The 288,358-nt window shown below is 38.2% G+C and overlaps 14 protein-coding genes across 38 annotated transcripts; 8 read left to right on the top strand and 6 right to left on the bottom strand.

Annotated features, from left to right (window-relative positions):
* The first annotated feature begins 7,315 nt into the window (after positions 1 to 7,315).
* Positions 7,316 to 9,218, top strand: LOC101465939 (adenosine receptor A1-like). The gene is made up of 2 exons (XM_004547567.4): positions 7,316 to 7,680; positions 7,811 to 9,218. The coding sequence occupies exons 1-2, from the start codon at positions 7,352 to 7,354 to the stop codon at positions 8,439 to 8,441; spliced, it is 960 nt and encodes a 319-aa protein (XP_004547624.1). The 5' UTR covers positions 7,316 to 7,351; the 3' UTR covers positions 8,442 to 9,218.
* A 13,574-nt stretch (positions 9,219 to 22,792) lies between these two features.
* Positions 22,793 to 34,024, top strand: LOC101465248 (TUB like protein 1). The gene is made up of 13 exons (XM_004547566.4): positions 22,793 to 22,937; positions 25,470 to 25,602; positions 25,706 to 25,810; positions 25,944 to 26,066; positions 28,513 to 28,632; positions 28,774 to 28,908; positions 28,982 to 29,064; positions 29,184 to 29,348; positions 29,521 to 29,633; positions 29,737 to 29,845; positions 29,939 to 30,037; positions 31,692 to 31,863; positions 32,974 to 34,024. The coding sequence occupies exons 1-13, from the start codon at positions 22,923 to 22,925 to the stop codon at positions 33,105 to 33,107; spliced, it is 1,506 nt and encodes a 501-aa protein (XP_004547623.2). The 5' UTR covers positions 22,793 to 22,922; the 3' UTR covers positions 33,108 to 34,024.
* Positions 34,025 to 36,558: 2,534 nt separating this feature from the next.
* On the top strand, positions 36,559 to 67,985 carry tead3b (TEA domain family member 3 b). Of its 8 annotated transcripts, XM_004547559.4 has the most exons (16): positions 36,559 to 36,737; positions 37,086 to 37,231; positions 49,044 to 49,298; positions 59,585 to 59,649; positions 60,188 to 60,250; positions 60,385 to 60,447; positions 62,464 to 62,475; positions 63,352 to 63,477; positions 63,580 to 63,623; positions 63,809 to 63,865; positions 64,280 to 64,344; positions 64,441 to 64,577; positions 64,819 to 64,992; positions 65,299 to 65,442; positions 65,540 to 65,692; positions 65,860 to 67,985. In XM_004547559.4, exons 3-16 carry the CDS (start codon positions 49,175 to 49,177, stop codon positions 65,971 to 65,973), a joined length of 1,341 nt encoding a protein of 446 aa, XP_004547616.1. In that variant the 5' UTR covers positions 36,559 to 36,737; positions 37,086 to 37,231; positions 49,044 to 49,174; the 3' UTR covers positions 65,974 to 67,985. The 8 variants fall into 8 exon arrangements, with proteins under 8 accessions (XP_004547616.1, XP_004547617.1, XP_012773643.1 ...); XM_004547560.4 differs by lacking the exon at positions 62,464 to 62,475; XM_012918189.4 differs by lacking the exon at positions 63,809 to 63,865.
* A 5,930-nt stretch (positions 67,986 to 73,915) lies between these two features.
* Positions 73,916 to 82,398, top strand: smpd2b (sphingomyelin phosphodiesterase 2b). Its single transcript, XM_004547558.5, has 11 exons — positions 73,916 to 74,162; positions 76,436 to 76,549; positions 76,642 to 76,738; positions 77,846 to 77,922; positions 78,353 to 78,446; positions 79,050 to 79,139; positions 79,231 to 79,313; positions 79,482 to 79,614; positions 80,054 to 80,158; positions 80,242 to 80,419; positions 80,894 to 82,398. The coding sequence occupies exons 2-11, from the start codon at positions 76,500 to 76,502 to the stop codon at positions 81,316 to 81,318; spliced, it is 1,332 nt and encodes a 443-aa protein (XP_004547615.1). The 5' UTR covers positions 73,916 to 74,162; positions 76,436 to 76,499; the 3' UTR covers positions 81,319 to 82,398.
* A 1,482-nt stretch (positions 82,399 to 83,880) lies between these two features.
* On the top strand, positions 83,881 to 96,402 carry pkp1b (plakophilin 1b). The gene is made up of 13 exons (XM_004547557.6): positions 83,881 to 84,169; positions 86,041 to 86,132; positions 86,802 to 87,217; positions 87,329 to 87,476; positions 88,331 to 88,538; positions 89,990 to 90,158; positions 91,818 to 91,935; positions 92,342 to 92,518; positions 94,213 to 94,383; positions 94,523 to 94,676; positions 94,893 to 95,079; positions 95,253 to 95,337; positions 95,689 to 96,402. Exons 1-13 carry the CDS (start codon positions 83,977 to 83,979, stop codon positions 95,761 to 95,763), a joined length of 2,193 nt encoding a protein of 730 aa, XP_004547614.2. The 5' UTR covers positions 83,881 to 83,976; the 3' UTR covers positions 95,764 to 96,402.
* A 655-nt stretch (positions 96,403 to 97,057) lies between these two features.
* tnnt2b (troponin T type 2b (cardiac)) lies at positions 97,058 to 106,279 on the bottom strand. The gene is made up of 13 exons (XM_076884277.1): positions 106,194 to 106,279; positions 106,003 to 106,047; positions 104,432 to 104,630; positions 103,830 to 103,856; positions 103,684 to 103,705; positions 103,524 to 103,587; positions 103,306 to 103,422; positions 103,141 to 103,218; positions 102,861 to 102,962; positions 102,667 to 102,776; positions 102,444 to 102,534; positions 99,805 to 99,845; positions 97,058 to 97,456 (listed from the first exon to the last, which is right to left on the bottom strand). Exons 3-13 carry the CDS (start codon positions 104,460 to 104,462, stop codon positions 97,417 to 97,419), a joined length of 723 nt encoding a protein of 240 aa, XP_076740392.1. The 5' UTR covers positions 104,463 to 104,630; positions 106,003 to 106,047; positions 106,194 to 106,279; the 3' UTR covers positions 97,058 to 97,416.
* A 6,226-nt stretch (positions 106,280 to 112,505) lies between these two features.
* On the bottom strand, positions 112,506 to 113,909 carry tnni1b (troponin I type 1b (skeletal, slow)). Its single transcript, XM_004547555.4, has 5 exons — positions 113,804 to 113,909; positions 113,582 to 113,713; positions 113,361 to 113,450; positions 113,014 to 113,190; positions 112,506 to 112,804 (listed from the first exon to the last, which is right to left on the bottom strand). The coding sequence occupies exons 1-5, from the start codon at positions 113,810 to 113,812 to the stop codon at positions 112,700 to 112,702; spliced, it is 513 nt and encodes a 170-aa protein (XP_004547612.2). The 5' UTR covers positions 113,813 to 113,909; the 3' UTR covers positions 112,506 to 112,699.
* Positions 113,910 to 118,297: 4,388 nt separating this feature from the next.
* Positions 118,298 to 122,872, bottom strand: csrp1b (cysteine and glycine-rich protein 1b). The gene is made up of 6 exons (XM_004547554.6): positions 122,749 to 122,872; positions 121,782 to 121,891; positions 121,163 to 121,331; positions 120,769 to 120,898; positions 120,582 to 120,675; positions 118,298 to 119,764 (listed from the first exon to the last, which is right to left on the bottom strand). The coding sequence occupies exons 2-6, from the start codon at positions 121,888 to 121,890 to the stop codon at positions 119,688 to 119,690; spliced, it is 579 nt and encodes a 192-aa protein (XP_004547611.1). The 5' UTR covers position 121,891; positions 122,749 to 122,872; the 3' UTR covers positions 118,298 to 119,687.
* A 2,354-nt stretch (positions 122,873 to 125,226) lies between these two features.
* nav1b (neuron navigator 1b) lies at positions 125,227 to 196,285 on the top strand. 9 transcript variants are annotated; one of them, XM_076884269.1, is made up of 31 exons: positions 125,227 to 125,324; positions 142,004 to 142,812; positions 143,112 to 143,200; positions 157,658 to 157,760; positions 159,874 to 160,233; positions 173,658 to 173,808; positions 175,186 to 175,486; positions 176,762 to 177,521; positions 179,144 to 179,554; positions 180,236 to 180,277; positions 180,363 to 180,523; positions 181,015 to 181,188; positions 181,765 to 181,817; positions 182,191 to 182,214; positions 182,746 to 182,823; positions 184,554 to 184,637; positions 185,072 to 185,183; positions 185,278 to 185,399; positions 186,434 to 186,612; positions 186,817 to 186,973; positions 187,186 to 187,384; positions 187,895 to 187,995; positions 188,095 to 188,190; positions 189,552 to 189,720; positions 190,988 to 191,223; positions 191,353 to 191,504; positions 191,590 to 191,661; positions 192,019 to 192,215; positions 192,317 to 192,435; positions 192,651 to 192,848; positions 192,949 to 196,285. In XM_076884269.1, the coding sequence occupies exons 2-31, from the start codon at positions 142,031 to 142,033 to the stop codon at positions 193,030 to 193,032; spliced, it is 5,766 nt and encodes a 1,921-aa protein (XP_076740384.1). In that variant the 5' UTR covers positions 125,227 to 125,324; positions 142,004 to 142,030; the 3' UTR covers positions 193,033 to 196,285. The 9 variants fall into 9 exon arrangements, with proteins under 9 accessions (XP_076740384.1, XP_076740385.1, XP_076740388.1 ...); XM_076884270.1 differs by having other exon boundaries at positions 125,252 to 125,338; XM_004547548.3 differs by lacking the exon at positions 125,227 to 125,324 and adding an exon at positions 127,452 to 127,847.
* Positions 196,286 to 196,567: 282 nt separating this feature from the next.
* mybphb (myosin binding protein Hb) lies at positions 196,568 to 208,759 on the top strand. Its single transcript, XM_004547542.6, has 12 exons — positions 196,568 to 196,829; positions 197,835 to 197,897; positions 198,069 to 198,203; positions 198,829 to 198,996; positions 202,338 to 202,426; positions 202,511 to 202,706; positions 202,787 to 202,926; positions 203,092 to 203,251; positions 205,805 to 205,941; positions 207,167 to 207,353; positions 207,483 to 207,536; positions 208,228 to 208,759. Exons 1-11 carry the CDS (start codon positions 196,637 to 196,639, stop codon positions 207,512 to 207,514), a joined length of 1,500 nt encoding a protein of 499 aa, XP_004547599.1. The 5' UTR covers positions 196,568 to 196,636; the 3' UTR covers positions 207,515 to 207,536; positions 208,228 to 208,759.
* Positions 208,760 to 212,249: 3,490 nt separating this feature from the next.
* syt2b (synaptotagmin IIb) lies at positions 212,250 to 239,793 on the top strand. Of its 6 annotated transcripts, XM_012918091.5 has the most exons (10): positions 212,250 to 212,402; positions 212,509 to 212,563; positions 229,983 to 230,211; positions 230,329 to 230,489; positions 232,474 to 232,605; positions 234,206 to 234,373; positions 235,267 to 235,434; positions 236,467 to 236,584; positions 236,769 to 236,902; positions 237,043 to 239,793. In XM_012918091.5, the coding sequence occupies exons 3-10, from the start codon at positions 230,007 to 230,009 to the stop codon at positions 237,256 to 237,258; spliced, it is 1,302 nt and encodes a 433-aa protein (XP_012773545.1). In that variant the 5' UTR covers positions 212,250 to 212,402; positions 212,509 to 212,563; positions 229,983 to 230,006; the 3' UTR covers positions 237,259 to 239,793. The 6 variants fall into 6 exon arrangements, with proteins under 6 accessions (XP_012773545.1, XP_004547597.1, XP_076740382.1 ...); XM_004547540.5 differs by having other exon boundaries at positions 212,250 to 212,563; positions 232,483 to 232,605; XM_076884267.1 differs by having other exon boundaries at positions 212,250 to 212,563.
* Positions 239,794 to 242,121: 2,328 nt separating this feature from the next.
* Positions 242,122 to 252,274, bottom strand: LOC101483167 (protein phosphatase 1 regulatory subunit 12B). 5 transcript variants are annotated; one of them, XM_076884264.1, is made up of 8 exons: positions 252,216 to 252,274; positions 249,521 to 249,696; positions 245,561 to 245,577; positions 245,249 to 245,387; positions 244,446 to 244,547; positions 244,210 to 244,260; positions 244,080 to 244,130; positions 242,122 to 242,538 (listed from the first exon to the last, which is right to left on the bottom strand). In XM_076884264.1, the coding sequence occupies exons 2-8, from the start codon at positions 249,620 to 249,622 to the stop codon at positions 242,452 to 242,454; spliced, it is 549 nt and encodes a 182-aa protein (XP_076740379.1). In that variant the 5' UTR covers positions 249,623 to 249,696; positions 252,216 to 252,274; the 3' UTR covers positions 242,122 to 242,451. The 5 variants fall into 5 exon arrangements, with proteins under 5 accessions (XP_076740379.1, XP_024658331.1, XP_076740380.1 ...); XM_024802563.2 differs by having other exon boundaries at positions 249,521 to 249,699; positions 252,216 to 252,267; XM_076884265.1 differs by lacking the exon at positions 252,216 to 252,274 and having other exon boundaries at positions 244,210 to 244,257; positions 249,521 to 249,865.
* A 1,661-nt stretch (positions 252,275 to 253,935) lies between these two features.
* On the bottom strand, positions 253,936 to 272,023 carry LOC101482885 (immunoglobulin-like and fibronectin type III domain-containing protein 1). Its single transcript, XM_012918173.2, has 24 exons — positions 271,937 to 272,023; positions 267,308 to 267,394; positions 264,605 to 264,727; positions 264,374 to 264,513; positions 263,234 to 263,333; positions 263,099 to 263,125; positions 262,765 to 262,810; positions 262,495 to 262,690; positions 262,107 to 262,220; positions 261,820 to 261,982; positions 261,443 to 261,715; positions 260,870 to 261,247; positions 260,272 to 260,396; positions 259,977 to 260,118; positions 259,380 to 259,673; positions 258,272 to 258,571; positions 257,710 to 257,886; positions 257,457 to 257,585; positions 257,012 to 257,320; positions 256,290 to 256,375; positions 255,992 to 256,184; positions 255,062 to 255,358; positions 254,139 to 254,465; positions 253,936 to 254,022 (listed from the first exon to the last, which is right to left on the bottom strand). The coding sequence occupies exons 2-24, from the start codon at positions 267,342 to 267,344 to the stop codon at positions 254,018 to 254,020; spliced, it is 3,981 nt and encodes a 1,326-aa protein (XP_012773627.2). The 5' UTR covers positions 267,345 to 267,394; positions 271,937 to 272,023; the 3' UTR covers positions 253,936 to 254,017.
* Positions 272,024 to 273,354: 1,331 nt separating this feature from the next.
* igfn1.4 (immunoglobulin like and fibronectin type III domain containing 1, tandem duplicate 4) lies at positions 273,355 to 287,497 on the bottom strand. Its single transcript, XM_012918172.4, has 23 exons — positions 287,442 to 287,497; positions 283,899 to 283,961; positions 282,757 to 282,879; positions 282,242 to 282,381; positions 281,464 to 281,563; positions 281,187 to 281,268; positions 280,919 to 281,111; positions 280,632 to 280,745; positions 280,050 to 280,218; positions 279,678 to 279,950; positions 279,305 to 279,526; positions 279,043 to 279,105; positions 278,323 to 278,393; positions 277,984 to 278,125; positions 277,599 to 277,892; positions 277,180 to 277,482; positions 276,748 to 276,927; positions 276,519 to 276,647; positions 276,330 to 276,409; positions 275,949 to 276,141; positions 275,479 to 275,775; positions 273,714 to 274,040; positions 273,355 to 273,624 (listed from the first exon to the last, which is right to left on the bottom strand). Exons 2-23 carry the CDS (start codon positions 283,942 to 283,944, stop codon positions 273,620 to 273,622), a joined length of 3,546 nt encoding a protein of 1,181 aa, XP_012773626.2. The 5' UTR covers positions 283,945 to 283,961; positions 287,442 to 287,497; the 3' UTR covers positions 273,355 to 273,619.
* Positions 287,498 to 288,358: the final 861 nt, after the last annotated feature.

Raw genomic sequence — 288,358 nt, 5'->3', positions numbered from 1 at the left:
AAAAAAAAAAGAACTCCTGGGTCACCTGTATGGAGAAAAAAAAAACAAAAAAACAAAAAAAACAAACAGAGGAGACAGCAAACAACAAAGAGCAACATAATAATAGAGAAAACAAAGCACCATCACAATAAACTAGCTAGTCATAGATATCAATATTTACTAAATAATAAACGATATTGTGCAGCACGCAAGATAGACAGCGCACAGTGTGCTTTGAGCGCATGCATGTCTTAAAGCCTTACTGTAACTATTGTTACTAATTTGATACAGTTTGCTGCATAATTTGATACAGTTTGCTGCATCTGTTTTGTTTGTTTTTTTGTTGTTGTTTTTAGTTTTTTTAGCTTTTTAGCGCCACTTTTTAAAAATTTTGTTTGCCCATCTTTCCCAACCACTTGTTCCACACTAAACTCTGTTCTACAGGGTGCGTGAATGCACAGGCAAGGTACGTCAACGGTCGGTTGGCTTAAAAGATTTGATTGTGCAATTCAGTGTCAGTAATGAAAATAGACAACATATGCCAGATTACCAGTCCAGCCTTTTTTGTGCTGAGTAGTGATTGGAATTCTGGCTCTTTTTAGAGAACCAGCTCTTCTGGCTTGACTCACTAAAAAGAGCCGGCTCTTTCAACTCCCAACCGGCTCTTCGGGTTGTTTTGTTGCTTTAATTAATTTATTATCAACAATAATATAAAATTATGCACAAAATAAATTACTAATGTAAAACGATATGTTTTTTATTTACATACATTTATTATATAAATAAATTTATTTATTCACTCCACATAAAATGTAAAAAAAATAATTATAAAATACAAAAACCAACTATTTACAATTCAACTTTTAACTATTTAAATTTTCATCTTTTTCCTTTTAAACAAATTTAAAGTGAAACCACACAAAACACTGCAAACCACAACACAATGAATTTCAAATATGCAAAACAAAAAGAAGATGCCCGTTCTCTCTCATATAGGCCTGGGATGGGATGGGATTTTTTTGGGAGAGTGTTTTCCTGCTTGGAATTACATACATAGGATTCAGTGCATGAATAAACTTTCCAAATCCTTTATCATTCACAACTGAAAATAGTTGGAAATCAAGTGCGATCACTTTTGGCTGGTCCTTATCAATTGAGTTCTGTCTTGCTGGGGTCACAGACTTCTGCAAAAACTGTGTAATAGAGCTCTGGGTTGATTTAAGTGGTTGTGGTGGAATACGCTGTAGATGCAGCAGCAGCAGCATCAACAGTTGCAGTAGATACACTGGCACCTTCATTAATATCACACTCAACAGACTCTGTTTCATCTTCTAATTGCACTGATGGGTGGACAGTTTTCAGGTGCCAGTGCAGGTTATTTGTGGAGCCGGCTCTATCTGATATCCTTTTCTTGCAGACTCTACACTCTGCCTTTGTATTGTCAATAAAATTTAAATGGTTCCAGATTTTGCTTCTTTTCTTAGTGTCACCCATTTTCTTTACTATACCTTTCTAATGTGACAATGTTATCTCTTGTTGTTGCGCCTGGCTCTCTTTCTCTTAACTCCCGCTCTGTTCCTGTGCTACCCTGAGTGTAACTACCACCCCACCCCCCCTCTGCTCAGCAAACACAAGGTTCGTGTAGCAAAAAAAAAGTGAGAGGGTGAGAGAAAGAAAGAAAAACACTCCCCTCCTTCCCTCAAAGAGCCGGCCTCTAAGAGCCGTTTCGTTCGCGACCATCACAACACTAGTACAGAGATTATGCGTTTGCAACCAGTGTTGGGAAGGTTACTTTTCAAATAAAACAGGTCCGCAGCTCCGAAACATATAAAGGGACCTCTGGCTAATATGTCGGGTTCTGTGTTGGGCTTGCAGCCGAAAACTAGACAGAGAGAGGCGTTGAAAGGCTGCTCCAACGGAACTTATTGTTTCAGAGAAAAACACAAACACAATATACAGTCGAGTCTGAATAGCTTACTTACAACTGGACTACACTGCCCATGAGGCTACATTCTTTGGGGATATGCCTGTAACACTCTGCCTATTGTCTTCATATTAAATAATTTTTTGAACAATAACAATTAAAAAAAATATTCCTCACGTCATTATGCGGGCCGCAAGTAGAGGTGACATGGGCTGCGAGATTAAGACCCAGGCATTAGAGCCTCTTAATGCGTGTTTTGTTTGGGTTTCCACCAGCGTGGAATTACCAGAAATAGAGAGGGCATAGCCTAACATATGAAACAGGAAAAGACTGCTGTGTAATCCTTTTATTTCAGCAAAGTAACTGTATTCTGAATACCACCTTTTTAAACGGTAACTGTAACGGAATAGAGTTACTCATATTTTGTATTTTAAATACGTAGCTCCAGTACGTGTCTTCTGTTACTCCCTAACACTGTTTGCAACTCATAGTCTGTGTTCCCATTTAGCCCTTTGACAGACTGGTGACCTGCCCAGGATGTACCCTGCCTTATAGCTGGGGTAGACTTCAATCCCCCATGACCCTGAACTAGAAAAATGGCCACAAAAATGAACAGATGTTCCAAATAATTGGTCAGAGGTTAAAAGTCCTGTAGTTACCACTTATGTTACCAGTTATCACTGTGGCCACTGTTGTTTCAAAGGGAGGAACAATAATTTATTCACCTCTTAGTTTGATTGTACACCTTAGGCTCTATGTAAAGGCTGCCAAAAAAAAAACATAAGTCCCCATAGGTCGCTTCTGTTTCTCACTCTTCAGAGCACTGTTCATCCTCTTTGTGCTCACGCAAAGATACACATCTGCACCTGAGTGAAACCTGTAAAGGGTAAATACACTGCAGAACCTGCTTATACACTCACTATTTTTTCTTTGTGGGGGGGGGGGGGGGGGGGGGGGTTGATTGGGAGACTTGAAGGAATGGTACAGACCAATGACAATAGTATTAATGGAGGATTAATCTGGTTACTGATTTCAAGAAAATTTCATTTTGCTTTCTGGATTGTTGTTCCACGCTAACACAAACTGGTAAGTTAGTTTTTATTTATGAAAGACTCCTAAATCTTTCATGCAACTATTAGCAATATCGTTTGTTTAATCCGTCTCCTAGGGTTGCCAACCGTCCCTTAAAATACGGAATCGTCCCGTATTTCGAAACAAAAGTACACGTCCCGTATTGAGCTAATAAGGGACGCACTTTGTCCCGTAATACAGTGAGAATCAAAAGTAGTCTATAACTTTTAATGGAATTAACGCTTTGTTTGAAAACATAATTCCCAGCCCCTCTCCTGCTTTGTGACCAATGAGCTGACAGCACACTTATGACAATTCGAGTATGACAATTCAGATTACCGCTCATCTCATTGGTCGAGGAAAGGTCGCTTACGGAGAAAATACCGGAAGACAACAGATGACCACAACAAGAAGCATGGCCAACAGGGAAACAAACGCCGACACGGCGGTGCAAGTCTCGGACGACAGTACACCTAAAGCTGGGCAAACACTGTGCGATTTTTTCAGTCACGTTATTCAGCTCCTGCTCAAACTGCACGATTGACTCGCAGGGGTTAGAAGTTGGTAGGTCACGATGCAGGTCTCACACTATACCGCCCGATGCTCTGATGCGACCTGAGTGCTCACACTGTGCCTCCATAACACGAAGGTTATAACAGAAAATCTGTCGCGCTCTCTCTCTCCGTCTTACACTCACACAGACACACACACCACCACCATCAACTTTGCTAAATTGCTAATGAAAAACATGATCAGGCAGCTGTGATTGAGCAGCAGTGTAAATCCAACTGTTTTCACGGTTGTTGTGGTCGTGATAATTTTGTGATGCCACATCGAAAAGGCTCGGATGAGCTTTCCAAAGTTCTACAAGTTGTGCCTCCATCGCTTGTGTCCAGATCACACGCTGCACAGCCGTGCTGCTCCGTCTTTTTCACGGCGTTTACGTGTTTGCGCGCGAGCAGTGTGAGCGGCTCACGAGCGATTGATGATCGGGAGCTGGTCGTGAGGTGTTAATCACTTCTCGTTACCCCACGTATACTACACGATGCACGATGAAGGCCAAAATCGGTCCGATCACTCAAAAATCGGCTCAAAATGGGCCTAAAACCGCACAGTGTGAGCCCAGCATTAGAGCAGCAATGTTTGTTCCCCTCAGAGAAAGGGAAGAATGGGAAAAGGAAAACACCTGGCTGGAAAAAGTTAATATGGGCATGTGCAATGAATATCAGCGCTATGTGGCCAGAAGTGTGATAATATAATTTATTTTGTGTAATAAACAACTGCAAGGATAGATGATTACAACAAATAGATGACTAATACATAAAAGTAATACATAGATGAATAATGATGATGAGTTAAGATGCGTAATCATGGGAACAAGCGGGTTTACAAACAGGAGCAGCTGATTAGCATTAGAAAAGCTGAAATAATATTTCAACTGAAGCCGATTGTACTAAATGCACTAAATGTGCACTGTTACAAGAATGTTTTTCTTTCTATTGTTTTCTATTATTTTAAGTTAAGCAGGACAGAGTTCTTTTAAAGAAAGATTTACTTATATTCTCAAAAGTTAAGCATGACAGGCTTCTGTTTAAGAAGGAGACCTGTTTTATTGTGTTAATGTTGTCATTTTGAGCTAAAAATAAATGGCTAAATGATCATTTGTTTCACATGTGTTCATATCACAAAGAATACACATCTACTTAAATCAAATTCAAGTCAAAGGGTTAAAAAAAATAATTTCACACACAAAAAAAGAGCTAGAAAATTCACCACACTGGGAAGGGTGAAGACAACTGGGTCGCCCGGCCCTGGCCACGAGGTGTCCCTTATTTATTTTTCAGGGAGTTGGCAACCCTACCGTCTCCTGAGTTTCGATGTGACACTACTTAACTGTTCGCAAATATTGTCGCATTTTATGTATTTATATGTAGACCAGAATGCCAATTTAAATTTTATGTATTTTGGATATTTGGAAAAAGTCTGATTTTGAAAATAAGATAGCTAATGTTATGCTAATAGCATTAGCAAGATGCTAGTTGTACTTATTTCCTACTCTGAAAAATACTAATTAATGCAGAACACAAGAGACAGCCTATGGGTCTAGAATCTGCTTTATACCCTACCTTGAATGTACAATATTGTTTTCTTGGAGCGGGCTTTGTTTTTATATTTTTAAAGTTGAGGTATAGTTTAACCCAGATCAACTGATCACTCAGGGTTGATATGCTGGTTCTTCATTGCATTACAAACAATGTTATTGACAGTCAAGCAGTATTTTAGCTTCTAAGAAAAGGCAAACTGTAATATTAAATATTAAACTTGGATCTAAATATTTTAATAAATTAAGAAGAGTAGTATTTTGAAGTGTCTGCGTGTGTTCCTATTCATTGTTGCATTGATTTTTCACACCCTCAGTCTGGCTTGTGTGCTCTGTTTCTAACTCAATTTCTAGCTGCCCCAGTTCAGGTTTTGTTTTGACCTATGCCAAAAATAAAGCTGTGGGTTTTTAGCTTAATTTTCACTTTCACGAGTCTGCATTTGGGGCCTACTTTCCTGCTTGCTGCACACAGATCCTGACAGTTTTGTGCTCAGCCATTAAATACTTGCATTATTATTTATGTTAAATGAACAATAATGGAAATGTGTTCAGAACTGTTTCAGAGCACATGCATTGATTTCTCCAGAATCCTTTTTGTTGCTAATGCAGTGCTTCACAAGTCGATGATTGCCATTCAATATGATTTTAAGGTTTTTCGAGTTCTCTGGATTCATTAAATCTTTAAGCTCCTGAAAATCTTTGCTTTAAAAAAAAATTAAACGTTTATTATTAAACTGTGGAACTATTTAGTCTTTCCAATGTGAAATCATGATCATTTTTATTTAGTCTAAGCCTCTCTGGCATGCTCATGTTAAACTAAACAATGTTTTATCAGTGTTCGCAGCTTGTAGACAAGTAAATGAAATATGTTTTCCATCCTTATTTCTTAATTAGCTACTGTAGTGTTTATTGAAACAATGTGCAAGCAGCAGCATTATAGTGCAACAGTAGAGACACACGGTATGAGTCAAAGGTAGCCTAGGTCTAGTGCTTTCCCTGGACATTTTAAATAGAAGTATAACATAATGCTTAATGCTTTAGTTTTGCAAATAGATTCAACTGGTCACTTGTCAGGAGGTGCATGATAACGTCACATAATAAAACTGAGGGTTGTTGAAGTAGCTCACTTTTTATCATTATTGGAGACTCCCTTGTGGCTGTTACTTTCAGACAAGCCCTGACGACTAGGCTTGTCTCGTCGTGCACACTTACTAGGGAGCACAAAGGCATGGTGTTGTTATAGCAACATGGCACTTGCATGTTACATAACATTTATATTGGTATTTTCATGGACAGTATGATATTGCATGACCCTAATAACTGGTGCAATGAACATGGTACATTTAGATGACTGGTACACTGGTTATGGCGGTTTAGGGTAAATTAAAGAACCCCTCCTGCACTTTACAGTGCTCTGGCTTTATGTGTTATATTATAACCACATACTTGCAGCAGAGAGAGAATCACTCACTTCCCAAAACATGTTTTTTTTGTTTTTTTTTAACTGTCACCATGCATGCTCACAGTATACATAGTTTCTTATACTGCATTTTTGTAATTTAAATAAATTGTTTTTAGTACAGATCTGTTTCACTGTTAAAAATTTGTACTGATACTTCACATTATGACATTTTTAAGCATATTGGCCAATACCAGTCAGCAACTCTCCTGTCAGCTTAGGGGAGAGTTGTTGTAAAATCACATATTTGTCTAACCTTATTTATGGTCTGTTTAAGGGTTGGTCACCTTACCCATTCAGGCTCTAGAATGATATTTTCAAAACAAGGACTCCCTAACACAGTGACAAAATATTTATGTTGCTATATTTTGCTAAACCTGTAATATATCTAATATAACATAAAGCTGCTTCTGTAAACTTATAATAATTATTAGCAGATGTTTTTAGTATAATCTGGCCAAGTTGTTATCAGCATATATCTCATTTCCTCTCAGCAGAAAGACTATGAGGGTTCTTTTTTTAAACTGTTTTTCTAAACCACATAATGCAACATGCCTACAGTTTGGTTTCTTTTTCTTTTTTGTTAGGCCAGAAAAATATTAAAGTGCAACCAGACATTCGTTAAAACATGCATATTGAAAACCATGCAAAACCTTAGTGTGTGGTCAAACATCAAGAAAAAAACAAGCCTCATTGAAAGTTAAGAAAAAAAACTTCCTCAAATGTTTCACCGGAAGGAGATGTGGTGATAATAGTCTTTTTGCACATAATGTAGCTGCACCATTAACCTGCACACACCAACCAGACTGGACGCACAATGAAGGAGGAAGACACTATTTATACCGTGGTGGAAGTGCTCATTGCCGTTATTTGCTGTCTGGGTAACATGCTGGTAATTTTGGCCCTTTGGATCAGTAGAAACATTCAGCAGACAACCTTCTGCCTTATTGTCTCGCTGGCTGTGGCTGATTTTCTAGTAGGTTGCGTGGCAATACCATTGGCTGTAGTGGTGGATGAACGAGTGAAGACTTCATTCAAGACCTGTCTCTTCATCAGCTGTGTGGTCATCCTGCTGACTTTTGTTTCAGTTCTGTGCCTTGCAGCTATTGCTGTAGACCGTTTCCTTCGGGTGTGTATCCCTATCAGGTAGGATGGCCTGCATAACCAGATCTTTAATTTATAAGCATTCACCATACTAATAACTTTATGAAAACGTTATGTAATTAAAAATAATTACAATTAGTTTGAAACTAATAGGAATTTTTTTTACTTATAGGTACAAAAGGACTGTAACACACAGACTCTCTTGTTGTGTGGTAGCAGCATGTTGGCTTGCTGCAATTCCTCTCAGCTTTACTCCTATGTTTGGATGGCACGAGAATGAAACTTTAAATTATACAACTTGCAAGTTTACAGATGTCATCCCAATGTCATACCTGGTTTATTTCAACTTTTTTCTCTGCACATTGACGCCTCTGTTGGTAATGACTGCTTTATACATCTATGTGTTTTGCACAATCAGAAGAAGCCTTCGAGACAAACCAGGGAGCCATGCCCGAAATTCTTACAATTACTTAAGGAAAGAGAAACAGCTGGCGGGATCTCTGTTTCTGGTACTGGCCTTGTTTGCCCTGTGCTGGCTCCCTCTCCACATAATGAACTGTATTCAGCACTTTGGAAATAGTGAGGTACCAAAACAAGCTTTTAATGTTGGGATTGTGCTCTCTCATGCTAACTCAGCTGTCAACCCAGTTGTCTATGCATTCAAAATACAAAAAATCAAAAGAGCATATCTAAAGATCTGGAAAGAGTGCATTTCATGTGGAACAGAAAAGCAGGAATCACAGATAAGCCAGACAACAGACAAGTCCAGCAGTAACAATGATAGTCTGGCCCAAAATGAATGAAGGCTGACGTCCTTGTTTGATTCTATTTTATTAGGGATCAAATTTGATTGGCTTTTGAAATGTATGTATTAAAACCAGTGAGTTGATGATTACCTTGGTGTGTGTCAGGCCTAGAACCAAATATTATATTATTTAGATACTCATATGTTTGCTAGGTATTCAGTTTTAAATTTTCATCCATCCATCTATTCTCTTATCCAATTCAGGGTCACAAGATCCCAGCTGTTATAGGGAAAGGGGTGGCAGTACCCCCTGGACAGGTTGCCAGTCTGTCACTGGGCACACTAAATATTAGTTTCTTTTAAATGTGGAAATTTAATCCATCTCAGCTTACATCCTTGGAGTCCATGTCATTTAAACTAGTAATGATGCCGCTTTAGTTCACTTCATTAAGGCCAACTAGGGGACTAAACATTTTTTTTTAATATAGCAGTTTCACTATCTAGCCAAAGCTTTAAATATTTGCTGTAGCTTACTGCTGAGTTGTTTTAGAGATAGCCCTAGTGTGTACAGATGTAAAGCACATGTTTCTGTCTATATTGTGTAAACTGGTGCAGAAAAAAAGACCAACTTCCTCTTGTTTTTAAAGTTAAGTTTTTAGATAAAGTTTCATATCACTCTTTCTCTGTTTCTGTTCAAGTTCTAGTTCGTCATATGTTGATATGAAGACTCTCCATTAATATCAACAGACAGTGTATTCTGTTCGAAAATTATATTCACTGTTCTTTGAAGTGGTAGTTAAAGTAAAATAAAATGGAATTGTGTAGGGGTAACTGATGCCTGAGTTCTGACTTTTATTAAACTAAAAAATCATTGACTTCAGAATTGAAGAATGACATTTCTTTGCCTTCAGAAACTCCTGGGTTGCGTTTGCAGTATGCAGCAGCGCTGTCCAATCAGTTTTGCAGCAATTTGCTGTGCAGAGTATAGCTTTTTTAGAGTGTGCAATTCATCATGTTATGTCTGTCAGCACTCACATCTTCAGTACCTTCAGTACCCACATCTCCAGACCTTGATAATGACACTGCTTGGCAGTAAAATATTCAATTCATTAAAATGAAATGAAAATGGAGGAACATTTATAAAATTCTTAAGCCACTGATGCGTCATTTTATATATATATATATATATATATATATATATATATATATATATATATATATATATATATATATATATATATATATATATATATATATATATATATATATATAGTTCAACCATCAGGACTTAATAAAGAAATGATTATGCTAGGTTTAAGGAAAAAATTCAATGTACAACCTTTTAATTTTATTATAAATTTTATTATAGTAACTGATTTTGGATAATGTTTTCAGATATGTTTATTTAGAAATGTTTCCTTTAGGCGGGCATTTACATTGACGTCTACATGTTTCTATAAAAAATGCAAGCCAGTAAAGACAGGGATTAAAAAAAAGAGGGGTATATACATACATAACTCAGACTACCTTCCCCTTAGCCCTCAGATGCAGACCCCGGATACTGATTTTGGATAATAAATGTAATGAAAACAACTTCAGACAATCAGTACGATTATTTTATATGTATCACTGTGTAAATTACTGTACATTAAAACTCATCAGACTCAACTGGCAGTATCAATATTCTTGGCAGTATTCTTCTCTTTGAGTCTATAGTACAGATCTATTCTATACAAACTTTCCTTATATCTTTGCAAACATATTTTAAAGAACCTGAAAAAAATTATAGCTTAGAAGGCAAACATGGGAAACAGAGCTTCGAGTTCTTCTTTTTTATGTATAGGTCTTGTATCTTTTGTTACTTTGTGGTTAGTTGCGATATTATCAAGAATTCCTTTTTCAGTTTACCCGTCTGCTAACCTAATGTTGCATAGTTCTTCCACTAAGTTGCAAAATGCAAAATTTTGTTCATGTAAAACTTTTACTGTGATCTTTCTGACAGTATTAATATCAACGTAATACAAATTCCCTAATGTGACACTGGATATTAAATACTTGTGGATTTACATATTCTGTCAAAGAAATTGTTTTACAAATCTGAAGTCATACTGGAAATTAGATGGCTAACATTTGCTCATTGAAATGCGTTCTTTAAGCTATACATTTTGTCATTGAATTATATTGCAGCTCATTTAAAATCAACTTGTCAAGTGAAAATATGCCTGTTTTTTATTCTGTAAATCTGTTATTACTATATCAGATATATACAATGCAGGTTAAAATACAATACAGGTCCCAAAGTTAAGATCATTTGTGGAGCTATAATAGTCTTTTTGCCACAAGATGGCATCAGAGTGGCTCCTTCAAGCACTTATTGTACCTCTCAAGGAAGGTAATAGGCTGTATAGTTATCACCTGAATAGGATTGAGTCCATCCCACAAACTATACAACCTACTACCTCACCTTGCTAGGCTCAACTTCAAACCCAAATGAAAAGCCTTAATAACAAGGCTTTGGTCAGTATACACCAATTAGAAAGGGTAGACAGGTTCTACTGTTCGATTACATAATTAAATGACAGTCTTTCTTTGGACTGCAGTTGTCTTTAAACAGGTGTGGGTAGATTATTTGTATTTTCATAAGTGATGCGTTCCTTTATCCAGGGATCTTCTCGTGCACATAGGATTTGGCATCTCCGCAGATTAACCTGTTTCCTTAGGAAAGACAGTAGATTGTATAGTTATCTCAAAAGGAGGATGTAAACCCCACAACTATTCAATCTACTACCTCAACCTTAAGGACAGATAGTTTTTCACGTAGCAGTAGAAAATGTGTCAGTCAAACTGTGAGACAAAGAGAAAAAACACACGTTTTTAGATGTCAGTATTCACCTCGGAAAAACAGTTGCTGAAATATTTTAGTGTCGTTTCTTCATTTTTCGACTGACTACACACTATAGACCACATCGATTAAATACACTGATACCACAGAATGATGTAGTATGGTAGCAGATTTACCAAGAATTACTTTCTAGCTTCATTTCCACATTCCACTGTAACCTAAGCTCTAAAATCAAGGCCTAGTTCATTATAGAGCTGCTGTGTTTGCGTAACTGATATCCTGTATCTGACTACTGGCTCTTGACATATGAAATATATTTGACAAGTGTTAAAGACTGAAATGTGACAGACATGTTACCCTGTGTAATTAAAGTTAATAAAAAAAAAATAGCACATAAAGTAAGACAAAAGTTTATAATAATTTGTCCATAATTCAAGACAACTAGAAAAACCAAGTTCTTTATAATCATGTCTTTTTTTTATAGTTTGCTTCCCTCCATCTCTACAACCAGAAAGTAATGCATAACGAAGGAAGAAAAATGGCTGTACCTCAGCCATTTTAGGGAGCTGTTTGGCACCCATCCTCAACATCTGTGGAGCGACTGTCTCCTCCTTGCAATTCTTGAAAATATAGACCTCTCCAAACAATGTTGGGGAATGTACAAAGAGCAATGTAAATTGGTTGTTCTTGGGTGTTTTTGGTGGTGGTTGTTGTGTGTGTGTGTGTGTGGGGGGGGGGGGGGGGGGGGGGGGGGGGGGGGGGGGTCTTTAGTAGAGAAACGGAAGGTTTGACTTCTCAAAATTGCCCTTTTTGCTCAGTCAGCCAATTTAAAGCCACTGAGAAAGAAGTTTCTTTACTGTGCCAGCTGGAGTCTGGGACACAAGCTGGGTGGAGCTGTCCAAGTCCAGACAGAACCATGCTTTGGTCGAAACAGCTCAGCCCAGGCAGTGTTGTGGTAGATGACCAGACCGTGCAAAGGCTGGAACATTTTGCATAAATTTGCATGTGAACGGTGGTCACTGAAAAGCTGCTTGGCTGCTCATTAACATTCTGAATTCCTCTTTGGCCCAATTAATGTCAACAGTGATTGAAATGTTTTGGCAGTCTGTGTGGCTGTGGTGACAGGGCATGCTCACTGGGGCTTGAGGGAGTGAGTGGCATTAACTGAGATGATGAATTAATCAGATGCTTAATGGTACCAGATTCTTCTAACTGGCTGGCCAATGCAGAGGGGATGGAGAGAAAGCAAGAACAAATTTGTCAAATTTGTGTTGTGACCAACTATCACTATACGATTCACTAATAATTTATAGCTAGGTTTAACATCTGTTTACAGTAATAATATAACTTGCACCATTTCTTCCATTCAGTCAGCATGATAAACTAGCACCCCACCTGCATAATGTAACATGATATGTGACTGTTTAGACTCATATGTTTCTTAGAAGAATTTCGCTTTTTACAACCGGAAGTGACACTTTAAAATAGTCTTATTCACAAGCTGCAGATCAAAGGGAAATGGCTGCTCTGTTGTTCATCCATAACTTTTATCTGATACTCAGAACAATTAGCATTCCAATCAGTATATCACTGACACAGTTATTCTCTTTTGCCTCGGGTATGTATATATGCCCAGAGAAGCTCATTTCACAGCAGCAAACTTACGACTTCTTAACGAAATCTGTGTTGTCAAATGCTCAGATAGCAAACAACTGAGTATTTAGGCAATAATAATGCATAAAAAATACCCATTTCAAACTGGCGCTGGTCCGTGATGATTTGCGGAATACAGGGCATGAGTGTCGGGGACTGATCTGGGTTCTCCTATGCTGCTCCTTCCAATGTTTTGTGCCAAGAAATGGGCATTGTCTGCCCTCCAAGCTGAATCTCAGTGAGACAAAAGTGGGTGATGTCGTGGATGCAGCATGGCAGAGCCCATAACTGAGGGGGGAGGAGAGTGTTGGCAGCCAAGCAATCAGAGAATGCCATGTCAGACAAGGGTTGTGATGCCACACAGTAAGGTATGGTGGTGTAGCCTGCTGCCAGATGCTCAGTGCATTGCCGGCTATGTGAGCTAGGTGTATACTACTAAAGAAAGGTCCATTGTTCCATAAGCATGCTTCGTCCATATGTTGAACAGGTATTTATTTTTTGTGTGAGTCCATCCTGATCCTGTTTAAACTAAAGTAAAAAGAGTGAATATACATCTTGTGGGCAGTATGTCTTTATATTAAAACATATTTCATGTCAACTGAAAATCAAATAGCTGACTTTTTTCAATTTCTTACAAGAAGTACTTGCTAAAAGGATTGAGCAATTCTTTTAGAAAGAGGATTCAGTGTTATTTACTCGCATTCTGTTAATTTTTAGTAATAGCATTTCATGGCACAGCCAAGAGGTGGAGGGTGTTAGGTTTGGTGGGGTCAGGATCCCATCTCTACATTTTGCAGATCATGTGGGTTTTTTAGGCTTCTGCTTACACTGCCTTGGGATGAGAAATTAGCATGTCCAAGTTTGAAACCATGGTTCTCAGCCAGAAAAGGGCACTATGCATGAGTGGGAATGAGTTTCTTCTCCAGGTGGAGATGTTCAAGTGTCTCTGGGTCTAATCCCACACGCTGGTGTTCATTCTTGTGGCGACAAGGTAGACCCACTGGACCACCATTAAATATCTGCTTCTGATTCGAACAGGGCTAACTCCCAACAGCATGCTAGAATACCCTTAGACTGGTTTTAGTTTTTGAATCTCTGACCCTATAACAAATTAAATGTGCCCAGATCTGAAGGACATTTGGTGTGGACTTCAGTTGGTCTATAGTTCAGAGTTGCTGTGCTGATTTGCAGTTAATGCAGTAAATTCTGTGTTTAAAATTATTTAACATATGAGCTGTTGCTGTTTGTTATCAGTGGTTACATATCGGCTTCCTCTTTAATACATTCAGCTCAATGGTATCTGAATTGCTGCAGTTTTTTCTTTTTTTTTGTTTTCCAATGAAAGTGCAGTGTAAAGATATTTTAAGATACTACTGAAAACTTACTATAATTTTATTTTTGTAATTCTAAACACTTCCACTGAGGAAAATTGTGCATTAACCATGGACTAAACTAAAATAACATTTTACATCACTGCTAAAAGGCTAATGCTGACAACTTGCACTTTTAAAATATTTTCATCTAATGTGAAGTAAAGTGCAAGAGTGGGTTTGTTTATTTTGTGGTATTTTACTACTGCGATGAGGCTCGAAGGCTTCTGTCTGTGGTTCATATTTTGTTACAGGCTGGGAAGTTTTCCTCGGTCTATAACTGCAGGCCATGTTCCTGTCATGCTATACGTACTTCTGAGTTAAGAACAGCTTCACATATGAATCTTTATATACACATACAGTGACATTCTCATGAGACCTGGGTTAAAAAGAAATCTTAGCAAATACTCTTTAATGTCATATTTTTGTCAACATTGGCTCCTTAGTATCAGTACAGTGAGTGTTTGCAAGTGTAAATGATCACATGGCTGTGTTTTTAAAGTAGAGTTTTTACTAGCAATAGTAGGAAACTACTGTTATATGATCTGTCCTCTTTCTGACTTAATATTCAACAGATATTAACAAAATTGCTAATATAGTGGTGAACCATCTCTCATGGCTTTTGCTCGTAACTTTGTTGATTTCAAGACTGTGTAAAACGGCTGATGTCTAAAGAGTGAGACGTGGTGTTTATAGCCCAAAATTATTTTTTTCTTTAACAGGAAGAGCTGAAGTGTGTATGTGGCACGACTTGATAAAAAAGCAACACCAAAAGAGAGACTTTGATCCTGGTAACTACAAAGTAACTCCAATTACGGGGAGGAGAGAAGCACAAATAGCAGAGGATATGGCTTTCCAAACAACATGTCATCAAGCAGCAAAGCAAGTTCATTTGAGGAGAACTTGGGGGGAGGAGGGAATAAGTTCATTTTCTTTCTCGTTCTCTCTCTCTCCCTTTCTGCCCATCCTCCCTGCGTTCCTCCCACTCCTTTTTTCTTCATTCAGCCTTTCTGTACAGTATGCAATAATAGTGTTGCACACACTCAACACAAACTTAAGAGCTGACTCGACTGTATGCAAACAAAGCAGCACATGCCAAAATGTTTACAAAGTCAGTTCGCATAAGTCTAATTCATGCAAGAGTGTAATTTGTCTAAAAAATGAATTTTCCTGTAGATTTACTAACTTAAACTATTAACGCTGCTTTCAATAGCTTTTAAGATTGAAAACAAACACTAATAAACCAGAGAGGCTTGATGTGAAACATAGTGCTGTAATCCTTAATACAAGCCCCTTCATGTATTGTACAGTGCTTGCAACAGATGGATCTGGTTCATACTGGTTTTCAAACAGGCCTGTCAAACAGCAGTATTCAAGAAAACTACATTAATAATCTAGTTTCACTGTATGATTGAAACCACAGGATGCTTTTTCATTTTCGCAGTAATAGATGTTTAACAGCAGATACAGTGCAGCGGGGGGATTTTTTGATGTTGCAGAATTCGTGCATCTATGCAGCAGTCCTGCAACACAAACACCAAAGTTCTTAGAAAAAAGCACCAACTGCCTTTTTATTACAGAGAATTTCCTGTTTGAAACGTGGGGCTAATAATCACTTTTTTTTTTCCAAGGGCAAAGTTTGTTCAAACTACTGCAGTTACAATGTCTTTAGGCTACGACTTGCTGTAAAATATGCCAGAATTTTTATTTCTGCTGCAGGTTTGTGCTTTAAGAGGCAGTAATGTCAGTATTAAAATTTCTTTTTACTTGGTGGCATGTGTTTTTATCAAATAGTGCTACGTAAACAGACTTCTCACATCAGTAAGTTTATACAAAAGCTTTGCTTGCAATGCATTTAGCAGAACAAATAGTATGTGGAACAAAATCCCTTCTCAGTAGCGGTTAAGATTTAGGCTTTGTGTTCGGTGCAAGCGAATTAGACACGTGTACAGTGTGGAAGGTGACAGTAAAGGGAGTGTAAAAGTGCAGACATGAATAAAGGGAGGCTTGAATACAAAGAGGAACATCAAGGCCTAAACAGAAAGATAATCAAAAATGAGAAATACCTGAGGGTTTGTTTTTGTTTTTTTGTCAAGATCAGGATAGCGTTCACCAACAAACAATAAGGCGGTGGTGCAGACGAAAAATAAAGGCGGCTTAGAAAAGAGTCAAGAATACATTTCCACATCCCTCTCTTTTGCTTGCAAGACTAGGGAAAGGCTGAGTAGTGTACCAGCAAGCAACCCCACTCGAACAGGGGCTGGGGCTTGAGAGCAGTTTTTGGGCCATGCCCTCCTCTCTCCCTGCCCACTTTTGCCTTACTGCCAAGAGAGAGAGACAGTAGGAGAAAGGGAGCTCGGCAAACAAATCACATAGTCACTAAATTTTACTTACATGGTTCCACAATATATACAAACTTCATGTGGCTTAGAATTGAAGTTCCCCACACTAAATGGGAAAAGCCATATGAAGCAAAGATTATGTGTCATCAAATAGACATCTCACTTTACTGTAGGATTTGCAGCTGGGAGGGGATAAGAAATGCAGAGAAAAAGACAGAGATGTAAGCTTGGGCAAAGAAATCAGAAGTGAGTACTTACATGCTGTGTTGTAACAAAGCCAAAAGGTTTGACAGATTTATCTACAGTTGGGAAAGACTTCAGTATTCCTGTAGCATTTCAGAGCAAATGAGTTAAAGGCTTCTCTTGGAGCTGAGCATTAAAGGCTTTTGTCAGCAGTTGGCATCATTCCCAGGTAGTACATGCCTCCCATTTTCATCGTCGCTCAGGACGTCTTTAGTTGTTCTGCACCTGCCTGTGTCTTTAGTCAGATTTTGAGCAAAGCAGCAAAGGCAGAGTTCGCCTTTCAGACTTTGGTGTAGTTTTGTTGTAGCTGAGAGTGGAAGGCCCTGTTTACTGTCAACATAGCGAAATAAATGAGTGGCCTCGGGTGTTTACCACAATACAACCTGAAGTAACAAACTGTGTCATCGAGCTATGAAGCAAAAACAAAGGCAACAGTGCAGCCAATCTGTGAAAATAAACAGATTCAAAATAATGTTGCACACGGAGCTTCACCGAGAAATGAAAATCACTTTGATAATCCCATATTCCAGTCTTGAATAGAGCGTACAGGTTTAATGTTCGAGGGTGTCCCTGCCAAGAATGCCACAGACAATGCATCTTTCCTCAGGCAACATCCAAGACAGCTTCCTGAGTGACGTCACTGAGTCTTCATTTTTCTTTTATTCATTTCTTACACATACTTTGAAGCCTTTCTCTTCCAATGCAGTCTTCGATCCAGAACATTTCTGTTGATAATCTTGAAGACTATATACATTGTCAAAGAAAGAAAGCGTGGCTCTTTGCTTTTTTTATATCTCGACAGGCTGAGGAAGACGTAGGAGCTGCAAACTCCTTGCACAGATCTTACTCTGTGTCTTTCCCGTTCTGCTCACGAGCTTGTAAAAGTTTCAGCTGCAAAGATTTGGGCCAGCCTCCGCTGGCACCATTTCAAAAGAGCACTGCCTGTTTCAGAAGAACAGCGAGGACAAATCTGTGAGGAGAGCGCTGTCTTTTTGCACCCTCTCCCACCACCCACACTCTCTTGGGGGCTCAGGGCAGTGACCGCTCTCAGGACTTTTACTCTGCTCTCAGGGTAATGTCAGCTCATGCCAGCTCAATCCTTAAGGCAGCAGTACATCTGTTAGAGATCCACGGTGGTTTGAATCGCTCAAGCAAGCCTGGTCTCTATCACAGACACCCAGAGAATAGGAAATGCAAGCTACAGCACTCTTTCCTGGATACTTTGTCCTACTTTTCAGATGTGTGTCAAGCTCTCACGAGGCTCAGCACTCCTTGTGTTACAGTTCGCACAAGATCCTGGCTGCTCTGCCTTTTTCTTTTTTTCTTTTCTGCTCCAAGTGGCCCCGGGATTCTCGTCTGACCCTCCACGTTGCTGCCTTCTTAAGAATTTATAGCACTCCAACTGTGCTTTTTATGCAACTTTTACACAGATTGGCATTAAAGAATAATGAACTCAGTGACAGGAAGTGCAAAAAAAATTAGGTTTATGTTTTTACTGATGCAGTAATTTAGCCTGAGTAGTGATTTTCTTATAGTCTAAGAGTAAGCTCTGGGTCTCAAGGGGTTTTAGTTGTTATTCTAATACTTTTTTGAGTAGTGGGCAGTACTGTGCTATAAAATCTAAATAAAGAATAAACTGTTTTTTTGCTTTTTGACCACACCTCGAGTTTGTGTCAAATTTCTAGATTCTGAATTCTTCCCTGCTATATTGCAACATTGTATTACTTTTGCTATCTATACTCAAGAAACACTATGACCCTTCACGCAGCTATTTACAAGTATCACATATGAGAAGCACACTCACCTATGCATATATGTGTATCTTTGTGTTTATTGTATATTTTTACAGGTTTAGTTGGTGCCAATGTGTAAGGACTCTCTTCACTGGGACTCTACCCTTGTTTACATTTGTCATCACCTAGTCACCTACAATCTAAGTCAACCTTTAACCTTTTTCAAGAGTGTTATGGCTAGGTAGTTTCAGTTAATACACTCAATGCTATACAGCCTTTAGTTGACCTGCTATTATCCAGCTTGGAGGATTTTATAAACAAGAATGAGCTACTAGCGAGGCTTCTGAGAGAGCCAGTGTTTCTAATTTGTTCCTTCATTGATTTGGCAATTTTTTATGTTTGTGCCTTAGCAAACTTTGGTTTTCAGCATGTTTTTTAATCTTCTCATCAATTTAATCCTTGGAAAAGCTCAATTATGAAAATAGAAAGATATTTTATTGTTTCACCCTTTACTAAAATCAATATATCAGTGGCATAAATGAAGAGGTTTGTTCATTTAGGTGTGTCTGTTTGTCCATGTTGGACTCAAGTGGCCTGTATTATAGCTGAACACAGTATGGTATCCATGGATTTGTACCCAGCCATCTCTACACTCACTACAAATCCTAAAAGAGGTTTGGGATTGTTTAGCTTTTTCTCTTGCATTAGCAATATGTCAAGATTTCCACTAACAACTCTGTTTACAGGGTTTTTTCCTGGCATCAAATGGGCCTTCAGTGGGGTGATCATGGTGTACAGCTAAAACAATGAGTCTGTCTCATTATTTGTCCGGAATCCATGCATTTTAAAAAATTATTTCTGAACATTATAAATAAAAATCTAAACAGAAAAGCAACATTTTAAAATGATTTAACTTTTCAGCCTCAGTTCTTAAAATTAGTGCTTAGATGGGGTACTATTGTAACAGTCAATGTCAGCAAGTATACATTCACTGAAGCAGTTTAAATGTTTCGTTGAGATTTTCCTTGACTTTTAGGTGACGAAATGATGAGGACTTTCCCACACGCGAGGAGTAGAAGAAGAACTAAGCAAGAAGAGCTCGGTAAATCAGAATATAAATATGATACCATAAAGACCTTAAAATGAATGCAGTTATTGTGTTATGTCTGTACGTGAATTGTGCTTGTATGCTTGAGAGGTTTGATCTTTGTACAATCCAAGCTGCTATTTTTGTTCCTGAATAACATATTTCCATTTATAATGAATGGAAAAGACCTCCTGCCATTGTCTTCTTTGCTATCCTTCCACCTTCCTCAGACAGTCTTCCCTTTGAGGATATACTCATGTAAACCAGATTTCCCTGTTTCGTCTTCATTGTTTGTGCTTCCTGCAATATGGGCCTTCTCTGAGTTGATTCACTCGGTTTTAGTTCACGTCCTTACCAGCATGCTGTTTCAGCACTAAACCCATGGGTGAACTAAAATACCACGATCATGCCCCCTCCTCAGGTCCAAGGTCAAGCTATATGTATTTCAACATATATCTTCTTTGCTTAGTGTTTGCACAACTGCTTTGAATGGCCTCCATTTCACCATAACAAAGATTAATGTGTTTTCATTTCATTCAGGCTTGTTGTTACAGTTGTTGGCATAGTAAGAGCTGCTTTTACAGCCGCTCTGGTGTAGTCTGTGACACTGCTTCTCATTGCTTTGACGATGTTTACTATCTTCCTCGTGGTGATAAAAATAAAAATAAAATGGGCTGGAGACACACTGTATGGTGAGAGACACACTGTATGGTGAGAAACACGCCGTGGTTTCTGTCTCTTTAAGATCGTGATGGCTTCTCTGCTGCTCCCTTAAGGTCACTCGCCCTCCTTAGGCCGCCTGCCAGCTGCCATGTTACTGTCAAGCATTTGCAGAAATGCCAGCAAGGCCATTAGTCCAGAGCGTTTTCAGCAGTCAGCAGTCTGGACAGTGTGAGCTGCACAGTGATGCAGAAAAACAAAGAGTCTGGCCCATATAAAACTACAAAACACAGTGCTTTCCCGTCTTTGTTTCCTATTACTTGTTATTGTTCACTTCTGCTTTGATTTATTTCCTCCCATTCCCTCTGTGAGCACTCAGGCTACAGCCGCATGGGACACGATGATGAAGAAAACCTCCTTTTTAACTGTGAATGTGACAGCTTGTGATTCAAGCCGTCATTTTTAAAATATGTCGAGATGAATCAAATTACAGTTTCTCCATGTTCCCTCTGGTGTCTCCCAGCTGCTTCATGCATTGTTTTCTGTCTCTTGGGGTACAGCAGCATCTGGTGGTCAGCTGAGGAAATGACACTTTGTTTTTGATAGTGACACTAATTTTTAATCTCTATTTTTAAATGAAAGCAGGAAGGAAATCGCAGGGCTTGTGGTTATAACCAGATCTCTAGATTCAGTAGTCTTTTTGTAATGCAGTGTGACTGTGCGGCTACACCTACCTGAATTAAGACTGCACATTTTTGTTTGTTCTGAATCTCTTTAAATTTCCATCTTCCATGTTTCTCCACAGAGTTGATGCTAAAAATCAAAACAAAATGTGCACAGATGGTGAATAGCTGATTATAGTAATCCCAGTTGAACAGTCATGGCATCATGTTTGTCTGCAAGTTCATGGGGGGACCTGTTGCTTGATGAAAATCCTCTTACAACTTGTATCACATGACTACTTTGTGGGCTTCACTGTTTATATGGAGGCTTGTGAGTAGATGAGACACCCTTGCCTAAGAACCACACACCTACTAAAGAATTGTATGTCTATAAATGAGTACATTTTGGTTGTAATACATATAAATATGTACAAGTAGGTTTAAAATCACACGATTTTTGCTGGATGTCTTACAATTCATGCCACAAACACATCATGAAAGAGGCCTGGACGAATGGCAAGTACAGTATGTAAACATTCCATGCAGCACTTTAGAGCTTTTGATAGTCCTTACCATGCAAGCATTTTTCATCTTTTTTTTCCTTTTCTCCTCATGCCATCAGGTTTATGGATGAAGAATGGTTATTACTGCGCTACCACACTCAGTTTCCAATGATACAGGCCAAGTAGCGCTAAACCAATAAGAAGGGAAAGCTTTATGTGCTGCTATCGGGTGGACCTACTTAGGCCCAGTGACCTGTTAATCTAATATATCCACCATTGCATTTGCAGGCTATAGCAAGAGTAAGAGTTTGACTGCTTTATAAATTGTTTCTTTACTACTTTATTAATTGTTTTTGTAAAACTGTCATGGACTGAATGATTCTTCTTAATGCTTCTCAAGCTTCTTCCTTGAAATGAAACAAAATATCTTTGGGTCTTGGACTTTTGGATTTTTATTGGGATTAACAATTAACTCATCAAAAAAATAAATAAATAAAAACATCACTAATTGTCAGCTTTGTTGACATTTCACATATTTAGAAGTAATTGGTTCCGAAATCCAAATCAGAGAAACTTTATTAATCCCAGAGGGTAATTGAGTTGTCATAGCAGCAAATATACAACAAACAGTAGAAACCGAGTTATGACAGATAAATATTAAGATAGATAGATAAATATAGAGATATAGGCATAAATATGAATATACATATAAATATAAAATGGCAAGTATGTGTGCAAATATGTAGTGGTGTACAAAAGTGACAGAGTGCATTGATGTGTGATTAATTGTGTTCCACATGTGTGGATCTGACCCAAGTGGATGAATTAAAGAGTCTGATAGCAACGGGAAGGAACGACCTACTGTAATGTTCCCTCAGATAGCGAGATTGAAGAAGCCTGTTGCTGAAACTGCTCTTCAGATTGTCCAGTGTGTTATGGAGGGGGTGGGATTCATTGTCCGTGATTGCCAACAGTCTTGCCAGCATACTGTCACTAATCATCTCCTCCAGGGTGACGAGCTTTATGCCAACAACAGACTCGGCCTTCCTGATGCGTTTGTTTAGTCTGTTTGCTTTGATGCCTGCACCCCAGCACGCCACAGCAAAGAAGGTGGTGCTCGCAACAACAGACTGATAAAACATATAGAGCAGCCACTGGCATGAAAACCTTGAAAAGAAAATTTTCATGTAGTTTTCTGAATGGTTGAAACGCGTGACAAACAACTCTTCTCCCTCCTCCCGAGCCTTTCTTGGTTTCTCCCGTTGACGTGTTCCTGCAGAGCAGATGGCTTTACACATAAATCCTATTAACAACTTTCTGCTGATGGAGATGCAGTGAGCACAGGGTTTTCTCTCTCTGTCATCATCTCCCCTGAGAGGTCTGCTTTTTTATTTTCTAAGCCATAAAAAGAAGCGGTGGGAGAGCTGAATTTGGAGGCCACGTCATGTCTGCAGAGAAGGTAAAAGGTTGAACTTAGGTTTTTGTAGATTTTCTTTAAAAAAATATTTTAAATAAGATTACTTTTCTCTGGACTTTAAGCTTCTCAGGGATGAAATGTGCCAATATTTGGGAAGTGGACCACACAAGTTACTTTTATAAGAGTAACTTAACACTTCACATGACGTTATTTATCGATATACTGCAAAGTTTAAAGTTGTACAGGTGAATTTCTCATATTTCTGTTTGTTGTGGAGAGGACACATATTCGGAAGCATGCTTCAGGGATTGAAATCAGTCAGTAATCCAGACGTTCAAGCAAACTGGAATGCTGCTATGGTGGATGTCTGAACCAAATGCAACTGCAAAAGCATTGTCTTAATTCTTACTTTACTTTTATTTCTATATTCATTTATTTATGTATTGTCCTGGATTTTTTGGCAAATCTTGCACCATCAGTAAAATTTGTTAATTTGACTCAGTAACATTATATTTGAGAACAATACAGTTGCATATTGTGTAGTTGTACAACTGACCAAAATTAACTACACTTGTGACTGTTGTTGGTGAAGTCTAAACTTACAAAATGAGCATCAATAATCATAAGTGCTATACCAATAGACATATATAATAAACAAATGTGGTAATGTGGCTAAAGTGTCCAGTGACATTTGATAACTTTAATGCAACAATTCATCACAATACAGCAAATGTCAAATCTGCTGCCATAACGCTGAGATGCGGATTTCCTGTGGACGCAAATAGGCCTGCATTTAATAGGATTACTTTTCCCGTCTCCGGTAGTAGCGATCACACTGACCTCGTTGTCTGTGACTTTAGATGGTGACATATTGTTCCTGTCACTTAGCACAAAAGTTTAGTCCTGAGACTCAAAACATGTATGAGATGTTTGGTAAAATAAAACACTTTTAATTTAATATCACTGATGTAGGCTGTGTGTATTTTACTGAAAAAATATCAAAGCTAATCTCATTGCTTAGATGATTTTTTTTTTTTTTTTTTTTTAATAAATAGATATTTCAGAAATGACTATTTATGGCATTGGACATATCTTCAGTTGAATGGGATTCATGTTTTCAAAATGTTAATACTATGTATAAAGAAACAGGCAGTAGATTTATTCAACTTAAGATAATCCATAGGTGGTATCGAACACCGCAACAATTGTATAAATGGAACCTGGCCTCTACGGACGAATGTTGGAGATGTGATGGTCAAAATGCTTCGATTTTACATATCTTATGGAGCTGTTCGGCACTTCGGGATTGGTGGGGAAATATAATGGAGGTCATTTTCAGTGTTTTAAAAAGGAGATTTGGTATCTCACCAAAACTGTCCATACTTGGTATAACCACAGATTTTTCTGATGGAGATTTTTCCAGTTATACAAAAAGATGGATTATTTTGGCTCTTACTACGGCCAAACAGGTCCTGCTAAGACATTGGCGGAAAAAGAACCCCCCTCCATATGAAGAGTGGCTAAAGACAATGGCTAAGTTGGCGTCTTACGAAAAAGTGACTTATGGTTTATTAGACAAATTGCATCAATATGATTGTATTTGGTCCCCCTTTACAAGCTGGCTTTCTGTAACTTGAAGAACAGAGGAGTAATGACAGAGTGGTGGTGTGGGGATTGGTGTGCGAAGAAAGAATAGGATAACTTCCCTTTGTTTTGTTTTTTGTTTTGTTTTGTTTTTTGTTGTTTTGTTTTGTTTGTTTGCTTTTTAAACTATTTATTTATGTAGTTTATGTAGAGCCCCCTTGGCTTAAACTTGTATACACTTTAGGAAGAGGTTTGTGTTATAGATGATAAAGAAGGAAAAGCCAAAGAAGAAGAGTTATAAATAACTGCATTTAAGATGCACAAAACAAATGTACTTTATATTTCAGAATCAGAATTGAGTATAAAATACTTTCTCGTAATTTACGATCCCATTTTAGCTCTCACGTTTTCATCAGGGAATCGCAGCAGGCATGACTTCATCACAAAGCAGTGCAGTGGGTGTTTTCTCCAGGGCTTGAAGGCCTTGGCAGGTTTCATAAAACTGTTGCAAAACCTGTTTCTCCTTTTCTTGTGTTTCTTATGAAACGGTCTCATCAAGAATAGAAACAGATTGTTCAGTTCTAGACGAGACAGCCTTACATGCATCACATCATTATTACCTCATGCCCTGTTTCTCCATTAACTTCCTTTAAACAGTCTTTATGCTGATTTACAAATCAAAAGCTAAACTTATCAGGCAGATTTGACAGGAGCTACCAGTGCAAAATAAACAACTTTCATTTCATTTGAATCATTTAGAATAGAAAAAATAATGATACCACTTCTGTTCATCTTTTTATTGTCTTTCTTCCCACTGCTTTCCTCACATCTGAATTTGTGATGGTGAGTTGGTACTTATAACAGTCTTGCTAGTTTGACTAAATCTTTCACTGCATTTTATGTCTTACCATTTTAATTTAGCTCAGTTGTAGTAAGGGCTCTATGAGTATTACCAATAATCTTTTTTGTGTGCTTAAAGAAAATCTATAGAAACCAAAAAAGAAGAAAGAAGAGGCCAATGGTACAACAGAAGCCAAGCTGAATGGAATTGAGACCAAGCCCAAAAAAGCTAAGACAAAGAAGAATGAAGATGTAGCCAAAGAGGACAGTTCTGCCATTCAGAGTGAGGAGATAAAAACAACTTTTACTCTCTCATTTTTCTCTTTACATCTCCATTGTAGTCTAACGAAAGCAGTTACATATCTTTTTCCTTATCAACATTATAGATGGGAAGAAAGTGAAGAAAAAGAAGCTAGAAAAAGACAAAGAGGAACCAGAAAAGGAAAGACAGACTAAAAAGAAAGCAAAAAGTGCTCCAAAAAAGAAAAAAGGTAAGTCAGCAATGACTGTAATATTGAGTTTTCACTGGGATGTGTTAAAGCTGGGGTGTGTTTCCTATACAATGACACTTTAAGTAACTCCCACAAAAATACGCCATGAGTGCACTGATTTCCATTACTATAGATTCAGACTCAGATGATGACGATGAAGAGGACGGTGAAGATACTAAGAAAACTAAGAAAAAAACAACCAAGGATAGTTCTCCACCTGCAAGTTCCACCCGAGAGAAGAAAACTAAAACTAAAGGTATGACAATGAGGAGAAGAAAGCTGTTGTCTAAAGGGCGTTAATGGTGTGCTCTAAACAGAAGTTATATGACCAGATTGTAATTAAGAGGATTAGATGATGTTATTGTGTAATGGCGTGTGAGCCATTTAGTGGAAACACTTCCTTACTTGGCTGTGTTGTCACATAATAATGAAGTAAGTGGTTTTCCTCTAAGTAATTAACTGTGGAAAATGTAATTAATTATTGCAGCATGATGTTACACACCAGCATGTTTTTGAAGTAAGTGAATAAAACATTCTGAATAAATAAACAGAATAATTAATCGGAAAACTGAATCAGTGAAATAATCCAAACAGAACTGAATTTTTGATGTGAAGCCATGTTTTCTAAGAGATATTTTCTTTATTCCATCCCATCATCACTTTCAGGTGTTGCTAGAATGTGGATATTTTTAGTCCTGCTAACAGCATGGCTTTAGCAGTGTGAGTCATTCAGTAGGTCTGTCCACAACTTTTATCCAGATTGAACAAACTACTTAATCTACTGTGGATTCCCAGATAATGTGTCCAAGTGAACCTTAAGTTTGACATTCTTGTGGTTTTATGTTGTGGCATCACCATATAAAATTGCACTTGTTGCAATAGTATTGAGTGCTTGAACAGAAGGCAGCTTGACATCTTTTCAGTTCATTGCGATGTTTTAGCTCTTCAAGACGCTTCAGTTCTCAAAAAACTCCCAGGTATTTAACCCCCAGTGATGGCCTCTTGGAGGTGATCCTAATGGTGACTGACCCACTGTTAATCATGTGAGTCATCATGATGTGAGCCAAGATGTGAAAAAAGGCGTGGGTCATTGCCATCATCGGGGTCAAGGTGTGAAACCTTGCACCACATTGTCTCACCCCATCATCATGAGAGCTTTTGTGGTTTCTTGAGGCAAGGTGTAAGTGGGGCTTGAAACATCTGGGAAGGGATCACAAGATTACGTTGGAGCTGATAGTTGGTGTTGTATGGTAGAATGTGAGGTTTTTGTTCTTGTAGGCTTCCTCAGTTATTTTAGAACTGACACTGCAGGCTGACACTGTGAACATGTTAAGGTGTAAACATGAATACTTTACTCAGGGCGCTTATAACCTTCTCCCACCAGTCTTTGCTTCTGTTCCCTTCATTTATTTGCTCAGTGAATCTGAGCATAAGATATTTGGAAATGATGTTGCTATAATTATTCCCAAAGCGCTCTAACTCACCTGTTTGTCAAGAATTTTGCAGTGAGCTGGTTTTAGCAGGACTCATTCTTTGATTGCAGAAATGAACTATTGGCTCAAATCTCTGCATGAGATACAGTATTTATAATAGAAGATTGGCCACACAATTACTTATGTGATCAATCTCAAAATGCTCTCCAAAGCATTTTGTCACCTTTCACCTACCTCATTTTGTTTTTTCTGCTTGCAGCTTTAATAGTTTTGTTCTGGTTGTCCTGTTGTCAGCTTTCCTTGACAGCTCTAAAACTCACTGTGCACTCTTGCTCAGTCACAAACAACAGGAACAGTGAAAATAGTGGAGATTTAAAAAGAAAAAAAAAACAGCCAGATATTATCCTCAAGATACAGTAGACCGTTAAAAGAGAGTAAATATTAGGTAACTGTAAACTTAACTCTTAAGTGAATGCTAATGTTACTCTGTAATTTACTTGGCAGGGAGTTAAAAAGGTTTTTACCAGTGTAGCAGTGCATACCACGGATGTTTAACTATGTTTTTTTAATCCCCAAAGTTCAACACTGCCAAAAACATTCAGGGAGGACTAACAACTTTTAGCAGTCTAAACGGGAGTAAGTCTAAACGGGAGGGCATGTTGGGACAAATTCGTCATTGTGGAAAACGTTTTAAGAGGAAGCACTGAGAGTGTTACAAGTGTAATCGAGGTTCTGAGAATTTGCTCCACAGATTTGAGCAAGGAATTTGTTCAGATCCTTCACTTCACTTTGATGTCCTCCCAGTTATACACTCCTTGTTTTAGCAGCTTGAATCCTAAAAAGGTAAACAAACTGAGGGCTAAAATATGTCGTCTGCGTCCCAGTTTGCTTCATCAGCTTTTCCTTAACTCTGAAAATTAATAAAAGGTACTACTATAATGGAAACTTAACATCTAAATTCGGGTGGATCCAAGCTGAGCCCTAGTCACTCTCACATTCGCATGCTGTCCGAATCTGGGTCAAGATGGCATGCTCCAAGTTAGTTCTGTTGCTACACATCTGTTTCACACATAAATCTTTGTTGACTTAACTGATAACAGTTTGCATTTTTTGGAACTCACACCATAGTGTTCACTAAGATTACTCTCTATACTCTACAAGTGAATTTACATTTTGTTACATTTCTCAGTGTGTGCTTCCAATTCTTCAGGCTATCACATTTAAGAATAGACAACATTTCTATTAAACTATATACTTTTTTTTCCTTAGATGACAAAGATTCTGATGGAAAAGAAAAAAAATCCAAGTCAAAGGAAAAAGACAAGAAGAAGGAACCAGCTTCAATGTTCCAGATAAATGAAGACAAAAACTCAAAAAGCAAAAAGAAAGGTGATTGCATTTTTTAAACTGACGAACTGTAAAATTCTGTCTTTGTTTACTTTACCAAATGCTTTGCCGCATAGCATCCATCTTGATGCTTGATGTTAAAATGACAAAAATTGAGACACTTTACACTTGTTTACTGAACAGCGGCCAAATCGGAAAGTGATGACAGTGAAGAAGAAACAAAGTCAACCAGATCAAAGAAAAAATCCAACTCCGGCTCTGCATCGATGTTTCAAACATCAGCAGATAAGGACAAAGACAAGAAGACAAAGAAAAAAGGCAAGTTTATTACTAAAGCTTTCCTCTGTTGTATTCACAGACAAGCGTATAACATCTCTGTTGTTTTTTTCAGCAAAGGCAGACGAAAGCAATGATTCTGAATCAGAAAAAGAAGAAAAAACAAAGAAGAAGAAGGGCAAAGGGAAGAAGAAAAAAGTATCTGACTTCAAACAAATCAACCACAACATTTTAGTCACTTAATGTCATATTACACTTTAACTTTCACTCAGAGTGGACCATGTTTTAAAATGTTCTTATCTATTCTTCTTTATCAGGAGCGCTCTCCCTCACCTGAAATTGAATTTGACAACTTGGAGAAGTTTGTAATGGAGCCAGCTCCGCAGGGTGTGACTGTGAAATGCAGAGTGACTCGGGATCAGAGAGGGATGGATAAGAGCCTCTACCCTTTGTATTACCTTCATCTAGACAATGAAAAAAAGGTCAGTATCATGTTTTAAAAAGTTGCAAAATGCAGACCAAAATTGTAAACACAGTACAACAGCACGTTCAGTAGTTCTCCTTTCATTTATTAATTTTAATTACTGTTATCATGGACAGTTGTCATTTGTCGGTGTCTTGTCCCCCCCCCTTTTTTTCTTTCTTTCTTTGTAGACGTTTCTACTGGCTGGACGGAAGAGAAAGAAAAGTACAACTTCAAATTACCTCATCTCCATCGATGCCACAGATTTATCAAGAGGAGGCGAGAATTTTGTGGGAAAGCTGAGGTAAAAGGATTTTTGTTTAAATTGCAAAGCAGGTAAACAAACTGTCACGTATAAAGTATTAATTAGGTGCATTTTAACTGAATGTGTTTTATACATTGCCCAGGTCAAATTTAATGGGGACTAAGTTCACTGTGTTTGACAACGCTGTGAATCCTGAAAAAGCTCTTCCAGACATGTCTAATGCTCGGCAAGAGTTAGCAGGCATCATCTATGTAAGTCATTTTACTGCAGAACGTTTAACTACAGTACATTGTATGAATAATAAGAACTGTATTTGATTTTGTTTTGGTTATTTCTGACAACAGGAAACCAATGTCTTGGGAATAAAAGGACCCAGAAGGATGACTGTCATCATTCCAGGAATGAGCAAAGACAACGAGCGAGTACCCCTCCGACCAAGAAATGTAAATTCATTGTAAATGCAATCATATAAAACACCAGTTCAATGAGGGCAAAAGATAAAGGCCTATATGAAAAATTCAATATGAATTGACTAGTCATAGTTTTTGTTTTGTTTTTGAAATGAAAAGTAAATTCACTCCTTGCTTAAATCTGATATTATAGTCACACAATCTTAAGTCACACAATCCTGGAGAGTAAGTGGAGGCCTGAGGAATGGAAAAGTGTACTGGTACTGATTTTTAAGAGTTATGGTGATGTGCAAAGCTGCAGTATGTACAGAAGGAATAAAGCTGATTAACCATACCATGAGGATATGGGAAAGAGTTGTTCAAGCTAGATTAAGTAGGGAGTTGATAATAACTGAGCAGCAAATATGGTTTTATATTATGAAAGAGCACAACAGATGCAATATTTGCTTTGAGAGTGTTGATCGTGAAGTGAAGTCCAGGAGTTTTACTGTGTTTTTGTTGATCTAGATATGATAAGTTGCCAAGAGAATAGTGGTGCAACGGATCACGGTTGATCCGTAATCCGAACCGATCGCACTCCACGGTTCGGGACGCACGTGATCCGAAGATTCAAAAAAGAAGGAAAAAAGTATGTGTATGGTGCGCGTAGTCAGTCTGTCAAGTGATAGTTATGGCCAGCGCTGGTGGTCCAAGTGGAGGAGTAGAGGAGTTTGCTGCATTTAAGCAGCCATTTGCTCCCCAATCCGACCGGGCTAAAGCTATTACAAAAGCTACTGGGGTGTTTAGCTGCAGACGGGAGGTCGTATTCCCTTGTGCAAAACAAGGGGTTTAAACTATGATGAACGTGCTTGAGCCACGCTATGATATCTCGTTGCGTGTCCACTTCAGTGACAAGATTGTACCAAGGCATGTATGAGCAGGAAAAGTTTAAAGTTATGGCTGAACTGTCCCAGGCATCTTCTGTTGCCCAACTACAAATGGGTGGACCTCCAGGTCAACGGAAAGCCCTGTACTGCCCTATACTGCACCTTAATTTGTTTTTATATAATTTCGTGGAATGAGTCTTGAGCTGAATGTTTTTAATAGGCAAACAATTTTGTCTTTTTTTCTTTTTTTGCTGATCCAAAAATTGATCCGATCTGTGACTTAAAACCGTGATCCGAGCCGAACCGTGAGATTTTGGATCCATTGCACCACTACAAGAGAAGAACTGTGACATTGCATGAGGAAGGCAGAAGTGGTAGAGAATTATGTGAGGGTAGTGCAGATGGATTCAAGGTGTCTGTGGACTATGATATTTACAGAGGCCATTGTGATTTGTAGTGAGGGAGCAGATAGAAGAGAGTTTGGAGAGGTGGAGGTGTGCTGCGGAGAGAAGAGGAATGAGACAGAGAGAGCTTACTACGTGTTCTAACTCTGCACTCTTGTGCAGTCAAGCGTAACACCCAACAACTAAGATTAGTTTTGTTTCTAAAGAATGCAGATAAATAACTGTAATTTGTCATCTTAATCATTAGAATAATAATGTGCTTTACTATTTTTCTGCTTTCAAGCAAAAACAATAAATTTGAATATTCACAAATGACTTGTTAAGCCTTGTCTATAGCATTAAGAGCAACACAAGGCCAGTGGGAATGAACTATTTGATGTTGACGTTTACCACTTATGTTTTGTTAATTCTTTGCAGGAATGCGATGGCTTGCTGATAAGATTCCAAAACAGAAGGATGGAAAATCTGATCGAGCTTCACAACAAGACGCCTGTGTGGAACGAAGAGACGGCATCTCATGTGCTAAACTTCAATGGCAGGGTCACCCAAGCCTCCATCAAGAACTTCCAGATCGTCCACAACAAAGATCGTGAGTGGCTTTTGCTTGTCCACAACTACTATATGTTAAATAGTTGGGCAAAGAAATGAAAAGCAGTTTACTGGCAATGCATAAAACAACAGAAAGATCTACACAACCTAAATGAGTATCTAGGTATTACTGCTGACAATGTCCATCTCCCAATAACCACAGTATATCCTGCAACCAGCAGAATAATGTGCCATGCCACAAAATTCAAATCATCTGAGAAATTATCCCCTGAAGAATACAGTGAGTTCAGTGTACTGAAATTGCCTGCACAGTCCCCAGATCTCAATCCACCAGAGCACCTTCGGGATGTGGTGGAACATGAGATTTGCATCATGGATGTGCAGCCGGCTGCATTATGTTATGTCAATATGAAATAAAATCTCTCAAATAAAATCGTAGTTAACCTAACCCCATGCATGTGTTTGGACTGTGGGAAGGTGCTGGAGGAACTGGATTGAACCCATGCACGCACGGCGAGAACATGTTAAGGTGTGCACTGGGGGCAATATTGTTAACCACTGCATTGCTGTGCTGCCCCACAAGGAATTAGGCAGTTTTTAAGCCAACAGCAGGCCTAACCTGGTACTAGCAAACTGTACCTAATAAAGTGGCCAGTTAAATTATGTCTCATAAGACAGACATTGGTCAGTGATTATTTTATTTCTGCCTGTACAACCCTTAGATACAATTTTAAAAAATGATTTCTTCTGAAATTTAGAACTGCAGTTTTTCATATTTGAAATTTCTTATTTATGCCAAATGTTTTGTTTGTTTGTTTGTTTGTTTGTTTGTTTGTTTGTTTGTTTGTTTGTTTGTTTGTTTGTTTGTTTGTTTGTTTGTTTGTTTGTTTGTTTGTTTTAAAATCCCAAGTCAATTATGAAGTTTATATGCTGAACTTGCTTCACAGTCTTTAGACTGACCAAGCAGTTTATGCAGAATAAACGAATATGGGGATTCAGCTTGAATATTTTATTACTTCTAAGTATGTACATTGCCATGATCCATCTTATTAACTCCCTGCCTGCCTACTTACGTACCTACCTACCGAAACACTACCTATTTATTTATTAAAATAATTGCTCCATTAATGAATTCTTTTTCTTTTTCCAGTGGACTACATTGTGATGCAATTTGGACGAATAGCTGATGACATTTTCACACTGGATTACAACTACCCGCTGTGCGCTGTGCAGGCCTTTGCCATCGCACTTTCCAGCTTTGATGGCAAAATCGCTTGTGAATAACACACAAGTCTTCAGTTGTGGACTCACACTTAAACCAGCATGCAACAAACCCACATTCACATCAGATCAACCCAGCGTCTTTGGACTCGCCTACACTTCCTGTGATAGGTGTCGATAACAGCAATGGTTCCTCAAATGTGACAATACCTGCTGTTGTGCTGCTGTTATCCGTGTGAGTGCCCCCAGGTGTAAGACACAAAATTGTTGTCATGTTATCGTCTGATCTTGCATGACATGGTGCAGAAGAATCCTCTGTTTTTGATTCTCAGTATTTCACTGCAATCATCTGAACTTCTGGGAACTACAGAAAGACACACCATTGGGAGTCCAGTGACTGGAGAGCTATGTTTCAGGGAGATAATTGTACACCTCATTTATGAAGGTGTTTGAAGACTACTAACATCATTAAAGGATGTTAAACCGTGAATTACGGTAATTTTTTTTGCTTTGTTGTGCTTTGAGGTATTGTGTTGCTGTATAGCGCCAATTTTTTGTGTCAAATGTGACCGCAGAAACACCAAATTACAATAAAAATGTTTCTCTTTAGGGCAAAATGAAAATTATACTTTGTGACAGTAATCATCTGCACAAAAGACACACTTTTATTTTAAGTTTATTCAATTTTATTTAGTGACTGTGAAACCGTTTTGTGTATCTGTATACATTAATATACACATAGGTGTGAAAATCTTTTTTCTAGGCATGTACGTTACGTTTCTCCAAATATATATGTTTCTAGATAACTGGCTCTAATGTGAACTCCTGTAGGTTTTTGTATGTTGTCTTTTTTAATTTCTTTATATTCATAAACATTGCCTTCGCTGCAGGCTTATGGGAATAATTCAAATGAATTAAATTTCCTTGTTAACTAAATCGCTTTGAAGTCAGCTTGTATAAATGTATGTTTTTGTCATGTTTTTGTTGTTGTCATTTTTTATCTTTTCTTGTCGCCCTGATTCACAGTAATATAGTAAATTTAGAGTGCTACTGACTGTTTGCAGATGGTCAGTACCACTCAGTACCACCACAGAATTACAAGACTTGCAGGTTACCCCAATCCTTCTTCCAACCCTACAAATGGTGTTTTAATGGGTGTTTTTAACATAAAAAAAATCTGTTAGAACAGATATTTATAAAATATGTTTTATAGTTCTATCTTCTCATGCGAGAGAGCGCTTGGCAGATATTTAGTCACATTCCAGTTTCCAGTTTTACAAACACCCACGATTTTCTTCAGTTGCCTGTATGTTGAGAGGAGCTTCACTCAGCATGGAAAAACCTCTTTGAACCGAGGGCCTCCAGAGTAAGTGAGAGGTGTGTATTCTGCCTGAACCTGCTCAGGCAGTTGTCCAGACTCGCAAATTAAATGAAGCCTAAAACTGGCAGCTCCTCTGGAGAGATGCTGTAAGGTGAGTTCTTCCTACCCCATTGTTTTTTTCTGTAATGTGAGCAATAGTTAAACAACTGCCAACATTATTGTAGTCATGCTGATACATTTGTACTCTTAGACACAATGTGTGAAAATGACTGTACACTACTGTCTTATATGTGTGTGGTGTATAAACGTTCATAATCTAAAAATGTTGCAACCATGTTATTGACCAACAGAAGGAGCTGTTGCTGGATGGAAAGGTGTGAGTGTAAGCTTATAAGATTTACAGTGATACACACATGGTTACTAGTTAAATCCTCTTTCCAGTAAATAAGCGATAATACGAGGGAGAGCAATATTCATAGTTTCTATGGGAATTTAGTGTAATATGAGCATTTACAGCGTATATTTGTATAATTGCATGACAAATTATTATTTGTATAGATAGACTAAAATGTGAAAGTAAAACTACAACAAAGACTGTTACAGATTACACTCACTAATTGGCTATATACTTGAGGTAATTATACAATAAATGCCAAGAAAATACTATATAATATAATATTAATATAATATAAAATATTCCATTACTAGTAAAGGTCCAGCTTTCATTTTTGTGTCTCTCTGTCAATAACATTTAAGCAGTAGTAATGCTCCTTCTGATTCTCATTCTCATTTATGGGAGCTTTAAATTACTCTCTGTGAGTTATGCAGGTTTGGCTGCATTAATGTCAACATCTGTTAGGGGAAATTAAAGTAACAAAATTCTAGGGGGGAAAAGAAAACTGTTTTCCTCACATGAAAGTTTTCTAAGAGAAGGATTTGCATTTAAACTGTTGAGAATAATCAAAACCTTAGACTGGATGACATATTCTAAATAATATTAGACAATATTTTAGTACTTTTTTTAATATAGTAGGTTTTTTTTTTGCATATACTAAAATCTAAGAAAATTATAAGAAGAAAGAGGAAGATGTCAAATGGTTGAATGACAATAAAGCTGAGTCTGTTATCTATTTCTAACTAAAGCTTTTCATAATACATCATTTGTATATTTGTAGTATTTCTCCATTATTAAGTACCAAACATCAAGCTGAGGTTTCTGTTCTTTAGATTTGAAGAAAATTAAATATCAACATAACCAGACGCACAGAGTAAACCATTGAATGTGTGCTGTTTGTTCTGTGTGACATTGAGATGGCATCATTTTTCTATTGAGTGTGTAGGGGACCATAACATTTTCTTTTTCTCTGTCTTACTGTAAAATTAAGACTAAAATTAAGTTCCGAGGCAACATGAAGGTGACTCCATCATTTAGTAGTGAACATATTCGCCTTACATGCAAAAGATTCCTGCTTTTAGAATGAGAGAAGACATAAACCCAGCCTTAGGGGGTCACGAGCCCAGGTAATCATTTATGTGCCAGAAGGGGCATCCAATGTGAAATCTGTGCCAAATCAGATATGCATATCCATCGCTTGTGGTCGCCTCTTGGGGATGAGCCAGCAGGTGAAAATACCTCCAACATATAAATCCAATTTATTCAGTAGTGATTAGTAGTGATGTAATTTGTTGTGATCTTCTCTGTTCTGTTTATATTTATATACTATACCATATTATCTCATCTTTTTATCACTAATATTTTGGATAGGATAATATTGCCACATGTAACTAACTGCACAATTTTCCATTTTAAACCCTATATATTATTATTTAGAAAATTTTAAAAATTGCATTAAGGTTTTGAAACATTAAATATTCCATGTTTCTTTAAAGTTATCTACAGTAATAAAACATAATAATAATAATGTTTTAGAAAGATTCATTTAAAGACTGTTCCAGTGTTTTTATATAAAGCCACGGAGTCTTTTATGTAAATCCCCTTTATATATTTCCTACCTTTGACATATTTCTGCGAGTGTATGTACTGCCAGACTGGTTTTTCGGACAAGAGTTTCCAATCAGCGTTCAGGGATTTTGTGGGCGGGGCCTGCGGTGAAGTCACTACCCCCCCCCTCCAAAACCTTGTTGATTGACGCGCACCAATGGCTCCTCCTTGAAAGTCTTTTTTTCCCTCCCCCTTCGTTTTCCAGTGTAGTGCGTTGATTTCATACCAAAGTCATACTTAACATTCCACTTATACTGTCAAACCTCTGAGAAATATTAAGGAAAACAACAGCGCGCCAAAATATAACAAAGTTACTGAATTGATCAGTTTCCCCCACTGAGGAGAATAAGCTGACTGCAAGAATAAAAAGGTAAGTCTTCCACAAATGTTCCCTCTTTCTGTCCACAGCCTTTTTTCTGGGGAGTTTTTTCATGCCGCTTGTCTCGGTGAAGTTTTCAGATCATTGTCATTTTTTACATTTTTCCGCGGAGCTCCCTGCGTTGGGAGGGAAGAAAACATTTGCAGTTTGATACTCTATTGTGTTTGACTTTCCCAGTGTGCATGGATATCTTTGACAGCCTATGTGCAATCATATTTCCACCGGTAGCCCGCTCATTGGCACATACTTTTACCTAAAAGAAAAAAAAAGAAAAGAAAAAGGGTTTCTCGTTTGACAGAAGGAAATGGGAAAAACATGTTTGTTTTCTGTCCCGGACAGTTCATACCTGGATCCAACTCTTCCAGCCTTGCTCCTCAAGAAGAATCCAACAGTTTTACAGACAAGCACGGAGAGAGACGATTTGGACGAAAACGTTTTAGAGGAATACACAACATCAGCGTGATTTGGACCTCTGCATCACTAAGGTAAGACAGCTTCTTGATTAGGAAGCGAGGTTAAATAAATTCTGGAGGTCTTGTTGATGCTTCCTACATGGAATTACAAATACAGAGTAGTTTTCTTGATAACGCCTAAACAAACCAAGATTATCTCATATAAAAGTGTGTGTGTGTCAGCTCAGCTACGTCTGCTTTCGCTTTAGCTCTTGCCGGGCAGACTGTGAACAACATTGCAGTATGTTAATACATTTTTAAGACTAAATTTAAATCAAGCATTTTTTTCATCAAAACACTCACAAATTAATATGAATGATTTTTAAATGGTTTGCAATGAATCAAAGTTTTAGATTAGAAAACCAAAGCTTTTTTTTTCACTCACATCTGGAATTACACCTTAAATCTAAATTTATTTATGTACATGCATATTGAGGTGTACAAGACTATGCAGTGTAAACCACAGAATAAAAGTTGTTATAGAAAGTAACTATCTGTCTAATTATGTAGTTCTTTGTTCTTGACTTTTTCAAACGTGGCATGTGATGATACACTGCAAAGTCCTTCTAAGTACATAATTCATAGGTGAAGATTTGAGATGCATGGATACGTAGCGAGCTAATTGTATAATTATATGAGTGCCACCTCAGGCTACACCTGCTATACAACTGTGTGTGGTTAGTAGAGACCTAGGCGAAAATAATATGTGTCCGTTTTGACAGAGCCAAACGTTGGCACCTCCTTTATCCTAAGTTTGCGCGGTCATATGAACTGCACAGTTAAATCACTGACAGTCAACACGTTTGACTCAACGGCAGAATGCGGTCTGTCAGGTTGGTCGCTGTTAGCAGAATAACCTGTTAACGTCTGTTACTGTTTCCTCTCCAACATTTCCTAAAATTCAAGGCAGAAGGAAAGCCTTTCTCTTTTTTTTTTCTTTCACATCATTGTCTTTCATAAACACAGTTGTAAATTAAAGTATGACATTGATTTGGTGTAGCCCTTTAAGCCCGCTCTAAAGCCTTTTAAAGCAGAAGGATAATCGGCTATCAAATAGGGTGTCTCTTTTCTTGCTGTCACGTTAGGTCATGGTTGAGAAGCCAGATCTCCAGTTTGGGGCCTGCTTAAGACCTACATGTGGAAATGTTCTGAAATGAAACACCAACATGAACAACCAAACAATGTGCCCTTGGTAAATGAGACACGCCAAGATGCCTAATAATAGATTTTGATGCTGATGGGTAAATCTGGAGAGGATTAAGCATTCTGCTGTTCCGTCAGATTCTCTTTCATTGTTTTCATGCAGCCTGAATACATCAGGCCTCCCACTGTACAATGTGGTCTTTTTTTTTCCTTGAACATACTTTATATTTCTTAGCAATTGCGGATTCAGCATTTACACTTTGTACTTGTGTAGGAGTTAAATTAAGGGAAAGTTTTATAGCTTTACCATGTCACGGAGGTCAATTAGATTACTTGTGGTAGTATCCCCTAAAAGTGGCTGTTTTCTCTCCTTTTTTCATCCCCAGCTGTGTTCCTTCGGGCTGTTTATTAGAGGGAAGAGTTAATGAGCATGTGTTCTCTTCATTAGGGTAACAAATCAATCCCCTTATGTTTTTGATTTTTCTTTTTAAATATGCTTAATCAGAAACTGTAGCTACTATAGGTATTTCAAATTATTTGTGGTGTAGGGCTAATTCCAGTGGTGAAGTGCATCCTGTGTTTGCGCTGCAGAGAGTTTACTTTGGATGCAGGTCTGTTGACCGTTTGTCAGTAGCAGCTTCACCCGTTTGTGTCAAACCCACAGAAGACCAGCTAATGAGCTTTTGCCCATTTGTGCAGACATTGGTCGCTTTTTAGCACCAGTTTCAGAAGTTCTCGTCCAAATGGTGGACACTTTTGCCTCTGTCAACCCAGACCTGAACAAATACCACTTATGTCTGTGCGGTGAGGACGCAAAGAGAAAAGCCTGCAGCTCTCAGCAGAAAGGCATTAATGATGATCTGGATTACAATATGCAGTTTGACACTGTCAGCTAGTAACGGCTGGACTGAGCTACTTGTTGGAGTCATAGAGCCAAAAAAGAAAGTGTCAAAATAGAATTCACTTTGAAAGTCCTCAGTAATGCAATTTATCAACATTTTATTCACATTAATTCACTGCACATGTTTACATATCCTCCAAACCATGAGGTTTGAACAGATAAGCTTTCTGGCCTCCTCTTCAGACCACTGAGGGGAGGAGCTGGGGAGTGGCTGAGAACAGAATACTCTTTGTGTCAGATGTCCCCAAGTTGCTAAAGGTTTTAGTTGTTCTTCCTCTGGCAACCAAGAGTTAGCAATGTTCCACATTTCTTTACTCGAAAGAAGAAGTACTCAGAAAGAAATGTTATTTGTGACAATGTCTGTCTCCTCTCCAGCCTCCATTATAAATAACAGGAGGCTTACTCCTGCACTGCTTCATAAAGTGTGTGTGTGTGTGTGTGTGTGTGTGTGTGTGTGTGTGTGTGTGTGTGTGGCCTGTGTCGCACTGGAGCTCCAGTGACCCAAGGGCACTCATGTGAAACTCCTTTAATCCCTCTGCTCAGTGTTTTGGGTTGGGGGATGATCTCCCTCTGCAGCACAGTTCATTTTAGTTGCTCCTAATATAAAACATCACAGGTGTAGTCGTTTTTAGGCTGATTAAACTTTTGTCTTCAACAGAAGAACAAGTTTAACCTTTGGGTGTGCTTTTTATGTAAGATTGGAGTTTTTTTTTTCCCTTGTGATACAGCTCGTATACAGCTCTGATCACAGCCGTGGCTGCTTTTAAATGCCTTGTGCCACGATTTATACGGTTGCATGAATTATTGGCTGGTGCATTCTGCTGCAAAGTTATGCATGTCTTAAAGGTTTCACAGATTATGGCTTTAAACCGCTCCTCTCACCACAAAATGACCAATTCAGGCTAGAATGGCTTCTCTGCTACGTTCCCCAGAAAATTTCCGATTAAAATGCTGATTCAGGCTGTAAAGAAGAAAAAAAAAAAGCTCTCTGGCTTTCTTGCCCCTGCTTTGTGTCAGTCTTTCCCTTTTCAGCTGGATTAGGCTTAAATCTCTGAACGTGTCACAGTTCAAGGTAGACCAAATAGCCAGCAGCATCCAGTGTTAAAATAGAACAACAAATGAATGAATCGGGCCTTATGTTCATGCTGTGCCTTGACGTGTGATACTCATTTATCCGCCTTAGACTCTGTGACTCATAGGAAACCAGCCACCTCTTTTTGCCTCCATGCAGCATGTTAGTCGGTTTCCATGCTATGTGAAATGATTAAAAGAAAGCAATAAATAATAGTCATTTCTCTTCATTTTCATGGTGTAAATAATCGAGGAATGTGTGCCAGACACTTCCAGCTCAGATCGCTTTCTTTTCTGCGTGCAAGACGTTATTCTGAGCCTTATTTTTTTCCTCGGGCAGGCAGCTGGTATCAAACTGCAAATGTCTGACTTGACAGAGTGTGCATGTGGTACGTGTGTGTTCATGTGTTTGTCTTAGCTTTTCCCTCTGCCTTTCTTTCTGTCTCTTGCCGTGTGAGCTGTTGGCCGTCCAGCCCTCCTCTCACTCTCAGCTCTGATTGTTTCCTGAGTGCCTTGCCAGATAGGAAGTAGGAGGAAGTTATTGGAGGAGCTGGAGAGAATTTATTAGGGCCAAACACAGACACAGAAGGGAGAGGGGAAGGTGGTGACTGATTTTTTTTTTTTCTTTTTTTTTTGGAAGATGGGCTCGTGCTTTCATGAGTCTTAAAAAGGCAGTGGTGCCTTCAGCAAACGCAGAGAGCACACAGCTTGACACTTGTGCCAGCTCATCACCTTAGATTTATCTCCTAAATGAAGGCGCTGCAGTTAAACATGTGCATATGTGTGTTCTGTGTAAGGAGGAATAAGGCCATGTTTCTAGCTCTTGTCAGAGAGCAGCTTTCCTGGCCCGGAACCTAAAATGTTTTCTTTATCTGTAATCTGACCTTAGAGAGCAGCTGCTCCTTCTGCCGCCAAGACCTGTTGTTTCCCCTGTTAAATGTGTGTGTGTGTTTGTCAGACTGTTGGTGTGTGTGGTGGGGGTCTCACTTTGAACGAGAGCACTGACCCTACAGCTGTGAGCACCCTTCAACCTTAACAAGATGTGTGCTTCTCTAATGTGGAGGAGTTTGGGTCTGTGATTTGTAACTGTGTATACACGAGACTTTAAGTTCAGTGGAGGTGTGTTTTACTCCCAGCTAAGCGGGGGGGCTTATGTCTGCCAGTAGGGGCCTGTTCTTTGCCAACAAGTGTCCCAACTCTTACAGCAACTAAACAAAGACTTCATTTATAACGACAGGAACAAATCTTGTAGTGTACAGATGGAAGAATATACAATCCGACTGTGAGCAATGACAGAGAGACATGCAAACACAACAGGCTTGATGGATCAACAGTGGAAGAGACAGATTTGAAGGAAATCTGTTAACAATCTGCTTTGGGACATGAGTCAGTAGAACTGAGTCATGGGGTGTACAGAGATGTGAACAGATGAAGGAAGCTGATCCTTTCATGGTGCTTTGTTTGGGCTTTATCCGAAAAAATAAATAAATAATACAAACGATATGCACTACCCCAAGTGGCCAAATGAATCAGATGTACTGACATTACAGCCAAAATAGCGTTTTGCATCCTGGTATTCAGCTAGTGAGGTTTATAAATAACTTCATTCTATAAAAAATTATGGCTGACACACTGAAACAAAATCCTAAAGCAAATGCGCGTGTTGCATTACATACACCTTCATTTTGATAGGGCATGTAGAATTTTTTGTTTAAAAAATAAAAGGAAAACATCTGTAAAGATATATTGCAAATATATCTAATGGCTGTGTCAGATATCTTGTTTATAACCTTGGCTCCAATGTGTCTTCTACTGTTTCAGTCCTGTGGACCAGGTTCAACTTTTTAATAGTTGCTGTTAAAGGCTTAAATATCACAATGGCAAAAAAAAAAAGGATGATTTCTGTACCAACGTATTAGAGATCACAGAATTCATGTTATATTTACTTCAGGTGTTTTTAAAATTTTAAATGAGTTACATTTACAAGATTGTGTTTTCTACCTTAAATTCAGAGTAGGAGTAACCAGAGTAGTTGATGGTTTTATTATTAAAGCTTCTAGTGTATTACTATGATCCATCCTGTCTGGTCTTTACTGCTTAAAAAAAAAGCAGTAAAGAAATTAAGAATTTATTTTTATAACATTTTTTTTTTTCAATTTTCAACAGAAAATGTACTTGCTGCATTGACTTCATTCTCCATCTAAGCCTTGTTACTGGCGTTTTACACAGCCAGAAACTGCAAGAAAAATAAATGTATTAATTAAAAGTGATGAATTTGTCAACAGTTCTCATGACAATTTTTTTTTTCACGGAGTGTGCAAATAACTCATAAACAGAGAAGTTCAGTGGAACCAAAACGGATTCAAATGGAGTCAAACATTATGCTCGTCACATCGACAGCAGAAAGTTGAGGGAAAATTTCTTCCTGCTCTGCTAAACCATGACATGCTCCCTCGGATTTAACAAGTACTGTCATTGTGAAATGGGCACTTGTAATTGGTCGGGAGGGCATTTAGTTTCATTTTTATTGAAATAATTATTTTGAAAATAGAAAATAAAACCTAGTAAAATACTTATCATGGGCTGTCAGGATGGGTCCATTGTTGAAGTCGGTGGGCCCAGGACTCTTAGGCTGACCCACAATGCTGTAGACTGTTTAGAAAAGATGCATATAGCCCTCTGTCACATCCCTAACTTTAGCAGAAAACAAAGAAGAAGAAAAAAGATTTGGCTCCTGTACTGCTGTGAAGAAGGGTTGGCTAGTCAGACCAAAATATTTTTTTGTATATGGCTATAAACAAGTAATTTCCATGACTGAATGTTAGCATAGGGGTCTATGGAGTCTGATGATCTTTAGGAGCCAGCCTCAAGTGGCCGTTAGAAGAACTGAAGCTGTTGGCTTCATTTTTTTTAAGTTGTGGTTTTGTTTTTTGGGAGGCCTTTCTGTGACACGTGTAACCTGGGCGTTGAAATAATAGTTTCCCTTATTGCTATACAGCAGAAGCTTAAAGCTTAACTTTGCACTTGTAAGCTATTGGACACATACTGTGCCCTTCTGGTACTTACACTGCTGTCCTAGCTCAGTGGGCTCACATGGCTCTCACGGTGGGATGTTTAGTCTCTGCTAAAATGTATTACTATGATCCATCCTGTCTGGTCTTAAACGTCTTCGAGGTTCGACAGATGTTCTTTTCCCACCGCTGGACTCGAGAGGAGATGTTGCCGTCAGGCCATAAAAATCAGACATGACAGAGAAAGTTTGACTCAAGGTCTTGCCTCACTGTAGTCTTGGAATTCCGCTGCGTAAGTAGAAACCCATCTGGTTGGTCCATTTGAGAGACCCAAGATGATATCATGTTCAGTGGAAGATAAATTTGAGGAATAACAGACAACAAATAAAAATGTGTCAGCTCTGCCTTTTCTGTTTGACTAAATGTTATCCTACCAACTGCTGAATGCCAAGACACCTATTTCGTTTTTACTGAAAGAAACAGAATCTGTTTTCCGGCCTGTAGGTGTTTGTAAGTGATTTCCTCCATTCTGTGTGACTTATGGATTCCCTTTCCTGATTAAGGCTATGTTGACAACTTTCCTCAAGCAAGCCAGCTGAGAGTGACTCAGTAGAATTTCTGGAATTCATTGGTACATTTTACCACACATAGCCCTCTCTCAGAAGAAGCAGTGCCAACAAACTCCGGTCAGTTCGTAGATGGAGCCGGAGCAGAGATAAGCCGATTGCTGAAAACAGAATGTAATGTGATCGCTGGGTACAGGACTGGGAAAATGGGTAGAGGGATTCTGGTGCATGAATGGTGCTGTTTCAGTGACTGTGCGAGCCACATAGCTTTGCAGTGTTATTTACATTCCTGCTGCACATTGGAATTCTGTAGCATGTTGGTCTCAGAGTCCCATGGCCTGACTCCCAGACAGAGGGAGGGGAGGTGTGTCCCTGATTTTTATGTAAAATGTGAGAGCAGTGTGTCATCCAACCAGGGCACATTTAAAAAAAAAGTGTTTCCATCTGGCAAAAGATCTAAAAGTCTTACACACAGTTTTGTACATGGGAGCTGCTGGTTATTATCAGTATCAGTTCCATAACAGTTTCTCAATTGTGCTATAAAATGTCAGCAAATTAAAATGAGCCAAAGTGTGTCACAATTGTCTAAGCTGAATGGAAAAGAAACAAAAATCACCCTTATAAGATTTATATTTCATACTATGGTTTACTCATGAAAGTGACCACTGTCTCATTTTTGTCTCACACAATACAATTGATTCATTCTTAAGTAAAATGTTAATTAGGCCATGATATTAAAATGGCAAGCTTGCCACCCAAATAGCTCTGACCTATTATCGATGTAGGACCTTTTGATGATAGTCCTGCAGTTACTGGTACTAGGACAGAAGTAGGTGATCCTTTAGGACATGTGGGGTGCAAGTGGTACCTCCATGGATCGGGCTTGTGTAACATGCAGATGCTTACTGGATTGGGATCTGGGAATTTAGAGGCCTGGTAAAAGGCATGAGCACTTTATTGCTTTCCTTGAGCTGCTCCTGCCACACTGCAAGGTGCGTTCTCCTGCTAGAGGAGGCTGCTGTTGTTGGGAGTGCCATTTCAGTTAAGGCTGTGTTTGGTGTGCAAAACCAGAATGATGTCATTCACTTTAATTTGTATTTAATTTCAAGCCCAAAACATTAAGGATATTCCTTTTTAAATCTCATGTAACAGGAAAAAGAACTGTAAATTATTCGAGTAGAGAATGAGGAACTGAGGATTTTCTATCACCTTTGCTTCACAAGTACTTATTGCTCATCGAACATGCTCATTCAGTTAATGCCACTCAACATCAGTCAACTGATTTATTTTTTCTATCAACACTGAGGACTGTTTGTATTTTAATCATTGCAAGTTGTTACTATGCTGTGGAGTTTCTCACCCAAACTGGCTCGAAGGGACATTACAGTGCATTGGTGAGAGATCTTCTAATTGAATCAGTATGTTAATTACAACTGCTTTACTGGTATTTTGGGAGTAAATCATGTTGGACAACTAAATCCCAAACCTCCACATGCTGACTCATTTAATTGGAGCTCTCTACAAGTATGAAACTAGCTGTTGCGTTTGAGTCCATAAGACTGTCCGTCCAACATTTATCATGATGTCGGGGCCATTGTCCTGACTTAAATCCCGTGACTCCACTCGGAGATGTATTGAAAAATTGCTCCACTGACAATGCCCTCCCTCTAGTCTGAGCTCTGAGCGTCACAAAGTGGGAGCGTGTTCACTGCTGATGTTGCATTCCAGCTGGAACAATCCCACTGTTTTCCAGACTCCAAAGTGGACGCCTAAATTGGACCCCCCTTCCCCCCTCCAAAGTCCCCCCCTAGTCCCCCCCCACCCCCCATACACACCCCTTTTCCCCCTCTGCTCTAAACCTACCATCCAAACCACCCACCCACCACCCACTCCTCCTCCCATACATGCATCCCCTGGTCTCCTGTCCTTATTTGGGTAAAGACGTTCTGAGTGCTCGTTGGAGGGGAGGGAGGGGAGGGTGCTGGGTTGACACAAGGGAGGCAGGAGGAGAAACAGTGAGCACTCGCAGCCCTTTCTTAATAAGGACATGTCTGGAATTCAGGCCCCTCTCTTAGTGAAGAGCCTCTCTTTTGCAGCACCTCACTTGAACACGCTCTTGTGAGCACTTGGAGCTCCATTGAGGTCGTCGGATCTGATGTTACATTGAGCGCTGTTTGCGGCTCTTCACTGCTCACAGTGCAGAGGAGGTTCGCAGTGTTTTCTCTGCTATAATTGGAGATAAACAACAGCAGCCACCTCTCCCTCCACGCCTCCCTAACTGTGCCATCAGCCTATGATTACGGTCTCGGCTTTACTGAGCCCGTTACCCCGCAGCACCTGCGCACACATTAATGACATACTTTGAAAGACATCTTCACACCAAGCTATATGACCACCATATGCTATACTTGAGATTGAGATAGACGTGTATTGAAGATTGCATTATTGTTTGTAGAAGTGTACCTTTTGTGCTGGTTTAGTTTTTAATTTGTTCCAATGCGGACAGCGTGACAACAAAGTAAAAATCGCACTGGCGAAACTCTTGTGGTTGTTTCAGTCTGCTTACACATTTTATGGTTTTAGCTTCTAAAATGTAAAGATGTGATGCTAGAATATGCCATGTATTATAGTAGATTGATTATTTTAGGGTTTTGAAATGTTGGTGAAATAAAACATTGCACTTGAAATCATCATATTTTGCTGTTGGAAACCATAACGAGCATTTCCCTATGTCTTAATTTATCTACCCACATGACATTGTAGGCCCAAACTTTTTTTATTGTTGGTTTGTTTTCCACTTCTTGTTTTGTTTCTTTAGCAGTGCAAAATGTAAGAAATCATCACTTTTTAGAAGTTAAAACCAGATTTTTTTCTTTTCTACATAAGTAATTAAATGGCAATTCATAGTTTATGAAATGGTTTTACACAAGTCAGTGCAGGGCTTTCTAATTGTTTACTTGCACACATTTTTGATTCCTATTTATCAGTAAAGTATCACAATTCCCCCCCCCCCCCCCCCCCCACAAATTGGCTGGATAGATTATAATTAAACTAACCCCAACTCTAGCAGTCACTGGGAGCAGTCCAGCCCAGTGATTCGTGAGGACTGAGATCATTTGAGCTGTTGATGAGTGCTCAGTTTCAGTGTTGAGTTTTAACACCGTGACCCTGTCTCAAAGGGTCCACCGTAACCAGGACCCTCTCAGCTAAAATTAGCAGCTTGACTTGTGGATATTTCTCAAACTCTCGCTTTGGTTCAGTGTCAAAATTAATGTTGCATGTTGCTTGTGGTAGAATTTCACTGCAGGAACAGTATTGCCATACTCTATTCACCTTTGATCTTTTGTAATTCCTTTTAAATGATGATGGGAAGGGAATGAAAGCATCACTAATCCTTCGCCTCTGCTTTTCACCATCAGGCATTTTGTTATAGCTACAGTAATTGTAAAGTGTGTGTGTGTTGTTCTACGTACTGATGAAAAGCATGGAAAAAGAAAGCCTAGGAGAGATTCCTGTGCTCATGAATGATGAATTTCATACATTATAGTGTATGTATAGTATTTTTTTTTTTTACATTTATATTTAAGTTTCTTCTTGTTAAAAGGGAGTTTATTCTCTCTTGTCTCATCAAGTTCCTCGTAGTGTGTTGTACCGTTGTTTCCATTTGTGAAGTTGTAGTTTCTTTACCTTGCAATATAGAGAGGATGTTATAAATGTCTTGGCTGTAAAACTGCCATTACAAACAGGGGTTTTATTCACTATTGTTACTCTTTTATATTTTCACCTGAGAATAGAAATGTTATGGGTTGATTTTTATGCTATTATGATATCCTGCATTTCTAAACCTCGTAAAATAATGGTCAGTAATGAAAAAAAGAATTGGCTGGGGTCTGTATTTATCCATTATACTTTATTTTTGTCAGTATCTGCAGAAATGCTGAAGCAGAAACATAAGCATCCTGGGAGGATAATGGTTACCTCATAGACTTCCATTTTAGAAACAATACAATGCTGAAAAGGCAGCTTGAAAAATACTTAAGAGCCATGCCTGCAGTCAGCCATAAGCCAACCACACTGGAACACAGTTCCCAGACCACAAGAATTCTTTGAGGCCAGCGCTGATTAGTGAGGTCTTTAAACTTCGTTTTATGGAATATCTTGAATTCATTTGACCATTTCAGAGACATAAAATCAAGGAAATTATCATAATGATTACGGGTTGCATTGTTTATTCTTGCAAATTTAATGACTGCAATAAAAAAAAAACGTCAAAGAAGGTAGTGGCTGTATAGATGAACAACATTCCTTTTTCAAGGAGATCTTCTTTGCTCAAGTCAAATGTTTCCAGTTGTGAGGATTTCAAAGAAAAAAGACAAATTTGAGATTTGAGTCAAATTTGAGTTGTCTTAGATTTAACTGAATTGATTGAGTTTTACTAGATATCTCCTCAAGGTTATCTGGTGTCTGTTCATAGAAGGCATCAAGTCAAAATTTATTTTTTTTGAAGCTCAGCAGTGTTGCTTCATAAACTCTAAGAACAATGTAAGACAGTTGTTCACTCCTGACTCATTTGCCTGCTGCTTAGCACATATCACAGCGAGTCCATCAAATTCATGACCTCCGCACAAAAATAAGACAATTTTATGTTGGACATTTTATGTGTGTTGCCAGATAATGCCACATGTCCTGTACCTTTGCTTAATTTGGACATTTAAGTGTAAAGCTGGGACCAGCATGGATGCCATTGTGTAAACAATGGCTTTGATCTAGTAGAAGATCAAACTTCTACTATGGCAACATCTGTAAATTCTACTAGGTGAGGTTTTACTGGAGAAAAAATATATAATAGTAATAATAATTATAATAGTAATAGGAACTGAAGTGAAACATTGTGCTTCACTGATTTGTTTTATATTCTTTTTTGGCAACAAATAAGGGTTAAATTATGGATTTGGCAAAACAGACAATACTTTTTCAATGAGCGTTTCCAAATAACGCTGGACTAACGATAAACTGTTTCTACATTTCCTCAGACCCTTTAACTTGCTGTTTGGGTGAAAAACACTGTTTGTTGGGTTGTGCTCTGGTGATGATCATAAAAATTGCGATCAGTATGGGACTTTTAAAAATGTTTATGCAACTGTATTCAACAGATCACCTACAGATCCTTTGATACCGGGGCTCGGGGTTGGGCCCAGGTGGAGCCGCCACAATTGCGTCCAACGAGTGGAGTGCCAACGGTAGCCCAGAAGATGGGCTGGACGGGGACAATGAAGACAAGACCATGGACGGGGATGCCGAGGGTGTGTGGTCCCCAGACATTGAGCAGAGCTTCCAGGAGGCCCTCGCCATCTACCCTCCCTGTGGAAGGAGGAAAATCATCTTGTCAGATGAGGGAAAGATGTATGGTGAGTTCACTGGATAACTGCCAGAGTAACAAAAGAACAACAATTACATGGAAATCCACTCCATAATGAATGCACGAAAATGAGAAAAACATTCATTCCACAGAGACTTGTGGCTAAAAGAAAACAAACACTGGTAATACTTTCCTGAAAAGAAATGAGAAAAATACTTTTCTTCTTTTTGCGCTCAAAACTTTGCTACAGAATGTTTTCTTTCCACTCAGAGCTCTCTTTAACAAGTCTGTACCTGTTGTGCTGTGACCCAGGGGCAGGTTCTTCCAGTCGTACCAGCACTCTCAGAGCTGGTTATTGCTGTCCTGAGAGCAAATCGGCTGCTCTCCCATTGATTTACACCTGTCTTTTTCTTCAGAGTGTTTTTATTGCTTTGGGGTTTTTTTTTCCCCTCCTACTATTTCACAACCTGTCCTTCTCGACATTATGTTGTTAGACACACAACCTCTTTGTCTTCTTTTTATCTCTGAACAACATCTTATATACTTTTTTTTTTTCTTAAACACACTGGTATCACTGGGAGAATTTTGCCTTTAGGTAACCGGTTAAAGCTGGTTTTCAGGAGAACTGTTGCGTTTGATGCAGGATGGCTCAGTTAAATTAGCAATAATTAGCCCAGCATGAATCGAGACTCAGAACAAAAACATCACATTGGCCTGCTGTTCTGCCGAAGAGTTTAAACATCCATATGGTTTCGGAATAGTTGCGCTGTTTCCTGCAGCGTGTCCATTAAATTGCAGGTGTTGAGCCCCTAATGTCCTGAAACGCTCCAGATGGATATGTTGGCAAGGCCTTCCGTAGACTCACTCGCATGCAGGTGTGGGAAATTTAACACACTTGTCTTTGATTATTTTGATCGTACTCTCCCATTCCTAATGTCGAGACTGTTTTCTTAATGAGATTTTATTATTTTATCTTGGAAATGTAGCTGAAGAGCCATAAATGTTGAATGCGAGAAATCAAGCTGGTTTTTTTACGTTTGTACTTGCTGTGCCCTCTTTTTGATTTTGCTAAGTTGCAGTGATATTTTTTTCAGCATTGTAACTCAGCCCCCTTGTGCTTAGTAAGAATTTCCTGCCCTTTAATTAATGTCCATCAAGGCTCTAAAAGCTTAAACTTATTGTAGCTTCAGTGCAACCATAAAAACCATCAATCATGGCCATCAAAATGTCAGAGGGACTGTGTATCTTAGAAGCATCGGTGTTTGTTTCTTGTGTGGCTTTTATTTGCTTGACGTCAGATGGGATTCTTTTGGCATGATTCAACCAAGATGGAATCTTATCCTCATTTGTTCAGCAGATTCGGATATTCAAGGACAGGCACATACCTGAGATTACTCAGCCACTGCTGCAGCTTCTGTTGTTACTCTCAACCTGCCTTAAGGAACAAAGTAGTCATGAAACACGTGGTGGATTAAACGATTACTCAAAACTTATTAAAATTTTTGTTTGCGTAGATGAATTTCTAATAATTAGTTTATCAAATATTTCTGACATACTGCTTTTCTTTTGGATAATTTTAAATTGAATATTTTATGGTTTTGCTGATACGCTAAATACGGTTACAGATTAATCCGCCCGAAAAAAGGAACATTTTAGCATGGATTTAACAAATAAATGACATATACATATAGTGTAAATAATGTAGTTCAGTTTGCTCTCACTATGTGATGGCACAAATTATCCCAAAGATCTAAATTTTTATGTAGGTGTCTAGCGCACAGGATACACCTATGCTGATACACTTATGACAGGTTAGTACTGGTTGACAACAAGATTGGTTGGGTTTTATCCAATGCGATTTAATTTTATATGCGATTTATATTTTTAATTTTTATATGAAATCAAATAACATCTATCAACTTTTTATTCTGGCAGATTTGAATATCATGCATAAACATATACATATGATATAATGGGAAAAATATTGTGACATATTTCTACTAGGTGCCAGAGCTAGTTTAGAACATGCTTTGACTTTTGCACACACATAAACTTTTGAAGCATTTTCAAATTTACCCAAGTAAATTTTTATTCCACTTTAGCTGTGCAGTGCTGTGTCTTCCCTTCCATACATTTGTCATGAGAACACCAACAAAGAAGCAGGCTTTGCACAAACCTGCCCCTTCAGCAACAAACTGTCAAGACCCCTTTTAGAAGCCCTTTTTTTTTCTAGAGCATTAAACACCCTCTCCTTTTACAATAAGTCATCTGAGGCTCTGCTGGGAGAGCCAAGGAATGCCCCCAGAAGAAGCCTTCTCACAAGGTGATTACCTCAGACATCTAAAAGCTGCCCTGACGTGAGGTTAGGGGAATGTTAACGATTGCACTGTATGTAAGACTGTCTACCTAGCAGTCTCAGACTCCAATGGCCTCCAAAAGCAGGCAAGTCATCCCTCCCATTGGGAATTCCATTTTTTCTTCCAGGATTTTTATTTGCTGGGAAACCTTTGCAACTTTCCATTCGCAAGAAAAGACTACTTTATACTCATGTGTTCACTGCTCCACAAGCCTGTCTAGACTTCCCAGTGCCATTTCCAGTCACTTACATAGCTCAGGGGTGACAGAAAGTTCAAATAAGCCCAACAATAAGTTTTATTAAATCATGTGCTAACAATCAGATTCATAATGTTAAAAAGTAAATCTCTCTCTCTCTCTCTCTCTCTCTCTATATATATATATATATATATATATATATATATATATATATATTAGGGGTGCAACGATACTCATATCGATATTGAACCGTTTGATACAGTGCTTTCAGTTCGGTAGGCATATATATCGAACAATACAAAATTTTAAATTTATTTTATCAACTTTTCTTCTGACAACGCTGTCTGTGTTGAGAGCTCAGTGGATCTGCGTTCGACTACTCCGCCTAGGCTGCACTGTCGAGTGCAGATCCACTGAGCGCAGCTCAAGCTAGCAAGACAGAAACTAAGCTAGTTGCAACTTGGCAAATTGAACCTCCCCCACCCTCATTCAGATCTGGCCTTTGGAACTATTTTGGTCTTCATGTGAAGTATGACCCTGAAGGTAAGCGAGTCATGGACAAAAGTAAAACAGTATGTCGGATGTGTCACGCAATGCTCAATTACATGGGTGTAGGGTTGCCAACCGTCCCTTAAAATACGGAATCGTCCCGTATTTCGAAACAAAAGTACACGTCCCGTATTGAGCTAATAAGGGACGCACTTTGTCCCGTAATACAGTGAGAATCAAAAGTAGTCTATAAATGTTTATGGAATTAACACTTTGTTTGAAAACATAATTCCCAGCCCCTCTCCTGCTTTGTGACCAATGAGCTGACAGCACACTTATGACAATTCGAGTATGACAATTCAGATTACCGCTCATCTCATTGGTCGAGGAAAGGTCGCTTGCGGAGAAAATACCGGAAGACAACAGATGACCACAACAAGAAGCATGGCCAACAGGGGAACAAACGCCGACTCTGCGGTGCAAGTCTCGGATGACAGTACACCTAAAGCTGGGCAAACACTGTGCGATTTTTTTCAGTCACGTTATTCAGCTCCTGCTCAAACTGCACGATTGACTCGCAGGGGTTAGAAGTTCGTATGTCACGATGTACTCTCACACTATACCGCCCGATGCTCTGATGCGACCTGAGTGCTCACACTGTGCCTCCATAACATGAAGGTTATAACAGAAAATCTGTCGCTCGCTCTCTCTGTCTTTCACTCATACAGACACACCACCACCATCAACTTTGCTAAATTGCTAATGAAAAACATTGATCAGGCAGCTGTGATTGAGCAGCAGTGTAAATCCAACTATTTTCACGGTTGTTGTGGTTGTGATAATTTTGTGATGCCACATCGAAAAGGCTCGGATGAGCTTTCCAAAGTTCTACAAGTTGTGCCTCCATCGCTTGTGTCCAGATCACACGCTGCACAGCCGTGCTGCAACGTCTTTTTCACCAACGTTTACGTTTGCGCGTGAGCAGTGTGAGCGCCTGTGGTGACACCCTCACGAGCGATTGATGATCGGGAGCTGGTCGTGAGGTGTTAATCACTTCTCGTTACCCCACGTATACTACACGACGCACGATGAAGGCCAAAATCGGTCAAAAATCGGCTCAAAATGGGCCAAAAACCGCACAGTGTGAGCCCAGCACTAGAGCAGCAATGTTTGTTCCCCTCAGAGAAAGGGAAGAATGGGAAAAGGAAAACACCTGGCTGGAAAAAGTTAATATGGGCATGTGCAATGAATATCAGCGCTATGTGGCCAGAAGTGTGATAATATAATTTATTTTGTGTAATAAACAACTGCAAGGATAGATGATTACAACAAATTGATGACTAATACATAAAAGTAATACATAGATGAATAATGATGATGAGTTATGATGCGTAATCATGGGAACAAGCGGGTTTACAAACAGGAGCAGCTGATTAGCATTAGAAAAGCTGAAATAATACCTCAACTGAAGCCAATTGTACTAAATGCACTAAATGTGCACTGTTACAAGAATATTTTTCTTTCTATTGTTTTCTATTATTTTAAGTTAAGCAGGACAGAGTGCTTTTAAAGAAAGATTTACTTATATTCTCAAAAGTTAAGCATGACAGGCTTCTGTTTAAGAAAGAGACCTGTTTTACTGTGTTAATGTTGTCATTTTGAGCTAAAAATAAATGGCTAAATGATCATTTGTTTCACATGTGTTCATATCACAAAGAATAGAATATGCATCTACTTAAATCAACTTCAAGTCAAATGGTTAAAAAAATAATTTCACACACAAAAAAAGAGCTAGAAAATTCACCACACTGGGAAGGGTGAAGACAACTGGGTCGCCCGGCCCTGGCCACGAGGTGTCCCTTATTTATTTTTCAGGGAGTTGGCAACCCTACATGGGTGGGAACTACTGCGTTAGCCCAGTTTGCTGCACAGGGCGATCCGCGGTAACTCGTTAACGGAGATTTTCCGTGTTGTTGCGTTAACGTCATTTCAGATTAACGCTGACAGCACTAGTGGGAACACAATGAATATGACTGCACATTTACGCCGACATCATCCTAGTGCAAAGACAAGTAGAAGCCGACAAAAACAACAAGCACCCATGCTACAAACTTTACCTGAGCCATTTAGACAGCCGTTAGCACAGGATTCTCCTTATGGGGACCTGATATTTTAATATGCTGCTGAGAATATAGCCCAGAAGAAGCGCATAGTATAGCTTTTATTTTGGAAAGAGCCATTTCTCTGTAATAAACTCTCTTTTCCAAAGATGAGTGATTCCTCGATCAGATAGATTTTTTTATTTTTATTTTGTTGTTTCAGCAACATTAAATTTAAAAACTACTTTTGAGTTAAAATATATATTTATAATTTTAATAAATGACAAATTAAAAAAGCATGAACATTCTTTTGTATCGAAAAAATATCGAACCTTGACATCAAAGTATCTAACCGAACCGTGAATTTTGTGTATTGTTGCACCCTTAATATATTCATTCTGTCACAGCTCCGGAATTGTCAACCGACATGAGTCCAGTTCAAAATAGCCTCTTCTTACTATATTGTATTGTATTGTTGTTAAGTTGGTTTTGATCTTACGTAGTGCAACAGAAGTGATTGTAGCAGTTTTGTAAGAGGTAAAAAGAAATTAATTAATGCTAATAACAGAATGTATAGGGGCATTTTTAGAAGAAGGTGTGGCACACACAATTTGCCCCTTGCACAACCATGAAATTAAAAGCTTTAAATTAAAAGAGTAAATGGTAAATGGTTCTGATTAAAATTTAAGGTTTTCTGTGTAAACTGGTGTTTTAGCAGCTGTAGGGCGCCGTAAAAAAGGGCAGGGATAGCTCAGTAGGTAAAGTGGTCGCCCCATGATCGGAAGGTCGGCGGTTCGAATCCACTTAACGGCTACCCTGAGGTACCCCTGAGCAAGGTACCGTCCCTACACACTGCTCCCCGGGCGCCTGCTTAGTGGGCTGCCCACTGCTTCACTGAGTGAATGGGTCAAATGCAGAGAAAAACAAGTAATTTCCCCATGGGGATCAATAAAGTATCCATTATTATTATTATTATTAAAAGTCATTCTCCAAGTACAGTGTCCAAGAGAGAAAAAAATATTGCTCAAAGACGACACATTGCCACTAAAGTTTTATTACCCTAAGTTGCTATTATTTAATTAATTGGCTTGATTCTGCTTGCATTCAATGCAGGAAGTAAAATGCAATACACTACAATTGAAAAATTGAACACCAATGAGGTTGGTTATGTTTTAGACTCAGAGGTCACTGTCTCAAAGTCAAGTAGCTAATTCATGCCCCTATAAAAGCAAACTTTAATGGTTTTATGACCCCCATACTTGACTTTTATTTTTTATGCTCCAACTTTTTAAATATACTTAATGTCTTTAACAAGTTTTAGAGCTGCTTGTTTGTGGATTTTTTTTAAAAACTTGGGGATAGGACCAAGCAACCTGCTTACAAAATTCAATGCAAGCTATAATGCATATAATGCTACAATGCAAGCTTATAAGGTTATATTAATAACCTTATAACAGACAGGTGAGGGGAGTCAGTCATCTCATCTTATTCGTAAGTAAATATTTACCAAAATGTCAAACCTTTTGGTTGCTTTTTCAGATCATTTGTTCAGATTAAAGGAACTCATTTGTTACAGGTAAAGATTATCGTATGCATCTTTTCAGATTAATGAAAAATAAAACATTTAAACAAGAGTCAGGCACTTTATTCTTGGTAAAATGAAATGGTTGGCTCATGGCACACAGTAAATTTAGAGGAAGTGTCGTTAGAAGATGGAAAAAATGTTGCCCGTCTTGTTTGGCCTTGGGGCTGTGCTGACATGTTGTTCACCTACGTTTTCTGGCCTCAACAGGTGTGTCAAACCCAAAGCACACACCTTTTTCTCTTTTAGACCTGCAGCTGTCACTACTAAAGAGCACTCTGGGTAATAAAAGTAGAGAAAGATTTGAGTGCTAAACAAGGGTTTATGTCTGTTCCTACCTTCGTGGACTGATGTTGAATTGCCAGCAGGTTCGGTGCATGTGCACAACTTTGACAAAACACAGCATGTATGTGGACATATTTAAGAAAAAGAAAAGGGGGTGGGCAGCTTTGGTTTGTAATGATGACTGAGCAGCCATGTAGCTTCTCTGTCAGTTACTCACTGAGATGTAAGGAATGTTTTCAGTCATGGCTGAGCAGTATGTTAGCAATTTTGGATTACCTCAGTGTTATGGCAAGGGAGGAGAGAAGATAATAAGGGCGTATAAAAGGTTCTGGGTGGTGGGGGTTATGGTGAGTGAAGAGAGAGTACCTTTTTGCTCACTATCTTGGTGTGTAAGTGGAAAATTCCAGCAGTAATGTAGTATAAGAAAAAGATAGGCGTGTCTTGTCAATGAAGAGGTTAAGAATGGCAGCCTGCAGCGATCTGAGGGGGTGTTGAGCAATCAACAAAAAAGTCATAAGCAGTTCAAAAGGCGGAAAGAGAGATGGAAAGACCAAATGTAGAGAAAATAGAGGACAATGAGACTTTGCATACCACTGTACAAGTGTGTCTGTGTTTTTGTAAGCACCTGTCATGATCCCCTGCAGTCCGTGCTACTCCCGCTCTGATCCCCCTGACCGTGTCAAATCTGAGCAGATGTTGCTACTGCGGGTGCGGATTGAAGACGCAGTGATTCTCTGTTGCTTTTTTTTTTTTTTTTTTTTAATGTCTTACAGTTTTAAGGAAGTAGTATCCTTAAAAAGTATCAACTAATCTAACCGGTCTTTCTGGGTATTCTTTCTAAAGAAGAACTTGCTGAAGTATTAATTAGCACAAAACAGCTACTGGCATACACTGTTGCTACTGCTTTGATGTTTTTAAGAAATTAATGAATGAATTATTTTGTTAATTTATTTTCGGAGTATATTACACCTACTGCCTCCATATATTTTTATAGTCAGGAACCTTTTTATTCCTGCTTAAAATAAGGGTGCAGGATCACCTTTGCTTAAAATCACTATCCACAATTTGAATTCCAATTTTTCTTACCTGTGTCTAGATGTAATCTAGTTACAACTGGGCTATAATGTTGGCTTGTGCAGTTCGTACCCATTTAAGGAGATTGGCAATATACAATTAAAATAAAAAAACTAACAAACAAAAAAGAAAAAAAAACCAAGTCACTTCCTTATGAGCTGTAGGTAACATCTTTAAAGGATGTCATGCTTTTCATTTCAGATGGTTGACATAATTCCTGGTACTACATTTAGTTGTTCAGGCCTTCCCCTGCAAGCTTTACCAGTATGATTCAGCTGCTGTGCATCTGAAAAAAAGAAAAGGAAAAACTCTTTACAAAATAAGTTACACCTCCAAGGTCCACAAAATGAAGACTTGGTTCTCAGCACCTCAACTAAAGAACTTCACTGTCCAACAGGTGAAAGGTTATCATTTACCACACAATTCAGAGCCTTTACTTTGCTCATCACTGTGGGAAGTTTCAAAAATCTTAACATCTTGACATCACCATAACAGAAAGTTGAGTTTTATTCAACCTCTTTGTAGTCCGGAAAGTGTGCGAGTTACACCTCATCCACATCTTTCAAGTTCTTCTCTTTCTTGGTCAAGCCTGTAGCACCAAGTTAATTTCAGTACACAGTAATGTACAGTGAGATATCGGTTATATTCATATCAGAACTGTGGGGTTGTTGTTGCTGCATTGCTTTTTCGCCAGCTGAAGCGATTGAGAGTGACAGTTGGGTGGGGGTTGATGTCATTGTTCTTTCTTTGCCACACTCTGTTGGGATGGTCGGCAGCAGGTGCGGCTGTCTGCTGACTGCGGGGTCACAGGGTGCTGTTGTTTTGGGAAATGGGCTACTTTACTGCCAGGTGGCAGTTGCTGGCAGAGACAGTTATGGCTTTGTGTTTCCTGCAAGAGTTACTGCCCTTCTCAGCTGCCCTTTTGCCCCTTACCCCATCCTGATGGCCTTCACTCCAGCTCTAACCCCTGCTTCTCCCAGGGCTGGGAGTGCATATGAACATATGTGTGTTCACCCGAGTTCTGGCTGTGTTCACGGGCCCAGGCCAATCAGACTGGCTAGCACAGATGTGACAGGCTTAGAGGAATGCTAGGAATGCGGAGGCGCTGAAGCGGGTGTGTCCATCCTTGGCCCGGGGCAGAAGGGGAGGGACTACCTCAGTATCGGCAGACAGTTCAGCTCTGCTCTGCTGGCCGACTGCCGGACTGAGTGGTTGGCTTGTACGGTGAGTACTGCAAGCCTACTGGAGATGGCCTGCAGTACTTTTATGGTAATTGCACTAACCATGGCCTTCCGGAGGCCAAGTGCTAAAGTGAAAAAAACAGGACTTGTTTCTGCTGCCATTATGTGTCTGGAAAGCTGTTGAACATCTAGACACATAGTCTTTTGTGTGTTCATGAAGGCGCATCTTGACCACTTTTGTTGGTGTAAATTTATGTCAGCAAGTTTAGCAGAGTTAAGGCCATTATTCATAATAATACGGCAGTTCAGCCTCTCCCTCTGGCCCGATTTTCAGCCACAGAAACCTAATAAGCGTGACTTGGCAGAGAAGATAACTGAAAGCACTGATGGACTGATTTTCCACTGAGACAACATAATAACACTTTTTGCACTTCTCATACTCCAGAGATGATTTTTGCATGACCACAGCTGCAGTTTGTTGAAAAGGTATGGCTTGATGAATCACATGCGCTGCACTGTAGATATAGAGGACAGTGAAAGCCCGAAATAGAATCCTGTTCTCTGCACAACCTGTTTGTGCAGAATGTCGAGTGTAGATGTTATGGCATGGGGAAAAAAAAAACGCGGTTCTGTTTTTAAGTACTCTTTGTAATTAGGCTTCAGGGCCATGTGAGCTGAATTTAAGGAGGTGTGAAACAATCTAGTGAAAACCCAGGGATAAAACAAATAAATGTACTCTTTGCTAATTTGCTTAAAAAAAATCTCCCTATAGGAAACAGAGGTGTTTCTGTGGCTCCTGACAAGTGTTCTGAGCTTTGAGAAATGCCACACTACTTTTCTTTTGACATGAGATCAAGACTTGAGAAGAGTGCCACCTTCTGTCCAGTTTGTGATATTGCAAGTAATCTCCAAATGTTGAATGATATTTTTTTTTTCAATCTGTCTGCCAGTTTGTGTGTCATTGTATTAAAAGTGACTCTGGAGACACCTGCTGTTTGTCTGTCTGTGCTTAGTGTAATCCAATTACCATCCTGTAAGATAAGCCCCCACTTTTTTTGTCTCTCTTTTACAGGTCGCAATGAATTAATAGCGAGGTACATCAAGCTGAGAACAGGCAAAACCCGGACAAGAAAACAGGTAATCAAGTTTTTTACGACTTTAATGTTTGGGTCCAGCTGCTGACTGGGTGACGTAGAAAAAAATCCATCATCAAAACAGCTTTGTCTGGTGGCTTCCTTAAAAAAAGTGGATTATGAGTACTTCAGAGGACAAGTCTGGTTTTAAAATTTACTGTATTATTATTAACAATTGATTTGATTTTGGACAAAAATAGTATAGACCACAAATTATCAAACTGAAACATTAAACAAATACATTTTGTCTTTATAAATAAACCTTTAACTTATCATTTTTTATTAATTAGTTCATTCAATTAACTGTCTAGACTTTAATATGAAAAAATAACGGCTTTGTCCTTTAAATCCACTTTCTTATTTTATGTGTAGATTTCTTAGTGTGTGTCATGATCCTGTAAAAGGTGTGTGTGTGTGTGTAGGTGTGTGTGTAGGTGTGTGTGTGTGTGTGTGGATCAGCACTTGTATAGATGTGTGGCCTGTGTGCATGGATCTGCATGCATGTTATTTTTATGCTCAAATGATGTTTCACACCCCTTTAGGTGTCTAGTCACATACAGGTGTTAGCACGGAAGAAAGTTCGTGAATACCAGGCGGGTATAAAGGTAGGTGCTGCCAGCCTGCCTCCCGGCAACACTGACTGGGCGTCTCTTTCCTCTTTGGTTACGGCTTCTCTCTTTCTTCTCTTCTCTCTCTGTCTCCTTTCTTCTTTCCTCCTCTTGGCTATTTTTCTGTGCAGGTTTCTAGCCACTTGCAGGTTCTCGCCCGGAGAAAATCTCGCGAGATCCAGTCAAAGCTAAAGGTATGCGCTTCACTGCGGCCTGTGGGGCTGGTAAATGCTTGGCTTGGCACTAACCTGCTAATTTGTGAATATATTTATCAGTCCTTGCTTTAAGATGAGGTTTATTCTGGCTGCATAAGTAGATGCAAGCTTGCCATGCGCATTATTGTTTAACAGTTAAGCTTTAGAAATCATCATAATATTGCATCTGTGCCATGCATACAATGCACCGACAGAGAGAGTTTTTACTACGATTTTGAGCTGTAGGAATGCATTCAATCTCATCCTCTGAATTATTCTATCTCATCCTCTAGCCTCTACTTGAAATGAATGCTGCACAAGCTGATGAAATTTGAATGAAAGATCATTTAGCTGCATGTTGCTCCCGCTATGTATCTTTCCTTTGTGCCAGTCATGCTGCTGCATCACACTGTACTCTTCTGAGACCTTTTCTTTCCCTAAAACTGTCTCTGAGATCCTGAGCTCCTAGAGTGTGCTTCTTTGTAATGCCTTTTGTAAAAGTCAACATAGAAAAATAATCCTCCATTGTAATCTTGTGCCTCCTTTTGACTTTTCTCAAACTTCGTAAATCCTCTTTCAACTCTTTATGCTTTTTGTTGTTTTTTGCATTTTCACATATGAGTAAAAAACTATATCCAGACACTACTTAATACTAAAGATACTGTGATCTTTTGAATCCTAACCTAAGCCAAAACTTGAATTAACACAGACTAATCTGGGGGGAAATGGCATTCATAGCAGGGATTTTTTTTTTGTTTAAAAAACATAATAAAAAACTGTGTAGTCTCATTTTGTCAGTGGTGACATCCTATATTCAGTGCAGTGCACCCAACGGTGGCTAGTATTCTAAATTAAAAAGAAGTAGATGCATCAAGCATCACCTTTCATAAGTTTTGACTTTATTTCTGAGCTGTCTACAAACTCCTAGGTCATGTTGAATACAAAGACCCCATTTAAAATGAGATGTGTTTTTCTGATTACATAGACTTTTCATGGTGAAATCTTCACCCTGTTCCTCCCTTGTTTGTCTACAAATTCTCCACTAACTGTACAGGTATCACAGAGGTCACTTTATTAGTCCTTCTAATTATCTCACATGAATATTTTAATGAAAAAATAATACACTTTTAAAGTTACTGTCTTGTTTGGACAAGACATAAAGGATCAAGGAGCCCACTTTCTGTTTGAAAACGTTAACATGGAATAATTTATTAGAATTTATAAGAATAAAGATTATTTTCTTCTGTTTTGACACGAAAGCATTAGATACCCTCTTTCCTTCTGTGTCCATGTAAGAAAGAAAATCATAATCGATTTAATACACTTTACACCAAGCCCATTAAACATTTACTTATCTTGTAAATCAACTACTGATTATATATTTAGTTCAGTTGTTTAGATTTATAATGCATCATGAGTGCATTTTTGATCGGTGCAAGGATTGATGAGGTCATTTTTACTTTTTGCCTTGGTTTTGAAACGTTAACACCCAGAGGTCGAGGGCAGCCATGGCGGACTCTGAGTTTATCCAACTCAAAGTTCTAGAAACAAAAAAAGAAAAAAAAGGTTTTCCGAGCCACTCTTTAAGTGAAGTGTACATCTGAAGTGTAACAGTTGCAAATGTCTACCCACTGTACATCTCATATATTGCACAGCGATAAGTATTAAGTAACAAGCTATAAGGATTTAACTTCCTTGAGATTTTATATCTGCTGAGTTATCGAAATAAAACAAATAATCCTATGTTTTGAATTGCACTCAGATTTTATATCCTCTTTAAAAAATCAAATTCATTCTTTCCTCAATGAAATAATGAATTGGCTTTGTGTTTCCTCACATATTTACAACAACTTGAAATTGTTAGTTATTCATTATTTTCACAATACAAACAAAATCAAATATGGGCCTGGATTTGAACGCTCAGATTTATACGTATGCCCACCAAAAAAAAAGATTAACCTCAATATAGCTTTGAGAATTGAACAGTACTAATGGTTTCTCTCTTTTTTGATTCAGGCGATGAATTTGGTAAGTGAATTTGACTTGTGCAATATGCTTCCCTCCTCCCCTTTGTTTGGCAGCAACACTGCACTGTCCCTTTGCTATGGCCCTCTGCTGGCATGGCGCCCCAACCCATTGCAATCCCGCAATGAAGCAATGCTTCGAAAACAGCCATGCTTTGAGCACAGTATTGCTCCACATCCTGCTACAATAGTTTAATATCCTCCAACCTCCGCCAAAAGTCAGAGTTCTGCTTGCTTGGCATAAGGTGTCGTTCTTTGATTCGGGTTCTCGCTTCTGAGGCGTATTTCTTTAACTTGCAAAGTCACATTTTGGTGGCTAAATTGCTTTTTGCCATTAGAAAACGAGGAAAATAGTACATTTCAAAAATCTGAATTGACATGTTTGTAATTGAGAAACAATGTGTACTTTCAAAATAATGATAATTTACAAAAAAAATACTCCAGGTAATTTAGACACCAATTGACTGCATTTGGATCATTTTTATGCTACGTTTCAAGTTTCTCATAGTAAATTTTAATCTAAATTGTCCATGTGTACTCTTGCAACTTGAATCTCTTCATTCTGTTTTCCTGTGGTGAGCCTTATAACACACTGACCTTGATTTTTTTTTCTGTACTTCTCTTTGCTTCCTTCTGACAGCTGCTCTTTCAAACAAACATCTTCAAAACAATGTTGTATTGATACTTTACAATAGATTGAATGTTGAGCTAAGCTAATGTTAACTTTATTTAGAATAGACTAATTAATCATTTATGAAACATACACAAACAGTGTCATTGTTTTGTATTATCATTAGGATAGCATACTGCATTGGATTATGCCGAGGTTAGGCTGCCACCTTGTGGCTGACTCCTCTTGTTTCTCTCTGTCAACCTGCAGGATCAAGCATCTAAGGACAAAGCCCTGCAGAACATGGCAGCGCTGTCATCTGCACAGATCGTCTCTCCGAGTATAATAAATAAACATCTTCCACCACTGCCTCCGGCCCCGTATCCACCAGCCAGAGTGAGACTCAATTTTTGGCAATTAAAAGGCATTAATGTTTTTCATTGCAGTTTGAAGTGATTCAAATGGGCACTGACTTTTATTTTCTTCTTTACTCTGTAGTTCTGGCCTGCTCAAATCCCAGGACAGCCTGGACCTTCTCAGGAGTAAGTAAACCCCTGCACTGAACGCACAGGAACTTTGTGGTATCATGGTATTCTTTCTGAAGTAAGACATTGGTGATAGAGATAAGTAAAAGCATGAATAAGTAAATGAATCACTGATGAGGTTAGGTTTAATATCAGGTGGGTATTGCAGGGAATGTTTAATGAATAACGTTTTTGTACACCAGGCTGCTTCTAGATTTCAACCCGGGAAGGACTCCTGGGCTTGGCCGCACCAGCCATGCGTAAGTTCCCCCTAGCCAAGGTTCAACATTGAGCACAAAGCAGTACTAACTCTTCTACACTGCATTGTATGTTTTCTGCACTGATGTAAACCACCATCACCACCACCAGGCAATAGACTGCTTCAGATTTTATTAAGAAAAGAGGAATGTGGTAGATGAATCCTTGTAGTGTTTGATGATTTGTGTTCACACAAAAAAATTGTATGCATTTTTATGAATTTGTCAGCAAAAGCACAATTAAATGATGCTGTTTTGCATCACTATTAAGCAATGAAGCAGGTGGACTTACGCCTAGCTGGTGCAGCAACACATGCTTACACTGATACACTAACAATTCTGCATAACTGAGGTACCCATGTGTCACAAAAATCTGGTATTGGAGTCTTTTTCTCACTTTCATTCATTACTTTTCAGTATCAAACCATTTGCACAGCCCCCATACTCGAGCCTACCAGGTTCTGTAAACCAACCCATACCAAGTAAGTTTGAACAAAATAAATCAATAAATGGAAACCAGAAAAGGAAAATGGGTGTGATATATTAATGCTTATGCATATGTGTTTGCATACATGAAGATTATGAGCCCTTGGCGCCACCTCCTGCACCAGCCGCTACTGCAGTGCCAGTCTGGCAGGATCGGACCATTGCCTCCTCTAAGCTGAGGCTGCTGGAGTACTCAGCCTTCATGGAGGTCCAGAGGGACCCAGACAATGTGAGTTAAATATGGTCTGCACCATATCCCAACCAAACAGCTTGTGAGTAATAAGAACTTGTTTAAAAGTGTAGTGGCATTAATACATTTAAGCCCATCTACATTGTCCTGATAGTTCACTCTCTCTCTAATGCTGATGTTTGAGGGCTGTGTTTTAGTTGTTTTTTTTGTTCGTGCTCCCTGTACTAAATCAAGTCCTATAGCCAACGTTTATCATCTGCTCTGTCTCTGTCCAATATAGTACAGCAAACACTTGTTTGTCCACATCGGACAAACCAATCCCTCCTACAGCGATCCGCTCCTTGAGGCTGTGGACATTCGGCAGATCTACGACAAGTTCCCTGAGAAGAAGGGTGGGCTCAAAGAGCTTTATGAGAAAGGGCCCCAAAATGCTTTCTTCCTTGTAAAGTTCTGGGTATGTTGTTATTATAATCTGACACTTAATATTATCATGCCTCTGTTTTCTACAATTGGAAATTATGCAAACTGCTTTTTTTTCTTACAATACCATGCTACATGTGGTGATAAATTACATGATTTCAAGATAAGAAGCAATGCATTTCATAGAATGTTGCTTCATTTATACTACATTTGTCTTTGGTTAATAAATGTTCTTTTGAATAACTTACATCCACATCTTTATTTATTTATTTATTTATGCAATTTAAAGTTGATGTCATGTGAGGGCCTTTTGTCATGATGACATGTGTGCACTCTGCAGGCTGATCTGAACAGCAGCGGTATGCCAGACGGTCCAGGTTCATTCTATGGTGTCAGCAGTCAATACAGTAGCATTGAGAACATGACGATCACCGTTTCAACCAAAGTCTGCTCATTTGGCAAGCAAGTTGTCGAAAAAGTAGAGGTACGCCGGTGCTTTAACTGAGTCTTTTCTGAGAAGTATGTTTAATATTATATGCACATTGTTGTCTGTTCTTGACTCGCCTGTGTGTGTGTTGCAGACAGAGTATGCCCGCCTAGAGGGAGGAAAGTGTGTTTACAGGATCCACCGCTCTCCTATGTGCGAGTACATGATCAACTTTATCCACAAACTGAAACACTTACCTGAAAAATACATGATGAACAGTGTTCTTGAAAACTTCACTATCCTACAGGTAAAATACAGTGAATTATGGCTGCTTAGTTCAACATTTAACCTTACATTTACACATAATGTCCCCATTAAGACCAGTTTATCAGTTGATATTTGCTATTTTCTAATTATTCACAAATCAGCTGATCATTATGGGCTTATTTCTAAATGGACTGTTCTTCTCCTCAGGTGGTGACGAATCGCGACACACAGGAAACCTTGCTCTGTATAGCATTTGTTTTTGAGGTTTCCACGAGTGAACACGGGGCTCAGTATCACGTCTACAGACTTGTTAAAGACTAACAGCTCTTCAGGGAGGTTTTGGAAAAGCCACACAATAAAGTGTGGCACAGTCTCTCTTTAACCAGCTCAACGATCCAGGAGAAATTATGAAAACATTCAAAGCAATGCTAGACCGAACTAACATGGACACATTACATGCTTTAAAAAAGTATCCAAGGAAAAAAAAAAAAGAGAGAGCGAATCTCAACATGCCAGCACGCAAAGAAATTTTGAAGAATTGCAGACAAGTTATTTTCCATGTGTTTAAACATGATTTAGATGAAGTGGGTCACTTTTGCAAAAATCGACGGAGCCTGAAATGTTTTATCGAGGGGATGAGAACGTGTTTAGGGTTGAAAAGACTCTTAAAGTATCCAAGGGAACACACTCTGAGCAACAAGAGAAGTGTAAATAGCATTGAAAAACTAGAGAGAAAATTACCATGGAAGTGGGGTCAAGTTGTGTTTAGGTGTTTAGGAAACAAAGTGCCTTTTTCTCCAAAGATTATGATTGCCTGCCACTTCGGATTGCCTTATTTTTACTACCTCTTGTTTTTAAATGAAAAGAAAATATTCATACAGGTATTTTGAAAAAAAATGTGGAAAGAAACCTCAGATCAACATCTTTTGGGGCAGTTCTTGTATTCAGGCACGCAGAGGAGTGGGATAACTAATTCTGATGAGGTCTATTTTACAAAAAAACAAAAACAACATCCCAGGTTTTACAGTCCAAGTGTACAGGGAGAAGGTTAATTGTGTCGCCATGTTATTAAGGTTCTTTTTTTTTTATACATATATTATTACACAATTTTTAAAAAAAAAATCAGGTCTTACAAGCATCTATCTATAACTGATTTTGACACTAGGGATGTCTTGAACCTTTGCTTTCCTGACATAAACCCAGGGCTTTGCCTTACTTATGAGATGCCCTGTTATTTCTCTCTGTTTGAAGACGTGTGCTCAGTTGCAGCAACACAGTGCTTATTTTCTGCCTTGAGGTATGTAGCGTTACTGAATAAAATGAATTGTTTCTGTACTGTGAGTAAGTGGATACTAAAGGAATATGTGTTACATAGGAGTATTTGGGGGTGGGGGGGTCTTCATATTTGTGATCAGCTAAACTCAGCACAGAGACCATGGTTAAAGCAGAGAGAAGTTAACCACTGTTTCTTTTGTTTAAAAAAGAGACTGTATGCTGTGAAGTTGGCACATTGGCTTCACTCCTCTCTGTAATGTGTGGAGAAGCTGCATTCATTAATTAAAATACTTTTTGATATTTAAGACATTTTTTACTGACATTACATATGAAATAATTGTTACATCAATCTGAATAACTGTCTTGAAAGAGAGCTATTGTCTCTGTGCTGTGGAGTATGACCATTGATTGTTATTTATAGGGCTGAACAAGAAATAGCAGGAGGGAAGGGTGGGGTATTGGTGATGATTTTCCACCATGATGGAGATGTTAAAAGTATTGTAGGACTTATATTAGAGATAGAATTTACTGCCAACTCATGGGTCCTGCTAGATGAGTGTCTACTCTGTGAGGTTCACTGGACAAGTTCAAATTTAAAATATTGTATGGTGGCATACTTGCACCTGGCTTTGAATGTCATATTTCACAAGCTAGATACAATAACACTCCTCCTCTAGTAGGTATCTCAGTCTATCTTTTATACAGACATTTTTGCCATTATAAAGATTAATATTTTGTTTTGATTCAGTTGTCTTGACTTTCAGTGTTTGCCATATGCTTCACTGAAAAAAAAAATGTGTGATTGTGCTGATATTGATAATTAATAATGAGATATCTAATGTATCATATTCTGAATGGTGTGGGCAGTTTTCTTCTTTGTTTTTTGGTTTAAGATGGTTTACTATTGTCTTTGTTACCAATGTGCATTGCAATTTTATACTTTGAGTAGAAGTTGGACTATGTAATCAACAAATGTATCTAACAATACATGACGCATGGTGCCTTTGGGGCCATCCCCCTCCCCCCCAGAAAAGTCATTAAACCTGTTTGTAAATTTGTTTTGTCTATAGTGATTCATTTTACAGTGGGTGCAGTGGTTAGCACTGTCGCCTTCCAATAAGGTTATGTGTGTTATAATTTGTTGCTTTTTGCAGTCTTTTAACCTTCCATAGACTATTCAATGTTTCACTTATTCCACATTTTATCATGTTAGATTTTTATTACAAAATTGATTATATTCATTATTTACTTTTACACACAATACCCTTAACAAAAGTTAGCTTGAAATTCTTGCAAATGTATTAAAAATAAAATACAAAAATGTAACATCTACATAGGTATTCACAACCTTTGCTCAAAACTTTGTTGAAGTAACAATTGCAGCCTTCAGTCTTTTTGAGTTACACCTATTTTGGGGCAGTTTCTCCCTTTTAATTTTCAGAACTTCTCAAGCTCCATCAGGTTGTATGGGGACGTACAGCTACTAACAGATCTTTCCAGAGATGCTCAATCGAGTTCAAGTCTGGGCTCTGGCCAGGCCACTTAAGGACATTCACAGAATAGTACTGAAGCCACTCCTTTGTTATCTTGGCTGTGTGCTTGGGGTCATTGTCCTGTTGGAAGATGAACCTTCACCCCAGTCCAAGGTCCAGAGCACTCTGGAGTAGGTTATCATTAAAGATGTTTCTGAACATTGCTGCATTAGTCTTTTCCTCAAGCCTGACAAAACTCCCAGTTCTTCCCACCCAAAACATCACCACAGCATGATACTGCTACCACCATGCTTCACTGTAGTGGTTAGTGATGGGTAGATGATACCTCATGGGGTGTGTTGCATATTGCCCTTATTGTGTCTACACGTGTGACACTGTTGGTGTCTCGCTCAATAGCAACATCTGCAGGATTTAAATAGTCATTGCAGACCACCTGGACAAAGAAAGACTGAACTACGTTAATTGATTCTGACATCTAGACATCACATGAATGATGAAGGGTCCTGTTTAACCAGTTCATGATAAAATGCTGTGCAAAAAGTGTGATAAAAGTATTTATATTTCAATTATTATTGATTGATTTATTATAGCAAACAAATGATTGATTGACTAATACACTATATCAAATGCTGTTGTTGGGGGTTTTTTGCAAGGAATTATAAGTGAGAAAGAGAAGTTTAGAAAATCTAAGTGCTTGTGATAGTGGGAGTGCTTGTATACTTGTATACTTGTATGTGAAGGCAGGGTTTACATATGTCTATTAAGCATGAGAAAGTTAAATTGGTCAAAATAATTAATAACAAATTTAAATGAGTCCTTCGGGGAAAAAAAACTGGAACACAAATAACTGATGACAATTGAGCAAAAGTAGAAAAAGGAAAGGGAAAAACATTTACCTTATTTGGTGCTAGGAGATCAAAAATCTCAGTCTGGAGAAAATGTTCCTTTTCTCACTGGATAATAAATGTGGCAAAAAGAAACACACAAACTGCACTAAAGACAATCTTCTCTCTTCTCAATGTGAATGCAGATGAGTCATAATTTTCACTTTCCAATAAACATAATTTGGTGCCTCATCGCTGTACGACACAGCAGCTGTTTTGGTGATTTTTCGTGATACGTGATACACGCACCGATACCAATACAGGGCTTCAGGTCTTTGTTCTGGATACACAAAACAGCGCTTCGGTATTGTTTGATCCATAACTAGTAGGGATGATATTGGCTAGGTGACGAGTAGTGTCTGGTTTCCTCCAGGCATGACGCTTGTTATTCAGAGTTCAATTTTTGTCTCATTTGTTTTCCATGGTCTGAGAGTCCTTCGGGTAGGTACCTTTTGGCAAAGACTAGCTGTTATGTGCCTTTTATTGAGGTTTGGCTTTTGTCTGGCCACTCTACCATGCAGGTCTGATTGGCAGAGTGCTGTAGAAATGGTTGTCTATCTGGAAGGTTCTCCTCTCTCCATATAGTCAGACATGAAGACAGTAGGAGTACTGAAGGCTAGCTGGAGAACAAAAGAAAAGGCTTACAGTGTGTTGTATGTGAGACTGGATACTAAGGAAGGAGAAAGGGACTAATGACAGGTTAAACAGAGAGATCTAGCTGAAAATGATGTGCAGCAGGTCAAGGTGATTGAAGATAGACATGGAAATGTGCTAATGAGTGAAAAGGGTTTGCTGCAAAGATGGAAGGAGTACTTTAAGGAACTGATAAATGAAGAAAATGAGAGATGATGGTAGATGGTGGACAGTTACGAAATCAGGGATTGCTAAGGGTAAGTAAGGAGGAAGTGAAGGCTGCTATGAAGAGAATTGAAGCCAAAGAGATGGTTAGTCCAGATGACCTATGTGGGGGAGGAGATGTCTACGAGAGAGAGCAGTGGACTTATTAACCAGATTGTTTAACACACGCACTGGAACGGTTCGCAGCCAAGTGTGAAGTAGCGGGACTGAGGATCAGCACCTCGAAATCTGAGGCCATGGTTCTCAGCCGGAAAAGGGTGGAGTGCCCACTCCAGGTCGGGGAAGAGTTCCTGCCCCAAGTGGAAGAGTTTAAGTATCTCGGGGTCCTGTTCGCGAGTGATGGGAGAAGGGAGCCGGAGATCAACAGATGGATTGGTGCTGCGGCTGCAGTGATGCGGACGCTGCACCGGTCCGTCGTGGTGAAGAGGGAGCTGAGTGTAAAAACGAAGCTCTCAATTTACCGGTCGATCTACGTCCCTACCCTCACCTATGGCCACGAGCTGTGTGACCGAAAGAACGAGATCGCAGATACAAGCGGCGGAAATGAGCTTCCTCCGAAGGGTGGCTGGCCTCTCCCTTAGAGATAGGGTGAGAAGTCCAGCCATCTGGGAGGGGCTCAGAGTAGAGCCGCTGCTCCTCCACATCGAAAGGAGCCAGCTGAAGTGGTTCGGGCATCTGACAAGGATGCCTCCTGGGTGAGGTGTTCCGGGCATGTCCCACCAAGAGGAGGCCCCGGGGAAGACCCAGGACACGTTGGAGAGATTATATCTCTCGGCTGGCCTGGGAACGCCTTGGTGTTCCCCCGGATAAGCTGGAGGAGGTGGCTGGGGAAAAAGAGGTCTGGGCTTCTCTGCTTCGGCTGCTGCCCCCGCGACCTGGCCCCGGATAAAGCGGATGAAGATGGATGGATGGATCTTTCTTCATACTGAGAAAGTATGAAGCCATTGTATGGCACTGCGATCTTTAGTGCGAGTGGGAGCAGGTGGAATAGAGCCTGAAGAAATGCAGGCATGCTTTGGAGAGAAGAGGAATGAAAGGTAGCTCATATTTCCATTGGAAGTGACCACAATGGACAGGATTAAAAATTACATCAGAGGGACAGTTCAGGTTAAACAATTTGGAGAGGAAGTTAAAGAAGAAGGGCTGAGATGGACTGGACATGTACAGAGTAGCGATAGTGAATATAATAGACAAAGAATATTGAATATAGAATAGAATAGAATTCAACTTTATTTTCATTGCACATGCACAGGTACAGGGCAACGAAATGCAGTATGGAATATGGAGCTGCCTATGACAGTTAACAGATTTAACTACAATGGTCAGCTTTTAACCATGTGTTTTGCCCTATAATATAAATTTGTCTTTTGCCTACAGATGGATGATAATGCAGAAAAAAAAAGAACGTGTATCTACAACATAGAAAAAAAATAATACACAGCTCCAATAAAAGATTTGCAAATTTTATCATTCTCTCGGCTCTTGAAGGAGGCGGTCGCACTTTCCCCCTCTCCCTTATCTTTCCTGCTTCTCATGTCTTGTATAGTCTCGCTTATTCTCTAATCCTAAGAGAGTCTCCCAGACTTGTTCTCTAAAAACCTAAAGAAGAATTATGGATTTGATCAACTGGTCCCTTAACGGAATTGACATCCTCCTGGGCTTGGGAGAGCCCAATTGTCCTGCGGAGACGTTTGCTGCCAGATACTCGATGGTCGGTTGCGTCGTGTGTCTGGCAACACTCTCGATGGAGGACATTGAACGACATCTACCAGTTCGGAACTATGATAACAGAGTTCTGGCTGAATGGAGCTGGCTCGGACCTGGCTTATTGAAGAACAAGGAGCAGCTACAGCTGTTCAAAATCCCACAAAGCTGGCTGACATGATAGACGATGGGCAGTGCTGTGAGCACTCACACTGTGTTTTTTATTACGCAATATGGATGCGATCTTGAAGAAGCTCATGGCTCTGTTATATGGATAAGATCTTGAAGAAGAACAACGGGAATTGAGAGACCTGGTGACCAGTGACGGACATTAGACCTACTGTAAAACTGGAAGCAGTTTGTTCGGACTAACCAAAACAACTACCATCTTCATCTCATGCGGCCCCCCTGGCACCAGCTGGATGCTCAAGGCAAAAGCTGACGGGAATCACAAATTCTCCTTAGATAATAAGACTGTTTGTTGTGACTCTCTCCCCCCTCATTCATGGCCACCCGCGTCGACCGAAGATTGTTTACTTTTGTCTAACTGGGTGAAGGGACACCTTCTCTCGGCTGAACACGGAACACACACACATACGCATGTCCCCCCATGGGGATAGACAAAGTCTTTTTGACTTGACTTGATATCTAATATTAATCAGGCAATTAAGCATTTCACATGAACTGTTCACATTGTTGTGAGTAACAATTTTGCTGCACCTATCAGCTGCCAGTCAGGCTGCAGAGTGCTGCCTGCTGTGGCTTTCACATTTTGTGTTACCATGCAGTTTTTATTTATTTAAATTTTTGTCATTTTAACCTTTATTTCTGTGATATTCGGATATGTGTATTTCCCTTACTTTCTCCATATTTTGTCCTTATTGCCCGAGTATTTATAGAGCATTAGCGCACCCATTTTTCCAGATTCTGTTTCACTTGACTTATTTACCACCTGACTTATTGCTGTGCCTAGGGCTGTTCAATATAACGATATATATCGGATGACAATATAAAAACATCTATCGTTTCATTTTACGCTATCGTTTGTTTCGTGGTGTCGCAAAATAAACTCTTTACGGCAATATTTTTTCATCGTTTTGATGGTCACTCTAGTGGCTATATTAATTTCTTAAAGTTCTCTTATTCTTTTATATTTTATATAACCACACTATGGACGGACAAGCGCGTTTTTTATGCGTTGTGGTTAGCAACAACGACGGTAACAGCATCGCGTGTCCACTTGTTTATGTTCCACATAAACCTTTCACAATAAAGCTCAAGATCCTGTTGAGACTTTTCAAAAATAAACTGAATCACGTGAAAGAGCAGATTATTTACGGATGAGAAGTAAAAAAGAGCCGCCGGGTGCTAAAAAATAAACCTTAGACTCAAACGTCAGAACAGGCTTTTCCCCGCGGCAGCCGTTACAACTTATGTCTAAAAATGTATAGTTTCATGCATCGGTTAAAACACTCGACTCCAGGTACACGACGCCCAGCTGGAAACACTTCACGCAAGTCAAGCTGCCCGAGATTCACAGAATTTAGAGAAAATGCTACATTTTTGTGATATATATCGTTATCGGGACGATAGAATTCTTATATCGGGATATGAGATTTTGGTCATATTGCACAAGCACACCCCTAGCTGTGCCATTGCATTTACTCCTTAGATTTTTTGTTTGTGTCATAATACTTACACATTTTTGCTGTAGCAGTTTTTAAATGGTTGAAATATATTCATTTTACTGGTTTAATTTAGTCTGAGCGCCTTTTCAACTGATTCCATGGTTTTTGTCTTAAAGAACTTCACGTCCCACAATTGAGCGCGGCCAAGGAAGCCTAAGTCCGGAAACAAGGTTTTCAAAATAAAGGTACTTTTACAAAATGTAATTTTTGGGATATTTAAAATGAAATCCGTGTAACAAAGCATTTATACCAGCAATTATTTTATTTTAAATACACATGAGATATTTCCTCTCGCTAAAAATAGTAATACTGATGTTCTGGTTTTATTTTGTGGTAAAAAATAAAACCGGAGGTCATAACCATTATTTATTTCCTTCTGACTTTACATAGACAGGAAACCCACGCAGCAATGTAAAACGTTGAATGCCATTAAAGTCTGTTCACTTCGTGAGATGCCGACCGACAGACAATGTGCTGTCTTCATTATTATTACTTAGGGTAACAGTGATAGTGAGCTAGTACGGCAGCAGGAAGTGTTTTGTATAAATTTACGACGCATCTCTGCATGAACGGCCCAGTTAACTTCAGCTAACGTCAACAGACTCGAGGTGAGTTAAACCAATTAATAAATCATAATATAAAAACCGGCAACAGGCTAACGGAAACTAGACCCAGCTTCACTTCTACAGACTAGCTAAACGGATATCTGGAACTTACTAGCAGTTATTTACACTCACTAGTTAACTACGCTTACCTACCAGCGATTAACACTTTGACTTTTATACTACATAGTATCAAATTTCCACTAATGAAGCATTCCTAGTGTAGCAGTGGAAGTACCGAGGTATCTAAAATGTTATCTTCTTGAGTGTTCCGGGAATATTATCTGCTTTTCCTGCCATAACACTGAGAACAACCTGCATTTCTTCACTGATTCTGCATTAAACAGACTTTGAATGATTTGGGCACATTTGAGTTTTAATAGAAACACTTAAGCTGTTGTGGTTGGTGTAGAACCCCCTGCCCTCTTCCTTGTTCAACCTTTTTTCTAATGCTAGTCTTTAAATATCAAGGACATTGTATATTTTATTTATGCTACACTGCTTGGCCACCAAAAAAAAGGTCACAGTCTAATATTTCGTTGGACCGCCTTTAGCTTTGATTAGGCACCCTGTGGCATTGTTTTGATAAGCTTCTGCAATGTCAAAATATTTATTTCCATCCAGTGTTGCATTTTTTTTTTTCATTAATTCTCAGTGGGGTTAAGGTCAGGATTCTGTGGTGGCGAATCCTTTTGTCAAAATGATGTCTCATGCTCCCAGAACCATTTTTTCACAATTTGAGCCTGATGAATCCTGGAATATGCCCGCTTCATCAGGGAAGAAAAAAACCCATTGATGGAATAACCTGGTTATTCAGTATAGCAAGGTACTCAGCTGGCCTCATTCGTGGAGCATATACTTTCGCTGAACCTAGACCTGACCAACTGTAGCAACCCCAGATCATAGCACTGCCCCCATACGCTTGTACAGTAGGCACTAGGCATGATAAGTGCATCACTTCATCTACCTCTCTTCTTACCCTGATACGCCCCTCGCTCCGGAACAGGGTAAATCTGGACTCATCAGACCACATGACCTTCTTCCATTGCTCCAGAGTCAGAATCTTTATGTTTCCTAGAAAATTGAAGTGCGTGTGAAAATGATCTTGCTTTCACTATTAAACCTAGCCCTGAGTTCTACTATAGTTTTTCTTCCATTTGAATTCACCAGATATTTAAGTGATCACCAATTACGATCATTCAGGATTTTTTTCCGACCACATTTCTTCCTCGAAGATGATAGGTTCCCACTATCCTTCCACTTTTTAATAATGCATTGGACAGTTCTTAACCCAATTTTAGTAGTTTCTGCGATCTTCTTAGACGTTTACTCTGCTTGATGCATGCAAATGATTTGACCCTTCTCAAACACACTAACGTCTTTTCCACGACCACGAGATGTCTTTCGACATGGTTGTTTATGAAATAAGAAGCAACTCCTTGCACCAGTTGGGGTTAAATAACTTGTTGCCAGCTGAAAGTTAATCGCCCATGCTGTAATTGTCCAATTGGAGGCTCTTACCTATTTGCTTAGTTAAATCCAGGTGGCGACTTTTTTTTGGCCAGGCAGTTTATAAGCTTCTACTATCATGTTTTGTGTGGGCTAAAGCAATGATGCTTCTGACCCTTTGATTCTTTCACTGCGTTGCTGCTTTCCCCTTTACTCTCTAGCTATGTCAGCAATCGGCAGGCAAGTTGTACTCCAACTTTGTCTCCTTTAAAAAGAAAAAGGAAAATAAACTGCAAAATTTGCCTAACATGTGACATAGTAAGTTCTGCCTAGGTCAGCTTTTAATCATGTGTTTTGCCCTATATTATAAATTTGTCTTTAGCCTACAGATGGATGATAGTGCAGGAAGAAAGAATATGTATCTACAATATAAAAAAATAAATAATACACAGCTGCAAAAACACATCTGCACATTTTATCAATATGTAATATTACACAGCCAGTTGAGCATTTCACATGAACTGTTCAAACTGTTTACACTGTTGTCAGTAACAATTTTGCTGAACGTGTCAGCTGCCAGTCAGGCTGCAGTGTGCTGCGTTTTCACATTTTGTGCTTACCAAGCAGTTTTTTTTATTAATTTTAATTTTTGTCACTTCAACCTTTATTTCTGTGTTATTTGGATATGTGCATATCCCCTTCTTATCCAGATTTTTTTCCTTATTGCCTGTGTATTTATAGGGTGTATTAGCACACCCAGATGTTCAGCTAACTACATTGGCAGTGAAGCTCAGGCAGTATCTAACAACTGTTCTTATGTGACACTTTAGGATCCATCCTAGTCACCTCACGTGAGCCGACATTCCTGATTTGAAGCTTCACTGATACGCCAACATGTCTAACATGGACTCTGTCAGAGTGCGGGTCTTCTCTCTGAACTGCTGGTCAGTGGCTGTGGTTTGTGGAGATTCTTAATGCATTGCTGTGATACACCCATTAAAAAATAAGTCATGCTCCATGCGCTTTATTTTTGCAGGGGGATCCGATATCTAAGCAAATACTGTCCACAGCGCTATGCCATGATTGGTGAAATGTTGTATAAGGAACAGCATGATATTGTGTTACTGCAAGAGGTAGGTGGAAGCCAGCTTACAAAACGGTTGATTGCAGACTCACTGTTCTGATAAAAACAGAGACTCTGCAGGCCATACATGTGTTGGGAAACTACATGTTTTTTTTTTTTTAAATTTCTCATCTGTACACCGCCACAGTGGATTTTAAATAAAATATTCAATATGTGATTGATGTACAGGAATTACACCTATTTTTATACATAGTCTCCCATTTTCAGAGGCACCGCCTCGGACTGACTGGGCTGTTGAAGAATATCTCATTTCTTTGCCTCAGAAACTCTTGTTTGCTTTTGCAGCATCATTTGTGATCAGTTTAACAGCTTTTGTCTGAATCTGAGCAGAATACAACCCTATAAACCTTAGAATTCAGAGTGCTAATTCTTTTAGCAGTCACGTTATCAAACACTGGCAGCCATAAATGCCACAGCATTGCCTCCACCTTGTTTGACAGAAGATATTCTATGTTTTGGATCATGAGCTGTTCCTTTCCTTCTCCATACTTTTGACTTCCAGTCATCATGGCACAAGTTACTCTTGGGTTCATCTGTCCAAAGAATCTTTTCCAGAATTATGCCGGCTCCTGTAGACATTTTCTGACAAAGTCTAATCTGGTCTTTCTCTAATCTTGTGTAATCAACAATAGCTCGTTGTACAGCTAGTTTCTATTCATGACCTTGATAATGATACCTCTGCCTCCTCAAGACTTGTTTTGGTACTGCTGAGCTGGCCAGTGTATTCTTTCTTTTTAAAATGATATCATATTGTTGATTTTGCTACACCTGTATGTTTTGCTGTCCCACCCATTGGTTTGTTTTGGTTTCACCCTCCTTCACTTGCATTAACAACATACAAGAGGCCAATGAAAACATACAAGATTTAAATTTCAATGCTTGGACTCAATTCCTGCCTCAACTTGCCATGGTTAAAGTCTACACTTCAGTCTCATCTGGACTGATTTAAAATTACAAACAGTCCCTAACAAATTGTAGGCTGCAGTGCAATGAAAGTAATTTGACCATAAGTTATAAATTAAAATTAGACATGGGTAAATACTCGTAATAATGTGTGGTATTCAACTTTCTGAGTGACATGCAAATGTTTTTACAGGTGTGGAGTGAGAAAGACTATCTCTTCTTGAAAAAGAAACTTGCTTCTTGTCACCCTCACTCTCATTACTTCAGAAGGTAATGTTTCTGCCGTCTCACACAAAAGCTCACTGTGAAATAGTTTCCCTAATTTTTAACCTTGAACATCTCAGTCTGAGACTAAAGGTCGTGATTGGTCATATCTTCAAAAGGCCATAATGTCTTTATCTCTGTAAAGTGTGTGTGTGTGGGTGGGTGGGTGTGTGGTTCACTGAAACTATCGAGGGTTAACTTTTTCTCCTTAATTCTTCCTTGACCTCCATACCAAAGAACAAGACCGTGATTAAGCTAAGGTTCTACCTTTCTAATCCCCTCTGTAGCTCACAAAAATGTCAACTCTAATAGATAAGTTCTCACATCTGTTGCAGATACTACCGATTTGTACTTAGACTAAGCTACTGTCGAACTACATGGAAACCAAGTATATGAGTCATTATTTATAACTTTTTGTCACATGTTTCTTTTGCAGTGGCGTCATAGGCAGTGGACTGGCCATTTTCTCCAAACACAGAATCCGCGACACATTTCTTTATCGCTACTCACTGAATGGTTATCCTTACATGGTAAGTCTGGAGAGCTGGAGATGGAGAAAACAGTATCTTGTACTCGTGTTTATCAACAAATAAAAAATCTTCTGTAAGAGTTGCACCTTTAAAATTCACCAAAGTAAAACACTGCGTCAACAATAGTAAAATTACTTGTTTATGCTAAAAGGCTTTAACTGTATTAAATATATTGTGAAATTGTCATTGATGTATAAATTTGTGAACAGACTTTTTGAGTAGACATTAGGGGAGTAGCTCATTTTAATTACTGTATTCACATACTTCGAAAATAGTTTTTTTTAGCAGTAATTTTAGTTGTTTTTCTTTTGCTATTACTCTATGTGAGAATGCACAACTTTAAGAAATAAATAAAACATGCGGCAGAACCAGGAGCAACAAATTTTAGGTAAATACCAAACTAAAAATAGCTGGGTTTTTTTAGGATTGTAGTTAAGTATATGTAACAAAGAATTCAATTTTTTGGCAAAACCCTAATAGCACGACAGTATTAGTGTCAACTTTTTTTCCCCTGCATTGGCTTCATGCAAAATTATCTGTACTCCTCATATCACCCTTCGTTTTCACTGTTTATTCGCAGTTGTAATTTTCCTTGTTAATTAGGCTCACCATGGAGACTGGTTTGGTGGTAAAGCTGTTGGCATGGCTATCCTAAACCTCGGCAGCCTGACTGCAAATGTCTATGTCACTCATGTAAGGTTTCATAACAGCAGTTTTCAGCCCTAACTGTACATGATTTTCTATTATTGATCAATGTGCTGTTGTCCTTGTGTACTGATTTTAGCTGCATGCAGAGTACTCCCGAGAGAAGGACTCTTATCTACCTCACAGAGTGGTTCAGGCCTGGGAGCTGCAGCAGTTCATTCGGTAGTGTGCCTTTGCTTGTTTCTTTATATTTGTTTACATATTTACTAAAATGTTTGAAGTAATATTACAAGTAACATTTATCTAGTTTGTAGAATACAATGACTAACATGTTTGTTTGTTTGTTTGTTTGTTTGTTTGTTTGTTTGTTTTTTTTCCTGTGCTTCTTAGCCACACCTCTGCTGGTGCAGATGTGGTCATTGTTGGTGGTGACCTCAACATGCACCCTCAGGACCTTGGGAACAGACTACTGAGGGCTTACACTGGACTGCAAGACTCTTATTTAGAAACAGCTAAATTTGATGTATGTAGAAGTATTAATCTGTATTCAAACAGTGAGTGCAGTAATGAAATCAAGTACCTGTTTTTATTTATGTAGATCCTTGCAGATTTTAGTGCATTTAAATTTACATCACTTCAAGTTGAAATACGAGGCACAGTGGCAGTCATAGAGTTGCCATGCATGCAGTTATGCAGGCTCTAACACATTTATTTTGATGCAATAGGAAGTTGGACCATAAAGTCTTGGCTATTCATTGTGGTTCTTAGAGCTGCACACAACAGATTGGCTCAAAAGTAGCTTTGCTACTGTGTCATTGTGGTCTCATATCTTAAGGTCTGAGCTGCAAAGTAAAATGGTATTATTCAAGAAATGCCAGGGTTGTAAAAGTAGAAGCAGCTTTCTGTTACACTTTGGTTTTATGTAAATTGAATTTAAGCAAGTTTTTTTTTTTTTCTTGCAGGGATGTGAGAATGGTATGACTCTTATAGCAGACAACCCTTTTATTAGTAAAAAGGAGCTTGTACCTTTTGAGAAGGGGATTCGAATCGACTACATACTATTTAAGGTGAGTGAAAGCAGCATGTCATCGGATGATTTTTATAAAGCCATGTAACTGCTAAAGCATGATTGCCCTCTTGTTATTCCCAGGGTTCTTCAAAAGCCGACGTCCATTGTGATTCCATGTCCACTACCAAAGGCTCCGTTCCCAACCATCCTTTCCCATACTCCGACCATGAAGCTCTCACTGCTGAACTGAGGCTGGAGCCGCACACTCCGGCTGAAACAGGAAGTGACAGAAAATTGAAGAATAAGGACTCTACTACAGGTATCTGCACACTCCATGCCAGCAGGTTGTTTTGTGTAAAGGTGATTGATTGTCCAATTACTTTGGTATAAATTATTCAATGGAAAATCCATTTTGATTCCTCCACTTTTACCTATCAGAGCAATTTTAATCTGTCAGACAAGAAAGAAAAAGAAATAACAGCCCTAGTGAAGCTCTGTAGCCAGGCTGTATTGCCAGCTTTAAGTATATGCTGGTGTTTTGTTTTGTTTTCTGGCTGCTCTTCCAAAAGGACTATTCCAGGCCACATGTTGTAATTTCATCCCTGGTTAAATTGTGCCAGGAACAGTGGGTTAAATAACATGGAGCACAGTGAATATTTAATGTTCTGTTGTAACAATAATCCTGTCCAGTATAGAGCTTGACTCTTCAACACTTTCTGCAGTGCTTTGCTCTCCAGCTTTGTACTGGTATAAAGGCTCCACTCTTTCTCTTGTCTCTCTTTCATGGACTTAGGGAAACTGGCTGAACTGGTTGACATTGTGACTGAGGCCCGCACTGAAGTCAAAGTGGGCTTGCACTGTGCTGAGAGGATGCGCTACACAGCAGCACGCACTGGAGTGATGGGGCTGGCTCTGCTGTTCCTGGAGCTGGTCATCGCCGCGGTGCCCTACTTAGCTCTGGGAGCAGAACAGCCTTTCCCTCGTACCTCCTTCTACCTGCTGGCTGTGCTGTGCTTTGCCATTCTGCTGACCACCTCCATGTTGTACATCTTTTACACAATGGAGCTGAAATCACTTCAGGGGGCTGAAGACCAGATGAGGCTGGGTATAGGTAGTCTGCAAGAGAAGCTTAAGGGCTTTTGTCTAGCTCAACTTCATAATCCCTCAGGAAGGCCCCCAGAGGTTCAGGAGCCCGGTGCCTTTGAGCCAGAGGAGTAATGCAGAGGCCAAGAATGTCAAAGTGGTAAAGGCGACTTTGAAGTCACTTTTATAGTGAACATGTGAGGAGCTTTGCTCCCCTGAATATTTTAGTTTTGGAGATTTATATTCATATTGCAGAATCAATCATAATTGAAATGCTTCTCTGAAAGTAGTGCAGGGCACATGCATTGACATTATATACTTTTATATAGAGATCTGTAGGCTTTTATTACACCTAGATTTCACTTGATGTACCTAGAATATACAAATGTACTGTAATGCTTCTGTGCTGTTATGCTGAAGGTCATTAAGTCTGACCATTTGTGTTTTTTAGCCTCAGGTCCGATTTGCATTCCACCCACCAGTAGATTCACCGGGACCATTTTTTTCTGTTTTTAATTTAATGCTTCCCTTTTTTGAGTTTAATAATCAACTGCACAGAGATTATGGTTCCAGGTTGAGTTTGACCGGGTCTTTAATGTGTTAAATACATGAAGAAAGTAGCTCTGTGGTTTCCATTGCAATAGAAGACACAGACACTCCACATGTAGGAGGTTTACGTTTCAGTCAGTAATATTTTTCCTCTACAACAGCACTCGTCAGGATCCTTTGTACTGTAGATAAAGGAACCAAGTCTGTATGCATGTATCATTTGTCATGCTCTCTGTTTATAGTGTCTTAATCTTAAAGACAATCTACACTCCTCTCATATGTTCAAGTATAGATTGAAAATACTGAAAATGTTCTGCTCTTGACCTTGACCTCTTTTGGTCACATTTTTACAAAGCACAATATACCGTAGAAAATAAAAACAGAATACATCAGTTAGTGTGCAGTGCACTTTGTTGATTAACCTGGTGAACCACTTCCCTATAGTTTTGCTAGGAGATTGCTTAATATGTTACATTGCTAAAATACCATGTTGTAACTCAAGAGTTTGAACGTTTACTTTCACCTCAGTGAAGAAGAAGCACTTCGCAGTTCTTAAGTTCATTATGATTTATAGAATTTCAGATACTTGATGTTCATTCCAACTGGAAACTGTGATGGGCATGATCATGAAAGCAATAATAAAGACTTTATGCACATGCTTATGAACTGCTGTGGCTCTATGTAGACCTGTCAAGTCGTCAGGAGATGGCGTCTGACATTTCAAACTGTAGTTTGTATTCCCTGAGATTCACATATTCACCACTAGAGAGCAGTCAAAGTACAGTACAGTATCAGAACAGGTCTTTCTCTAAGTATGTCATTGATTTAAAAAAATAAACAGCCTTCACAATAATAAATATATCAGACAACGGCTGTGAAAACAACAAAGCCAGTGAGAACATAAGAAGCCGACAACCTAACATGATAGATTAGATGCCAGCTCACACCTTTAGCATGCACAGAAGACAAGCTCAGACATGGGTGTGGTGCATTCAAATGCTCTCTCCCCCCCCCCCCTGCAAATATGAATAATACATTAACTGCACACAAGGTAGAAGTTTCAAACTCGAAACACAAATATGGCAAATGTTTAAGACGCGCTGACATGTAAGGTGTTGTACACCTGTGCAACTTTGATTAAAACTGTATGTTTGGAAGTTATTCTGTTGCACTTTCCAAAATCTAATTAATAACCTTCCATAAATGATATAGGTATACAACTCATCAGAACTGGTTTGAAATTTTCGCTCCAACAAAGTGATAGCCTGGCGTTTGTAAAATGGAAAAAGGATACTGGTAATGTAAATGATAGTCTCAAAAGGCTATTTACAGACTTTTGTTGTGCAAAAGGAACTTGTATTGTAAATTTTAGCAAACAAGTAAGTAGCACCTTACCAGTTGTGCTTTCTCTTGTGAGTTATTATTAGTCAAGTTATATTATCCTGTTATGGGACATATTGCACACAATATAAGTCAACAAAGTCAACTGTTTTGTTTAATACTTTTATTTCTTTTGCAGCATGCTGTAGAAATTGCAGCCTTTTCTGGCTTTCTCTGTGCTCAAGGAGGAGGAAAAAGAGCGTGTGAACAGGTCTAAACATGGGTTAACCTCACTCAACACTTTCTTTTTCCTTCTCCTTATTTGCTTGACTTTAGTTGGCAACAAAAGTCTTGTTTCCATGACACAAACAACACAACATTTAATCACTCAGTTATTCAGTTTTTACTCCTGTGATTGTTTTTAAGCAGATATCTTTTGAGTGAGTGTCTATTGACCTTTTCAGTTCAAACAGTGTGTGTGTGTGTGTGTATACAAGTTCACTTTGCTGAAATGTGTGCTTTAAATCTAGTATTTTCTCTCGTTGTCATAGGCTTTGGTTAAACAAAAACTAAACCTGGCATTCATTTCTAGGTGAATAATTACTTGCAGCATAACTGCAACTACAACGAAGTTACATAAAGTAGAAATATTCGATGACAAATAGACTGCTTCACTGTTATTATTTTCCAGTACTTTAAACGCGCCTATGTTATGTTCTTTGCCAGACTGTTTCTTATACGTATATGTTAAAACAACAGAAAAAAGTAAAAGTGTCACGCTACGGCGGTCCTGTTGTCCTATTGTGTCCGTATGGGCGCGGTTTATTGCGCAGGGCAGGGCAAGGTGCGCTTTCTTCAGACTGCACGTTCGGCGGCTGTCGAATTTCACTTATCTCCCGCGGAGCCGTCGGGACATTTAGAAAAATGTCGAAAGGAAACCCGTTTAAATCTGTCATTTCCATCGGGAATGTGGACGACACGTCACTTGCGATGCCGTCGGTTAACCAGAACCGAAGCGCACAGCAACGTGTCCTGGAGCAAGTTCAAAGTATGAAGCGGACAAAGTCGAAGTCCAGCACCAGCAGCAGGAGTGGATCTACTTCTTTGTCTCCAACAAGTAAGATCAGCCACGACACCCAGAGCACAGATACAGCTTTGGACGCTTAGGAGTATCAAGGAGGAGATCTTGGAGATTGTGAGCCTGAAAGTGAAAGAAAGCAGTTAAAAACGTTGACCCTGTCGTCTTCTTCAGGACTCAAAGGCTAGCGTATAGAAAGCCATTCAAGAAACGTGTTTCCCTCGTTTGGGTTTCGCCGTTTAAGGTCTATACAGAACACAAAACCATCTCTCCTTAGTCCCTCAAGACGAAATTCATAACTTTTTATGTTCGAATATGAAGCCAACATAAACCAAAACTTCATATTAATATGATAATCATTTGTAGATGTTTTTGTTGATAATATTCTGTTTTTAATTACAGAGAAACTGTAGCTCAAGCTGAATAATACAATGCATCAAAGCAAAATGAAAAAAAGGACTTTTTGTTATGGTTATAACAAGAGAATCAGTCTTAGAATGCCTTGCTATTGGTTCTCCAAGTCTCTGGATTCTAATATTTTTCTGAAAGATTACCTGATGCATAGTGTTTGATTGTGCTGGAGAGTACTCGACATCAGCTCAACGTCAGCTTTGAATTAAGATAGCATTTGATTTGTTGCATATTCATGCTTATTCATCTGATCATTGAGCCCTTGTGTTCCATGGGTGCATCGTCAGGTCAGGAGAGGAGACCCCTTGCATCAGGATATAATTTTTTTTTTAAATAACTGATAAATTGCTTAAAGGCTTCAGTATTCTTGTTTTCATCCTGTTTTCCCCCCAGTAGTACTGAGAAGGCATTTAAACATAAGTTAGGCTTTTTTGTTAACAAAATGTACTGGTTGTGCAACTGAATGTACAGCATAAACTGCAAAGAAATATTAATGTCACCTCTGATCTGTGTACTTTTAAATCATATCTACTGCTACTACAAAAAAAGAAACAACACAAGCAAATCACATACCTGTGTTTGAAATATAAGAAATATTTTGAAATAAGAAAGATAGGTGCAAATTATTTAAGTTATTATAGATGTTGTTTTTGACATAGCTCAGCTTTACTATACCACAGGAAGTATGACAAATGTTCATTTACTATAAAAAGTGTGGGGAGGAAATAATATTTATTCACAATATAACATTTAACAAAGATTGGATTTTTATAAGAGACGCTACATAACCTAAATACAATTCACAAACTGGGGATTCAGAGTATCGGTGCAATAGAAATGACAATAGAAGCCTGTATAGCTTTAAAGACAAACGTAAGATTGTTATGAACCGCAAATACTGCAAAACTGACCTTACAGAGCTACAATAGGATGCACTTCAGAAATAATTTGAGTAATGTCAGCAAGCAAGTCCAGCACAACACAGTCTGCAGAGTGTGCACATAAAGGTCAGTAAACAAATGGACACTTGTTCAGCAGCCTAACTAACTAACAGAGTGCAATCAGTTATGTGGGTGTTATGAGGAAAGGCGTAATAGAGTTAAAAGAGAGCGCGCGGTGAAGCTTTCTTTCAGGAAGAAACCAAAAGTTAGTGGATGTCACATGTGTAGTGTTACTTTCTCACAGAATTCATAAAATGAGAGTTCCAGTGTGACCGTTACATGTTTAAAGACAAGAACCCTTATAGACGCTGATATATTTATGCTCCCACTTAAGGCCACTGCTTTCTACTAGGCTGAAGTGTTGTCTAACTTTTATTTCATTTCCTTCTTTTTTCTATCAGCACGGTAAATTTATGCATAAACACTACATCAGATATGCTGACAGGAAACAAGAAGCTTAACTTATTTTGCTAAAGGCAAATGCTGTAAATTAGTGATCATAAATCAGGTGATTATTGTACTGTTTTACAGCTTCAGAATGTCTACATTTCTCCTCAGGCCCTTCGTATGACTCTGTGTTTGAAGAAATTCCGAAATCACCGCAGAGCACAAATGGAATTATGCTTCTCAAGAATGGCTACTCTAGAAGTGTAAGATTATGAATATCTTTTTTTTTCACTATTTGTAAACACAAATATTTTGTGACATTTAGGAATGCTTCCTGACATTTTCGGAATTGTGGCAAAAAACTACCAAAAGACATTATTTATATTAGAGCCTTATTTTAGACTGTATTAAATTAAAAAAAAATACCACATACATTATATCATCTTCTTTTATTAGTATTATTATTATTGTTTTCGTTGTTTAATTAGTGGCACTATTATCAAAAATTTATTTATATTTTAAAAAAATAAAGGAATTCTTAAATCAACCATCAGATAGTGGGTGAATGAAATATTCCACTGAGACACATTGTGGGACTTGCTGAGAACGAAATTGTGTAACAATGGTCAATCATTAACCCTTTGAGGGTTGGATTCAAAATCGCACATCAAGTTTAATCTTGTTTCCTTATTTTTGTTTACGTGTATTTTTGGAATCATTCCAGAGTCAGAATATTTTTAGAGACAAGTCTTGTGGGGTAATTTTTGCTCAACACCCAAACCTTCTAAAATCTTACCTGCATTGCCAAAAACCAAAATGTTCTTTCACAGTTTGATTTGCTCCATGCGAGTCTCAGTGCTGGTAAAATAAGTCTTCGTGACACAGTGATATATTTGATTGCAAACACATGTATCTTTTTTGTGGCTCTGCAGCTCAGCTATGAGAAAAACAGTACCCAGCAAAAAGCCAACATCTCCCAGGGATCCAGTGCGAACAGATACACAGTATCTTCTGCCTATCAATATAAGAGTCACTATGCCCCTGTTGGGCCTATGGGAGCCGGTCAGAGCAACAGCAGCCGCAGCGAGCCCAATCTGGTATTACATCAGCGCACTGTACCATCGCGTTCGGGCCCATCAAAGAGAATCCAAACCATGAAGACTGGTGCCAGCAGGTCACAAAGAGCCACCAGCCAGTTTATAACGAGGACCACGGTACCCCCACCACAGTATGCTGCAAATGGTCAGACTAAAGCAAACAATCAGTTCATATACAGCCGAATAGACACAGTTAAAGCCCCAAAGCTGATCGTTACCGAGCCTTCATTCAAAAGCAAAATGGATTCTGGGTGAGTCGGAAAATACAGTTTATCATTTCCTGAATTTCACATTTAAATTTTATGTTATGATTAAACAAAATTGCTAATAAAAAAACAAATATCTAAATATTTTTTTCACAGCTCCGATGGAAATGCCAAAATTGATAAAGTTGATATTACTATGAAGGAGGCTGTGGACTATCTAGCCAGTGATGAGGAGACGTATCAGCACTGTGGAGCTTCCTACATCCAGCACAACACTTTCATTGACGACAAAGCTAAAGAGGAGGTAGCTTACCTCATTCTTAATATGTTCTTAATATGTTCATATGTTTTTATCTTATCTTGCTGTGGTGTTGGAATGCTTATCATTTCCTCCTAAGTGTAACCTGGATCAGTATTGCTTTTATGAGACATGGCAAATGACAAAGGTGAAGGAAATACATGGAATATGAATCACTTGTGTTACAGTAAAAAGCACCTTCAGCTGACTTTTGTGATGTGGTGCTATATAAATAATCTTTTATTTGATACTCTAAAAAATTGCAACTGGCATATTACCAAAACCAGTTAAACTTAAAATCCTTCAGATTTCAGTCATAATTTATTCAGTGACGCTTTATTGGATTTGTAGTAGCAGTGAATGCAATTTCCAATTACAGCAAATGCTGAGTAGCCGTTAAATTATACCATTGTTAAAATGTACTTTATGGTCTTTAATAATGCAATCATTTTATATTAAGCTTCACATGGATTCAATACTAAATGATCACCAAGGCACAATGTACATTTCAATTCCTTTAATTTTAAATATGTTTATATTGTCTATCCTGTAAAATAGTCAGATGTCTATTCATATTAATGTACAGAATTCACCTGCTTGCTGCTACTACTGCACATTCACCCAGTGTATATACTGTATGTATGTATATATATATATATAATGTTCTTCCTCTACACCCCCCCCCCCCCCATTTTTGCACATGTCGAGGAGCGTGTCAGGCTACATTTCACTGTGTGTTATACTTGTATAACTATGCATGTGACAAATAAAGAACCTTGAACCTTGAACAAAAATCATTTTCTTTCTAACAAAAAAATGATTCCAAGCTGCACTTAACCTGAAGTCATGTGTTCCCACAGGTCTTAAAGCTTAATGGCATTCCTCCGTTGGTGAATCTGCTGCACAGTCCCAGTTTGCAAGTCACCTCTACAGTCTCAGCTGCTCTTCGTAACTTGTCCTTCAAAAACGAGAAAAACAAAGAGGAGATACAGCGCTGCGGTGGCATCACGCAGGCTGCTGCTCTGCTCAAAGATGCAAACTCTTTAGAGCTACAGAAACAACTGACAGGTAAATATTATCACACTGAAATATGCACCTCTATACAAACGGACACACACCTAACCAAACAAGTCTGACAGGGAGCCACTGGTGTGTAGTATTACATAACAGTGTTTACATACTCATCAAGTTCTGGCACATTATATATGTTTACTGTTTTTCAGAGGAAACTACCCAAACGGCTTTCATTTAGGTGCAGTTAAACAAGGATTCTGTAAATGTGTTGAAGAAGGAACAGTTAACTCTATGATTGCATCTGAATAACACGTAAAATAGTAAAACAGTTGAGAAAACAGCCAAATACATATATAAACCTAAACCTATAAAATCAGCATGAATTCTTTTATATTTTTGCGACAGGCAGTGATTGACTATTTCACTCAAAAAAATAACTCTTTGAATGAACATAAAAAAATCATGGAAAGAATTTCCACGTATTTAAATTGCTTTATTTTAGCATTATGCAATTCTGTTATTGCAACTTGATGTACTTGAGTTGGACTAACTTGATTAATTAATGATGATTCAACTGTTTTACTACAGTTGAGTCCAACTTAATTTAATTGAGTTGATCCAACCCATGCAAATTACGTTAGTGCAACAAAAATGCTTAATCGTGATAGAAAGCCATTTATTAATGTGGAAATCATTTTACGTTCATTTAAAGAGTTGTTTTTTTGGAGTGTTCAACAAAGTGTAACAAAGTCTAGAGTCTGGTTAACATAAAATGTTAATGGATTTATAATAACTTGCACTCCTCTTATCTTTACCAGGGTTACAGTGATGCTGGGGCCTATCCCAGATGTGATAGGGTGGCAGTCAGAGTACTGGACAGGTCGCCAGTCTATCACAGAGATACAGACAGCCATTTGCACTCATGTTCACAGATATTTTAGAAACTTCAATTAACCTAACTTATGCATGACTTTAACTGTGGCAGGAAACCAGAGTACCCAGAGAGAACCCACTGCAAGACCTTCTTGCTGCGAGGCAACAGTGCTAACCACTGTGCCACCGAGCTGTCAATCTAGACTTAAAAAAATAGGGAAACTATGATTACGAGGCTTTATATAGAATTTTCTTTACGTTTTTGTCCTTGTCCAGGTTAAACCGCAATAAATAGCTAAGGCATATACGTAGTGTGTGTATTGTTGTCTGTCTCTTCTAACCCTAGTGATTTTCCTGTGGTTTGAACTCTTGTGTGAGCTTGTGAATTTTGTGAATACAGGCAACTAACCACTCTTACTAGATTGTATCATGTCATCTCAACAAGAATAAATTAAGTTGCTGGATTTCATGCAGATCCTACATGATTTAATTACATTCACCACAGAAACACGAAATTATTTTGTTCACATTACAAGTTTGAATTTTGTAAATGTAACAACCACCCAATTTCATTTTTTTTGAGTGTTGATTGACATTTTGATCTAAACGGTCATGTTTCCTTATCTTTCCAGGTCTTCTGTGGAATCTGTCTTCTGTAGACCATCTGAAGCCAGAGCTGTTGAAGAGTGCACTGCCCGTTTTAATGGAGCGTGTAATTCTTCCTTACACAACAGGTCCCAACCAGCTCAATGGGAACAGTAAAGATGCTGACATCTTTTTTCACACCACAGGATGTCTTAGGTAAGAAGAAGCGTGTTCTAGCGGAGCATCACCAATGAATTCATTGCTTTTCCTTTACTGTTTGGTGTTTCTGAGCAGTGAATACATATCAAACAACCAGTAAAGTTTGCATTATGTAACAATCTTTTATAATTGTTTTCCTTAATTACTGATTTATTTTACTGGGTTATAATGATATGAGATAGAGAAGGTTGGTGATAAACCAAAGGCAGCATAAAACTGTGTAAGAGTTGGCTTCCTTCACATGTGAGAGGTCTTAAATAATCATTATGGAGGTGAGATTTACAGATTATACACTGACCAGGCACCTTTTTAAGTACACCTATTCCACTACTTAACATAAATATCCTATCAGCCAGTTACATGCAGCGACTAAGTGCATTCAGGTTTGTAGACACAATTAACAGGATCTGCTGAAGCTCAAACTGAGCATCAGAATGGAGAGGAAAAATGACTTCAAGTGTGGCATGGTTGTGGGCAGATGGGCCGGTCTGAGTATTTCATAAACTGTTGATCTACTGGAATTTTCTCACACAACCATCTCTAGGATTTACAGAGAATGGTCCAAGAAAGGGTAAATATCCAGTGAGCCTTCTTGATGGCTCAGAACAGAGTTGAATGCCCTGGCTTCTTTCAGCTAATGAAGCAACAGAAACTCAAATAACCACTTGATACAACCATGGCCTGAAGAACATCACCTCTGAAACCGTAGTACATCGAATGTTAAAGCACATGGGCTATAACAGCAGAAGTCCACACCAGGTTGCACTCCTGTTGGATAAGAAACTGAGGCTACTGTGTAGACAAACTCACTGAAATTGGATAAAAGAACATTGGAAAAAATGTTTTCTGGTCTGTCTTGATCCCTACTGCAACACTTAAATGGTAGTGTCAGAATTTGCTGTAAACAGCATAAAAACGTAGATCCAGCCTGCCTTGCATGAACAGTTCTGGCTGCTGAGGGTTTCTGGGATATCATCTTTGCACGCCTTTGGCCCCTTAGTAACAACTGAACATTATTTAAACACTACAGCCTTCTTGAGTATTGTTGTTCCATTGTTATAATGGATGCACACAAGGTAGTTTATTAACTCAAAAATCTGTTTGAGTCAATTTGAACATGTGTTTAAAAAATATGTATGAGGTTTTTTTAAGGTAAGCTAGCTTCTTTATCAGGGTTGCTCAATGACTCATTGGGGTTGCTGCTTTTGAAGGATTGTCTTCAGAGGTCTGTTGTAATTGTTGGTAATACATTGTAATCTAATAACGTAGAGTATGATAGGGTATCAGCTAAAAACATGACTCCAATCTAAAGCACCTGCCTGACTTCCTGTATTATTCTACATTGCAGCTGTTTATTTTCTGTTTTAATAATGACTGTACAGGATTAACATTGTTTACTTTTAAGGTAAGGTTCGATTGTTCTTAGATGTGATTTCTTTCAAGGGAATTCTTGATACCTTTTCTGAGGCCTTGTGTAACTGCTTTAGTCTGACAGATAAACACAGTGGAGTACATACAATGACTGAGTAAAGTATTTATATACTTTGCTTGTACTTTCACATTTTTACCAATATTAAAAAGTAGATGGGTTTGCCAACAGTATTTCTTACTCTGGGGTGTCTAATTAGCATGTATCTTGTGTTTTAATTTCAACAGAAACCTCAGCAGTTCTAAGCAAAGCTACAGACAGACAATGAGAAAATGTCGGAGTCTGATCGACTGTTTGGTCGCTTATATCAAAGAGTGTGTGCAAACAGGAAAAGAAGATGATGAGGTAAACTGTGTGAAAAGCATTGTATATGTAAGTTTGGCATAACATACTATAGAGAAAGCAGGGTAACTGCTGTGTTCAGCTTGTACATATGTTTTTAGAACCTAGAAAGTTCTCAAAAAGGGCTATTTTTTGTTTTGTTATGTAATCAAATGATCTTAAAGAACCATCTGTCATTTTACAGTAATTTTCCATAATAACTCATGATGTAATTATTATAATTATTGAAAATCTGTCTCCATTATTCTATGTTTATTATTGTAGGGTTACAGTATAAAGCGCCTTGACGCAAATGTTTTGATTAGGTGCTATGTCAATAAAAATTCATTTGAATTCATCTTTTTTATTAGTTTACATTGCACATGTGTATGACTGTTATCGTCTCTATGTTTTCCCCTGTTGAAATCAGTCAGCCGAAAACTGTGTGTGCATCCTGCACAATCTGACATTCCAGCTGGAGGCCGAGGCTCCTGAGCTGTTCATCAGGATCAATGCTTTGGGTAAAAACATATACAGGAGCAACAGCCAGGACAATATCAGTCCCATCGGTTGTTTCAGCACTCGGAGCAAATCACTAGAACGTGAGGTGAGAAAGACATATTAGAATGAATAAAGTCCTAAGTAGTACTTTTGAACTATCAGAAGTAGTTTAAAAAGTGCCTACAAGTACCTGTCAGTCTAGACAGAACCTGTTGTTCCTACCTTTCCCCTCTGCTGGAAGGGTGACAAATGATTTATCACTTGCGCCAACATTATAGAAGTCATTAATAATTCCAGTGTTTGAAATTGACAGTGACAGTGGGAAACTTTCCGATCTGGCTCCTAAATGTCTGTGATAATTGTAACCTTATACTTCAGTCTGTTGCTCATTTGATAAAACGTTTAGAGCTAATTCAAAACAAAACTGACATGTCCTTGTAAAAAAAAAAAAACCAAAATAAACTAAGAGACAGAATCTTCAAAATTAGTTTGGGTTTGTATGTCAGTTTTTAAAGTCACATCACCTGAAAAGCATATTAGCACTTAAAGAACATAAATTTTTTATCCTGAATAGAACTAAACGCAAAGGTTTATTTATTCAAATAATTAATCAATAAGAGAAATACACATAGCATACCGATCAAGTTAATTTAATTTGACCAGATTCTATTAAATGTATTGTTTTACATTTTACTCATGCAACAAAATTACATGTAAAGTTGAAAAATTACTTAAAATCAATGTTTTTTTCAGTGTATCTGAAACTGATGCTTAGAAAATGGTTTATATCTCCATCTCACCATCTCAATAGTTATTTAAAAAATGTTTACTCAAAAAGCAAAAAACCACAGTTCTTAGACATGCACGGAAATGACTAATCCAATAGTCACAACAGAGACTGAGAAATCTTTTAATAGTCTTCAAATCTCGTAAAGGCGTGTCCCCTTGGTACATCTCTAACTTTCTCTTTCACGGTTGGCTTATAACCCAAACAGACCTCTAAAGTAAATCTTTTACCAATAAACAAAATTGTATTAAACGTTTTGTAGAGTTGCTACATGATTTTTGGGGGTGGAGGGATGAATTGTTGTGTGGTGTACTTGACCCTGTGATGAAATGGCTTTTTTTCTGCATTTTTACTCATGATTTTTCCTTTAACTTAAAGTACATTGACATCATCTGTGATAAAATGTGCTGTATAAAAAAAAATCCAAATAGGCACATTAATAAGGAGAGCACGCAGGATGGGTTTCAACATGTAGTACCGTATTGCAGCGGTCTCCAACCTTTTTTGCGCCACGGACCGGTTTATGCCCGTCAATATTTTCACGGACCGGCCTTTAAGGTGTCGCAGATAAATACAACAAAATAAAACTAGTACCGGTACCGAAAAAAAGACGATTTATTCATAACACACTTGAAAAGACCCAGGAAAACCGAGTTAACGATAAAAACGATAACAAAATAATGCTGAAAACCGATAAAAACCCTGAAAACCATACATTTCACACCTGAGCCTCAACTCTTGCAGCCCGGTACCAAACGACTCACGGACCGGTACCGGTCCGAGGCCCGGGGGTTGGGGACCGCTGCCGTATTGCATTCAATACCATCACTTTTTTCTGAATTGCCCAGATTTACTTCATGTTCCTGCAAAAATTGTTATGCACACTGTGAGTCTCCACTACTTAAAAAGAATCACCTGCATTTAGAGATTAAAAAATGCTTTTTCAACTCATTTATGGAGGACAATTTAGTAGGCCAGAGATAGATAAAGATCTTGCTCTCTTTCTTGTCCAGTATCATTTTGACTTCCCAGTTATTGAAGAGTCACAACCTGCTGGGGCAAGCTGGCTGTTTCATTCCAAAACCCTGGAGAGTTACCTGTTTTTGCTTGGCTCTAGCCAGCGAGAAGAAACACGGGAAGCCTGTTGTGGAATATTGCAGAGTCTCACTGCACAGGAAGGCCTCGTAAGGAGAAATATGTTACAAATAGCTGTCTAACACTGATAAAATTTTCACTTGTCTTTTAAACTTAATTTTGGTTGCATCTACAACTGTCATGTCATTTGCTGAGTTCAGAGGCTGATATGGGCTCTTGTATTCACAGGTTTCCAGGGCAATTGGTCAAACCATTGTACAGAAACTGAATGGGCTTCAGGTTATCAGTCCCCTCTTGAATTCAAAAAAAGTCAACCTGCAGAGGAGCACAGTGGATTTAATAGCCAACTTGACAAAGAACCCTGTCCTGCACAGTGCCATCAGTAAGAATTGGTTTTAATTCAAAATCTTTGTATTTGCCTTTATTGTGTACTTTATTTTAAATCTAAACAAAAGGCATTTTACTCTTAATTTTATCATCCTAAAACAATAGAATAGTCTTTACTGTGAAATTTATCATCCTGAAAAATTCTTTGCAGCTTTACAAAAGTTAGTTTGTGTTAAACAGTGAGGGGATTTTGTTTATCTTATCATTAAAGGTCGTAAAGGGCTTCCAGAGCTGCTGGTGATCCTCAGCAATGGCACCACGGGAGGGAATGAATCTGATGATACTCTTGCCATGGCCTGCCAGGCTGCCAGCTGCCTGTTTATGAGGAATCCCGAGATGAACAAGAACTTATTAAACAACAAGCTGATAAGCTCCCTGAACGATCTCAGCAAAAACATGTAAGATTCTTTGTTTAACTGCAGAGAAGTTGGTGGTTTGTATATGACTTAAATAAATAAACAAACAGGTTTATTTAAGCTGTGAGGAATATCTATGATTTGTTTGGAATTTGTTTTTGTAAAATGTACATGCTTTCAATCCAGTTTAAACACTTCCTTCCCCTCTCTCATAGATACTTCCCTAAATCCAGCAAAGCGTCAGCCCTGTTTCTCTGCAAACTTTGGTCAGACAAAGATTTACAAAGCTTCCTGAAACGGGTGAGTGCTAAGATCTGTCATGTTTGGGTGTGTCCTCCGATTATCTTACCTTAGACTCCACACCTCCCTCAGGTATTTGTGAGAATCACATGTAGAAAGATTGAAGGATTAAAATGCCAGCTTAAAAACGACTGAGACATGAGTGATGTAGCCGAGGAATCCCGCAGCTCAGGTTTTATAAATCACTTGGGGGACTTTGTTTGCACATGTTTGTTGTCAAGATAAATCATTTTTTACCTTTGCCATTAAAGCAAATGAGGTAAATGTTTGAGTTGAATGCACCACTTACTGTTAGACGAGTGTATTGACCGATGCAGAACACTCATTTATATTTAACTATTTATCCTGCAGCAAGGGATGAGCAAGTCCTTATTTGTGAATGACATCACCATGGCGGTACAGCGGTCACTTCAGGTTGTTGATTAACAGCTTATCAGACCTCTGAAAGTTGTTCAGTGAAGTAACTCACCTGCAATGTGTCTACACACCCACAGGACATAAAATCACAGAAGCAGAGTTGCAACATTTCCCATTTCATCCATAAACTCCACATAGTGCATCCATGAACAAATCACTACATGATCTTTTATATGATGTAAATTTCTGTTTCCTTGTTGGAATATGGGTGAAAGTCTAGTACAATAAGAGCGAAAATGCAGAAAGTGCACACTTTTATTTGCTTTTCTCATTTTTAATGCTGTCATGTCATGTTTTTATATACAGTTTGTGTCCAAGCCTTCACTTTGGAACCGTGAGCTTGCATAAATATATAGTGACACAATGCCTCGGCTTTCATCTTGCACTAAAATGTGTGTCATAGCATGTAATGCACATGTAAAAAATTTTGACAATGCATAACATAACCAAATAAAAATAAATGATATTCTGTTAGCATTGCTGCTGTAGGACATTTGATGTGTATCTCTATTTGTAAATACAACTTTTGCTGTTGGGATGTCCATCTATTTCATATGTATGATTGCCATTTTGAAATTAGCTAGCTGTATTGAACACAGTACTGGTAATAAAGCTGAAATAAATATATTCTTTTGGCTGCAAAGGTAATCCAAGAATTTTGAGTAATTCTGAGTCCTTTTTCACGGTCACTGGTTCAGCATGAAGAAGTTTCCAATCTCATTCATGTCTTGTCACACCCCTTGACTGCAGTTTGAAATGCTTCAGGACAGATTAGCAACTCATCTCTCGCATTCTGTTTACTCCACCCCTATGATTTATTTTATTAATCCAGGCACTGCAGCTGTTGTTGCGCTCACTCTATTATATAACTGTTGACCAGATTTGAACTTTGGTCGTCCACATTTCAAACCACATAATCCACTGAACAGCCATGAGGGGATTTTGGGTCCGTGGGTGTTATTTAGATTTAGACTTCTGGCACAGCTGACCTTTTTTTAAATAATCACTTCATTGTACACTGGAGATTTGTGTCTGAATGTGTTCATTAATAAAAAGCTTGTATTACTGTGAGAATGCATCAACCTTATGTGGATGTCATATGTCAAAAGCCACAAATAAAACAGGATGGCAAAGTAAAAGTAAACTAACTGGAATCTGTCACATAAAACTATTAAGTCCAGTTTGCCAAAAACGACAATCTGGCTTCATTAAAGCAGGTGTGGCTTTTATAACTATCATAGAGTTGGTATTCATCTGTAAGTTCCCACGAGTGCTGGAGCCACAGATACAAATGCTACATCCATTTTGTTAGATACAAGTTTATTTAAATTTCTTGCAATCACAAAATCCTACACACCAGAATAGGTTCAGTTGCTCTTATTTCTTTCAGTCAGTTTTCTAAACTTTTGGATTCAGTTTAAAAAAAAAAATCTTTATGTGTTACACATGGTCAGATGAACACAAGTTAAACCACATCATCTGATCTGTCTGCTATCAGTAACTTAACATGCACTTTATTCCACTAACAACATCTAAAAGAGCGTACTTTTTTTATTGTTCTTGCATTTTCAAGTATTAAGAAAATATTATTATCCAGCTTCTTATTCTCAGTCGTTTACGGATGGCTGATGTTGCTGGTTTTTCTCCAGCTGATGTCAGACGTTACTTCCTCAGGCCACGCTTGCTCCTGCCACCCTTTGAACTGAGAATAAATAAAAGTCAGCAGAGAATCATCACATCAGCGAGCACACAGGCTAGCTTTTTGGTGGTCATCTGTAGTGCTTGTTGAACCTTGTATTCACTCCCACTGGTCGTATATCTGTTTGTGAAAACCTGAATGCAAGGCTGAGTGGCTGCATTCCTTGTGAGCTGACCCTTGAATTGATCTTTAGAAATGTATTTCATTCTACTGATGCAAATAAGTCACTGCGGCTGCATTTGAAATTTAAATTATTTTAGGTAAATTTTCTGTCTTAGGGCTTACCTGTGTCTTTTCTAACATTTGAACTTCATGTCACTGACTTTTTACATCACATTTCTTTGTCTTGCTAAAATCTTGGGTTGCTTTTTCTGAAGTAACTCGAGTCAATATCCATTTGCACTGTTAAGCAGTAATTGCATTAAGATCAGTTTTGCAGCATTTCACTGAATCTGAATAGAGAGTGTAGCCCTGTGCACTTCAGGATTCATTCTTCTACCTTTATCAGCAGTTAAAACATCAATTGCAGCTAGTGACCTAGTTCCAGTAACAGGCATACACACTTGTGCCATAACTTTGCCTCCTCCGTGTTTAATAGACGATGCGATATACTTCAGAACAGAGCTTCTACTTACTTTTCCTCTCCATCATACTGGTAGAAGTTACTCCTGGTTTTATCTGTCTAAAGATTTTTTCCAGAACTGTTCAGACTCTTTTAGATGTTTTCTGGCCAAGCTAGGAACTCATACCTATTGTGTGGCTGCTGTTCCTGCTCTTGATTGTAATCAGTGGTTTGCACCTTAAATCCTTTTTATGGCCATTTATGACTGTCTCTTGAAAGTATATCTTGACAATTATACTACAACCTCTTAGAGAGTTTTCTTGACTGGGTCTGATGTTGAAAAATATTTTTTCTCTTAACCATGGAAATAATTCTGTCATCATGCTCTTTAGTTGTCTTGTGTGGTCATTGAGACTTTTTAGTGTTGGTGAGCTGGCCAGTGCATTCCTTCTTTTTAAGAACCAGATTGTTAATGAGGCCATTCCAAAGGGTTTTGATGCTGTCTCTCAGATTAATAATGGCCTCGCTCACTTGCATGAACATGTCTTTGGAACTAATTTTAAATAAAAAGTGAATAGATACTAAATGCAAATTTTACATTAGGAATAAACTCTTTTATATGTTTAAGATGTCAAGAAAAACAAGGGAAGAGGCCTTATCTAGCCATGAAACCATTTATCAGAAAATTACTTTTGAGCCTTTAGAAATGGGTGACTGTAGAAAAAGTCATTTTTGCAATGCAGTGCAATATTTTGTTAAATCTCAATGTACATAGATAAAATTGCAAAATTACTAAAAAAAAAAAAAGGTCAAAATACTTACAGACCCGTGTCAAATGTTTGTGCCTGTGGCTTCCACAAACTTGATGCCACACTGGGTGCATTTCAGTAGCTTACAAGGGTTATGTTTTCATTATCATTTGAATTATTTTCAGAATGTGGTGAGTTAAAATACTTTAGTGAAAGGTTTTTAGTGATTAAAATTTTTGAATAAAAAATAAACAGTGTGCGTATTTTTGTGCATATGATCTGAATATAGAATTACCATGACTCTACTCATTTGTGTTGGAGAACACACTACAAAAGCAGCCCTCAGATACTGGAGTGACTCAAAGCTTTTTAATAGCTGTATAATGGGATGTGCTAACCAATAACTGCCTACTATGTTTATCTGTTGTTGCTACACAAGTCCGTGTCCCCTGTACCTTTATAACCTATGGAGGTTTTTATAAATTCAGATTTATTTCAGTCTGATAAAGTTTTTCTCTTATTGACTCAGGTGTGTTCCTGCTTTGCATATTCTGAATGAAAACCAGTATTAGAACTTTTTAGTTTTTATTCAGCCCTTCACTATATTTATTGTAAAGCCTACATGGCGTCAGCTGGAAAAATATGCATGGTCTTAATTTGGGTGTGTATGTGTCCTTCAGACATGCCAGCATACACTTTTCCCAGTCCTGTTTGACTGGATATATTCAGGAAATTTTAGCCCTACTATAGGGGTTGCCAAGACAAACAGTTACTTCTTCTACTGTTTCAAAAGAATGGAGACCATTGTTGTTAGAAAGCAGTGGGGGGGGGGGGGAGAAGGTGAAATGAGAGGAGGTGGAAACCTTTTATTGATAAGTTTCATTACTACTTTCTCCTCTTACTTTGCTGTAGTTCTACATTTCTACCCAGCTTTGCAGTCTTTAGTCCATGCTATATGTTAGAAAGCAAATAAAATCCTAATTTTTGTACATTACCTTTGCTACTCAATGTCAACAGAAACCACAGCAGAATAGACTTACATTTTCTGATGATCACTGACACGATTTCTCAGCACCGTGACCTGAGAAAACAGTAGTTTAACAGTTCATTGATATCTATACTGTGAAAAACCAACATGTTGACTTCTTAGCATTTGCTTTACTATATAAAAATCATCACATCTTCATAAAAACCGTGCAACTAGGAAAACATGAAAGAAAATCAAACTACAATTTTTTTTCAAGAGTAACTGTGGAGGTTAAATTTAAACCAGTCAGACATAACATTATGACCACCTAGCTGATGTTTTGCGGATCCCCCTTTTGCTGGCAAAACAGCCCTGAACCATGGAGGCATGGTATCTACTAGACCCTTGAAGGTGTGCTATGGTATCTGACACCAAGATGTTAAAAACAGATCCTTTAAGCCCTGTAAGCGGCAAGGCAGGGCCTCCATGGATTGTACTTGTTTATCCAGCAGGACCCAAGGATTCCAAGCAGGTATCACTGGTGTCTTGCTGCCAGTTGTAAAAGGAAACATGATCCATCCGACCAGGCCACATTCTTCCATTGCTCCGTGGTCCAGTTCTGATCCTCATGTGCCCATTTTTAGCACTTTCTGTCATGGTCCTGGGTCATGTGACCCAGTATTCTGAGGTTCTTGATGTTTTTGTTGTTATTTTCATTTATCTAGTTACATTCTGTCATGCCTAGTTTACAGTTTTAGTTCATGATTTATCAAGCTCCCCATTTGTCTCATCCCTGTGTGAAGTTTTCTGTGTCAGATTGTCAGGTTAAGTCTTCGTGTGTTTATCTGTCATGTTTCATGTCCAAGTTTTCTTTGTTTGTCAAATTCGAGTCATGTCTGGGTCTTGTTATGTTTCCCGTTTTATTTTGAAAGAGCCTTGTGTTTTTTGTTCATTGTATTTAGTTTCACGCCCCCTGTCCTGTCATTGTGTTAATTGTTGTCAGTTGTTTTCCCCATGTGATTCCTCTTCCCTTGATCATTCCTTATGTGTACTTAGTCTGTGTGTTTCCGCTCAGTCAGTGTCAGATCATCTGTTATCCTCATCTCATATTTTTGTAGTTTCCCTTATTGTGACACTGTGTTTCATACAGTGTTGCCAACTCCTCAGTAAGGAAAATCGCTATTGGCTGTCCTAAAAGTCGCTAGAAGTTGCTAAATGACGTCATCGCCTAATTTGCATATATGGTCATGCTAATCTAATTGTAACCTATGTTGTTGGAGAGAGAAATAACATCGTGGAAGAGACATAAAGTGAGTAAAAAACGTCCTAAATGCATTTAGAGTTTATTTAGAACTACAAATTAAATTTCTTTTAGCAATTATTGTTTTTTCTTAATGTCACAATTCCAACCCTGCTCCTTTACCCGGGCTTGGACCGGCAAGTGACCCGAAATAGGCACTCTGGTGGAGTTACTTTGTGTGTGTGTGTTTATAAGTAGTTTTAAACCTTGTGATCCACAAAACAGCATAAGAGTAAAAGAGTAAAAGAAGAACTGACTGCATTACAGCACCCGCTGCTTGTTCAGAGTAAAAGAGATACGCGCTTTCACGTCTTTTTTTAAAAAAAAAAGTCGCTAAGGGGTCTGAAAACTCGCTAAATATAGCGACAAAGTCGCTAAGTTGGCAACACTGGTTTCATAGCCCGCTTAGTTACTCTGTGTTTATAGTTTTTGTCATGCCATCAGCCGCAATAAAGGTTCGCTTTATTTTTGGAAACCTAGTTCTGTCTCCACCGTGTCTGCTCTTGGGTCTACCTCTTCTGCGCATCCCGCCGTTACACTTTCAGTGGTGCAAAGGCACCAGTAGGGGCAATAAGAATTACCATTAGCTTTGTTGGCAATTTGAGTTACAGTAAATCAAATCAAATCAAATCACTTTTATTGTCACATCACATGTGCAGGTACATTGGTACAGCACATGTGAGTGAAATTCTTGTGTGCGAGCTTCACAAGCAACAGAGTTGTGCAAAATACAATAATGTAAACAGTAGCACATCTGTTGGACCTCAACACAAGGGTCAGCCTTCTTTCCCTATGTGCATCAATGAGCCTTGGCCATCCATGCTACTGGTTCACCACTGTTCCTTGTTTGGACCACTTGCTCTGACCCAGTCATCTCCATCCATCTATTCACTAACGCTTATCAGCATCATGGGGCGAGGGCTAAAGCCTGTCTCAGCTACTAGAGGGCAGATATACCCCGGGAATCTCTTGCAGGGCTAACACAGAAAGACAGACAAGCATTAAAACATCTGGACTTCTTTAAGTTTATTGAAGACGTTTCACCTCTCATCTGAGAAGCTTCTTCAGTTCTAAGAGCAATTGGTGGAGAATCTCAAATTTTTAAGTCTTATTGGGAGTGTCCCAAAGAGGGTCGTGGACCCTCCTATTGTTCCTCTGCCTAATCCACGAGCCAAGCTGTGAAAACAGGTGTGGGTCACAATCACCAAAACCTTGGTTAGTTGAGTACTATATCCCTTCTATTTTGGATCTTTGGCTGAGTTCCACTCATTATATATAAGAAAACAGTTGTGACTCATTGCAATGGGTGTTCCCAGGCACCACACTTTCATGTTTTGTTTTCACCTTGGCCTGAATCTGTCCACTCAGAGGAAATCTTTGGCTGCAACAGCAAGAATCTGTTGACATTTTACCTCGTACTTCTGCTTTGTGCATTTTTGCTGAAGTTCAAATTTCTCGGCCTCTAGTTGGCGCAACCAGTCCCAAAGATCCTTAGCCTTTTCTCTGTAGAGAAAATGTTATGACAGTTTACTGTATAATGATCAGATGATGAATAAAGATCATTTTTATGTACATGACAGATATTTTGAATAAATCAAGAGAAAGTAAAGTGTTTTAGTAACAGTGTCCTTTTACCTGAGTTTGTCCTCTTTCAAATGATCAATATTTAATTCTTTGCGTCGATCATTCAGGATCTTTCTCTTCTTTTCTCTTTCTGTTGGTTTTTTTGTCCCACTCTGTGTTTGCTGGAAAGGAAACAAGCACAAGCGGAAATGCACTTTTACATGTACTTTATAGTAAGATGCTTTAATGGTAAACTAGATTGTTACCCTGTATCCAGTGAAAGTCAGGTTGGACAGAATCATCTTCTTCCTTGCATCGTCATCTGCTCTCTTCTTGGCTTCTTCTTCTTCTTTTCTGGCTTTCTCTTCCTGTTGAAATGATGTAGAGTACCTTTGATTTTTCACATTATTTTGACTGCTGGCAGTGTCTGAATTTGCACAAATTGAATACAATTCCTAGGTACAACTGTGGATTCTTAGACAACTTAAACATGTAGGAAATATCTGTTATGTTCTGAAAATGTTACTCTGTAGTAACTACACTTACTGCTAGTTTGTTCTGCCGTTCTCTTTCTCTCTCTGCTCTGATCTTCATCTCCTCTGCTCTCTCAGACCTGCGTTTCTCCTGATATTGAAAAGGAAGGACATTTTTAGTTGAAACGTAACACAATCAAATGGTTGTTGAAACTATCAAAAGAAAAAAATAACATACAATACGCTGCGTGAGGCCAATAAGCTCTTCTTCCTCCTTCTTACGCTTCTCAAAGTGAGCTTCAATCAAAGTCTGGAGCTCAGTCAGGTCTTTTTCCATTCGTTTCCTTTGAATGTCCTGAAAACATCAAGCTCATATTTTATTTAAACAACAAAGGACTAAAGTTTAAAAGTGTTTGGATTATTTGTTCATTTTAGTTGGCCCTAAAATTAACTTACGTCAAAGTCCACTTTTTCTCCATCTGGGATCTTGGGAGCTGCCAAGCCAGGCACAAAATTTGGCCTAAGGAAAACAAGAATAAAAAATGTACCTAAGTGTGTATTTTATTGGAAATTGTATTGTGTTTGACTTATACAAATATTTTAAAACTTTTCTTACCTTTGCTTGGGCTTTGCATCATCTGTGTATCCACAATAAAAAAAATCAAAGCATTTAGTAAATTAAATTAAAGCACTGAGAAATATTAGAACACTTATCCTTTGACACACAGTAGTTCCTGTGTTTTGTAAATAACCCTTCCGTACCTCCTTCATTTTCCTCTGTGGCATCTTCTGAAAGATGATATGCAATGTCAATACTGATTAAAGAAACAAAAAGCTCACAGCTTAAAGCATAAAGCTATGAAAGCTGAAATCCTAATAATGAGACACAACCTACACAAAATCTTCATGCAACAAAAACATTAGTCACTGTCACTTTAGTCACTAAGTGGCTGTCAGTGATGATGGCGTTGGAATGACCCTAAGGCTCGTAAAGCACTTAGTATATGAGTCCGTTAAGAGGAACGTCTCCCAAAGAGATGATAGATATAAAGGGCCATGCAGTCATACAAGCGTTTCTTGTCCAGTTTAGAACATGCTACTTTAGATTATCTTGAAAGACAACTTCATGTCTCTACTAGTCTCTGTCCATACAAAGAATGTTTATCTATCGATGCAACATTTTGAGTTAACACTTAAAATGTATAACTTTACTTACAAACTACTTACACTTATAAAATATACACCTAAAGAAAAGAAACATATTTTCTGTGGTTCAGGTGCATTCTCAACTATAAAACTTTAGTTTAGTGAAAATTGTAAAAAATAATAACATTTAATGTTTTTACACATTATTTTCCTTTTACCTGACTTTTGGAATTCCTTCTTTTCCATCATAGATGAAAAGTTTGTTATTTAGAGCTCATCTGGATAACCCCTCCAAGCTACATAACAGAAATGCTATAAGCTAGTTTGCAGATTTTTTTCCTTAGATGGAGCCCTTCTGTCAAGTCTAGGCTTGACACGACTTTGCAATAATGGTCCCATGGCTTTGTAATACCTTACCTGAAAATGTAAGAAGAAAATCTGATTATTTTAAATCACTTCATTTTTTAATAGAGTTAAAGTTCTTTTTATGATGCTGTCTTTTGTCTTATAGTTGTGTTATATTTTTATTTTTGCTTGACTTTATTATGTTAATATTAAAATTAAAATACTAGCTTTTTTGGATAGTGTTCCAGACAATACAAGTGGCTTTAGTCATAACACTCCTGTATTTAAAAATTCCTTTTAAACCAAAGACAAAAAGTATCAATAAAGTAGGGAAATCACTTTTTGGCTTTTTCGACCAGCTTCCCTGTTTTCAGAGTACTTTAAATTCTGCTTTTTTGTTTTGTTTTTGGGGATTTTTTCCCCCCTATCCTCACCGCACGTCTGTAGGGAGAACCATTCCATCAAACATTTGTGGGCACAAATGGAAACTCAGCCTCCTGAAAAGAAGGTAAGTCAAACCAGCATTCGGGAGGTCCTCTAACAGGAATAAAACCGAACGTGTGTATTGTGCTCCTGCTGCTACCTTCCCCAAGGGCTTCTACTGAGAACATAGCCTGACCTACATTACTCACTAACAGCTACTGTTATCTCCATAGAGGGAGACAGGTGCTGCTTGGTTTCAGCCAATCTTCACATGGGCTTGGTTGGACAGCCCCACAAAGGAGACAGAAATAGAGGTATGATCCTTTGTCTCTGCAATGGTGACCCACTGCACCATTTGACTGGAAAGGACAGATCCACTGGGATGTTTATAAAAGGTGAACTATCTCACATCTCAGACCGAGAGGACTGACTCAGAGGACAAAGGTCAATCTGGCATAAAAGCTACAGAATAGCAGCCATCTCTACAGTGGCAACAAGATGCCAAAAATACAGTGGGCTGTGCAGTGAAGCCAGCAGCTTAGCAGATGCACTGTGTTAAGTAATGATGAATGTTTAAATGGAAGAGTGGAAAGCAACAAAGTGGCAGACAAAAGAAAAAAAGCAAAATTTTGCATTGTTGTCATAGATATTGTTTGTATAAACAAACAATAATATATTCATCTCTTTCACAATGTAAAGAGCAAAGGTCAGCGAAAAGCAATGAACTTTGGCAAATTAAATATGGGTGAGGCATTTCTACTGTAGCTGGATTTATGTAATGCATGCAGACATGCAGCTGCATGAATCTGCAGCTTGTAAACTAGAGTGCAAACAGAAACAGTCAAAAACTTATCTAGCCCATGCATGGGTTAGGAGAACTGACAAAATGACTCACGTTGTCCTCTGAAAAAATAAAAAAACAGACCAAAATTTTATTTTGTTTCACTTTTTAATTCCATTTGCGCTGGCATAACTTTGCGAACGTCAATCTTGTTTCTACAGAAAATAATTCAGTACTTACTCGTATTCGGCATCCTCTGTGTCTGACATGTTTAGGATGCAGTTCCTGTAAATGCGAATATACATAGAAGCCAAGTTATTAACTTGGCTTCTACAGACTGAGAGAAACCCAAAATCTAACAAAAATGTATAAAATAGTTACAGATTTTGTTAGATTGTTTAAAAAGACAGAACAGAAGCATGCAGACTTACCCAGCTCGTGCAATGTGGCTCAATGGGGAATTGTATACTGTGTCCTTCACTGTGGGCTATAAGCTTTTAAACCCAGTAGTGGATCACATGGCGGCAAGCTGCCCATGTCTACAATGGGTGGGCACATACCTGCAAACAGATGGCAGATAACATCTACTAGAATGGGAAAACATGTATTCTCTATGGACTTGCCTTGACTATTTTTACTCTGTAAAACCAAACAGCACAGGATTATTGCTCTCTGAAGGTTTCAGTTTCTCATGAGTTAGGTTACCTATAATACTTATAAAAATATTTCTGTCTGCACACAAATACATTCTTGCATGGCTCAAGCTCTCCTGATATTTGCTTTCACTTCCTATTAGGATTCTGAAGATGGGTATGACATTTCTACAAGGTTTGCCTGCAGTTTTGTTATACAGTGAAGTAACTGCATTTTTCCCACAGCAGAATACCAAAAACAATACTCACATAAAATTCACACCCTTTTTCAGACTCCAGCCTGTGTTTATTGTCTTTGATCATAAACTCTGCCCTCAGTCCTTACATGCAAAAACATGCTACCAACAACATCATTTATGACCGTGCCAAGTCTTTTGATACTCCCGGTGTTTTTGGTAATGTATTTGACCCCACAATCAGGAGATTAGTCTTGACAGCTGAAGCCAAAACTTTCTTTGCAAAGGTTATTCAATGGGAGTTCCTCCTCCACCGTAACTCTTTTCAGGTTGGCTGTGTTTTCTCACATGTCAGTCACGTCTTGTCAAAAGTACAGTCAGTTACATTTTTTGCAAATATTCTATTCATCTATATGTATCATTATTTATTAATAACTTCACATAGTTTACTTGTCAAAAAAAAGTACTATGAGCTTATATAGGACCACTGAAAAAGAACATTGCTCTTTACAGGAAATTGTAAAAACTATTCCTTTACAGCACCGAGTGAACCTCTTGACATGTTTCTAATATGAAACTGATGCCCGATGAATTATGGCATTTTATCATAATTTTCTTTTTCTTTCTTTATTGCTTTTTTATGTGAACTATTTACACAGAGTGACATCATAGATCAGATAATTTTATATTTATGTTTTACTTTTTTTGTATTTTTGTGTGCATGCACATTATTGTGTTTGTGTTACTCATTCACAGAGTCAGAATCAGTTTAGTCGAGGAATTTACTGTCAATGTGATTTCCTAACAGGCTCAATGATGCAACCCTGTGTACCCATAAGCACTGTGTGGACCAGGGTAAATAACATGCTGTCTTGTTTCAGTCTCATTTGAGATGAACGTTTGTTAAGGATTTGTCCACTAAAAAAATAAGCATACAAAAAAGGTTGAAAACAAGTTTTATGTCCAGTGTTGTTGATGTCATGATGTTATAGTGCACTCACACAGAGACGTTGTTGCTTTGTCATTAATAGACTAAGTAAGACGTTTGTTCCTGTGGCAGAAAGAAGATGTTCAAACTGTAAAGTTCAAACTGTTCTGATAATGCAGGGACAACGCTGTGACTTGTGAAGTGTCTGTGTAACCGGTGTGTTCCTGCGTTATGTCTGACAATGAAAGGTAAAAGAAACAAAGACCTCCAAGTCATTAACTTGCCCACCCCAGCCCCTGCAACCAAATGGAAACAGTAGGGAAGAGGGTTATTCAAGTCACCACAACTTCCAAGCTAGCAAGAATTATCTGTTCATGCTATTAACTGTGTCTATAACACATATGTGGCACACACGTACCACACATTTACAGTATCTACCAAAGAGAGGCACAATGATGGCAATATCTGAACTAAAAACACAATCAGAAACATCAGGGTGGCTAAATATACAGTATATGTGTGTTGTACAATATTGGGAAAGAAATGACACCAATTTCTCCCACAGGGGAATTGTAGAAAAGGGGAAAGGCCAAAGGGGTACCGCGTATTTATAGGGTTGCACCAAAGAAGAAGAAGAAGGATGAGAAATGAGAGAAAACTGGAAGATTAGATTGTAATCTGTGATTATTCACTCTGAATCCTTCCTAGACACTACAATCGCTCATCCAGCATTGTAATGTGTATCCAACTGAACTGAGGTTTGGGAATGTGAAAAGGGTTACAGTTTTTTTTAATTGGTTTGGTACTATTTTCACAACTAAAGTGTGCATTTTCAAATCTCTCAGTACAAAACTCACATTTGATCACATTTGTAACACCACTAGTCATTCTTTCAAATCTGATGTCATGAGTTCATTGTATTTGCACAAATTTTCATTCCACTTAATCATTGTTGCAGAACATATGATCATTGTGATATATTCTGAGAACATTTGCTTTACTCACCCAAACAAAACAGTAAGATCTTTTTTCAACGTAGTACTTTTACCAATCATTTCATTCAGGAGCAAATAATACAAGGTAAGCGTTTCAAATTGTCCTTGGTGATGAATGAGTGTAACTGAACTGTAAAACTTTACACAGCAAATATTACACTTATGTTCAGGCATAACCAAAAAAAAAACAAACAACACATACATATATATATAATATATACATATATATATATATAATATATACATATATACACACACATATACACATATACACACACGAAAAAGGGAGAAAAAACAACAAGTCATTTACATAAGCACAATATATTTTTTATTTTATTTTTATCACTTTTACACAATTAATCAAGCCGGTTATTAACATTGGGCCATCATCAACATCACAATGCATGTCTTCGTTGTTCAGGCACCGTGGGAAAAATCTCCTGGCATGACGAATCCAGGCTTGACATTGCTCAGCAGTTATATCACCACAAGCTTCACACATGGCTTGAAGAAGGGAGACATGCTCATGGGGATGGCGATCATACACCTTCCACCTCCATGTAGAGAAGAATTCCTCAATTGGGTTGAGGAAAGGGGAATATGGTGGAAGATAGAGTGTCATGAAGCGAGGATGTGTTTGAAACCATTCCTGAACCAGCTGTGCATGGTGGAAGCTGACATTGTCCCACACAACAACATAGACAATGTCTTCTCCCTGACAGGCCTGCTCCAGTTCATTTAAAAAAAAAAACTATCAGGTGTTCAGTGTTGTATGACCCTAGAACTGGTCTACAGCCTACCACACCATCTTCAGATATAGCTGCACCCATTGAGATGTTTCCCCCATGTTTTCCAGGGACTTGGATGGTAGCCCTTTGTCCAATAAGGTTACGTCCTCTGCGTCTAGTTTTTGCCAGATTGAAACCGGCCTCATCAACAAAAATATACTTGTGATGATTCACAGCAGTGTCCAGCTCCATCACCCTCTAAAATGATAATTTAGTTAGTTTTTTTTACAACTAATAGTTGTCAGTACTGTTACAGTAATTGCATGCCAGTTTAGTGTTGTACCTGAATATATTCTGAACACAGTTGTTTCACCCAGACATTGTTCCTCTCAAAAGGAACCAAGTAAATTTGTTTCATGGAAACCTGGTGCTTCTTCAAAAGCCGGGTAATCGTTGGAAGGCTAATTGATGGCACATTGGCAAAGGTGTCATTGTTGTTCTCAATAGCCTGTTTGATTTCAGACAGCCGTATGTCATTCCTTGCCCTGACCATTTCCACCACAGCCAACTCCTGCTGGTCAGTCAAAACACGTGGGCGACCACCACCAGGTTGTCTCCTGTTAATTCTGAGGACAATCATATACTGTCAATATTGAAGTATTACAAATTACATTACTGTAAACTGACAATTACATGTTGTTCATCTATACAATAGAGTACTATATTTTAGAAGTGAAGTTGCTATAGCAGACATACCAGTTTTCTTGGCGAAACGTTCTGATGATAGAGCTGAAAGTTGACCTTTGTAAATTAGGCTGTACCAACCTGGCAGCCTCAGCCATGGTAAAGCCTCTGTTAACCACATGGTCAACAATGATGGCCCGGACTTCATTAGAGATGATGGTGCGTTGTCTTCTGCCAACATTTCTCTGAAGACCACCTCTCTGTCGAGGAGCACCACCACCTCTTGCTCTTGCAGCAATGTGTAACTTACAAATGACCAGACAACAATCAGTCAAGTTGAAAATCCATGGACATAATGAAGGATTCATTGATTAAACATTAAGATCAGTTGAATTAAATGATAGACAAATGTATTAAACTGAATAATAAGAGGTGCAAATCAAAAATTTGATAGTGATAACATTATGAAAGGCAGTAACTGTGAACAAAACATTTATTTAGATGAAACACTTATTTTGTGTAGTGAAAAGGATATTTTGTCATTATGTGTATTATACTGACACAATTGGAAATATGCTGAAATGTTTGAAAAACGTGCACTTTTGATGATCTGTTGTGACATAAGTACTAAGAGTTTTGAAAATGTACCAATTGCTTGTGAAAACTGCGCCAAACCAATAAAAAAAACTGTAATTGCATATGCAAACAGCATATGCCATTAATATTAATTGCAAGGCACTGCTGTCATTCTGATCGAGAGCTGAGCCCCTCTACGTTTGAACCTAGAATCGCCTCTGTATAGTATGTAAAACAGATGTTCGTAAGCCATGTTAGGCTTTATTCGTTTTTGAAATCAAACTTGTTTTTCCTCCTTTTAGACGTCATATTACTTTCTAAATATTTGTTTAGCGGAATGGATCAAAAGCCGTCAAGTCACACCTTCTCTTCTTGACTTTATTGCTGAAAAACCCCGCCTTTCTGGCACCTGAGTCGACGATTAAAACAACACAGATAAGCCTTTAGGTTTATTCCTCGTAATTCCACTTATAAAATTCCCTTTAATTCCACGACACACAGACTCTTAACTCCAGCACGTTTTGTTTTTCTTACTGTACCACCGGCTATCACTGCAACTTTCACTTAATTGATAGCTTTTTCATCTGAACGTTTACTCGATGCATTCATTACCGAACCCACAATTATTCTCGTTGTTTGAAGTGAAGTCATAAGCAAATACTGCCACCGTGTGGTAAAACCAAAATTTGCTGATATGGACCAGAGCACCAGTTTGCAATCTTTAGGAATTATTTTGAGCATCCTTGGTCATCAGTAACTAATGGGGGGCAATTTAGCAAAATACCAAACTTCCCCCCTTATTAGATCCAATCCAACAGCAGAAACTACCGTTTATTATGTTTCTTTATATGTCGGAAATATAAAGAAAGAAAAGTGACTGTCACACACTGGTCACCACTCAGTGCACCAGCTCACATGAAAATGATGGTTAAGAGGTTACAGGTGAAAGGTTCCGTGCACAGGTTGGGTCAACAACAACTTCAGCTGTTTTAAGTAGGCCTATTACCTGAGGGTTACAACCCACATGAACCCCCCTTTTCTTTTCCTGATGCATGCAGGGGAAAACAATTTTCTCTGCTTTTCATTTTGGAAACATATTCCTTCTTTCTGAGAGAAGTGAGACTGAAAGGAGACTATATTCTTCTGACTTGTGAAAACTTGCTTGGTGGGCATTTTAGTTAGAAGTTGTCCAAGACTAAACGGAAATTTGCAATACCGTGAAAAAGGTATTTCGTCTGTGAAGGTTCTCAGTCATCCACGTCGTCATATATTTCACATCGAGTCGATAAACATATTTTCAGAGATGGGTGTGGTCCCAGAACTTACAAGCACACTTGGCTAGTGTCGGCAAATGACAACGTGGTGTCTAGTCTATTGACCTATGCAGGGACATGTGCAAAATTCACTGCTCAATAAACGGCGGTGGTTTTCTTTTTTTCTTCTTTTTTTTTGGCTACACGGAGCATGCGCAGACTGCAATGACGCGGTCTATTTAAACTACTGGTCCCCAGCCCAGTGTTTAGCTCCAGTACCAGGTTCGTGTGGCGTTTTCATCGTCCACAAAAAGTCCAGTCATGTTGGACAGATGCGTTTTTAAGACAGTGGTGTTTTTCCATTGCTTCTGTGATTCTTCTCTGTTTCTCATCCTCGAGTGAGCTAAAACTGGAGTTTCCTGTCCTGGAGTCTTCATGGCAGACTGATTCTTCCCGCAGGGTTTTAGTCTTTGCTGGTTCACTTACCAAACTTACAGTAAGTATGTGCACTTTGTATGCTTCCTTAGCCTGCAAATTTCCAGTTGCTGTACTGTTGAGCACGTTTATCTCTTGGCAGGTAATTTTGTTTCGCGTGTGCAGCTGTACAGAACTGAATCTGTGTGCTTTTGAAGTAAAGTTTTATTTAAGCTATTTTATTACAAAGGATATGCTTCTGTGTCTTACACAAATAAACAAGAAACAGAGAAATCACTGAACACTTCTTCAAAACAAGATGACTCAGGGACGATGAGAATAGAGATGCTGTTTATTTCAGTGTTGAGGAAAGATACTGAGTATTTAAACGACTTGAATATGTGAAGTCACCAAGCATCCCTTATGCTTTGTGCTCAGAAATCTTTGGTATGCAAGTGATGGTGATTAGATGAAAGCCAGCTGTTTGTTACCCAACTGTTTGTTAGCCAGCTGTTTGTTCGCCAGCTGTTTTACTGGTTTTGGCCTTTTGCAGCATCAAACATTTTCTTGCGGCCCTCCATGCCTGACATGGCCTCCACATTCTTCCTCCAGTCACTCACCTCCACTGTCTTCTCCTGCAGCACACACAGAATACATATGAGAGATATGATTTTTCACAGTTTGCCACTCATACTTGGCGAGAACATCAGCAGAAGACCTGATGTGCACATCTTGTGCACAAGGGGAGTAAATGATTATCTGTATTAATTTCTTTTTTTTGCCCAAAGCATCTCCTGTCAGTAGCTGTGTCTGTATATTTTACTTTTCTTTCTCATGACTTCACCTTTTCTGTGTCCTCCTTTTTGACGGATTTTAGGTTAGCTCGCAGATCCAAAGAGACCTTGTGTTTAGAGCCCAGTAGGGAGCGCAGGATGGCATCAGCAGAGACCCTCACCCTTCTCAGGTTAGGTCTCTTGAACTTCCCTCGCAAGTCCAATACCTTGATGTTCAGGTCTTTGATCTAGAGGTGATAATTTGACATAAACCCCTTACCTTTTATCTGAAGCCAAAATAAGATATTATAAAGTGACATACAGATATATATGTATCTATTTGATGTTGATATATACATTTATTTTAGTTTTTTTTTTTTATTTTTTATTTTAGTTTTGCTACAGTTGTGTTTTTTACCTCTCTGGTGTTATGCAAGACCTTGGCTTCAATATCATAGCGCTCCTCGTCCACCACATCTATTCTGGTATGCAGCTCCTCACATAATATCTGCAAAGTTAGATCATTTCCCCGTAATGTCCTGAGATGAATAGCTGAGTTCTTGACAGTGTAATTTCTGTAACCACACGTAACTTTAGTCTGTGGGTGGCAACAAAATGATGATGAATGTTAAATGGTACCCGTAGCTCTGCTAAGGAGAGGCCACCGGTCCGTATTGGAGGAGCTTTTTCCTCCAGAAACTTTGCCTTTTGCTCGTCTTTTTCTACAATCTCCTGCTCCAGTTCCTCCTTGGCCTTGGCTACCATCAAGCTCTGAAACACGATACACCAAGTAAATGTAATTATTTGATCGATCCTTCTGAGTGAGATATTATTGTGTGCCAAATGCTGCAGATTACTCACCTTCAGCATGAGCTTGCGAGAGGCTGAGATTTTAGATTTCCTCTGCAAAAAGCACAGTTTCTTTAATCATATTGTGGCATTTTATTAGTCTACAGTAATGCTGATTGAAGTGGCTGTTTTTGAAGCATTAGTAAGTGTAAATATATTTAGTTCAGTCTTACCTCTGGTCTGTTGGTTGAAACAGAAGGCCAACATTAGTGCTTTATTATTGATGACAGGAAATTCAATTCATTGTAATTCTTGACTGCTCCTGCCATGTTTAAATTATATTTCTACGGAAATTCTATTTACTGTTTGTAAATGATCCTCTCAATCGGCAATTAAAATAATAATAGAAACTCAATATACTTACGCTTTCTCAGGCATCTTGACTATTCAATTCCCCCTGGAAGACAAAAATAAAACCTTTTGTTTTTGAAGTGCTTGACAGTGGGAACCACTGAAAGACACAATGGGTGAGTCAATGGTATAGTGTTAAAAGACTTACTGGTAAAGTATACATTAGAGATATCCCAAGGCCTGTTATACCAGATTCTTTACGACAAGTGAGGTCGGTTATTCATGAAATTGATAACGGATGACAAAACTTTACTTTATCTAGCAATGTTTTTTTTATTTTATTAAATTTATCAGACATTGTTACTTTGTGCTCATTGAGCCTCCTGGATAAAATCATCTAGTTGCCTCTCAGTGCTGATAACAATGAAAGGGAAGTGATGGCAGACATGGAAAAGCATGCCAGGCCCTCGACATGGCAGCCACTCCTGATAGCATTTATTTCCCACTTTCCCCCTCACTGCTTTGTAGCATCAAGACACAAATATAGACTGGCTCTATAAATCTTAGAACATCCCAGACTTAAACTGCATGACTGATGTTCACCAAGTTATATGACACATATATTCTTTTTTTCTCCATCGATGGTGTAACATATTGTGTTACAGTACTTTGTTGTTTTAATTTATAGCCATGCAGATATTTAGCTTATAGCCACATTAGACAAAACAAGCAGACACCCTTCATAATTTATTGTCTTGAAGTAAGCAGTTTGGCCTTTTCTTGCTTAAGGGAGTGAACTGAATCTAGTTGCGGATTACAGGTTTCTATTGAGCTACTGAACAGTGTTAGCAGATCAACAACTGGGAGTGCTTTGTTGTAATGCTTTAAAAAGAGCAATACATTTCCTGCTATTCAGGTTATTTACTGTTTGACATATTTGTTATTTTTATGGTTTATGAAAAACAATTTTAAATTCTTGCACAAGAAAAGAACTATCATGATTTGCTTTTCTTCCTGTAGGTAATTGAACTTTAAATCTTTGAATGTCAGACTACTGATCAAACTCAACCAAAAAAAGGAGTTGTCACCTTCGGTTCAGGTAACCTGTAATACATGTCGTTTTGTTTTGTTTTTTTGTTTTTTTAAATTATTATTACTTTTTGCTATTTGCTGAAATAGACCAAAGTATTATCTGGAAAAAAAATATTATTTGATCTTTTCTTAAATACCAGCAGTTTATATATTGGTAATAAAATTATATATTGAAAATTAATATATTACAAAGTGAAAAAGAACAGGGAAAACTACACTGGCTAGTATTCTGTGTAGCAGGAAGACTATGCCATTACCTTTCTTTGCTGATGTTGTGGATGCAGACAAAGACGAAGTGATGGAGAGAAGAACAGTGAAACATTTATCTCCAGCTCCCTTTTGGCCCTCCTCTCTATCACAATAAGACTTAAATAGAAAAACACACACACACCATAAGAGGGGGTGGTCTCAAGATAATCGTGCCTGTGCTGCTTGTGTTGTGTTGACAGATCACCGCTTTTCTATTCTTCATAATAATATGTGTGAACTTTAATGTGTGGCAAAGTGGCATAAACAACATCATTCTGAATAAATTTTTCATCTTTAGTCTGTTTTTACAAAAGTAAATTATTTAAAATTCTAGGCGGGATCAGTTATTGTTTTCTTCTGATATTTGGTCAGAGTTTTGTGTATACCTCCTCATCACCTCAGTTAAATCAACTATAAAGCAGCCTACAGTCTGTCTTGTTAGTACAGATGATTTTCTGAGGTTTTCTGTGGCTGTTGAAAGAGATACTGGAGACTTGCCATGTCCCCTTTGAGACTGAAGGGCCCCATTGGTCTGATTAGGATAATGGCTGCAGACAACATTAAGCCCTTGGTTTTAAGACAGGAATGCAGTTTCCAGTGTTCATTTGGCCACGGCCTCACAACTAAACATAGACAAATTGCAACACCGTGTGATGCTGCCACTCTTTGATACTGGGTCTCGGTCTGCAATTGTGTGCATGCTTTGCATTTGGGGGTTTGTGTGCTCCAAGCAAAATAAAAACACAGATGAATATGGCTGTCTTTGTGAACACACATTTGTTTGCTCAGTTCACACTCACAAGGACAGTAAGTCCTTAAAGTAATCCATGAAATTATTTGTGTCTGGGCGATGTTTGTGTTACCGACATACTCTCCACTTAGTACAACAAACATGAAAGTCCAGTTTGAAAGTCTGTTAGGCTATTATGTACATGACTAAGTCCTAATTTGATACAGCAGCTTTGATCTAGAGTTCACACAGAGAGCCGGATATAACCATCCACAGAGCCTAAAACATGTGGCTGTAAATTTGCTAAAGCCTAGATCTGCTGGATAACGGGCACCACCTGTTGGTCGCATGTGACCAGAAGTGGGGCACTATATTGTTTCCATATATGCTGTCAATATCAGAAACTGCAGCAGCCAGAAAGGATAGAGGGTGGTTGCCATGAGTTTGCAGTATAGTCAGTCAAATGGCTACGCGCCTGTCCAGTGGACATCCTGACTGCTGGAACACAAACAGTTATTTGACAAAGTAACTATGTTGAAGCTCTGTCAAGTATGGGACACAAACAGTCATCTTTAATCAGAAGACTCTTAAATTGATGGTTGTATTTGTTTGATGTGTTGCTTTTATAAAGGGGCAGATCAAAAGGCAAGACTGGGACTTGGGACAGCCCAGGCCTGTCACCCAGTGATGACTGAAAGCTGGGAAAACATTTAGTTTTTCAAAACTATAGCAAGAGTACAATGTGTTTGTACTCTTTCAGTTATAATTCAAGCTGTGTCTTATTATTATTTATTTATTATTTTTGAAGCAAGGATGTGAAATGGACTATGCAGGAAATAATCTTTTGCTCTCACTAAGTCAGGACTCAATCCCTGCATCTGATTTGAGTTGCCCTCCTAGCTCATGGCAGCTGATTCTGATTCCACAGCATATATGGCAGAATCGGCAGTCCTGTGAGTGTTTGTAGCACTGTTTCCAGGAAGCAGGAAGGATAAATACAGATGAAAAGGGATTATGTGGTGTACATTGCACTAGTCTCTGGGTGTTTTCTGGGTTGTTTTTTTTTTTTGTTTGTTTTTTTGTTTGTTTTTTTCTAAGACAAAAAACTTTAAAATGTCAACCGAATGATTCAGGTTTTATTACTGTGTATGTGGATAAACTGCCAGTACTTGTTCTGTAAAGTCTGATATGACATAGAACTGAGTGCCCTGTCACTGAGTGGTCACATGATGGCATATTCCCTTCTTTGCTCTTGGATTTTTAATGTGATATGGTAGTGTATAACAAGTACACCAACATTACGTCAATATATGGAGAAATTTAAAGATGGACCTATTGATAATTGAAAAATGCATCTTATTGTGATGGAGTGCTACTCTGTTGCTTTCTACAGAAACTGGCGATCTGTGGGGTTTTCCTATTTAACACAAACTGCTGCACCATTAAAATCACAGACGAGGGATGTGTGATTGATAATGCTGTCGATTCAAAAAGCTTGAGTACTGACTCTTATCTGTATGTTACCACCCACATAAACATTGTTCCAAAATGGCACAAATCCCTACAGCAATGGCACTCCCAAACAACACACAACAAAACACTGGTTTTAAGAAACAGGACTGCAACTGCCACCAGACTGCCAAGAAAGAATGAAGGAGAGAATAAGTTCAGTCCATAGCAGACACCACAGGAAACCCTCAGCTGCAACTGGATCGCCTACACAATATTAGCCATAACATTCTGGTGACTAGTGCATATTTATGTAAGCATATCAACAAAATGAAAGAGTTGCGCTTTTCCCTGTAACACTTGATGTTTGCGTGACTTTCTGCTGTAGTTTTGTTGCCGATGTGACTCGCACATCTGTGGTGGTGGTACAAATACCACCACCACAGCTGCATAGCGCTTTGGCCAGTGTGCCAACTCCTCGGTGCAGCCAGAGATGGGGCTGAATACTATGGCTCTGTTGTTCACCACAACAACTGGCATGTTGTTAAGTTAGATAATCATTTAGAAAGATTGTCAAGCACACTTGAGATCACATAAACATGCATGCTGATTTAATCAGATCTGAGTAGCAGATAAAAAAACAACAATGAAAAACTTTGCACTACGACAAGTAAGGAAAACTTTCAAACTTACTGTTTGCTTTTGCCATTAAATTTATTTTGTGTTAGAGCAAGAAATGCCTTTCTTAAGATATTAATTATAACATTCGGCAGTAAGAAAAGCTTCAGCACCAATGTAACTGAGGCATGATTTAAGACTGTTTTCTCACAGTTGTCAGTGTATAATTTCTTCTTTTGTTCTTGTTGTCTATTATTTTTAGATGTTATTTAAATTTAGCACTCGATAAGCCAAGTTGCTTTTGTGTACATGTTCTAGTGCTGTTTAAGCCAAATTGTTAACTACTCAGTGAGTGCACACGAATTAGATGTCAGTGTAACATTTGTAGATGTGTTTGCTACACTTATGTCAATGTAGCAAATGTAATCAGGTAAATAGAATGCAATGATTTGCAAATCTCAAACTCACATTTTATTCACAACAGAAAATAAAAAACATAGCAAATGTGTAAACTGAGAAAATGTACAAATTTAAAATAAAATGTGGTCATTTTGAATCTGACAGCAAAAACATGTCACAGCCTTGTCCCAAGCAAGTTGTGACAGGGCCGTGTTTACCACGGTGTACCAACTCGTCTTCCTTTAACGGTCCATACAAGTCTGGAACTTGTTTCTGTAACCTCTGTATTTGCACTTCTTTGGATAATAGAGGTTTAACCTGCATTTGTGGATGACACAGTGAACTGTGTTGAGAGACGATGGTTTCTAGAGGTGTTCCTGAGTACATGCAGGCAATATCTATGACCGTTATGTTTTTAATGTCGTCCCGATGAGTTTACTGATGATCACATGATTCCAGTACTGATTTTCATTTTTGTCCCTTGGACACAGATTTCTTCAGATTCTCTCAATCTTTTGATGATGGTATATTACTTTCTGGTAAAATTTCAGAATGCTGATCATCAATTTGTGGATGCAGTGTTTTCCAGATTGTTGAATTTCTGTTCCTACTGCTTTGTGTTTTTTAGTCTTACGTTTGCACTTCCTTTGCTGTCGTGATCCCAAATTATTTGAACGATGCTGCTGCCAGCAAATTCAAAATGAAAAAGTAAAATACCTCATTTTAAGCATGTAATGCCTTTTCTGTGTTCCATTGTGAATAAAATATAGATTTATGAGATTTGCAAATCACTTCTGTCCATCTTTATTTATAACACGTACACATCCCAACTTTTTTTGGACTTGGGGTTGTATACACTGGAGTCTAATGCAACATCAAGTAAGGAGCAGACTTTGCTTGGTGAATATTTTCAAAGAGCTGCTGATGTGTGCTTCTTTCATTTTTCATTGCCTGTAGCTAAAGTGAAAGGGCAAAGTGAAATAAGCTTCATGTTGACTGAGAGATCCCAGAAGCTGTGATATCGGAGCCCACCAGATGTCAGTCCCAGGTGAGCTAAGGCTTCAGGCTTTACTGGGAATGAGCAAGAGCGCCTGCACCCTGACCAAAGCCAAAACCCTTTGGACCAAAGTTCTTTGCATAGCAACCTGTAAAGGAAATTAAAATGAATGAGAAATCCTGTGCATAATTTGTATATAGAATATAGAACTAATGCTGGAATTATGAGCTTGATAAGGATATCAACATTTAAGCATATAAAATATTAACTATATACTGGGAAATTATAATTTTATTGCTGTTTGTCAAGGGTTTACTACGAATGCACTTAGAAGTTTTTTTTAGAACTGAGAAAGGCCTATAGTGGACCATTTTGCAATGCATAAACGTGTTAGTGCTTTCTGATGGAAGACGGAAGGAATGTGTGGGAAAACATATTCTTAATTGTCTACTGAAATGTTCCTGTTATTAATGAATATCGCACAAAGTGTTGGATTGGCCTCATTGATCATTGAATATTGGATTGGCCTTACAGTCGTAAAATCAATTAGGCCTGTCATTAGACTTGGTGTTAATTAAAAAAAATGAATGCATAAATTTAATGAAATCTTGGTCAATGTGTCAGAGCTGCTGCCATTTGGGCATCTGTCTCAAGTAATTTGGCAGTGGACATGCAGTTCAACTCAAACATACCAGAGATATCATAGTGATTTTCAATGTTATTTTGTCTTTTTACTCAGTTGAGTGACTTTGAACAGACAGATGGGAAGTGTTTAATATGCTTTATTATTTTGTCAGTTATAAACGGACATGTCAGTTTATGTCTTTATTTGGTAATTAAAATATGGTAATATAATATAAATGTACTATACACTTATTACACAAGAAAAAATGGCATTTTCTATATTTAATCAGTTTGAACCCGGGGATATTTTTGTCTTTTAGATAATACTTTTATACACAAACCTTTACAGTAGATCTCCCCATCTCTATCAGCAAGGGTTGTGGACTCCAGTCCTTTTCCACATTTGGCACAGCGAAAACAGCTCTTATGCCATGACTGAAGAGACATGGAAGAAATGTTTTAAATCGTCATCTACTTTTATTTTGAAACAAGACTGCACATTGAGACTGCAGCTTTTCTCTTTCTTACATTGCCTCCCCCAATAACCTTCTCTGCTGCATACACTGTTTTCCCACAGCGTGGACACACATCTGAGCCTCCTGCTTTCTGGGCAAACTTGGAGGAGTTGGGGTTATTTGTGGGGCGATGAGGAGCTTGCCTGCCATTAGAAGAGAAAGAGGGGGGGGGGAAAGCTTTTCATATGGAATTAAGAAAAAAAAAAAAAATCAATGTATTTCTTTCCTCGTACTCATCTGTCATTTAAGCTTTAAATACAGAACCTGAAGAGGTTTGGTGTGTTTTATTATATCATGTGGTAAATCAAACATACATAAAATATTAGTCTTTGTTTTGATTATAGAGTTCTTTGTTATATATCTGAATGTTTCAGCAGTTAAAGAAAGGAGGAAGTTGTTTTTCTCACACTTCAGGCTTGATTCCAAGACCCTCTCCTGTATCCATACTCAGCGTGCCAGCTCCACCTCCGTAGCCATAGCCTTTTGGCCCATATTTCTTGCCATAGCAGGATTTGCAGTAGATCTCATCCACATGAACAGCCACAGTTGTGCTGTCCAAGTTTTTCTTACACACCACTTAAAACAGAGATAAAGGGAGAAAAACAAATATACACATAGTTTTCTTTCGTTAGTTCTCAAGCATCTACAGCACGAGCTTATCTTTCAAAAGCAGTCACCCACCACAAGCCGCCATTTTTTTTAAAAACAGATGTTTAGCTGTGGCATACCCACAAAGTCTGTGTGACAGAAGGGAATGGTGTACACCACAGTGGCAGTCTCAGATAAATACTGCTCAGTGTTTGAGACTGAGTGTGTGTACCTTCCTTCGCCATAAAAGGAAGCCCAAGTATTTGTCACATGTTTGCAGTGGATCCAAATAAGGACTGAGATGTCTTAGTGAAAAGCTGTGGATGCTCACTTTACTCCTGTGATGCCAAATACTCTGCATTCCCGCCGGGCACTTCTTATGATTTAAAGAAGTTGTTGATCAAATGATTCGGATTACCTTAAGTTCTCAATACTTACTGCACAGAAAACAGGATTTATGCCAGCTCTTTCCCTCACACTGCACTTCCTCAGCAAAGTAGACAGGTTTCTGGCAGCAGCCACACTTATTTCCTCCCCCTAAAGGCATTCTGCAAACACACAGGAGAGCTGCTTATGTATATTTCTCATCCATTGTATATATAATGTTCAGATCATTCTTGGTCAGTAGACAGAGGCCTTCTGCAGCACTTGAGGCTAGATACAACAATTCCTATAAAAGGAGAAGCACCAGTTTTCTCTGATATATTGCTCTTTCTTCTGTTTTCCAGTTTAAGCCTGCTGGGTTGAGTGGATAACAGAAGGGCTGTTCAGACCTTATTGTAAAATGCAAAGTATCTTGCATTTTTTAGATAGCACTAAACCAGCTTACTCAGATAAAATGACGTGAGGCTCTGTATAAACACCACATCAATATCGCTCTGGGTTTCAAAAATTCAAAGCATTTTAATGGCAAACACACTATGTGACATTTCAGATATGCCTGGCTCGTGCTATCATACACAGAGAAATCAAATAATCTACTTTTAATTTGTTTTGTAGTCACAACAGCATTGTTAACAACTTTTGATGATCCAACATTGTTTTTTTTTATGTATAGTTAATTATTTCTAATCACACATAAAATTGTCTCAAAAAATGAAAGTTTGTTTGAAGGTATTTTTAGATATTAAACAGCAGTTATTTCTTATTGGATGCCAGTGCTACTGATGCTCAGGAAAAGCCTCTTGACTATTTCTAAATTGTATGTCTACAGTGCTTCTTTTACGTTATTATATTTACTCCCAATTTAAAAAAACAAAAACAAAAAACCCCCAAACATTTCAATTTCAAGTAAAACTTCCATCGTGCATTTATTGCTTGCACAAAGTAAAGACAAATTTGTGCTGCAGCGTGAAATTGTATGATTAAGTGCTGAGATATAAAAAATTATTCAGATTTATCTTACCCGTAACAAGTCAAAGCGACGCTCCTCTCAGTGGGTGTTTGATGAAACAGTGAGACAGCTGAGCTGAGAAGAGACACTTGTTAGCAGAGAAACAGAGGGAGGCCCATGTTGAAGTGAGGGAGGAGCTGTGACAAAAAGACACGGAGGGAGAGAGATGCAGGGAGGAAGAGGAGGAGGAAGATAATGAGTAGTTATCGAGAGATGGGAGAGAGAAGGAATGAAGATTCACTGTCGTGGCATGTGTTTTATATTGTGTTCTTGAATCAAATTACTAAATGTCTGCAACTTGTAAGTTTGCACACTCGTTGTCCCAAGTGGTAAGAAGAGGTAAAAGGTTGAATTTTGAGAGCTTTGAGAATTGAAAACTGATGTAAATATTAGATAAACATCATTTAATGACTTATTTTTAAACACACACACACATGGTCAAAGCAACAGAGAGACGGGGCTTATATTGTTTGCACATGTGCAGAGGAGGAATAGTAGGTATTATGGGTAAAGGATGTTGAATATGGAGCTGCCAGGCAAGAGAGAATGATTAAGACCTCATAGAAGGATGAATGTGGTGATGGAGGAAATGCAGAGGGGTGGTGTGACAGAAGATGGTCCTGAGGATAGAGTGAGATGGAAGCAGATGAGCTGTTGTTGACCCCTAAAGGGAGCACCTGAAAGAAGAACAAGAGGAAGAAAGGCAGGGCAATGGAAATGCTTTTATTTTTCAAACAATGTATTTCGAAGTACGTTACATAAGCAAAGAAAATCATTAGAATATAAAAAGACTGAATAAAATTCTGAGAAAACTAAGCAAGATATAAAGTACATCCTCCACAAGTCCCAGTGACAAAAAATATGTTTTAGGTTTACCTTCTTTGTAACCATAGAAGTAAGATTGCACTAGAGAAACCAACAATTAAATGGCACAAAAGAGCAGCAGAACTTTTCATTTAGCTGTGTGATTTGGCAGGAATAAAGAAACCCATTAGAAATATTTATGAACCTTTTTTTTTTTTTTTTTTTTTTAAATAAAAAAAATGAAATCCATTTGTCTGCCATGTTGTAGCTGAGAGCAGCTTTAATTGTTTTGGTTCTGACTTTAGATGAGAGCATTACTATTATTCTTCAGGGAGAAAGTCATTTGTGTTTGTTTAAATGGGAAATGTGCACATCCCAGTTTTTGTAGTGCTTGCACACATTCCTTCTTTCAGATAAGCATGAATAAAGGATAAGGTTTGTACTGTTTCCTTACAAGGTGTTTTACTAAAGAGATGCAACGTTCGTTTTCCTTCAGTAATTTCTTCAAAGACATCATTGAGTTTAAGTGATTGATGCAACTTTGTGGGCAGTAGTTTAGATATTTCTCTCGAGTTGCATTTAGTTCACATGTACACTATATGGACAAAAGTACTGGGCCACTGACACATTACACCTACAGGAGCTCCTTGGCCATGAAGCTACTGGTGCACAGTTTTTGTGCTGATGTTAATGCCAGAGGAGGTTTAGAATTCTGCTGTTGAGTCAGCAGAGCGTTGGAGACTTTTATGCACTATGCGTCTCAGAACTTGGAATCCCCACTTTGCTGTGGTTCCTAAATGCTCCCACAATAATAACGCTTACAGTTTGTTGTTTGTTGAAATATAAAATTTCATAAAAGCAACAGACATTATGTGAAAAAGAACTGAAGCTAAACATGTCTGTACGTCTATTAAGGCAGACTAGCAGCTTTGCTTATTGTGACATGTGCATTTACCTGCTTCTGCTTTAAGAACAATTGCCGACATTTTGCTGCTGATCTTGTGCACTATGACATTCAACAATTGTAGAAGGCATTCCCCTTCTTGGTGGAAAAAAAAAAAATGCACGCATGACCTTTCAGACGGAAGAGATTGATGCATGGTATGATATAAATCATCCCACTGTTCAGTAAATCATAACACAGAGTCACAGTTTCTTGTATTTTGGATTATTTTTCATTCATTCGTTTATTTGTAAACATGATTGATGCTAGGTTCAGATATCTCCCTATGAAAGAGACAGATAAGGAGAAGTGAAACCGATATGGAGATTACAGCCGATGCAAGGAGAGAAGTAAAAGCCAGCAGATAGTGATGCTGTGCCTTTCTCCCTCCCTCTAAGCCCTCCAGGCTCTTCACCATCATACGAAGAGACAATGATGAACTCAAGAAGCCTATTTATAGCCTGCCATTGGCTAACACTAGCCCTCTGTTTCTGCTCTGTGGACATCCGCCTTGGCTAGTTGTAGAGTATGTGTACATGTGATTAGGCTCATGACAGAGAGGGAAACAAGAGGAAGAGAGGGGTGGAGTGACAGCTACTCAATGGATTAATCCAGAGGAAGAGCACAGACTGAGAGGGAAAGCATGATAAGAGGCAGTGACGGAGCTGGGCTGTGGTCCATCCATCAGTGTGTGGAGGAGCAGTGATTGCTCTTGAAGTCTCATGGAGGAATTTGGTCCTATTTTAAAAACAAAACAAAACACCTGACTTAAATCCAGCACTTCTTTGCTAATGATCTTGCTTTTGGCAACATTTCTTGGAGAAGCTTTGCCAGTTATCAGGTGAGGAGGAAGAGGTGAGCTGACTTCACACTGAGAATGTGTTTGTGTTGTGTTGGTGTGTTTGGCTGGATACACAGCAGTGTTTCGTATTCAACTGATTGATATTCATAGTTTGGTTCATGTTGTCATGTGTTACTTCTGCCAAAACAACTTCATGTAGCCTAATTTTTTCCAATTTTTCACTGGTTGTTTTTGTGTTTGTTTTCATTTCACTACTTAAGATTAAACTGTTTAGTTGAGGAATCTATAAAAGTAATCTGTCATTTTAGAAGCAAAATGCCCCAAATTTACACAGCTGAGCTTCTCTAATGAGAGTACTTTCTGGTTTTATTTCACCTTATATCTTTAGTTTAAACAAGCGCTTTAATATGTTACCTTCACCTTTATAAATTTTTATGGCAAGTTTTTACTTTTTGCTGACCTTTTCCACACCATTTAATCAAACAGAGAAAAAGGAAAAAGACATTAAAAAAAGAAAAGGAAATAATAAACAATATTGTTTAGTAATTTTCTGATTAACTTCCTTAAATATTGCATTTAAGGATCAGACTGATGCACAAGTCATTGGTTGCACTAGGCGCCCTTTTCGGCACATTGAAAAGTGTATTGAATTTGAACTTTTTAGCAGTAAACCTGTTCTCCCTCCATTCTGAATCTCTATTATTTTGTGTGAGAAAGCAAAAATAGCTTTTCAAACACAAGTAACCAAAAGTGTTTGCAATGTTTTGTCTAATGTCATTAGAGCAGATTAGGATGGAAAAATATAACCGTGATTTGTTCAGCAAAAACCTTGGATGCATTTAGGGTGGGGTGGGAATGAGATAATTGTGTTTAGAGGGATTTTTGGCAGGATTTCAGCACTGAACAATTCTCTCTGATTCAGGGAGCAGCAGTTTGATGTTTTACTGAATCCATTGCAAAGTCCTGCTTTGCAGCACGCACTGTGGCCATAATGAGAGGCGTAGAGATGTAGCTACACGAATTAGCCAGCAGAGGTCACATATGGGCAGAGCTTATGTTTGAGACACACCCGTTTTTCTGTCTGTGTTATATGTGCTGTGTGCTGATGCAAAAGGTGACAAGGCTTATTATCTGACGCAGCACATGCAAGCATCAGAGTGTGAAGTGCACAGTTAATAAGACGATGAAGGACTTTTTTTTATCATTGCAGTTCACTTGAGATGTTTGTACCTGCTTGTAATACTACTGATTGTTTATCTTGCCACCTTTAATTAAGCTGTGACTATGTTCAGCCCTGTGCGAGGGATCTTATAATGTAGATAGTAATTTGCATCTCTCAAGGTCAGACAGCAAACGTGTGGAGTATCTGTGCAGCGTGAGGATTAATTACAGTTTTCTGAAAATTTCTGCGTCCAGCCAGTGCACATCTTTGACTGTAATCCTCACTTATCTCCTGTTTAAGACTCAGACACAGAGGACATAGGGGTCTAATTTCTAAACTGCCACAGTCTATAATCTCCCCTTGTGAACTTAAGTCATCCTGCAGAGCGATTTAACTTCAAGGGCAGGCAATTTTCTCAAATGTGCGAGAATTATGGCGTACCCCACCATCAAATCACTCATTGCCCTCTGTCTTCACACCCGTTTGAAGTGTGTAGTTTCATTGCTTTCAGCACAGGTTAATTTTAGTTATATTCCACTACATGTCCTTAGCCTGCACATATTCAACCTTGTAAGCTGATCATATGACTCGCTTTCTAATATTTGGTTGTACCACACAGAGAGGGGTGTCTTAGTCACAGTTTGTAATCCCAGCCTTAAATATTATGAGGAAAAAAATGTGTGAACCCATGCTGTCACCATATCATCGCTCCTCCTGTCATTCTTTTTTTTTCCTGAGCTGACACCTCTGAGCCGGCTTCCTTTGGCCCAGATTCTCAGTAGGGGTCGTGCTGCCTGTGCCCCGTAGGCAGCCAACTACAAACATGCATTGACAATTCAAATTAGTGCAGTTCACTGGCTCTAGCTGTGACTCAGGACATTGAGCGCCAGGCAGAAAAGATGCATACGCAACCCGCCAAGCTATGCAGTGACAGAAAGCGCCAGAGATTACTAAGTGCAGAATATGAGGCTGTTTTATGAGTGTTTCACCAGGTATATGACCCAGTTTAAGCTCAGCACTTTTGTTCAGAAAGACTTGGACTGGAACGGTGCCAGGTCCATTTGCAAGTCAGAGAGAGATTGCCTGGTAGCTAAGTAGTCCCATCCACAGGCACCAGCAGCAGCTGAGGATGTGTCTAGAGTATTGTTATGCAAGCGGGAAGAGAGCAGTCCCACTTTGATCCAGGCATCGGACAGAGGCTGAGATGCTTCAGAGCTGGAAGCTGCTTCTTTGGTGTTCTGGGTATTTGCATACCGGACAGTAGACTTCCACAGGACTTTGAGCACATGGGCTGCAACGAGGATGGACTGATGGAGGTCTGGAGATATTGCTCATCACTCAGCATCCACATGTTCTGAGCTTGTTAGCATTTCATTAAGTTTTGTCAGCGTCAATTATAGGTAAGTTTGGGTTTCTTGCTTAATAAATAGAGAAAACAATGTCCGTTTAATAATCCGTTATAATAAAAATAGACTAGCAAGAAATATGCTACCTGTTAAATTATTTTGAATTAAACTGGACTTGAAATCATTTCGTTAATACTAGCTTTTTATTTCCTGTTCTCTCTAAACATCTCAGTTGAATGATTCTACTACCATAAGTGCATTTTGATGTAGTATTTGTTGAGCATGCGAGGAATCGGCACACACAGTCCTTTAACAGCAGTGTCCTGTGGAGAGATTTCTATCATGTGTATGACAAAAAAGAAAAAGAGCCTGAGGGGAATAGGACACAGTCAAACAGCTCAACTAATTCCTGCAAAGATTTTTATTGTCCGTGCCTTGTACAGGGAGTCATATGCCTAGCAAATGTCTGGGATATACTGCTGACTCATAACTGTTTGTGCTGGAGGCTACTTCTGCGTCAGGCTCATCCATATCACTGCTAATCTACTAAGTTTACACTGAGCTCCAGTAGCCTGTGATTATTCGTGATTTGGTTTTTGATGTCCTCATCAAAGACTGAATCAATATGAGCTCTTGTTTCAGTGCTGGAAGACAAGACTTCCTTTGAAATTTAAAGAGTTTTAGTTTTAAGGAGGAAAAAATGATGAAATATATCATTTTATCAAGTCCGTGTGCTAATATGTTGTGTGATTTTAATGGCTGCTTCAATGCCAATAGGCCTAGATTCAGCAGAGTATTTAGCAGCCCAAAATTCAAGATATTTCTTTGAGAGGCTGATATAAATTCAAATATTGGGTTTATTGCACTGAGCTCATTGAGTTCTTTTCATTGACCAGTAATCCAACTGAAAGAAAATATCTTTATAACTGTTTACAGCTTTTCATCTCCAAATGGCCAAAACTCAGCTACAGTTTCAATGGCAGATTAAAACAAAAACAAGCAAACAAACAACTTCTCAGATGTTTAATGGTTTCCCAAATGATATAGAAAAACTCCTCCACAATGCAGTGGAAAACAAAGAAATTCCTGGAGACTCTGTGAGGTGGTTGTGTAAGCTACATGCTGCACTCATCATGCTAACGTACTGTGTGCATGCTGGCACTTCCACTATGCTGATGTTTAGAAGGTAAGCTTCAGTATCTTAGTGTAAAGTGTTAGATTGCTAACATTATGGGAATAACATTAGTTGGGCAAGAATACGATGAGGATTATGAATCCTGAAATTACTGGGAGTCAAACTGCTGTCTGGTAAGAATGTGCCTATCTGTGTAACATCAATGTGATGTTTAGAGGGATAAAAAAAACCAAGAAAAAAATCTGACAAAGCATGCTCTATCAGCACTTTTTTTTTTCTTTCAATGTGGTACTTGGTAGTGCTTTTCCGCAGACACATGCTGGTCTGTACTAAACAGAACTGAAGTGCCATTCAACGTGAGCATGCACTAATGCATACAGTGCAAACCATAAAGTAATTCAATTCTACAAAGGGAGTCCATACATGGGGCTTGGCATAACACTATAACACTAATGGTGGGTGATGTCATTCTAAATAAAACAGATCTAACATGTATGCAACGTGAACTTAACTAATTTCAGAGTTGCTGGATTATCATGACACAACACAGAAACAGTCGAACAGTCGTCTCTGGTGAGACATTTATTATGGTGATTTTTATAAAATGTAGCTAAGGGCATATTTTAGCCTCTTCCCGGGAGTACCCATCATGTACAAGACTTTCAGACCTGCTGCATTTGCAGATGCCTTGTAGTTTCCTTTTCATCATCCTGTCAAAAGAAGTAGCAGTGTAGGCATTCTGGTCAGTGAGCTACTGAACACTAAAATAGCTCATTTTGAGTTACAAATACCATCAATAACAACGACAGTTGTGGTGTAACAACACACGCATGCACAATGACGTTATGATGGGATGTTTTCAAATGCTGGAGACCATGATGTTCAAAGGGAGATTTATTTATTTATTTTCCCTTCTTGTAAATGCCACGTCTCAGAGCGTCCTGAATCCTGTGCGTGTGTGTGTGTGTGTGTGTGTGTGTGTGTGTGTGTGTGTGTGTGTGTGTGTGTGTGTGTGTGTGTGTGTGTGTGTGTGTGTGTGTGTGTGGTTTGGAAAATCTCGTCCGCAGACACGCTCCAGTAGCAGACATGTTCCACCTTGGCTAACCGAAAATGACACGTATGCCGGCTTCGGAAAACTTGATACATATTTTATGTGTTCCCTATAAAGCTGTTATATAATAATGGGTGTTCAGAATAAACCTTTGTCAGAGCTCAGACATGACAAGGGGTGACTTCTCCCATTTTGTGCATGTTCTAGCTTTATGTTGTTTATGCAGGGTCAGTGATGGCTGCCAGGGGAAGCATGCCAAAGATGGCAATCGTGGGCTGCTTCTGAGTGACAATGTCAGGCTGAGCTGTGCACTCACATACGGTTTTTCTGGATCATTTTTATGTAAATGGCGTGGCGGAAAGATTAATGCATGTCATGACTCATTCTAATTGCTTTTTGTTAAAGTGTACACATATAAAAATAAACAAATGATTGTTTTGACTAAGAAAACCTCCAGGAAGAGCAGCGCCTCAGTTTTAAGTCTTCTGGTTACAATTTATGTCGCTGTTGTCAGCTGCTGAGTGACATGTTGCAGGCACGCTGACATTTCAGCGCAGTTGCCCCCCATTCTTCCCCTATTCTTCCATCAGTATCTGCTCAGCTGAGCAGATTCTGATGGAAGAGCATTTTTGGTGTACTGTTAGTGAAAACAGTATGCATATTAACCTAGGGAGGTTCAAATTCTTTATTAAGCATTCACAGGACGCCACATTGCTGGATGTGTGAACTGTGTTGAACATCTGGCAGCTGTGGAGGTCTCTTGCTGGCAGGTATGTGGCTGAAGCAATGGACTGTGTTTTAAGTTAAACAGTATCACCAGTTTCTGGGAAAAGAACACAAACTCTGAACCCCACATGTGCAGTAGCACTGGGACAATGCATTATAAGAGAGAACTGTATAACAAAAGCACAACTGTTTCACTATTTTTTTGTGTTTCACGTGGAAACCTTAGCTGTTTGTGGAAAAGGTCAGTTTGCTGACTTGACAGGCTTCAGCTAGGATTATGTTAAGACCCTACTAGGAGGAAAGCTCAGCCTTGTTTTAATCTGGACTGATAACACTGCAAGATTAAGAGGGTTAAAATTTCCATGAGTTTTTGTTCACCAGTGTTAACGTACACAGTTTTCACTGCAACTTTGTAAACTGTTGTAAGCAGTTTATTCCTTTCTGGCTAAAGGTGTGTTGTAGTTAAGCGAATTCTTAAATGAATGACAACTACCATACATGTATCATAGTGAAGCACCTTGTCGTACGGTACAATTTTCAAGTTTGTGTCAAGAGAAAGGAAAAGAAAGCCCTGGCTTTACTCTGCCTTTCATTTTACTGCTGGCTATTGTGACAAGCTGATTGTGGTGACAGCTTTCGGGAATGGCATGAGCAGATGCTCAGTCGGTCATATCAGATGTGACTTTGACTGTGGCAAGTGAAAGAAGGACTTTGGTGATTCTGAGTTTGACCATGTAAAATAAATGTCTGCAAACTAAAGACTGTCACTGGCAAACTATCTGCTTTATTGTACATGGTATGGTGTAAGTTAGTTCAGTGTAGTCAGTCAGTCATCAATCATATAGTTTCAGCAGAATGTGGATAAAGAAAAGAAACTTGTAAATCTTTTAACCTCAGGCAGCCTGGAAGATGAAAGTAACAAATCATGTCTTACTTTCTTATGCATGATCTGAATCACTGTTTCTATTTTGGGTGTTGCTGGATTTTGGTCCATGATTAAAGTATATTTTTGATCCACATTTCCCCTCCTACCTGTTCTAATAACCCAGTTCACAAGGCTGTTGAACCATCACAGACAACTGCCCACACTTAGACTCATCACGGTGCTGCAGCATGCAGGGCAAACGTTTTCATTTTTCTATAGGAGTTTCTGTTCACCTCAAACAACCGTGTCAGTTGCATAACAGCTGCATAACTACAGCAGCAGGTTGTTTTAGTGCGCTTAAGGGATTTCACAGCTGAACATACCGCACTGCTCATAATCCTTCAGGGCTGTGTATACTTTTGTTTGTTGTAATTCAGATAAATTAAATCATTTATGTCAAAGAGGCAACATGATGTGGCATGTCTACATGAAATGACCTCACTCACTTTTTTTAAACGACAACTAATTACTAAATAATACAGTATGTTACTTAATTACTTCTTGGAGAAAGTAATTTGCTACACTACCCGTTACATTACTTTCAGTTTACTTCATAAGATGCCACATAATTGCCAGTTAACAATATAAACCGTAGGCTGCAGTCCCACATGCTACACAAATCTCTATCCTAATGAGGGCACACATCCATTCTTTCTTTTAGTGTATATGTATGAACACTGCAAAGCTGAAAACCAGTTCAACACAATTACAAAGTGATTGTCACTGTAATTCTACTATAGAAAGATGTACAGGTAGAAATGCAGGCCACAATGCTGCAAACCGAACTTACTGCCTTTGTGATTTGTTCAAGTTCGGGGTCAGGCTGCTGGGTTGAAGTCAACATAGACTCAGCTTTGTCATCACTCCGGGTTATTGGCTTGCTTTGTGTTAGCATGCTGTCTGTGTGGATATTTGGAGCCGATGCTCTTTCTCAGCATCTGCAATGTAATGTAGCTGTTTCTATTCTGGATGCAGCTTGCACTTTACCATCATGCGCCTGTTCCCCCTTTTTTGTCCTCCTCCATGCGCAGGAACCGAAATCAGCTCATAATAGCTCAAGTGCGCAGAAAATTACAGAAATTAGAGCCCTATTTTATACATGGCACTTGCAGTATCTGTAAGAACTGCTGCTGACAGTTGCATCCAACAATCACTTTCATCTTAAGCTTGTAATCAGTCCTCTGATCCCTTATTTGTAGCATCAGAAAGTTTTCCTGGATGCCCCCTAGGTAATTCCACTATAGGATCCAGTACACTGAAATGAATTTAGTTCAAACTCATTTATAAAGAAATAAATGAACAAAAAAATGAATAGTTTACACTTGAAAGTATAACAAGATAGTCACATTTTATCCAAAAAAAAATCTCTGAATTGACATTTTTTGGTAGAAGGAATCATTATATACTTGCTGGTTGTGGCGATTATTCCTTATCATGAAATCATAGGGTTTTTGAGCACTTGGCAACATATGTTTCTGCCTCATGAAGGCATTGCATAATGGCTCAGAATTTGACATCAATGAACTGCACAAATCATTAAAGCTAGCAAGATAATCACTAAACGTAAGGTGATAAACTACAAGCAGACCCATGCATAAATAAACTACTATTATATGCAGTTAACATCTCCCCAATACATATCCATTACAGTTCCTCCCCTCTTCATCTCTGCAAGCCACGCATTGGTCGTTGACAAGAAATGCATAAAAATCAGTGCAGGGAAAATATGCCGGGATGCAACTATGAAATACTGTTCAGTACTGGGAGTTTTACTTCATTCTAATAGGATTAGTAAGCATTTATTTCGCCTATTTGGCAAGAACATGAATGTATTTGATGCTCATTTATAAGGACAAGTGCTCCACTCAAGCTTTAAAACATATAGATCAATACATCACCAGTGGCCGATAATATGGACTTAATATGTAACTTTTTAATGCTGTTGATCCTGCCATAGCATTACTGACCATGGTTAATTACATAAAGTGACTAATAAGGGTAAATCCCTGGATTAATGCACTTGCCTAAATGTCCCCTCTAATCTCAACATCAAAACAAAGTACAGCTTTAATAAAAAAAAAAAGACAATATGTCAGTAGTTAATAGTTTCATGGTAACATTTCACTAATTGAAGAACAACAAATATCTACAAGACTAAATGAAGTGATGAGAAGTTGGAGATCACAAAACTCACTTTACATAACAATGTACATGCCTTTCTATGTAAGCAGACACACGGCTGATGAGTGCTCCTGCAGAGTGCTATAAATGTGTTAGTCAGTGTGATGGATTGAGGAGGGATTACTTAACTATTGTGTTGAAATTAGGGAGGTGATGTGATCGCTGAAAAACTTGCAGTAATTCCCAAAATAGAAATACGGCGAGTTTTTCAGTTGGGCACTTAAACAGTTGCTGTAAATATATTAGATGTTCACAAAAACGTGTTTGAAAACAAATTATAATTTGTTCTTAAAATTAATTTGTCATCAAACACACGGGAATAAAATGTGATTTGTTTTTTATATGATAGATGCATAGAACCACAACATCTAGTACTCATCATTTGTTAAAATTTACATCTTCCATATTACTTAAACAAACAACGGTGCAGATAAAGTAATGTGTACCTGACAACACAGATCAGGATCCAGTGTACTGGAGAAGAGCAGAAGTTGCAGATGAGAGGCAATAATCATGGGTGGGTATACTTGTGTCCACTATTCAGGTTTTCGCAGGTGAACATCAGGGGTACTTCCTTGCTTTTGTTTATTTTTATGCACCGGCCATCTTGGTATCTATCAGCAAGGTGCTGAATCATGCCCAATTTATAGACTCTTTGTGGCAGTGGCACTGAAACCTTGAGGGATATGGTTGGTAGGAAAGACCTGCTTGATTCAAACCTGAGTGGCTCTTTGGTTATTGGAACTCTGCTGCAGTTTTGCTACAGTGTTCCAACATAAAGATGTGTAGTATTGGTTATTATTTATAAGTGTAATATTGGGTATTAGACACATGATTGCAGGCTATTTGGTCCAGGTACAACCATAGAGTGTTTGGTTTGCATTAAAAGTCAGACTCAGTTCCCAATGGGAGTTCAGCTTCACCAGGGCTGCACTTTATCAGGATGTTGTTCACAAGTAAGGGGGGATGGAGAAGGAAATTTAATTTAAAGGACTGACGCCATGTCTGCCATGGTGCTTGTGCCATACAGCTTTATTGTAGTGTAAAGAGAGCTGTGAGTGAAAGCAAAGCTGTCAGTTCACCAAACAGTCTGCCTTCCCCATTTTATCTATGACCAAAAGCTGTGGGTAGTCAACAAAAGGATAAGCTCATGGATACAAACTGCAGAAACAATCTCCTTTTGAAGGGTCTCTGCACTTACTAGATAGCTTACAGTAGCACCACTACACATTTACACATTGCAAGTACCCAGTTTTAGGTAGCCTTTGACCTGAATGCCTCCTAGGTAATGTGTTTTATGATTGTCAAAATGGGAGGAGGTTCAGAGGCCCCGTGGACTTGTAGAGATTATGGCTCTCGCCTGGTCTGGGAATGCTTTGGTCCCCCACAACCACTCTTCCACCACTCCAAGAAAAGCTGGAGGAGGTGGCTGGGTAAAAGCAGATCTGAGTGTCTCTTCTCACATTGAATATGAATGAGTGAATACATTGTGCTAATCAAAGTTCACTCAGTTTACCCAAATGTGAAAGTGTAAAGTTAGTAAATTGACTAACTTTGTGAGCTCCAGTCACACAGCACTAATGTGGCTAAACACAAAACACTGATTATTAAGCAACAAGATAAGTCAAATGCTACTCTTATTTCAAAAAGCTGATTCTTTTTATTTAGATAAACAGAACCAACTTTTTGGGATGTCCTTGCCTGGATGATTGAGCATGCATCACGATATTTCCATCAAACATTGAATGGCTGCAAATTTCCTCCAACTCAACGAGGGGAAAACTGAAGTCCTCATATGCGGACAGATTTTTTTTATCCCAGATAGTGAGAACCCTTGGTCCTCTTTCAGTGTATGTTAAATCCTCTATCAGGAATTTAGGTGTGACTTTTGACTCGACTCTCACATTGGATGGGCATGTGAAATCTCTGGTTCGGTCTTGTTTTTATCATTTAAGAAGTGTGGCTAAGTTAAGCCCTATTTTATCTCACCCTGAACTGGAGATTGCTATACATGCATTTATTTCCTCACACTTGGACTATTGTAACTCTTTGTTTATGTGTCTAAGCAAAGGTTCTCTGGATCATCTGCAGGCTGTGCAAAATGCTGCCGCTAGGCTGTTGACAAAATCCTCCAAGTATTCACATGTGACACCATTGCTATTTCAACTACACTGGCTTCCTGTTGAATTTAGAGTACGTGTTAAGATCCTGGTCTTGACATTCAGAGGCTTGCATGGACTGGCACCAGCCTACATCTCCGATCTGCTACAGCCCTATGTCCCTAGCAGGTCCCTGAGGTCATCTGATCAGGGCTTACTTGCTATAAAACAGACTAAGGGTGACAGAGCTTTTACCACTGTGGCCCCGAGACTCCGGAACTCTCTCCCTCATACATTAAGAACTGTGAACTCACCTTTTTAAAACTGTTTTTGGTTAATTTTTGCCTGTTTTATATTGTCTGTTTTACCTTTTTATTATTTGTTATCTTTTGTGCAGCACTTTTTGACTCTGTCTAGAAAGGTGATATATAAATAAAATTTTATTTATTTATTATTTATTTATTCTTTTCTTTTTTTATTTGCAACTTTCATTTAACATTTTTTTGTTAACTGGATTAAATTATCTTCTGGAAACTGGATCACTTACACTGTGCCTTACACCAAATATAAGAAGAAACTTCCATTAGTTACATATTTTCATAGTTCATATGCATATATTAAATTTGGATGTGTGCATCTGTGTGCTGCTGATCATTCTGAGCTGACCTCAGTTCATTTTTCCCCCAGCAGAGTTTCTCCTTGGGAAAGCTAGGTCACAGAAAGAAATGGTGAAAATCAGGAATCTGGGCCTTGGTGCTATATATAACAATTAGATCAGGCAACTTGTAAAAGTAGATAATATGACAGTCTTGAGAAAATTGAATTATGTAGATAATGTAATGATGTACTCATTCAGCGCTTATCTATTGGAGCTGGGCTACATGGGGAGAAACGTGAGCAGCAAAGAGATTGGGACTGTGTATTTCTCCAGCACCAAAATTAGGCCTTGCAAGTGAAATAAAATGGTTACATGTGGCTTGATAAGCATTTAAAAGGTTCACTGAATGTTGATTATTTCTAGATTATTTTTTTTTTATCCTTATTTCAGACATTTTCCAAAATGGATTAATGGCGTTTCCTGAAATTTAATCTGCTGATGTGTTATGAGTACATTATCAGGCCTGACATTATCAGCTGTACAGGGCTCCTGAGCAGTCTGGACACTTTAGAGTAGAGTAAACTGATCCTCTGCAGACATGATGTTGGTCTGTTTAAGTATCTTTAGTCTGGCCTTCTTGCTTGATGATAGGTTTGGAGAACAATTTTAGCAATTTTAGCTCCTCATAGAGTTGGCAAGGTGCTTTGATGATGGCTTGCTGAAAGACTGGCATGTTTAAAAATAAATAAATAAAAAGCTTACAGTCACATTTAAATTGTGACACATGATTCCAATGGCAAAAGACTTAAGTATGACTCACTAATCTCTGGTCATAATAGGTGAAGTGGGTGTGTGTATATGTGGCCTCGGGGAAGAGAAGAGAAACTAGAGATTGTTGAGCTGTTGGAGATGAAGGTTTCCCTCTAGTTTTCTCACTGACTTCTCATTTGCCAAAGCTCTCTGCAAAACAGCACTCTTACTTAAGTTGGATCTCCCTATTAGGTGTAGCTCTACTATGAGAGCCAGTTAGCCTGCACATCACACTGCTTATTGTCTCTTTGTGGAACACAAAGTTTGGACACTTCTTTATTCAGGTAAGATGAAAAATTTTCTTTTGGCTATGCCAGTGTAGATTTAAAACAGAATATTTATTTGAGATATAGGTAAAAATGTAACTTTTTTCAATGAGGATACTACCATGTTATTTATTTAGAAAACTTAAAATAAAAAATAAAAAAATGGAACTAATATAAGTTATCTTTGCAATCTTTTAAATTATCAGTGTTAAATTGTTTGTATTTGTGTGTTGTGGCTTTAATTTCAATATGACATGAAAACCATTGTGTTTGTGTGTGCATATCCATATGCATATAAGCAGTATTTCTCATACACTGAAAAAAGAACATGTTGGATTTACTTAATTCAATAGTGGACATTGGTTGCACACAGTTGTTTTGCTTTGGCAGAAACTTAAACAACTGAGATAAATCAACACAACTTATTCATATTCAATAAACCTGTGCATTTTGTGTTGATAAAACATGATTGAAACATGTTTAAATGAAATAAGTTGAGCTCTTGGAATATTTTAGTCCTTCACGGTTTTGTCACTTTATTCCAACACTATTCAATAACTTTTACCCCAATACTGCTCGGTCACTTAAATACTTAAATAATTAAATGTTGTCTTCATATTACATAATGTTCAACAAAGTCTAGAGTCTGGTTAACATAAAAACTGAATGGATTTACAACAACTTCCATCCTCCTATCTTTATCCGGGTTGCAGGGGGACTGGGGCAGCTCGTCAGTCTATCACAAAGAGACAAACAACTATTTGCACTCACACTTATGGGTAATTTGGAATCACCAATTAACTCTTATTTTAACTCTAATAACTGCATGACTTTTAACTGTGGGAGGAAACCAGAGTACTCAGAGGGACCCCACTGCAAACTAGCCAGATTGTGGTTTTGGACCCATGACTCTCTTGTTATGAGGCAACAGCACTAACCACCACGCCAACAACCTGTAAATCGAGGCTTAACAAAAGTAGGAAAGCTATGATTACAAGTCTTGATGTAGAATTTTCTGTACGTTTTTGTCCTTGACAGGTTAAACTTTCCTTATTTTCAGTGTACGTATAAGGGTTTCAAGGCATCACTCAAGTAAAACATAAAAAACCCAATAAAACACATGGAAGTATTGTGCAGATTTTATTACCAAATATTATTTAAAACTATCATTAAAACTACTACTAGTAACAGTTATTTATTTAGACTAAAATCACATGTTTAATCACTTTAGACTAAATTAATGGAATGAGCACTTGCAAAACTGAATCTCGGCAAACTATTGGGAAGCATGTACTTTATATTAATACAGTAAACACAAAATAAGTGTTTTTGAAATGCCAAAAAGTACCTTGCTTTGGGAAAAGAAAAATGCAAAAACTAATTGTTACATACTGAAACAACTAGTGCAACAAACTCAGTAAAACTCAGCAGTAAAATGAATGATTTCTATATTAAAAGACAAACATGAAGTGCTTGAAAACATTTCAGGAACTTTTTTATGAGCATTGTGTAGCTAATGGAATGTCTACACTACTACTACACCAATGTATATTGCAGCATTCCCACTGCTAATCATAAAAAAAAACCCAGATACTAGAGTCATGTGAACAAAGGAGGTTTTTGTGTGTGTGTGTGTGTGTGTGTGTGTGTGGTGTTTTTTATTTATTTATTTATTTATTTATTTATTTACATTTGCTTAAATGAGGTTTTGTATGTACATATTCAGAAAGATTAACCCTCTCAGGCTCAAATTAAGTTTTTTGTTGCTAATGCACAACCAAGTCCTGCAGTGGTACTTCTGAGTAAAAAAACTCATAAAATATGTATGTGGATAATCAGGTTGTTAGTTTTTAACTGTTGCAAATCGGCAACGTCTGCCTTGACAGGGTTAACAGGGCATGCTCATTATTTTCCTTTCTGTGTATATTTAATCAGAATCCATTATAGTCTTTATAATTATCTGATCGTAGGGCTGAAACCAATTCTTTGTATTATCTACGAACCATAAATTTTATATTTTGATCTATGAAACTGTGTCAGAAAACTGCGACAAGGCGCATCATCCCCTAAGTGAAATGTCCAAAACAGATAACCATCTAGATTTTAATTTACAATAATGTAAATAGCCAAATACTTGCACAATATTTGTTGTAGTTGTTAAATGAACTATAAATGTGTGATTATTCCATCAATTTTATCTGTTTTGGTGTTGAATGTAGCCTTATGCAATGTTGAAAGGGGTTCAGAAACATCACTATGTCTGATTCAGTGGTTGGGCATTTTGATTTCCATCATTGTTACACAGACAATAGTTAAAAATATAGAGAATTAAAGTTGCCGAGCTTAAAACGGATTCCAGTTTTGACTGAGGGCTTTAATGACAGAAAGTTTTTCTAGGAAAGAAAATGTGAATCTGCAACACCTACTATACAATCCATTCAGGAAAGTCATCCTCACTGAGTTCATTGAAGTGGTATATATTGTTGAATCACTACATTGTATCTGTGGAGGAGAGGTGCTGTCTGCTGGCCATGACAGGGACAGACGGTGTTGGCATGGCCTGAAAGGAGCCATCCTCCTACCGCATGTGCCAAATGGTGTCAGTCTGCCACTGGCTTTCACAGCACGTTTCACACTGGAGGTTGTGGGTAAAGGACCAAGAATACATTAGGCAAAGCTGTTGAAGCATATGGCACATTTTGAAATGCACATGGTGCTTTGATTAATTAGAAATTAGGCAGTTTAATTGTTTTCTTCTTATTTTGATCACAATTCAATTTAATCTATTGTATCTTTTTTAAAAAGTGTTGTTTTCCTTTCATTATTATTAACCCCGGATTTTTTTTTCTTGCTTCACTGCTTCATGTCGAGGTGCAATCAAGGGCACACAAACATCATGAGACGTTTCTGATCTTAGTGTTTCTCCCCAAACAGGAATTTGAACTGGTGACTGGTCTGTTTTTTAGACCTTCAAGCTACTTTGATGCTGTAATCGATACATAATGGTATAATGCTCCTTCCCCTCAAACCATCTTCTCCTCTTTCTTCCTTCCCACTCGCTCATGTTTGTATTCACTCAGTAAGTCATGTGGTTAGAAACTGTCTCTGAAGCAGACAGCCTGGAATGTGCAGCTGTTTTACAGTATTTAGTAAGATAAAAATCTCACTCGTTATCCATCATCCACAATGTAGCAAAGATAAATGTCTACACATAAACATTTGTATATTTTGATGTGCACAGAAAGGTTTAAAAATATGTTATTTTTTCAGTATATAACAGTAAGAAGGTCACTTAGAGCTATAGATTTTCCAGTGTCAACTGATTTGCTATTCTCTTATTGAGTAGGATTTTGAAAGAGTATTTTGTGGAAAATGTAATTTGGCTATGTTTGTACACACAAACAAAGAATTTGACTCTGGTTCATACAGGAATATAACTGAAATAAAACCAGTTGGAAACCAGTTAAGTTTAGTAGCCTGTAACAAAAAAAGGCATCAGAGATGAGTTTTTGCTCTCTGGTGCAGATTGATTCCAAAGTGCTGGCAGTCTGGTTGCATTTATTACTTAAATAGTAATTATTTGAAAACCTTAACTGTAGTTAGTCAAAGTAAGATCACAATTATCTAGAGACAGTTTGCCTCCAGCCACGTGACCTTGCAGTCAAAGCAGTCACACTCTTAATCTCTGGCCAACTAGTTGGTCACTCCAGCTACTTGCAATTGGTTGCTTACGGCAAAAACAATTCAGTCCAGTCACCGGGCAAAGACGTTGTGATCCTATGTACTATAGTGTGACTTAGCCCTTATGTTAATGTTTAAAGGTCTGCATCCATTAAATAAATGCTCACTGATTTTTCTGTTTCTAACACTTCTTTTCCCCACACAAAACCAACTCTGTCATTGTTTGGTGGCATTATTAAAATCTGCAGAATGTTTATCACAAACTGGCTAAAAGTAGGTGGCAAGGAGTCCACACAAGATGTTTAATTGAAGATAATTGAATAAACATAAACTAATCAAGCCACAGACATTAAAGAGGGTTAATGCAAGGTGAATTGGAAGTGAGACTGAACAGTTTATCTGAGCCAGCTTATTTAGCCTGTGAGGCCCAGATGAATGCATTAGCTGATGGCCCTGCCATATCAGCCATTTATCAGTAGAAGTGCTCACCCCATCCCACACCAACCCACACCCCCCACCTCTTAATAATCAAGATTCAACCTTGACACTGGAACTGAACTAATCAGAAATAAACCAAAATAACAGAAGGCAATATTGAAACATTTGAATATTTATTATTACACATAATACTGCTACAAACATGTACTACTATTGCTGCTGCTGTTGTGAAAATATATTTTTATCTTGTACTTGTTGTAACTGCTGTACTGTATTTGTCTTTCCTGAATTCTTTTCCAGATCTCAGAGCAGTGACTGTCAACAACCATGAGCAGCGGAGTGAATATCAAAGTCATATCTCGGAGGCAGAGTGACGCAGGTGTCAGCTCCAGTCTGCCGTCACCTCGAAGCACAATGTCGGTCTCAAAGGCAGAGCCCAAAGAGCAATATAGTGGGCTCCCAAATCCCACAATGCAGTATCAGCACAGCGCAAAACGACGGCCTACATATTCTTCATTCTCTGGTTCTTCAGGAGCTGCAGAGTTGCTGAGAGGTGCCGCTTTAAAGAACAACCTGCTGCACCAAAAGACTAGCATGTATTCACATAGAAGCTCAGCAGCTGCAGGGCGAGCTGATGGAACCTGCTCAGCTTACAGCAGCCCTCAGATACCAAAGAGGGAAGTTCCACGCTCGAAAGACACATCAGACATCCGCAGCGACACGATAACCCAGAAAGCTTTGAGAGACCTTCAGTTAAGAAGAAACACTAACAAGAACTGGACCTTTGGAAAGTATCGTCAGAGGAGTGTGGACAATGCGCAAGAGGGTAACACTTTGCGACACCGCCCACCAAATCCTCAGGTAGGCTACGGAAGAGGACGTCTTCTTTATAGTAAAAATGCAAATGGAAATGAGATACCAGGAGTATCTTCAGCAGGAATAGAGAACTTCCAAAAAGAAGTGAGGAACATCTCCAACTATGAGCTGGAAGCTTCTGACAGGGAGCTTTTCAACAAATCAAAGTCTTCCCATCAAACATTCAACCTGCCACGCAGAGGGAGTGAGCCAGGAAAGGTCAACATGGCTGCTGTTGCTCCATTTAGATTCAGGTGAGGGCAGTGTTTCACCTTTTAAGATAGGAAGATATACAATAGATTGCAGTTTATTTCTAGGATACAGAGAAAATAATGCACACTCATAATGTCTCATACTTTTTTTATTATTTATGGTCTTATTAAAAGAAAGACACCCCCCCCCCCCCCCGCTCCCTGGTGTCTGTTTATACATATAGCCTCACTCTCTTGAATGCAGTATTCAGTGGTCAGAAGTTATGTCTAAACAGACATGGATTTAAACCACCGTTTGTTTGGTTGACCCGTTTGTTTCTTTGTTTGTTTGTTTTTTGTAGGTTTAAGATTCACGAGGATACAGATACCTCCCTGGATGATCTCAGTGACTGCTCCTCTGACTCCATGGAGGTCTGTTGTGATGATCTAGGTGAGTCTTTTTGAAATCTTAATCTTTCTACTGGACACATCTGTTGTTATAAAGCAGTTGTTCTTAATGTGGGATCTTGCACCTCTAAGGAGTTACCAAATAACTTTGGAGGGTCATAGACTTTGGAATTTCTGTGATCTTTGCTGTTGTCATATGAAATGTTTAATTATTCTCATTCATATGAGTAAATAAATATAAGAAAAATCAACAACTCTTTTGTGGAAGTGGCATCAAATTTAAGGTAAAACTCATTAATCTTTTATCTGGTATTCCATTTCTCTCTTATGGTTTATTCTTTGCTCTTTGATATTCAGTTAAGGCAAACAAATCACCTCCAAATACATGAAACACTCACATGTGCTTTTAAATGGGTGCCAATATAAACCCAGTAAAATTGATGCTTAATGATAAAAAGGGTTAATTCAGGATGCTAAAAATTATGATGGATTTCCATCAGTCTTTGACTTTAAATCAATTCACTCTTCTTCTTTTCACTCTTTAAGTCTTTTCTAGTATTGTTATCCCCAAAGGACCTACTTAATTCATTACAAAAATGAACTTTTTTTCACTTAAAACTGAAAGGGTCAGGCAGTTTATGCAAAAAAAGAAGGAAAACAAGAAAAAAACCCTGTTTTTCCATTTGTATTATATGCATCGTGTAACACTCAAGTTTTTATATGGCTGACTGTTGACACTGAACTCAGTTCAGCTTGACAGTTGTTCTCACCAAACTGCCGCCAACTCGCAACAAAATCTTTATACTGCTTGTACCACCTGTTATGTTCATCAGGATTTCCTGAAGCACTTCACTTTTTATTTGTGTGCATGTGGGAAAACAGATTGCTGGCAGAGAGTACTTCTCTCAAATCGCACACCACTGTTAATGCAGCACTGTTTATCAATGTTTTTGACATCTCTGATGTGCCATTACAATCAAATTTCCATTTTTTTGCATCCCTGCTGTGTAAAACATAAAAAGTTGAGTTATTTTTGCCTCAGCCCTGTTCCTCACACATCCTGTTGCTTGGACACTGTAATACAAACATGACGTGTGAACATAAACAGGCACAGTGTCTTAAAATGTTTTGTATGGTCACTATTTCATTGTTTTAAGGGATACACTTTTCCAAATGAAGATTGAAGCAGTTACCAGCATGGCAGATCTGTTAAATCAAATTAGAGAGACTATTTTATTAAAGCTCTACTGTAAGTAAGTAATATTAATTAAGAGAAATAAACAGACATCACAGAACAAAATTATTATTTAAACCCGCATGTTGTAAAACTGTTACACAGAAGCGTCTATATTTTATATTTTAATATTAAACATTGTTTTTAACCATTGTTGGAGATGGACCAACTTCTTTTAGAACTGTCACAATGATTAACAGTAATAAACTGGTCAAAAATGAAAAACCACTAATCTTTTCAGACAACAACACACAAACAACTAAAACTCAAAGTGTGAGCAACAGAGTGTGGAGCATTTAAAACGTGGACCCCACCATGATGTAATCGATTGTATCTGAACTCTTGAATTCTTGATTGTAATATTGTGGTTATTTAGTTTTGACCCAGTGTCAATGATGTTTAGAAAAGAGTATGAAGAGCATCAGCAAATTTAACTTGTTTGGGCAGTAAGTGGCATACATACACTATAGTGTTGAATCACATGGCTGCAGATACCAGTTTATTTGTGTATCTTACATGCATGGAGTCTCTGTCTGTCTGTGAACTCCTACACAATCAAAAGCTGAACATCAAAACTTGGCACTTCGGTACATTTTAGACCCCTAAAGGTTCTTATTTTTATCAAATATGTTATCATGTTGCCTAGCAACCACTTATCAAAAGACTGAGGTGACCTATTTGTAATGTTTAGGCATTTATAATAACTTATAAAGGCATCATACTTAATTTCATAACAGCAACTAATTTATATCTGCAAAATATTTGAATTCTGCATGAAATAGCATGATGTCATCATGTTGCCTAGCAACCACATATTAATGGGCTAAGATGGCGGCATTTATGAACCTGTAACACTTTATAAAGGCATTGCTTAATTTCAATTTCATGACAGTAACGTCTAATTTTTAGATCCACTAAATGATATTATGGTCTTATTTTTAGTAGATATTGTGACCATTATGTTGCTCAGCAACCGCCTACCAATGGACTAAAAGAGCCAATTTTTAGCATCTTTGCACCTGTAACAGCTTATGAAAGCATCATATCATTTTTCCTTTTTTGTCTGGGTGTGGCCTTATTTTCAGCATGTTAAAATCCCATCATTTATAGCCAAAAAACATGAATATTATAGTGTGCTATATAGGACATATAATGAGCCCATCGCATTGCAGCCAACTAGCAATGAACCAAAATTATATTTATATAGTATATCAGGACATGGGCTTGGACATGTATGAGTATTACTGGCATGAGTTGAATACAGAAATCAATAACTACAACTGGACTAGATTTAGTCTTGGTTGGGCAACTAGCTAACAGCAAGCGATATTGACTCAAATGAACAGACAGTGATGCCCTCTTTAATGATTGAGTTAGCAAAATTCATCCCAGTAAAACTGAATTTACAGGGATGCATTCAAGTATTTTGAATTAGTTATGTTGTTTATTTCTGGATCACCCAAATCACACAGACTTTGAAAATGGCCTCACATGAATGCCACGGGCTATTTGAAAACCCTTTAACTGACTTCTTAATTATCTTAATCACTTTGAGGGTTGAGAGCCTTCAGCCAGCCTCCTCTGGGAGAGACCAGACCAGCAACTGAGTGGTCCTCTGCCGAGGGTGGACAGATGCATGACTGAGAGACTGAGTGGTTTGATGGGAGGATCAGCTTTCACCTCCTGTCTGGGAGTTTCTCTTCTCCCCAGTGGAAAGACTTAGGGAACGCTTAAATTCATAGAGATGTGTCTTTGTAACCTGTCATATGTCTTCAGCTACATAGCTGGAAGATGAAGTACATGTGTAATACTGATGGTTCCATTCGGCAGAAATAACTGTTCAGTTAGAAAAGTTTCCGGATAGGAAGACTCACTACTTTACAAACAGCAAGTAGTAGACAAGACCATTTAACCTTTGCTATTGTGTCTTGCAGCTTGAGCTCATCAGTAGACTTTCATTCAGGAAAAAAATCATAATGTGAGAAGCCCTTAAGGCTTCTCACATTCCAGCTAACACAATGATTCCATTACATCTGTATTTAGAGACTCTTGCATCGCATTAGTTACCATATGACTTCAACACAATTTTTACATGTGCTTTTAATTCTATGCTTCGACCTACAGCTCTCTGCAAAAGGTACACTTGCACACATTATGTCAAGTCACATGGCAAAGAGGCTGTTCAAATCATCTTGGACAGATGGTTTCTAATGACTTTGGCTGTATGGTTGTTGTTTGATTGCTTGGATATGATTCTTGACAATATTTTGTGATCAATACGTTTCAATATCAATATCAATTTCAGTATAATATATGTTATCCCACCTATTTGTTTACATATGAAGCGGGAAAGCAGTTGTTGTTTAGATCATTTGCAACATTGATTTTTTTTCACAAATCAGACATGTTGTGTTCTTTTTAGGCACACACATTTGTGTTTCATTAACTGGAAATGGCATTGGCACGAGTAAGTGGAATATGTAGTAAATCACTAGTTGATGGAGTGATGGGTGCTGCTTAAAAAATTTCAATATATTCTCCAAACTCAGCATGGCACAAACCATTACAAATAAACACTTTCAGAATGCAATAGGCCTTTTTCACATTCTGTCTGAAAGCCCAGTAATGTCCATGTGACTCTTTGTGGTTTTCCCCTTCATGCACATGTGTTGGTCTGCCTGATGTTCCTCAGTGCATTGCATCATAGCAGCTGAGCACCCCAAAAATGATTACACGTGCTGAAAAAGGGAAATGCACCACAGACACCTGTGTAGCTGTCCTGCCATAGAAGTATACTTAGGTCACTTTTGCAAAACTCCTCACACAGTGAGCACAACAGAAGTCTATGTGGGCTAAACTGAGGATCAGTTATCATTGTTTTGGCACAAAATGCTTTCAATGACTACATCTCTCAAATTTCATGAATTATCTTCTCACTCAGACACAACAACTGCCAAAAATCTTTGTACGTACAGGACATTTTGCATGTGCTTACATACTGTTTTCAAAACTGTTAAACTTATGGCCAAAACAATAACACAATGCAAAAACTAAAAAGACAGCAAAATCCAACAGCAATATTTTATTGAAACATATTTTAAATCTAAAAATGCAGTTTAACCAGCCACAGCTGATTCTCATTGTAGATGAACATCTACACAGGTGTTACTCCTTCAGTTTTTCAACTCCTTCAATTCTGGCAGCCAGAAGATTATTTCCTAGGTGTATTGCCCTAGATGACATAAGATGTGATGTGGATGAGAACCTGTGGCCAAATGGAGAAGACCGAGTAGATTAGCATTACTATTGTATGTGTATCAGTGGATGGTGTGTATACAAATTCTTGTATTTTGGGATTACTTAGTGCAAAAAAATAAAAATACATAAACAAATATTAACGAATTCTGCATGATGTCTGATTCATTCCAGTAACATATATTGAAATTATAAACAGAGATGTGTCCTTGTTTTACACAAGAAAACACTGTGTAATGCTACATGTTGTTAGTGTTTTTTAGGTCATTGTTTTGTGAGTGACAAAGTGTGTTTGTCGGCTGTCAACCTTTGCTAGTGTTCTGGAAGAATGAGTTTATTTGAGACCTGAATAAAGTGTTTTGGTAGTTGTAGTGCATTTTGAATGTGAAATGACCTGCTTTGCCAAGCTGAAGGTCAGTTAGGAGAATTGTGTGAAGAGTTTTGCAAAAGTGACCTAAGTATTGTGAAATGTGTCCTAGCGGCTGTAAAAAAACTGTAACTTCCAGTAATCGGACTTATTCATGTTTGTAATGCTGGTATTAATTCAACGTTTATCCTAGCTACCACCAAGGAAATCTATAACAAAACTATTAATTAAAAACAATGAAATCTGTACATTACAACCAGTGTTTGGTATCTGTACATTTTATCTTTGTTATGAAGTCTCTGCAATCTACCTGCACAAGCATTTTTTTTATTTTTTATTTTTTATTCCTATTTATTCTATTTATCCCCTTTGTATATTTTATTTATATTTGTCTCTGTATTTATATATGTGTGTGTGTGTGTGTGTGTGTGTATATATATATGTGTGTGTATATATATATGTGTGTGTATATATGTATATATATATATGTGTGTGTATATATATATATATATATATGTGTGTGTGTGTGTGTGTATATATATATATATATATATATATATATATATATATATATATATATATATATATATATATATATATATATATATATATAACAATTCTGTAACTGTAACTTCGGTCGTTGCTGTGCTTTTTGGAAGTCGAATTTCCCAGAGGAACCCACCCGAGGGATTAATAAAGTTCTATCTTATCTTATCTTATTTAGCACCATCGGGCCTCTCTTGGCTTTTTGGAGGCTTGCTCACAAATATGTCTTCACAGCATCTGTGCGGCTTGCATTCCCGGAATCTTTCCCGCTGTTTTGCCAAAGAGCTAAGCAAATGAACATATGACGTGCCATAAATCCTGCATCAGGCAAAAAGGGTTTTTGCATATAAACCCAGTCAAAACTTTATTTAGATGTTAAGTTTGTTTCTATGTTAGTTTCAGCATGCTAACATAATTAACCCTGTCATGCATGAATTATGACAACCTCAATCAGGATTTTTTTTCCTAAAGTATTTTTATTCATTTTTAGGCATGAAAAGATGAATAAAAATACTTAAGAAAAAATCCTGATTGAGGTTGTCATAATTCATGCATGACAGGGTTAAATAACAATAATTACAATGAAACACGTCACACATCTATAGTAACATTAAACGACCAGTGGGTGGCAGGGTATGGAGTGACACATCAGTGTCCAATGTAGTGGTTTATGTGCAAGTATACCATCAACACTGACACAAATACAAGAAAACAGCCTTTGAATAGAGGTCCACTGTATTGACCACTATGTGTAAAAGGGTTAACAATGTCGTAAACCAGAAACTTACTAGATAAAATTGAAAAGAACCGTTAATTCTGAGAGGGAATGACCATATCTGGACAAAATTTTTAAATAAAGTTAATGGGATTTATACTCTAAATGTTTTTTGTTTGTTCTAAAGTTGATGTTGAATTATTCCTCTCTGGTCCAAATTAATTAGTTGGCCCACTTAAGGGACTTTCAACATCATTTGGTAGAAAGTATTCAGTTTGTCAATGTCTGATGCAATCTTTATGCATAGGGGGCTTGTGATCCTATGATTCATTATGAAATCCCTACTCCCTAAACAAACCAGTTATTCACTGCATCGCAAGAGTGAGGTCACCGGCAGTGATCGCAAGTCAGGCAGGGAGGCTTGGATCTCGTGATGAGGAAGAACAAGAGTTGACATTGTTCCAGAAGCTAATTGCCAGATCAAACAGGGTTGCTAGTCCATGAGCCACCCCAGGTGCTCTGAAAGCCTAATAAAAAAGGCGTTGGAGTGTGTTGCCAGCCTATTGTGAGAGTTGGAGTTGAACCCTCTCCACACTTAAGCAAGCAGGTCAAACATATCCGGTGGATTTGCACCATGTAGCATTTTTTTTTAGTCATGCTGGTTAAGTGAATTGTGTACTTTAAAGGATTTTTTTTTATTTCATAGAATGATTACATATCAACATGTTCTCATTGTCACAGTTAAGTGTTTGTGGGGGTTTTTGGCAGCTGTGGTTGTGCATATCTGGCGTGGATGACATGCAGCATTTTCGAAAGAGTATTTCCATAGAGCAGCCTGCATGAGAGTTCTGCAGAGCCTGAGCCTCCTGAATCTTCTTCAGAGACTGCTGTGTCTAATACTGAATGACGATTATACTTGTATGTCAGCAAATAAGCCCTGCACAAAATGATGTGACTGGAGTTGCAATTTGAAGTGTGTGCGTGCATGCATGTTTGCGTGTGTGTGTGTGTGTGTGTGTGTGTGTGTGTGTGTGTGTGTGTGTGTGTTTAAATGCATCTTTTGGTGACGTAAAGATATTTCCAAAGTGTGGTTTTGGGTGTGTTACTTGCTTACACTGGCACATCTTGTTGCTTTCCCAGTCTGCAAAAGTGAAGTCACTCTTTTGGCAGATACACTACATTTTAAGTCATATTTCCTCTTTTTTTTTTTTTTTTTTTTTTTTTTTTTCAAGCAGTGAACAAAACTATTCAGTTACATTTCCTTATTTCGTCTGTTGACATTAAGTTTAAATGCTTTTGTGCTTATTGTTGATATAGTATGACTAAAGGTCCACTAATCTTTTTTTGGCATAAATCAAGAATAGATATCTTAAAGAAATAGAAATCCTGTAGATAATGAAGAGGTTCCTCCTTTTGTTGCAATCTGGCAGCCATCCTAATTTATGCTATAGGATGTAATTACATATGTAAATGGATATCACTTAACACATTAATAACACCTCCACTAGAACAATTCATGCACCACGTTAACAGTGAGTGAAGAAGGGGGAGGGGAAGAACAAAGGAACCAGAGGAGATGGTGCGATAACGTGCTGTGTTAGAGGAAAATTGTGCCGGTTTAAAAAAAGCCGCACATGATCTATTTTCCTCATTCTGTTGTATTTTACATATTCTGCTGAGACACAGCGAAGCATCTTTAAATGAAGGAAAAATGAGGGAAGGAGGAGGGAGGATGGGAGGGAAGGCGGAGGCGAGGGAGAGGCAGCAGAGAGCAAGGGGAGGAGGGTGCACTGTTGCGTCTTCCGCCGCTGTCATTCTGCTGCTGCGCGGTTCAGCGGCATGAGGGTGTGCTGAAGGGAGGACTGTGGGAAAAAAGAGGAAAGGAGGACTGAAAGGAAGGAGAGAAAGGGAGCGCCTGGGCAGCACTGCAACAGCTGCAGCAGCAGCAGCCTGTCAGGAAGAAAAGGAGACAGAGGGAGACAGAGGAAGGAAAGGCTGCAGGATTGCTTTAAATGGACCATTTCTATATATAATTTTGCACAAAGAGAAGGAAGTGTAGAAGCCTGTTTTCTTCCTCCTGATGCTTTTTGATATGGTCTCATGCAGGAGGAATGCTTGGAAATAGTGTGAAAGACAGAGAAGGAGATTTAAAGATGGAAAGGACGGATAGCACAAAGGCATACGGCCAAGCAGATGGCAAAGGAGTTGGTATGGCAGCTAAGAGGGCCAAGTCTGGAGTGCCCCAGAGCACACAGAGGGGAGAACTAAAGGTTTACCGGGCAGGTAGCTCTGAGGGCAGGATACCAGTGCCCTCTAATCTCCGCAAACAGAGGTCTATGACAAACTTGGCTGTGCTCACTGACGCCGAGAAGAAGTTACACCTTTATGAGCCAAAGTGGTGTGATGACATGGCCAAGCCTGGAACAGGGCAGATCAAAACGGGCAAGCCAAAGACAGCAGGGGGTGGCAGCAGTGCTGGAGGGGGTGCCCCTCTCTCCCGAAACCTATCCAAATCTGAACACTCACTGTTCCAAGGCAAACCCAAGCCCTTTAGCCCTCTGGCTGCTCCCTCTGCCCTGAACAAGCAGAGCCGCATACCTCGTGGTCCTTACGCTGAAGTGAAGCCTTTGAGCAAAGCACCTGAGGATGGAAAATCAGATGATGAGATCCTGTCCAGTAAGGCAAAGGCCAATGGAAAGAAACCTGGAGCTGGAGCTGGAGGGGAATGCAGTGCCAAGGGTCAAGGAGAAGAAGGAGCAGACAAACCTTTCCTGAAAGTGGACCCAGAGCTGGTGGTGACAGTGCTGGGTGACCTGGAGCAGCTGCTCTTCAGTCAGATGTTAGGTGAGTACAGCCAAGAAGCCCTAATGCTTTTGCCACCACTGGGCTTCTCAAATACGATGTGCTATGAACCAAATCTGCAACACGCCCCCCTTTGAAACAGCCACCACACGGCACCTGCTTGCTGCTCCCGATCCACATTTCCCCTGAACGGATTTTACACAGCTCACCAACTGGGGGGGGGGGAAGCACAAAGACATCTTCATGCTTGCAAAGCATGCTACTCTTATTTTATTGAATACAGGCACTGTTTAGCATTTTAACATGAAGCTGAAATGATTCTTATTCCTCTAGCATGCTACTCAGGTTTATGTGCTTTGGTTTTGGGCGTGTGAAATATTTTCGCTTGTAGTCATAACATTGCTGCCTGATTGCATTAGGCCTGGGGGAGTTGTGGATTATTACCAACAGGCTGATCTCCTTCCGAAAGATTCTCATTTATGGCAACATGTGCAGATGCACTCGAGGGTCCATCAGCTTCTCCACATATGCTTCCAAAAACCAGAAATGGGAATAACAGCATGCCATATTAAGTTCCTTTTAGGCACAGAGACACACATTTAGCCTCCTCCCAGCTTCATTCATCTGCAGAGCACTGACAGACGGCTTCCACCCAGTGTACTACTACACTGCAAATGGCAAAGAAAATGTCTTTGTCTGTGGAGGTTGTAGGTCAGGTTTTGTATTGGGAAAGCTTTTATGATTAATACAGGTGTTGATTATAATATAGCGGTGATTATAATTCTGATGATTAGATGTTGTATTTGTTTATTTTCTAAATAGATAGCTTTGTATTTAATTGCAGGTGTGTTGTGTATCTAATTATAATCTAATTTGGATGCACTGAACACCAAATCTAATCGTGAGATGTATAAAATGGCATGTTGGAGTGTGTGTATTTCACAACTGCTAATCTTTGCTCTTATATACATTGACAGACAAGCAAGAATGTCTTCTTCCATTCAACTCAACATCATCATGTTTGCTGTTGCGTCTTAATGAACACATCTGTAATGATTCGATCTGTTATCCACGCTTCATTAGTATGTGGACATTTATCATTCATACTGGTTACACTTACATACTGCAGAGACCAGTGGGAACTTTATACTGTGCTGGATATTATACATGTCAGCTGCTTGAATCCCTTTTGTGTAATTAACTGTGGAGCCACAACCAAAATTGCTAAGAGTTCTGGAGGTTCGGCACCACACCCATATCTGCTTTATTAGCTTAAATTTGCAGCTCAGTGCTTGAGGCTGATATTTCTGTATTCCTCTGGCTCAAATGGAAGGCATTTTTGAAAAAGTTGTTTTATCATTTTAATGAACTGTGAAAAGAAAAATAGCCTTCCAGAAAAAGGATACATGGAAACACGGAAAGACATTTAAGTTTTAGCATCGAAGAAGAATTAATAAGCAAGAAACTGAGAAAAAATATTTTCATGTTACAGTAGTAATGTCATTGTTTTGGGTTGAAGACAGCAGTGTCAGAGTTATAACAGAATGTTATGTTTTACCAGTTTACAGAACTTTTACAGTGAACATGCCTGTTACTACAAATATTTCTTTTCATGTCTGCAGTACATTCAAGGCCTGGTTAATGTGCTCTGCATCAGCAGCATCTCTCGTTATGAGCTCCTTGAAAGGATGCATTTATTTATGAGTATAGTGGGTCTCTTTGTTTTCCAATAGGGCAAGAATGGTCATCTTAGTTAATAGGGTAATTTATTAATTTAACCATTTATGTTTGTGCAGGACACTGGAGCATTACTGTACATACCACTTCCTCATCACAAGGCAAGGTTTCATGCACATGGATACATAAAAAACTCCCTCCTCAGATCTAGAATAGCTTCACAGAGCAGCAGAATTTGGAATAGAGCAGGAATAAATTAAAAAATCAGTTGCATTACATTATTTTCAACGTAAAGCACATACAAGAAGTCCACAAAATAGTAGAGTAGTACAGACAGAAATACATCTGATAAAACCCATCTACCCTAGACAACATGGGGATGAACAAATCTCATTTTGTCATAATTGGAATCTGTCATGCCAGATCTTCAGAAATGAAGCAGTGGTCTATATCTATCACAGCGGATCTAGAGATTATGGTTATGTTTGCCTTTTTTGTTGAAGCTACAGAGGCACGCAAGTGTCAGAGAAGTTCACTTTTACACAGGTTATCATGAGGGTAACTTTTTAAAGGCCACATTATCATTCTCATTTTACTTCTTTTAAGGTGGTATTTCTAGTGTAATAGTGGGAAACACTTGTTATCTCATACTTAGAAAGGAGTATTAGGGCCACAGTAAGAAAAACAAAAATTGTATTGATCATTTTGAGAATAAAGCAGAAATTTTGAGATCAAAGTTGCTGTTTCAAGACAAAATGCCACGGCTGCTATAGCCTCTAAAAAATGCTGTGTGTAGACAAATTGATCAGCTGTCATGTGATACAACGTCCATCCTATTTATTGCATGAGGGTGTAAGTGTTGGTATCCTTGCATCTGTCCATTGCCAGCTATTTCATTTTGTACCAAACTGCCAACTCTTCATGTTTGTGTGGTTTCTCCATCTGACCAGATACAGCTTTCTGCACCATATTATCAGTGCCCTTATACTTATCACCACCACTAAAACTGATTCTGAAGTACGATTTCACAAACTCTACACAAGGCATGTAGAGGGTGTAGGAGCCGTGGGACTTTGTCTTGAAACAACAACTGTAATCTCAAAATTTTGACTTTCACAAAATAGGATTTAGACTTTTTTCTCAAAATATATTTTTGACTTTGGACTTTTCTCAAAACTTCTACTTTAATCTCAAAAAGATTAACATTTTTTTCTTAATGTAGCCCCAATATTCTGTTGCACATACCTGTGTTTTATACATTTTTAATTTTTTTTAAATGAAGAAGCAAAGGCACTTTTCCTCTTACACAATATTTTGAAAAGGTAGGAACTAGAGATTAAATGGTTGTATGTATTTTCACCACTCCACAAAGATAGATTGTTTAACAATGACTGGTAACCTTTTTTTTTTTTTTTTTTTTGCACCATTAGTCACAGTTCATGTTTTCTTAGAAAGATAAATATTTTCCAGTTGTCATCTACTACATCTGCCTTTGAAATAAGAAGGTTCATGTGAGCTGCAAAAAGATTCTGCCCTTCCTTTTTGCCCTAAAGCAAAAACCTTTTTTTCCTCTTTCTGTCCAGTTCTTATATTTCCATGTGAAATTTAACCCCCTGAACAGGCATAAAAGTGAAATGTGGAGGTTGAAGAAGACTGCAAGACCCTGCTGTTGTATTTCTTGGTGACTTGGTGCAACATGCGGTTCCTTTGTTGTTAATCTACCAGTGTTTGTAAGGTTAATTACTGAGGACCTCTAGCTATTTTAGAATGAGTCTTTCCAAACTTTTATCTTTTCCTACATTGTGAGTATATGGAGTATCTCCTGAGATGTTGCATCATTCATAGGACTTTCCCATTTCAGATCTGCTTCAGTATTCTGTCTGAGTTTCCCTTTTTCCATCCAACTGCAATGCAGGGTACCACACCACTACTAAACAAGAACACAACACATAAATCTAATACTCACAGCAGATGTGATTCACATGGGCACTTTGTGTCTAGCATTCCTGCTGAAGTGTTTCCCCCAGAATTAATCGCAAAGGAAATGAGAAGATTGAATAAGAATGCAATATGACAAAAAGATTCATTGCTCAGTGGACACCTCTGCTGATCTCATATTAAGGACATATTTGTGTTAGCATTGCAATTTCAAGATATTAATCTTCTTTCTGATAATATCAAATATATTAAAACTATTTGGGGTCACGTGAAACCTATGCTTTTCCCAGAGTATAGTGTTTAGAAGAAGGCCACTAGACTACAAACAGATAAAGAACAGCATGTTGACTATATAGCATTTTTATTTGAAATCCATGTCTAATCTGCTAGGAATCTCTCAAAGCAATGTTTTAGATTATAAACACTCAATGATTAGCAATTGTGCAAGAAGATGATTACATGTATGTAATAAAATGAAAAATAATGAGTGTTCAAAAGTGTCCAAAATGTTTTTATTTTCTTTTGGCAATAGCAAGAACTGCTGAGTATCTTTTATATGGGGAACAATGGAGTGAATTCTTGGCTGACTTTAGCTGCAGTTTGTACTGTAGCATTCCAGCTGCACTGCAATCTTTACTCAAAAAATGCTACCAGAGCCAGACAGTTTTCTGTCAGAATAGCACTAAAGATGAAATCAATATTTCATTCTGGACATTCTGGACCAGCTCTTGTGTGCTTATAAATTAGTTGTTGTCCTTTTTTTGCAGATAACATATGTAGCTACTGTATATTATAGAACCCCGAAGAACACACCATTCAGAAAGCTCAGTGTTTTTTCAGAGTGGCAAAGTAAACAAGGCTTTAGTTTGACTTGCAAAAATCACAATAGTGCATTTCAATTTGTAAACTCAAATTGAGGCTTAGAATTCACTCTCTGTGTGCTCTGCTGATTTAGTTCAATATCTACTTATGAGACGAGCATATGATTTGTCTTTTGGTCCCCTGACATCCTCGCCTCTGCGAGGGGCAGGGATAACTCAGTAGGTAGAGTGGTGGCCCCATGATCGGAAGGTCGGGGGTTCGACTCCACTGAACCGCTACCCTGAGGTACCCCTGAGCAAGGTACCGTCCCTACACACTGCTCCCCGGGCGCTGCACTGGCGGCTGCCCACTGCTTCACTGGGTGAATGGGTTAAATGCAGAGGAACTATTTCCCTATGGGGACTAACACGCACACTTTACACACTTTACACTTTTACACTGCTTCAGCTTTTGCAGCTAATACAGTGAATATTAATTTCTTTCTGCCTGAGGGTTTTTGCCTCAACATTGCTGGGGAAAATCCCAACTTCCTGCATTTGTGTGACAGGGGGTTTCTCTCGTTTGTTACAGCTACCACAACAGCGCTCCTAATTGTACTGTAATATTGATTTGACACGGTCACAACCCACTGACTCTATATTTTGCAGTGCACAGAGTATAGTCCAAATAAGCTGACCTTCACTGAAACTGTTCTGGCTGCAGTTCAGCTTATAGTTAGCTGTATTACTTGAACCGAGTGACTCTGAGGTAATGCTCAGCAGATCAGAAAATCTCTAGAAAGAAAGTAAAAGCGATCCTGGTGTGGCATGAATCCCCCTGGCGGCAGGTCGAAGTCAATGACAGCCTTCCAATGGTGCATTTTTAGGCTGTACCACATCAGTTCAGTGGGGGGTAGAGCAGGGGTTGCCATGGTGAAGCTGCCTATGGAGTAACATTTGTCTGCTTAATGATGCGAACAAGCATGGGAGATGTTCTTACACAGAGGATGCAGGTCACAGTAGTCCAAATACAAATAATAAAAGGAAGAACATGCATATAGAGATGACTCAACATTAAAAACTAAGCTCAGAACACCGTGTGTCTGGTTTTTATTGTGATCGTCTAAATGTTTTATAACCTTTGCTTCTGCATCATTCACCCACAGACCCCGAGTCCCAGAGGAAGCGGACTGTGCAGAATGTCCTTGACCTACGCCAGAATTTAGAAGATACAATGACAAGTCTGCGGGGCTCCCAGATGAGCCATAGGTAAGTAAAGTATATATATACATGTATTGATAAAATTATGAGATAAATCCATTTATTAAAGTCAGTTTAAAGTGAAAAAAACACACTTAGACCCTGCTGGATTGATACATAACATAATCACGTGTAAGCAGTTGTATTGTGGCTGCTTACAGTGTTGCCACTTGGTAACAAGATAACAGAAAATTGGTTTATTGCACCAAGAAGGTTATCCTTGGTGGCATATATCTGCATGGTGTGCAGTTTTGAGGACAAAAGAAGAAGTGGCAGGCCTAAAAAACTATCTACAGCAGAGAAACAAAAAAAAAAAAAACCTGAGATAAGACTTAGAGAGATTAGACTGACCTTCAGTTGATCCAGCGAGTGTTTGCTAAAGTGTTACCAAAAATCTTCTCAAGTTATTTTTCAGCAAGGGAAACAATGAGAAAGGGCTGAGGGATAACAAATTACACAAATACTAGACTGAAAATCAGTGGCAACAGGTCACATTGAGTGATGAAAACAAATGGCAATTTGATGACAATCAAATCATTGTCAGTATGTACGGAGGAGGTCAGGGGAGAAATAAAACAGTCAGTGTCTACAGATAACTGTACAGATAATTGCATTTGTGTCATGGTTTAGTGCTGCATTTCACCCAAAGGTGTTGGTCTTATAAAATACCAGATTTTGATCCAATATCATCTGGAAAGCATCTGATTAGAAATTGCTTCATTTTTCAACATGTCAGTGATCCTAAACACACTGCCAAAAAAATAAAAGCATAACTAAACAGAAAGATACAATCATGAACTAGCCTCCCCAGAGTCCAGACCTCAGCATTATTGACCTGTACAATCTGTTTTTGCCTTATGTGCTGCATTTCCATTTATGTTTCCACATGTTTAAAAAAATGCTGCAGCCCTTCCCTATTTTCTTACCTTCCTTCTTCTTACATAATTTTAACACCAAACCCATTGCCTCTATATTTTAAAACTCTCTTGGATAAGTAATGTCTTATGTCTTATCTATAACAAAGATTTAGTTCTAAACACCCACATGTGCATCATGGCACTGATTATAAACTACCTGCAAAATAATTGACGGAGTTAGAGACTAACAGATATGGAAAAGTTTAGCACTAATGCTTTCAGTTCTATCCATCCAGAGTCTATCCCAACTATCACAGGGCGATACTATTCTGTCTTAGATGTTTAAAGAGGCTGTTTGGCTCATAAACTTAATCTTGTTTAGTGATGGCTGTTATTATACCAGAAAGTTGAGAAGTGCTGCTTTAAAGCTTTTTAGTTTTAATGTAATTACTCTGCTCAACCTCTTTGAAACATATTGTTAAACAAAGAGTTGTGATTATAGTAAATAATCATTTGTGCGATTGCACGCTAAATTTTTCTTAGGCAGCTATCAAAAGGGCTTCAGTTAATCAATGACTGACCTGAGACTTAATGGCTGCTTGCAGGACTGTCCTGTAATTTTCATCATCATAGTATTTTAAAGTCACTGACAAATGCAGAAATTCTCAGCCTTCAGGTTGATGAATTATCCACGAAGAATGGATAAAAATACTTGCATGGTCGTGGGCACTGCAATATTTATTTGGGTGACTCGGTTCATCTCGTTATGTAATCGACAGACACAGTAGACACTCCTAGCCATTTGGAGGACGTTTCTAATTCTGACCCACTTACAACAGAGAAAAATTTTATTAAAATTTCCTGTGTGTGGTCCTGAAAAGCAGAGTCCTTGCTATCCTGGAATACTTCCTGGTACACAAAAGCAGTATATTGAAGAAACAGAGAGAAGAGAGAGAAATGCTATATGCAATGCAACACAGAGATAGCAATTTATCCGTCTTTTAGTCTTCTCCTAAGCAGCATCTTTTCTAGTTTTACTCCCTGAACTTGATACAACACAACTGGTGTATCTAGGTCAAGAGCGACTGAATGCCACTGTTGGTTTCTTTGAAGAGAAACTCAGAAGAAAAAAGAGAGAAGTTTTCTGGGTGTGCTGTGCACATCTGGAGTCTTTCTTTTATGTTTCTTTCGGGACAAGACTCTTAACCAATTGCTTTGAACATGTTTGTAAACCACCCTGACCCTCTCCCTGTGTGTCCCTCTAGCTGTCTGGACAGCAGTAATGTGGGCTATGACAGCGATGAAACCAATGCTCGCAGCATATCCAGCCTATCCAACCGCTCATCACCTCTTTCCTGGCGCCACGGCCAGGCCAGCCCTCGTCTTCAAGCTGGCGATGCCCCATCCTCCACAGGTGGCGGATACCAGGGAAGTAAGAGTGGTTCCCAGTACACAGCCCATACAATGCCTGCTCGCTGCTCCAGTCGACTCAACAGCACGTCTCGTATTGAGCTCATAGAAAGCCTTGATGTTGATGATCCCGATCTCAAGTCTGGTTACCTGAGTGACACTGACCTTCTAGGGAAGAGCCTGCCAGATGATGATGATGACAACCTGGCTAACGGGTAAGAGCACTTAAAAAATGAGAACATGAAGCAATAGTTTGCTGCAAATGGTGCATACTGGTTTGTCCTCCATCTTTTGACTTAAGGAAGGTCAATGAGAAGCTCAGCTGCATTTTAATAAGTAGGCACTCTTCTTGAAATGCTGGACATTACCTGATACTATCAGTCCTCATTTGCAAATGTGTGCATATTTTGCTGGTCAAAAAAAAAAAAACCTTCATGAAGGAAACTTTTCACGTCGACATCATGAATTTCTCTTTGTTGCTGGAGCCTGATGTTGCTTGGCAGGCTTATCAGAGAGCTTTCATCAGCAATCTCTATAGACATGTTTGGTATTTCTTGCACTTTAAGGACTTCTCAAACTGCCCGAGACATTGTCTGAGCCTGTTTTTGCTGACCGTGTGGAAAGCTTCTTTTAACTTTATCACTGAGGAGAGAAGTTATCTGGGGCTTTCTCAGTCACACAGTAAACACTCCCTCATTTCTGTGTAAACAGTATAAACAAGTGCACTAAATAGCTCCGATGACATATGTAGAAAGCTGCACCTGTGCAGTTTTTTTGCTCATCTTCTCACTCACTTTCCATCTTCCGTGATTCCCTCATCTTACATTCTTTATCTAATTCCCACTCACAACTTGACAGCTGACAGTGAGCGTGAGAGAGAGGGGAAGAATCCAGGACACTTCTCCAGTGTAGCAGCTTTATCACGGTTGCACATGCAGTGGGACTTAAGCTCTCTGGAGCACTCCAAAGGCCCTGCATGCCAGGTCACGTTCTTACTATGTGCACTAAGGAGACGAGAGGAAGTGAGGCACAGTTTAGATGAGTAGAAATTGGAGCATAGAAGAAGAAAATGCAAACTAGAACAGGGCTAAATGAAATTAACATGGAGAACTGGCTTCACAAGTAAAGATAGATGGTTAATTTGAAGGAGAGAGGTGAAAAATGATCAAACAGCATAAAGCTGATAAGGCCAGGATTAAACGGGGATTATGTCAAATGGGTCCATTCCTCACAGTAACATCCATGCACTAAAAAGTCCATTTAAATCTGCCCTGTATTTCTCCTTGTTTCTCGCTGCAGTAGCTCTGCTGGGGTGTTTCAAATTCATTAGAGAGGTGAGCGGAGAGCGTCACCTCTGCTTTTTGACACCGCAGGCAGCAAAGATGCTAATCATTTTATGTAACACTAGTTTTAGAATGCCTCATCATGCTCTCTGTTTTAGGCCACCAAAGTCAGCAATCCCTAGACATGCTTTCAAGGTGACTGGAAGAACTCTTGATGGGAAAAACGGGTCCCCATAGAGCATTTTTACCATTTATACCCAAAGCATGCTATGGATATGCCTCCTGTTATGCGTAATAACAGGTCACTCAGTCTACAAAACATACCAGGAAACAGAAATATTTTGCGCTGTTTTCTCTCTAACGTGACTAACTTTCGTGCTTATACTGTAGTTGGAAGGTTGAAATCCTTCTGGTTTGTTGGCTTGGACGTGACTGCAGAAATAATAGGGTGCTAGTGCTCTATACCAAGAATGAATTGTGCCACATAAACATACCAACACCCTTTGGTGTAGATAACAAGCTAATCCAGTTTCTGAAGCAGGCGCTGCAGCACATGCTCTAATTTATTTATTTATTAATTTTTTTTACAGTATTCTGTGATGCATTTGCATTTACTCCACATCCCCTGTCACACACTTACAGTTCAGCTCATTGAGAAGCTACCAGCTCTTGAAAATAGATCAGGCTCCTCCCGCGTAACCATGGAAACCCACTGAAAATCGACTGTAAGGAGAGGTGCCATTTCTGCTCCCCTTTCAGTAAGGCCCCAGTTTTACATTTTCATAAAACGTATTGATCTGAAATGAGCACCCATATAATCAGCTAAATATGAATGGCACATTGAGAATGTCAAATCACTAATGCAGTTGTAGTATGTAATACTTAGATCATGTAAAGAAAATCCTGAAGGCTCAAGAGAAATGGGCTAGAAATGGAAAACTGAGTCAACTGTAAAAATTATAAAACAAAAGGCATGTTGTTAAGACTAACTAGTCTAATGGTACTGCAGCACATTGGTCAAGGTGTAATGGATATTGATTAATCGACACCAGGGAGCACTGCTTACATAAGATGTTCACAAAGACCATTATCACTGCTACGGTGTGTCTTCATCATCAATAACCTGATACATAAGTCAGTCTCCTCATCAGCTCCAGCCTTCTTCAGACAGGAGAAGTCTGAGAGAAAGCTGCAACATGTAACCTAATCATAAGCTGGTTTGTCCTAATTTAATTACAAAGAAAGGATACATACCCTCTCTAAAGACAAACAAGACGATCTGGGGATATACAGGTACAGTTCTGCTGCTTCTATTTGTCACCATTCTAATCTTAAGCCATCCAACAGTGCAGTGTTCACCTACAGTTAATGAAATATTAATGACTTAACACTTCATAATCAATGTTTGTACACTGATATTTTACACTCTGTGGAACAAAGACAATCTGGCAGACTTTGCTGTGATCTAATCCATCGTTTTTGTCAAATCACTAATACAAAGGAGATGGAATGGCATTATTGGATTTCTGAGCCCTATAGGAACAATGAAGTCTAGCATCTCTAGCTCAGCAATCCAGTTTACTTCAATTTAATTAATTTAAATAACACCAAATTGCAACAACATTCACCTCAAAGTTCTTTTTACTGTAACTTAAAGACCCTAAACGAATACAGAGGAAAATACAAACAGTCAGATGGCTCCCTAGCAGTTGGTGACAGTGGGAAAGAAAAACTCCCTTTTAACAGGAAGAAACCTCCAGCAAAACCATGCTCAGGGAGGGGCACCCACCTGCCATGAAGACAGGAAAAAAAAGACAGTAGAAGAAGAGAGCAAGAAACTAATAATAACTAATGATTAAATGCAGAATGGTGTATAAACACTTGAAAAAATGTGAGTGAAGAAGAGACACTCAGAGTATCCTGGAAAAGTGAAGCATATCTTCTAATCCTCAGCTTCCTTGCTTTGTCATCTCAGTTAATAGTTTCAGGTGCTGTTTAAAACATGAGGTAATTTTATAAATTGCGGTCAAAAAGAATGATCAAGCAGGCTGAGCTTTAAAGAGGCCCTACCTTGTGATTTTGAAGTTACTACCATATGGACACGCATGCTCTCTGTGTTTCTTAGCCAAATCCACCCTCACTCGACGCATCTGGTTTCAGAACACCAAGATGGCAATCCTGAAAGCACTTAGATCTTGTCTTCACCTCCTCTTCTCCATTAGGTATAGATAAAAGCACTGTATGAATGTGTGTGTGATTGCGCAAATGAGACTTTTGAGTGCTCAAAATTTAGTAGAGGTAAAGAAGTACCAGTCCATTTCCCATTTCTGCAAGTTTTCTTCTTGACTGTTCTCTCCTAAAAGGATGTTTACATTCAGTTACAACTAAAATTGCCATAATTACATACAGTGTAATAACAAAATTGTACATCATTTTCCATTTTGTCCTCAGTAGACTCCATGTCTGCTTAAAATGTTGGCTGGCAGTGAAGCTAACAAGAGTTTTTCTCATTTCACTAGCACTACTCAGGAAGTGAGTTGCTGTGTTTCAGCTTACATTAGTGTGTTGAGCTGGCTTCTTATTTAGGCTTGACCACGTCAGGAATCATAAATGTTTCCTGCGGCTGCCTTCTTCACACCATATTGCCAGTTTTTAACCATCACTTATATGCTATCATCCCGTTAAAAGCCATATTTTGAGAGGCTGGTTTATGAGTGGACCAGTAATCACATTATATTGATGGCGGTTGTTTCCGTATCTGGTATTTACATTATGACTCCTGTTCAGCATTCAGTCTGATTTTTAGTGGTGTTGAGTTAGTTATGGTTGATGTTTTACAGACATTCAGCTGTAGTGTATGTAAGCATTCATGTAAGCAAGCTTTTCATGTCGAATACAGATGCTCATTAAAGAAATTACGTAATGGGATAAATAAAGCCTCATTTTTGTATTTTGTCAGAAGATAAACAGTTTGAAAACCTTAAACTGGAAGAGGAGAAAAGCAAATAGGTTTTAACCTTTCGACTGCTTTCAAATTATTTTTTTTCTTACAGTAGAGCAAAGGGCACTTAAATTCAATAATGAGCTACTGATAACCACAAGAATCTGAGGTCAGTTTTCTTTTTTCTGTCTTTTTTTTTTTTCTTGACAAGGAAAGCTTTTTATGCCTTTCCTCAGTCTCTTAATATAAGAAATAGAAAATGTGAGATACCTCACCTCTAATAAAACATAACCATAACATAACAGGAGACTCATTTTGAACTTTTGAAAAAAAAATATTAAGTGCCAGTTGTTATTTGTTGCTCTTACACATACAGTTTTCTATATTAGCTTTGTTTTTTTTTCAGGAATAGATAAGGAGGCTGTAAACACATTAAAATAAAATCAATACATCAAATGCAATGCGGCAAATACATCATCCAGCAGACACAGCCATCATTTGGAATCATAACTCAGTCAACCAGATTCATTTTGATCTGTCTGCTGCTTGATGCTGGGCATGTACAGTTAGTTTATCAAAGCCTTTTCACTTAAAGCAGTTACTAAACCAAAGCAGTAAGCTCTTGAGTATTCAATGCTTTAAAGCTGTAACAGACTCAGGACACTGTTATTTCTGTGATTAATTTATTTTCCCTGCTTTAAGCCATTGCTGTTAACATTATCATAAGACTTGAATAAATAGTACATAAATGGTTTTATTAGCAAATGGGCAAATCTATCGAATGTTGTAACCTCATAAATAACACAATATCATTAGAGTTGCTTCATATACGGCGTCCTGAAAACAAGAGTAACATAATAGTTTATCTCTTTCCGTTGTCCTGTGATAATGTCTTTCTTTATTACTGCTGGAGCAGAGCAGAGAAAGGGGGCTGGTTCAGCAGCATCACCCTTCTGATCATGCGGCAACATGGCTCTGGATGTGCTGCCATGGCAACCGTCTTCCACTGACCCAGTGATGGGACTGCCTTGTGTGTCAGTGTGATAGCTGCTGATTTGATGTATGTGTGGAGGATGTGTATGTGCATTCTGTGCTGGTTTGTTTGAGATATGGCAAGAAAGGGTGAACGAAATATGCAAAGAAAAAATGAGAGAATAATCGATAGACAACGAGAAGCTGATGTAAAGACAGCATGATAACCACCAGATTGTTTTATATCTGGCGTTTTTGGGGGACAGGTGCTTGTATGAAAGGGCATTGTTTGTATTTCTGTTTGCATTATTGGATGATAACCGTGATTTACTATGAAAATAAATGTGGGGAACAATATTTTTAGCTTTTTTCCCCCCTCTTTCGGACCTTTGGGCCCTTTTAAATACTGAATATATGTCATTGCTATCTTTGCCTTGCTATATATTGTGGGATAAAAACACCATTTCCATGGTTAAAGGCTTGGCGTGTGTGAAAGTGAGTGCAGTTTTCTAATTTTTAAAACATTTCACAGCTTTATGGAAACTATGTGTGTCGGCAAGTACATTCTCTAATGCGCACAGGGTTTGCTGCAGTCCTCTGATCCTGGATAGATGCCCATGCTAGTCTGCATTCAATTTCACTTTCCCGACTGGGCTGGACCTTTCTATTGTCACCAAGTGCTTCCTCGACAGTTGAGGCCTAACACGTTTTTTAAAACCCACTTAAACACATTTGCTCAAGAGTTGGTCTTTGGCTTTTCTATTCTGGTTCCCCACAGGCATTGCTGGTATTACAGTTTAGTGAGCTAGCACTTGGAGTTTGTCATTTATGGGCTAGAGCTCAATAAAAAGGGATTTGATTTTCTTGATTCTGTCTACTACACACATTTTTAAGCTAAGTTAATTTGAATTTGTTTCAAAATGGTTAACAGGGAGGCAATAATGGAAAAAAGCAATCTCCATTATACTGTCTTTTGTGTTACTGATGAGTAGGACAGATAAATAGTGCACTCATTCTTCCAAAGTCAGCAGCTCGAACGGATCTGGGGTCAATATGGAGCTCGTTTGGTCACTAACATACTGACTCCCCCAACACCAGTGTACTTCCACCTTCACCATCGTCCTCAGCCATGTGAATAATGGACGATTATTGCAACACCCGGGGACGATGACTCATCCGTGTATCATGTCTGCGTGTGGTCATCTGGGTGCACAGTTTGGATTCAGACGGTGTTTAAACTCAGCCCCAAGTGGAAAATGTGATACATCAACGTTTTTCCCCCCACAACGGTATGTTTAAAAACGGGAATCTTATGGCATTTGTTAATCTGTGATTCCCCACTATATATATTTTTTCAGAGTGGGAGTTGTCAGATTATCCGCTTTTGAATATGACTGTTGAAGAGTTCAACTCTCCTGGTACACAAGTTGCATTACTCAGACAGTAAGCAGTTCAAGATCAGAGTTAAGTGCCATATTAATAAGAAACTAAAAACAGAGTGCAGGACAACACAATGAAACAATACAATGTCATAATACCAGCACAGCACAGATTTCCACACTATCAGGCTGTAAATGTGGCACCAAGAGGACTGAAAACCTCAGAATTAGGTGTGGCGTCTATATTGTTTGCCGTGTCTTTGAGGTGGAAGTCTCCTATGAGGTCGATGGAAATGGTACATTAATTTTCCAGTCCAATAATCCGATGACAAATACATTTTCTGGGGATCTGAAGAGATAGGCCAGCTGCAGTCTCTGAGACGGTCAGTGATGCATCCCAGGCCCATTTGCTTTACTGATGTGCCACTGCTCTGTGCCGAAGGCTGCCCAGTCCTATTTGCGTAGTTATGGTCAACCTCAATACAGATCAGAATTGGGGGCTGTGAAGATCTGAGATGCATAGCTTTTTCATCTGCAGTCTCTCTGAATGAATGATATTTAAGCAGACATAAATCACTGAACACAGAGCTGTCTTTCTAAAGCAGTTTCCCACATTGTACTTCTGAGCTGAACGCACACAACAGAGGAATGTCGGCTCTTTCTCGCCATCAAAGGTCTCAAAATCAAAGTCCTGCTTTTTTCTAAATGCCAAGTGGTGCCTCATTTTAAAACACAGCTGCAGAGCATGTACATTAAACTGTAGCCATAGCAGGCACAGCTTGAAATCATTGTGCCTCCTGCTGGAAATCAAATGTCATTGCACCACATTGCTGGACTCACAGCTTTCATTCAGCTCTATTTCTATCAGTCTCTTTGACCATTACTGAGTTCACCTACTTGGATACAGTGCAGACTTATAATGAAAAGCTACCATAATGCTGACTTCGAAATGGCTTTGTGGCCAAGAGCAAACAAACTTTGGCATTAGTAATGTTGTTTTGACTGAATGGGACCAAACTAGTTGAGAATGAGAACCCTTCGAAAAGACTTTGGATCTGTTATAGATTTAAATTGTCAGTTGTTTACCTGTCCGCATACTTTATGCTGCTGATGGTTTATTACATATTCTTTTCCCTCAGGGGGAAAATACTTACATGAACTCTTATTATGACATCCACATTATTCAGTTTGCTACTAATTTGGATGCCAGTCTTTACTGATGAATTCAAACTGAAGAGACCTCTCGCCACTGACAGAGATAGAACCTGTTCATTTCTCATCAGTTTTTAGTCTTGCACAATGCAACACACTTTACTGCACCAGAGAAATATGGAACAAATGATTTAGATCAAATATCACAACAGTAGAGGTCGAATCCTGAAAATGGTTTTCTGCCTCAGTAAAAAAACAAGGTGCTGCGTTTCTCTCAGATGGGTTTAATCTGCACTTTATGAGTCTGTAAATACTTATGGTGGCATAATTACTCAATAACTTTCCATGTAAGCAAATGTACAAAGGATGTTTCTTACACATGCCATGTGGTTATCAGTGCCGGACAGCTGTTACTCTACAGCACAAACATGACTTCAAGGCTTTTTGGATGTCATCTTGTTTATTACCACTGTGGCCTGGCTGAGATAAACAGGAGATGTGAGTAACACACGTCTTTCTTGCACCGTAAACAGTTCAGATCATTTCACTATTTTAAGCAACAAAATAATCATCAGTGTTTAGCTATTTGAAAGGAAAGTTTAGAAGTAACCAACAGGTATTTAAACAAAATGTTTCATGTTGTTTGTAAGCAAAACGCAAAGGGCCACAGTCTGAGAAGCTTCTCTATCTACTGAAAAGCTTCTTTTCAGTAGATAGAGTCACGGATATGAAAAGAAGGAGACAGACAAGACAAGATTTTCTCAGGTTTGAATCTCATTCTGCTAAAGATATTTTAAGGGATGCCTTTATGTCTGGGAGTCAGGCTGACATCAGTATAGCTGTTTATTTTTCACAAAAAAAACCCCACTGTCCTTTAAAATCCCATTCAAGCTGGCTCTGAAATATTCCCCAATGTGGAAAATCTTTTTTTTTCTGCATGTCCTGTATATTTGTTTTTTCCACTTTTTGAAATTAGCAATGATTTATTGCCATGTTGCATATAAAGTGTATTGCTACTGCATTTCAAATGTAAATGATTTTTGTTAGGCACACACTGAACTGATTTGTAACTGATGATGTGGACAGGGTGTGTGGGGCTTTCTTGGTCTATAGAGCTGTTACCTCCTGGAGAGGTTTACAGAGCTGAGATCTGGTGAGATCATCACCTCTGCCAATGAAAGGGGGAGGGAGGCTTTTCAAGGCTACCCATGCCTCAGTGGAGGTCCTTGTGTCATTGTGGGCTTGCGGTTGCACTCACAGTGATTCAAGCCTTACCTTGGAATGACTTTTTTCCAACTAGGCCTTAGAAGTTAAACATCTTTAAGGAAATTCATCATGATAATCTTCTCCTTAATGTAAAAAGAAGTCAAAGTATAGAAATATCTGTTTACATAGTCTTTTTAAATTCTTAGTCCTTTTGTAAGCATGTTTAAAAGATTTATTTCAGCTCTACGATTGACTTTGTTAGCACTGAAGTCAGTGGATATGAGTGATTCTGAAGTTTTATATGAACAATAAGCACCATTCAGCAGTTGTTGGATACTAGAGAAAAGAGGGACTCCAAAACAAATTTACACCAAGACACACTTAATATACATCAAGATCACCCTGATCTCATGACTAAAGTGGAAAATTTCCATTGGAACACGTCCTTGTAAATTAAACCAATTTTTTTTCGACGCAATCAATCAAAATTATACAAGGAGCTTACACTATTGCATTATTTACAGCACCCCATGTTGCTAAAAGCAACCTCTCAAATCTCCCTTCTTGTTGTAGGCCTAGTGGCAGTGTATCTATAATATGTAGCTAAGCTCATTAGTATTAATGCTACGCGATATTGTTTATGCTGCCATAATGGGTAAGGTTCATGGCATCCATCAGAGAATTAAGAAAGTCTGCTCTCAGCCTTACTGCCAATTATAGTTGGTGTCTATTCATTTTACTGCATTTGGAAGGGGGGAGCACAATGGAATGCAAAAAAGGTGAATCATTTTTTACTCTATGCAGTTGGGATTCGTGCATATTTAATGTATTTTAAAAAAAAACATACTTTTTTGGCTTATGCAAAAGACAAGAAATGTTTTGAGTCTGGTATTTAGTTGTTGTACAATTGGTGAAAATCAATATTGCTATTATTATTATTGCTATTATTAACACATTCACTGCTTCTGATAATGATACAACAAAGTGAAAACTGTTTTTAAAAAGAACCCGTGCATCCATCCAGCGTTTATTAAAAAACAAAACCAAACAACCAACCAAACAAAAATGCTCACAGTAGGCTCTGCTTAAGTATAGCCTGCATTATCTGCCTTTATGACTCTAATGGGGATCCTAACTAACAAAATGAACATATTGATATATTCATTATGTTTGAAACTAACATAAACTCATCTGCACATCAGTGAAGGGTTTAGAGAGGCCATAGGTCAATGGACATTGGTGGTGGTTTTCCCACAGACTTGTAAAATCGGATTTTTTACAACCAGAAGCGTCGCCCCTGCTGGTTATTAAAGTTCAAAGCAATCGTGAACTGGGCTCCACTCTTCAGACCTTGCAGCTGTTTCCATCTTCTATAAACCCTCTCAGGTTTTGCTATGCATACCTGACTTTTAAGATGTTCTTTATTATAGACATGAAAACTAAAATTCATATTTTAGAAGAAAAAATGATAACGGTACTTAGACTCATTGGGATAATCTTTTTTTATGGTAATTAGCGCTTCAGGTGAAGCAGAAACATAAATCAAAGTATTCGGATTACATGGGGCGAAGTAAAGGATTACACCACAGGGAGTAATTGGAGTTGCCATGACTACCACTCCGCTCCACGGCAATTGGTCGTTGTCTCGCTGAGGACTGAGCAGCTATCGGGGTCTCTATGATCTCCTCGTTCGTTTTCTTTTTTTTGCCTTTATGGGAGGGGGTGTTGCTTGAATGCTGAGAGACACACTACTTTTCCTCTCGCTGAATGAGGGAACAGGGGTCTTTGCTTGCGGAGTGACTCTGCGCTCACTCTAAAGCCGTACAAGTCACAAATGAGCGGGCGTGTTTTGGTCGGTAAAGTGCCACCGCTGCAGCCGGCGACACGAGCAAGGAGGACTTTCCTTTTAACTCCAAGGTAATGTATCATTAATATTTAATCGCCGTTGGCACATTATCTGCCTTTATTTGCCCCCGACGCTAATATTCTGTTTCTTCGCGAAGAAATGAAGCTCTTCAATGGATTTAAATTCTTCTAAATATGACTTTATTTTCGATCATCAGTGTAATATCATAACAGTGTAATCGATGAAATCTAATTAATATATTATTTTTAATTATTTGACTTTGCCGTGCCGTTCACCTGTAACATTTTGCGCCATGAAGTTAAATGTCACGATCAGACATTGTTTTTGCAGTTGAAGTTATAGCATCTGTGGAAAAACAGTTTTATTCTTGGAGGACACGGGAGCGCTGCTACCACAGCTATCTGTATAATGAAGGATGTCTTCACCACTCATTCAGCTACAGTCATGCGCTCCCAGGAGCCACATCATTATTCTTTTTTTAAGCCGAAACTTTGCAGACACATTGCCAAATTGACCTACAAGATGCTTCCTCCCTCCCGTGTGCTATTTAATCTGATATGATATTTACAATATTATCAAAGGACGGTCCCTGAGAAGCCTGGATAGCTTTTTAATCCTAAAAAAAATTATGTATTTTTTGTTTTTCTTGTTCATTCAATCCACCATAGGTTGTTAAATCTACTTCCAGCTCCAGACAGTGACTAATGTCCACACTGTGCTCTGCCCCACCAACCACCTCTCAATCTTATTAAAACAGAAGAAATATTCACACTATTGCAGCTCACAAATCACAAATGGGCTCAAATCAGATATGCGTAGGAGTTGTGCCAGAGAAAACAAAATGTTAATTGCCACCCAATGTATGAAGTATGCACTACCCTAGCCTACTCCCACCCTCTCCCTGTCTGGATTTTACCTCTGAGAGCAGACAGCTTGACTTGTAATATCAACAGCCCACAGGCCCTCCTGCCTCTTCCTAGGCTGACATCCCTGTGGGGTTATTCATGGCCCCTCTGTCGCCCCTGACAGAGGAGGTATTGTTCAAACATACCACTAACATCTGTGCCTAATGTAAATCATGAAACTTTTCTCACTGTTATTCTTACTGGTATGTAAGAACTTTTTCTAAAATCCAACATTTATTTTATGTTACACTCTTGTTGTCAAGAGGTCACATATCTGTGGCCACAAATCACTTTACTAAAACGCTGCTTTTATACATCAAAAAGCCTTAAAACCAGCACACAGTGTCAAGAAAAGCTTCTTCCCTGTTTTACAGCTGTATCTATAACTCAACTCATGCCATGTGTTTAAATCCATTCTGAATGTGTGTATAAGCCATTTTTGTCTCCCTCTATTTTCCTGTGCAATTCCATGTTCCATGGCTCTGCTAATTGCAGACTGCAGACCCACAAAGAGCATTTTGAGCTCAGTAGGGAAACCAAAGAAAGGGGAAAGAACTGATTCAGCTCAAGCAGTTACTCTGCTTTTAAGAGGCATATTAATTTACCTTTTCCACTGTGCAACATTTTTGAGCGCCAACACAAATTTGATTACCACCTGTGGCTGCCAGTGGTAATGATGGGGAACATAATTATACCAAATATGAGCTGGACTTGCATTTAGCTCTCTGGAGATACCATTTTTAAGTTCACCATGGCATCATTGCTCTTCTAAAGCACTTCTTTTAAACTTCCCACTCAGATTGAACTGTTTTATCCTGTGATGTTTTGGTTGACTGAGAAGCTTTTTCTTGAACTGTATTTTCAAATATGAATGCACCCAGAGACCTGATGCCCAGTGACCAGTTTCTCTGGGGTGTGCAGGGACTGCCCGTCCCTTCTGGCCTCAGGAGAAGGGCCAATGTGGCAGCATCTGTTTCAAGGCGAGACAGGACTTCATTGAAGGCTGTTGGGAAGGGTCATGCAAGGTTCAGGAGCCTGTCACTCTGATTTCTGTCATCCTGCTTCTTTTGAGCATAACAGACTGTTTTCTAAACACTGAACTGTCAGTCGCAGTACTTTTTATTTACCACGATTCATCAGCATGTCTTGAAGCTGTGCTGAAAAACTACAAAGAGTGCTGTCCTAGCTGTGCTGTCATTACGATTTATTAAAATATGGTAAAGCTTACATTTTTCTGACTTAAAATTTACTGCCCAAGCTGACCATTTTATTATGATTGCTAGACTGGAGTTTCCCCACATGAGTTGTGGTGCAGTGTGTTTAAAAAGGTTTATTAGCTGCTGTGAAGATTGTGAATGGTGGGGTTTGTGGATTGATGAAAGTTTAAAACGGGCATAAATTTTATGAAGTCAAGAAACCCAGGGAAACAACTATTTGATGACGTCTCGTCTTATTATTTGGCACTTTGTGGTAAAACACAGTGTTATGATACACAGCTCGTTTGATAAATTTGAACTGCCACAGATTCTGGATTTGTTAAAATGAATAAATTGTAATTTGCACTTTTATTAAAATATATGGGACTTAACAAGTAGGTATGGCTTTAAATCTTATTTTTGAAGTTCCGAAAGACAGTGTTGATGTATGTATACCATAAATTAAAGAAATCTTCTGGACGCCTGACGAGTTGTTCACCATATGGTCTTGAGCTCTGATGTGTTTGTTAAGTCAAAGCAAAATAGCCAAGTTGGAATTACCTGTTTGTTTAAGCATGTGGCCTCTTCCAGAGACAGCCTGCTGAAGGCAGATGGACAAATTAATGTTGCTGCAAGACTTATCTTCTCCTCAAACACAGAGTTCTGCAGCTTTTCGTGCTTTACATTCACACTTTCAGTGGCACATTTTTGCTAAGTGGTTACTCTGTCTGGTTTCAGTTGGGACGAGAGCAGCTCCATTAGCAGTGGACTCAGCGATGGTGATGGCGATGGCTCGGAGAATCTCAGTTCAGAGGAATTCAATGCCAGCTCGTCTCTCAACTCCCTCCCAAACACACCCTTGGGATCAAGGCGCAACTCCTCTGTTATGGTTAGTGAAATACTGTACCGGCCTGTAATACAGCATGTGGCATGTGTTCTTTCCCACAGCTTATTTTGTTTGTAGCAAAAGATTGCTAAAGATTGCAGCTTAGTTCTTTACTGAAACCATTTCCAAAGCCACACCATGTGATTTAGTTTGTTGTGTGTTAAAGGCAATCCTTTGCTTTGGCAGAGGCCACAAAAGCCACTACAGAGCTTACCTTGTCACGGTACACACAGCTCTCTCCTGCTAGTCAGAAAAAATGCATGTGGCGGGAGCGTTCCTCCACTCATGAATATTTTGGGGCTTCACTGTGCAATCATCATCATCATCATCATCTTGCAGAGTTGCTAGAGTTTTCAAATGCGTCTAGTTAAGGATTCACTGCATCTATCACACAGCAGAAGTTCACTAGCTGAATTAGGTGACCCTGGCTGAAGAACCAGAATTTGAGTACCTAGTGTAATTGTGACTGTCACCATCGAAGGAATTCCAGTTCTTCCACTATTACTGCACTTCCACCTTACTGCTTCCCAAGGCTTTACTTATAATGCTTTTCCCAAAGGAAGGCGGCTGTGTTGATCCTATGCCCTGCCAAAGAGCAACCTGTAGTTAGTCCAGGACTGCTTATTTACTTGTATACTTGCCTTCATATCTGAAGGCCTGGGAGATAGTTGTCTCTCCACATAACACTGTGCAAAATGAATGCAAAATATTAAGTTATGAAATTTTTATCAGCTCTTTTATTGATGTTTGTGAAGAAAAACCTATTAGGTGCCATGTAAGTATTCCATTCCTAAAGGATGTTCTGTTAAATTTGAAAAGAAATGAGCATCAAATTTGATTTGGTTAAGTGGCCGCACATTCTACCTTTTTCATAGGTAAATGTTGTGCTTTTACTTACTTAGAAATTGGTCTCTTGGAAGAAATAAACACTAGAGCTACTCAATGTGCCATCTGTCGCTCTATAACAGGATAATATGGTGCCAAAAAACAGCATGCCCAATTTTGCCCTCCGTGCTACCTCCTCGGTGCACCACATGATTTTTCTATTGTTGTGTAGCAGTTTTTTATCTACTATATAGCCCTAAATTACAAAAATAATGCTCTAGCTGTCCTCTGCTGTAATATTTTCTTTTTTACTGTTTAATGTGTTGATCTAACTCTTAAAGTGTTAAATCCTTGGACATGTTTTTGTTCTTTCTTTTGTCTCTGTGGGTTTTTTTTTTTTTTTTTTATCCCCTTGGGACGTATCAGTTTATCTCTCCCTCCTTCCCACTGGAATGCAGCTCAGATGGGATAAAGATTACAGAGAACAGTCAATTCCATAGATAACACAAACCATGTCTGATGGTTGCCCACATTGTGTCCTTCCTCTCTCTACAGCTCCGCACTGATGCAGAGAAGCGCTCTCTGGTGGAAAGTGGACTTTCTTGGTACAGTGAGGATGGCAAAAGCACCCATAAGCTTGGTAGCTCCAGCTTTGACTCAGGAAGTCTCAAGACAGAGGCACCAAGCAAGTGGAGAAAGAAGCCTCCAAGTCTTAGTGAAGATTTTGGCGGTAAAGGGGAACTGAAGAAGCCTCAAAGTTTGGGTCAACCAAGAAGTTTCAAGAAAAGCAGAAATCCTCCTGTGGGTGTGACCTCCCCCATCACCCATACCTCCCAGAGTATGCTCAAAGTCGCAGGTGACATTTTCTTTTTAAAAACTTTTTTTTTTACTTTGCATCTGCGTGTATTTTATCCCTAACCATTATTTCTTCTGCTCGTCTCATGTAGTAACTTGGTGTGTGGCCAATGTTCTTAAATGTTTATAGCTTTAACACTTATACAGTCTATTATCTCACTTTTATGTGGAGTCCAGCAGTCCATAGCAGTTTATAGAACAGTTGATGTGAGTTTGGTAACAAAATAAATACAGAAGTTTACTCCTAAATGTAAGCTAGGCTATGATTCATACATACGTTTAAATTCATTTCACTTAAATAAAGAAAGTATTGCAGTTTCAGTTCCAGACCTTCTATTATCTTAAAGCAAAGTGTGTTACTCTACATGTCTGCAGAGGCACTGCCTTCCGTCTGCAGCAGCTTTTTAAATGTCCTCTAATCCCTAACAAAACAAGCCATGATTAAATAATAGCTTAGATTTGAGTTCCAGTAAGAACATTTGGCTGGCCTGTTTTTCATTTTAATTTCCTCAACCTAATTTTAGCTTTAAAAATAGTAAGTCGTTAAAATCATATCCAGTTCTGTGTAATTTGGCTGCAGGTTGAAGGTGGAAAAAAGTTCTCTTGGCTGTTGTATTTTAAACCGTATACTATATTTGACAATGACTCCATAAGTTAGCTGTTTTTCTATCTGCTTTCATGAATGTACTGTAACCTGAACTTTAGCTACTTTAATGCTAAAGTAGCTAAAGTTTAAAAAAAAAAAAAAAAAGTAAGTAGAAAAAAATATCGGGGTTTGACTCTTTTTTTTGTCCAATATACCCTCTTAAAAATGATTTACTTCCATTTGTCTTAAATGAACAAATAAATTTAGTTGGTTAATTCACTACTATAGGCTTTAAAATATTGTTAAAACTTTACTTTCCATCGTTTTAAATAAAAGTCTTTTTTTGTGAGTCACTCTAAACATCAAGGAACACATAAAGGTTCTTTTAGTGCAGACAGATGTGTTTTGTTTTATCTCATCAGTAATAGCAAAAATGGCATGCATTTCTACTCTCATGTGGTTTGCTAGCCCATAAATATCCCTCAACAAATAACCACCCATTTATTTATTTGAATACTTTCTTCTGACAGGGTGTGATTATATTAAGAGGAAGGCTATGGTCACTGTGGCTGAAAGACAAATAGAACTAATCACATTCCCCCAAATTCCTGCTGCTTTTATAAGTATTTAAGTTATTTAAGTTTTTAATGTCAATGTAATATGTTTTTTTCTTTCTGTCTGTCTAACTAGCACCAAAAAGTGAGAAGCCACTGGACAAATCCAAGATTTCCATCAGAACTGCTGGTCTGCAGCGTTCCCGTTCAGATGCTGGCAGAGATCATCATGGAGAGCACCGCAAGCCCCCTTCAGGTCTAGTTAAACCCACTGCTGGAACCTCCTTTGGCTACAAGAGACCACCAACAGCAACTGGTACAGCAACCGTCATGACAGCAGGGGGTGCCACCATCTCTAGTGGCTCTGCTACTGTGGGAAAAACCCCCAAGTCATCTGGCATCCCTGTGAAACCTGTAGGAGGAGGAATACCCTTGGGTAGAAAGAACAGTTTTGATGCCAGCAGTGAGCAGAGCTTCCTGGGGCCAAACGCCCGAAACAGCATTCAGTACCGCAGCCTGCCCCGACCGGCCAAATCAAGCACACTTAGTGTGATTGGGCGCCCCACAACTCGCCCTGTCAGCAGTACAATTGACTCTAGTCTGCTGTCCTTGAAACCTGTACCCATAACTTCTTCAGGCCCCAGGGTTAAAGAACCAAGTAGCTCCAGCATTAAAATAACTAATCGAACAAGTACTGGCCCAGTAAACCAGACAGACCGAGAGAAAGAAAAGGAAAGGGCCAAAGCTAAGGCTGTGGTTGCAGACATCGACTGTGCTTCGCTAAAAGGAGAACACGCACCATCCGAATCAACAGGAGAGTCTTCCGTGAAACTGCATGGCCTGAGACGAACTAGCAGCAGCAAATACCCCGAATTGTCATCACCCACCATACCAAGGTTTGTCATTTTATTGATGTTCTGAGGGTTTTTATTTTCATTTTAGTTCAATTCAGTTTTATTTATATAGTGGCAAATCGCAACAACAGATGCTTCAATGCACTTTATACCGTAAGGTAAAGACCCTACAGAAATACAAAGAAAACTGAGAAAACCCCAACAATCATATAACACCCAGTGAGCAAGAACTGTGGTGACAGTGGAAGGTGAAACTCCCTTTTCACAGGAAGAAACCTCCAGCAGAACCATACAGAGACATGCAGTAGAAGAGAGCCAACGATTAATAATAACGAATAATTCAATGCAGAGAGGTGTATAAACACATGAGCGAAAAAGGTGACTGAAGAAGAAATACTCAGTGCATCAAGGGAATCCCCCAGCAGCCTACAACTATTGCAGGGTAACTAAGGGGGGCTTCAGTGTCACCTGGTCCAGCTCTAACAATATGCTTTATCAAAAAGGAAAATTTCAAATCTAATCTTAAAAGTAGAGAAGGGTGTCTGTCGCGCCAACCCAAACTGTAAGCTGGTTCCACAGAAGAGGGGCCCGAAGGCTGAATACTCTGCCTCCCATTCTACTTTTAAATACTCTAGGAACAAGTAAGCCCGCACTCTGAGAGTGAAGTGCTCTAATAGGGTGATATGGTACTACAAAGTCATTAAGATAAGATGGGAGCTGATTATTCAAGACCTTGTATGTGAGGAGCAGGATTTTGAATTCAATTCTGGATTTAACAGGGAGCCAATGAAGGGAAGCCAATACAGGAGAAATCTGCTCTCTCTTTCTAGTCCCTGTCAGTATTCTTACTGCAGCATTTTGGATCTGCTGAAGGCTTTACAGGGAGTTTTTTTCAACATCCTGGTAATAACTAATTGGAGTAGTCCAGCCTCGAAGTAATAAATGCATGAACTAGTTTTTCAGCATCACTCTGTGAAAGAATGTTTCTAATATTAGAGATATTACGCAAGTGGAAGAAAACAGTCCTAAATATTAGTTTAATATGTGCATCGAAGGACATATCCTGGTCAAAAATGACTCAGAGATTCCTCACAGTGTTACTGGAGGCCAGGGTAATGGCATCTAGAGTAAGCATCTGGCTAGAAATCAGATTTCTAAGACTTTTAGGGCCAAGTACAATAACCTCAGTTTTATCTGAATTTATGTCTTTAAGACATCCCTGCAGTTTAACTAATTGGTGTGTGTTATCTGGGTTCATGGATAGATAAAGTTGTGTGTCGTCTGCATAGTAGTGAAAATGTATGCTAAGTCCATAATTAGCCTTAGTTTGTGAATAAAACTCTCTATTTACATGAACAAATTGGAGTCTGTTAGGTAGATACAATTCAAACCACTTCATCCCACTACCTTTAATACCTACAGCATGCTCTAATTGCTGTAATAAAATGTTTATGGTCAGTAGTATCAAAATCTGCACTGAGGTCTAGCAGGACAAGCACATGGAAGGGGGAGTGAATAGAGCTAGGGAAAAAAAAGGCAACATTGAATTAAAAAAAAAAAAAATTGGGCAAAAGGCTTTAAAATAAACTGCATTCAATACTTAACAGGTTTTAAAATGTTCAGTTTCCTTTTTCATCATCATGTCTTTCATGCTTCAATCCTAGGATGCTGAACACTAAGTCTCTAGGTCGTCCTCCTAGCTTGGCTCACCTGGACAAGGTCAACTCAAACAGTCTTGACTCCTGTGTGACAATACAGGACCTTCCACCCAAAGTGCCCCCATACTCCAAGCTCCAAGACTTGGCTAGTTCCCACACGGCCACCCGCCTAACCCCTAGCCCAGCGCCAGTCCTTCATATTGATTCACCCAGCCCTTACGCAAGTGAAAGCCTGAGTGGATCGCCGATACTCTACCCCAAACTGTCAGGCATGCACCGCAGCTTGGAGTCCCTGCCCCTCCAGATGAGTGTGCCTGCAAGTGCAAGGTTTGTTACAACAAACACCCGTGATAAAGAAGAGAGGAGTACAGGAACCTGGGGGGCTGGGAGTAGGACGTCCCTCACCCTCTCAGACAGGCAAGTGTCTGAAATATGTAATGTAAACTGTGTCAAAACGGATATGTTTGGGGGAAAAAAGGGGTTATGCAGTTTTAATGTCATCAGTGTATGTTGTTAGAGAGTTTCTGCTAAAGAGTAACTCTGAACAGACAATTGGTTTTGTCTCCTTAGAGGAGAAAAAAATGCTTAATACTTCTGCAACTAATTTGAAAAAGCATCAAAGTTTAAAAAACAAACCCTCAAAAAATTGAAGCAAAACCTTGGACCAAAAAACTATTTTATTTTTCATTTTGCTATCATTCAGGGATTCCTAATTCAATTGGCAATACAAGAAATGCTCATTGCACAAGAATTCAGTCATAAAAATGTCCACATGTCTTTTCATTAGAACAATCACAAGACTTTGCATTTATCCTACGAGCAGCTAAGGATGAAGCCCAGCTAAGATGAAGTTTCTGTGTGATGGTTTGGCTATACATTTCTGGGCAGCTGACACTCATTTCACTCATATTATATGTGCCTTTTTCTGGGAAAGGAGAGTCCACGGTCTCATTTTGAAGATGAAGAGCTGCATCTATCACAAAATTTCTCTTTATTGAGATGGAGATAATCCAGATACTTTCCTGCCAAAGGAATGTATGTTTAGGCAGACCCAGGCCATGTTTTCTGAAAATTGTGTTTTTACTCTTTTCTTTACAGCTTGCAAACAGATCGGAATACCTTGCCAAAGAAAGGCTTAGAGTATGTCAAAACACTTATTGTCAAATTGTCTATTTAAAATCATGCACTATGCTGCATCTTCAAGTAAATAACCTTTCTTTTGCAGACGCTATGGCTCAAACCTATCAGAGAGTGAAGAAAGTAAGCCAGGAAGACGGCACTCCCACAACATAGTCAGCATGACAGAGAGTGATAGCCCCCCTCAGTGGCCTTCTCCTACCCGCACCCTGCACCCATTATCCAATAAGATTCCTCTCACCAATGTGGGTGAGTTTATGTGTTCCATTTTGGCTGGCTAACAAGTTTTAAAAGCCCTCACTTTTTGAGCTTTAACATTAAGGGCTAATCTTTGATTAGCGATGCTTCTTTTTGTTGAGCTTTGAGAGGACAGGGCTATGGAGCTCGTGCTGAGAGAAAAACTTTTACAGTTGAGCAGGGTTTGCACAAGTTGTCAGTAATGCATTCTGTATTGTGAGTGAAAAAGTATTGGCCAGATGTTTTAAAATAGATTTTTTGAAAATCTGAATTGAATTATGCCATATGAACAACTACTTAAACTTGAGTTTAGGTTCAAAATATGCTGGAGATGAATGCAACAGGGGTCGAGTGAGGCTATATATATTGCTGTTGTGTCAGTGTTGCTTTACACTTAGTCATCAGAATGAGAGTGCTATACTGTACCAAGGTGTAGGACTGTTTTGTATGCATATATGTATCTGTGTGGAGCACTGAACCATACCAACTATCTGTTATGATAGTTGCCCCAATTTCCAGTGGCACCCCAAGGATATCGCGGTCCAACAGCATAGGCCCCCCAAGTGATTCTGCCTGCGATCTCTATGGATCCTCCCCTCTGGGCAGCAGTATGTCCCTGGTTGACCGTCCAAAAAGCATGATGCGGTCTGGGTCTTTCCGTGAACCAGGAGAGGATGGTGAGTCTGTTTGACTCACTTCCCTGCAGGGGAGCTTTCCAATATGACCTCAAATGAAACAAAGCTGTCTACTCATACTGCACACAATCTGTCTATCTGCAATCTAAGCAGAATGTTAGACTCGTTTAAGGGCATAATCTGTGGTGAAAATATATACAAAACAGCAACATTTTAATCCTGCTACAACTCTTTGATAATTTACAGACATTTTAATACAGAGTCCAACATTAGGATACCCCTAACTTCAGTTTCTTAATGAATTGGTTTGTTTTTACACATTTAAGTATTTTTTTAATTACAGAAATCTGAATGAATTTTAAACAGGATATGCTTTATTTTTAACTGTATGAAGTCAGCTAAGTCACATACTGTTTTATAATGTTATAGAATATTGAATAGGATTTGAGGGAGCCTTTGGTATATTAAAAAATATTTAATTTCTAGATTCTTTAGTCATTTATTTATCATTTTGGTCTATGATTATTTCAACATTTCTTTGTTACTTTGCAAATTAAAGCTGCCTTCTGTGAAACTAAATTTTAATATTAAGCTTACAACTCTACCTTGTGTTTTCAGTGCATGGCTCTGTGCTGTCTTTGGCATCTAATGCTTCATCCAACCATTCCTCAGTGAGTATTTACAGTCTCTTTTTTGTAGCATAGGAAATGTTTTACTTTTAATCTTGTAGCATTGTACTTCCTCTTTATGTCTACAAATCATCCAGGAGGCTGTTTTTTAAAAGTATTTCCTGTGTAGGATAAGGGTGAATTTCTCATTAGGAGACCAGCTTCCATAACTACAAGTTATCAACTGGTTTGACATGGGAAAGTTCTTGTATGCATTTATGAAACTGTCCAGCTGATTCCTAAGCCTCTTCATGAGCTGGTATCGGGGTAGTGATAACTATTCTGAGTTATATTTGTTTTGATGACTAGTTTTAATGACTGCCCGTGAACTGAATCCTCTACACTATCCCTCTTACTTTCGCCATGCTTTCTTAAGAATGAGGAGAGGATACAAGGGGAGGTAAGGCAAACATGCCATACGTCTTCAGATCCCATTTTGCATTTGTACTCGCCGTCTGTCATTTCCTGTTGAAATGGGTTCTGTCATCAGATGGTGTCACTGGTGCTTCAGAAAGTCTGAGATTATATCTCAGAAGCTCATAACTCAGTTCATTCAGTTCATTTAGTTTTATCTTTAATATTTTGTGTTCTTTAACAATACATTCTAACATTTCATAAAGACAGCCAGTTCTCATTAAATTCTGAGTGCATGAGAAATAAGTTGAAAAGAGACTTTCATCCAATTTCTGTTGGTTTAGAGTATATTTCTGGATTATTTTGATTGCTGTGGTGGAGCATTAACCTTCATGTTACATTGTTTATACATTCTTTGATTTAACCAAACAAAGCTATGCATTTAACACATTCCATTACTGCATTATCATTATCAAAGTTTGTGTTAACATCTTCATCAGCTCTGGTTTTATGTCTGAGGTATTGTGTATGGTGCTGTGGTCATACTGTTCAAACTTGATTTACTATTTGTCTACAGCAAATCCGCAAGTTGAGACGGGAGCTGGAATCCTCCCAGGAAAAGGTTGCCAACTTAACCGTGCAGCTTTCTGCCAATGTACGTAAGCCTTACCCCTACCTCCTGTATCTCTCCACCCTCGTTTTCTGTCTGTTTTCCAAAGTTAATCTGATAATAACTTGGCTACATAACAGGTATTCTCTCAAAGTGCTCAACCACAAATGTAAATTCCACTTGATTTAAGTCATTGAACTTTTGTCCCATAACCAACTAAAAGCAGGTGTACCCGCAGTTTTGTGAGGCTTATCTGGGTGTGTAAATCTTTGCTAATCTAAGAAAATAAAAAAAACTACATTAGTTAACTTTAATGTAGTCTAACTGTAACCCTGGCATCTACTTAAACAGCATGCTGGACACAGAACCTAAGATTTACCCCTCTAATTGCACTTAGGCCGAATTACGTCTTCTCTCTCTATAACTACTTTCCCCCCGCATTTATTAAAATCTGTATCCTCTTAAACAAAATCATGTAACCCTACACCCGGCTACTCGCTTGTAACTTTGTTTCTACCAGCTTTCCCATCCCAGCTACTTTTAATTATCTTATTGTACAGCTTGTGACCCTTTAATCTGCAGTTTCTGATGCAGTAGACAACATTCTTCTTTTGCACATGCACTAACAGGCTTTGCTGTTGACTAATCTGGATGTTTTGATGTATGTATGGGGAACTAAGTGTGTTTGTTGGTCTGTCCGTATGTTTTTGTAAGAGGTTTTCGCTCTCCTAACACCATTATCCCTCTTTTTTACAACCTGGGCTGCATTGACTGCTGGACTCACTGCTGCCCTCTGCCTGCCTCCCACTGTCCTGTACCTCTGGATGCTGTGTGTAGCAGCTAGGCCAGGTTTGTTAGTTACTTTCAGAGCACCCTGTTTCACTCTCTTGTGACATCTGACATGGTGGTCTTGTGTTGTGGTGTGGCGTAAGCCTTCCGATTTGAATGCTAATTTTCATTTTAAATAGAGCTACGACTAACAGTTACATTCATTATTTAATATAAAACAGCTGATCTAAAAAAATGTTGCAGCACAGTTTTCTGAGGCGTCTCTTTGTATAGTTTAACTTTGACTTATTTTTTACTTTTAGGTTTTAGTTTTGTGGCTGACATGAGTTTTACTGGAACGTCTTTCCGGTAGTGTAACATATTAGGTTTGCTGAAGGTCTGCTGCTCTTAGTGACAATTCAGTAGCTGACTGCTCTTTATTTAGGTGGTTAGGATAGCTTTAAAAGCTTCTGAGGAGGTCAGCAGCAAACCTAATGATGAGTCAAGCAGTATGAGACAAAAAATGTATTTTAGGTAGCTCTAAATGTATACCAGAGGGTAGTAACAAGTGGACTTTTGGACATGGAAGATATTCTAAAACAACTGAAAAAATAAGTCTGCAAAAAGATCCTTGTAGAAACTATTTATTGTAAAACAAAGAAAAACTCACATGTACCTGTTAACTAATTAAATGTGATTTTGTTATCCATGGCTTTTGAGGTTAACAACCTTTGTCCCATAGTGCAACATCCCCTTGAACATTACCACCATTACCATAATGTCCTTTTTTACCTCTGACATCATCCGCAGCTGTTGACTCTTCCATCCCTTCTATCCTCTCCCAGCAGATGAAGAAAGCTATTTGTTCGACGTGGTGTGAGTGTGTGAGGCTGCAAATCGATTTGTTTCAGCTGGTGACTCATACCTGTCTGCTGCCTCACCATCCTTCACACACAGACACACACTCTCTCTTTGTAGCCTTTTAACTCTGTGTCTTTCTCTCATAGGCTAATCTGGTCGCAGCATTTGAACAAAGTCTGGCCCTGATGACAGCACGCCTGCAGACACTGTCTGTCTCCTCAGATCAAAAGGTATTTTGGCGATATTACATCGATGATTGAATACTATAACGGTAGCGAAGTCTGTGCCAGTCTCCATTTATTTACATGAGGAAATTTGATGAGAAAAGTAGGTAACACTAGAAACACGCCATAAACAATCTCTTACATGACAGCTAAAAGCAGACAGAAATTACTACATAATCAGCAAATAAATTCCAGTGATGTTAATCATAAACTATGCACTCTGCTCATTAGGTTAGTTTTGTGAGTGAAAAAGAGACCAAGTTGCATAGTTGTCATGAAAATGAGATGCGAGTCATGATAGGATTTCGATGTTGTCACTCAACACAACCTGACATCCTTAGTGAAAGTGAAGAGGCATTCCACAGTCGTCGGTACAGAAAAATCTTGGCTCAGTTACTAACCCATCAACTAACATGACTACATACTGATGTTTCCTTAAGGACTCTGAGCTTACTGAATTGAAGGACACCATTGACATTCTGAAGGCCAAAAATACTGAAGCCCAGGAAATCATTCAGGGGGCCCTCAGTAATCCTGATGTCACACCCAAAGGTACAGACTGCGCTTTATGATATACAGTAGGATTTTGACTGTCATATACTTCTGTCTCCTTGTTCAACTCTTCTATTTTCTTTTGGGTATTCAGAGCTGCAGATCAACCGCCAGAACTCCTCAGAAAGCCTCTCCAGTCTTACCAGCACCACCAGCCACTCGAGCATGGGCAGCCTCAAGGAGCAGGAGGCCAAGAAGAAGAAGAAGAAGAGCTGGGTGAGGAAACACTGGTCACTGACTAAATTTGTGCCTAAGAAGTTCACCAGGAGTCTTAATGTACCATCCTGTATGGCATCTGTGCAGGACAATATATGGCAGGAAAAACAAATACATTTCATCGTTTCATACAAATCATCAGGAAACGAGATGAAAGTAACAATATTGGTATCAATTTAGTGATTCCAAATTGATCAGACTGACCACATTCAGTGACTGTGTTGATAAAACTGGGTCGTTTTGTTCTTTTTGTCTTACATATAACATCTGAAATGTATGGTGGAGCTATAGAATTATAATTGCTTTTAATTGTGATTATAACAATACAGCTCAATGGTTAAATGGATGAATATTTTAAATGAATGAACATGTCTTGCTTCCTTTTCTTGTTGTGTCTTGTGTGTTCAGACTGAAAAAGTCAGTTGTTGTCCTACTTTACGCTCCTGCTTGTGTGTGTGTGATTCGCCTCCTGTCTTGTTCCATCTTTCGTATTAAATATGACTCTGGTCTCTCCCTCATGCTGCCCCGCTTTTTTATTTTAGGTCTTTGAGGTGAGTGATGTTGCTACAGTAAATAAAACTCAAACCTTTTCCACTCCAGCCTGCATGTGCTTTGAGTCATACTTCCTAAATGTTGGGAAATGTTCTGTCATCCCTTTTTTTGTTTGTCTGTTTTTCAAACATACACAGTTACTGTATGATTTAATCATGCTTTATTATTAAATGTTTATTATTAAATTTATTGTCTTGTGGACTTCAAACTGCTGTTACAATTTTCAGGAACTGAAAACCCCAACATACTAAATGAGTTTTATTAAACTAGTTTGCTGTAAATCTAACATTTCACCAACTTTTTTTTGTTTGGAAATTTATATTTGCCTACTTTTTGTTTAAAAAAAGCCACATTCTGTGAACTCTCAGGTCATCACAATCACTTTTTAAGAATTTCTTTTCAGCTGTCTTTTGCTTTTATTCTTGTTTTTTTTCCCAGGCTTGTTATTTATTACATCTCAATTTCATGTATTCTCCCAACAGTTACGCAGCTCATTCAACAAGGCTTTTAGTAAGAAGGGCTCAAAGCCAACTGGGCCATATGCTGACATTGAAGAGATTGCCACCCCAGAATCCTCAGCACCTTCCTCCCCCAAAATCCACCATGATGGAGATAACCCTCCGGTGTCAATGAAATCCTCAGCCTCAGCATCATCTTCAAGGTACCATACAAGGATCTTTATCATTGTTCTATTTATATGCATATCAAATAAGGAATTGAATCACAATATAAATAAATACAAACTTCTCGTAGATGTGAAAACAGAATATCACAGAACTATGTAAAATTGTTATTTTCCTGTCATTCCTCTGATCCCTGCTACAGTACCATAATGATAATTTTCCCATAATTTCATTGTCACCAGACTCTCTGAAGGGAGTGAGGCAGGTGATGATAAGGTTGTAACAGACCTGCGCACAGAACTGTGGGAGAAGGAGCGTAAACTGACAGACATCCGCCTCGAGGCTCTGAGTTCAGCCCATCAGCTGGAGCACCTGCAGGAGGCCATGAACAACATGCAGGTATATATAATTTTGTCTTTTGTTTGTTTCATAAAAAGGTTGGCCTCAAAGTGCATTTCATTTTCCAGCCGGATGTTTATTTTATGAAGATTTTTGTCTAGACCAGTTGATTTGCTTTTGTAAAAATCTTACCCTTTAGTGTTTTGTATTTTGCAATTGGTAAACAGTGCAGTGATCGGTAATTTTTTATTTATTTATTTATTTTTAAATAGAGGACAATCGAAAACCTGAAGGCTGAGAACGACCATCTGAAGACAGGTACTTTGTCTCCCTGTCCATCTCCTGGACCCTCCAGCTCTGTTTCCCAGTCCTCAGGTCTCACTGCTCTGGGAAGCTCATCACCCCGACAGTCAGTAGCCATGCACGTGCCTAAAAGCTACAGCAGAGGGCTGAGTGAGGGGAGCAGCTCAGGTACAGCGCCGTCTTTGACATTTATATTTATAGGAGTAAGAATGCAACAATGAGTCCCATAACTGGGTAAAAAAACAAAACAGAACAGTGAAAATAAGCATGTTTATCTGAATGATAAAAAGAACTTCTCAACCGAATTTATTTGAAGAAAAAATAATTTAATGTAATTCAGTATCACTGAAATCATTGGATTTTCTAGAATCCCTATAATTGCCTCATGCCATTATTTAGAATCTATATGCCCAGAGATTAAATGTCTGATAACAATAAAAATTAAAGTTACAGTGTCAAGGAAGTCAAAATCCATTACTTGTTTCCTTGGTCATTTAATAGATGGTGATGTAAAAATCCATGCTTTTGTTCTGAAGTCTATAAAATATGATCTTTTAAAATTACAGTTCAGTAGATACAGAATATAATGCAAAATTAACACTGCTTGTTTTCAACTTTCAACTTGTGCCTCATTAGCTTTCTTTTTTCTGTTTATACACTCTTTGATTTACTGCTTAGCAGACATCCACACTGCAGATTCTCTCAGCCTTTCCTCACAGAGAGATGACCATCGTGTCAGGGTCGTGGTTTGTGTTGCGGATCTACGTGTCTTTAAAGATGTATGTTTTCGTAAATTTGCTTTTTCTAAATCCTTCCTTTCCTCTTAAATTGCCTCTGCCACCTGTGAATCACCTATTAACTTCACTTTGTGTCAACAGGAGGTTAAACAGCAGGATTTCTTTGTCGGCACTGTCAGAGTGAATGGCAGGATGGATTGGGTGATGCTTGACTCAGCTGTCAGCCAGGCTTTTAAGGTGAGAAATCCTCACTCACTGCAACCTGTTAAAAAGCTGAATGCAAATTTGAAGCATGCTTACAATTACAATTCAGCTGTCACATTAACTTTAGCATCAAGAGGAGCATCAGGAGTGCTGTTCAGAGGTGTAAAGTAAGACACAGAAAACATACATACCAGTGCTTCTGAAAATGGTATTTAATTCAAAAACTCATATCTTCTACATTCACATAAAGTGAAATATTTAAAGCCATTTCTCTTTTAATTTTGATGACTCTGGCTTAGAGCTCATTAAAATTAGAAATCCAGTGTCTTAAGTTATTATGATTTTCCCAAGATCAAACAAAAAGAGTTTATAGTAGAGAAACGTTCAACATCTGTAGTATCCTCATCATGGACCAGCAACCACCATTAAAACCAGCAGATGATATGGCACCCCTAATCATTATAGACTGTGGAAATTTCGAACTGGACTTCAAACTTCTTGGATTCTCTACCTCTCTACTCTTCCTGCAGTCTCTTGGGACTTGATTTTTAAAATGTAAACAGTAGACAGTAAATCTTTGAAATGTAAAGTTTACAGTCATCTAAAAAAATGAGACTTTGTACCATTGAGCAACAGTCAGGTCCAGCTGTAGTTCTAGCACTTTGCTGAAGATATCTGTATCTTAAACTAACCTCACTTCACTCCTTGTGAATCTCTTCCAAGTTCTTGAATTGACTTTTTCAACAGTCCTCTCAAGACTGAGGACATCCTTGATGGTTGCACACCCTTTCCTACCACCCTTTTCCCTTCCAGTCAACTTTCCATTAGTATGCTTCAGTACAGCCTCTGAAGACAGTCAGCCTTTTAGCAATAACTTTCGCTAGGTTACTCTCCTTGTGGGAAATGTCAGTGATCATCGTCTGGACAACTGTCAAGTCGGTAGTCTTCTGCATGATTGTGATTGCATATACTGAACTGACAGGTACACAGTATTCATACCATTTTAATAGTACTTTACTTAAACTTAAATTGAAATATTCGAATATTTTGAGTTATTTTTTTATGGAAGGAACTTTAGGGTTTAACTATCAAAACGAATATTGAAAATTTAATATATGATAAACTAAATGGAAATTACAAACTTTTTCATAATTCTAGTTTTTGAGCTGCATCTGTAAACTTAAAATAACTTTCTGATTTTGTTACGAGGGTAATGGGCTTGAAAGATCATTCATTTTATTTATGTGGTGGTAATAAAACCAAATGTGTTGTGTGGAGGAATAGCTCTAAAACTATTTTTTTGTTATACTGTACATATTTTTCTTTTTCTTCTTGTAAGGAGTTTTCTTTACTTAGTTTTACTCAGTTCTGCTTTTCTTTACTTTTTCTTCCAGGTATATATAGCCAAGGTGGACCCTACCTCCAGTCTGGGACTGTCTACAGATTCCATCTACAGTTACAGTATGGGCCACATTAAGAGAGTGCTGGGAGGAGAAGCTCCTGAGACACAACCCTCTCGCTGCATGTCACGAGGCCCCAGTAGCATCACAGTGGCACTGAAAGGTTTGCAGAAAATGTATAACTTCTAAAGTGCTACTAAATTTAAGATGTTTTATTCACAGAATTAGAAGTAAATTCATTCAGATTAGTATTGAAACGTAAAGTTTGGAATTCAACATTCAAATTTCCTAATTCACAATGATTTTTGTATGAGGCTTTTTTTTTTTTTTAGCTTGAGCCGACTTCTCTACAATCATTTGTGGTCAAAACCAATGAACTGCACTGTTCTGATCCTCGGTCAAAGCAGCTGATGAGGTCATTATTTCTCCCCAAACGCTATTTTATTAAAATAATTATTTTTGACAGTTGTGACCTGAAACACTACACTTCATGTTATCCATATGTCTGTCCGATTCAAACACTGAATTATATTTAAGGAAGAACTAATTAGAATTTAATGGTCAAAAGTGTTTGTTTGTTTTACCCCACAAAAATGATTTTTGGCCTTGATGCAAGAATTCAAATGCATTCCTATGTATATTATAACAAAGTTCAACAAATATCAATACAATAAAATTATGTGATTTATATCTAGAAGGTCAAAGGTCATGTCTAAACAGATATAGATGTAAACAACAACGTGACCTGCTGTCAGAGGCTCACTTAGCGTTATCACTAGGATTATATATTTGAGGTATAAGCATTTACCCTTTGGCACTGTTTTGTTTTGTTGAGTTGCACACATGTTGAGCCCATCAGTGATTCTAAACCAGAGTGATGATTGGTGGGAACAGTCATGGTTCTGGTTTGGTGGTTGACCCCGCTCCACCTTCGCATGCAGGAATGCGAGGAGCCAAGTGCTCGGAGAGCTGGGAAAGCAGCGGCAGCCCAGACAGGGCTCTGAGTAACATGATCTCAGGGCAGTCAGGCCCAGCTGGTTGACCAGCGTCAGACACATGGGCCCCATAGATGTTAAGGAAGATTGCACTTCTGCAGGCTGGGGGATGGGGGTGCAAAGACTTCCTACACTTGATGCAGAACTATTTTTAGAGTGAAATGCTTGAGCTCTGTGCTGATTATGAAGGACATGCAAAGTAATATAAATCTGTTTTCACAACATCTTCTGACTGAAGCCAGTCCAGTTTGCAATGTGTATTTTTTCTGGTATAGATATTAACAGAATTCCAATCAAGCATTTAAATATTATGTATCAAACTGCACTTTATCACCATCGCTGATACATCCAATGTAATTAGCAGATAGTCATCAACTTTGTTTATTAGAGCAGTTGATCATGCAAGTCATTCTTTCTTTCCTTCACTATGCTCAGGTTTGAAGGAGAAGTGTGTGGACAGCCTGGTATTTGAAACTCTCATTCCCAAACCCATGATGCAGCACTACATAAGTCTTCTACTCAAACATCGTCGTCTGATCTTGTCTGGACCGAGTGGCACTGGGAAGACGTACCTTGCTTCCCGGCTGGCTGAGTACCTGGTGGACCGCAGTGCTCGCGAAGTCACAGATGGCATTGTGGTCACTTTCAACATGCACCGCCAGTCATGCAAGGTAACAGAAACTGATGTGCCCTTAAAGATCCCCACAATTCTTCTTCCACAGACTGAGTTTGTCCAGTCTGCACCTGTATGATTTTACTTTTATCATTTTGTATTGCAATCTCTGTCTCTTTCTTTGTAGGATCTGCAGCTTTATCTTTCTAATTTAGCGAATCAAATAGACCGGGAAAGCGCAACGGAAATACCATTGGTGGTTATTCTGGATGATATTCATGATCCTGCTTCCATCAGTGAACTTGTCAATGGTGCTCTAACCTGCAAATATCACAAATGGTAAACTTCGTCTCCATGAATACAACTTGATAAACCATAGTTATGTAGGTGCTGAATGTGGCCTTAACTGTGCAATATTGTTTAGCCCTTACATTGTTGGAACAAGCAATCAGCCAGTGAAGATGATTGCAAACCATGGCCTGCATCTCAGCTTCAGGTTGGTTATAAATGACTATGTAACTAATATATAGCAATAACCTGTTGAAACTATTAATGCTGGTTGAAGAATTTTTGCATGCTTCATTCAATAATGCTGTCCCAGTACTATAAGTAAGAGGATAATGATAGGCTTCTAAAAGCCAAAAGACCAAAATAAAAAGACGTCTTTATAAATATTAACATTAATAGTAGTTTATAAAGAATAGCTCATTTCTATCATTTTAACATTAACTATAAACTACAATGTATCTAATGTTGGTGTAGCTTAAAGGTAAACCTTCTTAAATAATGAAATATGTTGTTAACAAACTATTAAGTCTAGCATTGTGACATGCAATGCTTCTCATTGTCTCAGGATGGTGACCTTCTCCAATAATGTGGAGCCAGCCAATGGCTTCCTTGTGCGATACTTGCACAGGAAGTTGATGGAGTCCGAAGATGAGAGGAACTTGACCAATGAGGATCTAATCAGGGTGTTAGACTGGGTTCCCAAACTGTGGTATCATTTGCACACCTTCCTAGAGAAGCACAGCACATCGGATTTCCTCATAGGTATGAAGCACTTGAGACTTTAGGAATGAAGAAACAGGTTTAGTTTCGATGTGATAGTTGTTGCTGCATTCTCACTCTTCTTTCTGCTTTTTTCTCTTTAGGCCCTTGCTTTTTCTTATCCTGTCCAGTCACAGTGGATGAGTTTCGATCATGGTTCATTGATCTTTGGAACCACTCTATCATACCATACCTGCAAGAAGGGGCCAAGGATGGCATCAAGGTGAACCACTTTAATCATTTAAAGTGAAAACTTTTAATCAGCTTTTATTGATTAGGGCAGCCATAACAGCAAATAAAATAAGTAATTCTTGTTGAAATAAAACTTGGTCAAGATTAATTTGCAGTTTGATTATTCTCTGAAAGCACCATTGTATTTCCTTTCACAGGAAATGCTGTAGTCTAATTTTACTTTGGTGCTATGTTGTGACTCCTCAGGTCCATGGCCAAAAGGCAGTATGGGAGGACCCAGTGGAGTGGGTGAGGGGCACCCTGCCTTGGCCATCTGCCCAGCAGGACCAGGCAAAATTGTTCCACCTACCTCCTCCCAGCATCGGCTCCAGCAGCCCCTGCCAGCCAAGTGAGGAGAGGCCTCACAAAGAGACTCCGCCCAGCTCCATGGAAAATGATCCTCTGGTAATAGAGACAGTGTCCCAATACTTTCTATTATTTCTTAAACTGATCTGCAAACCAGAGAAGTTCTAATTTCCCAAATCTCTCTTTTGTTTTTTTATAGATGGCAATGCTTTTGAAACTTCAAGAGGCTGCCAATTTCATTGAATCACCAGACAAAGAAGACCCTAGCCTGCCTAAACTTTGAATACAAAGCTCACACCTAAACACTTAGCTCTCCAATTTTTTTGTTTTTGCTTACTGTACTGCAGTGTATGCAGTGCATATTCAGGAACAAATGGACCCTCAGAAATGGTTGTGGGGCTATTAAAAACCATCATTCCTGCAGGAGAAGTTTGAAAATATGACTTATTAAATCCAAATCATTTAACCCATTCAGTATTTTCAAAAAACTGTTAAATGAAAAGCTATGTTCTCTTACTTAATTATATATTTAAGAATCACTTCACATAAATCAGATATCTTTACCAGTATGGTAGCCCTCAGTACTTTTAGATTGGTGCTAGTGGATTGTTAAGAAGTCCATCAGCTCAGCACTTCAGCTTCAGGGGACTTCTGCAACAAAACACACGGTCAATCCTGTTTTATGCTCAAGGGCACCTTGAAGTGTTTGTCAAAAAGAGCCATTGGAAAAGAGTATGACAGCATCACAGATACCAGTCTTTCTTGCAAGGTTCTTTGGCACATATCTACTGTATCAGTCTTTGAAGGCCAAATCTTACATATATGCAATCCTGAACTCTACAGCCCGAGCAGGTGAAACTTATGATATGCCTTAAGACAAAGACATCAATGTCACCTCAACTTAAGCAGAATATACTGGTGCTTTTATCAATAACATCCTAAGACAGCCGCATCCTAAGCTGTTTCTTCAGCTTTCTATATTATATATTACAGTTCATCATGGTTACGTTTCACAGCAAAAAAAAAAAAGTCTGAACACTCCAAGTGGAATTTTCAAAATATATTTTTACTTTTTCCCATCTTCTTTATCATTTTCATAGTTTATGAGTTAAATCTGCTGTCATACTCTTTTGCATAAAACAGAACTTATTTATCAGTGATGTAAGTTCATCACTTTGTCGCTGCACACTTAATTTTGTTTTAGTCGCTACTTAAGTAGTGCCACCAATGTCGCCATATGTATCAGGTATTAGATACTTACTACACAGGGATGATATAACTTAACAAACAACCTCTAATGAAGACATAACGAGTAAATGTTATTTAAATCCAATTCAAGATTGTTTCTCTAGAACATTTATGTAGGAAAAGGCACATCTCTTTCAAGTCTTTCCCCAAACATTCAGACTAGTTACTGTGTATATTCTGTAAATACAGTCAGATTGCATTGCAGTTACTTTATCTACATTAGTTGGTGCAAATATCGAATATACTGAACCAAATACTGTACTTTAATCATGCATATTGACTGTCAAGTTAGGGTTTTAAGTTCAACTATGAATGTATAGAAAATACCTATACAGCAGCCGTATAACAGTCATGTAGGAGGTGCTTTTAAAGTAAGCCTTATCAAAGTTCTACTGCTAAACACTTTTATTAATGGCTGAGCAGGGTGGCTTTAGAGCTGCCTGTTTCTGTTTCATTTTTTACACGCTTCACAAACAAAAAGAACATTTTCTCCCCACTCATGTTTAATTTCATTTAGGTACGGTACTCATGGTGCTCCTTAAAAATGTCCCAAACTGTTTTAGTGTTGGATAAAAGCTGTGTAGATGTTCTGGGTAGGTTAGCAAAAAGTTGTCTGTAATTTCTGTCAACCACAAAAGAAATATGAAATATATTTGGAAGAAAATGTGTGACAGTTCATAGGCGATGTTATTAAAGACATTCTGTAGTGGCTGAAGTCATGTGAGATCTTATACGGTATATACCCGAGTTGATGTCCTGCAGTATTTATGTTTGAGAGGATTTTGGGCACATGATGCAGAATCAAGTAGTAGAGTGCTTATTCCAAGGCAAGAGTTAAAAAGATTTAAAATGCTTTATGAAGAATTTGGTGTAGATGTGTGTAAACACGCCCCCTATGGAGTAAATGACAGATTGTTGTGCAAGTGGTGTTGAAATAATTCTTTATCCCCAACATTTTGGTGCTCAGACTAAACTTCACCTGAAGTAAAACCTGTAAATGAATGTTGGACCCCTTAAAGACAGCTCAATAAGAAAGTCTAAAAACTTATGTCTGAGATGCTTCATGCTTATTTGCTTTATTGCACTGTTTGTATAAGGCTGGTTTTAAATCTTCAAGCTAATCTGCAGCTCTTACTGGTCACAAGCAAACTAAAAAATGAATGAAGAAAAGACATCGAAGAGCAAAAACGATGTCAAGTGTCTGGGACTCTTACCCTGACATCATGCTGACTTTGATTACTGTAAATATGTGAGGTATCAGACTGTGTTACAAGCCCCTCTCTGATCTGTTTTGCAGGTTAACTAAAGCCATCAACTCCAGCTTCTCATTCACTGGTTATTGTGCCTGTTGTTCTGTGGTAGCTGTGATTTGTGTTTGCTTACTAGTGTACTGGGACTATGCAGCAACTTCTACTGGTGTTGGCAATCAGCAATGATGAAATTCACAAACAAACGCTGTGTTTTCATATGGTCGGGCTTTGATTTCTTAATTCGGACCAAACTGCACCACATGATAAGTGTCAGCCTTAAAGAGAAGAGGATTTGTTTGGTGATACATTGAAGACAGGGTTCATAAGTTTAGCCGATGTGTTTTGTCCTTATGAATGGCAACTAAAGTAATGCAGCTGGACTTGTAAATCGTCAAATGACAATAAAAAACGAAATAAAAAGCAATTCAGTTCCAGTTTATCAAATCACAACAGTCCCCTCAAGGAAGGTTAAAAAATCAAAAGATGAGGTGGAAATAGTTCGCAGTTAGTCTGCATTAAAACAAGTAAAAAAAACAATCTGACATCTTAGGCCAATACATGTTGCTGAATAGTCATTTTCGCAAAGCTTGTTGTGGACTAAGATTAAGAAAACAATGTTACGCTGTATGCAGTGTCACTAATGTGCAAATGTCAAGGGTTTCTAAGTGTTGTAAATGCATGTAAACTTGCTGTGTGATGAAAAAATGTTAACATTAATGCATTGTTTAGGAAAATCATTGATAATAGATGATAATGTTTTCTTTTTTTAATACTCAGATATTTGATATTTCTTTTTTTTTTCTAAAGAATCCTTTGTAAAAGTTAAGTTCTCTATTTTGTACAGAGCATCATTGTAAAGTCTGTAAATATGTCAGCATTCTGGATGCGGCAACAATCACTGAGGAGGAAAAACTAAATCTGTGAGAGAAAGATATATTTCTTCAAAGTTGGGTCCAATACATGGATAAGGCATGCTTCTGAAGGCTTTCATCCACTTATCACTGTTTGTTGAAATTAATAAAATACATGTTATATTTATTCTGTTGCTTCTTGTTCAAGTTGACATGAGTGACCTGTTACTAGGAATTGCAGTAACCATTAAGTAATAGAGTTCATCATCATCATATCAAATTGATTTAAAAAGGCTTTTTTTAAAATTAGTAAAGCAGTTAATAATATACAGTATGTACAGTGAGTGTACAGACTGGGACAAATTGAGTGGGGTCTGAGTCATACATGGTGTCGGTATCCATTACATGTAATACATTATTAGGGGGCGGCGTCTGAAAGTGCCGAGCCATATATAAGCCTGCCACCCCCGCAGGAATGATGGCACTGGATACAGTTCGAAGGACTTAAACGAGTTGGGAATTAGCTGCCACCTCCAACATGCCGTCCAAGCCTGCCCCAATCAAGAAGGCGGCTAAGAAAGAACCAGCCAAGAAAGAGGAGGCAAAGGCTCCAGAGCCGGCTCCTGAACCCGCCCCGGAGCCCGCTCCCGTGGAGGCCCCCCCGGCTGAAGCTGCGCCTGCCCCAACCGAGGGAGAGGCCCCTGCTGCCGAGGGAGAGGCTGCGCCACCTGGTAATTACCCGTGCACAGCAGTGTCTCAAACGGCCCACCTTTAATCATTTTTCTCGATGGCTGAACTTTTGATAAGTCGGTAACTCTTTAATTGATCCAATGGTAACTTTTTAGACACATGCACTTCTGAGGGGTCAGTGTGAACTGTTCAAATGTTTACTTTTGCCCTTCTGCAGAAACATAATGACGCTAACTTGCATGTTGCATGTTTTACAAGCAGATAATCCTAAAAGTCACAGTGCATTATGAAACGTTTGTTGTAGGAATGTATGTTGACAGTGCATGTTTATCGACTAAAATGCGTTTTTCTATAATCTACAACACTTAAATTCGTCTTGTTGAACACTGATTTTGAAATCTAGCGCCAACATCAATGCTCCCACTGACTTGACTCACAGTCACACAGAGGAGTATGTGCTCATTTTTATTTGAATCGTTTAACTCCATGCTGGAAATGCACACTCAGTGATGTCTTCTACCATAAAAATGAGTGCACTAACCCTTAATATCAGCTGCCACTCCTGCTTTTGTGGAATTGCCAGCTGCCTCCACTGATGATGGTAAATTAAAGGACTTCACTTGTTCATTAGTGCTTTAGCAACTACTCTAAGTGACTTCTTGATAAAACTTTCTGCAGTGCTTAGTCTCAAAACATGTTCCACCTTCCTCAATGCATTAATTGATAATATATAACACTTAATAATAACTACTTTGAGTGCAGCGATACAGGAGGCTGCACCAGCAGCAGTCTCTGCTGGTGTTAATCCGACCTGCAAAAATAGAAAACGTGTTCCTCTTCACTCCTCTCTCTCCTTAACAACTGAGATGATTTTGTCATTTGAGACTAACTGGATGGAAATTCTCCATGTGATAGCATTGTTAATCCTTTGAATTCCCAGCAAAGGGGACAGAGAGCTGTGAGATGCATAGCTGGATTATATTTGATGCTGTTGCTCTGCTCATTATATGCTGCCAACAATAATACAAATGCCTGTTTAACATCAGCTGAAGCTGCTGAGGCACCTGTACCAGAAGAGCCTAAACCACCTACGCCCCCACCACCCAAAGGTAACCTTTTCATGAAAGCGAAAACTTTATTTAAAAACCTATTTCATTGTTTTTTGTCATTTGCTTTGTGCTTATTACAACATTAAAATAGGAAAATGTATTCCAACATACTATAAGCTTTGTCTTTAAAATTCATTCATGTAATAATTGTATTTTATGTGGCATCTGCAGAGCCCACAAGCGCTCCTGTGGATCTCTTTGTTGAGGATAAGAACGATACTTCGGTCACTATCATTTGGAGCCAGCCAGAGAACATTGGGGCTTCAGGTCTAGATGGGTACACCATTGAAGTCTGCAAGGATGGAAGTAAGCCCAGCTCTTCTCTGAACCACGTGCATCATATAGCAGCATGTCCACGAAAGGGGTCAGATAGTGGTATTAATATACCCTGACAGAAATGTCAGCTGACCTTTGAATTACTTTTTCAGCTGCAGATTTTAGGGTTTCACAACGTGCATCTTTAATTGCATCATAGTTTTTCATTTTTATTTTTTCAAAATATAGTCAGGAAATTCTTATTCTTTTCTGTTTTAAAGTGTGTCAGGCACATCAGCAGCAGCTGTTCCTGAAGTGTCAGCCGCAGAGTTATATCACGAGCTACCTAACTTCTCCCTACAAGGAAAGAGGCATTTCAGGAGCCGCTGCAGTCTTGCTGGATGTTCTGCATTTAGACTTACAGCACTAAGCTAATGTCAGCAGCAATACAGTGCAGGCTTGATTTAGCAGACCCGCACAGCAATTTAATGAATATGAACGCTGCAAAAAAGGAGTGCTGACTGTCCTGCATTTTTCTTAGTGCCTGATAATTTGTATAAATTCACTCAAAATCAAACTCATTCTTTCTACATTTTGCATATTGGGCAGACTCTTCCTTTGAAAAACAACAGCTTTTTAAACTCATTCATCATTGTGTGTAATTTTTCTCATCCAGCTGAGGATTGGAAAGCAGTTAATGAAGAACTGCAGAAGTCTTCCCGCTTTGTTATCAAGAACCAAACCACTGGTGACCGCCTGAAGATCCGAGTGGTTGCTGTGAACGAAGGTGGCCGCAGTCCTCCCGTTAGCCTCCCTGAGCCTGTGTTGGTGAAGGAGGTCGCTGGTAAGAAGTGTTTCCAATAGAGAACATAATCTGAACATTTTCTATAAGGGAATTTTACCTCTTGGAAAACCAATTATTTACAAGATAAACTAAAGGGTACTAAATCCTGAATTAACAATACTATTTAATATATTGTCCATACTATTTATGTATTTAATACCATAAACTAATTGTTTTACAATTAATCAACCATAAAAGCTGTAAAAAATCATTCCAAAATCAGGCCATTCTCTACTCTTATTTCCCAATTTTTACATCAGTGCTGTTTAATAAATCCACTAGATAAACAGACGTTCTACATCATATATATGAAATTAAACTTTCTCCCAGGTGCTAAATGATTAAATTTAGTGTTTTAAGAGGACAGTGCGTACCATCTGAAACAGATATAGCCTAAAGTTTATCACGAGAAAGGGGAGTTGCAAAGTGCAGGAGTCAAAGCTAAGAAGCTCAGCAATGTTTTTCCTCTCAGCTGTCCATGTCCTGTTGGCACATGCCTGCAATGTTGCATTTTAAAACTGTGGTGTTCTCTCTTGTTTCCACTTTAAGTTGAAACCCCGACCGAGCTGGCAACAGTGTGATAATTACACACTTGATAAGTGGACGGTTTTACTGTTGCTGCACACCTTACAGTGTTAATCATAGACAGTATATGTATCTGAGCTGAATTGCTGTGAAAGATGATTGGACCCTGAGGGCTTTATAAGGAGGAGCTGCATGACTCTGGGTCCCCTCACAAATCATCGTTATGTGTAATGGAGAGTCAAACAGGGAGGGAAGGCAACTTGATCCCAGCTGAACTGGCAGTCTTTCAGTAGTCACATTAACCATCGTGTTCACCATAGCGGGTGGCCTCCATATAGAATCAACTTATGAATGGTTTCCTACAAAATTACCACAAAGCTTTAGAAAATAACTGGGATGTCTGTGCTGTTAACACAGACTTTTCTATGGAGGGTTTGGCATTGCTTCGTGATCCCTGCCAGGATTCACGCTGAGGGGAATGTCAGGCTCCCTTCTCTAAGATCGATGGTGTCAAGTGATCTGACTGCAAGCATTTAGGGAAGGGTTAAGAGCAGAGAGGGGGTGGATGGGAAATTCCAGCGTGTCCTGACTCAGAGTAGAGAGGGGGTGGATGGTATCCTTCTAACCTCTCAGATGACACCTAAATCTCATGACACCGCTGGAGATTCACTGTTTATCTTGAAACATGCCATGGACTTTACAGCACAAATCTTTATTAAGGTTAATCCTCTCCACATGAAGTGATAAGACACCTAACATGCAGTGTATACTTTCTAATACCTTAGCTTACCCTCTTTTTGATTTTATTTTTTTATACAGTTAACAGTTTACATCCCATTTAATGTTTACTCATCATTTGCTTTTAGGAGTGTCCAGATGAGTGTCTGCTTATCTCATCTGCGATTTTAATGCATTCTGATGTGAGTGGGGGTAACCGAATCTCCAAATCATGCGTCATGAGAAGCGATATACTGACTAAAGTACGCCTGCTTTATTTAGAGACCTGACAAATGTTGCTGGGCTGCACTCAGCAGGTGTTGCTTCTCTGCAAATCACTTTTACAAACAAGCTACAGCAGGACACTTCCAAGTGTTTAACCATCTGAAACATTTCTGTTTTTCATTCACTGATTGTCAGCTTTCAGTTACATCGCACAAAAGAGACTACACAGCAAGGAACTAAACAACAAGTGTAGATCAATTTTTGTGAATACGATAATAAATAAAGCAACAATTAAGGCATTCATATCAACTTTATGTTAATTTGATTTATATTGATTTTGGCATGAAAACATACAAATGTAATGTTTATAAAATTACATGTTCATAGGTCTCAGTTTCTTTCATATGCAACTTCATGTGTATGCCATATTAATAAAGATGCATATATATGAATTTACATGCCTGTACACTCAAATACTATCTTGCTTAAGTACTCTCCTATGTTGTAATGCACTAAATAGATCGAAAGACTCTATATAACTCCTAATCGCTCCCTCACTTACTTACTCAAGATCCTGTTGAGACTTTTCAAAATAAACTGAATCACGTGAAAGAGCAGATTGTTTACGGATGAGAAGTGAAAAAGAGCCGCCAGGTGCTAAAAAATAAACCGTAGACTCAAACGTTAGAACAGGCTTTTCCCCGCAGCACGCCGTGTAATAAATACTCACAAAGAAAACGGCGGCCTTTACAACTTATGTCTAAAAATGTATAGTTTCATGCATCTGTTAAAACACTCGACTCCAGCTACACGACGCGCAGCTGGAAACACTTCCCGCAAGTCGAGCTGCCAGAGAGTCACAGAATTTACAGAAAATGTTACATTTTTGTGATTTATATCGTTATCGGGACGATAGAATTCTTATATCGGGATATGAGATTTTGGTCATATCGCACAGCCCTACAGTCAACTATACAAACTCATCAAGAATAAATAAAAAAATATCACAGCTAGTGTAAATAACAATAAACCATTTTAAAAATGACTCTCTTGCTTGACAGAGACTGCAATATATTTTTCACACAACATAATGCAGGCAGCACGAGGATGTGGTGGTTAGAACTGTTATCTCTCAGCAAGAAGGTTCTGGGTTTCAATCTAGTGGGTGGGACCTTTGCGTGTCCTCTCTGAGTGTCCTGGCATCCTTCCATAGTCCAAAGCCAAGCATGTTAGTTTGAATAGTGATTCTAATATGTCTTTAGGTGTGACCTGTCCAGGGTGTATCCCTCCTTTCACCCTATAACAGCTGGGTTAGGCTCCAGCTCAACTGTGGCACTGAATTGTATAAGCGGAAGAAAATGAATCAAACAGATGGATGAATGGACAATGCGATGTTAAATAATGGTTCCCATTGAGAGTAAAACAAATGATAAATAATGATATCAGGCTAGTGTATAGGGCGACAGTACCTTATGATTCACAAGTCACTATCCTATGACTGAGCCTTGTTCTTGGTTTCTCTGTTCAATAAGGACAGATCATTAGAAGGAATTGAACGTGATTTATTAATCTACAGAATTCAATTATGCTATTCGCGATTAGACTGATGACTTAACACAAGAGAATGAAATTCCAGCGGTGATGGCATTAGGCCACAATCCTAGATGTTGGTGGTGGTGAAGATAAGATGGAAACTTGGATGGAGTGACTTGCGTGAGGCGGAGATGGGGTGGAGGTGGGTTCCAAAAGAGAGAAGGAATGATTTACACTAAGCAAGTTGGAGGGGTCCTGCATACATATATCTTGCAAACAGCATACGAAAGAAAATAATTCAAATAACCATTAATTATTTTCCTCATTGATTTCCTCTCCAGATCGTCCCAAGGTCCGTCTACCTCGTTTTCTTAGGCAGAGATATGTCGCTAATGTTGGAGACAAGATCAATCTGACCATCCCCTTCACAGTAAGATTGGAAGATTTCTGTGCATCGCTCCATGGGTAATAAATAACACACTGGAATTCACTGTCTGTTTGCTTCTTCTCTCAGGGAAAACCCAAACCTGTGGTCACCTGGACAAAGAACGGGCAGCCCCTTGACACAAAGAGGGTGAACATTCGCAGTACCGAAAGAGACAGCATCCTGTTCATCCGTGCGTCTGAGAGAGAGGACTCTGGAGTGTACGAGATGTGTGTGAAGGTGGATGACTTTGAGGACAAGGCTCAAATTACCCTTCAAATTGTTGGTGAGTAAATTTCTGATACTGTGTGAGATGCCTTTAAAACTGTCCTATTTGATACTCAACCCATGCCTGTTTGTTCGCAGAGCTGCCAGGGCCTCCTGCCACTGTAAAGATTGTGGATACCTGGGGTTTCAATGTTGCTCTGGAGTGGACTGCACCCAAAGACAATGGAAACACAGAGATCACGGGTTACACAGTGCAGAAAGCGGACAAAAAAACTGGAGTAAGTATTCTGTACCAAAGGGCCGCTTGTTTTCAGGTCATAACAGCTAACTCATTCTGATGATTAATAGTCGCATTCCACTGATAAATTACATACCGCATGTCCTGAATCCCCAATACGTCTGCTAATAATCCATCATGTCTGTGTGTGTGTGTGTGTTTAAAGGACTGGTTCACTGTGTTGGAGCATTACAACAGACTGAATGCCACCATCTCAGACCTCATCATGGGCAACACCTACAAGTTCAGAGTGTTTGGTGAAAACAAGTGTGGAATGAGTGAGAGTGCTGCTGTTACAAAAGAAGAGGCCAAGATCTTGAAGACAGGTACTTTTTTAAAAAAGAGCTATAAGGCATTAGAAGGAAGATATCAGAAATGTTTTAATTTATTCATTCATTCAGCAGTGGATCCTGCCTTAAATTTGAAATTGTTGGCATCTGCCATCAGTAAGTCTTTTTTAAATTTAAACTAAATTTAAATGAGAGCAGGGACAGTTTTTTGTAATCATCATCATCATCATTGTTTATTTATATAGCACTTTAAAAACACACAAGGCTGACCAAAGGGCTGAACAATAGAAACATAATACATACCATACGAATAATAAATACGATAAAATAATAAACATAGCGAAAACAATAAAATACAAGTCAGTCAACCACTGAGTCAAAAGCCAGTGAATAAAAATGCGTTTTCAATCTGGATTTAAAAACCAGCACTGATGTCGATTGCCTAATGTGAAGAGGAAGATTATTCCAAAGCTTAGGAGCCACGATAGAGAACGCTCGGTCTCCTCTCAGTTTCAGCTGTGATTTGGGGACTGAGAGCAACAGCTGCTCAGCTGACCGGAGCGAACGAGTGGGGACATAGGGCTTCAGCAAATCAGACAGATACGCAGGTGCCAGACCATTTAAAGATTTAAAAACCAATAAAAGAACTTTAAAATGAATCCTAAATTCAATTGGAAGCCAGTGCAGGGAGGCCAGGGCCGGAGTAATGTGCTCAAATTTCCTTTTACCAGATAAAAACCGTGCCGCAGCATTCTGTACTAGTTGCAGGCATGTCAGAGTGCCCAGTCCAACCCCTATTAAAAGGGAGTTGCAATAATCCAAGCGTGAGGTTATAAAAGCGTGGATAACAGTCTCCAAATCACACCTTGAAAGAAAAGGTTTAACCTTCGACAGACGCCTGAGTTGATAGAATGACGATTTCACCACCCCATTCACGTGGCCATCAAAGGTAAGTGCAGAGTCGATTTTTAACCCAAGATTGGTAATCGAGCTCTTCAGGTGAGGGGTCAGAGCAGCAAGGTCAACAGCAGGAATATCAGAGGAACGATTTGGGCCAAACAGAATTGCTTCCGTTTTACGTTCATTAGAATAGAACTAAATGAATCAAAAATTCACTTCTGTAGCGTGAAGTGTGGTTGAAATCCCTGACAGCTAATCAGGGGACCAATAAACATTAAACTATTTGATTACTATTAAGAAAATGTATCACCCACTAGTACAGTATACTGTAATCCCTTTAATCTTACTCTTAAATGCAACAAGAACAGCTGGATTTCCATTTCCTTTATTGGGAGGAAATCAATTACAGGAACCGCAGACAATCCAGACAGTTTAAAATAAAAGATCTTGTGCAGACTGAATGCTCCACTTCTGAAATCTTTTTTCAGAAGTGGGGGGATAGGACAGGGAGAAAGAAAGAGGGAGAGAAAGAAAACCAAAGGGGAGAAGAGACGGTGAGAAGGGGGGGAAGAAAGAAAAAAAAAAACAAAAAACCCCCCCAAAAACAAACAAAAACACCTGGATCACCTGTATGGAGAAAAAAAAACAGAAGAGAAAGCAAACAACAAAGAGCAACATAATAAAAAAAACAGCACCATCACAATAAACTTGCTAGCAGTAGATAACAGTAGATACTAAATAATAAACGATATTGTGCAGCACGCAAGATAGACAGCGCACAATGTGCTTTGAGGCAGCAGCCAAGAAAGCTGTAGTCCGCGTCTGTGAACACCCGTGTGCACACCTGTGTGCATACCTGTGTGGATCAGCATGCTTGTATTCCAAAGGTTTCTCCATGTAACGATCTGCTAGGGCGTGTGGGGAGCCATAGCCCCGTCCACCAGGGTATGAAGCAGGTATGGAGGAGATCCAGGCCCCAGATATCCAGAGGTCCCAGAGTACAAGGACCCGAGGAGGACCACCAAAGGGGGGGGAACCGTGCCACCCTCCTGGGAAGAGCTGAGTAGAGCCCCAAAGGAGAGGTCACCCCGCAGCTATGGAGCAGAGGCCAGAGGGGGTTGCAGTGGCACTTCTGAAATCTTTGACAATTTTTGCATTTCTATAAAGGACAGTTCTGGAGCCAGAAATGAACATTTTGATTTGTTTTACAATAAAAACTAAAAAACAAAATCGATTTAGCTTGCTAAAAATTTGTATGACTTAAAATGGCTTTTGACCCCGTTAGTCACATTTCTTTCCCTGGACAACCTGGTCAGGATTTGTTTTTTCTCACATGTGGCACAAAACAGGAGACAGCCCACATTGGATGTGTTTCCACTAATAGAAACACATCTGTTATGTGATCCCTGGATAAAGTGTGATGCACAACGCAATATACACAACAGCAAATTGTTTTTCTGACATTTCACTGGATAATTACCTCTATTTTTCTTATGAGCGGACAGTCAGACATCACACTGACTTTTCACTCAGAAACAGGTTAGAAACCATTTGATGTGCGATATGACTGCATCAGACAGTTTTGTTCTCCATCACCTATGTGAGGGGATGTATAGAAAAGGCCATGGCTGCAATTCATGTTTCAAATTTTTTTCATTCTACATATTTTGTGTTTTCCTCTATTTTCAGGCATTGACTACAAGCCTCCTGACTATAAGGAACGTGACTTCAGTGAGGCACCCAAGTTTACCACATCCCTGGCTGACCGGGCCACTACTGTTGGCTATAGCACCAAGCTGCTCTGCTCCGTCAGGGGATCCCCAAAAGTATAGTAACATCTCTCTCTATTTGCACTCTATTAGCACTTCAACAGCACCAATTGTAAGCTCTTGTTGGTCTCAAGACAACAGTAGTGTGCTTTTTAATTTCAGTTCAGTCTACAGTCATTAACTTGATGGACCAAGTTACTGCTTGTAAGATAGATCACAGAGATCAATTGAAGCTTTTTTTTTATAAAACTTGCTTGATGAATCCACGTGAATTGTATTTACATTCTTGTAATTCTCTAATTCAGTTCATATATTCATAATATATGAACCGCTGTCTTAAGGTGCTTTATACTGTGAGGTGGAGAGTGAACATCAGTGATCAGTCTCCTCTGCTTGCTTAAATACTTTTTAATACGTTTTTCTTCTCCCACTAAATATCACATTTTAAAAGGACAAGCGAAATAAAAATGCTCTATGTCAACACCTCAATCCAAATATCTACTACAGACAGGTGTGAAAGCTATTTTATTGGCTACTTTCTGGTTGCAGTTTTGTTTGCAAATTATCGCCATATAAAAGTGTGGGGACGTACCCTTCTATTAAATTCTTCATACAGACTCTTACAGAAAGAAAGAAACATCACAATAATCGCAAGTAATGCTAAAAGGATAATAACTAGGTAAGAATCTTCGAAGTGCTGATCTCATGTAAAACCACACCCCAAATGTCCACCCGGGTTCATCATACTTCAGCACTGTAATTCACATGTATTATTAGGTCCCTGTTACTACTACCTGTTATTAACAAAATACAGAAGTTGAAGAATGTTTGCTTTGCTTAGATAATCGCTACATATGTAGAACCTCCGACACAGTTCTGGTCTTTAAAATATTAAAGTCTAAATGTGCATGCAGATTCGATTTTACCAGAGGTGCAAACTAGCTAGACTGTTCCATAGGCACCTTCTTCCTTAAACATACGAAAGCTGCACCCATTAGCTCATTAGCTCACTGTCTCAGTCCCTTACCTCTTCTTTCATGTCTGCAATCCACTAGGTCACCAACAGGATGTAGGATAAATGGTACTAAGCACAATACGATGCAAAGAGGCCACCAGATATTTATTATCTTTTAATGCCACTAAACTCCCAAGCTGTGTGTGTACGTTGTTTCTGCTTCAGTCCCAAAGCCACAAATATGTCAACAATACTTCTGTTCATAGTCTTTGCAAGGTGTTTTGCTCTTTACATCCAGTTATACTGTATGAATCGGTTTTTCTACAGCCCAAGATTGTGTGGATGAAAAACCAGATGATTATTGGAGATGACCCCAAGTTCAGGCAGATCTGTGTCCAGGGTATCTGCTCCCTGGAGATCCGAAAGCCTGGCAACTTTGACGGAGGTGTGTACTCCTGCAGAGCCAAGAATGATCACGGAGAGGCAACTGTCAGCTGCAAGCTGGAGTTCAAACGTAAGTCAGGATCTTAAAGCTGTACTAAAATCCGAGGTCTTTTGGATATGTGTAAAAACTCTATTTCAGCTGTAGGACTTGCTTTGCCAGTACCCAGTATCTTGAATATCACGTGTCTTTGTTATACAGAGCCAGTGATTGCAGATGCCGACAAGAAATAAGCTGACATCGTGACGCTCACAGGTGAGAAATCTGATTTATTTATTTTTTATACTTTGACACTTTATTTGCTCTCAGAATATCAGTACACCAAGTATACAACTTTGTCACAACACTTTTAACAGAACGGTAATATTTCGGGGTTAGCTTTGATTGTAGTGCTGTTGTAGCTGGACATTTGTGTCAAAACAATTAAATAAGATCCATTGGATAGGTTGATCTATGTGTGTCTTCACCAGCTGCCTAAATGACTTGGTGTCCATACTTGGAGAGAACTAAACTTGGAAAACATGGCCACTGCCACTGAAATGCTCCAATCAGTAGCACCCATAAATTAAAACTGTAATGACTCCCCATGCACTCAGTTTGGAGACTTAATCACATTTCATCAACTCAGCAGAAGTAGCTGCAGAAGCTTCCTTCAGGAGCATTTTATTTGTAGGTCACTTCTTAACACTTAAACAGTACAACACATTAAAAAAATACAAGAAAATTATTTATGTGTGCTTTGTTTCAAATCACTGCTGTTTTTGCAGCTTAATTTATTCCTTAGCATATGTTTTTGCTATTTGTTCAACTGATCCAATCCCAAATTAGACTCAGAAGGAAAGGGGCCTTTGCAGTCTCAGGTGCCTGACAGTGTTTCTAAAATGGTCATCCACACTGATAAAAAAAAAACTTTTGTAGTTTAAATAATGTCTTTGTTTCCCTGCAGGAAGGTGCTGGATTCCTGGAAGAACATGTATATATGGCTGGTGACCACACTGCCTAATGGATGTAGACTGATCTATCGCCAAGCGCTAACAAATATTATGATGAACAATGAATTATGATGAAAAATAATTACAATTAAATATTAAATATCATCAGTATCGCTACAACTGCATTTTTAAGTCCATATCCTTGCCCACAATCAGCTTTTTCCCCAACAACAAAGTCTATTGTAACTAAATTATGAATTTGTCAGACACTGTTCTTTCCTATTTTATCATCTAACACCAAGAATTTTGCAGGATGGATCTTCTGTTCCTCGTAGGAGAACTACATGTAACATCAATGAGTTTATACCAATAAACTATTTAATTTCTGGTTTTATTTTTTCAATACATTGTTTTCTGTAAATTGTAACCACTGCCATGTAATGGCTTCTATTGTGTACAGCAGTTTAAATAAAAACTTAATATTGTGCTATGATAATCTGTAAAAGCTCTATGGAGGGAAAAAATAAAGCAGGGATTATACATGGAGTACACTTATGGTGTTATATATTTATATAGATTGCAATTGTTTACGTTGATAAAACAAGCTATGCTTGCTGAGGTTTTTAGAATATAGTAACACTTCATTTTTTAGGCCTGTTGGTACTGATTTACTTTATTTACTAATTAAGTGTGCTACTAATTTGAGCAAAAATAAAGAATTCAGTTGCTCCAAATACAAATAATGGATTCCATGTAATTGTACACAAAGTCTTTGAGCAGGTTAGGTAAGCCAAACACATTTAAAAATGCTGTTTTTAAAATTCAATACTACCTGAAAGATAAATACAGGTTTAAACTCAGTTTTGAAATTCATATTTTCTTTATAATTTTTTTCCATATCCACACATTTATCTAATACCTTTCCCTTTCAATGCCAATATTGCTACTGAGTATATGAGGCTTCTGGATGAAGTCCAGTAAGAAACTGGAGACAGCAGTGTTGTTCATGTGACTCTTACAGACCCAAAAGTACTACAGCATGCCAGAACGTCCGTAATAATAATTCCAGTGTATAATACTGAACTTGTAACTATTTGGTCTTGAAGTCATTGGCATAGTGATACAGTACCAGGCAGGATGCCAGAGATATCCAGGTTACAGAGACGCATGGGTTCACACACAGGCTGACAAAATTAGCCCTAGTGCTCCATCTCCCATGGGTTATTTTAGGGATCAGTAGCTCAGCTGGCAAAATGTGCTTTTAAGTCACAGTAGCCAACTGATATAAAATTTTTTAAAAGGAATGGATAAATAAAACTATTCTGGTGGCAAAGTAATAAAAAAGGGAAAAGTGTTCAAAACCTACATCTTAATGAGTGACCCAGCTAAAAAAGAAAAGGCAGCTTTATTCAGATTATTTGAGTGTGGCGCCCTCTAGTGTTTCAATTAAGTAATGACATCTAGAGGAACTAGAAATAAAAGGATAGACTGTCAAATGAAAACTATATCCATAAGTCACAATAAAACCCGCAAACATGACTTTTAGAGGTCAACAAAGATCAACACAGTCAAGTGTAATTTATATGTCTTTAAATAGATGGGCTCCATTGTTTCCTGACATTTTAAGGTACTTGCTTAATTTGCATAGTGCAGCTTTAACCTGTGGGCTATGAGCCATAATGGGTCTCAAGCCTACTTCTAGCTGTTCCCTGGATGCTGACATGCCGCAATAGGGTCATGGAGCAAGAGACTTCCTGTCTAATTTAGATCCTGCACTGAAAAGGTTTCCAGCTCCCAATGAAAGGCGTCATTATATCACAGATGGACTGTGTAAAAACATGCATTAAATAATATATTATATCCACCAAAAAATATATTAATAGTAGAGTGAGGATTACGGGTTTTTCTTCTACTTTGAGATCAAAACATTGCTGTAAGGCAAAAAATATATACTGCAGATATCCAGAAATTCTGTTAAAAAATTGTTAATGTAGTTTTTGGATATACTCCAAATAGCAGAAAGAACTCCCTAGAAGAAAGAGGTCCGTGGACGGCAGCCATCTGTCTCAAACAGTTACTCCGAGTGAGTGGAGGGAGCATTGAGGGAAACCACAAGGAAAAGCACTGGATATGTTGGTGAGGCCAGCAACTGCAGACCAAAAATGTGTGGTTACAAAGATACCTGTAGAAAGGTAGCAGGGAGACGTTTGGTTCAAAGCACAGCTGTTCATCCTCATAGTGCAGCTAACATCATTGTATTCTTTGTCTCGTTTCACTATTACATCTTCATTTTATATGTGAGCCTCATTAGACTCCCTGCTTCACCTTTATGAAACCAGACCTTCACAGCTGCTTCAGGCACATATTCTGCCTCTAATCTCCATGTTGAATTACCACCTTTCATCTATTCCAATTTATTGCTATAACGTTCAGCAGGAGGCAATCACCAAATATCTTCTGGCTGAATAATTGGATTCTATCAAAACTTTTTTTTCTCCATCATCCTCCCCTCTGATCAAGAATAGGAGCAAATCAGCACAGCAGAATGTAAAGTTCATAAAAAACCTGGATGCTTCAGTGATGCAGCATCTGTGACACATCTTGCGGTGTTGCTCTAATTGTGGGTAATGCGCCGAGCACTGCCCGGTCACTGCTACAGGATGTCAAGGGTAACGCCAAAGGCAACGAAATGGTGCGTCGCTCTTGAAGGGTAGCCTGACTGCCATTTGCTGCAGAGTTTTGGCTATGGTCCCAGAAGGTTTAATAAGCGTAATGGTGAAACTGGCCGTCACAACAGTGTCCTGTCGTTGCTTTTCATTAACAAATGTTGCACCAGTAAATCAGCTGGATAGACTGTCTGAGCACACTTTTCATTTGCCAAAGATTTAGGCTGTTAAGGAGGAATGAGAAGTGGATACTGTTATGCGCAAACAAACACATTCCTCCTCATTTCTTTTAAACATTTACAGGTACTGTTTGGGGAAATTGGTGCTTCTGGAAATTGTGTATTTTTATGCTTCTCCCCGACCACACAGTACGTGGATTTTTCTGGAGGAAACTGCAGAGGAAGGCTGTCCAGCTACCATATTTCAAATTAAGATGGCAGAATGAGATTTCATTTAGTCAGTTTCATTCTTTAAAAACCAAGATACTAAATAAATATGTGAAAAGTAAAAAAAAGAAAACAAAAACAAAAAAACAGCCGTCTTAAAGCTTATGGTATATCACAAAACCTTAAAGAGATGGCCAGTAGACAAGTATACAGTAATATGCTGTCAAACCAAACTAGACATTTCTCTGCTGGCATCCTGCTGCATTAAAGCTCTACATATATCACCTTGACTCACTGACCTTTGCACTTTTTGTTGTTGAATACTATCTCCCATGTGAATGACACAGTTATGTGTCTCATCCTACTTTCTAAATTATTTACCAGTTACATGTTGGGTGCTTCTGTAGAGTGGGTGAACTACTTTGCCATTTCTGCTTCACATTAACTGCTTCAGAAAAAAAACAACAAACTTCCCATCTGTGTTCTGCTTGCCTCTATACTGCAGCAAAAACAGCCCAAGTCACTCCCCCTCTCCCATCCTCTCTCTCCCTTTCACCTCCTCCCCCTTTTCCTCTATCCTCTCCGCTCACACCTCACTGCACTCAGGTCCCCATACAGTTCCTGCAGCAGGGAGGTACAGCACCTTAAATCGAGCTCTGTTTTGAGAGGCACTGCAGACTGCTGGTTTCCACGTTCACCCTTCTTTTCATCACTCATCGATCCCCCTGTTTTTATACTCCCTCCTGCTCCTCTCTTTGTCCCCCCCTTTCTGGTTTTCCTCCTGCGTCTAATTCTCAAAGCTCAGCAGTCCCTGTCTGCTTGTACTGAGGGAAAAAGTGATAGAGTGAGGAAGAAAAGAGGAGGAGCACAGCTATTAGTGTGCCAAAGAAAATCTAGACCCCTCCCTATCCAACTGATGACGAGGAGAGGTGTTATTGAGTTGCTCCTTAGCCAATGAGCATGCAGTGCCGGGAAATACAGCAGTGGACCTGCACCGGCTCTGGTGCTTGTGCTTATTTCACTGTGTTAGAACAATGTTAATGAGTGTATCCTCTCCTCCCTGCCCGATCTGAGCACGCATTAGCAACAAACTGAGTCTCGTTTATGTGTGTCTTCTAGGACAGAAACCTCCCCCAGGTGACACTGGGACCTGCTACTACTTTTTTTTTCTTTTTTTGCAATGTATTTCAAGGGTGGGATGAGTCAAAGGGCAGACTATTAAGACTTCTCTCATCTCTTTAAGAACATATCTGACCCTGTTTTCCGCTCTCCTTGGTTAGGAGACATCTCTCTGCAAGGTAAGCTGCATTTTCCCTCTATGTCCAAGCATTCTGTTACTGGTTCTTTTGCTGTGTGGCAAGTTGTCACAGAGGCACCTAGCCTCATTACACACATCCTGGATGAATGTAGAAAAAAAGCCCTGCACAGAGAAAAAGAGAGAATAAATGGCTCAGGGGTAATTAGAGCAGACAGTCTTAGCACTTCTCCTTTTAATGCAGGGTCTCGTATTAGAGAATCTGCTATAGTGGAACTTTTAAAGCATGCCAGTAAGTCCCTTAATGACTGGTGCGTAGCATCATGTAGCGCTGCAGTATAATGTTACATAATAAACAAAGCACGTATGAGTGAGATAGAACTTGAGAACTGAATTTTATTTCACTGTTAAACAAATATTAATTGACTTTCATTGGCTGATTATGACACAGATGATTATAAACTGATTAACAGTGAGCGACGATAGATTTTTAGTGCACAAACATTAAATTGTTATATGTAACAGATTTTCATTTGTTTCATTTTTTTCATTTTCTCACTGTTTTGTTTTTGTTTCTGTTATTTTATTGGTTTGCTTTAGTGTGCGGATGCTCTATAGGGATGATGGTACTCAGTTTAATGTTATACAGTAAAAATACACTGGGAGTGTGTGCAAAGTCAAATTTGCTGAGCCAGCAAGAGTGAAGGGCCCACATAGAGTCTGCAGAACTCAGTGTTTCAAATGAATCTGAGTGATCTTATTAGTACTTAGATTGGTGAATTTAAGTACTCCATTGCAGCCTTTTCTTTAAAAAAGATTAGATTTGCTTGGCTGAAGGTGATTGAAGGTAAAGCTCTCTGCATTACAGCCTCTGATGGATACTGAGTTGGGAGGCACATTCTATATGTTAAGCCCCATATCTCATCTCCAATATCTGTTTTTTCTGTTTTCTTTTTTAGTTTCTAATCAATTAAAAGTGACTCACGTTTTGCTGCAGAAGAGGGGGAATACTCTCTTTTGCATCGTTTGTTCCTGGGCTGATTATGATGCAAAGGTGTGAACAGGTCAGGTGATGCTGTAGTCTCTTTACTCCCCAGGGATATTATGAGTACATGACAGGAACACTCCTCAGAGTGTGTGCCAAATGAGGATTTTCTTTATGCATTAGCAGAGATGAATCAGTGCATGTGCAGGTGCAATATGTTAGCAGCTGCATACATATGGCGCATTTTGTGCTGCAATAGAGTAACATCTTGTTTTTTGTTTGGTGATTTTTTTTAAAAACATGTAAACAGTATACCGAAAGCTGCATGAAACAAAATCAAGCAAAATATCACATTAACATTTGCTGATTAACTGTACATATCTTAAAAGCAGTGGAAGACATGTACTCTTGTTTAATCCTAAGCATTCTCAATAAAATATGCATTACTTTTTAATCCAGTTTCCTTAATGAAACCTCAAAATCAACACTAAATATATTTCGGATTACACAGAATTTATACACCATGTAAAATAAAAATATAATCACATATAGTTTTGGCAACTTTATGACTTTACAGCCACACATCAATGCTGATTGCAAAATCTGAATAAACCTGGAAAACGAAATCTTGTAACTTTTATTATCCCAAGTCTGTTTTTAATTTACTCTTTCAATATCAACTCCATTGATTTAAATCTGCACATGCATATTTCTGCTTTCATGATCATAATAACATTATTTTAGTTTTATTCAAATTGCATGATGCTTTTAAGATGTATTTTGTAGACCCTTTGTTATCCATGGACATTACATTTATATGCACCACTGACATCACATGTCATTTTTTTTTCTATTCTCATCTTATTTCCACCCAGCTCTGTCATTCCATTGTTTTAAAAGCATTTAGACATTTATCTCTTACACACCTGCATTGTTATTTTTTCTGTTCAGTTTATTAATTGTACAGTTCTTATCATAAACTATAAAAACTGGAAGATGGTCAATGATTTCATTTACCAGTTATCAAATATCAGCTATGCCAGTTAGAAGCTCTATCTTCATATATCATGGATGCATATATATCAGTACTGTGGCCTAACAGAGTCTAGAGTTCTTCTTCTTCTTCTTTTAATAAACACAAATGACTAAATATTGATTTGTTTGCTTTCTCATATATTTTATACATCTCATCTGTAGGACTTTTAAGATGGTCCAGATCAAGTTGCTATGGTGACTAATCAAAAAAGAGTGACAGATTTTGAGATTAACAACAAGACTCCAAAGTTGTACGACACATTAAAAAAATGGTTCAACTACATCAGTTGAGTCATTTCTAAAATGTCTAAAGAATCTTTGGACTATGAGAAGAAGAGGATAACATCAGTGTGTATTGTTTTGCACTGCACAGTTTTTGTTGCTGCAGTAGCAAAAGAGGACACACAAGGACTTGGTGTGTTGTGATGAAATCAGTATGGCATTTCACTCGGGGGGGGGGGGGGGGGGGGGGGGGGGGGGTGTCCAGTTGTAATTTGACGGACGTAATGTATCTATTAAATGGTTAAGTGTTCAGTGTGATTTCCTAGTGACAGTGTTTTGATCTTTTTTTTGTTTGAATATCAAATCAGTCTTACAGAATTTATCATAATTTCACACAAAATGAGGTAGCCCACTGGCATTTGTTGTTCCCAATAACATGTATCACAACAATGTTGGTTATTGTTTTAATTTTTCCCAGAGTATCACATGGGCTCCAACTTTGCAGATTAGTATGAAATGTTTGTCCTCAGTTATTGGATTACTATGGCATTCAAGTTGGCACCATCATGAGGAAAAGATCTACACTGTCCAAAATTTACTTTGTGACTAATTACTACAAATCCACCAAATATTAGAACGCAACTATCCTACTGATGGTTTCCTTTGAGGCCTTGTCTCACATTTTAATGCTGATAGCAAATGGGATGCTAACCATGTAATTATGAACATTTCTGATAAATTTTGTCTTTGCAGTTCGTAGACTAAGCGATTTGCAATAAATAAATATATGATAGCTAAAAGTAATGCCATGACTTTTTCATGTCAGTATGCTGATGTTAGCATTAAGTTCCCAGCTGCTGTTAACATAGTTTTATTGGCCCATTTCCACTCTTACCCGTACACACTCTTCCTCCACCACATTAAGTGCTTTTCAGGCCAAATAGCCTCAAATTAAAGTGTGATATGAAGCACTCCAAGAGCAGGTCTGCACCAATGGAAACTTATCAACCAGACTCAGTTAAGGAGTAGCATTAATTGTCCAAACAAAATAGAAATTTTCTATAGGTTGGTAAATGGTTTTAAAAATTGCTTCATGCTTTATTCATTTTTAAATGTTTTTATTATGCTAATAATAAAGAACATGAAAGAAAATTTTTTTTTAAAAGCTGCAGCATTAAAAAAAAAATTGCCTGTCTGAATATAACTGGAACAGAATTTTTTTTTTTTATTAGAATAGTTTAACATGATCTTAATTTTGCTGTATCCTAAATGGAGCTCCATTAGAGAAAGGTTGTGGGATCTTAAAACATGCTTCTATATTTCTGCCTTATCTCTTAATTCAGAGGACTCTTTAAAAGACGCAACTCCACATGGAATTACAATTATCATACAGTGGGAGGTTGTAGGGGAATTAAAATATCCTTAATTAAATATATTAAAATATTAAATTAATATGGTTTTAAATTTGCACGTTTTCTAATTAATAAAAGTAAAAGTGAAATTACCTAAACCAGAATATCACTAATGTTGTATTCCTGATTATAGACAGTTGTTTGTAGTCAGCTCCTGATACTCTGAGTTTCCACATTACATTTCCAGGTTTGCATGCCTGGGGCACTTCTGCTGCTTGATGGTTCATGAAATGGGAGGCTGTTCTGCAGTCTATAATCCCCCTCCTGTCAACCTATATCCTCATTCACAGCCTGTCAGGTGCATCAGTGTACATGAAGCACACTCAGAATGATGTTTTTCATTTACAGATAGCAACGTTTGTGTGTGTGTGTGCACATGGACCATTTACTGGTACAGTGAATATAAAGAGTGCCATGTCACAGCATGACATTTGATGATTTTTTTCACGTTGATAGGCAGCATTTTCACAGCATTTAAGAGGAATGAGAGGAATGTTGTTGCTGTAGTTTTGCTGTGAAAGCTGCTGAATTAGTGTCTTTGCTGGTGCTGCAGTATATTTCCAGTTGAATTCCATCAGTTTAACAGATAACTGCTCAGGGATAATAGGCGAATGACTGGTCTGTAAGGATCTGTTCTGTGTGTCAATACACAGCGCCAATACTGAATCTGACTTCTTTTGCTTGAACTGCTTTCAGTCCGCAACACAGTCAAGAATACATCAGCTTCTTGTGGTCAGTTTAGGCGCTCAAATCAAGCTAAGCCAATCGATGCAGTAACAATGTGGAATACTGCAAGGAATGCAAAAAAGTAGCTCACAGCAGGGCATCCTTTTGTCAAACAAGATATTTATTATTTTTACTGCATTTACTATGGTCTGCTGGTCATTCAGTCTTACACTGGCCAGATGCAAAAGTCTGGAGCATTGCTGGAGCATTACCTCTAATACATCTATTACACCAAATATCTGATCATGCGAAAAAAACAGAACAATAAAAATGATCCTCATGTCTTTCCACATATTGAGGCAGAGTGCAGACCTGTTTGTGAGGATTTGCTGATGAGAATTTTTTTTAATGATGCTAGTTTGTCTTATCCTCTCTCAGCATCAAACCCTTGACAGATCTGGAAATTTGGTGGAGCAGAAAATGGGGGATGTTAAGATTGATATATGATGGTCTTTAAAGATATTCAGATCTTTTAGATTTTAGCAGACTTATATATCCTGTAAATATCGTCCTGCAAAAATGGAAGCTCTGTTATGTATGTTTTTGAGGAAGAATAAGTGGGGAAATTATTGCTCTTTATTTAATTAGCGAGAGTCTACAATGAAATCTGATGTAAAATGGTTTTGAGGCTAGAGGAAATATAGAGAAGTCAGATGGATCATATAATTAGTTGCTTACTGAACTAGTGCTCCTCCTGGCTTCTCTTTACTCAGCACTGATTTGTCTTGTTGTCCCAGATCTATGCATTTGGACAACTCATCCTTCACTGGTGGTGGTGTGGTGTATTGTCTCTCTTTTTTCTTCCTTCTTAGTCTCTAAATGGCGTGCCCCTCCTCCCTTCTATTCACAGCCTATATGTACTAGCGTAAAGTGCAGCATTTGATCCAGCTTAAACAATCTTAAATTGTAAACAATTGGAGCTAGAGATTGTGTGCTTGTTAGTTGTGATGATGGTCTCAGTTTTCCTTATGTACACACTGAATCTTTGTGCATTCATGGCACTTAAGCAATGAGAACTTACAGATCCAGTCTTAGATGGGCCGGACTTCCATCTAAAACACACGAGTCCTGTCTTGTATTCAACCATGTCCATGGACTTTTATTTTTGACTTTCTGTTTCCACTCAATATTTGTTCCAGTTAAAGACACCAAAATGACCCAGTTGAGTTTAGAAAATGTTTACAATGTAGATGCTAATACAAACTTTTTCTGTAACAGTCTCCTTCATTGTTTTCTTTAACACAATGAAAAGTTACATAAGGGCGACCACACCAACAGAAAACATTCAACTATGATTTTAATTTCTCCACAAGATTACACGCAGGCCCTCTATGGTTGGTTTCACACTGGACCAGCTGGAGGGCGGCTCAGCTGTGATCTGGTACTATGTTGTTAGCTGTACCTGACTTAAAATTCCCAAAAAAAGCAGATAAAGACAGATGTGTTGAAAAGGATCTAAAACACAGACCAGAGAATATGGCCAGCAAGGCTACAGATTATGACCACGTTGTCAATATTTGTACTATACTTGATTAATACCAGTTTTATATTGGCTTGCACAAAGAAGAGTGTTGGGATGTTGTCACTTTTAGGTGTGAGACTATTTTTTGAATGAAAAAACATACAAACAAGCAACTGAGTGCAAAACTTGCTGCTATGAGCTTTATAAAATCTCCAGAATATCATCAAAGACAAAAATAACTATAACAGTAGAAATACTATCCACCTGACTTATCTGATATATAAAAACTAACTTCTACATAAACCTATCAACTGAGTTGAAATATGCTCCTGAAACCCATTAAACTCTACTCTGCAATCTGTATCATGTAGCTTCCTTGTTTTCTAACTTCTTTAAAGAAAATAATCTATATTTTCTTTAAATGGCTTAAACTTACAAATGATTACATTTCATTATAACTAGGACATTAATTGTAGATACAGCAATACTCTGTACTTTAAGTCTTCTATTTATTGTCCCCCACTGGGTATAATGGAGAGATGTTAAATTTAGATCATTTAATTTGGATCTTTACTGGGGAATTCTTTATCATTTGCCACGTAGCATTTGTCACCACCAGTTTTCCATTATTTATTTATATTCTTACTTTTGGACTGAAAACAGCTTCCTGTTGCAGCTGTAACAATGCTGTACAAGTGGTGAAAGAAGAGAAAAAGTTGCAGAAAGTTAAGAAAAGAAATGCTGCAGACTCTGGTGATAATTTTCAAAGTCTGTGAAATGTGAAAAGGCTTTTCAGTGACCCCTTTTATATTGTCACAGAGTTGTTTTTTTTATTTTATTTTATTTTATTCATATTTAGAGTTCAATATATGCTTAAAGTTAAGGTAAAACATGTCTTTATTTTTCTATGAAAAAAATGGAGATAGTGGGTTTATTGACACCTTTACTGACCTTAACCATATTAGTGTCTGTAAAAGTATTATCAGTCAGAATTTCAATCATAATGCATTATCTACTCACAGTCGACACCATCAAAACAAAAGAAAGGAACTCAAAAGAACTTAAAAAAAAAAGAAGTATATTACTTAAATGTTTAATAGACAAACTTCCATAACAAGGCTTTACAAATTGCCCCCCCCCCAACTGAAGATCTGCAATCATTTTTTTGTCTATCATTTTTCTTTTATCCCCCAATAACTTCCCATCACAGAGAAATAGTCTGTGGGCGTGATAGTTGCAGTAGTTTGCCTGTAAGCTAATATACATGGATGCACACAGGGGAAATTTAGTGGAAAGATGCTTTGTGGTTAATAGCTTCTGTTAGCTTTGCCCATGTGAATAGAATTATTTTCCACTTGTAAGTGGATGGTAATATACTGCATCATAAAATGTGCTTTCTATTTATTCTGGACAGCCAAACTTGAAGTTTGATTTTGTTTGGCTGTTGCTGTTTAATCATTCAAAGGACACGTATGTCTGTGAAGGTTCTCAGTCATCCAGGTCATTGTAGTCTAAGGAGCGTAGAAAAAGAAAAGCGTCTGGACTTCTTTAACCTCCTAAGACTCTTTCATGGTATGCATTTTTAATTTTTCTTTGCTATTTTGGTTGATTGCGACCTGATGAATTTAAAAACAAAGAATTGCCAGATTTATTTATTTTTTTTACCGAATTTTTGTTTCTGAGAAAAATTAGATCCACATATGAGGACATTCATTTTAAATTTTGATAGAACAGTGGCAGTATAATGCCCTTGTAAGCGTATATCAGGCCCTTGTAGAGGAAAAAATAAGTGTTTTGGTCCAGACATCCCAAAAATGTGATGTCCACATATGTGGACGCCAGGTCCTAGGAGGTTAAACTTTAAACTCAAAGAAGTCCAGACGCTTTTCTTTTTCCAAGCTCCTTAGACTACGATGACCTGGATGACTGAGAACCTTCACAGACATATTGCCGTGCACTTTGGGAAGAAGTCAAAGGACACACACATTTTTCCCAGAGATCAATTAGCTGTCCTCTCATTCAGCACCTTTATACCACACATATCCAATATTGTTTGTTTTAATTGCTCCCATGCTGAATTTACTGTGCCGACATTTCTTTCATTAGAGCAAAAATAAACAAGTGGACATTTATTAATCACTGCTGAAAAAGTTGTTGTCCAGTGGGTGACCAGAAAGACTCCCAAGACATTTTTAAAAGCCCCAATAGAAAAGAAATCATAATAAAATAAAATAAAAATAATAAAATGAGTCATGGCTGAATTTTTCTCAGCTATATCAGTTTCTGTGTCCTGTTAAAGTGTACACTCACTTTATCATGAAAATTTCACTAATACAGTTTGAACATTTGAAGAAAGTGGTTATTATTAATCTTAATAGTTATGAGAACTGAAAATGCCTGCTGTGAAAATGTGCTGTTCTGATAACTTTGTACATAGATAAAAACAAAACACAGCCATTCTAGAAATTGGTACAGTCTTTGTGTTGTTTCCAGTCCTCCATTGTCAGTGTCCCCAAATCCACAAGAAACGTGTGGATCTGCCTTTGTTTGGGCCACATTTTATCGTACTGCTAGAAAATGCCAAGTACTTAGATCCTCCACAAATGTCAAATAAGTATATGAAGCACAGGTGTAATTTATAATGTTTATGATGGCTGCTTTCCAGCAAATTGTGTTTGCAATCTATTGACTGCAAATAAATACTATGACTTGAACGTTCAAGCCAAAAAGGGGAAAACATGTTAAAGTATTTTGCAGATGGTCTTCTATTTGTTCTCTCTGTCTGCAAAGTTTGTAAAATCAGCTCAAGTGATTTCACTGGAGTGATGGAATACACACTGATATACTCTGTGCCATCTTTGCTTGATTATCATGACCTGCATTGCCATATGTAAGAAAATCAGTAAGTAAAGTCTAGAGACTCACAGTCCACTCATTTTCTCTTACACTTCCTAATCTATTCTCACTTCTGCATTGGCATGGACAAACAGGGCTTAATCTTTATCACATTATAGTCAGGTTTTCCACATCTCTCTGTGTGTGTATCTCAAACTTTTATTATTCTTGTTAGAACATGGTGTTAGCTGGACCTGCTGCCTATATGTGAAGCAGAGGAAAAATCAGCATGAATGACTCAAGGGGATCTTAAAATGTAAATGAGTTATTGTTAGACCTAGTCTTGTTCTCATGCTATATGTCAAAGTCAAAATGTCTGTCATAAACAGCGTCTGTACGAGTTGTGACGGCTGTGTAAATGGCCTGTATTTATATAGCGCTTTACTAGTCCCTAAGGACCCCAAAGCGCTTTACATATCCAGTCATCCACCCATTCACACACTGGTGATGGCAAGCTACATTGTAGCCACAGCCACCCTGGGGCGCACTGACAGAGGCGAGGCTGCCGGACACTGGCGCCACTGGGCCCTCTGACCACCACCAGTAGGCAACGGGTGAAGTGTCTTGCCCAAGGACACAACGACCGAGACTGTCCAAGCCGGGGCTCGAACCAGCAACCTTCCGATTACAAGGCGAACTCCCAACTCTTGAGCCACGATCGCCCATATTTAGACTGTCGTGTTGACAGTCTAAATATATGGTGCATACCCTAATAGCAACATTCCCGTTTCAAGTCTAGCTTCTGGCCTGCTTTATTATTTGGCTTTAAGACTTTGCCCAGCAGCCCTTTTGTTTTATTAATAAAGTGACTTTTTGTAACAAATTCATAAAAGTGCCCCAGTTTTCATCATCTTTTTTCACTTGCTGACATGTTGTCATGTTGACATTGATGGAGTTGTCAAGGCTTGCCCATCTTTCACTTAGATGAATGACATCATTCCAGCTACTCGGTGTAAAGTGTACACATACACACATACACACGCATACACATACACACGCATACACACGCACACACACACACACACACACGCACACGCACGCACATGCACACACACGCACACACACACGCACACGCACACACTGTCCCCATGCTGACCAACTGCTACTTCTGAGACACCCAAACACTGCAAGTGATATACAGAGCCAACTACAAGCATATGGTCTTTTCTGTTTATTGTTGCCTGTGCTGCAGTAATGACTGGCCAGAAGATGATGAGTGTGTGTGTGTGTGTGTGTGTGTGTGTGTGTGTGTGTGTGTGTGTGTGTGTGTGTGTGTGTGTGTGTGTGTGTGAGTGATAGAGAGAGAGGGAGCAGGATACAGCGTATGCAAGTGTGTATGAGTGGTACACAGAGACATGGCTAGAAGGAAAAATGCTACGACGACAGGCATAAAAGATGAAAGAAATTAGGAAACAAGAAACAAGGCAGGAAGTGGAGGAAGAGAGTTGCTAGCTGACTATTGGACAATCTGCCTTCTAGCTTCGTATTTCTCCATTACACCCCTGCATTGCAGCACTCCCTGCAGGAGCTGGAGAGGTGCAGTTTTTTCCACATCGTCTCTGCTGCCTCAGAGGAGATAAGTCATCTCAACAAAAATGTCCCAGCACAACTCAGCACGGGGAACACGTTGTCAGCAGCTGCCCTCTGCATATGTTTACTATGTGAGGCTTTGATAGTAGCTGTGTTGCTCTTATTGACCTCCTAATGTTGCACAGTGCTCAGGCCTGACTCATCCACTAGAGAGCAGGGATGGAGAGGGAGGGAAAAGTTTATTCATTCACAGGTGCTCATAAAAGAATGCAAGAACCAGGGAGAAGCTGAGTATCCCACAATGCAGTGGGAATTTCAGTAAACCATACTGTAAAAGCACAGTTTTTTGGAGAGGGGTTAAGGGCAGAATGAGAATTTTGCAACAATCTCACACTAACTGAAAAATATACTGTAACAATTTTAATAAATCTTTAACACCTATTTTAACATATAGCTTTAAAAAAATCCATCCACGATCTTTTAATCTGACTGGTATTATCTTATTGACTGAGCATTTTGTTTTTGTTTCATTGTTTGTTTTGGTTATTTTGCGGCCATCTTGCGATTTCTATTTCTTCATATCTATGGGAGCTCTAATGCTAATATGCTGCTGATATCAAAAATAAATAATTTATTAAAAATACATTTCATAAGAATAAAAAAGCAAAACAGTCACTGACTTCTCAGAAGAGGTTTTTACAGCTTACTCATATTTTTCCTGGTTTCGTTAAATTGCTCTGCCACGAGGTGTCAGGCCATATCGGGTCACTCCAGGGAACAACCAGAAATCAAGTAAGAAAAAAAAAAGAAGGACAACAGGCATATCAGTTTCATGAAGGAGCCCCATGCAATCTAGGGCAAGGCAAAAGAGTGTCTTAAATAAATAATTAAAGATGAGATAATAACATAAGATATACTTTATCGTGAAGAAAAAATAGATTGTATAACATCTAACAGTCTGTTCATTTACAATCTCCTTTATTACAATGGCTTAACTTAAAAACCTTAAAAAGTGCAGACATCACTACTTAAGCAGTAGTAACTTAAATGCCCTATATCTTAAAATATCTTACACAAATCCATGAATTGGCCATATAACCCACCTAACTTCCCCCTAGCTGCTTATTTTCTTCAAAGCCAGATCATTTCTGCTCCCATGGCCCCACTGCACAGCCATTTCACTCTACCAATTCATTAACTTCTAATTAAAGCATTAAGCTTTTAAGATGAATGCAGCATTTTTTTAATTCACTCCTAGAGCGAAAATGTTAAAATAGTCTTTTGAAGGATAAGTCTTTTGATATTACGAGAAAATCACAAAAAAAAAGCAGGAGAAAACATTAAGGCCTATTCAAGCATAATACTGTGGTGACTTATCCACAGTTTAATATTCTATCTAAAAAGAGGAACACTGTGTCATTTTTTTCCATAGCTAAATGCATTTAGCAGATCAAAACTGACCCTGCAAAGCAGAGAAGACAAATGTCTCTGGGCATAACTTTGCAGTTCTCAAAAAGAAAAAAAGAATATGCTCTGTGATGCAGCAGTTTTATATGAGATTCCTGCCCTCCTCTGGTAGAAGCAGCTAAATGCACTGCAACCTGACATACTGCAAGAATAGCCACATCAAGCCAGGCATCTAACAGATGACAGCTGAACTTAAGAATTTAGAAAGGCATTTCAGGCAAAAGCAAGAAAAAAAAAGGTTAAATGCCAGCATTGCAAAGAGTTCAAACATGTACAAACATAACTGCTTTAGGGATGTTGAACATTTGAAACACATTTATCACGCAAGGTCGGCTACAGGCACCTAAAGTTTAATTTTTAAACCTCATATGTTTAGTTCTGCATCTGCGTAGGTCTCTGGCTCAAACAGCACGTTTCATTATGTAATAGTTTTAGCTCAATACAGTGGGATACGTTTTGTTTGTATTGCAACTCGAGAAGATGCTTTTGTTATCTCCTCACTTCTAATCATCACTGACAAGTCTCCTGAGGGATCAGTGAACACCGGACAAATAGGAGTAATCACTCTTTGTTTCAATTGTTCACTCTGAATGACTTAACAGAGATGGTCTATTCAGAGGGTTAAATCATACTTCTGAGATCAGTTGTTAGCAACCACTTAATTCCATGGAGTAGATCTGATTTAAAAAACAACAACAAGCAAACAAAAAACTGCACCGCCTTAAGACTTTTTCAGCTGTCCTAGTGCATACTTTTGCTTTTTATTCCTGACTTGTGCAGGCTGTGGCTTTATTAACATGAACCTCACCCTAGAGTCTGTGATCTTTTACAACTGCCCTCCAATACTAGACCGTAGAGTGGCATGCTGCAATCAGCTGTGTGAGCAGCATCACAAATGAGGCTGGGGGAATGAGAAAGATGGAGAGAAAGAGGTAAAGAGGTTGCGTACATAAGTACATTGAACAGAGAGACAGAGAGGGTGTAGGGAAATATGTGATGGGAGGGTGGAAAATGGGGGCGATGGTGTGCATTGGACAGAGGAGGAGGAGGAAGAGGAGGGGGAGGAGGAGGGGTGTAGTGCTGCAGTGGAGAGAAGTGAGAGGAGACTGCAGTCTCTGCTTATGGGAGAGATCAGACTATGTTACCACAGCTCTGAGGAACTGTAACCCAAACACTTATTGATTGGATGGGCCACCCCACGAGGGGAATACCACATTTGACTGGTGAGTTTTGTCTTGAAGATCTTTGTAGATTAAAAATGAGTTAAGATGCACAACTGGACCACAGTTATCTTAGAGGAATCTTCTCTGCATTTTAAACTGGGTAAACCATATCAAACTGCTTTGGTTGCACTGTATTCTCCGGACCTGATCCTACTTATGAATGAGGATGTGTCCGAGCCTGTTTTTTGTGACTGAGTGATATCGGCCAGTGGTGAGCTGCCGAAATCCTAGGGAGATAAGGACTGAGTGCTAATGGCACAGAGGTAGAAGGTAGGCTAAAATAAGAGGGGAAGGTATGGGCATATTGTATTCTATTTCCATTCAGTCGCTTCTCTCATCACTGCTCTTCTCAGAGGAGACAGAATTAACTTAGGGAAGTTCGGGTAGTGGAGAAAATCATATCTGACTTAATGTTAGGATTTTTTTTTAACATTGCAGTCTCAGATGTGCTTCATTTTAGGGGTGAGGATGGGTTTAGAGACAAATGAAAGATACGGGCAGGTGATGAATAAAATGTTTTTGAAGAACCTTTGCTGGAGCAAAAACTTTATTCATAACCATTATACATTTCAGCTCAGTGGCAGCAGTCTGCATTCGTATCATGTCATGCCCACCACTTGGGCAGTGACTTGACACTGGCCTTGAGCCAACTGGTTATTTGATTGGTTGGTCACTTCAGCTATAGACGTTATCAGTATTGCTTAGCAACAATGATGTGCTTGCCCACAGCACATAGACCACCACTGTATGTGAACAGTGCACAGTCTACTTTACAGCAATAGAAAGTCTGTGCTAAAGTGCACATGTTGAAATGCAATACTTATCGATCTGTGGGCTGCAAATCAATTAAGATTGGGTTTTATCATCATTATGTTTGCCATATTCTGACAGTTCACTTTTACTTTGAGGTACTGATATCCTTAGCTGCGGACCACTTCCTTTGATAATGACACATAAGCTCGCTGTAGCAAATCTCTGTATGACTGGAGGGACTTTTGTGGATACAGTTGAATACTGTAAATGGTGATATCTATAGAAAAAAACATTAACATCTAGCTACTGTGCATTTATTTAGTGTTTTTAGACTATGATAGTTCTGTATATGCATCTACTATTTGCATAGTTGAGAACAGCTAGCAATGAGCCACAATGGCTGAGACTCCTGAAGCAATTAATTACAGATGACCAGACCTCTTCTTTGTGCAAGCATTTCTCTAACCAGGTGTTGCAAAGAATTGTGGGGAGCTACCGTATAGTTCAAGAAAGACAATAAACTGGATTCACGTTATATGAGGAGGACATGTATGTACATTTTACAACAATAAAAGTTTGATGATAATAACAGTAGAAACACTGTAAAATAACAGTGTAATAGCAAGCAAACAGCTGATAAAAAGCTGATAGTATCGTACTTTAAAGCTTACACAATAAAAAGTACAATTTTTTTTAGTTATTACATCTTTTATAGTAAGAAACTCGAGCAGATCACAGTAGATCAACTGAAAAAAAGGTGTAACGCTAGCAAACTTAGTTGCCAGTACTAATTCTATACTTGTCTTACATCCATAGCATGGATATAAAACATTATACCTAATGTGCTTAGCAATTTAAAAAAATATGTAAATCATGTTACATTTTCCTTAGTTGCTTGAACACATCTTAATTCCATGACCTTTTCTCTTAAATTGCTTTATTTCTTTGAATTCTTTACCCTGGAGTGAAAAACAAATAAATGTGGAAACATTAGCAGAGTGACAAAACGAATAAAAGGATGTCAAGCTGCCAGTTATTCTTAAGCACTATGCTGAGTTTGTGGGGCTCATGAAAGAGTAAAGGCAGCATCAAAATCATATTATTTAGTTTTAAAAAAACATATCAGTCAGAGCAGCAGCTCCTAGAAATATATCACACTGTGGTAAATAAGTAGTCTTACTGACACAATTTAAACCATTATGCTCCTGAGACATACATAGTAATCAAATAAATGACTAAATGCAGTAGGAAACAATCCTGTCCCAGCACTATAATACAGTTATTCATAGTTAATTAAAACTAAAGCAGGTGTTTTCAAATTCATCTAGCGATCTGCAGCACTTTGACAAACAGCAAGCTTCAATTAGACCAGAGCATTGACATTTGTGCTCAGCAGTAAATGTTAGTGTTGTTGCTGCCACCAGCAGTCATGCAAAGAGCAAACAGAGAATACATAACATAATGCTCACTTGGGGCTGAGAGTTAAATTGGAGTTGTCATCTGTTAAAAGAGGGCCCTTCTGAGAAGACACTCATTTTATTAGAGTATGTTGGGAGGTGAAACTGATTTAGATGACTGCCTTCTTATGCTATTTAAAGTCGCAGCTTAGATCTCCAGCTATGTCTAACCTGTTAAACTTAAGTCTATAAAATTTCAGAATCTATTTTAAGATTGATCTTAAAACATTTGAACTCTTAAGGTGGAACCTTCAACTATTTATTGGTCTGATCATTGATTCGTCGGTTATAAATAATAAAAATAAATACAGATTAGTTGGTTGGTAGAAGAAAACCCCTATTACCAAAACTATTCAGTCATTTACCTTCAAATGACTGAACTTGAGTGACATACATTCTTCATCCATAGGGTTGTGTGATGCTGGTCCAACATTTGCAGCCAGAACAGCTTAAACTCTTCTGAGAAGGCTTTACACAAGTTTTACGAGTCTGATTTTTGTGGGAATTTTTGCCCATTATTCCAGAAGTGTATTTGTGAGATCAGACACTGATATTGGACAAGAAGGCTTGGCTCGAAATGTGAACTCTAATTCATCTCAGTGGTATGTTATTGGGTTGAGATCAAGGCTCTGTGCAGGCCAGTAAAGTTCTTCATCCATAATTCCCTTTCCACCAAACTTTATACTTGACACAATGCAGTTGGACAAGTATCGTTCTCCTGCCAACCATCAAACCCAGACTCATCCATCGGGTTGCCAGACAGAGAAGCATGATTCGTCATGTCAGGGAAGGTGTTTCTGGTATTTTTCCAGAAAAATAGACGCTTAGATATGGTTCTGTCACATATAATAAGGTCTATCTTAAGGACCTCTAAAGCTCACTCATCATATATATTTTAAGTAACAATGCTCTGCGGTTTGACAAGCAACTGACATTTGCTAAATTTGAGTTAGCAGCTGTTTTCTTCTGGTTCAAGCAGTTATTGGGTTCAAGTCATTAAGATAAACTAATTATTCATCTTTAATGTCTCTCTTTATACTTACTTGACAAAATGATGCTGTTTATGTATTGATTATTCTAGAAAATCATTTAACAATTGTGCCATCATGTACATGTACAGATACTCACGTATCCTTTAATTTTGGATAACTTTTTAGACTCTCCTTTAGGTCTGGAAGATCATTGTGTTTTAAGGTGGAGGTGTAATCATCTCAGGTCACAGTTTCACACACACACTAAATTCTCATATCATCAGCAACATCAAGGGCTTTCAACTTCTGTGACTTGTGTGATGAGTGTGATGAGTCCCAGATGAAGCATTGTTTTCATACTCCCCATCTTTCACAGAGTTGAGTTGCAGCTCTCAAGGTCATCATCACTCAAACATAAAATTAAAAATTATAATGGAAAGCAAGTCAGAATAAAATCAATTTAGCAGCTTTCTGGAGTTTTAGATTACTAACCAGTAGGGGTGCAACGATACTCGTATTGATATTGAACCGTTGGATATAGTGCTTTCGGTTCGGTAGGCATGTGTATCAAACAATACAAAATTTTTGATTTATTTTATCAACTTTTCTTCTGACGATGCTGTCTGTGTTGAGCGCTCAGTGGATCTGTGTTCGACTACTCCGCCCGCCTAGGCTGCACTGTCGAGTGCAGATCCACTGAGCGCAGCGCAAGCTAGCAAGACAGAAGCTAAGCTCGTTGCAACATGGCAACTGCCTCAATGCTACCCGAAATTGAACCTCTCCCACCCTCATTCAGATCTGGCGTTTGGAACTATCTTGGTTTTCATGTGAAGCATGACCCTGATGGTAAGCGTGTCATGGACAAAAGTAAAACAATATGTCGGATGTGCCATGCAATGCTCAATTGGTGGGAACTAGTGCCTTAGCCCCATTAAATTTAAAAACTACTTTTGACTTAAATATATATTTATAATTTTAATAAATGACAAATTAAAAAGGCATGAACATTTTTTTGTATTGAAAAAATATCGAACCCTGACACCAAAGGATCTAACCGAACCGTGAATTTTGTGTATTGTTGCACCCCTAGTGAATAGGTAACCTAATGTATTTGCCACCCCTCTTAAGAAGTTACTTCAGTCTTTTGCCGCTGTTGTTGGTGCAGATGGCTAAATTTGATTGATGTTCCATTATGACTTCCTGAGTCATAATGAGTTTCAATATTTCAATAGTTTTTCAATATTTTTCACTTTCTTTGACAAATCTTCCATGATACCACTAAAGCAATTTTTGTTGCTTCATATCCGATCTCTTTGTGTTTCAGGGACGCTGTGCCTAGTCTTTGACAATGAAGTTCAACTTGTTCAGACGGCCACAGGCCATGACAGCGGCCGAGCCCACCAGTGCCCCCACCATGACCATGGCTCCCACCTCAGCTGCCATGTCCACCTCAGCACCAGAAACTTCTGGCTCGAACAATACAGAGATCAGCAAGAATGACATGTTTGAGGAGATCAAGAGCAAATTCTTGAATGAAATTGATAAAATCCCATGTAAGTAATGCTGCAGAGCTTTTTACATCATTCCAAGCATTACAAAACATTAACATTTGGCAAACACCAAAGTTCCATTCAAACTCAACTTTTCCTCGTTTATTTTGAAATCAACAGTGCCTCCGTGGGCTTTGATTGCCATTGCTGTAGTGGCAGCATTGCTAATCCTCACCTGCTGTTTCTGCATAATCAAAAAATGTTGCTGCAAGAAGAAGAAGAACAAGAAAGGAAAGAAGGGAAAGGATGGCTTCAACATGAAGAACATGCAGGGTGGTGAGGTATGATGCCTCGCGCTTCCTACATGCTAAAGAGTCAAGGTTACAAGATGCATTGGTGAAATTTTGTCGATTATGTCAACAATAATTTATTATTCAAGTTGTTATTATTTATTATGATAGTTATTGCCCAGATTTTAACAATGTTGCTAACTAAATCTGATCTTTTACCAGCAGCTTTTTTAGCCCAGGCTGTAGAGGACACAAGGAGAGCTCTCTTCCCCTCAATTTGTGTTGTTGTTGTTGTTGTTGTGGTTGTTTAAACGTGTGCTCCATTGTGCTCCATGGTGAAAAACGGCACACTTTATTGCAATGTGGCAAAGAATGAGCAGAGAATGTTTCGTCAACTTATAAAACAAAGCTTATCATATTAAAAGGTAATGGATGAAAGGATGAGGCCTGCAGAAACATCAGGAAGTTGTGAATCAAAGTGCTATAAAGTTAAGGATAAATTCTTAATTTGATGGGCTAAACAGCTTATATTACCATAGACTGCCCCTGTACAGTTAATTAAAGCAATCAACTGCTTGTGTCCACAATGTGAAATTATCGCCCTGAGCCTAAAACAAGCGTGTCATTTCTCATCATGATTGTGGTGGTGGTGGTGTTGATTGCCTCTCTTTTTGAAGTGTGTTTGGTGTCTTGTGAGTTGAATCTCTTCCTCTCTCTGCTCTCCTCCTTTTCCGCTTTGTGTCTTGTGTGTGCCTCGTGTTTCTTGACTGTGGTGGACCCCTGCTCTACGGTAGGTGGATAGCTCATGTCGATGCTCTCTGGCCCCCAGGGCGGAGGGGGGTTTCATGGAATGAAAGTTGTAGCTTCCTTTGCTATTTTTTCTTTCTTTCTTTTTTTAATTTCCTCCCCATTATTTTGTAGTTTTTTGGTATGATAGCTTGAGAATGTAACAATGGAAAGCTATGATGTGCTCCATAAACCCCAGAGAGGAGAGTCTAACCATCTAACACATTGTTCTCGGGACAATGTTACTGTAAATCACACCAATATGGAAAGTATTGGATTAAAATATGATATCCAAGACTGTTAACACTATTAATCTGTGCATGTGATAAAGGGCATGGCTGGTTGTTTGGGAGACATGGAAACGGTGATGATAAAACTGCATGGTGAGCCAAAGATTTGCAAATCTCTTCATTTTATGGTAATACTCAAGGAGGAGGTAGGATGTGACGACACTGGATGACCCAAAGAAAAGATTACAAAGTCAAGATCACCTAAGTTACTTAATAAGAAAAATCATATTGAAGCAGTAAGGCTCTAACAAAATTCAAATAGCTGGCTGTGCCCTTTAATCCTGATTTAGTTTTGTAATAATGGTGAGGTGAAAGGAGAAACATTTATTTTGCCACATTAATTTAAAGAGATGCAGGTTAACAAATTTGAAGTCTTAAAAATAAATCCTATAAAATAAGATACATCCCCTTGCCCTGAATATTATGTCATATTTTTTATTGATTAATATGCATTTGTTCCTGCTGTTGTAAGCTAGTTCCTTAGGGGTCTATCCAAACCTATATCTCCTCGCTCATTTGTTAAGATCTAATGCCTTTAACAACAAGAAATTATTCTTATTTTCAGTTTCACTATTAGGACGTGGCATTTATTACCCTTCTTAGTGGAACTAGCATGCAATGCCTCCACTGATTCTGGCTGTCACTGTACTGCTGAAGCATGTCAGATTTAAGGACTTGCCCACTGATCCACAAACACTGAGACAATCATTTCTACAGTTTCTTAAAAAAAAGTAGGGATACCGATTACAGGCAGCTATGTCCTTTTAAATGATAAATTCCTGGTTTTTATCATCAGGTGCTGTGCAGGTAAGCAGTAACCAAAACATGTATCTCCCACATAAAAACTCCTGGAGCTCCAGTGTCTGTGGCATGCTGGCTGTTATGGGGAACCCTGTATCCTGACTTTTTGTACTCTTACCTTTAACATAGCTTTTTGTTTTGTTACCTTTACACTGCAGACACATCAGGATGACGATGATGATGAGGGAGAGACTGGACTGACAGAGGAAGAGAAAGAGGAAGAGGAGAAAGAGCAGGAGAAACTGGGGAAGCTGCAATACTCTATAGATTATGACTTTGAGAATACAAAGGTCTGTGGTTATCACATTTTGTGAACTACAAAAAAAAGCTCTAGAAATAATTAACAATTTTGGAGGGAGTTTTTCATGTTTTCTGCTATATTTAAATTACCCATTTGAAACGTTTTAGTGTTTAAAGACATGTTTAAATTAAAGAGTTAGATAACCCAATTCATGTCATCTTCAGTATGGAACTCGCTGTAGTAGCTTGGTTCTGTGCAAAGATAATAAAAAAATGTAAAGTTATAGTAATTAAATTAATGCTTTTTCTTGTTTATTTAACCCGAAGTGCAAAGAAAAAACAAGCTTTTTCTTTCATGGGTGTCATGAATGAAACATTTTCTTTACCTGGGAGATGCATAGTAGCAATAATACCACATAATGCCTCTGTGCTGAGTAATCCAGCTCTTAATAAGGGACTCTAAAGGTGCCAAAACACTAAAGCAAACATTTTAATTGAAAGATAATACCTTAAGATTTCTCTAGTTCGTTACTTACATTAATCCAATTCCCAGAAAGCTGAAACTGTTCGTCTGGACAGTGTTTTTAGTGGGAGAAACATTTTTTCACTCATCCAGGTCACTTCTTCAGTCGCATTCCTCCCACCGCTACCCATGAGCGGTATCAACTTTCTGAGATTTCCTTACCTGGATCCATCAAGACATTAATCAAATATTTTTATTTATTTATTTTTTGTAATGTATTCTGAAATTTCACATTCAATTATGCAAATTAGGCGTCATTGCCAGTTTTGAAAACTTTTCTGGAACAGATATCTGAACATTGGTAAGAGTGAGATCAATGAGACTCGGAATTCTTCTTTCATTCTTTTGACGTATTAAAGTTTTTACAAAGGGCTGTTTTTTTATTACTCCATAAATCAGAAATTACTGTCAGCAGCCAGAAAAAGAGTAATTTTCCATGACATTTTGAGGAATAGAGAGTTCCCTAATTCAGGCTTTGAATGTGAACAAACACCAAATATAAACTTCACAATTTTAATAGCAGCAAAACAGGACAGTTAAGTTGATGTTACTCAAGGTTACATTTACATACTATACAAAACCTGAACAGGAGTATGCAGAAGATGAACATTGTCAGTAAAACCACAGTTATTTTTAGGGCTGAAAAGACAAAAGAGGCTAAACCTTAAAAGAGTAACTTGTTATAGTGGCTTCAGGTAAATCAAAAGACATTTATCTAACCGTGGTACTTCCAGCAGCTTAACTGATTACTCGACAGCATATGAGCAAACCTTCATGTGCTCAATTAAAATGCCAATAATTCACTAGATATGAAACACAGTAGAGGGTGAAATGGCTGTACTTTTAATGTATCTGTAAAATATAGACAGCTAAAATCTGTATTTTCTAGCACACAGTGTAATACATTTTTTAGAAGTTACCACACTGTGACAATTGGATGACACTGAGGAAAAGCTTCTGACATCCAGTATGTCTCCAGTCAGCTGAGACGCTTGTGGTGATGGATTGCGAGGCTTATATAACCAGTCTGAGGCAGTGACCCTCAAAGAAAAGTTGCATTTTTGCCTGATAAAATTCTGTTTTCACTGCTCCTGTTGCTTACATACACCCTCATTTTCTCCACACAGCTGACAATTGGTATCCTTCAAGCTGCAGATCTCATGTCCATGGACTCAGGTGGAACCTCAGACCCTTATGTTAAAGTCCTGCTCTTCCCTGACAAGAAGAAGAAGTTTGACACCAAAGTGCACAAAAAAACACTGAACCCTGTCTTCAATGAGACATTTGTTTTCAAGGTGAGTCTTGTTCTTGCATGCAGCTGTAAAAAAAAAGAAACATAAATCTTATTTGAGCAAGTTGTTTTTTTTTTTTTAAATATCACAAATCATTATCGCAGCTTTTTGTGTATGAAACTGACAGTATGTCAGGTTTGTCTGGCTCTGTGTGTGTACCCACTGGCCTATGCAGCCTACATGCTGCTCTTAGATGCTCCTAGCTAATAAGCCCCGCTGGGACTTTGCAAGTCTCTCTGGGTCAAGCTGCAGGCGATACCAGTCTGCAAAATGTTAAAACTGCAGCAGAAAAATATCTTATTGTACAGGCTGCCCTTTATTGCCATCTCCAAAGGCCTCCCATGAGAATTTCACTGTCAGATTTATTGTTTCTCCATCAAAATTTATTCCAGATATTTTCTTTCTTTTTAAAACAGAAGATGCTTTTTTTTAATTTCATGTATGCCTATGCAGTTTGTAGTAGAGGTGTCCTCATCTTCATTTTCACATAGATTTCTGTGGATTGGGGTGTAATAACTTATTTTTCCTAATATGTTTGTTGTTTGCATTTGAGAAAATAACCGTGCATTTCATTTAGTGCTTTTAGGGCGTAGTATTTGTCTGGTTTCTCAGATTATTTTCTCTGATAATTTATAATTTAACATTTTTAGTTCACTTAGTTTTTTCCATTTAGTTTTGATTATTGACTGTTTTCTGTATAGCAGCTGCTAAACACTATAAATTTGTAAGCAAGTATTTGTATCATTTAATGAGGGGGTTTTTCAGTGGGACTAACTCGCCCTTTTCAAGAATTCCAGAGGCAGTTTATGTGAAGTTTAATGACATTAAAAATAAATCTATTTATCCTGTGAGACAGATAAATACAATCTATAAGTGACATTGTGTTTCTTGGTCAGGTACCCTATGAGGAGCTTGGTGGAAAGACCTTGGTGATGTCTGTTTATGACTATGACCGATTTTCTAAACATGATGTCATTGGAGAGGTAAAGCTGCCCATGAACACCATTGACCTTGGACGGCCTATTGAGGAGTGGCGGGATCTCGAGAGTGCTGATCAAGAGGAGGTGCTTATTGAACTGATTCATTCTGTGCTCTTTAAATAATAGACCATTGAGATTCTAAACTTTCTGGGTGTCAACCCTAAGAAAAAGCCCCAAACCAATTATGAATTGATGCTACTATCAAGTATTGTCTGTCTAGACAGAGATCAATTATATCTTATTTTTCTGAGCCACAATGCTCCATTGTTGACCAAAAATCAATTAAGAACACATTCAGCTGCACCATTGCACCAGCTTACATGTTCCTTCATTATGATAAATGGTTCCACTATAGTTTGTTTCTCGTTAGTCTTTCATGCTGCTTCCATGAATACTTATTTGAGCACTAACTGTGTATCAATTCAGGTTTAAACACAGTTAAATGTAGTTCACCAAAAATTCTCCCTCTTTATTTATTTGCATTTAATTTTACTTGAAAACTACAGCAGGGCTGAGGGGCTTGATGTCGACTCGGTTGGAGGAGTCAGCAAGATGTTTATGGCACTGGTTGATCATCCTATCTTTAATATTCAGAAATAATTTAGCTCCTTGATTAGTTCGCATTTCTTAAAAGATGGAATTTCATAACAGTGCACAAACATTCAGACACATAGAAATCAAAAATTTTATTTATGTCAGTGGAGCAACAAATTTCTCTCCTTGCATTTCTACACCTGTGAACAATGATGCTGAGATAGTTTGCTTGAATAATTAAGGAAACTATCTCACTTTTTTAAATTTATCACAACTGATTACATACATAACCTGCTAGTATCTCTAGTCTTTTCCAGTGTCTTTTTCGAGGTTATCCCTGCCCCCAGTCATCAAAGTGGATTTTCAAAGTCTAAAAGCTCAGAGCGATCATAAATCCAGATAGAGGGGTTTTATTCCAAATAATGTCACTGTTGCAGCAACAAAAACCCCTCAGTTTCAGTCTAAGAGTATAAATCTTGATAAATAAAAGCTATGTTTTGCACCCACCCATCACAGAAAATGCAATTTATGGACATCTGATGAGTATGTGTGCTTGTCATTTCTGTGTCTCTTACTGCTCAGCCTGAGAAACTTGGAGATATCTGCATCTCCCTTCGTTATGTCCCCACTGCTGGAAAACTCACTGTCTGCATCCTGGAGGCAAAGAATCTGAAGAAGATGGACGCCTGCGGTTTATCTGGTAGAAAAAAAAACACATAATACTCTTGTCCTTTGGCACATGCAAGAAAATTCAATTTGAAGAGAAAATTCAAAGAAAAACCATTTAAAATACAAACAAACAAACAAATTAAGAAACACTAAAGGTTGTGTCATTGACAGAATAAGTTTTTCTCTTTTGTTCATCATATTCATGTTTTTTCCAGATCCTTATGTAAAGATCCAGCTGCTCCAGGGTGGTAAGCGTCTGAAGAAAAAGAAGACTACAGTGAAGAAGAACACCCTAAACCCATATTACAATGAATCCTTCAGCTTTGAAATCCCCCTGGAACAGATGCAGGTACAGTACAAGTCATACAACACCTTTTGGACTTCACTGATATGTTATAATAGCTCATGAATGAATCTCCACTACAGTTTGAATGATGAAATGCCCAGAAAACAGATAATTGATTACATTTTCTCTTGCTGCCTTCTCAGAAAATCTTGGTGGCAGTCACAGTGTTTGATTATGACAAGATAGGTAAGAATGATGCCATTGGAAAAATCTTCGTGGGCAGTAAGGCTACTGGCTTAGGTCTGAAGCACTGGTCTGACATGCTGGCTAATCCACGCCGTCCCATTGCCCAGTGGCACCCATTGCAGCCAGAGGAGGAAATTGATGGCCAGCTGGCATCCTTGAATGCAAAGAAGTAACACATCTCACCAACCAGCTAATGCACTAACTCAGAAATCCAATCTTCATCCCTACTTTGCATGAATTTCATGACTTCACACATGACTATTTGTCAAAAGTCCTGCTCAAAAAAAAATATATTAAAAAAAAGACATTGTAGAATATCTGAAACTCTTTTTGAGCATCACATTTCCCACATTAATGTATGCTGAGAAGAATGGTGTTGAGTTACCGGGTGACTGGTTAATGAATGATCGACTTTTAGTCTTTCCTTCATTTGAAGAATCTCATTCTTAGGGTGCTGACACTGAATGGAATTATTGGTGAAGACAATGCTGGATATATATAAAAAAAAGGCTTTAGTTTAGTTTATAGAGCATGCTTTACTTACCTCCCCACTGCCTGCGTGCATCACGCCCAGTATTGTGTCTTGCTAATAACTGTGCTTTAACTTGCAATAGAAAGTACTCTAATTTGGGGTTATTTCCTGCATAAAGTTTGTCTTAAGTCTATCAATGCGAAGAGATTCAAGTGCAGATGATTCAGGTTGAGATCAATGAATGCAACAATCAATTCTGGAATATGTATGACATTTTTCTTGATTTTATCAGCTCACATATGAGATGGTGCAAACAGTGCAGCAGAACCATATAGCAGGGATGATGCAGTTGTCTGACTTAAGTTGCTTGTTTTGTGTTGCCACGAAGGCCCATCTATGCATTTAGCTTCAACCCATATTTCTGTGTCTTCAGACAGGTGTAATGTAAGACAGGAATACAAGGGTGCCTTCCTAATATGACACTTTGAGAAGTAGTGCAGGTTTTATTGTTTATTTTAAAGTGGTTGAATATTGTTCAAAATGTGTCACGGACACTGTGAATGTGCCATTTGAAATCTGGCTATGTTGACCACTTGGATGTAAAACCTTACTTATCCATTGTAGAAGTAAGGCACTAAAAAGGATTACCAATGATGCTGAAAACAGTACTGACTATGCTTCTTTGATTTCTGTTGTTTAGTAAAAGACAGTGCCATTTTGGTTATTATGTTTTGACATTCATTAAAACGATTCCACGTCATTGGCTGATGTTGTAGTTCTACTGTAATTCACTTCAATATTTCTGTAGTTTCTGCTGAAACAACATGAGGATTTCTGTCAAAGACGAAATGTTTTTATAGATTATTGAATTTGAAATGTAAGATGTAGCTTTGATTTGTATTAATGAGGTGTGTAGAATCTAAACATAGCAAATGTATCATCAAACGTATACAATACACACATCCTGGACCATCTGCTTGAACCAAATAGAGCTGCAGAATAGAGCATGTATCATGCCTCGCAGTATTTTGTCTTGTTTGAATCACTCGGTCGGGACACAAGCTTTTTGATCCTGGAGACAAAGTGCTGCAATATGGTGATGTTGAAACTTGTAGGCAAATTATTAGTGTAATGTTTAGTGGCTTGGAAGCAAAAAAGGACACAAAGAATTGATTATTATAAGGGAATGACTGAGGATAGAACATTTAAAATGTTGACATTTAAATTCCACTGAATTTACCAATGACCTGATCTCTTTCCTGTAGCAGCTCCTCTTAACTGAAGAATCATGACTGTCCCCATATTGGTTTCTTTGAGTTAAATGTAGACATATGTAGGATTAAAATTGTCATTTATTGCAGGAACCTTAAAAAACCCCAAAAAAATAGCTTTAGAAAATGGATGACACTTTCTCTAATCATACGTGATGACAACCTGAACCTGAAAAATCTTCCGAATTTACCGGGAGGGAAAAGAGTCAGTATCACTTTCTTATAATTCAAATCATTGTAACTGAAATCATTATTAATGACAACTAATTTCTGGCTTCAAACACTGTCTAGAGCCTCTCTGATGTTGAGTTTCACTGCTTACGTAGGTAATTTTGGATTCTGAACTGGCCATGAATTGATGGAACTGGACACATGTCCAGGGTTTTACCCCATCTCTTGTGGATTATCTCCAGGGATTGGCTCCAGCCCACTCATCCACTCAACCCGAGTTGATACATTGATGTTATCAGTGAATTCTAAGTGAGACAAAATCAGGGAATCGGTGTTTTGTGAATTACTTTCTTTAAATCAAAAAATCCAAAATCAGATCTTGGGAGGCCAACACATTAAAATATTTTCTCAGAATTTCAGAAACTGGAAAAAATGAACTCATAGAAACTTGTGTCTACATTTAGTGCTTTTAAATGTCAACATAGATTTTTCAGGACATTTTTATAAGGGGGCAGTTTGTTTAAAAAAGAAAATGTTAAGGCAGTCGTTCGTATGCATCCACGTCGCCAGCAGAAGTATCTAATGGTGAGCAGCGGCACATTGACAGGTTCATCCACAGTACTTCTTTACAATTGTTAACATATGCATCCCGCAAAATTTGTTAATAGGCTACAGCATGTATTTACAAGATGATGTAAATAGCGGCATGTTTTAAAGAGGAACCATAATTATATTGTGTATGTGTGTTTGTGTTCTGTGTCATTTTTATAATAAAACAGAGTATAAAAAAAGGATGCACTGACTGCAAAGTGTATGAATTTCTGCTGAATGTATGTCTGAACAATCCATGTTTGGCTTACCAGACTCCATGAATGCCTCAGTTAAAAACACAGCTGATTTTAGTGTCACATGGAAATCCATTGCGTTTTCATCAAACTGCATGATCGTCTGATTTTCCGTCATTGTTTTTATGTCTCTATGCTAGTGTGTTTTTTTCCTCAGGCTACAAGTCATGTAATAATTGTTCATTTCTGAGTGTATTAATACATAATCAGTTAATTGTATATATTTCAAAACAGGAGAATACTTGTCTCCTTAATTTTCTATCTCAGTGTACCTAAGTGTTTCCTTCATGTACTCCTGCCAGACGGGTGTCAAGTCTTAGTTAATCAAATGTCAGTGCCGTACATTAGCTAACTGACTTGTAGCCCCTTTTTCGTCACACGTCATTAAATTGTACCTCCTCATCTTCTTGCTTTTCAAGAAAATTAGCTTTTATTTAAATTGTAGGATAAATTAAACTGAATTCAGTTGTAAATTCATTATTCAGTAGTGTCTTCTTTGCTTCATAAGTAATTAAATATTATTACAGCATACCAGATTATTGATGCTGTTCTTTTAAGTAGCTACCATCTAATAATCAAGCAATCAATATTTTTTTTCATTACAAATGCCACTGTATGAACTGATATACTTTAACTAAGGGATTACAATAGGATGAGCTGGTGTTGTGTCGCTTGTGCATGCTCTTAGATACTGACGCTGTCTACCACATCATTTACAATGTGGGCCTTCATTTTTCTGCTTTTTGAGTCATTATCATTTACGTTTAGATAAAGCCTTATTTATAAGATGGAGTGCATGGAGATGAACGCGCCTAATCCTCTCTGCACTCTCTTTCACATTAAGACTGTTTCTGGTTTCGAGGAGATGAGCTGAAGACAGAGGATTAATGTCTAATTCCAATATCTTTTTTGTGGAGAAGCACCTCATTACATCCTTTAGTACACCGTGTGTCAGCACATCCTCTACTCTTTGATATAGAACTTATATTTTACATGTGCTAGTTTATGTATTTTCAACAGGAGTGTAGAGCCGGCATTCGTTAAATGGTCTTCTGTTAAGGTATGTTAGGTATGTTCTCTGCAATGCAGGCAACAAAATCCCTGTCTTCCTGGGTCTCACAAGCTGTCTTGGGCACAGAGCAGACCCAAACAGTGCAGATTCAACATTCAACATTCGAAATGCAATACTGCCAACCTGCTGCTTCGGTAATGGTTCCTTTACAGTCATAATCCTGTTAAGTCAACATAGCCATATAACAGAACATCCAAAGACAGTCAAGCTCGCTTGTATATTCACTTACCCAGCAACATAGACAAGGGAAATGCTTGAATGTCGTTCGTCATTCTTGTTTTGTCTTGTTGTAGAGGTGTGTCAATAGTTGTGCCTTTTTGTGAACTGCATGATTTAATTCTGTACAGAATCCATGTTTTTCCAGCAGAAAAGCAAACAAAAAAGACCAAAAAAGTTGTACTCATACATCATTCTGTGTAGAACTGAAGTACTCAAGGGAACCAAAATATGAGGATGTGATCAGAGCATATCTCTGTGTTGTTCATATGTAATAATAGGAAATAAAGGCATTTTAAGTAGCTTTGTCCCATGTGTTGTGTAAATGTATGTAGAGGATGCATTTCCATTTATGGTCAGCGGATGGCGTTGCATGCATAAAATAAATGCCAAGAAACAGCTTAGTAGCTGAGTGTGACACATAGATGACAGCCCAGCGTTTTAAAAAAAAAAAAGTAAGACACAGTTTTATGCCTTTAAATAAAGGATATCATATTCACCATTTAGCGATAAAGTCCATGTGATTTGATCAAAATCACCACAACTCCTACTTAATTGACGCTAATATGACAGATTAATAAGTGCATGAGATTGAGGCGATATTTTACAAGAAAGCTAAATTTGTTTTGACACTTTTATAGGGAAAAAATATATAAATACATAATTTTTTTAAACATTTTTTCTATTTAAACTTGTAAGCCAGAGATCGTGTTACTTGCAATATCATCAGTCAAGGTAAAGCTCTTAAATCAGAGATGACACTCCTACGTTCCTAAAAAATGTTTCTCATCCATCACCCACTGTCCCTGATAGTTCAGAGCCCATTTTCATGATCTGCATATGGAATAGGCCAAATATTGCTGTTTCCATGGCAATGCTTTTTTGGAAATACCTGCAATATTTTGTCCATTTTTGTGAAAGTGTCTACTCAGTAACAAAATTTCACACACTGTTTACTTGAGGACAATTTACTCACGTAAAGACAGTAATAAGAAACACGTAAACTGGCATTTGCCTTTATTTAGAAATATTTAGTGAGTTTACATTTTAAATTTTAAATTGATGCATTGTGCATTTACAGTTGGACAAATGTGTCTTTTTATATGTGAACAGGAGGATGGAAAATCAGTATTAAATCAACATCTCTTTCATCTTTCTAAACAATCAGTAGAAAGGGCTCAGTTTAATACATTCTGCTGACCAATGTACATATCTTTTCAGAGGATGGACTTATGCTTTCAGAAATTTAAAGGATACAGATTAAAATATGACTTCTTGAATCCTTTCTTCTTCTTCCTCCCTCCTGTCTGCTTCCCTTCTCACTTGGAGAGTTTGGTGATGACACGGATTAAAGCCCCATTCTCATCCTTTAGTCTCTGGTTTTCCATCTTAAGCTCTGCTTTAATCTGAGGGAAAAGAGAGTATAAAAACATAAGGGTGGACAGAGTATCTAAAAAGTCCTACAATTCGTCCCAGGTAGAGCATTTCTGCTTACAGTGGCTAGTATAAGGATTTGCTTGTTCTTAATTTGTAGTTTAAAAGTAAGTTCATATTTTGGTAGTGTCTTCATGGGCTACACACCAAGGACTGGTTTTTATTTCTGGTCATGTCAGTAATCTTTTCAGCCTTGGTCACATCAAATGGGAGGTAGCAGATTCAGAGTACAACAGACCACCCGCAGAACACATGCTAATCTACCTCTTAAAACAAAGGCATAACCTTGGATTCTTGCAAAACCACAAGTAAACATTTTTTTTGCTATAAACAATATTTACTTTGAGCACAAAATTTGTTTCACTAGATTTGATCGACAGTGACCACAACACCCCGTAACTGTCATAACATTTACATATAATATTAATAAATACAATGAATCTTGATCTGTGCAGAGACCACTTTTTAAAAGTTGTGCATAACACAGGAGAGAGAAACACAGGGATACAGAACGGTGTCTTCTAAGAGAAAAAAAATTCTTGCTCACAAAGTGGACAGTAACAAGGTCCTGCTTAAAGTGAAACTCATACAAGTTTGCTGGTGTTTATAAATGATGGACGTAGCTTCAGGGTCTGAAAAGTGAAAGCAATGCAAAAGTGCCTTAAACCTACAGTCTGTCTTATCACCAGCATGAGATGGTTCCTGCATGTTCAGTTGTATAGTAATCTATGGGAAAAAAAATGTTTTTTGGCTCCTTTGAGCTATGGCCAGCGTAAACACTCCCCTGTGGTCTTAGCCGCTACTTTTAAGTTCTCTTTTTAGATTCTGGACCCCATTCAAGTCAAATAGGATGGAAAAAACCAGGTATGCTGCAGAGAGGACCTACCTTGTGACTCATAGTTTGCTACTGTACAAGTGTTCAGTGCTTCTTGGTTTCTCAATCTGATCCATGGCCTGAGGCTTCTAAACCTATTTCTAACCAAACCTGATATCATACTGACTACGGTATGTCCATCTTTTATCTACATTCTATGAAGGTTTCTGGTTTCTACTCTTATTAGTAACTGGTACAGAAAGAAAACTGGCCTAAAGAATAAAAGACAGACTGATCTTTATTAAACAAATACAATGTGTTCATACACACTGACAGACAGATGCTTTTAGACCAGTTTTGAATAATTTCTCTGTTGTAAAGGTATATTTTTAGACCAGCATCTTTGTTTAGGTCTCTCATTCACAGACAACAAGAGGTTTTTGTTTGCATTCACTTGTGCAGAACACAGCAGACATTTGTGGGCTTTACGCTGCACATGAATACTGATTGCTCACTCGCTGCAGTGCTCACACATTGCACAGCCAGCAGAGCATAATGGTGACAAATGATGTCAGCTAAAACCACTGAAGACAAAACAGCTGAGACCACAGCACCAAGTTACAACCAAACACTTACTGTATATTCTCAAAAGAGACTTAATGTTCAAATTCAATTTTAAGGCATTTATAAAACATTTACCTTCAGTTGTTCTTCCATATCTGATATCCTCTTTTTAAGGCTCCAGCTTTCCTTTAAGTATAATCATTAAAGGTAATTAAAATAAACGAGTAAAAATGCTTAAAAAACACTTCTCCTCTTGAGTCCATACCTTTTTTTCTGCTTCTAGCACATTGGCCCCACAGTCATCCTGTCTCCCCTTCTGCAGCAAAGAGAGATTACTATGAGAAAAGATTGCAATTTATGGAAACAGCTTGATTATGGAGTCTCTGTTATCAATGTCTCATATTTATGTAAAAAAAATGGACTGTTGCCCTTTTCAAACAAGTGGTTAATTTGTTTCTCAGTAGTGTTTCTGGATCATTACTTCAGCCTTGCTTAGAGTACCTGTGCTCTCTCCAGCTGGTCTTGCATCATGGTGAGTTCCTGTTTACTTGTTTCCAGTCGGGACTTGAGCCTTTGATTTGTTGCCAGTGCCTTTTCATACATCTACAAAATACCCACATGTTAGGATTTCCACCACCAAACACTGCCACCAGGACACATTTTTGTGGTAGTTTCAGTTTTCATCAATTGCCATCAGGGTCAGATTTCTTCCTTAAAATATCTTGACAGACATTAGATTGCCATTAGGTTTAGTATATGTGTTACATGTATAATGAATCATATTGACTTTGGAGACTTTCTTCCTCCCATGATGTTCACATTAGTGGCTGTGAGGGAAATGCTTCAACAAGTTTTGGATGAATCACTCATGGCACTTGTGTTTGTCAAGATAAGCTGTGCTATCTTTGGTGATCATATTACTTTCATAAAGCGACATAGAACCCATTAGCATCGTAGTATCTGCCCCCCTGAATACGTGATTCTGATTCATTTTCATATAATTTCATATGAATAAACTATTTTTCTCATCTGACAACATTAAAAAAGTGCAGTGGTATTAAATTTACATACTTAATTTCTATTTGAAATTAGATTTGATTATTATCAGCAGTAGCTCCCATTCTATTCATCATTTTCATTAAATCCAAATGTTACGAATTATTGAGCCCACTGAATCTCTGTGTGCTCTTTTTATTTTTGTTCTTTTATTACAATACATACGCATCTACAGTACTGTCAAAAAGTAGCACTCAGAATCTACATATTACAGTCGTGTATATTTGTATTTAAGGTGTATCACATACCTTTTTATAATCATTATTTGCTGTCTCTTCTTGTGCCTTTTTCCTTGCAGATAGTCTGTTCTCTCTTTGTAAAAAGTAGGACTCAGCATGGTTTGTTGATGTGTCATTGGAGACATCAGATGATCCAGATGATCCCAATCTGAAGACACAGGAGATGTATTAACTATTAATTCAGATTTAGCACACTCTTTGCCCAATTGAATGGATATACTCCTGTCAGTAATGGATAGATTCCTGTTTTTGTTGTCATTCTGGTAATACGTGGTAATGCCTTTCTTACTGATGGTGTAAATCAAATTAGAAGAACCTTACCTAGAGAGCCTCTCATGCTGAAATGAGAAGAAAATGTTTTAGAAAGGGGTGCAATCTGACCAAAGTTTAAAAAAAATAAATAAATAAAAAAAATACAGTATGACAACCACACTAATCACTTTTATAAACATTCCTGATTCTCTTAACCAAGATATCAGCTGTGCTTAACCCCTTACATTGCATAAGGAACTATTTCAACCCCATTTTCCAGCAAATGCACAAACATTTTCTTCTGCATAAGACTGTTACACTAAAATAAAGGTAATTTGGACTCAGAGCATGTTTTATTACAGGCACAATGTCAACAAAAATAGATACAGACTATATTATCAATATTCATGCAATTGCATGTCTGGGTTTCTGGAAAATTACTTGTTCAAGAATTATCTTGAAATGGACTTTTAGTGGGGAAAAAAAGGTTTATGGCAGTCTGAAATTCTCAGCCAAGTTAAAGGGGGGAGAGGAAATGATTCCTTAAATAAACTGACAAGCACAGATAGCTAAAACACATCCAAAAAAGGTAATAACTACTGCACCGACTACTGCTTAACTCTAAATTAGGAAATAATTTCCTCAGGAGATGACAAAATATAGGATAGTACATCAACTTATAAGGTTAGTAAATATAATAAAGTATGAAATATAAGGACTATATATATGGTACAAAGTCTTCCACACCAGTTCTGCTGAGTTGACAGTTGAGATCCAGTGACTGGGAAGGCCATAGCATATTTTTTTAAAGTTTGTTTCCTTTTGTGATTTGAAATTTTAAAGTTAAGACCACTAGCAACAATAAGATGTACACTTGTGCTGCCACATTCAACTGTAGTGAAACTATAGACTGTATCTAAACAATGGACTTAGCTTTCTTTTCTGAAGACTATAGCCATTGTAAAAGTCCCTTGAGCCTCTATTCTTCCGTGGCCAGCAACTGGCAGTGCCTATGATGCAAATAGAAGTCAGACTCTATAGAAAACATCCACTGGCTCCTCTGATCCATGAGCTCAATAAACACTCTTCTGCCCCCTGAATAGTCTCTAGCACTTGCTTGAAATATGTTTACCATTACTGCAAAAATTAAGGCTCAAATAGAGAATTGTTTAGAATAGGCATATCTTGTCTGATAAGGTAGGTCTTTCTCTGGGGAGCATGTTGTTATGTTCTCCCCATGCCTGCATGTGTTTTTGTACTGACACTTGGGCTTTCTCTCAAGATTTGTATTTGTGGTTTATCTGGTCATTTTAAATTGGCCATAAACATGAGGTAGATAAAGTACTTAGATTATATATGCTCGAAGCTCGTACCTTGTAGTCCAAAGCACTTTGAGTGGTCAGTAAGACTATAAAACATCACATGAGTTCCACTCCATTTCCATTTCCTACAAGCGCCTTCAGTTTAATGTCACTCATGAAATTTGGTTTCAAAACAGCTAGCAGTGGCAAACATGCTCAGCTAGAAGTTTCACTGCAGGACCAGTTATAGATGATGTCACAGTGGCTATATCCAGCTTTATTTACAATCTGTGAGTGTAACTCAGCACCAGTATAGGAAATAAAGCTGTTTTTTAACATGTGTTTACTGCTTTTTTGTGTATTTTAACTCAGATTGCTCTTGTTATCTAATGCTAACCAACTAGTTTCTGTGTCTGAATTCAACCAAATAGCAAGAGGAAATGAAAAATAAACAGAGAGCCAAGGCAAAACTAAACAGTCATTTTAGAAAAAGGTCAGACTGGAGTCTTCGTTTCAACAGTTGGATGTTTTTTGCAAATGCTGTTTCTTTTGCTCTCCATGCTGACTGCTTACTTGCATGCACCCAAACCTGCTAAATCATCGGTCAATAGCACTCAGACTACAAGCAGCCTATAAACAGAAACATTGTCACTACCAAACATTATGTCCCTTGCCTACAGATTATGGATATCCATATAAAGAATTTCTTTATTAAAATTAGTAGGAACAAATTAGCAACACTATTATGTGCTTGGAGGACTTCTTGGATACTTGTTATTGTTATACTTCAAAAATTTGTCTGCAATAATCTGGTAAGATTTTATCATTTGATTAGCAAACGTTATGGGACAAACATCCTAACCTTAGAGAGCAAAAGAAAATATATGCCCAAGTCCTGTGGTGACATTAGCATTTAGCTGAAAGCACCGCTGTTCCTAAATACAGCCTTGTAAAGATACTAGCATGGCTGCCCACTTTTGTGTGATAGATTAAAAGGCAAGAAAGCAAAATACAGCCTCCAGTAGACAAAAATAGCTTCGCCACGTTTCTTTTCTAAACCCACCTTTTAATCCTCAAGTGTGCTTTCTGTTTATTCATCATAAGAAAAGCTCTTACTGTAACTCTTTTAGTGCAAACAATACGTTTGTTTAAAGCTTGTAAAAGTAATGATCTTGCTTTTTGCCTGTACTTCTGCATTTTGTCTTTTAGAAAATTCAAACAGAGAATTGACTTGTTAATATAAGACAGTCCACACAGTTACAGTTTACACTGCATCTTTATTCTTTCAGAGACCTTTGGTAGAGACTGTAGTATAAACTTCAGCCAAAAAGCAGATATGTATCCTTTGCCTGAGGGCTACATGTCATGTGAAACTGATAAAGTAAGCTAAATTCTCTAAAGAAGAGACAGGGTTTTAAGTTGAAGGCACATTGTGTAAACACAGTGATACGCTTCACTTCAGACATTTATGGGACCTTTAAAGAGATGACATCCAGTCATGTCTGCAAACCCTGCCATGCTATGTAAATGACAATGAACAATATACTGTATTCAGACCTGGAAAAAGCTCGGATTTATATTAAGCAGTATCGCACAGAAACAGATGCTGATCAAAAAGTTTGTGTCTTTGTCTCATGAAGGACTGACTCCATCTGAAATCTGTCCTCCAGCCTTCCCAGATTCTGTGAGGGACTTTTTGTCTAATGACCAGCTATTCCCAAATGGAAAATATGAGCTTCCCTTAGGACTAGCAGAGAGATAAACATCCATAAATACTGGGTTCCCACAAGTCAGTCCTCCAAGCACTCTGTCCCTCTTTCCTTCTGTTCCTCTTCATCCTGTCTTTCATCCCCCCTGCTCTGTCTCTCTTTCTCTCTATTTTTCTCTTGCCTCCTCCTCCTCCTTTCTTCCTGTTGCCCTTTCTCTCACAAACTTTTCTCTGCGTCACACCATATATTTTTCTCAAGAGGTTCTTGGTTTGCATAAACAGATAAGACTAACTGCTCATTACAACATTTCCTTCAAATTTTCTGCTCCCTTGCTCACGAACATCAACGTGTAGCTTTATTTATCAGTTTATGTGTTACTATGGTCATTTGAACTATCCCCATATACAGTAATGAACAATATAAAACTGCACATTCTCCACATGGTTTATTACAAGTATCTAATAATCTAACTCCACAGACCCTAGAATGCAATAAAATAAGTAATCCCAAAGATAAGCTATTCGAACTTAAAGGAAAACACACGATTTATTTAGAATGTAAAAATAGCACATTATTGGGTAAATATAACACTTTGGGCTGTATTGGACTAAATTACCACAAAATCTCCTCTGCAGTTATAGAATGTCAAACTGGACTACCAAAATAAAACATTGTAATCATGTTGCAGAAACAGTTGAAGACACATGAAGTCTAGCATATTTTGAGAAATTCTACTTCCCTAATTTTTCCTAATTGTACTGCATAAATCATACAAAATGATTAGCTAATGCCACACAATTATGTCCAAAAAACAAAACAGACCAAAAAAAAAAAAAAAAATAGAATTGGATTGAAGGCAGTGATGAGTTATGTGTGTTCTAATGCTCAGAAATACCTCTGTGGCTTGTTTTCAACACATTTCTTCGACAATGACCGAACCTCAAAGTTAATGTTTTCCTTTTATGGCATTTCCTGCCACTAAACAAACACTTAAAAGATTAAAGACAATCAGGCCTTACCCGCAGGCTCTTAGTAGTGGCAACAGAAGAAACTGGACAAGAGTCAGAGAACTGCTTTCTGATGCGTGACGGATCTTTGTTGTGAGAGGGTAGAGATGACATCGCTCCTGGGCAGCTGGAACCACTGCATGCAGCAGTATTGTCGTCAGAAGTATGTCCAATTTTTTTTTAATGTTCTTCTTAAACGAAAGAGAAGTAGAGAGATATGTATTTTTTTTATCTAGTAAGATTAAAATCAGATTTGTTTTTTCTTTGGTTAAAGGACAATCCAAGCGTCTTCTTCACGTGATAGTGAGACATTGCATATCAGAAGAGAGTGAAACAATTGCACAAGTGTGAGATAGTGGGGCGAAGTGGTGGGAGAGGGGAGTAGGCGGGCTGCAATGTGTGTGCGTGTGCATGCGTGTGTGCGTGTGTGTGTGTGTGTGTGTACACAAGGATTTATAGCAACATTGTGTAAAGGAATTAACAAACCAGAGTAAAAATTACAAATACAATAAAAAGTCAAATTAATAGTATTTTAAAATGAATATACATTATTCTCTTTTTTAAAGAAAAGCTTGTTTTGTATATTATGGTGTAACTTTGATGCAATGTAAATTCTGTAAATGTGATGTTGTATGTAATGCAAAGGGAAGTAAACTTATTTCAAGGCAAAGAAGTATTTTTTTCCTTGTGAATTAAAATGTGATTTACTATAGAGTCCTTTAAGCAAAAGGGAACCAAGGTTTTTACATTAAAATAAATAAATAAATAAATAAATGAAAACCTACCAGTTTAAATAACTAGCGGAAGACACATCTGAATGTACAGTAGTAAAGGAAGGAAAAGTAATAATAAAAACATATAGGGTGCTTGGCCATGGAGACATGTGTATACTATGTCTTACAGTATATTCTGTCGTTAAAGGTTAATCTTTTGACCGAGCTCCAAGTTGCATGTGTCTGTGGTTACATTAGTTGCAATGCAGTGTAACCAGCTCAAAGGCAGTTTTTTGGCATTCATTTATCTAAAAAGGGTACATTTTCTGCAAGTTATTACCAAATAATGCACTGCTGTAAATTTGTGCCAGTGGTAAAGACACACTTTTTTTTTTTAGCAAAAATATCTGATTCTGAGTAATTTCTTAGCATTATGAGAGGTGAAAGTTTTAGGAATCTTAGTCATACCAAACTAGGGCTTGGTTTTATTTCTTTTTTCAGCCTCAGTGTACACATCATCTCCATGTACTCTAATCACATTAAAAATCTAATAATTCTACAAATTTAAATTTTTACAGGAATGCTGATGGGAGCACATCGTACATGATGTAACTGCAACTAAAGAAGAATTCTGGATTATTCTATTTATTTCATGTTGGACAACAGCGAGACAGTACAGTTTACATAAAGTGCAACATCCTAACAATGTAGGAGTCAGTCACTCACTTAAAAGGGGCTTGCTGTGGCCTTTTAATCAGTTTCAGTTCAAAGACCAAGGAAAGATGACAGTAGTCCACTTAACATGAGAAATCTGAGGTATCTGAGGTTACATTTAACAGTAACTTGTAAATTGGCTACAAAAATAAAAGAATAAATAAAGATTAACGGCACATATCCACTAGTTACAAAGGTTTTGTTTTCTCCATATCCCCTTTATTCAGTATGCTTCATCATCATATGGCAGTAACCAGGCACCACCTGCTGGCAGAAAACAGTACCTTTCACAAAAGAACTTGACACTGAGAGAACTGTGTAAAGTGATTTCCCGTTTTTAAATTGCTATAACTGACTTGTTGGCCTATAATATGTGAAACATATGTTAAATGCATCCCTCACGAATGATATCAAGTCATCTTGAGCCACAAACATGACATTCTTGTCATAAGGTAGAACCCACAATATGGGAACCTGACATTTATGTATCCTTTATTTATCCAGTTAAAAAGTCTAATTGACATTAAAAATTTATTTTTTTTAAAGAGAAATCGGACCAAGAGGATAGCAGAAATATAACCCCTTTGTAAATCCTGTTCACTAAAGTCTATTTAGTAATATAAGTAAAGACATTATAAAAAGCACATGGAAACATCAAGATTGGACACATTCACAGGGCTTCATCAAACCGTCATTAGGTATCAACAAACTAAAATGTGCTGAAAAGAACGGACACTGCAAAGCAAAGAAAAACACTGCTCCTGTAAACAGGCTCTAGCGTCTAGTAGCTTGAAGACCCAAATACTGTCAAGACACACCTCAGCTTAGCAGTGTTGCCAATTTAGCGACTTTGTCGCTATATTTAGTGAGTTTTCAGACCCCTTAGCGACTTTTTTTTTCTAAAGAAAGTCGCTAAAAAAATACGTGAAAGCGCGCATCGCTTTTACTCTCGACAAGCAGCGGGTGCTGTAACGCAGTCAGTTCTTCTTTTACTCTTATGCTGTTTTGTGGATCACAAGGTTTAAAACTACTTACAAACAAACAAACACACACACACACACACACACACACACACACACACACACACACACACACACACACACACACACACACAAAGTAACTCCACCAGAGTGCCTTTTTCGGGTCACTTTTGCCAGTCCAAGCCCGGGTAAAGGAGCAGGGTTGGAATTGTAACATTAAAAAAAACAATAATTGCTAAAATAAATTTAATTTGTAGTTCTAAATAAACTCTAAATGCATTTAGGACGTTTTTTACTCACTTTGTCTCTTCCACGATGTTATTTCTCTCTCCAACAACATAGGTGCAATTAGATTAGCATGATCAATTATGCAAAATAGGCGATGACGTCATTTAGCGACTTTTAGGACAACCAATAGCGATTTTCCTTACTGAGGAGTTGGCAACACTGCAGCTTAGGCCTCTACAGGCTTGGCGTTCTGACTCAGACGCCCAAGCACACCACAGCATTGAAGCTGCTCAGTGAGCAGCTCTTCAACAACTTTTACTGTTGGGTGGCTAATTGCTGAGTGAACCCAGCTGTGCACTGGCCACTCGGGGGAACTGGATGGCGGCCGAAGTCAGGCGAGAAGGAAAACGGGACACACTAAAACACATAACAAGTTTGCTAGGGCCGTAACAGTTACACGTTTATCTATGAAGTGAAACTGCAATGCTTCCATTATTTTATTTATATCTTGGTGCCTTGTTTTTAAACTCATGTATATATGACGTGTGTGTGTGTGTGTGTGTGTGTGTGTGTGTGTGTGTGTTTTAATGCAACTTCCGAAGGAAGGAAGGAATGAAATAAGTAACTATAGAAGTACTTAATATTAATTAACAGTCCGGTTGATTAGAGGTGATAAAGTTAGGTAATTTGTGCTTCTGTGATCTCCGTCACCTGCTGGAGGTATTGCTGTTGTAAAGACAGTTTCTTAAGATTGTGCTGATGTTACATATACATCCCTCTTCTCAGAGGCCTGACTGTAAAGGTACAAAGGACCAACACTAGCATTCACCACACTAGTTTCTCCAACAGGAGGAAGCTGCTTCTTGTTGCGGCCGGTATGATTTTTACTTCACAGTAGAAACAGCAAAGGGAGTTAACCAGAGTTGGGTGTCTTCTGTGAACTAAATTCACTTCATAGCACTTTTTTACTCTGCTGGAGCACTCAAAGTGCATTATACAACTTGCCTCATTCACACAGACACTTTTTTCCTATGCTTTTTCTACTTGAGTGCTTTCTTTCTAACCTTCACACACATTCATACTCCAATGGATGCATCAGAGATCAACTTGGAATTAGGATCTTGCTCAAGGATATCTGGCATGCCACCAACCTTCCAATTAGTAGATGACCTGCTCTACCTCCTGAGCTACAGCAACATATGTTTTCCCTGATATCTTTTCTATTTTTAAACATAGATCTACCGATAAATCATAAGCCTAAATGGCTTCATTACCACTAAATTACTACAAAATATGATTTTGAGGAATGTTTGAAACTACACATTACATGGTCAATAAAAGAGGAAAGAGCTTGACTTGTAACATTTTGCTGCAGTTCAAACACTAATATATTAATACTAAAGCCTTTTGATTTTAAACATATGAAGTAAGATGGAAATGCAGTCTTTTATGTTTTCTGTACCTGGAAATTTTCCATCTCTCTGCCATCTGATGTGACTGTCTTTAACTCTGTTATTGTAGCATTCAGGTGTCACACTGCACATTCACCTCAAGAGAGAGCTGTTTCATCATAATTCATACTAGTTGCAGTACACAGTTAACCTGGATATTTTGTGATTTGTGGAAAATAAAATGTAATCTTAAGATACTAGCAATGGCACTTCACATTTGTGTTGAAATGTTCAAACTGTCTTTCTTTCAAAATGCTTTGGATCCCTTTCCAGAATTTTAAAAAAGAGCAATTTTTAAACTATTTTTGCAACATCCACCATTTAAACAAAAATGACCACATTTTCCATTACATTTTATTTATTGGTTATATTATTTCCACATAGGTGTGTGTTCAGCTTCTTCCCAGGAGCTGTGGCTTGTCTTCACTCTGCAAAAAAAAGCAATATTGCTCTAAGGTTATTTAATCTACATACTGCAAACTCAAATGTTACAACAGACAATCAAATTAGTAAAAACTTTATGATTGTTAAACCTTGTGAATACCTCTGACATTCAGCATCATTGATGACTCCGCAGTGCCCAGTTTGTTCTGTATGGCAACTTTGTATTCCCCGTTGTCTTTGGGTCCCACTCTCAATATAAGCAAGGAGCAGACTCCACATACATTTGTGATGTGGTAGTTGGTGTTTGTGTTGAGGCTGATATTGTTCCAGTACCACGTAACACGTGGAGCTGGATCACCCTTAATGGCACAGCTCATGTAGCATTCATAACCTTGTGGGGCTGTACGCCTCTTCAGGGGAACAATAAATGAGGGAGGAGAATCGAAGATCCGGTGTTTTATCTCTGGCCTGTTTACTTGGAACTTTTCTGAAACAAAGAATTACAAAAAGTAATTATATTTTAACAAAAATAATAATTAAGTAGGGGAGACTGGGACACTTATGATAAGGGATGGTTAGTATTAATTAGTGAAATTTAAACATTATGTTGATTTCAAATCTGATTTCTTAGATTGAAGTAAAGGTTGTGATAAAAGTGTGTTATGCATTTATCTTTAATAACCATGGGTAATGAGCAGACACATTTAAGCTCACAGATGAGTCCATATTTATAGCTATCATGCACTTTCTTACTGTCAGTTTTGCCGTCTGTTATTGGCTGCCTGTGCATATTTTATTCTCGCTCACTCAGAGACCCCTGTTTCTTTCTTTGCTATTTTGTATTGAATACAGAAAAGGGCTTATTTAGTTTCTTAATTGACAATCTGATTAATATTTTTATACATTTGTGGCTCAAACCCCAGTCTAACAATGAATGAACGTCAGGGAAATCTAATAGTTTACTGTTTAAAGAAATCATCACTTTCTTGAGAACCTAGCTTAGCTTAGGAACAGTGATTTAGTTTGACAGTTTGCAAAATGATTGCAAGTTTTGTATTGTTTTCATGATAAAACTTGAAACACCTTTTTCCTTTTTGGTTTCAAATGCAGGGGACTCGGAATGTGGAGAAAGGCCCATGTCATTTTTAGCAAACACCCTGAAGTGATACTGCCGTCCAGGTAAAATGTTGACAACTGTGAATTTGTTGTTAAAGAGGTTGTCTGCCACTGTTCTCCAAGTCCGTTTGAAGGAGTCCCTCTTTGATACCATGTAGTGCAGCCTGTCATCCCTTTTTTCATCTGGAGAGGGAGTCCAGGACAGTGTCACTGTTCCTGGGATATTCTGTTCCAGCTCCACTGGACCTGGAGGTTTAGGATCATCTGGAGAAAAATTTAGAGATTTTAAAATACTGTTTACTGATATAGCAGGGCTAGGTTACTGATTTTCAGTCTAAATTGTACCCTTGATGGTTTGGACAGGAAATAGATTTTTGTACAGCTTCTGCCGGATACGCTTTGAATTAGAAAGATTTTCATTCAAGTAAAACTCCTAACACAGGTACAGCTAGCTGCAGCAATAAGCGTAGCTTGGGGGAAAAAGGGATTTCTTGAAATAGGCAAAGTAAAAGGCAGAGAGAAAATTGGACTGGAGTATTTTGTTACAGTCACAGGATTATGGCTTTAAGCATTCCCTTATCTACAGTGTTGCATACCTTTAATGTGATCTTAAAGTAGTACAACCTATGTGGTACATTAAGTTATAAATACATGTATTCTGTTCCTACTTTAATCACATTGTATTTGCTAAAACATATGTTTCCGTGGTAGTATGAATACAAATAGAATCCAAGTCACCAAATTAAGTTATTATTCTGTACCGCAATTACCATGCAACTGTATCCAGCCAACTTACAGGATAAGTAGATTTCATAGTTTTACTCTAATTTGGCTACAATATATGGTCTTATTTAGCCTAACAATGACAAACCATTGCTATGGCTCTTGGACAGTTACCTGTAACTCTGATTTCAACATTGAAGCTTTCCTGGCCAACCATGTTCTTGACAGTAATGGTATAAATGCCAGTGTCCGTCCTCTCAGATGTAGGAATTAAGAGTTGAGATCCTTTATCAGAGTTGGTAATGGTTACATGCTTTGGTACTGGAATACCATCTTTTAACCAAAATATTTCAGGCATGGGAGACGCCTGTAGATGACAGCATAGGAGTCAAATTAATATATTGCTATATTAACTAACAGCATTGATTAGATTCTCACACAGTGAACAGAGTAAAAGCCTGTGGAATAATACCTCAAAGTTGATGTTGAGGCGAACAGTGTTTCCAGATTTCACCACCACAAAGGTCTTCATGTTGCGGTCTTTAAACCTTGGTTTGACTGTGAGGGATAGATTTAGAATACAATACAATTAAATTTGTAATTCATAAAGCTGCTGAGGGAGTTCTATATTTTGAATCTCTCTACTGTATTATGAGGACGTGCTCTGTGTATAGTTGACAAAAAGGGTATAATTAACCTTAATTCCATTGTTAGACCTCCCTTTTTTTAGTCATAATTCAGCTACACAGAAAACCTGTACTAGTAGTGAGAATAAAACTAACAATTAATAAGATGTTAAATGCACTCATTAGTTTTTCTTTTACAATTCTTCTTTGAGTTTGAACTACAGATTTAAATTGCTATGCTTGGTGATATGATGCATTTGAAGTGCAGTTTTTTTTGTCCATGCTGGGCTTTATAATCCTATCAGATGTGTTTTCAGTCATAACCTGTCTTGTCACAACAATTCTCACCCGCCGTCTCGTATATCTACAGATATTAAATGGGTGTATAGCACACAAACATTATTTTTTGACAGCTGTAAGCTTTTTCGAGACAATTGTTCCTCTCTGTAGGTGTGTTGTATTAGAAGAAAAACTGCATATTTTCTTTGGCATTTTGTGAAAAATAAATATAAATATATCTCATTTTAGAAATAACCAATAACCAAACTATAAAAACTGCATTTCTTACCAGGAGGAGGCATAGCAATGATATAATTATCAAAGCTCTGAGGTTCTCCATCACCTCCATAATTGGTGGCAATTACTCTCACCCAGTATGTGGCCATTGCCTTAAGGCCAAGCACAGTGTAGGATGTTAGAGTAATTGGGGTGGTATTACAGCGGGTCCATTCAAGGCTCTCTATTGGTCTGATCTCCACATAATACCCTTGGGCTTCATCTTCTACCCCTTGCACTTCCTTAGGTTTAGTCCAAGCCAGCGAAAATGTCATGTAATTGGAAGATGTTAATTTAAGGTCTGTGACTTTGCCTGGGGGTTCTGCAATAACAGTAAGGTGAGAATGAAGCTTTTATATTACACGACAGAGAGAATTATATTTACTTTAAAGAATGACTTTCATGACTGAAAAATCCCCCCAAATACAGTAAAACATAAGTCTGTGTGATTAACTTACTCATTGGATCTCTTGCAATAACTGTGTCACATGGAATGCTGGGATCTCCAGCACCAGACAGGTTGACAGCTGACACTCGAAATTCATATGCTGCTCCTTCAAATACGTCTTTAACTGCATACTTTGTATCTATAGACAACAGAAGGAGCAATTATATCAATACAAATCTGCACTGATGTGTACAGGTACATCACAAGCATTTATTTTTACTCTTGAGCTAAATGTCCTGCACCTCAGCATTTAAGTTGTATACCTGTAATTGGCCCCTTTTGATTTACAAGGCTCCAGTAATTGGTGCCTTTCTTGTTCTTTTCCAAATTGTATCCCACTATTTTGGTTCCTCCAGTGTCACATGGAGGACTCCATGCCAGATTAATGCAGTCTTTAAAGGCACTGACCACTTTGGGTACAGCTGGTGGTCCAGGATAACCTGCGGGGGATATATGACACAGAAAAGTGAAAGTGAGTTAATTAATCAATGTTGCCATGCCATGTTTCTCAACATTACTTTTATTATTTCCGTCATCCATAATTAGCAGGTGGCTGAAAACTAAAGAATGTGTAAATGGAAGGGTATTTATTAGACACATAAATTCAGAGACAGTGTTTTTAATATATTTAACATAGCTTTGTATATATTCTTTATGGATTTCTTTTAACTTCTCCCAAAACATTTTATTAGCGGCTAGTCAGGGTTTTACTGCAATAAACAAAGTGTTTCCACCTGGATACTAAAAAGACATGCCTTGTAATACTTCCTTCTAAACTGAACAAAGAAAAAGTAATGAAGAAGAAGGCATTAACTGAAAACTTACGTAATACACCAGCTGGTATGTCCTCTGTCTGCAGGTAGTCACTGATACCTTCTGCAGTCTTTGCTCTAATCCGGTAGCAGTATCTCCTTCCAGGGTCCACATCTGAATCTTTGAAACTTGGGCTGTTGCCGGGTATCTCACCAAGACTTGTCCATTTATTTCGGCCTACTTGTTGTCGCTCTATGATGTAGTTTGCGATCGGACATCCGCCATTGTCTTTTGGTGGTTTCCATTTGAATTCAACAGATGTCACAGCACTTTCCATAATGTCCACAGGCCCTTGTGGAGGGGTTGGTTTGTCTGTTGACAACATGACAAGAAATGCGTCAGAGGCATTTATCTTTGCACATTCTACATTTTGCCATACCGTTTTTGTTCAACTAGCAACCAGGGCATTTTTTAAAATGTACTTAAGTTGCTTAAGGCCTTTATTTGACGCACGGTCATTTTACAAGCAGGGATTTATTTCTATGACTGTCTTTTAAGGTAATAAATGGATATTTTCATGTTGAAAGCCTCAATCCAGTACACTTCTGTTGGCCATGCTGGAATTCATGCATTATGGTAATTAGACTGTAGTGAATAATTGCACAGGTTTCTCTGTAGACAGGCTCTGCTCTTAAAGCAATATCTCCATTCTTGCATGGGGATGGGCCTCAAACCAGCTACCAACTAAATTATTCACTATTCACACCACTACGAACAATATAATTTGTGCTTTATTTACTTAATTTATAAAGTAAATAAAGCACAACATAAGCAAACAAACTGTAAATATAATAGAGAACCAACTTAGAACAGGTCATTATGCCAGATAATATGTAACAATTAAGCTAATGTCTGTAATTTTTGCTATTACAAAGTCATAATTTCCTAAACATACTCCTCTAATTGCTGTATTCATCTCCGGAAAATTAAAAGCATTATCATTTCAGTGGCGATAAAAGCCTTTGTTTATTTATTCATAGGGCTTTTTTTGTGAAACATTTGCCAGTATACCACTTGCACGCTCAAGTAGAAAATGTTATTTTTCCACAGCCTGTTTATGTCTAACATGTCCTCGGCTGTTATCACAGAAACTGCCAAATTATATGTGAGGAAAACTCACCCAGTACAATAAGTTTGGATATTGCCTCTGTTGTACCGAATTCATTTTTTATTTTGATTTTCACCTCTCCACTGTCTTTTCTTTGACACTTAATAAGGCGTAGTTGACTCTCAGAATCAGACGTTTCAATCTTCACATTGAGGGCTGGCAGCAGCTCATCGTCATTCTTGTACCACTGTATAGTCATTGGTGCTTGGCCTGAGAATGGCAGCTTCCATTCAGCATTTTCGCCTGCCTTTATAATGACTGGCTTTGTGAAATTTCCTAGTGCATCAGGGTCCATTTTTGGTGGATCTTTAGTATAGGAGAGACGGGAAAAAGTGTTTTATTTAAACATTGAGAACTTTTTTTTAAAAGTGTTATTATATTATTTGTAGTGCTGTCAGTGTTAATCTTGTTAAAATGTCGTCAACGCCATAACCGCGTTGACACTGTGCAGCCCCACACACGGGGCGATCCGCGGTAACTCACTAACAGAGATTTTCCGTGTTAATGTGGTTATGGTGTTAACGTCATTTTAACGAGATTGACACTGACAGCACTAATTATTTGATATGTTTTGCCGTGCTACAGCCATGTTACTCATTTTATTCTGACCTTGAATACTAAGTGTTGCTTCTGATTTACGTCCTTCAGCTTCAAAGCGGTACACAGCTGCATCATCTTTTTTACAGCAATCAACTATCAGCCTGTGAAAGGCTCCATCTTTGATAATTGTTACCCCATCTTCATTTGTTAGCTAGACAAATAAGTAAATAAACAGTAAAAAAGTGATTAACTATATAAAATGTTAGTTATTTGTAGAAAAACAACAAAGTCGTAGTTATAGTAATTTCCATATACAGTGAATTGTGGCAATTTGTTACACTCCTGTTTTACTCCTTTGACTTACCAGTTTCCCATTTTTGTACCAGTGCCCCTCTGACGTCTCACTGCTTAGTTTGCAAGACATCTCCACCCGTTCTCCAATATTGGCATTCGTATCTGATAGCCCACTGACAAATTGAACACCTCGATCTACATGTGAAAATGTAAAAAATAATCACGTTATATAACAAATTATTGATTTGATTATTTTTAAAATGACACATCAGTAGCAAATTACAATAGAGATAAAACTGAAAGCACATAAGCGCACAATTTAATTTAAAAATCCTTATCATTACAGTATGCACTTTCTTGTGGACAGCAGATGGGATTGGGAAATATGTATGATGATTATCTTTCACTAAAAATTGAACCACATTCACTTTTGTCCATTTTCTCCCTCTGGAATAGAAATGATACTTAAGCCTCAAACATTATATCTGATCGAACCTTTAGTGGAGTCATCCTGAAACACTGATTGAAAATGGGCTGATATTGCCAAGTTACAAGTATTTGCAGATACTAACCCTTGAGAATAGCTGAGCTAAATCTTTGACATTATAATAATCTGTAATCTGAGCATACATTATTCAGTCTTTAAACCATGTTGTATGGAGTTTTACCTAAGGCAGTGTCAGGAACCAAAGGCCCAGTTCGTGATTGCTTCTTCTTACTCGCATCATCTTTTGTATCTTTATCATCTTCTTCGCTTCTTAAGTGGTTCTTATCATCTCCATCAGTTCCATCACCATCCCTGTCACTAGAACCATCGCCAATTTTACCACTGGAACCATCCCCAGCCCCTAAACCATCTCTTCCATCACCCCCATCTTTCGCATCTCCGAGTGTGTTTGCAGCTTTCTTTTCAGCAAGTGCTCGATTGACTGCCTCCAAGTCATCTTTCTCTTTTGAAATCTTTGCCTTGTCCAAGCCTTGGTTAGACAGGTTATCATGTCCAATGGTTTTGGTTCCCTTGCGACCTTTCCGACCATGTGGATCCTCTGAGTTATAGTTGACACACATAGAGAGAACAGTTATTTCAGTCAAAAGGTTTGACTAAAATATAAATGATGAGCAAAACAGGTTCAATAATATCATGACTATCAAACAGTCAAGACTATTTATCTTTGTATTACACCATTTGCATTTTTATTTATTATTGTACTTTGTGAGTACAAAAAAGAAAAATGTCCCACCTTCCACCATGAGAGAGGCCCTGCTGGAAGCAATACCAGCAATGGCATAATATGCTCCCTTATCTGCAATTTCACAATCTTTTACTCTTAATGTGTGAGTTAGTTTGTCCTCTGAGACAGTGATCTCATATTTGTCCCCATGTTCAAGTGAGGAGTCTTCTCTTGACCAAGTAATTCTGTTGAGTGGTGTTGACAAGACGCACTGAAATACAGCGTCCTCACTTTCAACAGCCTTAGCATCCTTAATCTTGTCTACAAACTCCACTGCAGGCACTAAGAGAGGAAAAAAGGTAGATTTTGAAACCCAAGATGATCTCATTTCCAAAATATAAATGTACTTGATTTGTTTTATAAACTTTAAGAGTAGTTTTACTTGCCTCTGAAGTCAGTTGTAAGAACATTTGCCTCTTCGACATCAACCTGGTAAAATCCAGCATCTTCTGGCTGAGGGTCTTTAATGCTAAATATATAATTTGTTCCTTTTTTCCTAAGGCTATGTTTTGAATTTTCATCATCTGCATAAGGAACCATTACGCCATCCTTTTGAGACAGAAGTAGTAACATTATTATTTATGTATTTATTTTCATTATTAAATTATTATTTAGCAAGTTTAATTAAAAATTATTATTATTTTTTGCTGTTTTAGAATGCTTTTAAATTCACCTTGTATAAGTTAACTGCACTATTGGGATCCCATAGCTGCATGTCAAATCCAAATTCAGCTTTTCCGTTTGGTTTCACTTCAATTTGTTTCACATTTTCCAGCTGCTCTACAACCTATAAAGGAAAGATAACAAGTTTTATCTAATGTATGTGTCTGCAAGTGTTGTTTTAAACTTTACTGCTTAAATAATCACGTTTTGAAAAAATGGAAGGAAGGAATTAAATCAGAAACATTTAAAATAACCAAGCAGACTTTAGCAGGATGAACTACCAGGGTTTAAAGTAAAGCTCAAGATGCAAGTCAACCTTCTTCCTTGGTTAAACTCAGTAACGTTGGTTCAGGATACAAAATCCAGAATTCATGTGTAACTGTTAATTTATACAGTACCTTTGCCTGTTCGTCTGCCCTTTCCTTCTTCATCTGGTTCAATCTCTTCAACATCCACCGAAAGTCAGTAACCCCAAATTCCAAGCAGATTTTTTCATAATCTTTCTTTGGTGCACTTATAAGCAGTTCCCAGAGTTTAGGATCAATTTCTCCCTCTTTCTGTGGTGGGAGTTGCTTTTTCCTAGTGACAACAACACTAAAAAAGGGCATTGGAGGCCATTACAACACGCAGAACACATTTTGAATAATTTGACTTTGATGTGAACTTACGTTTTCTTGAGCATTGATCTAAAATCCTGTGGTTCCTGCTGACTTCCTGAAAGACATTTTGACTTAAATTTAAAATAAAATTCTGCCATCTGGACACTTTTTTCACTTTGTGGTATTTTTTTCCAAATCTAATTGTGAAGGATTCTTATAAGGCTCTGTCAAGTTTTTGTTTAAATTTTACTATTTTGCAATAAAAAAGAAACAAATCTTTGCTATAGAAGTAAAATTTTGCAAAGAATAAATATGCTAAAAGTCTGTAATTCTAAAAAGAAACTTGTGGATTGGACGCTATTAGAAAGAGTAAACCACTTCATGTTAAAGTATGCTTTCTTACCTCCCTGGCTCTTCTTCCTGAAGCCGGCTTCATACATGCATGAAAACCACAATAGAACAAGAAGTCATTAATTACCAGACATGGTATATTGTAAAGTTGTTTAACTCAGTTTTTATTGTTAACTATAAAGCTCACCTGCAATGACATTGAGAGTGGTGGTGCAGACAGCTTTTCCGTATTCATTGGTGGCAAAGCACTTGTAAGTGTCTGCTTGGTCTGGATTGATGTTGATTATCTGACAAAAAATGATTCTCACGTGAAATATGTAAATATTTGACAACAGTGGAATCAATATCTGAGTCTATCTCCCAAAAAAAGTTAAACTTGGTTATGGAGCTTTAACACCATATGTCATGGTTTGGGGTCTATGACCAAGCTTTTTGGGTTTTCCTTTTGGTTCATGACCCTTTGCTTTATTAGGATATTTTAGGCTTGAGGTTATCTCTCGTTTATTTCTTCCATCGCATTATGAAGATGTTTTAAGTTCGAGTTTATTATCAGTCTGTCATGTCTTCTGTGTATGTTTCTCCAGTCGTGTCTGTGTTTGGTCTCGCTCCCTCTCTTCCTCGCTTCCATGTTTCCCTCTTGTTGTCTCCTCCCTTCATCTTCCCAGTCCGTCTTGTTCCTATGTGCGTTCTTTCCTCCTGTGTCAAGTGCGTGTCTCAGTCTGCATCCTAGTGTGTTTCCTATTTTATTTTGACAGTCTCTCATCCCGTGTTCAGTGTGTTTAGTGTGGCTTCCCCTGTGTGGTTATGTCTATTTTTCCCAGCCATGTTTCTGTTTCCACTCTCCTTAATCACCCTCTGTTTTTTCTTTGTACCCTGTCAGGTTGCCTGCATTTCATGCTCCATGTTCCAGGTTTCCATGTCCAGGTCTCATTTTCCGTAATCCCTGTGTTTAGTGTTTAGCTTTAGTTCGCTCAGTTTAGTTTATTAGTTAAGTCTTGGTTAAGTTTTCGTTTGACTTCTATTTGTATTTTCATTCAGCCTAAATAAAAGGCTCCCCTTTTGTTTAAACCCACTCATATTTTCAAGTGTCCACGTTTGGGTCCTTATCCTCTCGCCACACAGTCTGCAGCTGCAGGCCCGTGACACCTACAATTACTACAAGCTTACCTCAATCTAAAAGTAAATGCATATTGTACACTTAGTTACAACTGTTGTTTTAATTGTTAATGAATATTCAAAAAAGAATTTCATGACTTCAAAAATGTTTAGCTTGAAAAATTAAAGTTGGGAAATTATCATTAGCCCAATCCTTTTATTTTGTTCTTACCTCAAGAATGTGTTCTCGAGCTCTTTCATCATATCTAGTCTTGTACTTTTCTGGGTCATCTATTTCACCTTTATTACGCCCCCATGTCACAGTTGGTGCTGGCTCTCCACTAACCATAGCTTTGAAAAAGGTTTTTTTACCTGAAATAATCAAATCATGACAGTGATGCAGGTGTTAATAATTATGCTCTATGGTTATTGTCAGTTTCACTGGCTATGGTTGTTTTTCTACCTTCTTGGACAGTCACAGCAATTGGTTTGCGGGTAAAGTCGGGGGTCGATTTCCCTGGTGGCAGTTGCTCCACAGTCTGAGTGATCATAACCCCAGGAACCCTGGACCTTTTCTTGATAGCCACTGTCAAGGGAAGGTTTAGTGTTTAACAGCATAGCTGGTTGATGCTATGAATGTAAACATGAACAGGAAGCCCGCTACCAACAGAAAAACATAGATGTTACAAATGCATGTGTCTGCAGAGTATATATTATTTAGAACAGTTGCAGTTTCACACTGGAATTTCACAAGAGGTCACCATTTCCTTACTTTTCTTAACATTACAGCTAGGTCATGGCAAGATCTTGAAATATGTTAAACTCTATTGACTAAGCTGAAGTTTGGATTAAATTCTACACATTTTTTGTTGTTTAATTAATTTAATGTATTAATTTAATGTAATTTTTTGGTTAAATGCTTAATTTATGTATAGATTTTTGGAGGACTTTGATTTTAAAATTAGATGGTTTTAACCTGTCAGCATGATACTTTTTCATTTATTTTTATTTCTTTTTATTTTAACCAAAAAAGTGACTTGGACAAGTTGTAAGTGTGTCTATTTAAGAAGTCATTATAGAGTTGTAAAGTCAGTAGATCAAAACTAAGTTTTAGGACCTGTTACTGTATTAAACACTAACTGTGTTCTTTGTGAGAACAAAAAAGACACATAGCATATTTTTCAGGGTTTTCTGTTTGTTTTTTTGCTCTTATCCAAAATTCCAATCATATAGACATGTTATAGAGCACTAAGTTTATTTAACTTATTGCTGGTTTTAGATAAATGCATGGTGTTCAGCTCAGCTGCATTAAGTACTCTGGGGCTTGTACATTTAGTACGTGTTTACTACTACATTTATATTAACATAATTCAGCATATATAATCCAATCTGTCTGAGCGTCATTGTAATATATTTTTTAAATATATCATATTAAACCATACTTTTGTTACCAAACTATGCCAGAGTTAAATATGGAGATACCAATCATATTCAGATTTATTCAGTGAGGAGGAAATAAACAAAACAAAACAAAAAAACCCAAAACAAATCTGATCAGACATGGAGTATCCAGGGATAACTTCTTTGGTCATGCCTTCTGTGAGTCACTTTGAGATTGTCTACTCTGCTTATTTTTTTTCTGTGGCCTTAACATAGTTTGAGGGCATTTATTTAATATTCATCAAACTGTATGTGTAATCTGTCAATGGGTTGATGCACATGCTTATATCATCTGGACACAAGCACGATTCTTATGACCTTGTTACTGAAGCATCGATTTAGACATAATCTAGCAGGAGAGCATTTTTGCTTTTTTTCTGCATAGCAATTACTACATGAAGAATTTTTTGGATTTTTGGCAGCAGGAACCTTGGCAGGAACACATTCGGTAAGAATTTGTTGACTGTATAAAGTAGATATTCCTGCTGTAAACCCAGCTAAACCATATGCTTACTTTTTATAATGTCCATTCATTTATTTTTTTATTTTCATCTTTACAAGTAAAATCACAGTGAACGTGTATGTCAGTTTGTTTCAATACTGTAGACTCTGCAGATTATCCTCCTTGTGAAGAAGAAAACTAAAATATCTCATTTATGAGGCATCCTTTTTGATTTAATAATCCCTAAAATGTCTTTAGAGCTAGATAGGAGTCCAGCTGTGATGTAAACGGGTTATTATAGAGCCATAGGCCCTGGGCAGTGGACCCCCCCCCCCCCCCCCCCCCACACACACACACACACAAATTATTCAGTGTGAGAATAGCAGACTGTACGGCAGTGCAGAAAGAATTATTAATCCTAATTGTTATTCATATAATTTTTCCAAAATTAAATATGTGTCATAACCATAGGGAATTCTTCATTAAACAGTAAATGCATAGCATTGGAGTGAACACAAAAATGGTCAGTTCAGTTCAGATACAGGTGACAATGAAGAATGACACCATGTTAAACATCAAAAGAGATAAATATATGCATAAAATAACGATAGACATCATTTACACGATTCTCCAGTTTTTTAGTAGATTTGCCTGCAGTTGCCATGAGAGAAAGTGTGCTCCGAGTCCTTTTTTGCAACATTTGTTTTCTCAGTTCATTTTTATCCTGGATAGAAGCAGAAATGCCTGCTCTCTGTTATAGCTACCCACAGGCAGAATCAGCAACGTCTGCAGCACAACAGTAATATTTGAAAACATTTATTGCAGTCTGTAGTTTAGAATTATCTTGAGTAATCCAGCTGGGGTTTTATTATCTCCAGGCTTGATGAATGATCTAAACTGAATTAGCTGATCACCCAAGGTGTGATGTAGGTCAGATGGATGTGCAGCCGACAAAATGTTGTAAGAACAGTGAGCTTGTCAACTGTGAAACACTGGTATACTACAAAGCTGGCCCATTAATGATTTCAGTCTCATCTGGCTCTGTTTTATTAGGGAATAGCTGTTCATAGTTTGTATTTGATGTTTCACATTAGCAAGTCAATGAGAGTTAAGAAGTCTGATCCTGAATGATAGTTAATCCTACTTATGGGTACAAATAAAGGAACCTAAACCTCCATCCCTTTATTTCCCATGGTAGACTTGCTAGACTCAGCAGCTGTCGCTGTTTTTATAGAAGCTAGAAATATATAATATAATATATAATATCACATTTTTCATACTTACCGAAGGCTTTTGGGTCCTGGTTTGTTTTTGAACTCATGGCGATGTTTGATTGTTGATTATCAGATCAGAGGTGCGATCCTTGTGTGGCTAAAGTACAAAGAAAGACTGTCACTGTTAACTAATGCTGTCATTATAATCAAAGCTGATTTTATTAGTATTAAAAAGCCTTACATCTACTCACCAGCCACTTCATTACACTTCATTCGTTACACCTGTTCAACTGCTTGTTAATGGAAATATCTAATCAGCCAATCACATAGCAGGAAGCCAGTGCATTTAGGTATGTTGAAATGGTCAAGACAACCAAGTGAAGTTCAAACTAAGCATCAGAATGGGGGGAAAAAGGGTGACTGAAGTGACTTTGAATATGGCACGATTGTTGGTACCAGACACGCTGGTCTGAGTGTTTCAGAAATTATTTACAGAGAATGGTTCAAAAAAGAGAAAAGTGACCTTCGGTTTTCTAGGTGAAAATGCCTTTTGATGCTAGAGGTCAGAGGAGAATGGCCAGAGTGTTTCAAACAATTGAACATTGTATAAAAACACCCCATCCTTGCTGAGTATTGTCACTGAGCAAATCCAGCCATTTATGGCCACTGTGTACACATCCTTTGGAAGCTACTTCTAGCCAGGTGTCGTGTCACAAAGCTTAAATTATTTCAAACTGGTTTCTTAAACATGACAATGAGTTCACTGTACTTAAATAGCTTCCACAGTCACCATATCTCAATCCAGCAGAGCAGGTTTAGGATGTGCTGGAATAGGAGATTTGCATGGATTTGCACCAACTCTGTGATGCTATCGTGTCAACATGAGCCAAACTCAGTTCTAGCAAGATGTAACTAATGATGTAATGGGTGAGTGGATGTTATGTTTTATGCATTTTATACAAATTTAGCCTTGAATAATAATGAAAGAAAATTGCTGCATGTTTTTTTTTTTTTTTTTTTTTTTTTAAATGACATCAGAAACAGCAGTATGCGACATTACGTGATGGCAGAGCTTCAGTTCATCCTTTGTCATTTTTTTTTTTTTTTTTTTTAATAAATAGGACAGGGGGAATGAATGAGAGAAAGAGGGGGAGAGAAAGAAAGAAAACCAAAGGGGAGAAGAGACGGTGAGAAGGGGGGGGAAGAGAGAGAAAAAAAAAAAGAACTCCTGGGTCACCTGTATGGAGAAAAAAAAACAAAAAAAAAAACAAACAAACAGAGGAGACAGCAAACAACAAAGAGCAACATAATAATAGAGAAAACAAAGCACCATCACAATAAACTAGCTAGTCATAGATATCAATATTTACTAAATAATAAACGATATTGTGCAGCACGCAAGATAGACAGCGCACAGTGTGCTTTGAGGCAGCAGCCAAGAAAGCTTTAGTCCGCGTCTGTGAATACCCATGTGTGCATACCTGTGTGGATCAGCATGCTTGCATTCCAAAGGTTTCTCCATGTAATGATCTGCTAGGGAGTGTGGGGGGGCCACAGCCCCGTCCTCCAGGGTGTGAAGCGGGTATGGAGGAGATCAAAACTCCAGACATCCAGAGGCCCCCAGAACACAAGAGACCATGGAAGACCAACAGAGGGGCAGCCGCGCCACTGTTCCAGTAAGAGCTGAGGAGAGTCCCAGATGAGGGCTCGCCCAGCAGCCGCGGAGCAGAAGTCAGGGGGAGTTGCAGTGACGCGCCCGTGAGCTCCGCCGGCCCCCAGCTGTGCCTGAGTGACCGAGCCCCAGGCCGAGAGGCCGGGGGCACCCCACCTCCAAAGGGGCCCGAGCGAGCCCCAGGCCCCAGGCCCCGACAAGCGGCCGCCAAGGAGTGAGCCGGTGTGTACCCGAACGCCCACCCCCAGATACAAAGAACCACCAACACACCGACACCTGAGGGAGTCCGCCACCGGCAGGGGAAGTGGTGGTGGGTGGAGATAGGCCTCCAAACCTTGGAGGGCCCAGAGAGGTGGCGTCTGATACCCAACCTGACATATAGACACAGACATACGGGCACACACAGACACAAACATCCATTCCCACCCTCATGCTCTCATATGCACTCACTCCACACTCAACCAACGTGGAGACAGACATAAAGAGACGCTGTACACACAATCACACTCCCCAAGCGTACTCTACAAACCGGGTCTAGGTACCCTTGCCCCTGGAGGGGGGAATTGCACCCAGACCCAGGTGGTGTTACCCTTTTCCCTGCGGTGGGGAGAGGCAGACCACCCCGACTCCGCAGCAGCAGGGAGGCCCCACACCCCAGACCGCAGTCGGACGGCCAACTCCTCCTACTAGCCCTCCCGCTCCAGCAGGCCGCAGAGAATGGGGGTGGGAGAAGACTCCAAACCTCCCTCCACCCGCTCATTGTAGTGTTGATGCATATGTGTTCTAAGGTGCAATTAAAACCCAGGAGGGCATGGAGCTACCTGTTGAACATTGTATAAAAACACCCCATCCTTGCTGAGTATTGTCACTGAGCAAATCCAGCCATTTATGGCCACTGTGTACACATCTTTTGGAAGCTACTTCTAGCCAGGTGTCGTGTCACAAAGCTTAAATTATTTCAAACTGGTTTCTTAAACATGACAATGAGTTCACTGTACTTAAATAGCTTCCACAGTCACCATATCTCAATCCAGCAGAGCAGGTTTAGGATGTGCTGGAATAGGAGATTTGCATGGATTTGCACCAACTCTGTGATGCTATCGTGTCAACATGAGCCAAACTCAGTTCTAGCAAGATGTAACTAATGATGTAATGGGTGAGTGGATGTTATGTTTTATGCATTTTATACAAATTTAGCCTTGAATAATAATGAAAGAAAATTGCTGCATGTTGACATGATAAAAAAGGTCCAGTTTTCAGTACTCATACTTCATATTGTCCATATATGACCAAATTCATCCTTTATGTATTTTATTATGTTTCCCTTATATCTACATAATCAGCAGTTTGCAGGAAACTTGAACAAAGTTTTTTTTTTATCAGTTATTTGTTTATCTATTTATTTTTTGCAGGTAAGTAGTTTCTTTTGCTGAGATTATTAAATACATTTCATAAAGGAAACATCTAGAAAAAAATATAGTATTTCTTTACTGCAGCAAAAATTATGAGAAGTCTTAATATTTTTTTTTCTTTTGCAGTCAGTTATAGTGAGTCTCACTTAACCATTCTTTTCTAGTAGCTGCTAGTGTTGCAAGAATCAAGGGCACCTAGAAACAGAGCCATGGGCAACTAGAGTTTGAGAAATCCTGCCTTCAAGCATCTTCTCATGTATCATTAAACTGGGAATTCCTTGACTTCCTTGACGCGTGACTTGTGCAGACAGTTGGAGACATGCTGGGACACTGTAAATGGGGAATGTGAAATCCCACCTAGTGACTCACTCCACCCAACTGCCCGTGGAGTCAGGTGGCTGTGCCAACAATTTAACTGCTCAGGATCCAAACATAGAAGAGAGCTCAGTGTGTTTATATCAAAGTGATAAGGCGATGAAGTAACCTGTATATCTTTTTTTTATGCCATCAATGCTTAAAACTGCTCTTTAGCTTTATAATACTCCTTAGGGATATCTCTATGTAGGCTCTTAGTCATCCAGGTCATAATAGCATCAAAAGAAGATGACTGCACTTCTTTAAGTCTAATTTAAAAATAAACTTCAGGTTCAGTACACTGAACTTTTCTTAAGTGAAAAGTGGAACCTTAAATAACAGTGGATAGTAAACCAAAGATATGTTTCGTATAGGTTATTTTTAATCTTTAAGTTAGTTAAGTAATTATTTTAATGGCTATAGAGCTGAGAGGCTTTTAATTAGAACAAAATGGACCTTATATCAAGATTATGGCCATAAGGCTTTTTTATGCAGTGTTTTATTTTTAGGACCATAAAAGAGACACTGAAAATGTGAGAAAAAAAAAGCATATCTGACCTTCATCTACAACCCAGAAAAAAAGCTTAAGCTTTGATGTGTCACAGTGTCTGTAGTTCAGACCTAGTTTATAGGTTCAGTCTTTTGTAAGTCATGGGAAGCCAAATGGGAAAGTCACACAGTTAAATGTCATTCATTGTTGAGATCTTAAATGTTTGGACTGATCTCAAAAGGTCAATTAATGTTTCTCCTTTTCATAGAATTGTTGTAGAAATTGATTTTTTGACTGTATTGCATTAAAGGTTGTACTACCACACAAGAAGATAACATTGCAGAAAGATATCACTTTGATATAGCAATTTTGGTAATATACAACCAAGTCATAAAATCTCCAGGATCTTTGTCTTCTGTTTTTCTGTTTTCAGTATTATTTGACTTCTATAGCAACTGAAAATGTCTTGATGATTTTCTTTATTAAATTATGTTTGGGAAATTATTATAGGTGTAAATTTACAGGATACTCATTTACTAGAACTAGACTGCACTTTCAGTCCTAATATAGGTCTTATCAAATAATACCTTTTTGGTGTGCCATTGTTATAAAATAGTACTAAAAGTCTTGCCGAATTTGCTTGGTTGTCAAAAGCACTGCATAAGAATTTCAGTCAAACCTCATGTTTAGAATATTAGTTTAGCAGTTCTTTTGGGACACTCATTAAAATTACTAACACACATTTTTTCTAATAACATAAGTTGTACTCACTTTTTGTTTTTTGTCGTCTCTGATCAGTTATCCGCCTTCAACTTGTGCTCTTCTCACTACCCAATATTTCAAAGGGGACACTCCTTTTTGTTCGGTGATAAACGTTTGGAGCACATAGAAACCCTTACATGGATAGTTGGTAAAAATCCATATTACAACGCTGGTAAAGGCTCGAGGCTCATCTTACGCATCTCTATGAAAGCGATCACTTTGCAGTTGTCACTGGAAATACATTATGACTGTTCATTCAATCTGGCATTGGAGATTCTGAGTCAACACTTTTCAAACATTACTGTTGAGAACATAAAAATCCCATCAGCACTGTATATTGATATGAAGATTTAAATTGCACCAGATTCAAATAAAACTAAGATGGATTCCAGCATATTCTCATTAATTACAATTACATTAGGAATGGTTATTACCATACTCCATGGTTCGAGGTTCAGACTTATAATGCCTATAATTTCATTTTATAGGCAAACTATCTAACTTAAAGGTTTTGACTGGCAGCTTCACGAGGTCTATAGTCATATGATCACTGTACTATGGACTTTATTGGTCAATAAACATTAACATGAGACATTTTATTTGGTAAAATAATCTCTAATTGAAATGAACAGATTGACTGTTCCAATAGACCGCTAAATGTATCAGCAGAAATTCTCACAGCATGCCTTTGGTATTTGGGAGGTCACACTGTGTCTGCTTTGGCATTATGGAAAGGTGGTTGCTCGTGGTGTTGGTGGTATGTTGGACTCTGTGTACTGAGCAGTGGTTAGCAGTCAGAGGTTAAACAAGCATGGCATATCAGCGCAGTTAGAATAGTTACTCTGACCTTTTTAAAGTAAATGACTCAACTGCAAGAAAACTCTGATGACATCAGGAATATCACCACTGAGCTGACAATGGAAGGAAATGCGGTAAGGACTTTTACATAATCTAGTAGACATTTACACAATTTCCTTAGGGATTAATACAGTATTCTGATTGTGAGACTGTGTTAATATAAGATCATTGCTGCATTATTTTACTCTATTCAGTAACTATACACTGCTAAATGAACAGGTTAGATCTAGTACAGTAACTATTCTGATTGTCAACATGGACTTCTTTCATAGTAGCTTTACAACACTAGATAAAATGCAAATCGATGTCTTTTTATTTAGATCTACATGAATAAGTATGTAAAGGAAATGGATATGTGGGAATGAAATAAAATGCACACTTGGATCATAGGTGCTTGATGTAGAACTGTGACGTGCATGTTGTCATGGGCTCATAAATTGGAGCCATGTGGTGCTTGAAACCCATGCAATGCTTTGTATCAGTGAAAAATAGAAAAAGTTCTCAATAAAACAAGAATAAGTGAGAAGGCAGAACACTGAGTACACATCAGTTTGTTGATTTATTGCGGTTACAATTTGACAGATGTTTTTATACTGAAGATTGCCACTTCGCTCATTTTAATAGTTATTATTACCAGTGACAGGGTAACAATTGTAGATATTGCACTTCAGACACATCAAATGAGTTTGCATTAAAGCTCTTTTTTTTTCTTCCCACACTTTGTATTGAAAGTATACTATTTCTGTTATATAGCAAACCAAAAAATTCATTTTATTTCTGTATTTTCCACAGGATCTCAGTAGGAAGAAAAGCTCCACAAAGGTTTGTTGCCAATTAATCTGTTCAGGAAAAAAAGCAAAACAATTATAAGAATAAACCCTTCATCACAAACTACAAAAATATAATAATAATCTTAAATAAAGCTTACCTCTGACAAAAATTTTAGCGGAACACTCTGCCTTGCCAAAAGAGTTAACTGCGACTACCTTATATTCCCCACTGTCCTTTGGCCGAACTCGGAGAATATACAGGGAGCAGACACCAAAAGAGTTGGTGATGTAGTAATTATTGTCTGAGTTGATGCAGATGTCATTCAGGTACCAGGATACAGTTGGGGCGGGATATCCTCTAACGGCACATGTCATAAAGAGTTGGTAACCTTTAGGTGGTGTGTGGACTTTCAGAGGGACCAAGATAGATGGAGGTCTCTCAAAGGAGACCTCTGTGGAAATAATTCCATTTGAAGTTACTGGAACTTAAAGAGAAGGAGCGTTCAAAGTTAGTATTTAAAGTCAGATTTTAATAATGTCAATAAAGGTCCAAGAATATTTGCAAAATTCCTTCGTACTAATCACATTTCAAATAGCAGCATTATAACAGTTTTACATATCCAGTGCAACCCTGAACTTTTCTTGATATGTGGTAGAGCTCAATGTGAGAATACATATCCTGTCAGCTCCCTAATGCAGTCTGTGCCTGTTTGTCTGGGAAATGTCAGAGTGAGCGAATGTAAGAATAATAATAATCATCTGGAGAATCATCTGGAGACAACTTCTTCAGTGACGCTGAAGAAGTTGTCATAGTATGGCGTTCCACACATGATGCAGCTAAACAAAGCCTTTATATTGTGTGCTAAATTTGAGAAAGGACAACATCATAACTGTGATGACTCTGCCCAGTCTGCCTGATAAAGAGAATTTTGAGGTTGGCAGGGAATGAGGTAAGGTAGTTTCTGAGCAGGAGCGCAACTGTTGGCTAATTGTTTTAAAGTGCATGGTAGGTATTGTTCTCTCTTGTCCCACCAGGTGAACATATGTTTTGCTTAAGTTTTATTTTGTTTTCTTTTTAAAGATGCAGGACTTTTTTTTTAAGTTTAGAAAAATGTATTTAATTAAATTAAACTCCTTTATCTATTAGGCTCAGGAAGCATAAGTATACATTGGCATATTTAATAAAATGTATCCCATTCTTTTAAGAAAACTGACAAAACACATCACACAAACAAATCAGAATAATGCAATCATTAACAAAGACATAGCAATAAAAAGAAGGATGAGATGATTTCTGTTTTAAAAATGTATATACTGTACTTTTAGTTCTTAATACAGTGTATTGTCCACTTTTAACTTGCAGTCTTCAATCAATCAGAATCAGAATACTTTATTGATCCCTGGGGGAAATTATTTTTTGTTACAGTGCTCCATTTTAAACCAACATTAAGACAAGACAGACAATACGCTAACTAAGAATAGTACAATATATACATATATATACATACATACATAAGTCACTTATAAATAAATAGTTGGAAAAGAAACATGTGTAGTTGTAGCAGCAAACAGTGTGTTAAGTGGATGATATAATATAATACCCAGGCCAACATATAATATAATATGTTGGCCTGGGTTAGCCAGGCAGGTTTTAAATACACGAGGAAAACCTCAGAATCATTCTAACAGTTTGATTGTTCTTGATTGTTCAAATTATGGTACCTCTTACATTATTATTATTAATGTAGGGTGTGTCTTCAGTGATGACAATAGATTTTAAATGACACAAAATGTATTTCATGAAAATGTTTGTTTTCTGACAAATTAGCTGTTATGGTCACTGGAAAGCACCTAAATTATCAAACTAATGCACCCTATAGTTTAGTTCACCGTTATGGCATAATTAAAAAATAACTAACCCACCTTTATTGATGTTGGTGCCCCATGTAGGTGACGGAGATGGATCGGACAGTCCCATATCATTCTTGGCATAGATTCGAAAATGATACTCTGTCCCAGGAAGGATGTTGCTAGCTGTGTATGTGTTAGTGAATAGACGGTCTGCTATAGTTTTCCAAACTCTGTTGAGGGAGTCATGTTGAGAAACCATGTAGTACAGGCAGTCATCAAGCTCCTGGTCTGGTGAGGGAGCCCATGATATCACTAGCTTTCCATGTACTGTTTGCTCTAGTTCCACAGGCCCTGGAACCTTGGGTTCATCTAGCAAAAAACAGAATAAGTTACAGAAAGTGGGATAATTATTTTGATAATACTCTGGTTCAGTTCGGCAAATTGAATAACAATATAGTCTATTATATATTTCACAAAGTTCAGAAACTAGTAGCGATACAACCTGTTTTACATTAATCATAGGCTGATATCTATGTCCTTACCTGTGACTCTAAGGTCAATGTCAAATGAAGCCTCACCCACAGAGTTTTTGGCTTTAATAGTGTAGATGGCTGAATCCGAGCGCTTTGAATTGGGAATAACAAGCTGAGATGTTCCCTCTGTATTTATGATATTAATCCACGCAGATATTTTCTCGTCATCCTTCAGCCAAGTGATCTGAGGTGGAGGTTCAGCCTGAAGATATCAATATCAGATAAATTACCTTAAATGTGAGGCAAATCCCCCCTTGTCATGCTGTGGTGAACTTACAACTCAAAAAATATGACAAGGGAAGTAAATGCAGAAAATACTGGCATGACAGATTTAAGAGTTATTAAGGGATGAAAAAATACTTGGAAACCTGATTTTGGGTTCATTCATACCTCAAAGCAAATTTTGATACGAGCAGAATTTCCTGCTCTGACAACAATGAAGTCCTCTGGATCCTTAAAACAAGGTCTCACTGGATATAAAACACATAAAACATTCAAATTAATGCAGGAAAAAAAAATCCCTGCTCTGGATAACTAAGGTAATCATTTATATTCACACTGAAGCATGTCAAGACTTACTGTTGGGATTCTTTGCACACACCATCGCAGATGGAGGGCTTGGATCTCCAGATCCTGACTCATTGATTGCTGTAACCCTGAACTCGTACTCTGAACCCTCAGTGATATCTTTGACTGCGTACTTTATGTCTGGAAAAATATGATTAATGTCAAGATAAAAGAGTCAATTTTCTTTAATGAAAGGTGCTAATTGTTCTTTAGGAGTAGAAATTATTTTTGTTTTACAAACCTTCAATAGGTTCATTAACTGCATTTAGGGGAATCCACTGATTTGTGTCCTTCTTCTGTTTCTCTACTTGGTACCCAATGATCGGCACTCCTTTATCATCCTCTGGAGGGGTCCAGGTCAAGTTGATACAGGTTTTTGAGGCACTTACCACTTTAGGAGCACCAGGAGGGCCGGCGAGTACTATAAAATAGTGAGAAGTCTAATTAATTAAATACTCTCATCATTAATAATTAGGACATACTTAAATTAATCAAAGACATTTGCAAGCAGTTTCTCTTAAAGAGAGCATAAATTCCAGCAATGATAAAATGTTAGACTGCTATAGTAGCTGCAGTGATAAAGTATTTAACGCAATCACAAAAGCTACATGAAAGCATTTTCATTTGGATTTGTCGAGAAACACTAAACACGACTTCATTTTTCTACACTCACTCATTATGCCAGCCATTATGCTTTCAGCTGTCTCCAGGGCATCACTAATACCCTCAGGGTTTTCTGCATAGATGCGATAGTTGTATTTCTTTCCATGTGTCACATTCCTGTCCCTGAAGGAGGTCTTGTCCGCTGAGACATCTCCAAGTTTTGTCCACAGACTCTGTCCTGTCTGCTGCCGTTCTATAATGTAGTTGGTTACAGCAGAGCCGCCGTCGTCTTTGGGAGGGTTCCATTTAATCTCAATTATTGATGAGGTAGTTTCAACAGTCTTCACTGGACCCTCTGGTGGACCGGGTCGATCTAGGTATCATGTTAAATTTTAAACATAAGTATGGGAGTTAACAAATATTAGAAAGTTTATTGATTTACCCTTTAGAAAATCTCATTTTCACATATATTTATCTTTGTTTCCATACCAAGCACAATAAGCTTAGATGTGGCCTCTATGGCTCCAAATGGGTTTTTCAGCTGGATCTTTATTTCCCCTGTGTCTATCCGCAGGCAGTCTCTGAACAACAGGCGGCTGTGATTGCGCTCCCTCACAATCTTAACTCCTCCTCCATCTTTCAGCTCAGTGCCATCCTTGAACCAGTTGACCTCCAAAGACTCCTGAGGAGGAAAGGGCATCTTGAAAGCAGCATTTTGTCCCGCTCTTACTATCACAGGTTTAGAGAACTTGTGAAGGTCATCTGGATCAAACTCAGGTACATCTATGAAACACAAAGCACAAGTCCATTTTAAAGATCTGTGACTGTTTTGCCATTTAATAGAAATGTAACAGCGAGAGAAAGTATATTATACCTCCAACTGTAACCTTCCCTTGTGTGCTGTGTTCCCCTGATGTAAACTGATAAATTCCAGAGCTGTCATCACTGCAGCTTTTAATTCTTAGCTCATGAGAATTTCCATCTTTGGTTATGGTGATCCCAGCACCTGAGTTTAACTAAAAAGGAAATTAAAAAAGCAAAGGGAAAGTACCTGATATGGCAATTTTGTTAACACAATTTGTTATATAAAATTAGTTAATGATAGAAACATACTGTAGGTAGAGTTTTCTTGTTTTTCATAATACTGACTTATTCCAAATGCTATCTAAAATTGAAAAATATAGATTTAATAATACTTATTCATTGGCTTTACTTGCTTTCCATCTTTGAACCAGGTGCCATCACTGTCAATGTTCATCTTCACTTGCAATTCAGCTGATTTTCCTCGAAGGGCATAAATATTAGAAAGTCCAGAGGTAATTCCAGGGTTTCGAATAAAACATACATTGATGTTAATGTGTTATTTTTTACACTTCTGTTAAAGTCATGTAAGCTACTATATAGATATTTTATTAGTCTTTCTATATTGTTAGTACTGTAGTGCTTTTTCAGTTTTAAATATCTGGCATGCCTGCATATGCAAGTGGTTGATTTAGCATTTCACTACCACTGGTTTCTTCAGGTGAGTGGCCTGATGGCAATAACAACAATAAGTGATTTAAACTTGTCTGTGGCAGCTTCTCGTTTTGATGTTTCACCTATGTGCGATCAGAGACAGTATGACAATGCTATTATTATTATTCTGTGTTTGTTGATAATTTCAATGACTTGCAACTCAGTTTCAGTACTTTTATTTTGTCATAATAAAAATAATGATTTTACAACATCAAAAAAAGGTAAAGTCAGCTAAAATCTATCCTTGAAGAGGTAGTTACATAATGAACTGATTACATTATGAAGTTCAGCCAAAATATTACTGTGACCTCACTAGCAGTTTTATATTTATATTTTGGCAAATGTTTACATAAATAATACTTTTAAATAGTTAGACGTAAGAAGGACTTTAGGTCTCAAAGTAATTTTAGGATCTTACCAGTGGTTGTTGCCTCCACAACTGATGGATGTGAACCTGTCATTGTTGGTTCATTTACCACTCCTCATCAACCATAAAAAAAACAAGTCAGAGGTTGATAGATTAACACATTATAATTACCCACATAATAACAAAAGTTGACTAACCACATAAACAACATAATATTCATATGAAAAGGTGCATCACACTTATCTAAAATGACATTTTCTCTCTTGGTTAATGTGGTTAATGTTCATTTAAAACCACTTCTGGGCATTCTTACTTGGTTTGGAAGCTGCAGATCCAGCCACAACTGGAGTGTCAGTGGGTGCAGCAGGTGGAGGTGCAGCCTCTTCAGAAGCTTTCATTTGCTCTTTTCTTTCCTCTTTCTCCTTTTCTAGTTTTGCTTGTTGCTCTTTGGCAATTTTCTGTAAATCCTGCCCAGATCCCCCTGCCCTTGTTGTTTTCCTTGCTGTCTTTTTACCCTTTTGTGCATCTTTATCAGCTGAATTGGGAAAGACAATTAGATTTGTGACAGTGTGCACTTAAAAAAATGTATTTTATGTCATGAACTCAATAATAGATTAAATTAATCTAATCTTTCAAAAAATATTGTCAGTTAATTATTGTCAGCCTTTTGGTGGGAGATGATATACCTTCAATGACAAGCCAAGCACTGCAAGATTTTATCCCTGCACAGGCACAATAAATTCCTTTATCTGCCACCATGCAGTCTTTAACCAGCAGCCTGTGAATGAGCTTGTCTTCTGAAACCTCAATGTCATATTTATCTCCCTGTTCCAGTGGCATATTTTTGCCAAACCACAAAATCTTGGCAAAGGGGTTTGACAAGACACACTCAAATATGGCATCTTCTCTCTCTTTTGCCTTTACTTCCTGAATCTTCACCAAGAAATCCACCATGGGGACTAAAAAATAAGACATTTGTTTATTATACTACATTATACATGAATTTATTTCAACATCCTTCATTTTGTTGTGTCATATGCAATTGTAAAAATGCTTACTTTTAAAATCAGTGGAAAACATATTGACATCCTCGACATCCAACTGGTACAGCCCGGCATCCTCTGGCATTAGGTCTCTCATGCTGAAAATGTACTTTTTTCCAATTTTCTTAAGGCTGTGCTTGAGCTTATCACCCAGTTCTTTTGTGTAAGGGATCATTTCACCATCCTGTGGAGTGTGTGTATATACATAGATTGTTATTTTCATATGTTTTTGTACTTGCATAGCACAATGTAGCTGCAAGACAATAACAAAACAAAAAAGTCTTATTTGATTAAATATTGATAACATTATAACAGGATTTCATCAAAAAAAAAGTAAAAACTCATTAACAAAGCTGCATAAAAAACCCCCCAAAAAAAACCAAAACCAAAAACAAAGCTGCATATCTAATGTTTAAACATAAAAAATTAATTCAAAGGTTGTTATCTGGTATATATCATCTAATTATCTTGATGTATCTTTGCAAGCACTGGTCATATTATGGCTGTGGTATTTTGGGGTGGTCCTAGATAATGACTCTATTCATTGTTTTCTACTATTATGGTTTAGTAGCGTTACGACTTCATTCTATAACTTACCTTGTACAGGAATATAGAGCTGCTTTGTTCAATGAGGTCCATGTCTATCTCAAAGGATGCAGTGCCATCTGCATTGACCTGAATAGGTCTCAGATTAGAGAGGCTTTTGACGAACTGGGACAAAAACAGAGGAAGTAATAAAAGGAAAGCAAACAGACATTTTTTTTGCAACTAAATAGCTTTATTTATTTTTTCAAGAATAAACTTATAAACAAATTTAAGCTTGTATAGTCAACATCAAGCCTCATAAAGGAAGTAAAAAAAAAATCATGAACCGAATCACTGACCTGTGCTTGTTCTTCCTCCCTTTCTTTCTTCATTTCGTTTAATTTCTTGAGCATCCAACGATAGTCAGTTACCCCAAACTCTGCACAGATTCTCTCATAATCTTTCTTGTCAGCGCTAAGTAAAAGCTCCCAAAATTTTGGATCCATTTCTCCCTCTTTTTTCTCAGGTTGCTCAGATTTGGGATGAACCTTGCTGGAAATGGATATAGTAAACAATTTGTAAATCTATATATGACGCATGGTGATCAGTAGACTACCTCAATCCTACCTTTTCCTTTTTAGAACAGTCTTAAAATCCCCTTCTATTGCATCAGCTGCTTGCTTTTGGGCTTTGTTTTTTTTAAAACCCACTAGAAAGTAAAAAAAGGATAATACATTATCAACTATGTAGGAAAAAGTGAAATGACAGAAATAGCCTTAAGCGGAGAAGTAACAAAGTATCAAATTTGGCAGAATCTGCATGCAGACTCAAATACGTGCAGATTTAATAACTCTATGATTGCTTTCATCACACTATCTCCATATCTATACCTTCATAACCTTACCTTCAATCACATTTAAAACAACTGTGACCATGGCTTGTCCATATTCATTTGTGGCGAAGCATTTGTAGGTATCTGCTTGATCTGGGGCAACATTTGGCATCTGGACAGTAAAAGATATACTGAGTGTAATGGACCTAGATAATTAACAACCATCCATCCATTCGCTTCCGCTTATCCTTTTCAGGGTCGCGGGGGGCGCTGGAGCCTATCCCAGCTGTCATAGGGCGAAAGGCGGGGTACACCCTGGACAGGTCGCCAGTCTGTCACAGGGCCAACACACAGGGACAGACAACCATTCACACTCACATTCACTCGCACATTCACACCTAGTGGCAATTTGGATTATCCAATTAACCTATCCCCACAAGCTGCATGTCTTTGGACGGTGGGAGGAAGCCGGAGTACCCGGAGAGAACCCACGCAAACACGGTGAGAACATGCAAACTCCACACAGAAAGACCCCGGCCTGATGGTGGAATTGAACTCAGGACCTTCTTGCTGTGCGGCAACAGTGCTAACCACCGTGCCACCGTGCTGCCCCTTTACAATTTACAATTAACAACCAAATGTGTTAAATTTCATTTTGCTCTAATTTATCACAATTCGTGGTGTGGAAGTCAATAATGTGGTTATTATTGAAATTTGTATAACTGTACTTTTTGTAACAAATATTATTTACCTTTGATGTAATCAAATATCTTTGTCTTCTAGATTGTCTTTACATTATCTGCTTCTCCTTTATGTGAACATGTTGCTTTAGTTTTACTGTATCACTTGCCTCAAATGTATGCTCATTGGAAGGGGAATCGTATTTACTCTGGTACCGGGAAGTATCAGACACATCTCCGTTATTTCTGCTCCATGTTACAGTTGGTGTTGGGTCTCCAATGACAATAGCTTTAAAGAAAGCAAATTTCCCTGTAAAAAAAGAAAAGAAAAAGACAGGTCACTCCCTGGAGACAGTGAAGAGATCCAAATATATACGGTGACATTTAGTATGGATATTAAATTGAAATGGGTGAACAGTACCTGTTAATGCATTCACATTACAGAGGCAAAAAGATCATTTGTGTTATGCAGAATAGATTTGGTAACATTGTCACTTCTGCAGATGTTTAGTCACGGTTTTGCAATTCTACTGACACAGGCTTCTTGCTTTTGAAAGGCAGAGACTTTTTCTTTGGGCAAATTGAATTGATCTAATCCATTTAGCAGAATCACATATTTCCTTGGGATGTTTTTCCCCTGAATATTAATGTTTAAAATTATTATTTTTTTTGCTATGAAACATACCCTCTTGGATGGTCAAAGCAATTGGCTTGCGGGTGAAGTCTGGATGGCTCTTTCCCTCTGGCAGCGTCTCGATAAACTGTGTAATCATCACTCCTGGGACCTTAGATTTTTTCTTGATCCCAACTGTCAAGAATTGGAAAATGAAATGTCAGTGGCAATACATGTGACAGTTGGAGCAAGGAAAAGGATGAAAATCATAGCCGTAATTGTATTCACTGTCAAAATCTGTTGTTTTGTAAGCAAGCCCCCTTAAACCATTGCTGAAAACACATTCTATTACTTGATATTTTAAAATGTTAATGTTACTCACCTTATCACCACTCTGAGTTATATACTAAATGTAGCGTTTGCGTTTCAGTCAGATTTACCTCTTTTACATCTTCTGTATGAATCCATATTTAAAATTCAGCCTGAGAACAGATATTTAGTAATACATACATATTCACACAAATTACATGCGTATCAAGAAATTCATTGCATATGAGTTTTTGATGCCTTCATGAGCAGTAGGTAGATAAATGGCTAACATTTTTTTTCTGTTGCTTTCTTTACCTTCTTTACCACTGTAGTTCTCTGCAGCAGGAGCTCATAAGGCATATGTTAAGAAGAATGTACTGCATGGATCAGCATAGTAGTAACATTGGATTTGACTTAAAAGTTTAACTGACCCAAAAAACAAACAAGCAAGCAAATAAAATAAATAAATTGACCTGCAGAATATTTAATGAATAGTTATGCTATATAACTATTTAAAAAGTAGTAACAATATATAATCTGCACTGTAATGGTTACAGCACACATTTCCTATTCTATATTGCTACAGCTTATCAATGAACGTGTGCTTGCTTAAACCTGTAATATTGTCTGCCTGATGTATGGTATAGTCTTAGTAATAGGAGGAATGTAATAGACAATGTACATTCATGACTAGCAGATAAATTCAGAATTATGCAAATATACCTAATTTAATAATTTTCTCTCTAGAGTCATAGTACTTATTTAATTTGGTTAACACTTGCATGTTGCAGATTGATGTTAAAATTAGAATAATAAAGCAAAAATCATTCGTTTAAATTTGTACAGACAGTGTTTTGCTAGTCGAGTATTCTGTAGTGCTGTAGACAGTTATATGTAGTGCTCACCTTGGCCAGCAGCTGTCCCGTCTGTCGCTTTTGATTTTCTAATCATCTTGGGTCTTTTGATTCCTGAATGGATTCAGCAAGAATTGGGGAGAAAAGTTAATTTATTTAGGAAACATAACACAATATTTTCAGTGTACTAATTTATTAAAATAGCAGGAGCATTTTTTAGTTTTGTATTACTGGATTATTGAGTATTATTAAGTATTATTGAAAGAAATTGTTTAAAGATTCAGTTGAAACTGAGACTCAAAAGTTATCTGGCACCGAACAGCTTAAGAGAGGCGTTGCGAGATGTGACCAACCTTTCATTAAATCATGATGTGCAGGAAAATTTGGCCATGTTTGAAAATGTTCTTCTTTAGAAACCACAAAATTGTGAGTTTTTTGTTTTTTTTCTGGGGGACTGATTAGTTGAAGACAAATTCAAAACAAAGAAGGGTTAAAAATGTAGAACCTGTTATGAGAGTTCTTAAGGGAAATACTGTGACTGGTGACAAATTCAGACTGACTGCACGGCAAAAGACACAGAACATGGACATCTGTTTTTGCATGTCGTCTAACTCTTGCCCTATGCCAAGAGTAATTAAAGTAAGGAAATCAACTTTTTAAGAATAGCTGAGGGGAAAAGCCCATATTTCTTACCTCACTTTATGATATTATTGTGCAAACTATTATTAATTTGTAGTTTTCTTCTTGTGTCGTTAAGATACAGCAAGCTGACGTGTTGTTTAAATGATTACATGCTTAGCAAATTCACATTTTTATGATCTTAAAGATCCATTCACAGCAAGGATCTCTACATGGCTTTCATTACCCACATGATTGCTATACTTAGAATGACAAATGTCACTTGACTAAAATAGACTGAACATTAATTTTAATGGATTCAGTGTTGCTGGGGCTTAAGCGGATTTGCAGAAATGTTAATATTTCGTTAGAACATTAATGCATAATTGCAGGAATTAGATATTTTTATCAGTGCTGGTTTTAAGAAAGATGAGATTGTATGAAATGATACGAAAACTAACAAATTCTGTCAATAAATCCTTTTATAACCATCACTCTGGTTGAAATAAATGATAAGCTGATGTATTTATTTATTACTTTTATGGGTTTTTTTTCTTTTTTTTTTCTTTTTTTTTTGTTTCCATATGTTGAGAAACATCAGCTTGATAGATTTTATAATGACAGGAAGAGATCTGGGATTATATACTGTTTAGTATTGTATGCTGAGATTGTCAAAGCTGTCAGTCAAAACAAAGTCTGACAGGGAAAAGAAAATAAGAGAAAAAAGGAAAAGAAAAACTGTACATGACTATAGGTTTAAACATGAAAACATTGCTTGGATCTCTAATTTTATATACTGTAAAAAATATCATTTGACAGAGAAATGCTAATGTTCCCAAATGTTAAATGTTCCCTCTTACACTTTAGCAGTTTCATCATCACACCTACATATACTGTAGTTTTTAGTTTGGTGGAGAGGGAATTTTTACAGAATTTGTAAATTCCTGTTGCTAGTGTTATGAAATGAGTTGCTTTGAGTGGATGTGAGTCACAGTCGATGAAAATTTGTTTCCCAAAACTCAGTGTTTCCAGAGCACTTTAGTTCGACCCATTTCCTGTGTCCCAGGACCAGTTAAAAGTTCTGTGGGCTGCGTTGAACTTTATGTCCGAATGAAATAACCTGTTTGATGTGTCAGTGCACAATGCAGTACACAGTACAGAGCTAATGTTCTGAATCATTGATCTAACAGCAGGGAAGGGTGTAAGACGTCTGCAGCTGTTATGTCAAAATCCACCAAACTGTGTAAAGCTCTTTCACATATGTGTGAACAAGAAAAACTGTTTCTGAATGCCTGAGTAACTTGACTAATCATCATAATTTTTCAGTCTGTATAGCTCTACATTGTTGCTGATTAATTAGATACACTGACTTTATATTTCAGATGCGTGCGACATCTTTCATTCTCATGTATAGTATTTGCACAAACCTAGCACATCCCGGTATACACATGTGATATTCTAGGGTTTCAGCGCTTCATGGCTGTTGGAAGATGAGAAAACTGGACTGTCATATGATAGGTCACATGCCACATAAAACTGTGAACATCCCATCTTGCACATCTTAATATGCTTGTAAATCACTTGACAGGATAATGTCAAACTGAGGTGAAACTTTTTCAGTCTAGCAAATTAAATCACTATAGATTACCACATTTTCTATCTATGGGCACCAAACGAATAACCTTCATAATCAGTCCTTTTTAATTTTTGGTGCATTTACTTATGATTATAGCAGCAACTAAATGGTGAAAAGCCTTTAACTATTTTAAAGTATTCAGTAAATATAACAGAAAATGGTTATTGCTAAGCACATTGTTGTATTCTTGTGTTCTTAGGATAAATGGGATGAGATTAAGCCCATAACTTCAGCTCCCATTGTGGTTGTTCTGCAAAGTTATTTTTTATGGTCAGAAAAGCCTTTGAGATTTAGATTTTTTTTATTTTTTTACTCTAGAAATTATTTTTTTGTGTACTTGGCTTCTAACACACTCCTTACACAACCAGTTTAGGACTCCTTGCTGCGTGAGTTGTTTTTATAGGATATAATATCGCCTTTGCTGATGTTAACTTGTCGATGTTAATGCCACCAGCTGCTTCTCTGACTGGAGATGAAATACAGTACGGGATAGTATACTCAGAGACTGAGAGCATCATAAAGATGATTAAAAGGGAGACACCGTGAGGGGCATGTTCACAAAGCATGTGGCTATCTACGGAGATGACGCTGATGCCAGTAGCTTAGAGTGCCAGGTTTGCTTAAATTGAATTATTCCAGAATTTCACCATAAACTATTTTGTATTTTTATGCAGCTCATTTATCTATTTAAATCTTCATTTAAAACTTTTAGGGGCCATAAATTGACAAGCTGATGGATGAAAAATTAATAGAGCAGATTAGAGTAACTATTCATGAAGAAAAATTAAAGTTAGGAGTTTTAAAAAAATAACATGCTCTCAAAAGGATGGTTCTTGGTTTTAGGTATGGCTGTGATATTTTTTCTACGTGCACGGACATAGGGCAAAGTTATGAGTAGTAAGGATTTTTTGCCAACTGGCTACAATTATATACAAGATCTGGAAATCACATAAAGTTCATTTTATTTGAACTCACGTAAGCAGTTACGTTTGTATACTGATGTGCATTATTGTTGCATTTTCAAAATTTTTGAAAAACCTTTTGAAATGCATATTTAATGAAACATAGGAGCTGAGTAATTAGAAAACAACTTCACTGTACTTAAATAATGTGAATGATGGAAAATTAAACCACTTTCATGTGCACAACAAAGAACTTTTATTAAGTCAGCTCAGTTGTGTTTATAGGCAAATACTTTGCACAGTTTATCACATGGATTTACTGTTATCTTTAAGATTTAATATGGCCCAGAACTGAGTGTTAAAAACTAGAGCCATGTCTTAATACTTAACACCTTCATCTAAGACTGGTGATGTATATAAGATGAATGATGAACTCACCACAGTACTCCTGTGATCCTGTTCAGTGGTGCTGCTTCCCTGGCTGATATTCGAGTGTTGCCTTCCTGGTCTACAAGCTATTAAATCCTTACAGGAATGCCAATGACTCTGCGACAAGCTCCCACGTTGTCAGACACAGTGCCTGCCAAGACAGGGGATTGCTTTTTTTGTTTTTGGCATAAATCACAACCTCTAGATAGGAAGACGGAAAGCCAAGGCTGCCTGCAAGCCTTGTGCTGAGATGACCATAACTGGGACTTCTTGTTGACAAATACATAAGCTTCCTCAGGACATTTACTGTGAATGACACACCTAAAAATGAATCTTGTTATGATCACACATACCACTTTTACAAGACTTTACATTTTACATTCTCCCTGTTTCAGTTCCTTTATTCTGTCTCTTTCACACATTGTTACAGATCATTTAGAAATACTCAACAAAGCAAGTGTGTACACTAGTGTTAAAGTCTTCAGCCACCCCCATTACTTTATACTTTGCTTAAAAAATGGGAAATACAACTGTGACCACTACATCCTTCATACTTGCAGCTGACAGCCTTATACCCTCTAGTATTTATTCTTCAGTATTTGAATGGGCTTAATTAGCCACATGACTTGGTAGTAATGCTCTGAGAGGACTATAGGTGAGCTTTCTTCTGGGATGGTTGAACTAAAAGGGCCAAATGATAACAAATATGCATGGAAAAACAATAATATATACCAAACTATATTCTTTATATACATTGCTGCACAGGAAAGGTGCAAGCCACTGACAGATTTATTTCCTCATCTTTTGCCCCGAGAGCCTTCTGGTGGGCCCTGTGCTCTCTGTCTGGCACCATGGAGCCTGACTGGCATTTGCTATAGAATACCAGAACTGGCAGGTCCACCTCATACTGTTTACAGACATAAAAG

This window comes from Maylandia zebra, linkage group LG5 (assembly GCF_041146795.1).
Source record: "Maylandia zebra isolate NMK-2024a linkage group LG5, Mzebra_GT3a, whole genome shotgun sequence".
Taxonomy (NCBI): Eukaryota; Metazoa; Chordata; class Actinopteri; order Cichliformes; family Cichlidae; genus Maylandia; species Maylandia zebra.
This window is presented reverse-complemented; position numbering and strand designations above follow the sequence as displayed.

Bases quoted from the DNA above. Each gene is read 5' to 3' on its own strand.
- LOC101465939 (XM_004547567.4), top strand. From the start codon at position 7,352: ATGAAGGAGGAAGACACTATTTATACCGTGGTGGAAGTGCTCATTGCC. The intron at 7,681-7,810 runs GTAGGATGGCCT...TTTTACTTATAG, and splicing joins CGGGTGTGTATCCCTATCAG to GTACAAAAGGACTGTAACAC.
- LOC101465248 (XM_004547566.4), top strand. The intron at 28,909-28,981 runs GCAAGTTTATTA...TGTTTTTTTCAG, and splicing joins CAAGAAGACAAAGAAAAAAG to CAAAGGCAGACGAAAGCAAT. The intron at 29,846-29,938 runs GTAAGTCATTTT...TTCTGACAACAG, and splicing joins AGTTAGCAGGCATCATCTAT to GAAACCAATGTCTTGGGAAT.
- tead3b (XM_004547559.4), top strand. From the start codon at position 49,175: ATGGACGGGGATGCCGAGGGTGTGTGGTCCCCAGACATTGAGCAGAGC. The intron at 63,866-64,279 runs GTAAGTTCCCCC...ATTACTTTTCAG, and splicing joins CTTGGCCGCACCAGCCATGC to TATCAAACCATTTGCACAGC. The intron at 64,578-64,818 runs GTGAGTTAAATA...TGTCCAATATAG, and splicing joins TCCAGAGGGACCCAGACAAT to TACAGCAAACACTTGTTTGT.
- smpd2b (XM_004547558.5), top strand. From the start codon at position 76,500: ATGTCTAACATGGACTCTGTCAGAGTGCGGGTCTTCTCTCTGAACTGC. The intron at 76,550-76,641 runs GTCAGTGGCTGT...TTATTTTTGCAG, and splicing joins GTCTTCTCTCTGAACTGCTG to GGGGATCCGATATCTAAGCA. The intron at 78,447-79,049 runs GTAAGTCTGGAG...CTTGTTAATTAG, and splicing joins TGAATGGTTATCCTTACATG to GCTCACCATGGAGACTGGTT.
- pkp1b (XM_004547557.6), top strand. From the start codon at position 83,977: ATGTCGAAAGGAAACCCGTTTAAATCTGTCATTTCCATCGGGAATGTG. The intron at 87,218-87,328 runs GTGAGTCGGAAA...TTTTTTTCACAG, and splicing joins AAAAGCAAAATGGATTCTGG to CTCCGATGGAAATGCCAAAA. The intron at 95,080-95,252 runs GTAAGATTCTTT...CCTCTCTCATAG, and splicing joins AACGATCTCAGCAAAAACAT to ATACTTCCCTAAATCCAGCA.
- tnnt2b (XM_076884277.1), bottom strand. From the start codon at position 104,462: ATGATGGAAAAGAAGGAATTCCAAAAGTCAG. The intron at 103,219-103,305 runs GTATGTTATTTT...TTTCAATATCAG, and splicing joins TTGGCCTCACGCAGCGTATT to GAGAAACGCAGGTCTGAGAG. The intron at 102,777-102,860 runs GTAACAATCTAG...TTTCCTTTCCAG, and splicing joins TGACTTTCACTGGATACAGG to CAAACACAGAGTGGGACAAA.
- tnni1b (XM_004547555.4), bottom strand. The intron at 113,451-113,581 runs GTACCATTTAAC...CTAACTTTGCAG, and splicing joins TCTCCTTAGCAGAGCTACGG to ATATTATGTGAGGAGCTGCA. The intron at 112,805-113,013 runs GTGAAGTCATGA...TGTGTGCTGCAG, and splicing joins AAAAGGAGGACACAGAAAAG to GAGAAGACAGTGGAGGTGAG.
- csrp1b (XM_004547554.6), bottom strand. From the start codon at position 121,890: ATGCCTTTAGGGGGAGGAAATAAGTGTGGCTGCTGCCAGAAACCTGTC. The intron at 121,332-121,781 runs GTAAGTATTGAG...CTCTGTTTTAAG, and splicing joins TAAATCCTGTTTTCTGTGCA to TGGTGTGTAAGAAAAACTTG. The intron at 120,676-120,768 runs GTAAGAAAGAGA...ATGTCTCTTCAG, and splicing joins AGGTTATTGGGGGAGGCAAT to TCATGGCATAAGAGCTGTTT.
- nav1b (XM_076884269.1), top strand. From the start codon at position 142,031: ATGAGCAGCGGAGTGAATATCAAAGTCATATCTCGGAGGCAGAGTGAC. The intron at 180,524-181,014 runs GTGAGTTTATGT...CTGTTATGATAG, and splicing joins GATTCCTCTCACCAATGTGG to TTGCCCCAATTTCCAGTGGC. The intron at 186,613-186,816 runs GTACCATACAAG...CATTGTCACCAG, and splicing joins GCCTCAGCATCATCTTCAAG to ACTCTCTGAAGGGAGTGAGG.
- mybphb (XM_004547542.6), top strand. From the start codon at position 196,637: ATGCCGTCCAAGCCTGCCCCAATCAAGAAGGCGGCTAAGAAAGAACCA. The intron at 198,997-202,337 runs GTAAGAAGTGTT...TTTCCTCTCCAG, and splicing joins GTTGGTGAAGGAGGTCGCTG to ATCGTCCCAAGGTCCGTCTA. The intron at 207,354-207,482 runs GTAAGTCAGGAT...TTTGTTATACAG, and splicing joins CTGCAAGCTGGAGTTCAAAC to AGCCAGTGATTGCAGATGCC.
- syt2b (XM_012918091.5), top strand. From the start codon at position 230,007: ATGAAGTTCAACTTGTTCAGACGGCCACAGGCCATGACAGCGGCCGAG. The intron at 230,212-230,328 runs GTAAGTAATGCT...TGAAATCAACAG, and splicing joins TGAAATTGATAAAATCCCAT to TGCCTCCGTGGGCTTTGATT. The intron at 234,374-235,266 runs GTGAGTCTTGTT...TTTCTTGGTCAG, and splicing joins ATGAGACATTTGTTTTCAAG to GTACCCTATGAGGAGCTTGG.
- LOC101483167 (XM_076884264.1), bottom strand. From the start codon at position 249,622: ATGTCATCTCTACCCTCTCACAACAAAGATCCGTCACGCATCAGAAAG. The intron at 244,548-245,248 runs GTATGTGATACA...GGTATTTTGTAG, and splicing joins CAAATAATGATTATAAAAAG to ATGTATGAAAAGGCACTGGC. The intron at 244,261-244,445 runs GTACTCTAAGCA...TCTTTGCTGCAG, and splicing joins ACCAGCTGGAGAGAGCACAG to AAGGGGAGACAGGATGACTG.
- LOC101482885 (XM_012918173.2), bottom strand. From the start codon at position 267,344: ATGAGTTCAAAAACAAACCAGGACCCAAAAGCCTTCG. The intron at 261,983-262,106 runs GTGAATTTAAAA...CTGTCTCAAAAG, and splicing joins GTGCAGTTAACTTATACAAG to GATGGCGTAATGGTTCCTTA. The intron at 261,716-261,819 runs GCAAGTAAAACT...TTCCTCTCTTAG, and splicing joins TCTTACAACTGACTTCAGAG to TGCCTGCAGTGGAGTTTGTA.
- igfn1.4 (XM_012918172.4), bottom strand. From the start codon at position 283,944: ATGATTAGAAAATCAAAAGCGACAGACGGGACAGCTGCTGGCCAAG. The intron at 279,951-280,049 runs GTAAGCATTTTT...CTTATTTTTTAG, and splicing joins GTTTTCCACTGATTTTAAAA to TCCCCATGGTGGATTTCTTG. The intron at 277,893-277,983 runs GTATAATATACT...TGTGTTTCATAG, and splicing joins AGGGAAGGTTACAGTTGGAG to ATGTACCTGAGTTTGATCCA.